This window comes from Gorilla gorilla, chromosome 14 (genome assembly GCF_029281585.2).
Source record: "Gorilla gorilla gorilla isolate KB3781 chromosome 14, NHGRI_mGorGor1-v2.1_pri, whole genome shotgun sequence".
Classification (NCBI taxonomy): Eukaryota; Metazoa; Chordata; class Mammalia; order Primates; family Hominidae; genus Gorilla; species Gorilla gorilla.
This window is the reverse complement of record NC_073238.2, coordinates 89976787-90208029: the sequence shown is the minus strand read 5'-3', so window position 1 is coordinate 90208029 and position 231243 is coordinate 89976787. Positions and strand designations below refer to the sequence as shown.

The 231243-nt window shown below is 38.4% G+C and overlaps 1 protein-coding gene across 4 annotated transcripts; it reads left to right on the top strand.

Moving 5' to 3' along the window:
* The first annotated feature begins 19570 nt into the window (after positions 1-19570).
* TBC1D4 (TBC1 domain family member 4) lies at positions 19571-217035 on the top strand. Of its 4 annotated transcripts, XM_004054604.5 has the most exons (21): positions 19599-20962; positions 139075-139656; positions 141829-141918; positions 145506-145610; positions 152460-152592; positions 160157-160248; positions 160509-160619; positions 164694-164813; positions 173938-174012; positions 175341-175567; positions 177361-177525; positions 181722-181745; positions 188780-188940; positions 191529-191738; positions 195214-195372; positions 199282-199440; positions 202108-202352; positions 206670-206829; positions 209408-209577; positions 212567-212743; positions 214687-217035. In XM_004054604.5, the coding sequence occupies exons 1-21, from the start codon at positions 20465-20467 to the stop codon at positions 214918-214920; spliced, it is 3897 nt and encodes a 1298-aa protein (XP_004054652.4). In that variant the 5' UTR covers positions 19599-20464; the 3' UTR covers positions 214921-217035. The 4 variants fall into 4 exon arrangements, with proteins under 4 accessions (XP_004054650.4, XP_004054652.4, XP_063553483.1 ...); XM_063697413.1 differs by lacking the exon at positions 177361-177525; XM_055360483.2 differs by lacking the exon at positions 181722-181745.
* The last annotated feature ends 14208 nt before the right edge of the window (positions 217036-231243 follow it).

Here is a 231243-nt window from a genome sequence, read left to right as displayed (position 1 = left end):
AACCGACTATAACATTTGATATTAAGGAAGTATTATTAACATTTTTAGGTATGAGAATGATGATTATGAGAATAACGAATGAGAATAATGACTCTTTAAAAAGAGTCACTAGCTTCCATATTCAGGAATTTTGAAACATTTATGAATAAAATATGATATCTGGAATTTAATTTACAATGATACAGGAGAGAAGGGAAGTCAGTAGAGGGTAACTTACGTCACTGGCCATAAGTTGGTTGATGAATTCATAAAGTTGATTATATGACTCTAATTATATGTATGTTTAAATTTTCCATAATGATAATAAAATTTTGCAAGTCCTAATGAATTAACGGATCAAGGAAATGATTTTCGATGTTGAGAGACAGAGAGACAGTGTGTTTCTTCTGTAAAGTACACAACATTGCCTATTAAGTGATTTTGTTGTAATAACCAAAACAAAATCAAACAAAAAACAAATACAAATGAAAACCAAATAAAATTCTACCTTCAATCCTATCAGGATTCTAGCTCTTTGCTTTCTAATGCTATAGCCACTAGTTATCTGTGGCTATTTAAATGTATATAAATGAATTACAATGGAATAAAATTAAAAATTCAGTTCCTCAGCTTCACAGGTAACATTTCCGTGGCCACATAGACAGTGTATTGGATAGTGTATAAAACAAGTCCATCATGGCAGAACGTTCTATTGGACAGGGCTTAGGCACTTTCCAGGACATATAAGGACAGAAGGATGTATTAAATGACACCACCAAGAGGTAATTACCAAAATCTTGACCATAAGAAACACTATATGATAAACAAGCCAGTTTCTAAAATTCTTTTTAATGCAAAACAAAAGATATGACGGGGGAATCAATAGATTAAAAGAGAATTAAGAGGGGCTGGGCTTGGTGGCTCGTGCTTGTAATCCCAGCACTTTGGGAGGCAGGGGCTGGTGGATCACATAAGGTCAGGAGTTCAAGATCAGTCTGGCCCATATGGCGAAACCCCATCTCTACTAAAAATACAGAAATTTGCTGGGCTTGGTGGCGCATGTCTGTAATCCCAACTACTCGGTAGGCTGAGTCACAAGAATCGCTTGAACGTGGGAGGCGGTGGTTGCAGTGAGCCGAGATCATGCCACTGCACTTCAGCCTGGGCAACAGAGTGGAGACACTGTCTCAAAAAGAAATAAAAATAAAATAAAGTGGAAAGTCAGCAATTTAAAAAAAAAAGGGAGAATTAAGAGATATATCCACCTATTGCAATGCATGGAATTTAAATTCTGACTCAAGTATACTGTAAAAGAAATTGTACAGCAATTAGAGAAATGTGAACACTAGCTGGAAATTTATGATATTAAGTTGTATTTCTAGGAAAAACAATATTAAATTGTATTTTTAGGAATGACAATTATAGTTTTAAAATCATTACGGCTGAAATGAAGGATATGAGGAATACGATTTGCTTAAAAATAATTGGGGAGAGGTGAACGTGATTGGAGGCATAGGTGAAAGATTAGCCATTTATTAATAATCGTTAGAGCTGGGTAATGAGCTTGTCATACTATTGTCTTTCGTGTGTGTGTGAAAAATTTCCATAATAAATATTTTTAAATCCTAATAATTTACCATGTATTATGAAAAATTAAAACACATTGACCTCTGAGGTATACAGATGTATTTGTTCATATTCCAATATGGGAAATGAAGATCTATCATAGAGCAATTTTTATCATGCAGCTGGGCTAAATCATACACATTGCCATAATTAAAGTGTATTTTGAGCCAGACGATGTACTTTTTCTATTTTGAATAGTGATACATAAAGTGGTTAGCAGCTTGCTCCATAATTACACTGGCAGTGAAAGATGCTTATTTGATTCTACCAAATTTCCAAAAGTAGCTTTGCAGTCAGCTCATTGGGAAATACTAATTTGACTAAAATCTTACATTTTTTTTTAAATTGAGTGAAAGGTGGGACAGAGGAATGTGTTAAGATGAACATAATACATAATCTATACATGAAAAAAAAAAGCCCCGTAGCCATGGTGTACAGTTGAAGGCAGGAAATCTTGCTCGACTATGTGTGAAACATAAATAAAGCTGCAAAATAATAAAATAAAGTGGTCATCTTTTAAAAATATCTTCTTACACATTTTATGCGCATTGTTAAAAGGTCAAACAATATCATTTAATAAATAAATAAGTGATTTCCTTCAACCTCAGTTTAAGTGGTCCCACAGCTAGTGGTCAGCAAAAAAATATTTTGCTAGGTCTCCACAATTTTGTGATTATTACTTTGAGATTCCATCAAAAAAAATGGAAAGACCCGGAAATACTGGGCCTACATGCTCCAGTTCCAACAATTGGCTACAGCTGAATAGTAACTGCTCCTTTAAGATGGGGTTTGAATTCCATCCACATGCATGCGTGTGTGCACACACAGTCGTACATACAATAAATGCCTTCCCACTTAGAGCAGCCAGCTTCTTTCAGTGTCTTTTTCCAATAGGCATTTGAATTTGGGACCCCTCTTCTACTCAATATAATGAGTGAGGTACTTTGTTCATATCTTTATAAGTCTCATCTATTAGGAAATCTCAGTCATTTCAAACTTGATTACTGTTAAGTGTACCTTAATAATATAAAGAATCATGTCCATGGTCTATATACTTCACCTTAATTCTGCCATATGTTAATGTTATAATTAATACATACGATTTTGATAGAAATAATCTTTGTCTATTTCATTTGTTCTCTTTCTTTTCTTTTATTGGTAAAGTTTGTATTTCTGCTTGAATGGCTCTTTATATACTAATACCTTCATATAATACCCTTAGCAATTCTCTGTTTGTTCTCTACTATGAGAAATATTGACGTTTGCTAATAACCTCTTCTTGCTTCCTGTTCTTCTACTCCCCAAGCATCTGATTTGAAGTAATATCCTTGTATGTCCAGGTAATAACTGTAAGACAGTCAGCTAGCTTATTCTCCTCTTGTTTTATTTTTTATTTTAATTTAATTTTTTTTTTTTTTTGAGACAGAGTCTCGCTCTGTCACCCAGGCTGGAGTGCAGTGACGTGATCTCGGCTCACTGCAACCTCTGCTTCCTGGGTTCAAGTAATTCTCCTGCCTCAACCTCCTGAGTAGCTGGGGTTACAGGCGCCTGCCACCACGCCCAGCTAATTTTTGTATTTTCAGTAGAGAAAACTCTATTTTTGGAATCGAACCCCTGACCTCAGATGATCCACCCTTCTCGGACTCCCAAAGTGTTGGGATTACAGACGTGAGCCACCGCGACTGACATCTACTTTTTATATGTCCTTGATATGTCCTTCCCATTTCCCCATTTCCCACTCCTTCTTATTTTTGTCTTTTTGTTTGTTTTTTAGAGACATAGTCTCACAGTATCTATTCACAGGTGCGATCCTGGCACACTACAGCGTGAAACTCCAGGGCTCAACTGATCCTCCTGCACCAGCCTCCCTTGCAGCTGGGACTACAGACACATGCCACTGTGCCCCAACTCCTAATTTTGGAAGTTGGACTCCCTTCATTATCAGGGCATATGGCAAATTACATATTATACTCTCCTTAATATCTATTGTTTATAGTCCGAGTTCCACAGGTCAATAGATATTTTGGCTCACTATCATCCCAATATTGATGTTTCTCTACTCATTTTGGTTGCTAGAAGCTCATTCTCCAGGAGATACTGCGGAAAGGGACATGGAAACTATTCTTTAAGTTCTTGAATGCTCATAACTGTCTATGATCCTTGACAGTTTGCATGGACATAAAACCCTTTGGTCAGATTTTCTTTCCTTAAGTGTCCTAAATATGTCGCTCTATTATCTTCAAGCATAAAAGGTTACTGTAAAAAGATCTGATAACAACTTATCATTTCCCTTATATGTCATTTGGGCTTTGTCTGGATATAAATAGAATCTTTTAAAATCTTTCTTTTATGGGAACAATTGACACTGGGGATTCCAAAAGGAGGGAGGGAAGGAGGGAGGGGAGTAAGCGAGGGCTGAAAAGCTTCCTATTGGGTACTGCACCCCCTGCATGTAAAATAAGCATATAAATTAAAAAATCTAATCTTTCTTTAAAATTCAGTAGTTTTACTAGACTATATCTTAGTGTTGGCCATTTTGAGTCAATTTCTCTAGGTACATGATGTGCTTTGCAACATGTATTTTCTTTTCTTTTTTCTTTTTTTAGTGAGACAGGGTCTTGTTCTATTGCCCAGGCTGGAGTGCAGTGGTGTGATCATAGCTCACTGTAACCTCAGAGCCCAGGGCTCAAAGGATCTTCCTGCCTCAGCCTCCAGAGTAGCTAGTACTACAGATGGGCACCACCACACCCAGCTATTTTTTTTTTCTTTTTTTTTGGTAGAGAGGGGGTTCTCGCAGTGCTGCCCAGGCTGGTCTTGCACTCCTATCCTCAAGTGATCCTCCTGCCTCAGACTACCAAAGTGCTGGGATTACAGGATAAGCCACTGTGCCCAGCCACAAAATTTATTTTTCAAGTATCTTTTTATTTTAGGAAGATTTTCTTGAATCATAGGTTCCTAACATTTCTTCTGTTCCATTGCTTTGGTTTTCTTCCTTGGGTACTTCTAGTATAAATATGTAGGTTCTTTGATTATCCTCTGTATCTGACACTTTCTCTCAAATCCTTTTCATTTCTTCATTTCTTTTCATTAATATTCTCCTCCTTCTTTTAATCTTCTATTTCCTTGTTTGTTTTTTGTTTTTGTTTTTATTTTGAGATGGAGTTTCGCTCTTGTTGCCCAGGCTGGAGTACAATGGCATGATCTCTGGCTTACCACAGCCTCCACCTCCCGGGTTCAAGGGATTCTCCTGCCTCAGACTCCTGAGTAGCTGGGATTACAGGCATGTGCCACCACACCTGGCTAATTCTGCATTTTTTTAGTAGAGACAGGGTTCCTCCATGTTGGTCAGGGTGGTCTCGAACTCCCAACTCAGGTGATCCGCCAGCCTCAGCCTCCCAAAGTGCTGGGATTAGATGTGAGCCACTGCACCGGGCCCTTTTGTTTGCTTTTTAAGAGATGAGGCCTCACTGTTAATTTTCTGTTTTTATTGAGAACTTTTTTGTTTGTTTGTTTGTTTGTTTGAGACAGGGTCTCACTCTGTCACCCAGGCTGGAGTACAGTGTTGCTATCATGGCTCACCGCAGCCTCGACCTTCTGGGCTCAGGTGATCCCTCCATCTCAGCCTCCCAAGTAGTTGGGACTACAGGCGTCCACCACCACACCTGGCTACTTCTTGTATCTTTTGTAGAGACGAAGTTTGGCCATGTTGCCCAGACTGGTCTTGAACACCTGGGCTCCAGCGATCCTCTCGCCTCACCCTCCCAAAGTGCTAGGATTACAGGTGTGAGCCACTGTGCCTGGCCTATTTGTTGTTTTTATTTGCTCTTGTGTGCCTAGTTTATGCTTCCTTAAAATTTTTAAACCTTATGTCCTTTCTCAGTTTTCCCTACACAAACTTTGTGTTTTAATAAATAAAGTACATATACATATAGGGAAAACTTCTAGGATCAAATAGGTAATAGTGAAGTTACTAATGCTAAAACGAATGCTTGCCATGCATATTAAATCAAAAGAGCAGAGACTTTGAGGCACCTAAAACTCTCTAAACTTGGTACCTAGAGGTGGAAAACCATTTTCTGTTTTCTTTTACCTTGTGCTGCAAAACCAAGTGAGAACTGTGTTACTCCTTGAATTGGAGGCATGTTCCTGGTTGTTTAATTGAATCTTTCTAAGTTAGTATTTAGAACAGAGACAATAGCTATGGAAGAGTTATTTCATTTACAAATACAGAACAATATCAGAACATTAAAGAGGAGGTTACATGGAAAATCTTGTTACTTTCAAATATCAGACGCTTTCATATTATAGTAGTACAGCAGTGGAATGAACTCTGCCTCCCAAAGGCTTCATTCAAAAACTTTCTGTTTGTGTTTACACCAAACCTCACTGTACTTCTGGCTTCATTCCTGAGCTATGAAATCCACTTGGCATTTTAGGTTATCGGAAATATTTATTTTGTGGTTTCCATCAATTTCAACACTGCCAGCTATTTACTCAGAAAGACATTCCTTTCCTCTGTCAGCCACTGAGGAAAGTGGAGGGATTTAAGTCCTTGGGATGCTAGAGCAGGAAGTTAAGGGCAGACTTCCATTGCCTTTGCTTCTCTCCCCAAAGATGACTGGAGTGCTACAAGGGGCTGAGTAGAAAATAAAGTAGGCCTACTCCACACCTTAGTTAGCCTGGGCTGCTATAACAAAAATACCATGCACTGGATGACTTAAACAATAATTTATTTCTCACAATTCTGGTGGCTGGAAATCCAAGATCAAAGTGCCAACAGATCTAGTGTCTGGTGTGGGTTTGCTTCCTGGTTTGAAGGCAGCTGTCTTCTCCCGGCATCCTCAAATGGCCAAGAAAGAGAGAGGAAGCAAGCTCTACCGTGTCTCTTCTTGTAAGGGCACTAATCCCATCACAAGGTCCCCCCCATCATGATTTAGTTACCTCCTCAAGACCTGCCTCCAAATATACTCACACTGGGGATTAGGACTTTAACTCATGAATTTGGGAGAGACACTAACATTGAATCCACAGCGCCTCACCTCTTACAACTTATTTTCAGTTTGCTCCTTTAAAGGTTGGTGAGTGCCTTGATGGTAGGGTATGTACATAGTAAGGAAGATCTCAGAATTGTAATGAGTTACAAGAAATGTTTTCAAGGTGGAATGATGAAACATTGTCCAGGTAAGGAGGCAGAATTGTCCGAGGTCATGGACTCCCAGGGAGCTATCAGTATGTACCCCATCTTGTGGAGCAATGTGAAGAAAACAAAGGAGAGAACAAGTATTGAAGTTTGTGCCCTCCAGGGACAGGAAAAGATGCTAGGTGATCATGAGTTAATGTGATTCAGCTCTGAGGCCCAGCATAGGAACCATCCCTGGGCAACCCCTTTACCTGCCACTGTACATTCTGTGGAGGCTGGCAGCTGCTTCAAAGAGCTCTTCTCTGAAGCATCCTTTAAGGACACAAGAGATTATTTCATAAGCCTTTTTCATTCTTCTCAGTCCTCTCAATCTACCATCCCTCCTTTATTTCCCTCAGATGGCTTCATTTTTCATTTCACAAGGAAAACAGAAGGCATCCCATGAAACTTTCTCAAGTTCTGGATACCACACTTAACCAAATTACCTGTATCCTTACTGATTTCCTCCTTTTTGACTTTCTGATGGAAGAGATACCCTGCCTCTGGTCTATAGATAATTCCTTTACCTGGTTTCTGGAGTGAATGCCTTCTTGCCTTCTCAAGAAATCCACTCATTTATTTAATATTACTTATTAAGCATCTCCTTTTCATAGGGACCATGCTCCACTGAGTGACTAATCCCTTTCTCTTTTGTAGATTCAGCTGATCTCCCTTCACTGGTTCCTTAGCACTTAACCATGCCTAATGCTATCTCTCAGTTAAAAACCAACAAAACCAAAACACAAAAAAAATTCCACCTTCCACCCTTAACCCTTCTTCAGCTGTTGGCTTATCTTTCTTCTTTTCTTTAAAGGCAAGCATCTCTAAAACTTTGTGTATACTTAGTATTTTCATGTCACCATCTCTCAGTCATTTTACAGCCCAGAGTAGTCTATCTTTTGCTCCCATTGTTCTCACTGAATTTGCTTTCACTGTGGTCACCAACAACCTACGTGTGACTAAATTGAATGGAACCATTTTGGTCTTCATCTTACTTGATCTTGATCTGGATGCAGCATTTTAAAATGTGGACCACTTCTTTTTTTCACTTGGTTTTTGTGATACCATATTACTCCTATGTTTCTGGTTCATCTAGCTCAGTTGTTTTGGCAAGCTGCATTTTTGTCTGTGTTTTTCTAAGTATTGGTGTTCCTTGGGGTTTCCTACGCACTCTTTCCTTCATTGTTAGCACTCTTTATGGTTGATGCCATCAGTTCCTAACACTGTAATTATCATATAAGGGACATGCTTGGTATTGTATTTAGAAATGAAGTTGTTGGAATTGCAAAGATTGTCTTGTTTAAATAGGTCTACAGGGACAAAGCCAAAGCAAAATATACTATGAACTCTGATTAATAATCTATTTCATACCAATTAAATATTAGGGGAGTGAAGGAACAAAGTTACTAAGTTTATAGTTAGTGTCTTTGTCATCACAATGCTGGATATACATTACAATTTAGATGGGTGAAGTCCATTCCTACAGCAAAGATTCTAACAGATACAATTTTTTGTAACATTGACATCCTGCATAAATACATAATCATAACTAACATGAAAAACAAACTTTACATTATCTCTCGATTCTCGTGCCTCAGCCTCCCGAGTAGCTGGGATTACAGGTGCCCACCACCACACCTGGCTAATTTTTGTATTTTTAGAAGAGATGGGGTTTAGCCATGTTGGCCAGGCTGGTCTCGAACTCCTGACCTCAAGTGATCCACTCGCCTCGGCCTCCCAAAGTGATGGGATTACAGGGATGAGCCACTGCACCTTGCCCAGTATTTCATATTCAAATTAATAAGACACAGAACTGGTATATATAAATTGAACATAGCCTTCTCCCCATCTAGTTAATAGTAAGTATTATTTATGCATTTATGGTATCTGATTTGCAAATACTACTAAATCCCCTTTACCTTAAAACCTATACTAATTATTCTCCATTTGCTCATCCAGATAGCTTCTCTGCCCTTTTCTCCCTTGCCTTATGCCCTGGGACAGTGTCCTCTGAGGACTGTATGCTGGAGGGATACCAGGAGGAGATGGAAAACAGGAGCATAGGTCAGGGCATGCCTCCTCTGTTCCCTTCCTGTTCAGTGCTGTATCACTGGCATTAGCTGTGACCTTTCCCAACTACAGGTTCTGTGGGGCAGTGACTCCCACTGGGTTCCAACAAGGTTTCCTACTCTTGGCTTTTTAGTCCTAGGGCCAATAATGGTTTCCCACTGTTGTAAGTCTCCCAGCACCTCAATATTCCCTGTTTGTCTCATCAGTTCTGCCCATACCTTTGTTAAGAGTTATTTCATTAAAGTCTTAATTTTAACTCACTTAGGGTAAATTTTTTTCCTTCTGAGAACCTGACTGATTTAACAATTTTGAAAACTAGCCCAGTGCTTTGCATTCTCAAAAGCACTTGTGCCAACAATTTTCTGCTTCTATTAAGGATTCTCATTAAACAACACCATGATTTGGTGGGGGGGGGGGGGGGGGGGGGGCGTGTCCCAAGATTTCACCTACATTTCAACCAAGGCTGAAAGTTTGGAATTTTCATTTTGTATTTTCACTATATGTTAATAGCTCTCAATTTGTATCTCTAGCCCAGATCTATCTTCTAAATTTCAGAACTATATGTTCAACTCCTCTGATTTCTTTGCTCTGATATTCCACAGATACTAAAAATTCCAATGCAATGCCTAATTCTTCTATGCCTTTTAAGCAACTTTCTCAGACTGCTCCCTGTCTGTATAAAGTTAGGAGCTCAGAAATGTCTTTTGTAAAAAAATTTTTAGAGACAGGATCTTGCTCTGTTGCGCAAGCTGAGTGCAGTCACGTGATCGTGACTCACCACAGCTTCAAACTTCTGGGCTCCAGCAATCCTCTTGTCTCAGCCTCCAAAGTAGGTAGTACTGCAGGCGGGTGCCACTACACCTGAATTTTTTTTTATTTTTGTACAGATAGCAGTCTCGCTATGTTGCTCAGGCTGGTCTCATACTCCTGGCCTCAAGCGATCCTCCCACCTTGGCCTCCCAAAGTGCTAGAATTACAAGTGTGAGTCACCTTCTCTGGCCCAGAAATCTCTTTACAATCTGAATATTCATGGTCTTTGTTAGTCCCGGGTGGCCATACTTTTGCTGACTCAATTCCTTTAAGAATCTGGGGGGCTTTCTGTATATCGGACTAGAGTTCACTCCATGCTCCAGAAGCCAAACCCACCATTAGTTTCAAGACAGGCTTTTCTTCTTTAGGTTTAGTTACTGCAAGTTTGAGATTAGGCTTCCATGCGACTACATCTTTAAGCTTTCAGGAAGTCATTTGGTTCAGCAATGGAAGCACCAACTTAATTCTCTAGAAACTTTAAAATGTGTCTTACAGCCATACTTTGATTTGATCTTTATCCTTAAGCTATTTTTTAAATTTTGAGTATCTTTTATTTGCTTGAGAAGTTGAGAATAAGAGATAGTTTATTTTCCAGACGGACAAATTTTAAACCTTTATAATTCTCCAAATTCAGCTAACAAATTGGCCAGGTGTTTAACGAGTCCATCTCTTTCTTAAAGTGCCTTTCTATACACAGCCAGCATAAACCAGCTGACACCCTCAATCTTCTGCTTGGAAATACTCTCACTCAAATCCAAAAGTCCATCAAGTTACTGAGTGAACTATTTTTCCAGTTCCTGCAGGTGATTCTTATACCACTCCATGACATGGGGGTTTTCTGCTTCTATAGCAGTGTCTTCATGACTTTTTCCAGTCTCCTGCAATAGTTTTCTTGCTCTTTTTCCCAGTCTCCACTAACAGTTTCCTTTCCATCTGCCACATAATCTTGGAATCAATGTCACATATTTTAGAATGTTGTTACGGCGCCATCCCAGTTCTATACACTGTATAATGTTGTAGCTGCCTTTCACTTGTCTGTGTCTCTTACTGGACAAGCTCCATGAGAATGGCAAGGATGTTTCCAGTCCCTGGACCATAGTAGGTATTCAATAAATATTACTTAATAAGTAAATAAATAAATAAATAAATAAATAAATATGGTGATTCTTCATTCCTAGAGACCTTTTAAAGGTGTCATTGCTTAGTTTTATCTAATCTGTATTACCTTAGTAATGAGTACTCTAGTTCAGCTAGTCTCTTCTTAACTATCCTCTTTAGTATTGTACCTATTAGAGTACAACCTGTATACACATGAATAGTGGCTCTTATTTGAAGCAAAATCTACCCATCTACGAAGTGTAATTCCTAAAAAAGATTCTTAATGTCTGTATGACTCAGTCTTCTCATCTGTAAAATAAGGATAATAGTAGTACTTACACGATTATTGTCAGAATGTTTGGTACAGAGTAAAAAAAACTCAAATGGTGATTATTACTATTTTTTCATTTTTGCATCCAAACAGAACAAACTTGTAACATAAACTGCTTCTAAATAAATGGGTAGCTGGGTAAAGAAGTGGAAAGGAGACTTACATTTTTTGCTATACATATTTTTTGTAACTTCTGAATAGTATACCATCTGCATATATTACCTACTGAAAACAATGACTGAGCTGGGCATGGTGGCTCATGCCTGTAACCCCAGCGCTTTGGGAGGTTGAGGTGGGTGGATCACTTGAGGTCAGGAGTTTGAGACCAGCCTGGCTGACATGGCGAAACCCCACCTCTACTAAAAGTACAAAAATTAGCTGGGTGTGCTGGTGGGTGCCTGTAATCCCAGCGACTCGGGAGCCTGAGGCAGGAGAATCCTTTGAACCTGGGAGGCAGAGATTGCACCGAGCCAAGATCGTGCCACTGCGCTCCAGCCTGGGCAACAGAGGGAGACCCAGTCTCAGAGAGAAAAAAAAAAGAAAGAAAGAAAAAGAAAACAATGCCTGATTCAAAAAGTACTACATCTATGCATGTTCATTTTAATTTCTATTATTAATAGCTTGAATGACATATTTTAAAAACAGCAATAAAGACTTGGAATAATTCATCCATGACAAATTTAAGATAGATTTATTTTTATGGTTTTTTTTTAGAGCCCATTAGAAATAGCAATTAAACAAGAAGTATTCTTATGGGGGGAAGATTTTACTGTGGCATTAATCCTGCTTTTAGTTATAAAGGTTTTTATTAGGTTAAAGAGAAAACAGTCAATAATATCAATATAAGTCCACATAATTCTGAACAGCATAAATGTGAGGTTTCACTCAATGGTGAAGTGTATAGTGAAGGACATGTTTAGTCACTCCACATTAGTACCCTCATACAAATAAACAGTATTTCACAACTTGTGGTTTATCTCACATGCTTGGCTGGCGTGGAACTCTAGCCTGAAAGCATGCAATAAATAAATGTTTGTTTTAACTTTCTGTTTCCCTTTACACCTCAAACAGGTTTTGTGACAATAGAGTTTTCAGACTGCTCAAGATCTTAAATGTCAACCACACAGACTTCTGAATTATGCAGTAAGATAAAAATGGGTATTGGTAAAATCACACCAGCCTATAGTGGGAAAAAATAATCGCTTCCTCTGTAGAAATGTTTAACTTCTGAAACTGACTGATCTGTTATTTGACGTTCAAGAGAGCTCTAAATGAATTCATTGACCAGGCACTTATTAATCACTGTCTCTGTGCCAAGCATTGTATATTTGATTAGCAATCAGTCCTGTATTCCATTCATTCTCTGCAATGTTCCTTTTTTTTTTTTTCTTTTGAGATGATCTGGCTCTGTCACCCAGTCTGGAGTGCGGTGGCATGATCTCGGCTCACTGCAACCTCTGCCTCCTGGGCTCAAGCCATCCTCCCACTTCAGTCTCTCAAGTAGCTGGGACTGCAGGCACACGCCACCACACCCAGCTAATTTGTGTATTTTTTAGTAGAGACAGGGTTTCGCCACGTTGCCCAGGCTGGTCTGTAACTGCTGAGCTCAAGCCAGCTACCCATCTTGGCCTCCCAACGTGCTGGGAATACAGGCGTGAGCCCCCCTGCCCCTGACCAATGTTACTTTATCCACTTATTTTGTACTTCAATTTCCTCATGTAAAAACAATGGCATTTTCAGATTTCTTGCCATTTGTCTGTCAGGAACATTAGTAAGTAGTACCCGTTTGGGGGTGTAGGCTGAATTAAATGAATAATTACCTAATTTTTGTCAAGACTTCTTTGTGTGTGTGTGTTTTTTTTTTTTTTTTTTTTTTTTTTGAGACAGAGTCTTGCCCTGTTGCCCAGGCTGGAGTGCAGTGGCGCAATCTTGGCTCACTGCAACCTCTGCCTCCCAGGTTCAAGCGATTCTCCTGCCTCAGCCTCCCAAGTAGTTGGGACTACAGGTGCATGCCACCACGCCCAGCTAATTTTTTGTATGTTTTGTATTTTTTTTTTTTTCGGTAGAGATGGGGTTTCACCATGTTAGCTAGGATGGTCTCGATCTTCTGACCTCGTGATCCACCTGCCTCGGCCTCCCAAAGTGCTGGGATTACATGCATGAGCCACCATGCCTGGCCTTAAGACATCTTAAACAATGTCAAAAGACAAGATGTGGTTAATTTTTCTGAATATTTCATGAGTGCTTGGAGAAAAAAGATCTGTATTCTTTCTTTTTTGTGTCCACAAAAAATAATGATAAACTCGGAAAAATATATGAAACATATGTTGGATAAAATGCTGCTATCCCTAATACAGGGAGATTCTATCATTTGACCCCAGTTTTAAAAGCAGGCAAAAGATAGGAGCATCAAATCCTTCAAGAAGAAATCTAGATGATCAATAAACATGAAAAGATATTGATGATTTGCTGTTTTTTTCTACTGTTTTCCCAATTCTCAATTTTCCTGATTTTTGGAGTTCTCTTTATTATTTCCTTTCTTTTCTTCTTCTTTTATGTAGCAAGCACAAGCAGTCTTTCTTCTTTTTTTAAAAAAATGACAGATAAAACTGTAATATATTTATCATGTTGAACATGGTGTTTTGAAGTATATATACATTGTGGAATGGTTAAATTGAGCTAATTCATATACACATTACCTCATACAGTTACTATTTTGTGGTGAGAACACTTAAAATCTACTCTTAGCATTTTTCAAGACTACAATATATCATTATAACTATAATCAATATATTGTAAATAGATTTCTTGAATTTATTTCTCCTATCTAACTAAAACTTTGTTAGTTTTGACCAATATCACCTCCAAACCCCGCTTCTCCAGCCCCTGGTAACCACCTTTCTACTCTGTACATTTTTTTTTTTTTTTTGAGATGGAGTCTTATTACTATGTTGCCCAGGCTGGAGTACAGTGGTGTGATCTCAGCTCACTGCAACCTCCACCTCCCAGGCTCAAGCAATTCTCCTGCTTCAGCCTCCTGAGTAGCAGGGATTACAGGTGCATGCCACCATGCCAGGCTAATTTTTGCATTTTTAGTAGAGACAGGGTTTTGCCACATTGGCCAGGCTGGTCTCGAACTCCTGACCTCAAGTGATCTGCCTGCTTTGGCCTCCCAAGTGCTAGGATAACAGGCGTGAGCCACCATGCCTGGCCTCTACTCTCTACTTCTACAGAATCAGCATGTTTTGCTCTACTGAATAATATAAAATAACATAAGGAATTTTCTTTTTATTGAACACAGTTAGAACTTACCCTGAAGCTATCTCCATAGGTGGCCATAAGACCCAGGCTTGGCCAACCAGAATACTGAATATTCTTGGTACCATGATTTCTCCAGGAAAGGACATTTAATTAAGCTGAGCCAACCAAACCCATTCAAAACTAAATTGAAACTTTTTCCTGGGCAACCAGGATGGAAGTGTTCACTTTTCTGCTGTGAGTGGAGCTGTAAGAACATTAATTTGGAGCTTGTATAAACTTTTGCAGCCTCAAGGAAGAGAGGAAAGAGCCTGATTGTGGTAGGTTTATGGCCAATCCTGATGGATACCTGTTAAGACACACATAAAAATTAGAATGTGCTTGTCTCTAATTGTGGAGCAGTAAGAATTTCTTCTAATGGTAATAGAGTGGTCCCTTAAGATTCCGAGAATCTCTGACCTGTCTGATTCCTCACTACAGACAGGCTACTAAGAACATCCAGTTTGAGAGACACTGATGTGTGTAATACTGACCTTGCAGGGTTTCTTTGCTGGCTTAGTGGTCAAAGGGAAAACAATGTCAATAAATTCCCAGTTAACATCCTTGCCAATATTTGAACCGAGATCAACCTTTCTAGTCCAGCCTACTTTATTAACTAAAAATGGGGCCAACAGAGAGGAACACATAACTCAGATATGAAGAAGGACTGGGTCCTCTGGAGATTGGTTCATGATCCCCAGGGAGATTTTCCATTTTCACTCGTTCAAAGCTGTTTTTATTATTTTCTTAACTTCAGTTTCTCCCATGATGCACATAAAGTTAATCTGGGCTCTGCCAGACTCTTCACTGCTTTCCCATAATGGCTGATGAACGTTTTCCACTCTGTTTTATAGATGAGACAGCTTGCCAGTCAGCAGCTTTTGTCTCTAATCAGGGAGCTCAGTTCCAGGTCCTAACTTCTATTAGACTCATCTATAATCTTGCATGACTGTGAAAATAGGGTCCCGGCTACCCACCCGTATTTCTAGATCTGATAGCCTCAGAAGCTGTTGGCTTCCGCTGCCACTGACCATTGTGGTTTTTGCCTAACTCTTCATTTCTGGCATCTAGAAATGTTTCCTTCTAGTTTTCATAGTTGCTTAAGTTCTTTTAAAAAATGTATCTAGTATTTTCCTGTATTTGGTCTGTGGGTAGATGCAAAGCCCTTCTGAATCAAACCAATCATTCATAGTAGCTAGGAATTTAATTGTACTCTGTATTCTATGCCATCTTTTGTCTCTGCCCAGTACCACCTTTTTTTTGGTCGGCGGGGGGTGGGTAGAATTTCCTTTTGGAGGTTTCTGTCTTCTAGCTTTAGGCTAGTAGGCTGGATGAGATGATTTCTAGACCTCCTGTAGGGCTATCAATCTGAGCCTTTGCTGTATGTCCTGGTAGGTGTAGCCAGTGCATCAGCTAACATAGTCACTGCCTTGTCCTCCTTGTCCTGACCGCAAGGGCTTTTCAGTTCACTGACTCTGGTTTGTCTCTGTGCTCTTCCTTGGCTACATGAGGATACATCCAGTGCTCCCTTTGCATACAGGGCATTTCCAGAGGCTGTTTAAGGTCTGCTGCCTAGATGCCCCCTCCCCTTCTTCTGCTCCCTCTCTATGATGGGCATGGGAGAAACACTGAGGTCTTGCAGGTTTCCTGGGCTACCCTTGGGAAAGAGCAGCACAGCTTCTGCTCTGGAGAACTATGCCCCCCTCCACTGACTTAACCAGAAGAGACAGAGCCTAGGTCCCCTCCCTGGAGATCCACAAGACCTAAGCCCTCTTATTCCCATTCTTCTCCTCTATCTCCCAAGTTTGGGGAAATTTTCTTTAGTGTCTAGAGCAAGAGAAACCGACTCTTGGAGCATATAATATATTTTAAATCTTTTGCCTGCCTTGCCAGGTCCTTGGGTTTTTTTCGCCTGAAAGCTAAGAATGAACTCTTTTGTTCTCTGTGTTCTGCTGTGTCATCCTTTCCCTGAAGTGGGAAGATGGAATGCCCTGGCTGCCTGGGCTGAAGGAAGGTCACAGGGAACAATGAGGAAAAACCTTGTGAATATCTTGACATTCTGTTAATCACAAATGCTTGGGTTCTGTGTGTCATCCCCAGCTAGAACTCCACTACAATTTTTGGGAGGTGTTCTATTATTTTTTAGTACTTTATAATTAGTTGATGGATATATTTAGTAGGTTAACCTGAAATTAGCTAATTAAATCATTTGGCATATCTCCTCTCTGATATCAAAACATCCCTCTTTAGTTTCTTAAATTCTAATCTGCTATTTATTTAACTCCACTCATTCATTCAGTATTTATCACCTACCTAGTGTCCGCTACTGTGGTTTTTACTGGAGGAAAGTATGAGACAAACAAATAATCCCTTCAGAGGAACTACTGACTCACATGTGGGGGAAAAATAATCCCTTCTCTCAAGATGCTTTTGTTGTGGTGGGAATGCAGACAAATCACCCCAAAATTCTAAAGAATGATAAGAGTTATAATAGTGAAATGCATAGAAAAGGGGGCAAAGGAGAGAAGGCCATTAGCTCTGGCTGGCAAAGTAAGAAAGATCTTCACAGAAGAGATGACTCTTGAGTTGGGTCTTGAAGAATGGGTCTTGAAACAGTGAAGGATGAGGAAATGCAAGTTGTGGGGCAGTGGGAAGAAAAGGCAGTTGGGGAGAGGAAGAAGGTGGTGAAGCCCCATAAAAACATGAACATGTACTATGGGAATAGGGAGACTGTGTGGAAGTGAGAGTAGGGGAATGAGGAGCAAAAATAAAATAGGCAGAAAGAGTAGAGCTTTGCGCTTTAGGAAGTCTATCTCTCTCTCTCTCTCTCCCTCTCGATGGAATCTGGCTGTGTTTCCCAGGCTGGAGTACAGTGACGCTATCTTGGCTCACTGCAACCTCCACCTCCTGGGTTTAAGTGATTCTCCCGCCTGGACCTCCTGAGTAGCTGGAACTACAGACACCCGCCATCACGCCTGGCTAATTTTTTGTATTTTTAGTAGAGACAGGATTTCACCATGTTGGCCAGGCTGGTCTCTAACTACTGACTTCAAGTGATCTGCCTGCCTTGGCCTCCCAAAGTGCTGTAATTACAGATGTGGAGCCACCAAGCCTGGCCCTCTTACTGTTTTCTAAATTTAAGTGATCAAATATATAACTGGGAACTTTTCATGCAGATGTAATTTTGTAAAGCTCTGCAAGTGATACAATGGTGGTAAGAAACTAATAGCTTACCATCTAGTTCATGTGTGTACTAAGTAAAATAAATCTATGAATGATTATAAAACAATTTGTATAAAACATATTAATGCTAGAGTATAACAATTTTATTTGCGGGATAAGAGAGATTAATAACACAGTAGAAAACAATCTACAATCTCAGTGGCTTAGCGGAACAAAAGTTTATTTCTTACTCCTGAGGAGTCTGCTGTAGGCCTGGGAGATTCTCCAGGACAGCTGTCTGATGTGTGTTGGCTCAGCCTTTGGGGCTGCTTTGGTTACAAGGGGCTGCTTTGGTTACAAGGCGCCTCTACCTGGACATGTCTCCATGTTGGCCACTGGAGAGAAGAGTGGGCAGGAGCCTCGACTACTGGCAATTAAATGCTTCTACCCAAGTCACTTCTGTTCACATTTCACTGTCAAAACAAGTCATATGATTGTGGCTAACTTCAAGGAGGGCAGGAAAGGACTATCTGCCCATGTGTGAGGATGCAGAGAGGATCAGACAGTAAAAATGCTCAGTAGCATTCAGTAAGATAAACCTAACAGGGCTGGGTGCAGTGGCTCATGCCTGTAATCCCAGCATTTTGGGAGGCTGAGCTGGGCAGACTGCCTGAGGTCACCCCGTCTCTACTAAAAATACAAAAAAAATTGCTGAGCATGGTGGTGTGCACCTGTAATCCCAGCTACTCGGGAGGCTGAGGCAGGGGAATTGCTTGAACCAGGAGGTGGAGGTTTCAGTGAACCGAGATCGCGCCACTGCACTCCAGCCTGGGCGACAGAACGAGACTCCGTCTCAGAAAACAAAAACAAAAACAAAAACAAAAAACATAACAATAGAAAGAATGAGGAGCATTCTCAAGCAGAAAGCAATCATACTTAGCATGTCATGTAATAAAAGACAATTCTGTTTTTCTGTCACAGTGAAAGGGTGTTCTTTGTTACTTCACTTTATTATGCCAGTAGGAACTGGCCTGCTGGAGCTATTAATTCAGTCCTAGCTCCCAAGCTGGTTGATTTCGTAGAGTCTACAAGACTTCCATGCTTTCTCCATATCTTTGTTCCTTTCTTTTATGTCTCAGATATGTAGCCTAAGGAAATGGGATCTGTGTAACAGAGTTTCTGGGAAGGTTCTAGAAGGTCTCAGTCTACCTTCCAAGAACTTTTCATTGCTTCTTTGAAGACATGGGTCTTTTTGAACAAAGGTTTTTTAAGTGGTTCAACCAAATGACTTAACCTAATCAATTAGTAATGTCTCCATCTTGGAACTTAGATACCTATTAAGAAGAGAGCCATCAGAGTGCAACCAGAAATTCAGCATAAGAACAATGGCAGTTGGTTATATTGATCTTAAATAAATAGAAGGGAAAAAGTGGTCCCAGGGCTTTATAAAAAGTGAGAACTCATTAAACTAAAACCCAAGAAACCCGAGTTTTCATTCTTCCTGTAAGCACTTAGGAGAAAGTCAGGAACTTCTGTGTCTTTCTTATTTATTTTGTCTTTACTTCTTACCCAATTCTTAATTATCATTCGGTATGAGTAAAAAGGGAGAATACTTGTCTACCTGTCTTAAAATTACAATGATCAAATTATTCCAAACTTTTTTTTAGTTCTTTGGAAATATGTATTACCACATATATATAAAAGAACAAGAAATCTCTACATTAGCTCTCAACTGGGGATATAAAATAAATAAAACATAACTTTTCCATATTTTAAGAAGTTGGCTGCTTTAATAACTAGGAAGATTCAAGCTGTCGATATTATGTTTTAAAGTGAAATTTGGAACTGGAATTTATAATATTGTGATTGAAAACACGAGCGTTTTTTGAGATTATTAGGAAAGATAATTCAGAAATTAATGTGTGGGCTTTAGAAGGAACTGAAACCAAGCAAATACTGTTAAAAAAAAAAAAAATCCCAGTTCTCCACTGCGAGTGGCCCCCTCTCTAGGGGGCAGCAGAGACGCCCGGGAGGAGACGGAGATCGCGGCGACTCAAGAGAGGCCAAGTGGGTCCAGGCAGTGCCCGCGCCAGGCTCTGAGCTGCAGCCCCAAGGGCGGGGGTCGAAGGAAGAGGCGGAGAGGCGGCTTCACGGATAAGCTTTTGCAGGCGACGCTCTCCGCCCGCCGGACGGGAGGCGGGGTAGCAGCCCGATTAAAGAAGCAGCCTGGAAGGAAGGAAGGAAGGAGCGAGGGAGGGACGGGAACGGCAGGAGGAGGAGCAGCGAGCTGGGCTGCAGCTGCGGCGGGAGGAGGAGCGGCCCCCGCGAGGCCACGTTTTGTTTTTGTTATTTTCCACTGGAGTAGTTGCCGGAGGCCTTTCCTGAGGACTGACCGCGCCGCAGCCCTGCAGCCCCGACCTTCCAGGTGACAGCCGGTCACCCTGGTAGGAGTCAGCTCCGCCCCAAGTCACCCCCTCCCGCCCACAGCCCCATTCCCCGCCCAGCCACCCAGTGTCTGCCCGAGGCGAGCGCGGCGGCCGCAGCGGGGCTGCAGCGCTGGAGCCGGCGGCCGCGGGGACCCTCGGCGTGGTCCTCTGACCCTGCAAACCCGCGACGGAGGAAGGGGAGGTCCTGCCCGAGGCGCCAGCCCGAGGAGGAGGATGCCCATTTAACCCGCCCTCGCCTGCCGGGCGCTTGCCTCGGTGCCCGCCGCCGGAGCCTCCGAGCCGCGCCCGTGGAAGTGCTGCATGGGGCAGGGCTGCTGAAGCGCGGAGTTCGGGGTCGCGCCGCTCCCAGGCAGGCGCGGGAGCCGGGTGCGGCAGTTGGCACAGTTTCGGCGGCGCCTTCTGCGCGGGAGTGGGGGGCGCGGTGCGCCCGGCCGGCCTCCGCGGTGCCCTGGTGAGGCGAGAGTTATGGAGCCGCCCAGCTGCATTCAGGATGAGCCGTTCCCGCACCCCCTGGAGCCCGAGCCGGGCGTCTCAGCTCAGCCCGGCCCCGGGAAGCCAAGCGATAAGCGGTTCCGGCTGTGGTACGTTGGGGGGTCGTGCCTGGACCACAGGACCACGCTGCCTATGCTGCCCTGGCTCATGGCCGAGATCCGCAGGCGCAGCCAGAAGCCCGAGGCGGGCGGCTGCGGGGCGCCGGCGGCCCGCGAGGTGATCCTGGTGCTCAGCGCGCCCTTCCTGCGTTGTGTCCCCGCGCCGGGCGCTGGGGCCTCGGGGGGCACTAGTCCGTCGGCCACGCAGCCCAACCCGGCGGTATTCATCTTCGAGCACAAGGCGCAGCATATCTCGCGCTTCATCCACAACAGCCACGACCTCACCTACTTTGCCTACCTGATCAAGGCGCAGCCCGACGACCCCGAGTCGCAGATGGCCTGCCACGTTTTCCGCGCCACAGACCCCAGCCAGGCAAGACAGGGGCTCGGAGGCGCGGGGGCGGGCTCGGCCCTGGGGGATCGGGGAGCAGGGCGGGAAGGGCGGGGACCCCACTTTAAGGACCGACTGTGGTTTGGCTGCAGGCGCGCGCGCTCCACGTGGCGCGCTCAAGCGCCGGCTGGTCCCCTTCCCTGGACCTTGGGAGTGGGAGAGAAGGCGTTTCGGGGGCTGGGCGAGCGGCGGGAGCGGCCGGCCGGCTACAGCAGGGACCCGGAGGGAAAAGGACAGCGGTCCCGGGATGGAAGGGGAGCTGGCGCGTTCAAGAAGCGCGCGTGGAGGAGCGCGCGTCCCGGGAGGACGGCGGTGTCTGGAGTGTGACCGGAGATGGCTTGCTTGCCGTGTGTGTGTGTGTCTTGTGTGTGTGTGTGTGTGTGTGTGCGTGTGCGCGCGAGCGCGTGTATGAACGCAGAAGGTTGGGTTCCTAGAGGTCCTCACTAGTTCTCAATCGCAGTCAAATCCTTAACCGGTTTGGCTGGTCGCGTCATCTTCGCAGCAGCACCTGCAGGTCTCCGGTCTGGGAGGCAATTTCCGAGCGGGGCTTAGGGAAAAGTTACTAGACATCGTCAGATTGTCTGCAAAGAAGGATTCTACATTTGGATATTGAATGGATAGAAGCCCTTTTTTTGCGGTTTTTAAACACTTATTGGAGGCAGTGTAGTAGAACAGGTTTCTAATATCATTTTTTAAATGTTTTTTTCACTTTTGTTTTTAATATTTTTTTTCCAGAGTCTTCTAAATCGAATTACCAAACAGTAAACTTTACTTCCTTAAAAACAGATATGGTCCTTATGGAACAGGGAGAGGAGAACTTGACTATGCAGTGATTGTGTCTTTGAAAACAGAGTTTTTCCCCTTTAATTTGTAATGAGTTTTCTCCCCCCCCATATCAAAAGCTTCCAAAATGCTGTTTTAAAAATGGTTATTTACTGTTTGCACAGTACTTTAGGTTCTTTGGAAAAATAGTGTTGTCTAAATATAAATAAAGTCTCAGGTTGCACCATGTGGCTTTCTTTTGGTAACTGGGAAATTAATCGTAGTCAGATGAGAAAAACATCCTATAAATATGGCTTTAATTTTTTTTATTTCACAATTCTTCTGTCTGTAATTGAAAGACTTAGTTCAACAGTTTTCACAAAAGGCTTGTAGTTGAATTGAAGAAAATAATAGTTCATTGCCTTAGATTTCATCAGTTACTTTGAAAAATAGTTTTTTGTTTTGTTTTGTTTTGTTTTTTTTTTTGAGACGGAGTCTCGCTCTGTCGCCCAGGCTGGAGCGCAGTGGTGCGATCTCGGCTCACTGCAACCTCCACCTTCCGGGTTCAAGTGATTCTCGTGCCTCAGCCTCCCCAGTAGCTGGCATTACAGGCGCCCAACAATCAGAACTCCTAATGTGAAGTTATGTTTATGGCATAACTGTTATGTTTATGGCAAAATATCGTACTAAAATTATTTCAAGATCCTAACCACGATTTAATGAATTTCATTTTGTGAACATTTGTTCAAAACTTATTTTTAGCTTTCACATATGTTAAAATTGGAAAGTTTCTGAAAGCTATTACATTTTATTGTATTACATTTTTCTGGTTCTGGTGGTAAAGAGGAGCCAGTTGCATTTTTCCAGGACTTTAAGGAACTTTTCATGACTCTTTGGGGTTTCTGTTAAAGTTATTTCCCCCCAGCGACATCTAATGCATGACACATTGTTGCTAATCTCATTGATGGTCCTGGCACTTTTAGTTCTCAACAGCTGCTGTTGAGTTCCTCTTGGTCTCATTGGTAGGAAGTCAATTATAAACATTCCTTTATTTTCCTCCATTATATATTTAAGCGTTAGAGGCTGAACTATATAAATATTAATATGTTTAGGCTCACTTCCCCCTTTTAGTCCAGTGGGAGCAGTGGTAGTCATATGACTTTCTCATAGAAGTTCAAGAAAACCTCTAACTTTCCTGTTTATTGCCTTTTCCCAGATGAGTGTTTGATCTAAAGATATGAATTACTATTTGCTCTTAACCAAGAGATTCCCTGATAGAGGATTATTAATTTGAAGGGCCAGATGTAGCATCTCTAGAGAGCATCTCCAACCATTAATCTGTGGTTACAAACTCAAATAACGAAGAAGAGGGTTGAGTGAGGACCATGGAGGACTGGATAGTGGGTGGCCTTTCTCAAGGTGCTACTTAGCTCCACATGGAAATTGCATGAATAGGATGCAAGTCTAGCGTTGCTAGAGCTGCTGATTTCCCAAGAGAGAGTGGACATCTGAATTTTTATATATGACCCCACATTTTAAAGTACTGGCAAATATTGTAAACATTTAAGAATCCTATCTGGGCCAAACAATACACATCTGAGAGATGGCTTCAGAGATCCATGAGCGGCCACTTTTGATCTTTGGCATAAATATTTGTTGAGTGGACAAGCGCAGTCATTGACACTATGTGCTGTTTGCTGTATTTCCTTTAGAGCATCCAGGTTCGTTTGATATGGCTGTCATAGTAGGGGAAGCTGGGACCATCCTTTTTGAAGAATTTAGCAGAAAAATTCCCAGAAGTGTTGATTCTGCAGCTGGACATGTTAAAGGGGTCAGTTCAACATATTATCATCCAGCAGTATGCTTCATGCAGAGTTGGCTGTGGATAGTTCTAGGGACCCTTGAAATCAGAAGGAAGACCTGCTGTTTGCTTTGTTCTGAGTTCTACATTTGAAGTGGAGAATTATTTATTTGGACTTAAGATCATTGTTAAGAGAGTCTCCTAAGTGTTTCCCTCAGTCCTTGACAGAGTCTACAAAGTCTACAAACGTAGCCTAGAGCAGTAGACCTGCAAATATACCCTAACATACTTGCCTGTGGTTTGTCTGTCATACCTATTCCTTTAATGCAATGGCCCTATCTGTTGGATGACCGTATACTTTATTGTTTGATATGGGACAATTTTATTGTCAAAAGGGGCACCACTAATAATTATACAAGCACTGTGAGTAATAAACCTGGACTGTTCAGGACAAACCGGGATATATGGTCACCATGGCAAAGTTTGTGTTCATGCAGAGACACTGAGTTGGAGGATTGTGGTTACTAATATAAAATGATAATGTTTTCAAGAGTATCTACTCACATATTGGAGTTGGATCTACATTTGACCTTAGAGCTGGGAGTGCTGTACTAATCGCTTGGGGGTCTATTGTGGGGAGTTGCCACAGTGATGTGTTCCCTCTTGGCTCCACACCTCCCTTTGGGTCAGAATCAATTTAAGGATGTGTGTCAGGAGAAGCATTCAACCAGAATGGCTCAATGCACCACTGTTTCTCCAAGGTGCAAAGAGAAATGGAGATGCGGGTGAAATGTATGCCAATGCAGATCTGTCTCTAGTCAAGCCTATGTAGTCTTATACAGGAGGAATGTCAGGCTTAGCACATTTCAGCTAAACTTGAATATTTGAACTGGGAAAAGGGCTTAATCCCATTGGCATGAAGTGAGTTATAGACTTAAACTGATTGGGGAAACAAGAATATCTGATTCTCTCCCAAAGGTCTAGGATAGGTCACTAATACTCTGTAAATATTTATCCACTTGCAAAAAGAGTCAGTATGGCATTACCCAAATTTTTCTGTTAAAAAGTTATTTTATGTTATACATATATTACCACAATAAAAAATAAAGCAGGAGTTGTTATTGAAAATATGAGACTTTGTTATGTTAATTTTTAATTAACATTTGCCTGTGAGTTTTGAAGCATCATTATATTTTATAATTATAGGATGAACAATCATTTAAAAGGTAAAAACATGATTGTTATTATGTTTATTGGTTGTTTTTGTGTATTATTTACTGAAGCTTGCAAGAATGATTTTAAAGAGACTTTACAAATTGTGTTAAGATTAAAAAAAAAAATTTAATGCCAGTTTTTTCCCAACTCTCAGTTCTCTTAAAAACGTGTATTACTATCTGAGCTTTATTCACGTAACCAGTTTTTTTGTCAATATATTTTTAGAAGGTCATTTTTCAGTTCTTTTTCAAAGTTGATGGTTAGTAGCTTTGAGAATATACTAGTAAGAATACCAGAGAAATTGAAACCAGGAAGATTTCACCTCTCTGTGCTTTCTAAGAAGTTTGTTCTGTGGACAGATAGATCTATCTCTTTTTTTGTACTCATTTTTTATTCTCTCTCCTCCTTGCAGTCTGAAGTGGAGATTAATTTGCCTTGGCTCTGTGGTAGAATCTTGACTGCAATATCTGGGGGAAAGGCACAAACATAGCCCAGAGACTCCCAGCCACAATGGAGCACATTATGATAGGAGCCCTAAGCTGAAAATTGAAGGTGTTCAGTGTCAGGGCTTGATTATCAGAAACCGGAGATTCTCAAACTTCAGTGTGTGTGTCAGAATTACCTAGAGGGCTTCTTAAAAGAGACCACTGGACCCTACCCTCAATTTCTGATTTAACAAGTTCTCTGGTGATGCTCAAACTACTGGCCGGGTGACCACAGTTTTAGAAACCCTGTGCTAAGTTATTTGGTTCATTTGGTTGGCTTTATGACCATTTCTGTTCCCCTGGATATTTTTGTAGTCTTTCTCAGACTTGAAAGTTCAAGTGGAATGTGAGGAGAAATAATATTTGACTCTGGAATATTTTTAAGAAGCTCTTCATCTTCTAGCTTAATGATTTGCCTATCCTTTTCCTGATATAGACATTATTCTGCCAGACATCATAAGACCATGCAAATGTTGAATGAAAACTTTGCCTTTCAGCCAAAAGTTTTAAGTTCTGCAGGTGGAATAAACAGTTCATTTTGAGGGGAATACAGATAACCTAAAAATCTGAAGTCCAAAGTGTTTTAACGTCAGAAACGTTTTGAGCATCAACATGACACTACAGGTGGAAAATTCTTCGCCTGATTTCATGTGATCACAGTCAAAACACACAAAATTATTAAACATATTGTATAAAATTACCTTGAGGCTATGTGTATAAGGTGTATAGAAACACAAATGAAGTTTTTTTTTTGTTGTTGTTTATTTTTTTGAGGTGGAGTCTCGCACTGTCACCCAGGCTGGAGTGCAGTGGCGCGATCTCGGCTCACTGCAACCTCCACCTCTCAGGTTCAAGTGATTCTCCTGCCTCAGCCACCCAAGTAGCTGGGATTGCAGGAGTGCACCACCACACCCAGCTAATTTTTGTATTTTTAGTAGAGATGGGGTTTCACCATATTGGCCAGGCTGGTCTCAAACTCCTGACCTCAAGTGATCTGCCCGCCTGGGCCTCCCAAAGTGCTGGGATTACAGGTATGAGCCTCTGCACCCAGCCAGAAACATAAATGAATTTTATACTTAGACTTGGGTCTCATCCTTAAGATATCTCATTATGTATATGCAAATATTCCAAAATCTGAAAAAAAAATTCAAAATCTGAAACACTTCTGTTCCCAAGTAGGTTGGATAAAGGATACGCAACCCGTATATCCTAATTTCAGATTATGATAGTTTTTGAAAAAATTAAAGCTTGATTTACAGCCTGAGAAATAACACCATTCAGTAAGGCAGAGTCTGTTCACATGCCCTTTTCTCATTTTGGAATGAGTAATTGCTTGGTGAGGAAACTGATGATTTCCATGAATTTTCTAGATTATCTGGTGTATTATTTACCTCATAAGTAAAAGAATGAAGTCAGAAAAATAGCAGCATGCTTAGTATACTGGCTATTAAGAAAATCACGCAAAAAGAAGTAGAGTTGGGCAATTTAGTGAATAAGATAATGGCCAGCCTAAATAATTACTGCAAACAATTTTATTTACTTAAAAAAACCTCAAGGCTTCTGTTTGTTTAAAAATATCTGGCTGGTAGTTTCAGAGTCCCCTTTCCTTTAGACTATGTTGGCATGTCTGAACCAAGCCAACATGCAGTTACTTGGATGTAGCCCCTTGGAAAGTGAAGAACAGATCAATTATTATTTAATGTAATAATATATTCAGACTTATTTGACCAAGTAAAGGATTTTGCTTGACATGTGGTCTGCATAAAATATGTATACACATTTAATACCTCACTGGGATGTGCCAACTCTAAGGATGTCATTGGCTTGTTACTTTAAGGTTGGAATATGGTATGTAATATGGTATGTTGACATTGCACTGTCAAGTTTGTCTGAGTAGCTCCTTAATGCATTTCCTTAAAAGTGAACGTTTATTGAGCTCTTCCTAGGTGATAGCACTACTCTCACTGCTTCTCTTAGGAGATCACCCTTTAGCTTCACAGTAACTGGGTGAAGTATGTACCAGTATTTCCTTCATTTTATAGATGAGAAAACTGAGATATAGAAAGGTTAATTTATGGGCCGGGCGTGGTGGCTCATGCCTGTAATCCCAGCACTTTGGGAGGCTAAGGCAGGCGGATCACCTGAGGTCAGGAGTTCGAGACCAGACTGGCCAACATGGTGAAACCCCATCTCTACTAAAAATACAAAAATTAGCCAGGTATGGTGGCATACGCCTGTAATCCCATCTACTTGGGAGGCTGAGGCAGGAGAATCGCTTGAACCCGGGAGATGGAGGTTGCAGTGAGCCTAGATCGTACCACTGCACTTTAGCTTGGGCGACAAAGTGAGATTAAAAAAAAAAAAGGTTAAATTATTTCTCCAAGGTCACAAGACCTGTACTGGTAGAAGCATATTTCTGTCCAGGCAGATTCTAAAGCTTGTTTTCTTTCTTTTTTTTTTTTTTTTTTGAGACGGAGTCTAACTCTGTCGCCCAGGCTGGAGTGCAGTGGCGCAATCTCGGCTCACTGCAAGCTCCGCCTCCCAGGTTCACGCCATTCTCCTGCCTCAGCCTCCCGAATAGCTGGGACTACAGGCGCCGGCCACCACGCCTGGCTAATTTTTTGTATTTTTAGTAGAGACGGGGTTTCACCGTGTTAGCCAGGATGGTCTCGATTTCCTGACCTCGTGATCCGCCCGCATCGGCCTCCCAAAGTGCTGGGATTACAGGCGTGAGCCACCGCGCCCGGCCAGTTTTCTTACCTGCTACACTAGAATGCAGTTATTGAAAATTAGTTTTTAGTTGTTGGTCTTGTCAGCTTTTATACTATCACTTTTTCCTACTCATATTAAAAATCTCCGCAGGTAAATATGCTTATTAAGTTTGTAAAATAATAATTAGTGCTGAATGCACACTTGGGTATAGTTATGCCAGTATGTACTTTCCATTTTAAGGGGAAATAAAAAAAGTTTGTGTGATTTGTTGGGCTGGTAAAGCTGAACTCTGGTGTATCTTTGATTTAGTGTCTTTAAGTATGGCAGGGGAATAAACTATGAGTCTATAATATTTATAACCATTATAATTTTAGGTTAGAATAAAAGATCATTAGGATCTACATTTAAAAACAAGTAAACCATGAATTTGAATTTATTTTATTGAATTATAAAGTATATGAATATCTTTTAATATGTCTTTGATATCTGTGATTATATGACAGGGACAAAATATAGGATTAAAACTTTGGTTGGTTTCATTTCAGATAATCTTGCCATAGGTTTGTGCAGTCTCAGCAGAAGGAAATCAGGGTTGTTATTACTGTTTTACTGATCTCTTCCAAGTTTCACTTCTTGCAAGATGTTGGGGTTGGAAAGAGGATCTCTAAGTAATGGAATCTTTCTGGCTAAAAATAGGAGCCTACATTGGCTGCTGCTTTAGCGTTTTTATTTTGTGGATACCCTTAACCAGTTGAATAGTCTTCACTTTTAACTTTTGTGAATTTTCACACAAATTTTAAAAATTCTCTAAGTTAGGACCATGGAAACTTTGTGCTATCAATATTACATAATTTGTGAATAGTTTACTATCAGTCTCAGCTTCTAAGTCAAACACAGTGCTTCTGGTCGAACAAATCTAGAAATCTTCTATATCTCACAATTGTATCTTCTTTTGTATCTTACAATTGTATCTTCATATATATTTTTAATAATGGGTTATGTAACTTGGACAAATACATTTATGGCTGGGACCTTTTAAAAATCAGTAAAAATTGGGAGGCCGAAGCTAGCGAATCATTTGAGACCAGGAGTTTGAGACCAGCCTGGCCAACACAGTGAAACCCCATCTCTTCTAAAAAAATAGCAAAAATTAGCCAGGTGTGGTGGTGCATGCCTGTAATCCCAGCTACCCAGGAGGAGGCTGAGGCATGAGAATTGCTTGAACCTGGGAAGTGGAGGTTGCAGTGAGCCGTGATTGTGCCACTGTGCTCCAACCTGGGCGACAGCTCACTCTGTCTCTAAATAAATAAATATCAATGAGTAAATTGTTTTTGGTCCTTACATGGCTCCCAGCTTTTTCAACTCATCTCTTGCCTTGGTTTCAGTCATTTAATTCCCATTGGCTGGGCAGTCTGAGAGCTTTTCCTGAGTTTACCTGAATTAAACTGATAGCCTTTCTCCTTGGTTCTCCAGGTAATTATTGCTCCCAGATTTCCAGTAGCAAGTTCTTTAGGAGACCAGTTTGGATCCCTCATTATTCTGTGTTGGAACTCCCTGATTCTGCTGCTCCCATTGAAGACCACCCAATGCTTGTTGCCTAACTCTTTACAGATTGTGCACTACTTGCCTGATTGGATTTCTTTCTAGTCATGGAAGCTGGCCTTCTTTTTCCTGAGAGAGTATCTAGTTATGGTCCTCGCCCCTTCCTGTTAGCTCCTTCTAAGGCTGTTAACAGATTTTATTTGCAGACATATTTTATTTTGTACAGATTTTATTTTGGCTGTCATATGGAATTTTGTAAAAGTCTGTTGGCATGAACATAGTGGTGGTGGTGGGCATGACCCTTTTAACTCCATCCACGATTCTTTTTTTTATTTTAATTTTTTTTCTCTGAGACGGAGTCTTGCTTTGTCACCCAGGCTGGAATGCAGTGGCGCGATCTCGGCTCACTGCAACCTCCGCCTCCCAGGTTCAAGCAGTTCTCCTGCCTCTGCCTCCTGAGTAGCTGGGACTACAGGCTCCTGCCAGCACACCCAGCTAATTTTTGTATTTTTAGTAGATACCGAGTTTCACCATGTTGGCCAGGCTGTTCTCTCTTGACCTCATGATCCGACCACCTCAGCCTCCCGAAATGCTGGGATTACAGGCGTGAGCCACCGCAATGGCCCATCCATATTTCTTTTCTTTTTTTTTTTTTTGAGACAGAGTCTGGCTCTGTTGCCCAGGCTGGAGTACAGTGGCACAATCTTTGCTCACTGCAACCTCCACCTACTGGGTTCAAGTGATTCTCCTGCCTCAGCCTCCTGAGTAGCTGGGACTACAGGCGCCCGCCACCATGCCCGGCAAATTTTTGTATTTTTAGTAGAGATGAGGTTTTACCACATTGACCAGGCTGGTCTCGCACTCCCGACCTCAGGTGATCCGCCCGCCTCGGCCTCCCAAAGTGCTGGGATTACAGGCGTGAGCCACAGTGCCTGGCCATCCACAGTTCTTTTTATCTAATTTGAGGCAGGTAGGCAGGTTCAATAGGCAGATCTTTGTCTAGTTTCTTTCTTTTTTTTTTTTTTTTTTTTGAGACAGTCTCACCGTCACCTAGGCTGGAGTGGTGTAGTGGCCCAGTCTCGGCTCACTGCAACCTCCGCCTCCCAGGTTCAAGCAATTCTCCTGCCTCGGCATCCCGTGTAGCTGGGATTACAGTTGTGTGCCACCACACCTGGCTAACTTTTGTATTTGTAGTAAACACTGGCTTTCACCATGTTGGCCAGGCTGGCCTGGAACTCCTGGCCTCAAGTGATTCTCCCGCCTTAGCCTCCCTTAGCCCAAAGTGCTGGGATTATAGGCTTGAGCCACCTGGCCTGGCTTTGTCTAGTTTCTAATAGCAGTATTAAACAATATGAAAACAGGTGGTGGTGTATTCTATTTATAGATACCCCTTTATGTTTTATCTTGCTCCATTAATTTTAAACCTTTCCACTGGTCACATTATTCTGTTAATAACATTTGATAAATTTGTTTATTCTCTGTTCATGTAAATAAAGTACATTAGTTATAACATAGAGACTGTCACCTAATGCCTAATCCTCCATCAGGGATCTGGAAGTTAATTGGCATATCACCTTTCTTCTACTGGAAGTTAGGTTGGAGATGTATATATATATATTTAAAAATTAAATTGTTCATTTTAATAAGTGGAGTGTGAACATGACATAATTAAATCTGTCTTAACATAAGAAAGTAAAGGACTTCTTTGGAATAAAGAATATGTAAAAATCAACCTTTAATTTCTCCAGTATTTTCACCTAAGCCCACCATATAGTTTTTTTTGTTTTTGATACAGGGTCTCACTTTGTCGCCTGGGCTGGAGTGCAGTGGCGGATCTTGGCTTACTTCAACCTCCACCTCTTAGGTTGAAGTGATTCTTGTGCCCCAGCCTCCCAAGTAGCTGGGACTACAGGCACGTGCCACCGCACCTGGCTAGTTTATGTATTTTTTGGTAGAAATGAGGTTTCACTATGTTGGCCAGGCTGGTCTTAAACTCCTGACCTCAGGTGATCCACCTGCCTTGGCCTCCCAAAGTGCTGGGATTACAGGCCACCGTGCCTGGCCAACCCATCATATAGTTTAACAGAGGTTTTTATCTGTCTTTTGCTTGATCTACCAAAATTACCCAGCATTTGACTTGATGTTTAGGAGCTATACCCTAAACTTCTAGGAGCCAGATTAATGATGATAAAAATAGCACCTAATCACTTTATATTTATTTACTTTCTAGACCAGAGATTCTCAAATTTAGGACTCCTCCCTTGGAGGTTTTGTTACAATATGATTGCTGGACCCCAACCCTGACCCCCGGAGTTTTTGGTTCAGTAAGTCTAGGGTGGTATCTTAAATTTGCATCTCTAACAGTTCCCAGGTGATGTTGATGCTGCCAGTCTGGTGCCCACACTTTGACAAATACGGCAGTAGACAGTGGGTTGGCAAAACTGTAGCCTTTATTTTTGTAAATACAGTTTATTTGAACACAGCCCAGCTCATTTGTTTATATATTGTTTATGTTTTCATGCTACAGTGGCAATGCTGAGCATTTGTGACAGAGACTTTATGGTCCCCAGGCCTAAAATCTTTATTATCTGGTCCTTTATGGAAAAAAAAATTGATAACCCCTGCTCTAGACAATCTTGTAAAAAATAATAGGTATTTTAACTCTCATTTTATAGATGAGAAAACTAAAGCTCAAATACTTCTCTTAAGGACTGGAGCTAGTAAGTGGCAGATCTGGGATTCCAAACCCCATGTGTTTCCTGAAACCTACTTAAAAATTTTTTGTTGATGGCTTCCACATTTGTTACTATAGCCCAGCCCTCTCCTCTGAGCCCAAACTTTCTTCAGTATTTAAACGCTTATTTGACATCTGCACTTGAATATATACTTGCTGTCATAACTGGGAATTATATTTGAATCCTACTTTTTCACTCACCAATTTCAATCATTGAGGCAAGTCACATTGATTCTGCCTCCGAAACTCTTTTTTTGGAGGGGTAGGAGACAGATTCTTGCTCTGTGGCACAGGCTGGAGTACAGTGGTGCAGTCGTAGCTCACTGCAGCCTTGACTTTCTGGGCTCAAGTGATCCTCCCACCTCAGCCTCCCAAGTAGCTGAGACTACAGGTTCCAGCCACCATGCCTGGCTAATGTTTTAAAAAATTTTTTGTAGAGATAGGGTCTGGCTATGTTTCCCAGGCTGGTCCCAAACTCCTGGGCTCAAGCAGTCCTCTTGCTTCAGCCCCCTAAAGTGCTGGGATTACAGGTATGAGGCACAGCACCTGGCCAAAATTCATTTTTCATATGTCTACAGCTCTCCATTACCACTGACACCACCCGGATCTCACTACCTTATCTTTTGCTGGGACTATCATACTGCCTCTCACCTCTTCTCCTTGTTCTCAGCTTGCTCTCCCATCAATCCCTTCTTTTATGGAGAAGTAGGAGAGGTAAAATACAAACCAGATCAGGTTTCCCTTGCATTCAGAATAATATGCAAATTCCTTATCATGTGATCGTGTGTGACTCCGCCCCGTTCATCTCCGGGTGTCTTCTTGAAGGCTGCTCTCCTGCATACATTACATTCAGACATATAAGTCATCTCCCCCATCCTTAAATAAGCTCAACTCTTAAATCACTCCAGAGCCTTTGTACGTGTGACTGCCATTCTTTGCGAGCTTAGTTTTTTATCCTGGGCTTCAGTTCTCTGTTAAATTGCAAATGTCACTTCCTCAGATTGGCCTCCATTAGGTGGGTAGCCCACTTTTTCACTTCTGTCTCAGCCATTTGTTTTTCTTTTGACACTTAACTCGTTTAAAATTAATTTTCTTTTTTACACTTCTGGGGAGCACTGTCACCACCTCTGGAATGTAAGCTTCACACTGAGCGAGATCTTACCTGCACATGGTTGTGTGCCCAGAACCTAGTTCTGTAGTATGGGTTCATTCCAACGAATTGAAATTAGGTTGAGTAAGAATTGATCCCTGCCCTCAAGGAATTTGAGTCCACAGGACCAGATTAATGTCTACTGGCAAAGATGTATGTTTGTTTTCATATGGTTGCCTTTAGTTTTCATCACGTTTAACAAGTGGTGATTGTATTCTCTTTGCACGATATTTTTTGTTATGGCTACTTACAAATTTAGAGCCATCATACTGCTTATAATATTAAAAAGGATTATAAAGTAACTTACGTAATTTCTGAAAATATTTTGTTGTCTAATTTGAGAAGGGCTTTTTTTTTTTCCCTCCTGATCAAAACATAGGAAGTTTGCTAAAGCTACCAACAGGAGAATGTGTGTCTCCTTGTCCTATGTGAGTTGAGGATTTGGGGATTGGAAGATGATCAGCCTTAATGATTTTGCAAATATATCCATGCAATAATTGGATTTATTTTTAGTTTCAGTTCAGTTCAGTTATTTAGGCTTCCCAGTGGTAACATGATCTCATTTGGAAGCCTATTTAGTAACACAGTGCTTGAGAATGGCTTCGGTAAGTTTTTACTCCCAAATCTGAAACTGACCATTTTCTTAGGCCCAAGAAGCTGGACTAGACCCAAGAAATTGAAGCTCTGGACCCCACTCTTCCATAATTAGTCATGTAACATGAAAAATCCAGATCATGATTTCTTAGTTGTTCCTTTGTTCATTACCCTGTTTATTTAAAAACCAACCAGGTTAATAGCTTTTTAAGGCCTTTCTTAACAAATCGACAGGACAGGGCTACGAGTTGTTTCAAATGCTTTTTGAAATCAAAAAGGGAAATGAATGAATGGAGAGGAGATCCATCTGGGTGAGGTCAGAGAAGAGTAAGAAAAAAAACTGTGGCCAATGTCCACAGTGAACTCTTGACCAACTATAAGATACAGGGTTTGTATTCTGGATTTCTTTATTTGCGAAAACAGCATGCTCTTGTGACAGAATAATAATCACTGCTCTTGTATGTATTTTATTTAATACTTGGAATAAGGTTTTGGTAGGTAGATTATAGTTTTCATGGCCACTGAGATATGCACCAAGCTATAGATAAGATGGCAAGTAAGACTGCAGTATTCTTGTGGGTTGGGGTTCTACTTTAAAGAAAAAAACTACACAAGGAAAGATAACTTTGTAAATATAGGCTCCCTGCTTCCACCTCCTTCCTCAAAAGGGCCTTTTGTCCTCCTTCATAGTCTGTCTAGTATGAGCAGTACTCATTTCTACATTTCTTCAATGTTTGGTCCCTTACATGGTGTAGGAGAGTCTCATACAGTAATAAGTTCTAAACAGCTTTTCTTTTTACACCATTGATGAAGCAGTATGTGGTTTATGTATGCGTTTCTCTGTTTTGTCATTAGTTTTTATAATAATTGAAATGATTTTTGGAAACCCGCTTTCCATTATAATCTTGACCCAAAAACATAGATATTGCTGATGATGCGTTGTTCAAAACAGCAAACACAGCTGCTTGTTAAGGCAAAAGGCAAATATGAAAATAGACAGTTTCACAACATGTTTGCTTATTTACAAAGACTGTTTTCTTTTGCTCTTGGAGTAGAGGATAAACACATCATTTCTGTAAAGGGACAAGCTGTAATGTACATATTGAGTATGAGAGTTACTTGTTAGCATTGATTTGAGTCATAATATATTACCCCGTTTACTTAGGAACCAGTCAGGTTAATAGATTTTTTTTGTGCCTGTGATTGTACCAATTAGTAGTTTCTCTGGAAATGTTGTTCGCTATGATTTTTCTTCTGAAAGCAGAGTCGATTCTAGATATTGGCAGTGGAAACTGACATGTATATGTCCTGTAATTGTTTTTTAGCTGCTTACATTTTTCAGATGATTTTTAAAAAAATTTTTAATTATTATTATTTTTTTTTTGAGACAGAGTCTCACTCTGTCACCAGGCTGGAGTGCAGTGGCATGATTTTGACTCACTGCAACCTCCGACTCCCTGGTTTAAGCGATTCTCCTGCCTCAGCCTCCCAAGTTGCTTGGGTTGCAGGCATGCACCACCATTCCCAGCTAATTTTTGTATTTTTAGTAGAGATGGGGTTTCATCATGTTGGCCAGGCTGGTCTCGAACTGCTGACCTCATGATCTGCCCGCCTCGGCCTCCCAAAGTGCTGGGATTACAGGTGTGAGCCACCATGCCCGGCCATCAGATGATTTATTTTTAAAAGCCATGCTACTACCATGAAAGAGAATTACAACAAATGCTTTGCATATATTTAGATCTTCATAATTCAAGTGGAGACTTTGAACTGATTATTAGAAAATTGTTGATTTAAAAAATTATTGTTAAATACCCTCAGTACCTGATAGTGCATTGGGTTTTGTGTATATTTTCTGCTTTAGACTCTTGCTGTCAATGAACAAAATGTTCATTTTTCTAGTGCAGATGGAGTAAATGCAGGAAAATCCCATCCTTAACTCACATTGTTCTCTGTTTTGAACATGTTCACTGTAATCGGTCTTAAAAGAAGTGACTAACTTCTGCTAAGTTTTCATTTGCCATTTGGTGGCTTTGCAAAGGAGAAAAGACCACTTATTATTGACTACGCAAGTGTGACCCTGTGGAATAGGTGTTGATGAAAAGAGTCAAAGTCTACTAGGTATTTGAAGAGATTTATTTATTCTGAGCCAAATAGGAGTGACCAATGGCCTGTGACACAGCTCTCAGATGATCCTGAAAACATATGCCCAAGATGGTGAGGCCACAACTTGGTTCTAGGGAGACATGAGACATCAGTCGATACAGGTGAGATGTACATTGGTTCAGTCTGGAAAAACAGGACATGTAGAAGTGGGGGCTTCCAGGTCACAGGTAGATTAAAAGATTTTCTGCTTGGCAACTGGTTGAAAGAGTTATTTTCTAAAGACTTAGAATCAATGGAAAGGAATGTGTGGGTTAAGATAAGGAGTTGTGGAGACCGAGGTTGTATCATGCAGGTAAAGTCTCTAGGTAGTAGGCTTCAGAGGGAATAGATTGTAAATGTTTCTTGTCAGACTTAAAGAGTTTATTCTATCAGTAATTACAAAAGGGAGGAGGTATAATGAGGTGTGCCTGCCCCCCAACCCCATCATGGTGTGAATTGGTTTTCAGGTTAACTTTGGAATGCCCTTTGCTGAGAGGAGGGGTCCATTCACATGGTTGTAGGGGCTTAGAGTTCTATTTTTGCTTTACACAGGGACCTCCAGTTTGAGAAGCCAGACTGGAACCAGGAAATTGAAGCTCCGCTCTCCACCCTTCTGTAATTAGTCATGTAACATGAAAAGTCATTTGATCTGGATTATGATTTTCTAGCTGTTCCTTTGTACATTACCTCATTCATTCATTCATTCATTCACTCACTCATTCCCTCAACCATTCCTTCATTTGCTCAGTTACGTTGTAAACTGAATGCTTCCAGTGTGCCTGGTACTGTGTTGGATCTTGATATAGAGTGGTGTATGAAGCAAATGCATTCACTGCTTCATGTATCTTAAAATTTTGCGGAGGAGCGGGACAAAACTAAGTGAAAAACAACATTAGTTGATAGCAGAGTTCCTGGACTCTGGAATCCGACTGCTGGGACTCCAAGCTCCACCACTTATGGCCCTGCACAAGTTCTGGCACCTCTCTGTGCTTGTATGTCCTCATTTATAATATGGGGATGGCAAAATGTGCAGATTTCATAAGGCTGTTGTGAGGAGTGAGTGAATTCATTTGTATAAAGCACTCAGAACAGTACCATATGGTAAGTACTGTGTAGATGTTAGCAACATACCTACAAATTTTCAATTTCAAATTGTGATGAAGGCTATGAAGGAAAAGAAGGTAATGTTCTGAGGAAAAAAAAGAGGAAACTTACTCTAGATTGGGTTTCGTAGTAGGTAGTTTCTTCAGTTCTGTTTTCCTAACAAAATCTTGTTTTTATTCAGTCATTTCTCCTTCTGTCTCTCAGCCAGTAGGCTACAGGAAAGATTTGCCCAGGAATCCAGGCCCAAGCCAGTTTGTAAGTTTGTCCCTGGACATACAGTGGTTCCAGGAAATGTGGCTCAGTTTGTGCCAATGCAAGATCAAGGGCATTTGCCAGGTGCTGAGACCAGCCTGGTTGTGAAGACCCTAACCCAGTGGCGCTAGAGGAATTAAAGACACACACCCAGAAATACAGAGTGTGGAGTGGGAAATCAGGGGGCTGACAGCCTTCAGAGCTGAGAGCCCCGAACAGAGTTTTACCCACATATTTATTGACAGTAAGCCAGTGATAAGCATTGTTTCTATAGATCACAGATTAACTAAAACAGGAAACAAAGGGATGGGCCGAAACGAAGGGATGGGCTCTGGCTAGTTATCTGCAGCAGAAGCGTGTCCTTAAGGCACAGATCGCTCATGCTATTGTTTGTGGCTTAGGAACGCCTTAAGTGGTTTTCCACCCAGTGTGGGCCAAGTGTTCCTTGCCCTCATTCCGGTAAACCCACAACCTTCAGCGTGGGCGTCATGGCCATCACGAACATGTCACAGTGCTGCAGAGATTTTGTTTATGGCCAGTTTCGGGGCCAGTTTATGGCCAGATTTGGGAGCCTGTTCCCAACAGCCAGGGGCTCTGAGAAAGTTTTCTAATTGATTGTTGCATGTGGATTTAGAAACTGGAACTGTTATAATTATTTCACTACCAGAAAGATGATGAAGTTAACATTCTGAGGAGGGCATTGTTTGGACAACTGGGAAAAACTGTACCTGAATTCTGACAGAAATAAACCTGATTACTACTACCTGTGGTACTTTTTCAGTTTACATGAGTTGAGTTGGTTTTTCTGTTACTTGTAGCCAAAAGAAAGAGATGGGTCACAGAAGGCCACTTGTGGAGGTGAACAATTCAGGATAACTTTAGATTTGCTGATTTTTTTACTAATGGGTAGATTTGGGACCATTTACCAATATGAGGAAGGCTGGTTGGGGGAATGTGGGAGAAACAGGTTTTAGGGGTAAATCAAGAGTTCTTATTTCTATAATAAGATGAGCTGATGTTAACAGTAGTTTGCAAGCTTTTTCTTTTTCTGACCTAAGATACCTCAGACATATCACATCTTAATATCAGTAATTGTGATTTCTAAAGAATTGGCAATCATTTTCACCAATACTGAGGTTGATGAAATCAAAATCTTATTGGGGGCAGGTAGGAAGGGTGATATATCAGTGTTTTTCAATTTGATTGCACATAAGAACTTCGTGGGGAGTTAAAAAAATGTGTACATGTCTACTAGATTCTTGGGTCCTTCTGTAGAGATGTAGAATCAGAATCTCCGGTGTGGGCCCTGGGAATCTCTGTTTAAAAATGGGCCATTGGGATGGAGTCAGCTTAGCACTTTTGTGCAGCCTTAATTTGGAGAACCAGTGCATTAGGGGACCCAAGGCCCCTTCCTATACAGTTTTTTTTTGTTATGACTCCAGGAATCAATTCCACTTAAGCTCAGGAAACACCAAGAGCCTTAGGATTTGCCACAGTACAGTCTTGTTAAAACACATGAGTAACATCATTACACTACTGCTTCTTGACATCACCTCTGGTGAGATTGTTATGACTCTTTTTTTCTATAGTGTTAGTGAAAACTCCATCTCTGCAGGAATATTGGCAATACTGTGAGTGCGTTAACAGTTACCAAATGCTTGGGTGTTTGACTGATGGTTATTAGAACATCTGTCACTTAAACAGCAGCTAAAATATCACTTTATGTATCAATAGTTTGGCAGTTTCCTGGAAAGTCAGGTGGTAGATCAGCCTGTAATCATAAAGTTGTGTTCTACAGTCATTGCAAGGACATTATTACCCATGCTTTGCTGAAGCTAGATAATACCAATAGATGAAATCTGTTGTCAGATGGTAAGAGGAAATGAGTCTAGGACACACTGAAGCATAATTATGAGCGGTGTTACAAGCAGCGGGGAGGTGGGATGATCTGTGATGGTGATGAGCCAAGGAGGGTCCTGGCTCCAAGGCCCAGACAGGGCCCCCAAATAATGAGGTGATCTACAGGAAGACATTAATTAATGTAATTAAGACTTTATTTATAGTCATTTGGGCTACATTGTCAGCAAACCAATTTGCCCAAGGTGGTAATGATTCTCTCAGCTTTGGAAAATGATGCTGTAGGCGTTGGTGTAGGGATGGGGGGCAGGGGAGGGTACAATTTAGCTCTGCTTTGTCAAATCTTTTTTTTTTTTTTTCCTTTTTCCCTCTACCCTCCACCCTCAGAGGTGTATGAGTGCTGGAAGAACATTTAGTCCTGGAAAAAGGCAATATTTTAACTCTTCTACCTAGTAAGAGATAAGGTTCTGACTTGACTTCCCCAGAAAGCAAGCAAGTTATAACATTCTTCTCTTTGCTTATCTATTTTTTGAGGTAATGTACAATTTGGTAGTTACCCTAGGTATCATATTAAACTTTAGGTCTGTAGATGTGGGGTGAGGCTTAGAACATTGGACACCTCGGACACATTTGCATCTGTTCCTCTGGTCCATTTGCTGTTTCCGTAATTGAACTGCCCTTCATGTATATAGTTGATCTGAGACTAATAAAAATAATAATAATAAAAATAATAATGGTGATGGCATAGGATTTTTAGAGGATAATTCTTGGTTATGGATTAGGCAGTGAGAGCCATGAGAATTTTGTAGTTGTCACAGTGTTTTAATCATACTTGTTACCAACATTGTCATCACCACACTGTGACCATTAGCAAATATTGGTTGAGGCTAATCAAGTGTAAGATTAGCAGGTTGACAACTGGGAATAAGAGGTTTAAGTGATTTCAGCATAACAGATAAACACTGGTAGTAGCCTAAGCTCATGTTAATTATGAAGTGAAGCTGTAGAGATAGTACACATTGTTGGGGCACTCGATATTCTCCGACATGAGATCTGCAATTGGTTTCAAGAAATGTGGAAGTTTCAGGGCCTGGTTGAAGAGTGTTTCAAGGGAAAATTGATAAATAAGTAACATTTAAGCCTTCTGCAGGTTTTCATTCTTTAACAAAATGTCTCAATCTGTTAGAGACTTAAAAGTCAGTGTAGCTACCTGTATGTAGGAAATGAAGAACTCAATGATTAGGAAATTTTAATGATAGTGCTTTTTCTGTCATTCTTACATTTCTATAAAGAATATGACATTTACAGGTTTAATCAAGTTAAAACATTTCTTTCAGTGGCTTCATGGTGATTTCCACATTCCTTAGAAATATAATCATAGTACTTTGAAAGAGAATTTTGGTACAGCTAGAAAGTTTATAGCACTTAGTAATTTTTTGAGGCTGTAGTATTAAAGAAATTTATGGCTCCATTATATATGGAAATGGGATCTGGAGAGCATATGATCATTGAAATCCACAGATAGTCCTTTACTTGAAGTCCTTTCTCAATGAGTTGAGGAACAAATAAATACAGATGGTCTTTACATCTTTTTTCTCTTAAGCCCTTACTTGCATTTCTTTCATGCCATTATGTATTGTAGATTCTAAGATGTAAGAAAAAATAGCTTAAAAAGTGGCTCAACTGAATTTGAGCTCTGATTGCTTTGCAGACATTCAGTGGCTCCCAAATATACAGCAGAATAGTTAGATTCACTCTTTTGTAAGCGAGTGGCTTCAGTGATAATGATGGTATGGAAGATGATAATGAAAAACTACATTGGCTATTTATGGAAACACATTTTTATGTCTGAATGGGTACAGCCTAATCTTGTATACTGCTAGTATCCAGTCTGTAAGATTATTGTCATTGAAGGAATAAACTTGGCTCAACCATTTACTTCATTCCTTATCTCTCTCCTTTTTTGTTGTTTTTTTGAAGCAGGATCTTGCTCTGTCACCCAGGCTGGAGTGCAATGGCATGAAGTTGGCTCACTGCAGCCTTGACCTCCCAGGCTCAAGTGATCCTCCCACCTTAGTCACCCTAGTAGCTGGGACTATGGACATGTGCCACCATGTCTGGCCATTTTTTTTTATTTTTAGTGAAGATGAGGTCTCGCTGTGTTGCCCAGGCCAGTGTTGAACTTTTGGGATCAAGCGATCCTTCCGCCTTGGCCTTTCAAAGTGCTGGGATTACAGGCGTGAACCACTGCCTCTGGCCTCTCTCTCTTCTTTCTTATAACCAGTCCAGTTACTCAGAGAATGCTCAAGCTCCATACCGTGGGTTGGTAGTTCTCATCCTTCTCTTTGTCTGAACTCCATCTCTGCTTTCCAGCTCTCTGAACTTCTCACCATTCCTCGTGCCCACCTGGCCTTCCACATCTCTCTCTACACACATTGGTCTTTTTGTTGGGAATGCCCTCTTGTTCACCTGGTTTCCTGATCTTTACAAACCCTATTCACAAGTCACTTCCTTTGCTGTAGTCTTCTTGATATCAATCCCCATCCTCCAGATGAAAGTTGTTCCTTCCTTTGTGCTTCCCTGTTTATGGCTTTATTGAGGCAGTTGCAGAGTATTTTTATTGTTGATTTGTAAGCCTCTCTTCACTAGTTTGTAAACTCACTGAAAGTATAGACAGGGCCAGTTTTGTATCCTTAGCATCTAACACAATGACTAATATGTATTATTATTATTATTATTATTATTATTATTATTATTATTATTATTATTTTTTGAGACGGAGTCTCGCTCTGTCGCCCAGGCTGCAGTGCAGTGGCGCGATCTCGGCTCACTGCAAGCTCCGCCTCCCGGGTTCACGCCATTCTCCTGCCTCAGCCTCCCGAGTAGCTGGGACTACAGTTGCCTGCCACCACACCCAGCTAATTTTTTTTGTATTTTTAGTAGAGACGAGTTTTCACCGTGTTACCCAGGATGGTCTTGATCTCCTGACCTCGTGATCCGCCCACCTCTGCCTCCCAAAGTGCTGGGATTACAGGCGTGAGCCACCGTGCCTTGCCAATATGTATTATTTATATGCTTTGTTGAAATAATTTTAACAAAATATATGTTTTTGTTGTTGTTTTCAAGTCTTTGCTTTCTGAGTAGGACTGTGCTACGTGTCCAGGGTTATAAGAAGTATAAGGATTAACCTAGACACTAAAAGGTTCATATTGTGTTTGGAAGAAAAAGAACACACAGGGAAAATGTTAAATAATTAAAGACAGTGAATGGTCCTACCACTGTTTTGGGAAAAAGAACACAGAGAAAGCATATAGGTCCTTAATAGAGAGCTAGGTAAAAGAGGTTTTATTTTAAAAAATAAAATAAAAGTCTACTAAAACTGAACTACTAGACATAGGAGTTAGGTAATATTGTGAGAAAGGCAAGTCAAGCCAGTAGAATGTCATTAGAATGACAGTAAGAAACTATAGTTGTTATTAATAAGTAGTGGTGGCCAAGCATAAAAACACACATTTATGAGGGAGCTATACAAACTGAAACCACACAATCAATCAGAAACACAGTTAAAGAAGATAAAGGTTAGGTATTAGGCAAGGAATGTGTCAACAGGAAATTGAGAATGAACAGTATGGGGTCAGTGTTGTGGGGAAGGGAAAGGCAGGGAAGTTCGAAGAGCAGTTGAGAACAAAACACAAAGAACTAGTGAAAAGAACGACCTTGAAGCTAAGGCATTGCTTGCCCTAGGCTGGTAAAAAACATGCTCTCCTTCCTGCCAGGACTGGAGCGGATCAGAGTGTGACCAGCCCAGGGCTTGCTGGCGGAAGCAGGTGTGCCAACGAGTGAGCTGGTAATTAGGTTAAGGGGGAGAATGGGGAATTGCAGTAGAGCCAGATTGTGACAAGAGAGAGTAGTGGAGGAGGTAAGGAGGGAGACTCTTGAGGCAAAAGAATGGCAGAAAGGATGTGTGAAACAAGGTCCCAGTTTACATTTACCTAGTGCTTTCTCTTTCTAAGGCCCTAGGTCTGAAAGGGAAGGCCAAGCAGAGACAGTATCAGTTTCATAGGCCCCCAGGAGAGCACATAGCCACTGGCTTGACTTGCCTTTCTCACAATATTAGCTAACTCCTATGTCTAGTAGTTCAGTTTTAGTAGACTTTTATTTTTTAAAAGCATGAGATTTAAAAAAAACTGTTAAAAAATTATACTTGTAGAAATGTTTAGGATTTTTGTCATGCAATATAGTTAAAAGGTTTTCTACCTAAGGGGTATACATTAAATAGAGTTGTCTTAGAGTACTGTTTTAACACTTGCTTGTTTATGATACAGATAGGACGCAGGGAAATACTCGGTAAAAGAGGGCGGTTCCCCATCAAAGGCCCAATCCTCAAGCCTGGAAACCCATGGCCTTAAATGGGAACAGGCATTCCTGTTTTTGCGCCCAAATGTTGCTTTTTCCAAGACCACTGTGGCTTGCCACATCCCTACCCCGAGCCCATATAAACCCTAAGCTCCGCGAGTCACGAGTAGAGAAAAAGAGGAGCAGAAGAGCAGCAGAGTGGCAGAGCTGTGCAGCAGAGAAGGAGAGAAGAAAGGGAGCATCTGAACATTGAGAGTTCGGCTGGGGGTGGTTGGAGAAGAGATTAGCCAGGGGACAGCCGAACTCCAGGGGAAGACCATCTTCCCACTCCATCCTCTTTCCAGCTCCCCATCCATCCTGCAGAGATCCACCTGCACCACTCAATAAAATCCTCACATTCACCATCCTTCAAGTCCGAGTGACCTGATTCCTCCTGGATGCCAGACAAGGACCCGGGTACCAAGAGGAGAGGGTGTAAAAGGCTGTCACCCCAACTCTCCACTGGGCTGGTTTAACACTTAGCCATCCATGAATGGCAACTACTTAAAAGGGCATTAATTGTAACACCCCTAGATGCTACTATGCGGCCAGAGACCAAAAGCGCTTACCCTGGCTCCTGCACCTGCCCATCTGCGTGCTCCCCATTCCATAAGGGGTTTGTGCGAGCAACAGGGCTGACCTAGCAGAGGAGTCACACCCCTGTTGTAAGACCCATGAGAGGGTTAGGGAACGCTCGTTTCATTGATAAAAATCACCTGAGGTGCTTGTTGGACAACAGAGATTTCTAAGCCTCATCACAGACTTATAGGAACTAAATCTCTAGAGCAAGCACCTAGGAATTCATGTTCATAAGCATCCTAGGTACTTCTTGTGATTAGGCAGTTTGGGATAAATATTGCCTGTGTCAAGTGAAAGACTTTTAAGTCCTTCTTGTAGGTCAAGGATTATAGTGCTTAATTTCTAAGTCATGGTCTTGATTGTACTCCGGTTCCTACTTTGAGAGGTTACAAAGGAAGGTTTACTGTATTCTCCCATTTCTACCAGTAGTTTAACACAGGGGTTCTCAACTCCAGGTGATTTTATTCCCCAGTGGACATTTAGCAATATCTGGAGACATGGAGACACTTTTGGTTGTCAGGTTGGTCATGTGGGCACTATAGGTGTCTAATGAGTGGAGAGGTCAGGGATAATGCTAAATATTCTACAGTGCACAGGACAGCCTCCTACAAACAAAGAATGATCTGGGCAAAAGTATCAATAGAGGACCCTGGCCCTAAGGTCTGTCAGTATTAATTAATACATAAACCATTTAATTAGTTAATAAAATCTTAAATTGATGTATAATATATATCCCATGTCACCGACATCCATATTAAAATGTAGAATATTTCCAGCACTCAGTGCTTTCTTGTACCCTCTTCCAGTTGATACCCATTCCCCCTTAGAAATCATTATCCTGATTTCTGTCATCATAGATGACTTTTGCTTGTGCCTGAACTTTATATAAATAGAATCATACAGTATGCACTCTTTTGTGTCTTTTACTCAACATTGTGTCTGAAAGGTATATTCCTGGTGTTGCATACAGCAGAAACTTGCCCTTTTTTATTCTTGTAGTATGTATACCGCAATTTAGTTCTCCATTTACTGCTGATGGGCTTTGTGTTGTTACAAACTTGTGATTAATATGAATAAAGGTGTTATGGACACTTTTGTGTATGTCTTTTGGTGGACGTAGGCTATCATTTCTGTTGCATATATGCCTAGGAGAGGAATTGCTAGGTCTTTGGATAGCATTGGTTTGGGCTTAGTAGATAACTGCCAGGTTTCCAGGGTGTTGGACCAGTTTCCACTCCCACCAGCAATGTGTGACAGTTCTAATAGCTCTACATTCTTCTTAGTATGTAATATTGTAAGTTCTTACATTTTAGCCAATCTTGTAGGGAATGTATTTGTATCTCATGGAGGTTTGAATTTGCATTTTGCAGATGACTAATGATGTGCTAAGCACCTTTTCATATGCATTGGCCATTTGGATGTTATCTTTTGTGAAGTGCTTGTTCGGATCTTTTGCCCATTAAAAAAATTGTCTTATGATTTGTAGAAGTTCTTTAAATATTCTGGATATGTGTCCTTTTTCAGATATATATTGCAAATCCATTCTTCTAGTTTGTTGCTTGCCTTTTCATTCTCTTTTGAGAAATAGAAGCTCTTAATGAAATACAATTTATCAGTCTTCTATTATATTAGTGCTTTTGTATCCTTTCTAGGAAATCATTGCTTATCCCAAACACCTGAGGTCTTTGGATGCTCAGGTTTCTGTTAGCTCAGCACTTTGTAGTGAACCAGATTTATTTATAGATATTATGGCTTTCTTTGTTTGTTTTGGTCTAATCCACATGGTTTATATTGGACACTAAGCCTATGTGAGAGCTGGGAGTGGTGCATGCCTATAATCCTAGCTACTGGGCTGAGGTAGGAGGATGGTTTGAGCTCAAGAGTGTGAGGCCAGCCTGGGCAACATAGTGGGACCCTGTCCCCAGGAAAAAAAAAAAGCCTATATGAGTAGCAGATTAATATTTATATATGTATCATATATATGCATTAGAAGAGAAGTCCTTTTGCTTGTTAAGTTGAGTTAGGCAGTTGATTGGTTAATATTTTCGTTAAAGCAGGGTATCAGAAAGGATACATTTCCTAAACATTTTAAGCTAACCTTTTGCTAGGCTTTTGGGGTAGGTCCACATCAAGGCCGTGTCTTTACATATGGGTGCATTAGTGACAGTGGAGACTCTTTGGTTTTTTGTCTATATCATACCTTAAAAGTACCTTTAGTGTTAGTGAGAATGTAAAGATACTTGTGAATTGGTTAGAGTTCAAAGTCATCCTAAAGTTTTATCATTTTTCCTCATTTTATTTTATGATTGTTTTGTCTGCACTTGATTTGACGATTTCTCATTTTAGTGAATTTAAAAAAGTATATATTTTAAAAATTTTATTTATGTTCCCAGGCTGGACTTGAACTCCTAGGCTCAAGTGATCCTCCTGCCTCAGTCTCCCAGGCAGCTGGGACTATAGGCCTGTCCCACGGCACTTGGCTTGGTTAATTTTTTGTTTTGTGTCCTGTAAGACTTTTTTTTAAACTCCAATTTTATTAGCTTACATATATTTAATTACATAAATATAATTATAATCGTTGTATAGTAAGCACAAATAGGACTGGGGACAAACACAGTTGACTTATAACCATAGGGTTCAATTCAGGACGGAGATATCTAGGTGTACAGAGTGGGGGCCCCTAGCTATCCATAGCCAGTGGGCTCTGGGCACGTGGAACATGCATGTTTTACAGAGGCAGTGGAGTGTGAGGGTTAATTCATCGACTTATTTAGAGGATGGTGGATGAAGGTTCTCCAGTTCTCATTGAGCCATGTAGTTGGAAAGATAGGATGGGAGGGAGGGAAAACCAGATATTTTGATCTTTCTGACCAGTTACATAGAATCTCTACCTTCTCTAACTGAAGAATCAGAAGCAGATGAAAGAGTAGTCATATATTTAACTAGGGAAAGCATTTATATATTCATGTTTACATTTTTCCCAGAGAGTACTTAATTTTTAAATTTGAAACAGTAGCTTGGGATTAGACAGAGGAATCTAACACCTATGAAAGGTTATATTGGAGTACATTTCCAATGTAGTTATATAAAGGACTTTACAGATTGTATTTCAAAAGAAAAAATATATACCTTTAGATCAGATCATTATAAACCCTGGGAAAAAGGACTGGGGATTTGTGTGTTCTTGTTAGGTCTTGCTTGTTAGTATCTCCAGACATCCTGTACTAACATGCCAAAATCCACCCCATAAATTCTGTTGGAAAGCGATCTGCTGCCAGTTTGAAGCTGCCTGTTGCTTAATAAAGTCTAGCAGTTTCTATATGTTTTCTGCAGAAACTGAATAAATATAGCAAGGTAGAATCTGTATTTAATTTTGGATCTGATAACATCTTTTGCTTAAAAGTTGGAAGCAATTTTTGCATGCAGCTGTAATTTCATGTGAATCGTATTTTTAAATATTGAGGATAAATCTTGTAAGAATTTAAAATGGAACATTCATGCTAACATTTATATTAATCTTTTTATCGAAGCCTGGAAAGAACCCTATTAAATAGCAGGAGTAGGTATTTTAAATAACATTTCAGAATGTTAGATTGTCTATTTTCTTTTAATAAGTCACAATAGAGGCCAGGTGCCATGGATCACACCTGTAATCCCAGAACTTTGGGAATATAAGGCAGAAAGATCACTAATATATTTTTATTTTTGTTTTTGTAGAGATGAGGTCTTGCTGTGTTGCCCAGGCTGGTCTTGAACTCTTGGGCATGGTGGCACACCTGTAGTCCCAGGCTCCCAGGGGGCTGAGGTAGGAAGATTGTTTGAGCCTGGAGGGTGGAGGCTGCAGTGAGCCGTGATCATACCACTGCACTTCAGCCTAAGCAAGAGAGCAAGACTTTGTCTCAAAAAAAAAAAAAAAATAGAGATTTATTACAGGATGGATTATTAGAAATAATTGTATTTTTACAGAATATTCCTTTTATTTTCATGTTTGTTTAATTTTTATTGGCAATGCCAGGTAACAGGATCCACATATGATTTTTCTTGTTCGATATTATTAAATAAGAATTTTTTTTTTTTTTTTGAGACAGAGTCTTGCTCTGTCCTCCAGGCTGGATGGCAGTGGCACTGTCACGGCTCACTGCAACCTCTGCCTCCCGGGTTCAAGAGATTCTGCCATCTCAGCCTCCTGAGTAGCTGGGATTACAGGCACATGCCACCACCCCTGGCTAATTTTTGTATTTTTAGTAGAGACGGGGTTTTGCCATGTTGGCCACGCTAGTCTTGAACACCTGACCTCAAGTGATTCACACCTTGGCCTCCCAAAGTGCTGGGATTACGGGTGTGAGCCACTGCGCCCAGCCAAGAATCTTTTTAAAATAGAAAATGTTTTTTCTACCTAGTGGAAGTATACATACATATATATATAACTACACTTATAATTAATATTTTTAAGGAGATTGAATAACTTGGTTTAAATATGTCTGTGTGGAACTCAACTATTTGGCAGTATTTATGAAGAAGAAAACATGACTTGGTGAAGAATTCAGATTTAAGTTTTAATTGTATAATGTTATTATTGTATTAAAAATAAAGGCTATGATATATGAAATATATTGCTTGTTCGATATCCTTTGGAAATTTGAATAGTCAGAAACATGTTGTTAAACTAAACATATTAAACTCTAATGTGCTGCTCAATGCTTGAGGATACTTGAAAGCAAGAAAAATGCTACCTAAAAATCTTATACTATTTATAAAGTAATATAATATAAAATTTAATTAATTCAGAAATTATGTATTATGACTGCTTTGTGCCAGGAACGTTAGAAATATGAAGAATAAACCTCACAGAAGCTGATAGGAATTTTAATGCATTTGAAAATGATTTTCTTGAAATTTTGCTTATTTTTGGCAGAAAAGACTAAAACCTACCATTGCCAACATTTTTATAAATGTAATTTTATGGGTTTATTAAACCTGTATTTATTGAGCCCTAGGCCCTCGAGACACTATCCCCTGACGGCCGCCTCAGGCTTCCTCATCACAACAGGCCACACCAAAAGCTGGAAACAGACACTTTAAAAAGAGAAAAAAAGACTTCCATGTGACATGTCTATGTCACCACACCTAAAATTGTTATCTCTCTCCTGTGATCTAGATAATTACTTCACTCCTCCGTATCACTCATATATCAGGGATTGAAGCCTTTTATGATTTAATACCATATAGTTCAACTTTCACCAGTTTCTTTGTTGAAAATCACTTACGGCAATTTGTAAAAACTTCTGTGGAATGGTTATGCAATGGGATGTGGGTTAATGTTTAGTCATCGAAATTAGTTGGCAGGTTCTTAGAAAACTGTGAAATAAAAATAAATTTTCTATAAAACATTTTCTCATTGTTATTGCTTTTACTGCTACCGTTAATAAAGGTTTCAAGTTATATTCCCACATTTTTAATTAGTGTTTTAATTTAGCTTTGTCAACCAATATGACAAGTTTTACAAAGATATGCTCACAGTTTTATATATACGCTCATAGTTTTATCAAGATATATTCATGTCATATATCCATAGTTTCTGGATACATGCAGCTTTCATATACTAATTAGGGTTATTTTTGGTCATAAACTCCAAGATAGTATCTTTATTTACTATGGGGGAAATGCAAAAGCTAATCTAATTTCCAATTTCTAGGCAGACAATAACATTTACTGAGTAATCCCAAGCATTATAAACTGATTATAAAGCACCTTTAATAAACAGCGAGTTTACTTGGAAGGAAGGATAAACATGAAGATGTACTTTAAAAATGTAAGCAACCAAAAAAAAGTCAAAACTTAAGTAAGTGGTGTAATGAAATCAGTCAAAAGAAAAATAACACAATACTAGTCAAAATATGGTCCAAAAGAAATTTACTCACTTAAAATTACATCTTGTACTAAAGAATTAATTTACAGATGTCATCAAAAAATATAAAATTAATTGAAGTACAATAGTTTGAACACTAGTAATTATTTGGTTTGCTTCACAGGAAACAGCCAAGTGTCAAAACAATTATATTATCAGTTTTTTGGTTAAACGCTCCTTTTAATATGTATACACGTTTGTTATATAAAATACATATTGCATGCATATATTTAATGTATATTTATTACAAATATGATATTTATATAACACATTATATATAACTATATAAATTATAATATAGAGCACATATAAATATACATACAAAAGCTTTTGGAGTTGAGATAGGAACTTGTTCTATTACCCAGGCTGGAGTGCAGTGGTGCAATCATAGCTCACTACATCCTCAAACTCCTGGGCTCAAGGGATCCTCCCACCTCAGCCTACCGAGTAGCTAGAACCACAGGCTTGCACCACCATGCCTGGCTACATTTTTTATATTTTGTAGAGATGGAGTCTCACTCAAAATATGTATTATAAATATTAATATGTATGTTATATATTTGACAAAATATGTAATATTACATATCTATATTACAAATAGCCAAGTTAAATGAAAACAGTCCTAGAATGTATGCTTAATAAGTAACAGAAAAAAATTATCTACTGACTCTTAAATACAGCATTTGATTACAAGAAAAAGACGCACATAATAATAATAGTTATTATTTTATAGAGCACCTTTTATGTGCAGACACTGCGAGGCACTTTTTTTCGCTCTAATAAGTAGGTACTATTCACTCCATCTTATAGACAAGAAAAGTGAGTCTCAAACAAGTTAAGTGATTTACCCAAACCACATAATTAGTGGCAGAGAAAAGTTCTGAATTAAGAGCTCTTCATGCGCACTGCAATGCAAATACGGTAAAGAAATGGTACATAGATCAATTTTGCAGGCATCTAATAAAATAAGACATACTATACTTTTGGGGGAAATAGAAGGACGCTTGAAAAGAATTTGGCTGGCCTTTGTCCTAGCTCCTGAGTGGTAACTTCTAAATCCCTGGACTCTTCCTATTGATAGGAGTATCTTTGTTATTCATGGTGGGACCCTCAAACTACACTTGATAGTTTATGCTAACGAGGGGGCTCACAGTGGGCCCTAGATAGTTTATACTAATAACAGGACTGAGAATGGAGAATGGCCAAGCTAGAAAGACTAACCATGTGATTAAAGGTGGGGTTTGGGGCCACCAGGTGATATCAGCCTGACCTTTGGGGAGGTGGGAAGGGCTGAAGATTGAGTTCAACCATATGTCTAATGACTCAATTAATCATGCCTATATAAGGAAGCCTCAATACAAACTCCAGACACTTAGGTTCTGGTGGGCTTACCTGGCTGGCAGTATTCTCTGCATATTGTCAGAAACCGATGCTCCAGGAGGAAAATTAGAGTATTGATCACAGTGTTATACACTTAATAAAAAGAGGTCAAAGTTACCAATTTTGTCCTTTCTATTTGAAATTTCCTGGAAAAAAAGCCAGAAAACATATCTGCATGTATCCATATGGGTGTGATAAAACTTAAATAAATGTCAAAGGTGCTATCAAAAGACTTAATACTAAAGGGCTTTTTTTGAAAGTATAAAGCAAATGAAAAGGCAACAGTAACATCTGAAACATAACATGTGTCAGGAATGTTGCTATTATACTAAATGAAGTACACCTCTGGAGGAAAACGGAAATTCTGACACCACATCATAATGAAGAAAAACAAGGAAAACAATTAAAAGAAATGAATGGCAACTATGGCCACTGTGAGGTAAAGCAGGGCTCAATAAATACAGGTTTAATAAACCCATAAAAGTACATTTATAAAAATGTTGGCAATGGTAGGTTTTAGTCTTTTCTGCCAAAAATAAGCAAAATTTCAAGAAAATCATTTTCAAATGCATTAAAATTCCTATCAGCTTCTGTGAGGTTTATTCTTCATATTTGTGTGTATCCACACAAAACAATATAAAATGTATCAGAATTCGTTTATTTGGAATCATCAATTGATAGGACACCACAGTACCACTGGCAGTCTACTCCTAAAGGACTACAGAATGTAAAAAATACACATTAAAACTATGTACATTTGGCTGGGCACGATGCCTCATGCCTATAATCCCAGCACTTTGGGAGGCCAAGACAGTTGGATCACTTGAGGTCATGAGTTCAAGACCAGCCTCGCCAACATGGTGAAACAGTCTCTACTAAAAATACAAAAAAGTAGCCAGGTGTGGTGGTGCGTGCCTGTAATCCCAGTTACTCGGGAGGCTAAGGCAGGAGAATAGCTTGAACCCAAGAAGCGAAGGCTGCAGTGAGCCGAGATCACACCACTGCACTGTAGCCTAGGCAACAGAGCAAGACTCCATCTCAAAAAAAAAAAAAAAACTATGTATGTTAAAACTGTGTGTGTGTGTGCGTCTGTGTGTGTGTGTGTGTGTGTGTGTGTTGCAGTTTCACTTTCACATTTCAGTTACCTGCGGTCAAGCATGGTCCAAAAATATTGCATACAATAAGATATTTTGAGAGAGAGACCACAGTCACATATCTTTTATTACAGTATATTGTTACAATTGTTCAATGTTATCATTAGTTGTTATTGTTAATCTCTTACTGTGCCTAACATAAATTAAACTTCATCATAGGTATGTACGTATAGGAAAAAAAATTGTGTGTGTGTGTGTATACACACATATGGTTCAATATATATATGTGTGTGTATACATATATATACACACATATATACACACACACATATGGTTCAATAATATTCAATAATATTGCAGTTTTAGGCATCCACTGGGGGTCCTAGAGCATATCCCTGAGGACACGGGGGGATTACTGTATACAACACACGTTAGTATTATATGTGTTAATATTAGGTAATGTAAGTGTGATTGATATATAATTATCATCAGATATGTATATAATTATATATATAAGTCAAATATGTGAATGCATATACATGATTCTCCCCTTTGTGTATGTGAATTTCAAAAGCTGTGCTATGAGTGTCACTTTCACATTTTAGGAGGCAATAACTGGAGCAGCTTTTATAAAATTTCACATAATCTGCTATAATTTCAAAGACTGGTTTCATTCATTTTTAAAGAAGCAGTTGCTAAAGTTTATTATTTACTAAACATGACCTGGGGAAGTATATTAGGTCAATTACAGAAAACTGCCTATTTGTATATATTAATTTACTTTCTCATTACTAAAATATTTTGTTTCTTTTTCAATAAGTCTACTCATTTCACATGCTTTAGGGCTTAGATTTTTAGCCATTCATCTATTTAACCAAACACCATATAAAATACTCATTTTAATTAATATGTTCACTACAGAGCATAAAGTGGAGTTTTTTTGTGGTGTTTTTGTTGTTGTTGTTATTGTTTGTTTTTTTTTGAGACGGAGTTTCGCTCTTGTTACCCATGCTGGAGTACAATGGTGCAATCTTGGCTCACTGAAACCTCCACCTAACGGGTTCAAGCGATTCTCCCACCTCAGCCTCCCGAGTAGCTGGGATTACAGGCATGCGCCACCACGTCTGGCTAATTTTTTGTATTTTTAGTAGAGACAGGGTTTCTCCATGTTGGTCAGGCTGGTGTTGAACTCCCGACCTCAGGTGATCTGCCCACCTTGGCCTCTCCATAAAGTGTTTTTTAAAACATGGGAAACAAATTTTTACATAAATGCAATGTAACAACACTGCATCCAACTTGAAAGAAAGAGACCTCTGTCCCAGCTCATTCATTTGTTCGTTCATTCAATAAACTTTTATTAAGCATTTACTCCAATGACGACCCTGTAGAAGACAGCATGAATACAAGAGTGATTAAAGTAGTCACTGTAGAACAGCAGTCCCAACCTTTTTGGCACCAGGAAGAGGTTTCATGGAAGATAATTTTTCTGTGGACTGGTGGCGGGGATGGTTTTGGGATGATTCAAGAGCATTACATTTATTGTGCACTTTATTTCTATTATTATTATTACATTTTAATATATAATGAAATAATTATACAACCTACCATAATGTAGAGTCAGTGGGAACCCTGAGCTGGTTTTTTTGCAACTAGACAGCCCTATCTAGGCATGATGGGAGACAGTGACAGATCATCAAGCATTAGATTTTCATAAGGAGCCTGCAACTTAGATCCGTCACATGCACAGTTCCCAACAGGGTTCTTGCTGCTATGAGAATCTAATGCTGCTGCTGATCTGACAGGAGGTGGAGCTCAGGCAGTAATGTGAGAGATAGGGAGTGGCTGTACATACAGATAAAGGTTTGCTACCTCACCTGCCGCTCACCTCCTGCTGTGCCGCCTAGGTCCTAACAGGTCACTGACCAGTACTGTTTTTATATATGTGTGTGTGTGTATATAAAGTATACATATATGTGTGCATATATATATATAAACAGTACTGGTCAGTGGCCTGTACACACACACACACACACACACACACACACACACACACACACACACACACACACACACACACACTGTGCATGCCCATCAGCTTATGATCTGATGTCCCTACAGCATTGCAGCCTTCAGTATCCTCATCTATGAAAATATAAGTAACAATAAGAATCTGTTTTAGCATTTATATTAGAAAAAAGTGTTAATGATTACACCTAGGGCTTACAAGTATGTAATGAAACTGGAACTCGCATAAACTGCTAGTTGCACTGCAAATTATGAAAATCTTTAGCAACAGCAACTTGAAAGTAGGAGTATAGAACCAATAAAAATCTACCTTAATCCTTCCATACTTCTACTGTTGATATAAATTTACCAAATCTACTAAATACTTTCTCCCTATAAATATCCTCCAGTTATTTCTACATTTGTCACCCATCAAGTCCACCGACTAAAAGTAACTCCTGTAACCACGTGCAACAGTTGTATATCTTTGTGCACAGCGAGGCTTTTATTTTGTAACACCTACACTTTGTTGCCTAATATATAAAAAGATCTTAGCCTTCAATATATAATATTCTACCCTTAACTGCAAAACATATCCCTGGCACAACCTGTTCCCACCCCCTCAGGTCCTGCTGAGGGTGCTGCCTTGGCCACCACAGTTCCTGCTGATGGGACATTTTAAGGGCTTCCTGGCAATCTCACACTTCACCAGTTTGTTAAAAAAAAATTATATGGACTAATTTGAGATCAACCTAGTAGTAGAGGTCAAATATTTATAATTTTGCTATCTCTAAAATCTGCTTTTATTGAAGGTTATTACAGAAAAAGCCATATTACAAATGCTTCAGTATACACTGTGAAACTGCAGTTGTTCAATGTCACATCAAGTCCCAATTGAGAAATTTCATTTAGAATTCAGTGTCAAGAAAAACTGTTTCCACTGAGGTGCTGGAATTATTCTCTGCTTTTGGATAACTTATCAGATGTACCTTTATGCTCTGTTGCTGGAAAGCTTAAGTGTCAAACCTAATGTTGAATAAAAACTACATTAACACATGTTGATTTCATGTTAGCTTCTTTCTCCTTTCCTTGGTTCTGATCTTCCATTTCTATTTTATTAATAGTCTTAATGAGAAGCCACTCCCAAGCTTTTTTTAGAAAGAAGCACAGCACAAATAAACTCCATAAATAAATTTAAAAGTACAACACAGTGATGAAAATGTTCTGGAACTAGATAGAGGTGATGCTTGCACAACATTACGAATGTTCTAAAAGCTACGGAATCGTCTCCTTAATTTAAAATAGTTCACTGTATAAGAATTTTACCTAAATTTTTTAAAGTGCAGCATAATTCCAGCAAATAGCATATGGGTAGCATGAAACAATCATATTACATTCTTCTCATTTTCACTGTGGTGTTTGGAGAGAAAATTAATCTCCCCTCTGCCATGTGAACTGTCTCTCTCCCCTGCTACTACTTATGTTCCGGTATCATTTTCCGCTGCTCAGCTTATGTCAAAAATACTTAAACATTCTGTTAGGCCAGCGGTTTCCAAACCAGCCTGGTTCTGGAGCTCAGAGAATTTTTTTTCAAAAGATGTCTTTCAGAGAATACCAGCACATAAATCAAATAAAACCAGCTGCTCTGTAACTTAAAATTATCCGAAATAACTTTTTAAAAACAAAAATGTCTAGGCTGTGACTCAGGCTTGTTGAATCGGCAATCATCAGATTATGAATGTGATAGTAAAGTGTTTTCCAGCACTATTGCACAACTTTTGATTTGCTTACATTTTTTTAGGGAGTAGTGTGAATGGTAAATAACATTTAGACTTGAAACATTTTCTATCTTAAATCAATGTATGTCACATGTTGGTAAATTGTAAGCTTTGCCAATATGAATTTTTTTCTTTCCTTTTATACCAGTAACAGATAACAAATTAGATGAAACTAGTATTACCACTGCTACATTTTACTCTGGGTGAGATTGTTGATTTTAGTGCTCCATGACCTTATTTCATAGAAGATTTTACAGTTTAGAAAGGATTTTGCATATATGATCTCAGTGGATTCTTAGAGTGGTTTCTGAGGAAAATACAACAATAGATGATGTTATATTTTTGGTGCAAATGAGAAAATAATGTGCCCAAGGTCTATAGCTAATTCATATTTGAGTATCTACAACAAGCCCAGTGTGTCATGTAGACAAGGAAATGTGCTGTTCTAGATATTTTAAGACATTAATTATTCAATAACCACTTGAGTATTTTTGAGAATAGTTCCATGCACTGTTCTATGTGTTGTATGGAATAGAGTGATGTACAGTATATACACATAGATTATTTAAATTTCTGTTAATATGTAAAACTAAGAAATAGCAGTTACCTGTGTGATTATCTTCTCTGGTGTCTGCGTGATATTATTAGAAAATTCCAGTTTCGGTGTAGTATGAGGAAAAAGCATTGGCTTTAGGGTTCATCTTGTCCTGGGGCTAACACTTGACTCTTCCAATGGTTAAGTGTCTGTGACCTTGGGCGAGTGACTTTTTTGGGGGTGTTATTTGGAAAATTGAGATTAATATATCTATTCATATAGATTTTATGAGGGTAAATGAGTTAATGTACATAAAATGCCTAGAAAACTGGCTGGCCCATAGTAAGCAATTAATAAATGAAAGCCATTAATATCATTTTTTCCAATATTGAAATAAAAAGTAGAGAAATGTAGACCCATGAGTCATGATTAATTTATATTATAAAAAAAATATTAACACACCACCAACACAGAATTTGAAATACAGGTTTATGAACAAATATCCAGACTGCAGTGATAAATGATCAACCCCAGAGCCAGGGGTATTGTCTTTTATTTACTCGTTGTCCTTTGAGTTGTTTTGTAAGTGTTAAGGTGGCTTACAGAAAAGCTGGAGAATGTACCATCGTTGTTTTAAATCCAGGATTCCAGATTTCATCAGGGTGTGCAGTAACACAAAAAGACATGAAACATGAACAACAATGTCTTATTTATAATGTGAAATTATTAAACTTTTGATCACCTTGTTTTTTCCATTCCCTTGGACTTTATTATTATCTTATCTAAATTATGATCACAGCATTTAATTTTTTACTAAAGAGTTAGAGGCCAGGAAAGGTGGCTCAAGCCTGTAGTCCCAGCCCTTTGGGAGGCCAAAGAGGGGCGATTGCTCAAAGCTGGGAGTTTGAGACCAGTCTGGGCAACAAAACAAGACTCTACAAAAATACCTAAATGAGCCGAGCATGGTGGTGAATGGTGGTGAGTGCCTGTAGTCCCAGCTATACAGGAGGCTGAGGTGGAAGGATCTCTTGAGCTCAGGAGTTCAAAGTTGTGGTGAGCTATGTATGATGACACCTGACTGTGCTCCCGCTTTCGCAACAGAACAAGACTTTATCTTAAAAAAGAAAAAAGAATTGTATCATTTGCTTCTTACGGCTACATTTTTCCACCTTTTCCTCCACAACTAAATGTATGTTCTTTAGCTTTTGGGTATATCCAATATCAACAGTTACTTTGCCTTTGTCCTCTGTTACCCTAGCATCTACAGCTTTTTTTTTTCAGATGCAAATTTTTTTCTACTGTCTGCTTATAAAATGCTTTAAGAAGACTATGAAAGTTATCCTGTTGTCACGTCTGTATCTTCTTCTGATTCCCAGTACTTGGATTTCAAAGTAGCTGGTAGTCGTTAAGTGCTTGGCAAGGTAGGTGGAAGACCATGTTAAACATTCACCTTGGCTTTTCCTGGTCTCTGCAGTTGTGGTAGCTGTGATTCTGATTAGGGACAGGGCTTGGTGGCAGATACAGGACAGTGTTCTCAGGGGAATCTATTGTCCCTTTAAGGTGAAGGAAAGCGAAGTTGACTGGAAAAAGCCTCCCTGTTAGTTTGGATTGACATTCTTCCTTTTTCTCTCTTTGAGAATCATGGATGTAGAGACAGGGAAGGTGGGACGTCTCTTCTGACTGCTGTGTCAGCTGCATCTTCTGCGTTAGAAGGGTGCCTGGAAGGCAGTGTTTGATAGGTGTTTTATTATCTGCTAGGGAATCCCAGCCCCCCTGTATATTCTAGACGTGTTATGATGAGAACTCGTCCAACAATTTCCCTGATCTTACCCACACTTGGCAGTGTGCTTTGATTTAGATATACTTAAATTTTTGCATTATTTAATGCTGTATGGAATACTTTCAGGGGATTATAACAAAAATACTCAAACACTTGAAATGAGATATCTGGTCAGTCTAGGTACTTTTGTGTTTCTAATTCTTATTTTTATGTTCCTTTAGAAACTCTGTGACAATTCTTGCCTTTTCATTCTTCATAGCTAACCTCTACAGGGAAAAAAGTAGTTACACAGTTATTTGTCAGTGACATGTCCTAGCCGCTGTTGGCATTCACTTGTGCATCTGGCTGCATCCAGCTGGGGGCCTCTAAACTGAAGTAACTAATTACTTGCCTAAGCCCAGAGGAGCTACGATAAACTTCATCAAATAAACAGAGCAATGAAGCCCAGAGGAGCTACAATAAACTTCATAAAATAAACAGAGCAATGATACATGTAGCAGTTTATCACCTCTGGTGCCTTTCTTCAGGTTAAGTGGTGATTCTGTTTTTAGCATAGACTAGACAGAGAGAAGAGGCACAGACAGGACATGGAGTTTGGACTGTTTGTTTTCTTTTTCTGCTCTGTTCTGTTTTCTTTTTTCGCTCTGTTACTCACTGACTTTTCTTTCTTTCTTTTTTTTTTTTTCCCCCGAAACCGAGTCTCGCTCTGTTGCCAGGCTGGAGTGCAGTGGCGCGATCTCGGCTCACTGCAACCTCCACCAACCGGGTTCAAGTGATTCTCCTGCCTCAGCCTCCCAAGTAGCTGGGATTACAGGTGTGCACCACCACGCCCAGCTAATTTTTGTATTTTTAGTAGAGATGGGGTTTCACCATGTTGGCCAAGATGGTCTCGATCTCTTGACCTTGTGATCTGCCTGCCTTGGCCTCCCAAAATGTTTTTTTTTCCCTTACCAAATCATTGACACTCAAACTTAAACGTTAGTTTTAGACTATATGATTCCAGAACCAAATTTAAGTGATTTTAAATTTGTTTTCTGTTTTGGGATATTCATAGCGTTGTTTTATTTCATTATTGTTATTAGAATCTTAAAAATAATCATCATAATAAACCCCACTAATGTTTATTGAGAACTGGTTATTTGCTAGATTCTCCTCTGAACACTTAAAAAAACTTAGTTCTAAAATGATTCTGTGGTAAGTTTTGTTATTAGCCTAATTTCACAGATGAAGAAACTGAGGTTTTAAGATGTTAACTGTAAAAGAGCATTTGCCAGAAACTAACTAAATACCACTCCCTCCTCTTTGAGATGTAACATTTTTCTTTTGAGGTTACCCTGTATTATTGAGGAGGTTAAAAAGAGTACATACATAGTATATATTATGATGTTTATAAATTGCCCAAATGTTTTCTGAAACCATTATTTGAGTAGCTCTGAAATGGAAATTATGACTACTCATTGTTAATTAAGTGCTTTAAGCTTAGTTGTCTTCTTAGAGGTAAAACAGACATGTATACAATTAAGTTGTAATGTAGATCAGACTGTGATGGTTGCTGTAATTCGGAGTTGGGGTACTGTAATGGGAACAGAGAGAATGAAGTTACTGATTTTACTGGCAGGACTGGGGAAGGCTGAAGGGTTGTCATTCTGTTTCTGAGTTAACTGATCCTGTTAGATCATGCGGTTTTAAATTGGTTCAAAATTTTATGACTACTTAGTTTTCCAACTCTGTAGGTGCTGTGTGCAATCTATACATGTGCATAGATGTTCCTGGGCTATGGAAGATAAAAAATCATATTTTTAGGTTTCAAAAGTAATCTTTTTAGAGATATTAAAAATATAGTGCTTTTAAGTTACTCAAGGGGGGAAACTATTTGAATTTTTTTTGGTAAGAATACAATTTCCTTTTTAATTTTTCGAGATTGATTAGATATTCAAAAAGTATACACATAATAATTAGGTTTCCTTTTTTTGGTTCCTATTCTTGAAGATATGGTTTCCAGATGAGTCCCTTAAAGTAGAAAGCTGCTTACATTGTAAACATTTTACATGTTTTTTTAATAGAATTCTATAGTTTCATATATTTCAAAGGCACTAATCATGCCTTGTACCCCCTCCTCCTTGTTTTTTGAGACAGAGTCTCACACTGTTGCCTGAGCTGGAGTGCAGTGGCGTGATCTTGGCTCACTGCAACCTCCGCCTCCCGGGTTCAAGTGATTCTCCTGCTTCAGCCTCCCAAGTGGCTGGGATTACAGGTTCCTGCCACCATGCCGGGCTAATTTTTTGTGTTTTTAGTAAAGACGGTATTTCACTATGTTGGCCAGGCTGGTCTCAAACTCCTGACCTCATGATCCACCTGCCTCGGCCTCCCAAAGTGTTGGAATTACAGGCGTGAGCACCGTGCCTGGCCTCTCCTCTTTTTAAAAAAAATCACATAGCATTTAGCACAGCACCAGCCTGAAAGAAGGTAAATGTTCACTGAATTTTTGTAAATTAATATTAAAATATGGTGATGGTCTGGTGCAGTGGCTCACATTTGTAATCCCAGCAGTTTGGGAGGCTGAGGCAGGAGAATCACTTGAGACCAGGAGTTTGAAACCAGCCTGGACAACATAATGAGACCCTGTCTCTCCAGAAAAAAACAAAAAAACAAATAAAACCCAAAGTAGCTGGGTGTGCTGGTACGGGCCTGTAGCCCTGTCTACTCAGGGGGCTAAGCTGGGGGGATCCCTTGAGCCTAGGAGCTCAAGGTTACAGTGAGTCATTATCACACCACTGCGTGCCAGCCTGGGCATGCAGTGACACCCTATCTCTATAAATTTTTTTAAAAAAAATAGTAAAAATAAATATGGTGATATAAACATAGGGCCCTTAACAATTGGTTCCCTCTTCAATATGTATTTCTTCATGTTCAGTCTAGTCTTGATGTCCTTCACAGCTCAGTGTTTTTTTTCCTTCTAAAATTTAACTGTGTCAATTACTTCACTGCTTAAAACCCTCGTCTGTTTTCTCTTTGCTTGAAGGATAAAGTCCAGTTTTGTGCCTGGCTTACTGCCCACTTCATGATATAATCTGGCCCAGCTTAACCTCAGACTTCTCCAGGGTTCTGCTCCCCCTTTGAAGAGTTAGCCATTTCATTTTATACAATCCACCCCTAGTTGAAACACCCTTCTTCTTCTTTTTTTTCTTTTCCAATTATAACACTTATCACATTATTCTGTTTGTTGACTTTGTGTCTCTTTGGAATTACGTAAAGGTGGGAATTCTGCCTTGATATATTTATATTATTCGTCTTTTTAATTACCAGTGCCTGACACATAGTATATCAAAAAATGCTTGTCCAATGATTGTGTTCTATCCTCAGAGTCCTGCAAAATTATTATGCTCATTTAGTGTACAAGAATCTTTTCATAAAAGGTACTGTTTATAGTCAGATGTTAATGAAACATTTATTATATTAGATTTTAAGTTGTTTGGAATATTGCATATATACCAGTTAATTTTCTTTTCTTTTCTTTTTCTTTTTTTGAGATGGAGTCTCACTGAAACCTCTGCCTCCCGGGTTCAAGTGATTCTCCTGCTTCAGCCTCCTGAGTAGCTGGGATTACAGGCACGTGCCACCATGCCTGGCTAATTTTTGTATTTTTGTAGTAGAGACGGGGTTTCACTGTCCGGACTGCGCCACTGCACTCCAGCCTGGGTGACAGAGTGAGACTCCATCTCAAAACAACAATGACAACAACAAAAACCTTGCCAGTTTTTCTAAACATTGGGTACAGCAAAACTAGTAATTGAAATGAAGAAGCATAGATTGAGGAATATATTCTAAGCAAGAATAAGTGAGTTATTTAGCTATCTGTATGAAGATTTGAACATAGTCAGTGGTTTACAATTTCTGTTAAATACTCTGGATAGCAGTCTTAATATTTTGTGTAATTAATACAGTATCTCCGAGTGAACATACAATTTGCATTGGAGAAAGAACACAAGTTTAAAAGAGCAAGCATATTAGGCTTACTTCAGGCAGATGATAAAGTATTACATTTGAACTGTGAAAAAGTAAAAAATTATGAATTTTATCACAACACTTGGCCTTAAATGAATCAAAATCAACATAAATAGAATAAATAACTTTATATATGAAGTATAGCATAAAGAAATTTAGATGTGGCAAATTTTACTTAAAGTTGCCATCAATAAACTGGAATTACCTCTTGGATAAGGAACAAGACAGTTTTTCGGGAGATTTTGTCTATGGCAAACACATTTATAGAACTTCTAAAGGGAAGCATTAATAGTGATGTTGCTTGAGCTTATCTTCAGCTGCAGAAGCTAAGCTCTTTGCTCTCAAAATATATGGTCCACATAATACTGTACAAAATATTTGGCACTAAAATAATGTAGCTTTCCACTTAAATTACCTTAAACAGGAAATACTTTTATCTCCTATCATATCAAAATATTTGGCACTAAAATAATGTAGCTTTCCACTTAAATTACCTTAAACAAGACATACTTTTATCTCATATCATATGCCCTTTTGACTACATAGATACGTATCTGTAGGAAACTATTTCTAGATTTTTAAAAATACAAATCTAAGAGACTTGTAGCCTGTTTATCTATAGACGTTGAGGTCAACATTAATCTGCTTTAAAAAATAAGTGAAGAGACACACCATGTTTCTGCATGAAAAGTCTTAATATTATAAAAGTTTTCCATAATGTTTTACTATTTATAACTTGAATTCTCAGTGTGTTATGGCCTTGCATGGTCTCTTCCTTTTAGATCTATCATTGTTATAGAACGTAGCCACAGGTTTGCTGGCTAGTCTTTTTAAAACTGACTTCCAAGTGCTCTAGAGGACATTGATTGGATTTGCCCCTTTTTATACACCTAGGATAGAGCTCTTCTGTTTTTTCTATCCTTAGGCATTTACAAGTGACTGGGCATTTACAAGTGACTGGGCTATTAAGGTGGGTATTTCAGGAGCAGCTAATATTGAAAGGCGTAGTTAATGAAATGTTTCTACAGAAAATTGAACATAAGCATTGCTCAAGTGAAACCTTTGGAATTGTTTTTAGCATAGAGATGCTTATTTGCTTTATTGTTTTATCAGTTATAAGTTTCTAGGAGTTACTAGGAAATGTAATTAATGGTATATGAACAAGAGTGATATGCTTCAAGAGGGAAGCTTGACTAGGAGAATTCAACAGGTGGAAGTTGTCTCTTGAAAGAGCAGTTCACCATATCAATTATTGGATATAGCAGAATGAGGAAAAGATGTTTATGACATTGGAAAATTGTGGTGTGATGGGAGAACCTGAAGATTTTATTTTTGCCATGTTTGTGTAGCTTTTTGAGTATTTTCTTGGCTAAGAATGTTTTCCTCAATTGTAAGAATTGCAGATCTAAAGGATTTTAAAAAACAGATTTTTAGTAATATCAGGCAAAACTCTGTACTCTTTTGACAGACCTCTGCCAGCCACCAGAAAGAGTTAATGCATCTTCAAATAGTTCACAGTGAATAGCAGTGACTTCTCACTGGGAAGGTCAGGGCACTTAACAGCTTGCTCTGTTTTATAGAGGAATTAGCTACTACTGGTGAGTTAGCTATTCTCTGAGAGTCAGTTGTCCACTGGAGAGCTGCCAAACTTTTAAAGACATCAGCTACTTCTTACTGTCCCAAATCTGAAAAACTGTATATCGGTGTATTGTAGAGGAGCTGGAAGTAGCTCCATTCTCTAAAAAAAAAAAGTTTATAATGAGAATAGCACTTAAAGGAATTTAAGGGAATAATTTTGCTACTACATTGCTCATACTGTGGACAACTAAAGTATATTTAAAAAACCTTTTTGTTTTAGAGTAAGTTCAGACTTATAGAAACATTGAAAGAATAATACAAAAACTCTTACTCCCTTGACTCACATTTTACATTCATTAACATTTTTGCAAAATTTGCCTTATAATTCTCTCACAATATAGTTCTCCTTGTTATTATAATTTTTTTTAACAATTTAAAAATAAGTTGCAGACATAATGCTGTACTGCCCCCTTAATGCTTCGTTGGATTTTTCCTGAAAACAAGGACACCATTAGATAACCACCGTGCTACCATAAAAATTGGGAAATAAATGCCAATCCACAGACCACATTCAGATTTCACCAGTGATCTCAGTAATACCCCTTTAGGCCTAGGATCTGTATCCAATCCATTTGTTTATGTTTAAGTCTCTCTTAATCTGGAGTTTTCCTAGTCTTTTCTACTCTCTCATTACCTTGACATTTTTGAAGAGCACCAGTTATTTTTGAACAGGCATTTTTAGGATATTTCTTAGTTTGGGTTTGGCTAATGTTTTCTTATTGTTAGATACAAATTATGTGTTTTGGGAGGAATACCACAGAAGTGTGTTCCTATCAGTGCATTTTACCAGGAGGCATGAGATGTCAATATGTCCCATTACTGGTGATATTAACTTTTATCACTTGATTAAGATGGTGTCTTCCAAGTTTCTCTAATGTAAGGTTAATAAAAATTTTTTACTTGTCAATTAATAATAAGGATTCTGTGGGGGAGATGGTTTTTAATCAAACATTTTACCCATTAGTGTCCATTGATGATTCTTGCCCAAATCCATTATTACTGTGATGGTTGTGAAAGGTTTTTTTTTTTTTTTTTTTTGGAGACAGGGTCTCACTCTGTCACCCAGGCTGGAGTGCAGTGGTGCAATCATGGCTCTTTGCAGCCTCAGCCTCCTTGAGCTCAGGTGATCCTCCCACCTCAGCCTCCTGAGTAGCTGGGACTACAGGCGTGCACCACCACACCTGGTTACTTTTTGTATTTTTTGTAGAGATGGGGTTTCACCATGTTGTCCAGGTTAGTCTTGAACTGCTGAGCTTAAATGATCTGGCTGCCTTGGCCTCCCAAAGTGCTGGGATTTGGGAGTGAGCCACTATACCCAGCCTGATATGGTAGTTTTTGACTCCACCATTGCTTCTTCATGAACTAGTTGGCATTTGTGTTAGTCCATTTTCATACTGCTATGAAGAAATACCCGAGACTGGGTAATTTATAAAGAAAAAAAGTTTGAATGGACTCACGGTTCCACATGGCTGGGGAGGCCTCATAATCATGGCAGAAGGGAAGGGAGGAGCAAAGGCACATGTTACATGGTGGCAGGCAGGAGAGCATGTGCAGGGGAAGTGCCCTTTATAAAACCATCATATCTTGTGAGACTTATTCCCTATCATGAGAACAGCATGGGAAAACCTGCTGCCATGATTCAATTACCTCCCATGACATGTGGGGATTATGGGAGCTACAATTCAACATGAGATTTGTGTGGGGACACAGACAAATGATATCACCATTCTGTATAAAAGAACTTTCTTTTTCTTGTCTGTTTGTTTATATCAGTGTGGATTCATGGATTCTTATTTTGGGTAGTGGGCTATAACCAGTTACTGTCATTATTTCCGAGTTTGCCAGTGGCAACTCTTTTACACTGACTTCTGTATCTTCTTCCCATACTCTAGTTATTCTTTGAGCACTTTTGGCACAAAAATGGATTTCAGACTTATTTTATACTTACCTAGCTTGTCAGTCAGCCATTTCTTCAAGAAACTCCCAGATTCTTTTAGTGGAGAATGGTATTTAGAAACCCACACCAGGACACTTGGTATATTCGTTGCCACTGGGTGTCATAGCTTCTAGGATCTGTCAGTGGACAGATATATGAAATATATGTATGTTTATGCATACAGATTTACTACATCTAGAAACAACATGATGTCCTTGTGTTAAAGGTTGTTGCTTGTCTTAGCATTTCAATATCTAATATTTAAAGTTTGTAAAGATTAAATTAAAAACCTTGTTATAGAGTTATTACTGAAGTTTTCCTTTCAAGTTATCATGACTGAATCATATTATATTTCTCTTACAAAGGTGTTTTAATTATATCACTGATATCAGAGTTTTTTTTTTTTTTTAGTTGTAATTATGTATTTTTTTTTTTTTTTTTGAGACAGAATCTCCCTCTGTCTCCCAGGCTGGAGTGCAGTGGAGTGATCTTGGCTCCCTGTTCAAGCGATTCCTGGGTAGCTGGGATTACAGGTGCCTGCCACCACGCCCAGCTAATTTTTGTATTTTTAGCAGAGACAGGGTTTTGCCACGTTGGCCAGGCTAATCTCGAATGCCTAACCTCAGGTGACTTGCCTGCCTTGACCTCCCAAAGTGCTGGGATTACAGTCATGAGCCACCGCACCAGGCTTATGTAATTGTGTATGTTTTAATTGAACTTTTAAACTTTCCTCTTCTTAATATGAAAGCAACAGTTTTTAGGTCTGTAAAACTCTCAGAACTTTTTTGTTTTACAGATTTTGAAATATGCAACTTATATTCTTTTTATAGGTTGAGTCTGTGTTATTAATATTTCATCTTATATAAAAACATTTTTAGTTTTCTGAAGCTTTTTATTTATTTTGTTAACTTTTATGTTCGGTTTGGGGGTACATGTGAAGGTTTGTTACACAGGTAAACACATGTCATGGGGGTTTGTTGTACATATTATTTCATCACCCAGGTATTAGGCCCAGAATACAATAGTTATCTTTTCTGCCCCTCTCCCTCCTCCCGCCCTCCACCCTCAAGTAGACTTCAGTGTCTGTTGTTTCCTCCTTTGTGTTCCTAAGTTCTTATCATTTACCTCTTACTTATAAGTGAGAACATGTGGTATTTGGTTTTCTGTTCCTGTGTTAGTTTGCTAAGGATAATAGCCTCCAGCACCACCCATGTTCTGGCAAAAGACATGATCTCGTTCTATGGTATTCTATGGTATATATGTTCTGCACTTTTAAAATCCAGTCTGTCATTGATGGGCATTTAAGTTGATTCCATGTCTTTGCTATTGTGAATAGTGTGCCATGGACATTGCCTGCATGTGTCTTTGTGGCAGAATGACTTATATTCCTCTGGATATATACCCAGTAGTGGGATTGCTGAGTCGAATGGTAGTTCTGCTTTTAGCTCTTTGAGGAATTGCTGTACTGCTTTCCACGATGGTTGAGCCAGTTTACACTCCCACCAACAGTGAATAAGTATTTCTTCTTCTCTGCAACCTCACCAGCATCTGTTATTTTTTGACTTTTGGTAATAGCCATTCTGACTGATGTGAGATGGTATCTCATTGTGGTTTTGATTTGCGTTTCTCTAATGATCAGTGATATTGAGCTTTTTTTCATATGCTTGTTGGCCACATGTATGTCTTCTTTTGAGAAGGGCCTGTTCATGTCCTTTGCCCACTTTTTAAAGGGGTTGTTTTTCTCTTGTAAATTTGTTTAAGTTTCTTATAGACACTGGATGTTAGACTTTTGTCAGATGCATAGTATGCAAATTTTTTTTCCCATTCTGTAGGTTGTCTGTTTACTGTTGATAGTTTCTTTTGTGAAGCTTTTTAATTTGCTATTCTCTTTTATTTATAGTATGAATCAATATAACATGGTGTAAAATGAGTATTGTGTGTATTAGAATAGATGAATCAAGTACGTTAGGAAAGGGCTGCCTCTCTTGCAGGTAATTATATAACGGGTTAAAGAGCATTCATTGCCTTTGTCTTTTACACATATGCTTCCCTATCTGTCTATAATAGGGAAAAGCATCTTGTATTTTCATTTCTTAACAAGGGACAGTAGATTGTTTTTATTTTATGACTTATGCTCTCTTGTCTTGATACTTTGGGTAGATATATTAGGGCAGGAATGGGAACAGATTGTACAAAGAATCTATGAGCCCTTAAAAAAACACTCTACTTCCATACATACTTAGTGAGTGCTACATAGTAAGGCAGTATGGTTTGAAGAATGTTTTGGATAAATGGACAGGGCAGCTTCCTGTGTTTTCCACCATGTGTGAGAGAATAAGGCTGAGGAATGCCACTGGCACCTGAGATGGATCTGATGAATGGGTGGCAGTATGTGGGTCACCATGGCATGACAGAAAATGACTCATGTATAGTAAATATTCAATATTTATTGAATGGCATGGAATGGTGAGTGAGAGTTGAGGCGATAAGTGTAAGTGAAGTAGGGTAGGCTCTTTTGTATTGTGTATTTTTTTTCCTTTCAGTTATTTGCTCTAATCCTTATGAGAGGCACCATGCAAAGAACATAGGCACTGTGACAGACAGGCATGGTTTTTTTTTTTTTTTTTTTGAGTCAGTCTCGGTCTGTCGCCCAGGCTAGAGTGTAGTGGCGTGATCTCGGCTTACTGCAAGCTCTGCCTTCCGGGTTCACGCCATTCTCCAGACAGGCATTATTTTTAATGCCAACGCCACTTCTTGGTGGCTGCATGTCTTTTACAGCCTGAGAAATCTTCGATCTCAGCTGACTCATTTATAAGATGAAGATGATAATACCTATCTTATGTATGGTTGTGAGGCTATAGAAAGTGCATCAGACACTTGAAAATATTAGTTCCTTTCTTCTGTGTCTTTACTTGTAAATAGTTATTCCGTTTAAGTATTAACTATACATTCTAAATTGCTTTGTCTGTGCCATTTCATTTTTAACTAACAGTAGTTATAAATTCCCACACCTCCAGGTCAAACATTGCCTTTTTATATTGCTGGCAGAATGCTGGTTCTGCCCTCTTCATAGTCCCCAGTGCTTCTCTCCACCCGACCCGTGATGTTTTATTTATTTGTGTGGTTGTTGACATTCCTGCAGTGTCATGGACATTGTTGTTTTGTCTGCTTAGAACCACAGTGAGCTACAGAAAACTGCTGCCTCAGAACATGGAGTTTCAGTGGATCTTTTAGTCATAGTCTCACGAGGTTCCTGGGGCCATAGAACATCTGGGCAGTTAATACATTTATCCCTTGGCTGAGATGCTTGCCCCAGGGATGGGCCAGATCAAGTGGAGCTTTTCCCTGAATATTTCACACTAGATACCATTCTCTCCAGTCACGGACCTGGAAGGCTCTAGTTTGATTTGTCTGTAAAGCCAACTCCACACTGTCTACTTCTGGTTATACAAGAAAAATGAGTGCTCTTTATTTGCTTAAGCTAGTTTGAATTGGGTGTCTGTTACTTTTCACCAAAGAATGGACTTGGCCTGGAATCTTTCTCCACTTTCTCACTCCAGTTGACTAAGTTTTACTGATTCCTGTAGAATCAGTTCAAGCAAATCTAATTCTTCTAAAATGTCCATTCTTAACCCTTAGACTGGAGTGAGACTACTCCTTCCTTTCCTGGTTCCTCTCAATATTTCTTAATAGGTAACAAGCTGTTTTAAAATTTTATGGGCACAAGTCCATGTCTTCTTTCATATCCTATTTCTAGAATATAAATTATCTGAATCTTTAGTACCAGTACAGATCCTGAAACATTATAGATACTCAGTAAATGTTAATTCAGTGAAAAGGCAATGATTTGCCTTTTGAATTCCATGCAAATAGTTACTTAGTAAAGATCTTTGGTAAGAAGAATGCAATATGAAATTCTTTTTATTACTTTCATCATTACAGTTGTTACCTAACTCTGATCCTCAGACCAACAGACCAAAGGTTGGGGTCCTTAGTCCCAACAGACCAAACCAAAATGGAGTTACTCATGCTGAAGTTCCCAGGCACCAAGTAGAAATTAAGTTGTTTATCCAAGGAAGATGTTCTTATCTGAATTTTATAGATGTGAAAATAAGCTTTTGTGTGACAGTTAGGTATCATACTGAAGGTCACCTGACAGCTTTAGCGACATAATTGGGATTAGAACAGGGGATTAAGATCATTTAGGAAGTTAAAAAAAATAGTACAAAAGAGTTTTCTGTAATCCTAGCACCCATATACTTCACAGGTTATGGAAACTGTTTTCTCAAAGTTCTTAAGAATGAAAATTGCATGGAAACAAAGCCAAAACTCAGGTTGCTCATAATGATAATTTGCATGTATAATTACTAGCTTCTTTATATCAACCAGCTAATTACACCAGTTATAATTTCTAGATAATCTTCTATAATTGATTGTTTAAAGGAATTTAGTACACCTATTGTAAAGCCCATTGATGCCTCATTTCCCTTTTATTCTCCCTGGGACACCTCCAGAAATAGCTTAGCTTAAGCTTGCCAGGAGTGTTCATTTGCTGGGCACCCCTCAGGAGTTGAGTTTGAGTCCAGCTTATTTTAACCACAAAGCTTTGGTTCACCTTGTCTTTACTGAATGGTTATCAGCAAGGACATTCTCAGTTACAGTGGCAAGATTGTGGGTGGAGTGGCATGGGAAGGTAAATGTGAGCAGACACACTCAGGGATGGAGCTGCGCTGACCATATGAAAAGGAAGGGGTGGATGGAGAGAGAGTGAAGTGCTGTACCGGAGGAACCCTAATTACACATGATAAAGCCTTAAGGGAGCAACTGTTCATATCTACACAAATCGATGGGGAAATAAAAGAATGGAAGATTCAAAACAGAAACAGCCATCTGCACATATAATAAACATTTGGCAAGTTGTGATTTCTCCATCTGTCCCCCGATGAGCCTGGAGTACTAAGCCGATGTATAGCAACGATGCTTAACAAGAAAAGCCCTTGCGATGTCCTCTTCCCTATTTCTGTCAGTTTCTCATTCTGCTTTATAAATTCCAATAGTGTGAACCTTTGGTCATATTTGGAAAGAAGATACAGATATTAAGAAACAAAAGAGATTTTGAAGTGCGTGCTTGGGTGGGGCACGAGGGGACAGTGTGGACTGTTTTGAAAATGGCCTATTTAGAATTCACAAAAATACCATTTGTTTAATATTTAAAGAAATGAAACAATGCAAAATGACTCATTTTTCAGAGTAAAAGCTGTCAGCCTTTAAAGCGATGTATGTTTCACAGTGAGAAAGGAATGTCTTCCAACTAAAGGCTGTAATGTTTGTCATCTATCAAGATTATAGAGTAAATTTTATAAATTTCCAGTTACAGAGTATATCTTCAGTGAGATGTAGCTACAGATATTGTGAGAATATTTCATGTAAACTGATATTCTCAACTGTCATGTGTATTTGTCATAATTTTCTTTTTCTATGTTCATTGTCTGTGTGCAGTGGTAGAGATTGTTCTGCTTAACCCTTCTCTGGAGATTTAGAGTGAAATACCTTTATCTAGTCTTGCTCATTCTATGTGGACTAACTCTAGCTTTTCTCCTATTCCAAATGGGTGCTTTTTGGAATACATTATTATGTAGATTACAAAATTCAGCTAAAAATCTATTTATTCTGTTCAAGTTCTGCAGATGGTTCTATGCTCTGAAAGTCCTATGGGTTCTCAGACTAAGGTTTTTCTGAGTTTTTCTTTGCATTTCAGTGCCTTAAAGATTTTTTCTTTTTTGGTCCAATTTTTCTCCCCTCCAGTTTTCTCCTCTTTTTTCTTCCTAAATTTTTTCCAATTTCTCTCAGGTGTTTTGTTTTTTCTTTTCTCCCCCAATACTTTTTTAGAAGACTAGTGGTTCGATCTAAATAAATTTTAAAAGCATTTTTGGGATCATTTTAATTAAAACCTTTTATTTTATCTTGCCAAATTGATTTGGAAGAAAAATTTTATCAACTTTTTTTTATGACAACAATATAAATGCCTGGGCATGAAAATCTCAGCAAATGGCACTGCATTTGTCAAGCCCTGAAGGCTTCAATGTTGCAAATCAGACCAGGAGATCCAGAAAGCTCTGGGTCAACCTCAAATCACTCTGCTGTACATACTCATTCCTGAAGTTCTGTTCCATATTAAGACTTCGGGCTTATTCATTGAACTCTGAAACTAGATGGACTTTTCTTTGTGATGAGATGAAAATATTTACTTTCAGTGATGGAGATTATGAAGAGGCGGAATTTTACTTTGCCTTCCATAGGTTGTTGATTTCCATATTGACTTATTTTTTAGATTAGGGTAAGACAATTAACTTTCTTTCCTTTGTTACCAGAAAGATATGCTTCATTCTTTTCTCCAACATGTGATTTTACGATATGAAAACATACATTTGGTGGTTTTAATACTTAAAAAGAAAACACCAAAAAAGTTACTCACAGAAAACTAGGATTGCCACCACTTGCGACTCTGTGTAATGATAACCTGGGTATGTGGTATGAGAAATTTGTGGTGGTCAGGTGATTTGGCAATGGCAGTTTCCACAGTTAATTCACTCTTACCTCTGTAGGATGCAGGAGTGTATAGGGAGGGGGCCTACTGTCATCATTACTGCTCTGAAAGTTGGCTGTGTTCCATCAAAGACCAAAGCTGTCATGGCTGGAAATATGGGAGCCTATGAAATGTGTGATGAAAGGGGTTGCAGCGAGTGTGGCATTCTCCTATTTACTTCACCCTCAATCTGCCCTGTTTATGTTTGCAGCAAGCCTCTGTCCAAGAAGGCAAAGACTTTTGCAATGTTGCTTCAGATGAAGAGTGATTCCATTTCAAAATGATCAAGATGAACTAATCCAGGGAACTGGGTTGCCAAAAACCATTTTGGAAGAAAATTGCTCCTCATTTGTTATATTTTTATTTTTGTTGTGTTCAGTCACCTGATTCTGTACGTAGAGTGATTTAGATTAAAAGAGTCTTGATTTTATTCATAAGAGCTAAAGGAAATTATTATACATTAATTCCTGACTTGTTCATTTTTCTGGAAAAATCTAGTATAGATTCACACCAGCAAACGTTATACTGGTTTTCCATTACTGTATTTAATCTAAATATGACTAACAAAAGTTTAAGGATAGAGGGTGAAACATGCTGGAAGGGTATGTAAAAAACATGAACATTGCCCCGGTAAATTTTCAGGTTTTTTTCCTTTAAAATCTTATTTGGTAGTTCACCTCAGACCTTAGCATAGAATGTTACAAAAGCAGAAATGTGTTTGAGATCTGTTTCATGACACGAAGCATTTTACTGTAATGTTTGAGCTTTGCTTGTTTCATCCCTTCCCTCTACTCCCCCCAAGTCCTCCCCAAAATAATAAACCCAACAGTACTGAAGCACCCCCTTAATGAAGGCTGAATTTTGTGTCCCCTGTTGATTTTAATACCTGTAGAGAATGCCAGATATTCAATGTTTGCTTCCTAATGTTATTTTAAGTACATATGCTTGCTTGCTTCCTGATGTTATTTTAATTTTTCTTCCCATTATAGTCTATTCCTTTCTTTGGCCCTTCCTCCTGTTGATAAATTGCCAGAGGAGTATTTCCCAAAGTATATCAGAAATCCATCATGTATAGTACACAAAATGAATTCATGAAAAAGTAATTTAGCATTTTCTCTTTGTTCTTCTAACAACATAAAACAAGAATATGGAAGTGTGGGCTTTCAAGACTTTTCACTTAAACAGTGAATAAAGCACAGTTATAAATGTGTGAAGGATGCAAATATCAGTGACCCAGGGATCCTAGCTCTTACCGGATCTTGCAAGTCTAGTGAAAGAGATCAATGATTATGAATAATTCGAGCGTGAGTATTGGGGCAAGTGCCGAGGGAGGTCTAAATACAGAAGGAGCCAGCTTCAAGCTTCAAGCTGGAGCAGCAGAGGTGTGAGGTTCACTAGCTGCTCTGATGGGTTCCATCTTCTTTTTTCTTTTTCTATTTTAATATTTAATTCAAAAATAGAGACAGGGTCTTTCTGTGTTGGCCAGGCTGGTCTTGAACTTGAGGCTAGGCTGGACTCAAGTGATCCTCCCGCTTTGACCTCCCAAAGTGCTGAGATTACAGGCATAAGCCACTGCACCCAGCTTGAAAGTTCCATCTGAATAATATTGTTGATATATACAGCAGATACTTAAAAGTTTATATTTTGGGCTGAGGCGGGTGGATCACGAGGTCAGGAGATCGAGACCGCGGTGAAACCCCGTCTCTACTAAAAATACAAAAAATTAGTCAGGCGTGGTGGCGGGCGCCTGTAGCTCCAGCTACTCGGGAGGCTGAGGCAGGAGAATGGTGTGAACCTGGGAGGCGGAGCTTGCAGTGAGCGAGATCGCGCCACTGCACTCCAGCCTGGGCGACAGAGTGAGACTCCGTCTCAAAAAAAGAAAAAAAAGTTTATATTTTGAAGGTATTCATTCCTTTTTTTTTTTCTTTTTCTTCTGAGACAGTCTCTTGTCACCCAGGCTAGAGTACAATGGCACAATCATAGCTGACTGCAGCCTTGAACTCTCAGGCTCAAGCAGTCATCTCACCTCAGCCTCCCGAGTAGCTGGGACTACAGGCATGTACCACCATGCCCACCTATTTTTTTTTTTTTTTGTATTTTTTCCAGACAGGGTCTCCCCATGTTGCCTGGGCTGATCTCAAACTCCTGGGCTTGAGCAATCTACCTGCCTCAGCCTCCCAAAGTTCTGGGATTACAGGTGTGAGCCACTGTGCCTGGCCAATATTCATTCTTTCTACTTCTGTTTAAAGCTTTTTGTTTTGGGGATGCTTTTTCTTTCATTTAATTTTGGACATGAACAGTCTCTTGTGGTTATTAAGAGACAAGGGATTGCACAAGATTGCTTCCAAACCTGTGTAGGTATTTGCTCCAGCAGGTAAGAAATTGAGCCAGTGGCTGAATAGTTCCTGAGTCTCATACCAGTGTTGCTAGGGAATAAATTCAATGCAAGGTGAATACGAACAGATATTATTTGATTTATATGTGTTTATCCTGATGTGTCTAGAATCACAGTCTTTGATATAGCCAATAACAAATAGGGTTGACCTCCTCCCATTTATTAGCTGGATACATGTTTTCTGTGAAACCACTTAGTAATTTCACTTATGGTTATTTTGATAAGGGGACTTGATCTGTGACTTAAACATTATCAAAAAGGATTTTTTCCCTTTTCTACATATCCTCCCCAATACTTGTGGTCTCTTCTCTTTTTGATAATAGGCTTCCTAAGAGGAGTGAGGTGGTATCTCATTGTATTTTGCTTTGCATTTCTGTAATGATTAGTGAAGTCAAGCATCTTTTCATATCCCTGTCGGCCATTTTTATGTCTTCTTTGTAGAAATGTCTATTCAAGCTTTTCTCCCATTAAAATTTTTATTTCAATTGATAAGTAAAAATTTTATACATTTGTGGTATAAAACATGATGTTTTGATACCCACATACATTGTAGAATGGTTAAATCAAGCCATTTAAGATATGCATTACCTCACATTCTTAACTTTTTTGTGTGGTGAGAACCTTTAAAATCTACTCTCTCAATGATTTCGAGTATATAATATATTGTTATTATTAACTATGGTCACTATGATGTACAGTAGGTGTCTTGAACATGTTCCTCCTATCTAACTGAAATTTTGTGTTCTGTGACTAACATCTTATCAGTGCCCCTACACTCCAGCCTCTGGTACCACCATTTTACTCTGTTTCTATGAGTTGATTTTTTTTAGATTTCACAGATAAGTGAGATCATGTGGGATTTGTCTTTCTGTGCCTGGCTTATTTCATTTAACATCACGTTCTCCAAGTTCATCCATGCTGTTGAAAATAATAGGATTTGCTTCCCAGGCTGAATAGCATTCCATTGTGTATGTATACCACAGTTTTTATATTCATTCGTCTGTTGGTGGACACTTACATTGATTTCATATCTTGGCTATTGTGAATAATGATGCAATGGACATGAGAGTATAGATACCTTTTCAACATACTGATGTCATATCCTTTAGACATATACCCAGTAGTGGGATTGCTTGATCATATGGTAGTTCTATTTTGAGGAACCTCTATACTGTTTTCCATTATGACCATACTAATTTACATCCTGGCCAATAGTGTGGTTCCCTTTTCACCACATCCTCACCAACGCTTAACTTGTCATCTTTTTTTATAATAACCATTCTAACAGGTGTAAGGCATTGTGGTTTTAATTTGAATTTTCCTGATGATTAGTGATGTTGAACATTTTTTTCTTACAACTATTGGCCATTTGTATGTCTTCTCTTGAGAAATGTTTGTTCAGGTCCATTGCCCATTTTTAAATTGTTTTTTTTTAAACTATTGAATTGTTCCTTATATATTTGGGATATTAACCCCTTACCAGATATATGGTTTGCATACATATATTTTCTCCTTTTTCATAGTTTGTCTCTTCACTCGGGTAATTTTGTTTGCTGTGCAGAAGCTTTTTAATTTGATTACATCCCATTTGTCTATTTTTGCTTTTGTTGCCTGTGCCTTTGGGGTCATACTGAAAAAAATCACTGCTTGGATCAATGTCATGGAGCTTCTGGTAGTTTTACAGTTTCAGGTTTTATGTCTAAGTCTTTAATTCGGTTTGAGTTGATTTCTGTGTATGGTGCGAGATAAGGGTCTAACTTTATTCTTCTGCATGTGGATATCCAGTTTTCTCGGCACCATTTATTGAAGAGGCTATCAATTCCCATTATGTGTTCTTGACACCTTTGTTGAAAATTAACTGACCATAAGTGTGGGAACTTATTTCTGGGTTCTGTCTTCCATTCCACTGGCCTATGTGTATGCTTTTATGCTAGTACCATGCTATTTTGATTACTATAGCTTTGTAGGAGATTTTGAAATCAGGTAGTGTGATGCCTTCAGCTTTGTTCATTTTGCTCAAGATTGCTTTGGTCGTTCTGAGTCTTTTGTGGTTCCACGTGAATCTTAAGATTTTTTTTTTTTACTTCTGTGAAAAATGTCATTGGAATTTTGATGGGAATTGCATTGAATCTGTAGATCACTTTGGATAGTGGAAACATTTAAACAATATTATCAAAAATGATTTAAAAAACAGATCAAAAATACAATATTAATAAAAGATTTTGAATTCATTGAATGATTGCTTTCTTAGAGCAATTCTGCATTCACAATTTTTTTCTTTGTTTCTTTTCTTTCTTTCTTTCTTTTTTTTTTTTTAAGACAGGGTTTTACTCTGTTACCTAGTCAGGAATGCAGTGGCATGATCATAGCTCACTGCAACCTCAAACACCTGGGCTCAAGGGATCTTCCTGCCTCAGCCTCCTGAGTAACTGGGACTACCGGCATACACCATAATGCCTGGCTAGTTTTTTGAATTTTTAAATTGTTTTGTAGAGATAAGGTCTCACTGTGTTGCCCACACTGGTCTTGCACTCCTCGTGCCTTGACCTCCCCAAGTGCTGGGATGATAGGCATGAGTGCGCGACTCATAATTTTTTCAAAGTGTCAAAAATACACATAACATTTACCATCTTAACTATTTTAAAGTGTACAGTTTAGTAGTGTGAAGTATGTTTACATTGTTGTGCAGTCTCCAGAACTTTTCTTGCAAAACTGAAACTCTGTACCCATTAAACAACTCCCCTTTGTCCACCCATCCCATCTGTAATTTTTAAAAATTACTTTTTATTAAGAGAGAATAAAACCTGTAATATAAAAGCAGAGCAAAGATCCTAATAGGAACTATATTAGGAAGAGCTGAAAATGGAGACTAAACAGAAAAGTAGCTGCAGAGTTACTCTACAATGGAAGTTTTTATTTTAGACTCATAGAGAAGTCATTCTTCTCTTGCCCTTAATACCTAGAATCAGTAGAGGAATTAAAATGTCTGGAATTGATTGATGTCTTCACCTGCTTTGGCTTTTTATTGAATCTCTTCTAACTTTGTTATTTAATCTCCCTCTTTCCTTTTACTCCCTCTCCCCCAGTTTTAAGGGAAAACTCTCTCTCTCTTTTTCTTAAAATAAATTTTAATTTCTTTAGCAAGGTGCTGGCCCTAACAAACCATCTGTTGTTAGAAACAGTGCTTTCTTATAACTCTAGTGCTGGAATAACTGGGTGAAAAACACATTATCCTACTGCTTTCTTTTGGACTTAAGTTATATAGCAACCTGTTGAGATATTTTCTGAAAACTTACCAGTTGGCTTTAAACAGAGAAAAAAAACACTTAAATACATAGAGATTTTGAACTATATAAATTAAAAATTAATGCAGATATATTAAAACTGTCATAACTTTCTATGGAGGGCTCTATTTAGACCTAATTTGTGATAACTTTGGGCTAATGTTTCTAGTTTCCAGTTTTGAGAGTGTTGTTGCTTTTGGAAACTTTTCCCTTAAGATTAACTGTGGTATCGCATCATTAAAATATGTTTTCTCTGTCAGCTGTGTCATTTAGCCTAACTAGTAGCGAATGCAATTCTAAAATTGGCCTCATTTATGAAGTTTAATTTGAATAAAAACTGTAAGTTCAATTAAAATAATTGGTCAACCGATGGTGGCTTGACATACAAACTCATGGAAAGCTAGGGCAAAAATCCATTTTTAAAAACCAAGAGTAGCTGAATACTTGATTGAATTCTGTTTTGCTTGTATAGACAAATTATCAAGTTAAAGATAATCCCAAATATTCTGTGACATTTAGAAGTACATTGAGGAATATTATTTCCCCCTCACTCCTCAGTTTTACTAGGAAAAAGGTTTCATTGATATTATCTTTAATATAAATGCCCAGAGAATATCCTTTCCATAGTCTTACTGGCACTATCAAAAAAGTGAATTCAATAAACAAGTAACAAAAATACAGCAGTTTTTAGCAAGATGGATTTAAATATTGTAAAGAATTGAAGTTCGAAAGGATTTTCTTTGATAACAAAAGATTTCTAGCAGAAATTCTCAATATTTTAAAATGAATTTCCAGTTATTTCTATGACTCAGAATTAATTTTCCATTTGCATGGTTAACGACTTTTTGCTTGATACCAGAGTAATGTGTTTTTCAAAGGATTTTATGATGGAGATAAATGAACTTGTATCTGAGCTGTGTGCTATAGTTTTTCATTTCCATTACAAGAAAGAAATGACTGTCTGATTTCATCCTGCAGTGGCTTCCTAAATTCAGGCCTTAATTATTTTGATTTTTTTTTTTTCACAGCCAGTTTCTTAACACTGTATTTTTCTGGTCAAAATGACAAGGAACTCCATGAGACTGGGGGGCAGATGAACTCATCTTTGCTCAGTATTTTGCAATCTGGGTCAGCATTATTAGCCTCTTGGAATAAGGTTTGTGTATAGCACAATAGGTGACATTTAAAACAGTATTTAAGACCAGGTGTTGGTGGCTCACACCTGTAATCTCGGCACTTTGGGAGGCCAAAGTGGGAGGATCACTTGAGCCCAGGAGTTAGAGACCAGCCTGGGCAATCCCACCTCTAGTTGAAAAAGCAAACTCCAGTATTTAATACACGAAATGTGCATTTGAGTGCACAATCTTTGTACACCATGTATGGGGAGGAAATGGATTTGTGGAACATTTGATGAAATGAAATAAGGGATTGCTTCATCTCAGTATCAGTGATTAAGTCACAATAATTAACTTTAAAGTCAGTATTTTTTATAGATTTGGAATATGATTGTCTTTTGTTAAGAAAGTTGTCACTTTTAAAGTACTTCATTGTTTTTAATATTAAAGGAAACGAGGTACATTTGTAATCCAAAAATTATTTTCTTATAAACATAATAGAGAAGTTCTCTTTGCCCAGTCTATGATATGCCGCTTCATTTCAGGTTTTTCTCCCAAGACTCTACACACAACCAATAGAGTATCATTAGTGCTCCTTTGAAGTATAATTGTTCTTAGCAAAAATAATTATTCTGGAGTTCTTGTTATAGAACATTTTGTAACAGGAAAGCATGTATAAATATACTCCAAAGAATTACTTAGTAACAGTTTCCCAGCAAATAAAAAATTACTAAGGAGTCTCTCCCATCAGGGGTTGCAAAGGTGAGTGTGACCTAATGCCTGTCTTCAAAGATTTTGTGGACTCCCCAACTGAGTTCACAAAGTCCCCATGCAGTTAGGGAGTTGGGAGATTGTAAATGGGATAGGAGAGGCTGAAGCCAAGTACAGTGGTGCCTCCAAGGATGGAGAGATTGTACGTGGTCAAAGGGTCTGAAAAGGCTTTGTGAGGACGATGGTCACTGTTCTGAGGCATCATCTGCACACAGTGAGTGAGAAGTACCTCAGATACCTGAGCAGTGGGGATGCCACCATGCTGTTCCCCTATTTATCATTTCTCCAAAAGAAACTAGGAAAGCAAATGCAGATTTTATTAGCGCTTCATTATAGATAAGTGAATAGAATTTTCTTTGATAAGTAATCTAAATTTTAAGCAAATAATGATGTTTTTATTCGTCTCTGCTTTTGACTTTCCAGTGTTGGGCTCTTGAGAACCAGGGGGTAAATCTGCCTAAATAATTCCCCGTTTTATAACTGCTTGGCCTTTCCTGTTCACTCAAGGTCCGTTTTCTGAAGGCCTCGTTCAGCTCTTGTAGAGGGTACATTTCTTCTCTAGATTTTGTTCACCCTTTCCCCCTGAATGATTTCCTGCTTTAATATTTTCTTGGACTGCTTGTTCTCTTCCTGTCCCCGTTGCATCTGTGTACCCCACTACATTTGGTGTAACTTATTAAATTATTGTTGCGTAGAATTTACAAGGATCTCAGGAAGCATAGTTGTGTGGGGTTATTTGAAAATCACTGTTATTTCTGATTATGTTCCAGAAAGCTTTACTAGAGATCTAATTAGGACTCCTGATTATCTTCTTCAAAGTAGAAATATCTGCATTCCACGTTGCTTGAAGCACTTCTAAATTTCGTGCTTATTTGCCTCACCAAATCGCCACTTGAGGCCCAAGTAGTTTCACACTGTAGAAGGAAGTTTATACACGTAGATTTGTTGATTACTGACTATTGTAGCACTCTAAAAAGAAATTCAAACCTTTGAAAATCTAAAAATTATGCTGACTTGTATTTATGATTTACATGCTATACATTCACTTTTTTTTTGTAACTATTTTTATGGCTCTCTGAATTGCAGAGGCCATGTAGGTAGAAGGCTAGCTATAGCTAGTGAGCATTCATTGCAACTTTTCTTGGACCAATTGTCTCTCAGATAAGAGATGTCCTTTGTCCATTCCTATTGCCACTGCTCTGCCCAGCACAAGTCCCCCACCCCTTCTGGAAGATGGCAGCATCTAACTTCTTACTATAGCCACTGAGGAGTTTCCTGGATCCAGGCTCTCCAATCTTCTTTGGCCTATTCTGTCTCTGCCAAAATGTGGTACTTGCCCTTCTTCTGATACGTTCCTCCCTCTCCTCTTCCTTTGTGTTTGTTCACGCAGTGTTCTTCTCATTTCTGCCCAGTGACATCCTGCTCTTCCTTTAAAATCTAGCTCCAGTGCCGCTTCCTGTGCGAGGCCTTCTGATCCTTCCAGAAACTGTTTTTTTGCTAGTGGCATACCGTTCTTCCAGTGCTTGTCGTATTTGGCATTCTACTGTGGTTATTTGTGCATGTCCTATCACCCCTGATAAGAGACACCATATCATATAATCTATTTTTATATTCTCATAGCATGTAGTGTGGAATCAGGCACATGGTAAGCACTCAGCGAAGATTTTTTGATTTAATACAATTTGTGAGTTCCACATATGTACCAGATGGAGGTGACTGGGAGACCACAGTTAATGTGTGATGCCCACTTCAGCCTCCCTCTGTGGAAGAATGTAAATTGTTATAAACCTTTACACTACTGTGTGGTTCTCATTCATTTCCTGCTGTAATTTCAGAAATATGTCTATTAGAAGAGTTAGAAGAGTATTTATCCGCCTTTAACATGATTTTTGATAATATATTTTATAGAACTTTGAGGTATGCCTTATCAGAACTCACATATTTGCCTTCTATATTTTCTTAAAGCTGGTAATAGACTATAAAAACTAAAAAGTTGGTAAAAATCTGCAATCCTTACTAGATACATACATTGTTAGACAGAAATCCAAGGAATAGGGTGAAAATGTTGCATAAAACTTCAACAGCTCCTTTTTCCTCCTCCAGCACTGGAATGAGAAGAGGCAGAACTATAGAGAGGCCAAATGATTGCTTAAAGACACCTCTTAGATTGCAACAGAGCTTGACCAGCAAAATAACCTCCAGCAAAACTTTCTTAAGCAGTTATCTGAGGCAATTGTAAAAATTGGTTGGTTACAGCAAAGTGGCTAAAGTCACATTTGAATTACTGTAAAAGTACCCTGAGTTATATAATCTCCATTTGTGTGTGTGTGTGTGTGTTTGTGTGTGTAAAAGAGAGAGAAAGTAAAAGAATTAATAGTTACAGAAAACAAACGTTTAGATCAGTGGTCCCAACCCTTTTGGAGTTACGGCACCCAAGAGGCCCCACATGTGGTTTTTGGTCCCTTGGATAGTGGCTGCTCCTATTTTGCCCCAGTCTTCAGTCCACCTTTAGCACAACCAGAACTGCTGCTGTGATAGTAACAGGGTATATGTGTGTTTATTTTGCGGAGGTTGCAGCAGAGAGTAGGGAGTGAATAAAAAATGTAATTCAAACATAGCACTTGGAGTTGTTAGAATATCTGTGATTCCAAAAATTGAGAAAAAGAAAACCATTGAAATAAAGTGTTTAGCAGAGCTGGCCCTGCTGAGAAATTATTAGCAATTGCTTATGTAAGGCTGTGTCTTCAAGCTGCCTGTATTTTTCACCTTAACACTGCTTGAAATATTGTTAATTAAATATTTATGTAGATAACAAGTGTTCTATTTTAAGAACACAGACCTCTTTGGAAAACTTAAGGGGACCTCTCAGAGTAATTAACAAGAAGCTTTGGCCTAATAGCTAAATGTATGCCCTTCATTGTTTAGGATCTTTTGTTTGCTAGAAATTCTCTTTTCCCCCTTTTTCAGCTGGAAAATTCCTACTTATCTTTTAGGGCCCAGCTCAAATGCCGCATGCCCTGTGTAACTGTCCCAGATCCATCTCCTGTCTGGCAGGAAAAGTAATTATCCCTCCATCTGGATTCTCATTTAAACAGGTCTTTTCATACATTCGATTACAATTTTTCTTTATATTCTTATTTCCCAATAGAAAGAATAAATACCACGGCATACTCAATGCTATATCGGTGGGGCTTAGTAACACATGCTGGCTGAGTTAAAAAATTTTGGCAATTAGATTACCTTAATTTTAAATGAATCACACTAGGTGATTTTCAAGTCAGTCCTTGCCAAATCTAACATTTTATGATCTCAGGAGAAATGCTTACATTTTAGTCATTGACAATTATGATAAAATAATAATAAAATAATAACAAATATAGTTAGCATATCCAGATAGTTTATTATATTTCACATACTGAGATTTATACTCACTTCCATTTAATTTTAATAACAACCCTATGGTGGTGGTAGTATCATTACCACGTTGACAAATGTGGAAGATTATGTGACTTACTAAAGATTGCATACCTAGTAATTGGCACGATGTGAACATAGGACTATCAGATTTCTAAGCTTATCTGTTAATCAGTAGAGTTGAAACTAAAAGGTAAAAAGCCAGGCAGCCACCTGAGGCATTTATTTATAAGGGTTGCTAACACATGAATCACTGGAATAAGAATAATACTACTAGTTAAAATGGGTTTCCATATCTTAATTCTTCCGTGTCTGAAAACAAAACAAAACACACTTGATTCCTTAAAGGAGGCCACATCCTTTCATGCATGCCCCTCCTCCTCTGCCTGGTCTGTATGTGCCCCTGTTCTCCATGATGAAGGTCCTTAATTAAACCTATCCTGATCCCCTATACTAAAAACTAGAAGGAGCCTTCTATTCTGAGCCCAGGCAATTTTTTTTTCATTTTTATGACTCTTATTTTCTATCTGGTATTATAATTTCAGCAGGTGATAAGATGAAATCCAGTTTGAGCTGAGGTCCTGTGTGCCCACCACTCTCAGACTCCGAAGGGCAGTGTTACTCCTCCCAGGTAGTGCTTACCCGGGGCAGGTGGTGCAGGACCACAGGTTTGAGGATGCCGGCTCAGCACACACCTTCAGCCTGCACATGAGGCTGGAAGGAGATTTGGGAAGTAGAAGGAGGTGATGTGTCTAGGGCAAGTGGCAGTTGTGCTGTGAGCCCCATTTCAGTGAGGGGGCAGCAAGTAGAGCCTGGCATGTGGGCCCTGGCTCTTGGGGGACAGGTTGTGGTGTGTGAGTCATGCCAGTGGCAGAGAACAGAAGGCGATGGGTGGGAAGTAGCTGCTTTTCCTGCAAACAGTGGACCAGAGATATTGGGTGGAATTGTGAGTGACCATCCGGAGCAGGTGCTTTTGGGCATGTCAAGGAGGGTCCACCTATGAGCAGAGCAAGCAGCTTTGAGCATCTGCACGGTAAACCAACAAAGATACTTGCAGGGCAGTTTGACCTTCCCTGCCCTCTTTTCTCCTCCAGGGGTCAGAAGAAACTGCTAGTCAGCCAGTAGGATCTAGGTTTGCGCAAGTGAAGAGAGGAAGCCCACCCTGCCCTTGTGCCTCACAGCTGCCTGAGCCAGTGGAGGGTGACACTTTCCCTTTGAATGGAGCCCATAGTTTGGTTATTACATAGACTGGATATTTACCGAATGAAGACTATTTTAGGGACTTTTTATTATCCACAACCTGGCACCTAACCACGGTGACTGTCTCAGATTTAATCCAGGGCTGGCATAAGATGTAGCCTGATCAAATAGATTTCCAGGGTGCTTGTGCAGGAAAAGTTGCTTTGTGCCTTTTGAGTATTGCTTGTATGTTGCTCTTTCCGTATGCCTGGGTCGTCTTTGTCTTTTCCTGCACTTGAGGCTCTGTGAATGCTGCAGCTTGGAAATGAGAGGGGGCTGATGTCTCAGCTGTCAGCACTTAGTTATCTTTGTAAATCATACAGAGCTGAGCACTCAGTTGTTCAATACATATTTGTTGAATAAACGGTTTGCAAAATTAGGGCAAGTATAATTTTCATTAAAAATTTTTGAGAAGTACGGAGATTACTTTTTTAAGGAAACTTTAATTTCAGAGTAGTAATTTTAGACTTACAGAGAGGCTATAAAGATACTACAGAGTTCCCATACACTGCATGCCTAGTTTCCTGTCTTATTGACATGACTTGAGTGTATTTGTCACTACTAGTGAACCAGTGTTGCTTTTTATTTATACAAATTATTATTCTTACAGCATAAAATAATAAAGGAAAGAATGCCACAATATTTGTCTCAGAATAGCTATTTTGATTTCCAGATTGAGGTTTTGTACAATTTGCTAAACGTTGTTATGCATTTGCTTTGTACAAGTAATGTGCTTCCTAATTTCAGTTACAAATCAAAGTGTATTGCACAATTCCTAGTGAGTCAGATTGCTAAGTTCTGTGACCCTTGAATTTCATAAAGTAGCTATGCTTTTCTTTAAAATGGCCAAGGAGGAAACTTGATATTTATGTGGACTGTTGTCTTCAGTATGTGATGAAGTACTTTATGTTGTTGCCAGAAATAACATGAATTAACAGTTAAGATCATTTTTGGTACCAGTGGTTTTGTACAAAACCATAAAATATAACAAGATGATCAAGCAAAACTCTTTCATCTAAGAAGTTTTCCCTTAAATACAGCTCACCCTTTATGTCTCCGATTTCAAGAAATTTTGTGGCCTTCCTCACAGAATAATTATAAAGGAAAAGTCAGTTAATGTAAGAAAAATGCTTAAAAAGCCACAAGACTCTAAATAAATTCAAGCAACAGAATCAGTTTGGTTTAGTGTGATATATAGTTTGTCACTACTTGCGAGAAGCACATTTGGTGGTCTGTTATTTAATATTTATGTGTTCCCAAGTAGAGTGTAAATTATTAAAGTGAACAATGCTGAGATTGAAGTACTCTCAGATGGTTTAATGCCTATGTGAAGATGGCTTGATAAACTTGTTTTTGTATTCGACTTACTCATCTGTACTGGAAATGTCATCAATCCAATATTTTTCTCATGTCACCCATTTTCTGCAGTATTGTAATCACTGGGACTTTACAGCTTAACAGCCACCAGCACTGGTGAATGTCTACAATTGGATGTCTTCTGTCATTCGTAACTCAGTATGTCTAAAACCAATTCTTCTTTTAAAGTCTTAAGTATTTCTCTTGAAATCCCAATTTCAATTTATGGTAATAAATCAGTGACCTATCCTCACACCTCATACTTTACTTTACTTTACTTTTTTTTTTTTGTGAGATGGAGTCTTGCTCTGTCGCCCAGGCTGGAGCGCAGTGGCATGATCTCGGCTCACCGAAACCTCCACCTCCTGGGTTCAAGCGATTCTCTTGCCTCAGCCTCCCAAGTAGCTGGGATTACAGGCATGTGCCACCAGGCCTGGCTAATTTTTGTGTTTTTAGTAGAGATGGGGTTTTACCATGTTGGCCAAGCTTGTCTCAAACTCCTGACCTCAGGTGATCCGCCCGCCTCAGCCTCCTAAAGTGCTGGGATTACAGGCATGAGCCACTAGGCCTGGCCCATACTTTCGATTTGCTTTCTTTCCATCCCATTTCAGTCTTCACATTGTTGACTTTGAATGGCCTTTCTGTGAATTTTTTCCTATTCACTTCTAAATCCCTATTTTAAGGATCACCTCATATCTGGATTATTGACATAGCATTCTGACTGGTTCTACCCTGCTCTATTTTCTCTTCCCCCAACACACACACACATGCATATACACACAGACCACACCCACACAGACCACACCTACACACCATCCTGCATACCCTTTCTTCTCCCAACATAAACACACACAAACACCAACATCCCCCCATATTCTTCCTCCATATAATACACACATGCACATACACACTTCATTAATTGATCTAGTTCATTGTCACATTAATTGTCCTAAAATACTTCCCCTCATTTCAGCTTACTAAAAACTTTTCGTGGGTAGCTCCTCATGCTCATGGGATGTGGTCTGGACTTCTCAGTCTGACTTTGTAGGCAGTTCACCTTTCAGTTCACTTTGTTGAGAATTCTTCCTCTGCTATGCCCTTGGCTTTATGTATGCAGGAGGAGATTTATGTGCTTGTTATCAAGACTTTCTACAGAGTGACCTGGCCTTTGTTTAACCAAGTCAGGTGTTTTTGTGGTGTTATCTAGAAATCATTGGAGATTGTTCAGTGGCCTAGGCCTACCACCCTCCCTCTGACATGTCACTGACATGACATGACACTGAGAATGAACTCAACCATGGGAATGCGGATGCAGTATTGCAGTGCCATAAAGGGACAAATTACTTCTAATTGCTAATGGGATTGCTTGATCACTGTACATCACTCCAAATACAAGCATCACAGGAGGCATATGAAGTTGAAGAGACAATTGTTTTTTTCCACCCTAAGCACAATCTCTTGTGGGACCCTTCTTGACATCATGGAACCCCAATCAAGAAACCCTGCTCTAGAAGAAGAGAAGGAGAACCATGTTTGGTTTTAGTTATTTGAGATCCTGTAGAGAACCACCGAAGAGAGGGGCTCCAGAAATGCAAACACCTGTGGTTAAAAGCTAGGGTACTGTGAATCAGTCTTTATACACTGAGGAAGCTGCAGGTCATATAACTGGAATCTTGACAGTGTAATACAAAGTGCTTCCCGCTGTGATGCTTAGTGACAGAAAGAACTCTATCCTTTTAAGACTAACAGTCTGGCCTCTTTGTTCTTGAAATTCCATATCTGCAGGTGTGGTCCTAGGTTTATCAGGGGTATCCAATATCTTTTGGCTTTGCTGGGCCACATGGGAAGAAGAATTGTCTTGGGCCACACATAAAATACACAAACAATAAGGATAGCTGATAAGCTAAAAAAAAAATCACAAAAAAATCTTATAATGTTTTAAGAAAGTTTACAATTTTGGCCGGGTGCGGTGGCTCATGCCTGTAATCCCAGCACTTTGGGAGACCGAGGCAGGCAGATCACAAGGTCAAGAGATCGAGACCACCCTGGCCAACATGGTGAAACCCTGTCTTTACTAAAAATACAAAAATTAGCCAGGCGTGGTGGTGCGTGCCTGTAGTCCCAGCTACTCGGGAGGCTGAGGCAGGAGAATTGCTTGAACCCGGGAGACGGAGATTGCAGTGAGCCGAGATTGTGTTGCACTCCAGCCTGGGCAACAGAGGGAGACTCCGTCTCAAAAAAAAAAAAAAAAATTAGTTTTTGGCTGTTCAGTGTTTCTGAGTAGTCACCTTTGACCTTCTGTGATCTTCCTCCCCTTTATGTGCTCCGATGGCACCGTCTGCTTCTCTCTTTGTGGCATTTATCACAATGTACTGTACTTGCCCATTTTCTTGTCTGTTTCCCCTACTGGAAGGTAAGCTGTGTGGTTGCAAGGGACCATTCCTGTCTGGCTCATCTTTTTCCTGCCTGGCACAGTGTCTGTCAGGTTTTAGGTCACAGAATAAACATTTGTTGAGGGAATTAACTCGGTAAATATGTCTCTTACTCGAGAATTATGATGTTGCCTAAATGTGGTTTATGACAACTAACTTCTCTGCAACAATACATTGAAAATTGGCATTGTTAATAGATTGGGAATTAATCCTGAAACTTCCATTATATGTTAAAATAAACTTCCAAATTTAGTATCTTTTTTTCTGGTAATAACCTGGGAAGACCTAATGACTTCATTTCCTTTTTGTTTGTTTGAAATTGTGGAATCAATTTAGTTTATTTGGCCCTTTGACTTTATTTAGAGGTGACGGTAAAAAGGTATTTTAGCTGGGCATGGTGGCTCACACCTGTAATCCCAGCACTTTCGAAGGCTGAAGTGGGAGGATTGCTTGAGCCCAGGAGTTTGAGACCAGCCTTGTCAACATAGTGAGACCTTGTCTTCATTAAAAATAAAAAATAAAAAAAAAAACCGTGTGTGTGTGTGTGCATGTGTGTAAGCATGTGCCTGTGATCCCAGCTACTCAGGAACCTGAGTTGGGAGGATCACTGGAGCCCAAGAGGTCAAGGCTACAGTGGGCCATGATTGCACCACTGTACTCCAGCCTGGATGATAGAGTGAGACTCTGTCTCAAAAGAAAAACAAACAAAAAAACCCCACGTCTTTTAGGCCATCTGTGCATTTAGAAGCCTTAAAGGGGTTACTTACCTAACTTAAACTGGATTATCATTCAGATGTGTGTTTTGTGTGAGGGGAAGCAAAATTAGGGTGAATTGGGAGGGTATAGCCCAAACTTCTACAGCCCTCACAAAATTTCAAGCTCTCTTATTCATTATAATTTACAGGCTTCTCTTCTTCTCCCAGACATGCAAACACTGCTGTCCCTAGGCCTGCCCCCCAACTTGTTTGAATTGCCTGGTTATTATTTGTAGTAGTTAGACTAGTGACATTTCAGTAAGTGAACCTTATTAAACTGACTGATTCATCCTTAGCCTTATGAAAATTTATGGGATTAACTAAAGTTAATATTGCAAATGGAAGCAGTGCTTTTTGAACCCCAAGTGTCTTCAGAAGCTCTGTAAGCATCCATGGGCTGGGCGTGGTGGCTCACTCCTGTAATCACAGCACTTTGGGAGGCCGAGGCGGGTGGATCACCTGAGGCCAGGAGTTCGAGACCAGCCTGGCCAACACGGTGAAACCCTGTCTCTACCAAAAAGAAAAAAAAAATAAAAAATTAGCCAGATATGGTGATGTGCTTGTAGTCCCAGCTACTTGGGAGGCTGAGGCAGGAGAATCTCTTGAACCCAGGAGGCAGAGGTTGCAGTGAGCTGAGATCACACCACGGCGCTCCAACCTGGATGACCGAGCGAGACTCTGTCTCAAAAAAAAGAGGCTCTGTGTGCATCCCGTAGTTGCTTAACTCTATAAATTGGGGCTGTCACTACAGCTTCATAGAACCATTTCAGTATTATTTTTTGAAACACTTTAACCAAATGGCCCTTGGCATTGAAGCATTTTAGGAAATGTCCTTTACTCCAAATGTTTGTGGGTTTGAGAGGAATCCTAAAAGCCCATGAGGCAGACATAATAATAGTATTAATGAGATTTTACATTAAGCCCTCCTGTTTCATACTAAGTGGTAACTAGTTCTATTTCATCACATTATATCGTAAGGTGGGGAAGATTTTATTATGTATTTCATTTAACTCTCATTATCAGTATTAGAATTTGAGTTATTGTCATATTTTCCATGTGCTTGCCTTCTAGGGTCAGTAAAACAAAGGGGCAGTTGTGGAGAAGAGCGTTTAAACCATTTGTTGGAAAATATATGGCGTAACGTTTGGGTTCTTTCGGCTTTTTTATCTCTGTGGCCTGATAAGCTTTAGCCACGTGGATTCATGGTCTATGTGAAATGTCTTACATTTTATATTAGTTAAAATATTTTATGTCTGCACTTAGAATATAGGCTGAATTTTCCCCTTCAGTATTTCTAAAGTAGTAATTTTTTACTTTTAATGTCCACGTGGTATTTCTGAAAAAGAGACAGGTGTTTAATTGCTTGATAACCAAATATAGACCTGCACATCATGTAGTGTGGTGTGCCCTGACCCAACTTCTTCAGCAAATATAGCACATGTGGAGTTTATTTATAGTTTGACCTCTAGTCTTCATTGGCTTCTAGTTTATTTGGGGCATAATTCATTAGCGTGACGGGCTGTGGTATTTAAGGGTCAGCTCTGAGGAGAAGGAGATAGAAGAAGAAGCACTGTTCTGGCGTTTGTGCGCTGCTGTGCTGTGTCCGCACCTGGATTACTGTGTGTGTGGAGATGGGCTTGGGTTAGGCAGACCATAGCAGACGGTAGACTGACAGCATAGGAACCTTTGGAATGAAAAGGGGGATGGCTGTAATATAGGAAAGCTTTTAAAGAGGACATGATGTGAATATATCAAACATAGTAATTATAGGTACCATTTATTGAGTGATTATCATGAGCATACACCGTTATTTACGTACATTAGCTTATTTAAGCCTCACAACAATACTCTGAGAGTGCTGTTATTTCCTTTATACAAGGCAGGCAACTGGGTTTTAAGGTAAGTGGCAAATTTGGTTAAGATAAACAAATTTGGTGAACAAATTTAAAAATCTGAAAGCTGGGGAAATCCTTTTCAACATCTGTCAAGTGGGTCAGAATATTTGAAAGAAATTGTGGATTCGAATTCATTTCCTCCAGAGATGATATAGCAGGGCAAGTATAAATTAACACTAGTATCTTAACATCCTAAGATTAGAAGGGACCTTTATAGCTATCTAGAAAAGGGTTTGCTAAATTTATTAATTGAAATTACATACATGTCTAAAGAGAAGCTGGGATTGCAGAGAACATTTATTGCCTCCTTGAAAGCCTTTGTTGACAGCAGAATATAAATTCATTAAAGAGATTTGTGTTTTTGTTCCTTAAAATTATATTTAAGATTCCGTGTATTTTACTGTGAAGTTTCACCACGGGTCAATCTGCATCAAACTGTGGAATGAACTAAACTAATTTGCAGAACTTCCAGAGAAACCCAATACTTTAAATTTATCTGTTAGCCAGGGTATTTTGAAGGTGGGGGGGAACCTTTAACGTGAATAAATCTACATTGGGAAGGAATGGAATGTTTGATTTGAAATGGGGTACTGAAATGGAAGAACAGATTAATCGTGAATCCAGCCATTACTTTCCTATTTCTAAATTGAGTCAGTTGAAATATCTGGGAGAGAGTGAGCATACAGTATTTAAAATGAATATAAATTTAAAATTAGAAAAGGTTTTGTTGTAGAAAATATTTTAAAACAAATTGAGCAAAAAGGAAAAATTTGCCAATTACCAGCCATTACTGTGATACCAACATTGTTGAGATTCTGGTATGTACATTTCTAACCTTTTTAAAAACCCACATATATGTATATCATTGTGTGAAGACATATGTATATATTCATATTATAAGTTTAAACAAAAGGTTTCTTGAAGGCAAGACTGGTAACTGACCAATAACTCTTTATGAAAAACTATGTATGTATATATGTGAGTGTGTGTGTGTGTGCACGCGCGTGTGTATATATATATGCACACAATCATATATCAGAGGGAACTTGTAAGCTTGCAATCATATATCAGAGGGTACTTGTAAACAGAACATGTACAGAATTTTTACAACTTAATAATAAAGATAATCCAATTAAAGAATGGGCAAAGTATTTGAATGGTTATTTTTCCAAAGAAGGTATTCAGATGGTCAATAAGCACATTAAAAATGCTCAACATCATTCGTCATTAGAGAAGTGAAAATCAAAATCATAATGAGATACTACTTCACGCCCACCAGAACAGCTATAATAAAAATGACTGATAATAACAAGTGTTGATGAGAAAGTGGATAAATTGGAATCCTCATACACTGTTGGTGGGAATGTAAAATGGTACAGCCACTTTGGTAAATGTCTCGCAGTTCTTTGAAAGGTTAAACATAGAGTTACCAGATAACGCAGCAGTTCGACTCCCAGTTATCTGCCCAAGAGAAATGAAAACGTAACTCTCTACAAAAACTCATACATGACACTGTCTGGCTGATGGTTACACTAGAGGCCTGGACTTCACCATTATACAATACATACATATATCAAAACAGCATTAATACCCCCTAAATTTATACCAAAAAAAACCCTCGTATGTGAATTTTCATTGCAGCATTATTCGTAATAGCCAAAAAATGGAAACAACCCAAATGTCCATCCGTAATGAATGGATAAACAAAATGTTTTATATCCATATGATGGAATTTTACTTGGCAATAAAAAGGAATGAAGCACTGATACATGCCACAACATGATGAACCCCAAAAAATGCTTAAATGAAAGAGGCCAGTCACAGAAGACCACATATTAATATGACATCATTTATATAAAATGTCCAGAATAGTTAAATCTATACATAGAGAAATTAAATCAGTCTTTGGGGGAAGGGGGTAAGGTCCAGATATGGAGGTGTGATTGGTGATGGGTATAGGGTTCTTTCTGGGGTGCTGAAAATGTTTTAAAACTGGATGATGGTGATGGTCACACAACTTTGTAAATATGCTAAAAAGCAGTGACCGTATGCTTTGAAAAGGTGAATCTATGGTATGTAAATTATATATTAATAAAGCTGTTAAAAACATGGTAGCTTATTTTCTGAGATTTCCCGGCTCGTTCCCCATTTCTGTTTTATCTGTACCATCTCTTTTCTTTTTTTTTTCTATTTTCTCTCTCCTGATCAAGCAGTTTCTTGTCGGTGTGAGTTCCTGTCTTAGATGTGAGTCCTGGAGTGTCAGTTTCCAGAGTTTATACCCTTAGACTTTGCTGTGGGCACTTCTACTCACTAATTGGGATAGAGAAAAACTTGTGGTTTCAGCTGCTGTGCTCCCATGGGCAGGCCGTGATTGACAGTGAGTATCTGTTGGCTGCCTTGTAGATCTGTTCTCTGGCCTGTCAGTCACCCGGCTGCTTCCCTTTGCATCTTTCCTCAGAGATGCCGAGATTCTGCAAGTCTCGTATGTAGTTTGTACCAAAGCCACTTTTATTTTTGGATTCAAGAGGATACTTTCTCACCTAATTTTGTTGTAAATGTTGTCCATGGGTTTTGGTTTTGATGTCAGTTGTTCTGTTTTTGTGTGGAGATTTGGGAAAATCAAACAATTTTGCTTCCATTGCTGTGGCCATCTTCCTAGAATTCAGAAGTGTAATCTTTCCGGTTGTTTGAGGAAGAGATTTGGAGGGAATTGATCTGACAAAAACAGAAGATATTGTCCTGGAGATTTTAGTGGCCTTGAAAGAACTCTTGGTCTATTAGTCTATTTAAATCTGTTTAAACTCAGAACCTGGCATTAGTAAACACTCAGATAAATATTCTTGGAATGCTGTTGAGTTTGTTGAATGTAGATGTTCAGGAGATGAATGGCTGCCTGAATGAGGTGGGCTAGAATTTAGAGCTGATACCCACTTACCAGTATTGTCATTGAGGGGGCTGGATGAATAGTTTCTCCTCCTTATGCATGCAGATTGGAAACGCTTCTGAAGCTTTGGTCAGCTTGTCTCACATGCCTCAGTTTATCACGAATGCCTGAAATGATACATAACTATCATGTTAAGTTTCGGTCTCACTAGGGTATGAATACTAGGGTATTGATCAGAATGATGCAGATCCTACATGCATCTGAATGAGTGTGCTAGAGACCCTTAATTAACCCTTAGGTGCTGGGTCTGTTTTCCAAGTCCAGGGCTTTGGATTCTGTTTTTGTACATTAAACTACCATAAACCCTGCTTGTGGGTAACCAAAGCACATGTAGTGGTTTAATCATGCAGGACCTTTCCAATTTGGTATGGAGGGAACTGCCTGATCTTTCCTGAGCTCTCTTTTCTCTAATAATCACTTTTGTTTATTCTACTCATACATGAATCGTAAAATGTTAGTAAATACAACTATATATGTTATAGAGATGAATTCCCTAAAGGCCTCCTCGATGGCAACACTGTGATGTGTGCTCCATCCTTCTCGATCCTCTTATCCTCACCAACACTTAGCGTCAGAGGTTTCATTTCCTTGGTGCTCTGTTTTGCAACATGTCCTTGGAGAATAGGTTGCTGAGGTTGAAATGAAGGACAAAACCATGGAATGTGCCGTCTGTTGAAGACAGCATGTTTTTTTGTGTTTTAACAAAGGCCTGCAATGCTTTAATTAGAAGAAGTTGAATTGGGTGGCAATTTAAGTACCTTGGACATTTTTCAAATCTGGGTGATGCCCAGTGATCTTGGTTTTAAGTAAAGAACGTAAATAATAGAATTATAAGGAATCCAGTGTTTACTTTCTGAGTAGCAGTGAAGAGGCTAAGTGTTTTCCTTCTGGGTTGGCTTCTCAGATGTGTTTCTCAATAAATTCTCTAGAGATATGTGTGTCAAGTCAGCTTGTTAAAAAACAAAGAAACATGAAGGCATGTAGCCCTCACAGTTGGATGCTTTTAAACACTGCAGCTGTTTGAAAGGCCGGAGCAAACGAATTCAATTATGACTGAGAAACCTATCATCTCTCCCTGTTAGTGCTTGTCATGAACATCCTTCTCAAAATAATGGTAGCCAAGGGAAGAGAGATGTGCAAGGAATATAGACAGCTTCAGTTAACTTCAATTTAAAAAGGAACAAAAGACAAAAAATAAAATGACACTTAATTCTTAAAAGATAAGTGAAGGATTATAATCTTGGTTCACCATGCTAGAAGTTTACTCAAACTTCCATTTTTTGGGTCTACTCTTTGAAACTGTGCTTTGTTTTGTACACAGTGGTTAATTTAACTCTTTAAACAAATGAGTTTTTGGCTTAAAGCTTTTCTGCATTATTATTTACAACCTTTTTTTGGTAATAAAAGATGATCATGGTAAAGTTTATACAATAGAAAAATATAAAAAGTTAAAAAAAAAAGAAAAATAACTTCCCTTTCAATTTTTCATCCTTTCAGGAAGTTATAGATTGATGCATACCCTAGACTTTAAAAATTCATATGACCAGGCGCGGTGGCTCACGCCTGTAATCTTAGCACTTTGGGAGGCCAAGGCGGGCATATTGCCTGAACTCAGGAGTTCGAGACCAGCCTGGGCAACATGGCGAAACCTCGTCTATACTAAAATACAAAATAAATTAGCTGGGTATGGCAGTGTGCACCTGTAGTCCCAGCTACTCGGGAGGCTGAGGCAGGAGAATTGCTTGAACCGGGAAGGCGGAGGTTGGAGTGAGCCGAGATTGCACCACTGCACTCCAGCCGGGCGACAGAGAGAGACTCCATCTCTCCAAAAAAAAAGCATATATACATGTATATATACACACAGACGTACCTATAATTTGTTGTGATGTATGAATTGCATTTTTTTGCAAAAATTATATGTTTACTATTCTGCGACATGGTTTGTTTCACCTAACAGGTCATGGTCTTCTCTCCATATAGCTGAGATCTGGTGAGCTGTATTCTCCCTTTTTGTGTCAGTAAGGGTATTACATACATAATGACCCATACATAAGAAAGATGTCAGGGGAAACTGCAACCCTACCCAAATAGTTTGTCCTTCTCAACCCCTGGCCCAAATAGATGTGCAATACCTAAAAGTCATTTAACAGCTGTCAAATCAATTGCACGGCTGCTGGTGTCATAGAGGATAAGCAGCAGCTGGTGGGCAAGTGTAACCATCCCCATTTCTCTGCATGGGTGGAGGGGGGGACAGCAGCAGATGGACATAGTTCTACTGTTGTTCAATTTTTAACTGTAATTTAAGGGCTTTCCTTTAGGTGTTTAATTTTAAAGTAATAAAAAGTGATTTTAGTGAAATACTTAAAAAAAGATTTAGATAAGTTAGAAGAAAAGAATTATCCATAGTCCCTCGCTACCCAAATATAATTATTGTTAGCATTCTGTGATACTTCTTTTTGTTCATGCCTTTTCTTCAATCTGTTGTTAGAAATGGCACTTTACATCTGTGGTCTTCCTCCCTAAAACCCATCACTCAGTCTAATCATGAGAAAAACATCAGATAAATCCTGACTAAGAAACATTTAAAAAAAATGCCTCTTAAGAACCCCTCAAAACTGTCACGGTCATTAAAAACAATGAACGTCTGAGAAACTGTCACAGCCAAGAGGAGCTTAGGGAGACATATGACTAAATGTAATGTGTTGTCCTAGATGGGATTCTGAAACAGAAAAAGGACATTTGGGTGTCCATACTGAAGAGGGATGTTAACAATAGAAGAAACTGGGTGTGATTTATAAGGAAACTTTTTCAACTATCTTCACCTTTTCTGTAAATCTAAAACTATTCTGAAATAAGGTCAAATACATCTTTTAAAAAGTACTACAATAATACTATGTATGCAGTTTAGAACTCTGCTTTTTCTTACTGTGCCATCTTTTTAAAAAATCTAGTGATTGTTCACTATTTCTCAGAGTGAATATGCTTTGATTCACGTAACTATTGCCTTTGCTGGGGAGATGTGTGTGTGTGTGTGTGTGTGTGTGTGTGTATGTGTGTATGTATATATATATATCCCCCCTACAAAAGCCTATTCTAATTTACAGTTACACCACCTATATATATATATACCTGATTTCCTTGAACTTTCTCTAGCATTGTGTATAATCTTTTATATCATAATCTTTTCCAAAACTAGTATCTTGATTTAATCTGTATTTCTTTAATGAAGTTCACAGGTAAGCATTTCTCCATTAGGTTTATTTTACTGCTTCTCTTAAGAAGTCTCTGTTCACATTAATTGTCCCACTTGAGCCTGTGTTTTTCTTGTGAGTTTTCTTGAGCTGTTTAAATAGTAAACACAAAACTTTTAATAGTAAGCACAAACAGAGATGGGAAATTGGACTTAATAAGTATTCTTTTGTAATGATCCTGTAGAATGCAACTAGGAAGAGGAAAAATTATAATTTATTAAGATGAAAACTAATGTAATTGAAATTCATATCAAAAGAAAATACAGAAGGATAGTAAGGAGTAGCTCATTTTCTTTGTATTTGCTTTATTTTGGAGCAGCATGTGTATTTTGGAAATGTTGGGGTTGTTTAACAAAATTGTTTATACTTCCTGCATTTATTTTTTAAGGTATTTGCTAGATCAAAAATAATACATTTTGTAACTACGTGTTAACGTACAAGAATATCTCAAAACATTTAGAATGTAATTGCTTTAAGCAATATGAATAGAGCCTACAATTAAAATATTTTGTTTAGTAATAATGAAAAACTAGTTGTTAGCAAGTGATTTTGTTGCTAGCTGCGAAACTAGAACTAATAATTATCTTAATCCTTTCTCCCCTGCAAAAACCCCACACACTTTTCCCCTAAAAATAAAGAAAGTCATGTTGTGAAGTAGAGGATCCAGTGGAATTAAAAATGCACTGACCCAGGATCTCCTGGTACCTGGCCATGTACAGGAGTAGGTCTTCATCCATGGGTGAAAGGCAGTTCAGTCTGCTGGTTTGGTTTATTTTAGCCCTGCATGCCTGAAACAGACTCTTGAGAGAGGGGCCCAGGAGCATGGGGGCTGCATGTTCTTTCCCCATGACTGCAAATGCCAGAGATACTGTGAAACTGGACTGCGGAACTCATTAACCCGGGCCTGATGGCTGGCAGGCTTCACAGCTACCTCTGATTTTGACAGGGGATGGAAGATGTTCAGACACCTTGTGTATGTAACTTAATCTCCCTGTGAGCTCTATTTTTGCTTTTTGTGCTTAGGCAGCATCTATTTTTAGATATTAAAAAGTCTCTCGTATCTCTCTTACTTTTACCTTCTTTATAAATTATACCTTTTTTTCTGTACTAACCTGAATTAAAATATTTATACAAAATGATGTTAGAAATCTTTTCATCACAGATAATGCATGATACAGTGTGTGTGTGTGTGTGTGTGTGTGTGTGTGTGTGTGTGTGTGTTTACTAGGGATGGAAGACCACATGGAAAATGAAATTGTTTTTAAAGTAAAAGTGTATGTACCAAGTAAAATGTATAGATTGGGGTAGACAAATGATCTTTTAAATGGAGAATGTTTCAGATTGCTCAACTTAAAATTTCTTATCCTTTTTTTTGAAGCTATTACCTGAGAATGGAAGTATTTATTATACCAGAATCATTATTATAAACCTTGGTTAGTTCTTATATTGAAAGAATGGAGAAATGTTCTATTCAATCCTTTGGCACGTTTCAACGAAAGCTCAAGTTGTGGCCGAGAAGAATGAAGGTGTATCCCCGGAGAGATGGGGGACAAAACCCTTTTAAGTCTGCCACAAGCTCTAAATTACTTTGACACCTTGTTGTATATTAAGAAGTAATTCAGATTTTAGTGTATTTGATAATATATCTTACGTATTTTAATATAAAGATGTTTTTAAAAGCTTGGCAGTAAAATTATTTAACCCCCCACTCTCCAGGCTATAAGTCAGAATGGTTCTACTAGAATCTGTGCCATGTTCATCCTTGACTTTAGGGCACCCTTGGTGGGTGGTACACATCCTACAGTGTACATATAGCTCAGTTAATACAGCTTTGCATTAGATGCAGGAGGAAGGGCTCAAGATCTACATGTTTCAGGAGATTCCAAGCAGAGTTTGTGTTTAAAGTGTTCACTTCAGCAAAAGTCCACAGGTTTTCATGATTTGAATAATTCCTCACTGCTTAATGTTCATTTTCTGTTAATTGAAACATTCCTTCATTCATTTGACAAATGTTCCAGTCTCCAGGACTGAAAAAGTGTCTGTCTCCATGGAGTTTACAGTGTAGCTTTTCCTATGGTTTCTAGGTTGATAGATACATTCTAAAACTAGTTAAAACTTGTTGCCTTTATTCTCCAGTAGCTAACAACAACAAGAACAACAACAACAAAAATCAACCCAAAGCATCTTCATTGTCTGGAGAATAAACCTACTGCATTCTGTGAGTGAGAAAATGTAGATTAATCTGTATATTCTGTTAATTCTTGCTAAAAAAGAGAATTTCTTATTGCCAGAGTATTATATTTTTTATTTTGTACATAATTCTTGATAGGAAAGAATAGATTGTGCTGTTCTTTTGTGAAGGTGAAGTCCTCTGTGCTTTCTGATTATACGTTATTTTCAGCTATTGAAAAAGCTGCTTAATGCCAAGGTCACGTAGTATCAGGCATTGACTAAGGATAGTTATGCGAGTGGACCTTGACTGACGTATCTGATGCAAAAACAGTTCTTACTGACAAATTGAATCAGTTATTCACCACCACTGTGCAATCCCCCATGATTGTGGGAGATTTGGGGTGTGGAGATACTGTGACTTCAGAGGAAGAAAGGGGGAAATTAAAAAGAAGTAAGAGAACTAATCCTGGAAACAAGCTGTCACACAAGCTTGAGGGTAGAGCTGGGTCAGGGAGAAGGGGAGTATGTAGAGCTTCCTTTTTGAAAATATTTTCCATGTTTTCAGACTCATTTTTGAAAGCATTTTGATACCACAGCATATTAGAGATGGATGAGAGATCAAGAGATCATCTCATTTTGGTCTAGCACTAATATTATGTAAAGGAAACTAAAGCTTGTTTATTTAGAGTGACTTGTCCAGGGTCAGGTGGTTAATTAGTGACAGCATATATGCATCTAGAGTCTAGAAACTTGTTCTGGGTTTTTCTTGTGAGACTTACTCTTTCTCTGGAGTGCTCATTGCTGATGGGTGATGGTTGCACATGAAGCTGGAGAACTGATCGATGCTATATGGGGGAAAGCTTTGTGTGTCCTTGTGAGGAATTTCACTCTATGTGTGTGTGCTGGAGAGCTAGTGCTGATTTTAAGCATGGATGTAGCTGGGCGTGGTGGCTCATGCCTGTAATCCCAGCACTTTGGGGGGCCGAGGCAGGTGGATCACGAGGTCAGGAGATCGAGACCATCCTGGCGAACACGGTGAAACCCCTGTCTCTACTAAAAAAAAAAAAATACAAAAAATTAGCTGGGCATGGTGGTGGGCGCCTGTAGTCCCAGCTACTTGGGAGGCTGAGGCAGGAGAATCGCTTGAACCCAGGAGGTGGAGGTTGCAGTGAGCTGAGGTCACGCCACTGCCCTCCAGCCTGGGCAATAGAGCGAGACTCCGTCTCAAAAAAAAAAAAAAAAGCATGAATTTACTGTTAGGTTTGTATTTAGAAAGAACACTTTGACTGTGATTTGGAGAATGGGGTGTATTGGAAGTAGTGGCGGTGGTAAATGGGTGAATGGGTATATTAGGAAGCTACTGAGAGTTGTTCATGCAAAAAATGATGGGAACCACGTAAACAGTGGAAGTGGAAAAAAAGTGCGGCTGGTTAGAGCAATATTAAAGAGGAAGAGAAATAGGATTTAGTGATTGTATATTGGTGGTAGGATGGGGTGAAAGGAGGGAGAGAAATGAAGTGTTTTGGTTTTCTAGGGTACATAACAATTCACCTTTCTAATTAATGGCTTAAATCAACAGCAGTTGTTTATTTGCCCACTATTTTGCAATTTGGGCAGGGCTTGATGGATGGCTCATCTGTACTCCACATAGTGTCTGCAAGAGCTGGAATTTTCAGGATGGCTTCTTTACTGGGTGGTGCCTCAGCTGACCTTGTGGTGTCATCTAGGGGTTGGCTGGGAATGGCTCTCCTTTTGGTCTCTCCCCAACGCTAGCATGACCTGCCTTACAGCATGTCAGTCTCGTGGTAGTCTGACTTCCTGCATGGTGGCTGGCTTTTCCCTAGAGCTCAATAGTAGAAACTGTTAGCCTTCTTCATACTGGGGTGCAGAAGTCCCAGAACATTAGTTCTGCTACATTCTTTTGGTCAGAGCAGCCACAGGGCCAGATTGCATTCAAGAAGAAGGGAAATAGCTCCCATCAAAGAATTTATGGACGCATATTTAATCCATCACTGTCTGCCCTCTGGCCACAAATTATTTACATTTCTTCAAAGGCAAAACACAGTTGCTCACTCCCAAGATGCCCGGCAGTCTCAGCCCATTATAGCATCAGGCTCCGACTCAGATACCAGAATTGCATTCATTAAATCATGTGGGGGTGTAGATGAGGTGGGTTGGGTGTGGTTTCTCAGTTGCAGAGGTGTGTGAACTAAATAAAAGGACAAGTTATTTGTCCCCCAGCCCCCCATATATAAAACAGGAATATGGGGATGATATAAGCCCGGTAGACACCCCTGTTCCAAATGGATGTGGGGCAGTCAGTTACAGTACCGTAGAACAGGTACTGGTCCATAGCAGTTCTGAAATTCAGCCAATTCTCAGCCTCAGCTCTCATTGGGAATGATTTTCTGTGATCTTTGGCTCCATCCTCTGTGTTATCCCTCCATTCCAGTAAGAAACAGCTGATGTTTGCAGCCGACTCTTTTTTAGCATGCTTCCTGCCTGTAGAAGTTTGGACGTTTGGAGGCCTCCTTTATTTTGGGAGATCTTATTTCATTTATTCTTTATCTCCTGACCTCGTGATCCGCCCACCTCGGCCTCCCAAAGTGCTGGGATTACAGGCGTGAGCCACCGCGCCCGCCTAATTTCATTTATTCTAAGCTAGTGTAGTACCCCCAAATTTTAAGAACTTTCTGTATATCAAATTACAGTCTACTCTGTTTGAGAAAAGTCACACCCAGAATATCTTTGAAGATAAGATTGGTTCTTCTCTACTTTAGGCTGGGTGTCAGGTTGCTGTGGGACAGCCCCTTAAAGTCTTAGAAACCCCCTTGTCTAGATAAGTGGGTCTGGGAGACAGGTCCTCAGATCTTTGAGGTGAGAAAGAAAAAGGAGTCTTACTTTCTTGATACTAACCATGGGTCATTTTTACTGTCAGAGCCCTATTTTGGTCCTTGACCTGAGGCTACTTTATACTGTAAAAATCTTTTGCCGAGAGGGACTGCAGATGGAAGTAGCTTTACTTTTGGACCCATAACGTTTTGGGTCCTTTATATTCCCTCTGATTTCTGCTTTTCTTAGCTGATCTTGCTTCTCCCATACTTTATCACAGGCAGTTAAAGGAAGCCAGTTATACTTCCAGCTTTCTGTCTGGAAATCCTCTTACGTTGACCCCCAAGTTCATTAGATACTCTCTCTGTTATGTACATTACAACAGTTTTCCTCATTGTTTGCCAGTTCACAGCTGGTGTCTTCTTCTGTCCCGCCTTCAGTAGCCGTTTCCTCACTAGCAGCTCCCACTTTCAGACCCACTAGCCATTTTCTCGAGGCCCTTCAGGCTCCACACAAAACCCATTCCCAAAGCCAATTCCACATGTTTTAGATTTTCTTATGCCAGCAGCCACTTCTAGATTCTGATTTTTGTCTTGTTCATTGCATAACAAACCACCTCCAAACTTAGTGGCTTAAAATGATAACATTTATATACTTAGTACCCTGCAATTTGAATTCTCCTTGGTAAGAACAGCTTATGTCTACTTCACATGGCATCTGCCAGGACTAGAACGTCCAAGGTAGGATCTTCCCTCTTGTGTGTGAAGCCTTGACTGAGTGGCTCAAACACCTGGGGCTGGCCAGGCATCTCTTTCTCTCCATTTGGCCTCTATGCTGCAAGCTTGGCCTTCCTCACAGCATGGTGGTCTTATAGTAGTCATGACTTTTGTTATAGCTGCTGGATATTTTCAGAGTAGGAAAGTGGAAGTAGCCAAGCCTTAGTACCTCGGCTTGAAGAGCTCAAAATGTTCATTTAATTGCTTCTATTAATCAAAGCAGCCACCTAACCAGGGAAGCAGATAGTATCACCTTTCAGTGGGAAAACTACGAATAATTTGTAGCCATCTCTAGTCTACTATACTAGGATAATTCCTAGGTTTTTCTGGTTTAGCATTGGTAGATTATGATACTATTCCCTTGAACTGGGTTTTCTGGGAAAGGTCATGCTTCATTTTACATTTCAGAGAAGCCAACTCCAAAACAAACAAATGAAAAACAAAACAAAACAAAACAAAACAAAAAAGCAAAGCAAATCAAAACAAACACAAAAACAAAAAGCCAAACAGGAAAAGAAAGACCTGTCAGCTTTGTAGACTGACTTATCTTTTCTCTCCTTGCTGTCTCCACACAATATAATTATATTATTGTTTTCACATTTTCTACCATTTATCTCAGTTTTCTCTTTTTCAGCTACAGAGAGTATCCCTTACATTTCTGTATTAGTTCTACTGCCTTTCCTTCTCTTTTCCTCTGCTTCCACTTTATAGTTTCTGGTATCTGCCCTTTATTTTTTATGTTGTTTAAATTGATATCATCACATCGTGATGTGTTCATAGTTAATTTATGCTTTGTAAGTTGATTTTGGGAGTTGATTATTACTGGACTAAAGGTTTTATGCTAATATGACTGTGTAAATATTCACTAAAGAGTCACTGTGCCATGACTACACTTTTTTGTTTGGCAGCTTTTTGTTTTTCCTGGAGCTTCTGCTTACCATTTTTTTTTCTTGCCTTCTCTGCTTTAATCAGACCCTTAAATTCTTCTAACATCTCAAGCATACTAATTAACCTGTGAAATCCATTCATTTCCTAGATCCTCCTCAGCTAGGGCCCTCAGTTGTCCTGTTTCAGTTGGGACTGATGGCAATGTGTCCTCAAGGTTGGATTCTCTATTTCTTAGATTGTATGGCTTCCTGTTTCTTATTTTACTCTCTTGTTTTGCTTCAGCATATCTTTAAGTAAGCTCTCTAAAATGCTTTTATGTGTAAAATCTCTGAATTTTTTCTCATCTGAAAATGTCTGTTCTTTAATCATAATTTTTTTCAGTGTCGTAGGCAAAGAAATACTCAAGTGCTCAGAATGTTGTTCCCTAAGGATGCTGTAAATACATTTAAGGGTGTATGATTACTTGTTTCTGTTGTTTTCCCCAAATTTGTTTTCTGATCTTATATTCCTGCTTCATCATTGTTTAATTTTTTTCTTTTTCTTATTAATATTTTTGAATTTTAGGAATTACATTCAGACATTAGTTATTGGGTTTTAAAAATTGATAATTAATTATACTAGATGACAAACTTGTGAAATTCTCCCTAACTGGCTTTATTAGGAAATCATTACTGTGACACAAATACAATATGCCTATTTTAGAAAAATCTGTAAAATTTCCGAAATATCTACTCCTTTCAGTCCCTATTTAAGAATCTCTTTACTTTTTCCCTGGTGAGGTAAAGTTGGATTACTTAAAACTTTTCAGGACAGCTTTGTCTTTTAAAAACATAGTCAACAAGATCTGGAATATTTTAGGCCTTTGGCTAGTGGTGCTTTTTAAGTCAGTTCTGTTGCCCCTTCTTTGAAACAGCTGCTGAGACAATAAAGGTTGAGATATAAACTCCATTAACAGCATTCGTGGCTGGAATAAAAATATGCTTTATTGTTTTAGTATAATGAATGGAACTGTCTGGGAGGCCGACTGATTTTTTTCTACATCTGTAGAGATGTGAAATTTGCAGCTTGTGGGTTTTAATGAAGGAAACTGGATTAAACATTTACCCTTTACATAAATTATAAGCAGGTGAAATAAGCCTGTGGAACACCTTGTGTGAAAGCAGGAGCTACATTAATAGCAGGTCATGAGAAAAACGAGGGACTTTGTTGAGGAAGTCCAGAGCCAATGGGTTGCAGAACCAACCTGATCCTGCTGATAAATAAAGAGGCTTAAACAAGCCAGCCAATTAAATGGGAGGGGCACAACAACTTACTGCTTGTGGAGCCATGATACTTACCAAGGTATCATTTCTTTTATTTATTTATTTTTATGTATTTATTTTTTTGAGATGGAGTCTCACTGTGTTGCCCAGGCTGGAGTGCAGTGGTACGATCTCAGCTCACTGCCACCTCCGCCTCCCGGGTTCAAGTGATTCTCCTGCCCCAGCCTCCTAAGTATCTGGGACTACAGGTGTGCGCCACCACACCTGGCTGATTTTGTATTTTTAGTAGAGATAGGGTTTCTCCATGTTGTCCAGGCTGGTCTCGAACTCCTGACCTCAGATGATCCACCTGCCTCGCCCTTCCAACGTGCTGGGATTACAGGCGTGAGCCACCGTGCCTAGCCGTATCATTTATTTTCACTGTTGGATTGTGAACTTCATAAACTATGATTTTGCTGTTTCCAGCAACTCATAGAGAAATACCAGGAATCTTTATAAATAGCCTTTGATTGTATACAGATTATGGTATTAGAACGTTGGAGGAATGGATCTCATATTGTGACTTTTGCAGTTTACCACTCACTTTAAAAAACATTCGCGAAAAGGGCCTTCTAGTTTGAACTCAGTCTTGTACATGTTTGTTCCTGTTTAGATATACCAGAAAGAGGCACGGTCTCTGTGGTGAGGAGTTGCTAAGGAGGAAGTAGCAGTAGATATATCTGTTTTATGCTTACCCTTATCCACTGTTGAGTAGTTACCAACCAGTACATTTCAGGGAACTTGTACCTTTGTCCTACCATGTCTGTCTCAGGCCTGCTTTAACACAAAGGAATGGCAGCATTCTTTTTAGGAAATATATTCTAATTGGATAAATATTTTTTGATTTCACACACACTGCCTGCAAACATACTTCTGTACTTAGTGCCTATACTCCTATTGTAAATGGTTATTTTTATACTTGGTACCTTCTATACTGAATGCATTCTCTATGCAGTGATCCTGCACCCCACCCCACCTGTATACTCTGTCAAATCGTAGCGAGGTTTTGCACATTGCAGTTGCTCAATAAATGTTTGTTGAATGAAATTAATTGGCTGCAGTCTGTTCCTGTTGTTTCCCTTTAACTTAAATCTACACAATATTCCTGTATTGAAAGCACAATAACATTATTTGCAGTGCTCAGAATCATTACCAAGGATATATTTGATTTGCACGTTATACTGAGAAGTAACAATGAACAAATGAATGAACAAAACAGGTAACCACGTACTTTTTAATTTTTTTAAAGATTCGCAAATCTAGCTTCTATTGTATTTGAAATATAAAATATATTTATGTTTGCTATTTAATAATAAGGTTTATATTTTGGCAAGTATTTGGCTTGTAGGTGGTTCTGAGCATTCTTTTTCTTTTCTGTGTTTTCCTTAAAATTAAACAAAAATTATACAGCTGAAACATCTGGCAGATCTGATTTAATACACAGCCAAAATGACCATTGTTCTTTCCATGATTGTCAATGCTTTTGATGACCTCTTGTGTTTAATAATGTCATTTCCTTTTTAGACTTCACAACGGTTATGGCTAGATTGAAAATCTGTGGAATCTAAACTATGGTTGTGCTAAATCTTTGTTAATAAATGAGGAAGTAAAATGAATATGAATTTGAGCTCAAAATTAATGGGTCTGAGATGACAGTAAGCTTGTTTTAAATATCTGAATTTGCATATCAGCTCTGTTTACTAGTGTCATGACTTTTCTTTCTCTAAGTTAATTATATTTCTCTTGTCTTATAAGGTAATTGTAAGAATCAACAGTAGTTGAAAAGCACTTTGTAGCTATTAGCTGTATATATGAGATTATAATTACCAAGTCATATTACATATTCCATATTTCAAAGCAATTAACATAGGCATTTTCAGAAACCAAATCATTCTGATAGACTGACTCATATTCTTCCTCTAAGAAAATAAATATCTGTATTACTCAAGAAATAGTTTAGTTTTGTTTTTTAGTTTTTTTTTTTTTTTTTTTTTGAGACAGAGTTTTGCTCTTGTTGCCCAGGCTGGAGTGCAGTGGCACGATCTCTGCTCACTGCAACCTTCGTCTCCCTGGTTCGATTCTCCTGCCTCAGCCTCCTGAGTAGCAGGGATTACAGGCATGTGCCACCACGCCTGGCTAATTTTTGTATTTTTAGTAGAGATGGGGTTTCTCCGGGTTGGTCAGGCTGGTCGCGAACTCCCAACCTTAGGTGATCCGCCCACCTTGGCCTCCCAAAGTGCTGGGATTACAGGCATGAGCCACTGTGCCCAGCCAAAGATTTTTTTATATCATTTAAAAAATTTTTCCCCAAGAATGTGGAACCTACAAATTTCTCAGGTCTGGGTAACTCTAAACCGCTGTATTGTTGCACTGAAAAATTTGCTGTTTGTGGGTCTGGCCTGTGCGTAGCAAGCCAAGTGGCTATGAGTGGGTAGAATATTATCTGGTGGATTGAATGCAGCGAAGGATATTCACCATCCATTCAGACTTGCAAAATGTTTGGAGCAGAGCCTGGCAGACAATATGCCCCATACAATTTTTATTATATAAATATTAAGAACTGAGACAATATTAATTGTTCTACTGAAATGATGATTAAATGTAATATTCCAGAGACCAGCCTGGGAGAATGGGGGTGAAATGTGTGAATGTAAGGGTGTTAGCAGTGTCTAAGAGATGACTATCTACCTCTTGTTTAAAGAGTTTGGTAGCAAAAGGAAGGAAAAAACAAAACCAAATACAGTAGTAAGAGCAAACAAAGACTGAATGTGTGTGTGTGTGTGTGTATTTTAATTTAAATTTATGTATTTTTTGACATTACAGAAGAGATGACGCCCATAGGGAAGAAATGACTGCAGGTCTACATAAGGAAGGGTATACTGTAGGATTTGGAATTCTAGCAAAATAGAGATGGATTAAGGGCTCAGCAAAATGAAAGGAATAACTGTAAATCAGAGAAAAAAGGCTAGGTACAGTGGCTCACTCCTGTAATTCTAGCATTTTGGGAGGCCCAGGCAGGAGGATCACTTAAGGCTAGGAGTTCAAGACAAGCCTGGCAATATATCGAGACCCTATCTCTACAAAAACAAAAATGAAAAAAATTAGCTGGTGTGGTGGTGCATGCTTGTAGTCCCAGCTGCTCAGGAGGCTGAGGTGGGAGGATCACTTGAGCCCAGGAATTCGAGGTTGCAGTGAGCTGTGATTCTGCCACTGCACTCCAGCTGGGGGAACAGAGAGAGACTCTGTCTCTTAAAAAAGAAGAAGGTGAAGAAGTAGGATGAGGAGGAGGAGGGGGAAGAAGGGGAGGGGGAGGAAGAAGGGAAAGAGTAAGAAGAAGAAAAGGAAAAGGAAAAGAAAATGTCTTCAGTGTATGAGAGGACAGAAGGAGGGACAGTGCGATATTAAAGTGGAATTAGGAGCACATGAGAACATTTATGTGAGGTTGTCTCGCAAGTGCCAGTGAATTAAAAGTGGATTGTCTGCTGTGAGGATCTTCTCTTCTTTCAGATGACTAGAGAATAAATGAAATATAGGAAATGATCAGCTGAGGGGTGTGATGGAGAATGAATGCTGGTAAGGAAGTAGAAATAAAGTGAGAAGGAGGATATACTAATATTTAGAACATACTGTTTGAACTTTAAAATAGGGTGATTTTTGCATTTATTTTGTGTGCATTTTAAAATACGGTCTTTTGGTTATTTATCCAACACATATTTATATGTTTAATTATTCAGCAAATATTTGTTGAAAATCTTTGGTTTTATAGGGCTTCTGTTTTATCATGGGAAGACAGACATTAAAAAGATAAAAAAGTACAATATTATAGCATGCTAAGTGGTGAGAAGTGCTTAGGATAAAAATTTTACAGGAAAGGGGTTGGGGAGAAAGGAAGAGAAGGACTGAGAAAAAGAAATGATGAAAGACTGGAGAAAGAATGAGAGAAAGCGAGAGAGAGGGTTTCAGTGAGTGTGGCCAATGGAGTTGTCACTGGAAAGACAACAGGTGAGTAAAGATCTAAAGAGAGGGACAGGACTTCCATGGCCACAGGAGGAAGGCTCCTGCTCTGTGGAGGAGCAGTCAGGAGGCCACGTGGCTGGAGTGGACTGAGTAAGGGAGAGTGGCAGGCGAGGAGCTCAGAGAGGGAGTAGGGCATCAGATGGTGCAGGGTCTTGTAAACCAGAAGACTGCATGAAATGACTAAGTGGAGCAAGTGTAAATAGAAAAGAGGAAAGGGCCAATCATAGAGCCCTGGGTAGCCCCAAGGATTAGAGTTCTGAGAGATGAGAAGGAATAAGAAAAGGAGTCTGAAGGAGAGCCAGTGAAGTGGAGAAAACCTAGCACAGTGAAGTGTCCTGGTAGCCAAGTGAAAGAAGTATGTCAAAGTTGAGGAAATGCTCTCTTCTGTCAAATGTACTCCATGGGTCTAATATGATAGGGACTGGGAATTAACCATTGGGTTTAGCAATGTGGCAGTCATACCGGCTGCTTTGCTGGGGTGGCGGGAGTAATTGCCTGATGTTATATGGGTTCAAGAAGGAAAGGGAGGAGAGAAATCACAGATAGCAAATGCAGGCACTCTTTTGGAGTTTAACTGCATCTAGGAGGAGAGAATTGGCCTAGTAGTTAGAAAAGGAAGTGGGGTCAAAAGAATTCTTTTAGGATGAGAGATAAAAATAGTGTGTGTGTGTGTGTGTGTGTGTATGTGTGTGTAAACTGATGGGGAGGATAGAGTAGAGAAGGAAAAACTGATGTTGTAGAAGAGAGAGGGGAGAACTGCTACAGCAGTGTCTTAAGTGTGCAGGAGGCCATGACATCTGATATACAAGTTGTTTGTGTGTGTGTGTGTGTGTGGTGGGGGAATAAGTGACCTTAGCTAGTGTGTTTGTGCATAGTATCAGGAAAGAAGGCATAGTGTAAGCACAGTTAGATGTGAAGGTCAGAACTTGTGGAAGCTCTCTTTGGATATGTATCCAAAGATAATATAGATCCTCCCCTCCCCTCCCCTCCCCTCCCCTCCCCTCCCCTCCGCTCCCCTCCCCTCTCTCCCTCCCTTCCTTCCTTATCTATCTATCCATCCTCACACAAATACCTATACATACAAAATATTTTCACGCACTAAATAGAAGAGAAAGATGAGGTTTTTCTCTTTTGACAATTGCTGCCTTATATTCCTTGAAGTTTGCTATTATTTTCTGGTCTTTTTGTAAATCTCTTTGAAGGTCACATTGCAGCATCCTTAAGCTTCCATCATTCCAAGTCTTGAGGAATTACTGTTAGCAAGGCAGAGTGTTAGATTTCAGTTCCCTTTCATCTTTGTGTTTTAACTCTGGGGCTGCCATTACTAAATGAGAATGGGAATCCGTAAGTGAGTGAATTGCTGAAGGTGTCAGTGAAAGAGTCTGTTAGTGTCAGAAATTAGTGTTAGCACCTTTGAGAATACTCTTCAGCAGCCATGGTGCTGGGTTCATGGTGTAAGCCCTATTTTTAGGTGATTCCACATCCTAATCACTCTGGATGTAGTCTTGTACCTAATCTCCTGGACCCAGACCTCTTGACCACTGAGACCTGACTGTCAATTTAATCTCTGTTCTGACTTCTTTTCTTTTCTTTCTCCTGTTTTTTTTTTTTTTTTGACGGAGTCTCTCTCTGTCTCTCTCTGCAGTGGCGCGATCTTGGCTCACTGCAACCCCTGCCTCCTGGGCTCAAGCGATTCTCTTGCCTTAGCCTCCCTAGTAGCTGGGATTACAGGCGCCCGCCACCAGGCCCAGCTAATTTTTTTTTTGTATTTTTAGTAGAGACGAGGTTTCACCATGTTGGCCAGGCTGGTCTCGAACTCCTGACCCCAACTAATCTGCCTGCCTTGGCCTCCCAAAGTGCTTGGATTACAGGCATGAGCCACCATGCCCAGCCTCTTCTGACCTTTTCATTTTAAGTTTTTGGTTTAGTTACCTGTCTTCAGTACTTATTGTTTCTGTTACTTGTAGGGCCCAGACTTCTGGTTTGCTGAGAATTTCCTACCATCTTTAGTGTTTTAACTTGTAAATTTTCTGGCCTTTTCTGCCAACATTGTCTGCTGGTCCTTGTCCACATCTGACTAGCACAATCGTGTTGATGCCTGATATTGTACTGTGTGCAGTAGCCAACCACAGTGCCATAATTGTTTGTGATTTTGTAGTTATTTTTATAAATTGTAATAATTCATATGACTAATTTTATCAAAATGATTTCCTAACATTATGGCAATATTTAATTGGTCAAAATATTATTTTTCTTCTATTTTATTTATTTAACCAGTTTAACTGTTTCTCATAATTATTATTATTTTGTCATTAAAAAATAACAAAAACTAAAACCAATTCTGGAGATACAATAGTTAAATAAAACCAAGCTTTTCTACAAACTATTCTGTTTCTACTTACAGTGCTTTTCTGAAGAAGCAAAGTACATTAAAAAAACTAATAGTAGCCTCAGAATTAAATAAAAGTACACAGAAAAGAGATGTGGTTGTGGCCTAACTTTAATCTGAAACAGAGAGAGTATGATGAATAGTTTTGTCTTTTTTTCCAAAATCTCCTTTCAAGGCTGTTTATAATTCATTTTTGGCTACAGGGTAGCTCATTAATATGAACATGATCAGTCTGTAGAATGAGTACTCCTGGAAATATATTGGAATGAAGTAAGCAGAGTGCCGTCCTGTTTTAAGTATGACAGGTTAAGAAAAGTCTGGAATATTGCAGTAGGTCTGTTATTTTTAAAAAACAATCACATGCAAAAAATTTGAACCCAGAATAGATGATGGGCAGCAATAGCTACTATTTTAGTGAGCACTTATGCACCAAGCATGTGTCTGCTCTCATTTAATTTCACAAATCCTTACAATAATAATTTGAAGCAGATATCAGTAAACCACTTTATGCATAAAAAACTAAAGTTAGAGCTGCTAATAATAAATTTGCACAAGGCTACACAAACCAATAAACTGGAGAGCTGGTATTGGAGCCTGTTTGAACAATGTTGGAAGGCATAAAATTTTAATTATAACCTATATGCACATATGGTGAGCAGATCATTGAATTGGGTCAATGTTGTCATACTTTATTACTGTGGACATGTGGAAGACTTGAGAACCATAGTACTCAAGTGTGGTTTGAAGAACTCTGGGGTTCCCTGAAATATTTTCAGGGGGTCAGCAAATCAAAAGTATTTTGATCATAATGTTAAGATGTTATTTGTCTTTTTCACCATGTTGACATTTGCACTGATGGTGCAAAAGCAATGGTAGATGAAACCACTGGCATCTTAGCATGTATCAATGCAGTGGCACCAAACTCTACTAGTGGTCACTGTATTCATCACAATCAATAATTCATAGCAAAAAACCCAGCCAGACCGACTTCAGAATGATCTTCATCTGCTTATTGAATCAGTAGAATTTATTCAGTTTCTTAAAATTTAACCTTTGAGAACACATTTTTAAAAATATAATACTTGAGAAAATGGGAATGGCATACCAAATACAATGCTCATGTAGAGGAAAAGCATTTGCACAATTTTTTGAGTTGTGTGGTAGGCAGAACTATGGCCCCTTAAATATGTCCTTGCCTTCATCCCAGGAACCTATGAATATATTACCTTGTATGTCAGAAGTTAACTTTGCAGATGTGATTAAAATTAAGGACCTCGAGATGCAGAGATTATCCTGGATTATCCAAGTGGGCCTAATCTAATAACAAGAGTTCTTAACAGGGAAGAGGAAGGTAGAAGATGGGTCAGAGAGATGTGATGTGAGGAGGACTCAACCCGCTGTTGCCGGCTTTGCAGGTGGAAGAAGGGGGCCACAAGGCTGGGAATTTGCATGTCTTTTAGAAACTGGGAACAGCCCTCAGGTGACAGCCTGAAAGAAGACCATAAAGAAATGAATTCTCCCCTAGAGATTCCAGTAAGGATCACAGTCTGCCAGCACCATGATTTTGGTCTGATGAGATTGGTGCTAGACTTCTGTCCTGCAGAACTGTAAGGTAATAAATGAAGTTTGTGGTACTTTATTAAGGCAGTAACAGAAAGCTAATACAAGTTGTAAGCTGAACTAGCCTCTTTTACATGGAACACCATTTTTACTTGAAAGAGTGACTCATAACAAAATGTGCTTCTTCAGTCTTGGGTGTTAGGCAGACATAGTCTTGAAAATGAACAAAGTGATCTTGCCGCTTAAAGAAAAACAACTGACAGGGTGTGTTTAGACTTTTGGAAAAACTTCTGTTTGTCACTGTGAGCTTGATAGTTTGCTGAAGACTTTGATGAGATTGGTGGTGATATTAGTGAATGTGATGTCTTGATAATACTTAATAGAATATGTCAAAATTTGCATAATTCAGTGAACCAATATTTCCCCAAAGATCAGTGTATGAGTTACAAAATCATGCATTGTTAAAAGATTCTTTTGAAGTGCAAGGTAAAGAAATGGATTTCAATGGGACAGAATGTAGAAAGTTCACTGATATAGTTTCAGATTTCACATTGCCACAAACCTTTAAGGAACGATCATTCTTTGGTGGATAGTATCAAAAGATAATATTAATCATTATCTGAAAAAGCTCTGAAAATTTGCCCTTTTCCATTTATATATACTTGTGGGACGTTAGATGTTCTTCATGTCATGGCAGATTGAGTGCAGAAACAGATAAGGGAATCCAGCTACCTTTTATTAAGTCAAGTATTACAAAAATGTTAATATAAATCTTTGCACAAACTTTTTTGTTTTAAAAGTGAAGTTATTTTCATAAAATATTTATTATATAATTATTTGTGATTATATTAAGTGAATTAATAAATATCTTAAATTTTCTCAGTTATAATTTCTAAGATGATAAATATTGATAGATCAAACCATACATATGAAAGCCCTTAGTGGCCTCTCAACAGTTTTCAAGAGTGAGAATTGCTGTTTTAGAAAACACTTGAAAAATAATGATAAAGATCTAAATTATCAACAAGGAAAAATACCTACACCAGGTTTTCAAGCACAAAAAGGAGATCACAAAACTTTTTGTTTAGAATGAGTCTGCGTATTCAAAATTTTATACCTGTAGTAGCTGTTTTAATATTGAGAAATGGCGGAAAGATGTTCACTAAAATTTCAGTAGTGGTATTCTCTGGATGAGTGTTTTTTTTATTTGTACTTGTCTTTATGGTTTTATTATTTCCCAATGAGCATGTATCATGAAAGAAAATAGCAAATCTGAATCCCAGCACTTTGGGAGGCCGAGGTGGGTGGATCACGAGGTCAGGAGATCGAGACCATCCTGGCTAATGTGGTGAAACCCTGTCTCTATTAAAAATACAAAAAATTAGCCAGGTCTGGTGGCGGACGCCTGTAGTCCCAGCTACTCAGGAGGCTGAGGCAGGAGAATGGCGTGAACCCAGGAGGCGGAGCTTGCAGTGAGCCGAGATCACACCACTGCACTCCAGCCTGGGTGACAGTGTGAGACTCCATCTGAAAAAAAAAAAAAAAGAAAAAAGAAAATAGCAAATCTGTATTAAAAGCACATTTATTATTTTACAACATGCGTTTTTATAAGAACTGTGAAGCCAGGTAAAAAGTGTATAATTTATTCATGAAAACTTCTCTTTCATTGCATTCTTTTCCAGAGCTACTAAATGATAGTCATGCTTTTTGGTCCAAATTTATTGCTCAAGGCTTTAATGCAGTAGTTCGCATTTATATGTTTAAGATGGTCTCATTAGTAGCTTGGCCCGGTAGATATTGATATTCATTAATGCAGCAGTGTGTTAACTTCACTCATCCTTTTGTTTTCTGTTTAGTATTTATGGATAAGCCTTGTAGGGTACAATTAAACTTACGATGTTTATAAAAATATTATAAATTGTTCAGGTTCATAGCAGGACACGAGGGCTTTAGGGTGCACACTGTTAATCATAAGCAAACACTGTCACAGAAATGCAGTGTTTGATGTCTAGTTTCTGTTCTAATCTCATAGTCTTTGATGTTATCATCTCAAGACTGGAAAATGTCATATTCATTTTCTTGATCCAGTTAACATGATTTTATGAGTGGGTTCAATAAATTAGCAGAATCTAGGACAGTTTCTTATCAGTAAAATGAGGATAATAATAGAATTACCTCAAAGGATCAAAGGATAGTTGTGAGGATTAAAGGAGATAAAATATATAAAGCATTTAGAACAGTGCCCAGCACATAAGTGCTCCGTTAGTGATAGCTATTATTATCTAGAAAGTGCACACGTAAGTTCATAGCAAATATTATTTACAAATAGCTAACTTTCCCAGATACTCACGTTCAAATTGTTCATGTATTTGCTTTAGCGATGGTCACGCAGAGGCTGTTATCAGCGTCTCTTTTTAGAACAGGCACCTGCTTTTCAGGTGACACTCTTAATTTGATTAATACTGTCTTCTCATATGAAAACACTCTAGGTTCAGGCAAGAACCTGTTTAGTATTGTGATCTAGGAGGGTGAGCAGAACCACCATTTTCTCTTTGATTCTTTGCTTGCTTATTCATTGGTTAGTTCACTTCACAAACGTTTTGCGTGGGAGCTATGTGCTAGGCCTTGTGCTTGGGATAGGTAAGGGGCATGAGACACATCTGTGGGAGAGGAAGATGCCATTGGGTGGCTAAATATAGTGCCATAAGTGCTGTGAGGGGGAAGCACTGGGTTGCTGTGGGTGATTTAGAGGTGTGCATTGCTGCCACAGGCTCTGGGGTAGGGTGCCTTTGGGAAGGGCCATGGAGGGAAGTTTTTTTGAGGGGAATTGTGAACAAATAGGCCTCCCAGGCTGCTGAGCAGTGAGCAGTCTATGCTTTGTTCCTCTTTGTTCCTCCTTCTCTGAGGACATCTTATTATCTGCTGATGTGCCTTATGGGCAATTTGCATGGAAGATTTATTAGTCATGTTTTTATGTTCTTCACATTTTATTCACTGGGCTGAAAGAAGCATTTGTGTTTATCCAATATTTATAAGGCAAACAAAATTTTTAAATTTTTAAGAATATTTAAGAAAGGCATAGAGGTTTCAGAAAGATTTTTCTTCAGTTATTTTAACCATAACTGGAGTTTTAAACATTTAAGGATGATTTTTGTTTGTTTATTTCAGAGTTGTGGAAGGAATAATCTTTCCAAAGTTCTTTTTTTTTCTGAATCAGCCCACAAATTCATAGATCAATCATAAGAAAACCATTTAGCTGGTATTTATGTAAAGAAATATGTTATCATCACTGAATTTTCAAATCTTTGGGCTCATATTCCTGTATTTTGCGGTGGCAACCTTTTTTTTTTTTTTAAAGAAACTTTTTTTTTTTCCTTTATCTTTTCTGGTTCCCAAATTAAAGTAGAATTTTGGAGAAACTGGAAAGTTACTGTCAGGTTGACTGGATGTAGTGCTGCAGGGTGTCCAGAAAGGAATATGCAGCTCATTGGAGGTGAGGTTTTTGAGATGGAGTCTCGCTCTGTCGCCCAGGCTGGAGTGCAGCGATCTCAGCTCGCTGCAACCTCTGCCTCCCAGGTTCAAGCGATCCTCCTGTCTCAGCCTCCCAAGTAGCTGGGACTACAGACACCCACCACCATGCCCGGCTAATTTCGATATTTTTAGTAGAGACGGGATTTCACCATGTTGGCCGGGCTGGTCCTGAACTCCTGATCTCAAGCGATCTGCCCGCCTCAGCCTCCCAAAGTGTTAGGATTCTGTAGTCCCAGCACAGGCGTGAGCCACTGCACCTGGCCTGGAGATAAGTTTTCTTTTTATCATTATTATTATTATTTTTTATTATACTTTAAGTTTTAGGGTACATGTGCACAACGTGCAGGTGGTGTGCTGCACTCATTAACTCGTCATTTAACATTAGGTATATCTCCTAATGCTATCCCTCCCCCTTCCCCGGAGATAAGTTTTGAAATGGTTTAAGAGCTGGAGAGCAGCAGATGAGAAAGAATAGTTCAGGAAAACTGGTAGGCCATGTACCCAGGAAATAGATGATGAAGTAAGAATGAGTGCTAAGCAAGGAATTGAGAATCTTGTAGGAGACATAAGGCAAGAAGACCAGTTATATACAGTAGCCCCGCCTTATCAGTGGGGGACACATTCCAAGACCCCTCATGGATGCCTGAAACTGTGGATGGTACCAAACCCTATTTACACTGTTTTTTTCCTGTACATACATACATACATATGGTAAAGTTTAATAGGCCCAGCAAGAAATTAGCAACAATAATAATAAGACAGAACAATTATAACAATATACTGTAATAAAAATTATGTGAATGTGGACCCTCTCCAAAATGCCTTATTGTACTGTACTGCAGGTAACTAAAACCACAGAAAGTGAAACTACAGATAAGGAGGGACTACTGTACGAGTCCAAATGTATTAAGTGCAATGAGGATAAAAACAAAATGTTTTAGTCATTTATTCAGTAAATAAATAAATTTGTTGAGTGCCTACTATAGCCACGGTTGAGGTGGGGGTAAGATCATTTCTGTTTAAAGAATTCAGAATTCAGGATAGGCTTTTTTTGTTGTTGTTGTTGTTGGGGAGACAAGGTCTCACTCTGTTGCCCAGACTGGAGTGTAGTGGCGCAATCTCAGCTCACTGCAGCCTCCACCTTCTGGGTTCAAGTGATTCTTGTGCCTCAGCCTCCCGAGTAGCTGGGACTACAAGTGCTCACCACCACTCCCTGCTAATTTTTGTATTTTTTGGTAGAGATGGGATTTCACTATGTTGGCCAGGGTGGTCTCAAACTCCTGGCCTCAAGTGAGCCGCCTGCCTCTGCCTCCCGATATGTTGGGATTATGGGCGTGAGCCTCTGTGCCCGACCGAAGATAGGCTTTTGATAGAGTTCATGACATTTAACTTGCCCTTAAAGGGTATACAGAGATAGAATTCTAATGCAGTGCTGTCCAATTAAAATATAATGTGAGGTTCATGTAAACTTTCTAGTAAACAGATTAAAAGAAGTCAAAAGAGATGGGTGAAGTTAATTTGAATTGTATATATTATTTAACCCAGTACGCACAGAATATTGTAATTTCAGCATTATAATCAGTATAAAATTATTGAGATATTTAACATTTTTCACACTAAGTGCTTGAAATTGACTCTGTATTTTACATGTCAAGCACATAGCACATCTCAATTCAGAAGCTAACTTTTCACTGGAAATATGTGATCTAAATATAGAGTTTATAAAATTTAACAGTTGAAAAACAAAATTCACATACAGTTTGTTCCAGTCATACTTTAAAGTTTTCCAATAACTGAATAGGGCATCTGTTTTAAAATTTTAATGTATATTAAAGTTAATTCAAATTAAAACATCTTTTTCCTAGTCATATTAAATTCATCTCCACCCATGGCTAGAAGCTACCATATTGAATAACACAATTTTAAAGAGCTCGAAAAGAAAGTTTTGTAGGCAGAAAGACCAGTATATGCAAAGATGTCGAGGAAAAAAGTTGGAGCAGTGTTGAGGAAGCAGCAAGCAGCCCAGTGTAATTTATTTGAAATGAGATAGTGAGAGAAAAACCTGGAATGATATTTGGGAGTCATGGATGCTTAGTCTCCAAATTGGAACTTCATGTAAATAGACATTGGACACTCACGGGTTAAACTTTTTGGGAAAAACCTTATAAGAGGAATGAGAGGCTGCATGTTTTGATTTAGGCTGATTAATCTGGCTGAATTGTTTAGGGTGGATTTGAGAGCCAAGGGGAAGGAGAGAGGCTGGAGATGAGGATATTAACAAAGAGCTAATCGCAAGTGGAAAGAGCTAATGAGAGCCTGAAGTAGAAAAGTGCTGGAGATTCCCCATCCTAAAAAGATTCCCTTTTACTGAATCAGCCTCCCTCAATGGGTTTCCTAGTGTTCAACTCTTTCTGTGCTGTTACAAATATTATGTTGTGTCTCTAGTATATTGTCTGCTAGTATTTCATTTATTAATTTCCCATCTATCTCCATAGATTGGTACTGTAAACATGTGGCTGTACAGCACTTATTTCATTGTATCATTGTATATTATTTTGTGTGTTTGGATCTATTCATTTTAGAGTTTGAGCCATCAGCGAAGAGAGACCATTTCATTTTCATGTTTGCATGCTTAGCGCCTAGCATACTTAGGGCCTCTGGTGTTCTGGTTGCACTGAGAAGAAATTCAATAAGTTTCTTGATTTGACTGAACCTGCAATGATAGTAGTTTGTGGATGGCACAGACTTGGGGATGCCAATAATTTTGACTCATATCTGGGCAATAAGGAAGCAACTGAAGGTGGGGGGTTCATTTCAAGGTGAAGTGCTAGAGGTTTCAAGTCAAATTTTTATTGGGGAAAAGTTGAAGCAACAGTTTGAAGCAGTTTCTGGTATGCCCCTGTTTCTTTTTAAGCATACAAAAGAAATTTAAATCATTGGAGAAATCCTATTACTTGATATAGGCAAATATATTACCCCTTACAATTTGTTTAAAATTAGAAATCCTAAAGCTGATGGTGAAAAGCCAGGTATAGTTATTTCGACAGTGAATGATTGAGTGGCAGTTATAGCCCATTCACCCACTGGACAAATAGGGACGGTGAGGAAGGACTGGTGTTTGTGGGACATGATGATTTCCTCATAATAAATTGGAGACTTTTTGTACAACATGGAGTTAGTTGATAATGAAGAGGAGGTGGAGAAAAATAGTTAATATTTATTAATTTTATTTACAAGTTAATTCATCCACTTTATTAACATTATTAAGAACCTATGTTAGATACAATGTTAGGTGCTTTATACAAACTTTATTCTCACAGTTTTTATAGGTTACAGGTATTATCCCTATTTTATAGAGGATGATACTGAAGTTAAGAGAATTTTAGAAGTGTGCCAAAAATCACATAGTAAGTGATCGAGCTGGGAATGGAACCCATATCTGTCTTACTGTAAAGTTTTGACCATTTCTAATTGGGCATAGTAGATGTTACAGAGAGGGCATTTTGGAGTTAAAAAAAGGTAGGGGGAAAGGTAAGGATCTTTTTCTAGAACAGAAGCTCCTCTTCTGTTCATTTGGATGGTGATGATGAAAACTCTTCCAGTGGCAAAGCACCAGAAATTATGGGGACTGCATTAGGCTAGCTTTGTCAGGACTCCCATAAGAGGTGGTCTTGTGGAAACCATGATAAAGAATAAGAAGGTGTGAATTTTCTCCCTTTTTTCACTTCTTCACATAATGTAGGTAGAGTTAACGTGTGGGAACATAAAATGCCGAGAAGGTGAAATGAAGGAAATAGGGATTGATTGTTTGTAAATTCAGTGTTTCATGCCTTGAAGATTTAAAAAAAAAAAAATCTTATCTAGTTCATTACCGTTCTAGAGACAGACAGATTTAAAAAGTGTCTGCCTTTTTTTTTTTGGAGATGGAGTTTTGCTCTTAGGCCCAGACTTGAATGCAATGGTGTGATCGCGGCCCACTGCAACCTCCACCTCCTGGGTTCAAGTGATTCTCTTGTCTCAGCCTCCTGAGTAGCTGGGATTACAGGCACCAGCCACCATATCCGGCTAATTTTTTGTGTTTTTAGTAGAGATGGGGTTTCACCATATTGGTCAGGCTGGTCTTGAACCCCTGACCTCAGGTGATCCACCCGCCTCGGCCTCCCAAAGTGCTGGGATTACAGGCATGTCTGCCTCTTAATAGAAGGGTCAGATGAGGCTAGGCGCGGTGGCTCACGCCTGTAATCCCAGCACTTTGGGAGGCCGAGGCGGGTGGATTACTTGAGGCCAGGAGTTCGAGACCTACCTGGCCAACACAGTGAAACCCCGTCTCTACTAAAAATACAAAGGTTAACCGGGACACTTCGGAGGTTGAAGCATGAGAATCGCTTGAATCTGGGTAGCAGAGATTGCAGTGAGCCAAGACTGCACCACTGCACTCCAGCCTGGGCAACAGAGCAAGACTCTTTCTCAAAAAAAAAAAAAAAAAAGAGCCAGATGAACAAAACTGATATACTTCAACACTAGCTTTCTTTTAGATATCTTAATTTTATCAATAATGGTAAATGTGTTGTTTAGTTGATTTTTATCAACTAAAACTGGGAGTTTTAGCTGACCCAGGAGAGTGAAAGGGCTCTCTTTGAGACTGATAATCATTTTCTGACATGAGGCTATTTAAGGACTCAAGAACTTCTAATGTCAATTAACCATGAAGTATTTTAATAGTGCTTAGTCTTTGCTCAGTAGGTTGGTCCGTGCTATGTTTGTAATAGATGTAAGTCAAATCGACATTTTGGTTTATGAGATTCCATGTTTCAGAAGAGGCTGTTGGATTCTTAAAGTGTTTATTCAGTCATCAAATGTTTATTAAGTATTGAACTCATGTTAGGCATTGTGACAGACATGGGGTATTTAGTGGTGAACAAAATATATATTTTCCTGCTGTCATATTCTTTGAAATCTAGTGAGGTTGGCAGACTTTAAAAAGACAGTAACACAAATGAATATACCGTCATACATTTTGATAATATTTGACATTGAACATATTGATTTCATTGAACACTAGAGATGTACTTTTTTAGACATATCTTGAAAAGCTGTGTGTGTGTGCATGTGTGTATGTATAAAAGTTCACGTTTGTGTAAATCAAGTAATAATTTAGCTTTGCGATTTTGAGCTAGTCATTTCGCTTCTCTGGATTTTAATTTTCTTGTTTATCATGTAGCAATTTATAGAAGATCTTTGTAGAAGTTTCTGATGTTAAATTCAGTCATGATGTTATGTAATTGAGATGTTTATATACTGTTTTTTTAATGTTGCTCAACACCTAAATTAGTTCATTTTGTACCTGAAAATAGAAGTAAGACTTGTTAAATACTAAATTCACCCAATTTGCATCAATAGTTATAAAACTGCCATACTGCAAATGTTGAACGTTTTGCAGAAGCTTAAATATGAAGCTTTGAAAGGTATTGTAGAAATTCTAGATTCTAAGTTCTATTCAAAACCTGTTTATTTTCTTCCGCTGGATATGTATTTGATGTGAATCTTCTAAACTTGAAACAAACACTTGATGGCCATCAGTTTTCCAGTTTATTAGTTTTTAATAGATAATTTTTTAGAGCACATTTAGAAGTATAGAAAAATTGAGAAGATAGACCAATTTATTTTCACAGTGGAAGTAATAGGCCCTATCTTGGATAGTTGTGAGAATAAGAATTATTGAATGTAAAAGTTTTAGCATTGGTCCTCATTCCTACACAGCTATCATTGTGATCAACTTTTTCCCTTCATTATGCTAACTCCTACACTAAAAGAGAGCTAGGTATCTGTTTATCTTTTTAGTTAACAAAAGAAAAAATTCTATTGTCATGCCCAGATTTCCATGTGTATCACTGATGACTACCGACCACAAATCTGTTACACCATTTAATATTTTCTCTCATTGTTTAGGTAATTAGTTCAGTGATCTTTGTTTCCTTTTTCTAACCATGGAATTTTATGAAAATCTAGAGATCAAGAGGAAGCAACATAAGAATGAGTAGGTGATTTTTGTATTTTTTTCAAAAGCTGATCATTTTAAAACAAAACATTCCAAAAGTTTCTAGTTATTAATATAGAGTTAATATGCATTTGAAGAATTTTCAATAACTTAAACCAACTTTTAGTAAAATTGAACTTTAAAATATATTGGTGTGCGTTTATTACATAAGCTGGTATGTGTGGAAAACAAAGGCGAAGATTGAGCAAAAGATATGGAGTAAAATCATGCTGATGTATTTTACACTAACAAAAAGCCACATATAGCCACAGTACTAATGTACTACTCTTTAACATATTACAGTAATTGTAATTTATGGCTTTGAAACTTTTAAGGTATGAAACCCCCAAATCATGTTTATATTTGAAAGAGAAACTTAAGGCAATAAATAGTTTGTAGCAATTAGAAGTATATTTTGCATGCCATTAATATATAATTGTATGCTACTTTTATATATTCATTGTAGCAAAGATTCACCAGTGAACTCTATCAGGCCTGGTTTATGATAGATATGTAGATAGATAGGTAGATAGAAAGATCCTGGTTTAATATAGATAGATGCGCGCACACACACACACACACACACACACACACACATACTGATAAAGACCAATCAGAAAATATATATATAATATATATATTTAAAAGACCAATCAGAATATTTATCTATATTATATATATAATATATATTTTTGGGTTGGTCTTTATCAGTGAAGTTATACTTGAATAGTTAGTAGAGTAACCGAATGTCTTGTTTTTGCTCATTTGTGTTTGAGGTATAGTTGTGGTGTCCATGGGATGGTGCAGTGGTATTTGCATCACATAATTGTTGCATGTGGGCCCTTTTGTTCCCATTGACTTTCAGGGCCATTTTGAATCCTGCATTAAAGAAAATTTCTGAGAGATTTTCTTCTAGAAACAAGCATGGTGTTAGCAGATTCAAAGCATGGTGTTAGCAGAGAATCAGAAAATAATTTGTATATCAGACCTCTTCGTTCTATAGTTTTGGAGAACAAAGTCTCACAAGTAGCAGATGGCCATAGCTGTCATTCACATAGAGCTCCAGCTTTCATAAAAAGGTATGTTTCCCGGATACAATCTGGGGCCTATTTGCCATTTAACGGCCTCACTCTGTTTGAAGTTTAAAGTTCTCCACTGTACTGCGCCAACAGTTTTTGATATTTATTTAGCAGCTGGCTAGGAACTAGAGAATCTTGTGTTGCACTGAAGACATGATGTTCACACTTTGAATCAGACAGAAAAATTTGTATTATGCCTAATATGTACTGTTTATGAAGACAGAAATGTATATACATGCTCCAAATGATTAAAATGAAAAGTTGTAAACAACACAGTTAACCCTCAGTGGCTCAGTAAATTTTTGTGACAGGATAAATGCTGGTTACACACATGGTGCTATTCTCTGTGTTTGGCCTATTGGAATGCATTGATCTATATTTCCTAAGCTGAAATGAAATTAAGAAATTTAATTTATATTATAGTTATTGATTAATTACATTGCTTTGTGACTGTACCAGAATAATACATACAGAAACATATTACTGGTTGAAGTAAGTTTCAGATGGTTACTTGTGGGTTATTGCCCTATTACTGTCTCTATAGAAATGTAAAAGTTTACTTAAAAGTCACCAGAAGGTCAGGTGCAGTGGCATATGCCTGTAATCCCAGAACTTTGGGAGGCTGAGGCCAGCAGATCACCTGAGGTCAGGAGTTCGAGACCAGCCTGACCAACAAGGCAAAACCCTATCTCGTCTCTACTAAAAATACAAAAATTAGCCAGACATTGTGGCACATGCCTGTAATTCCAGCTACTTAGAAGGCTGAGGCAGGAGAATTGCTTGAGCCCGGGAGGCGGAGGTTGCAGTGAGCCAGGATGGCACCATTGCACTCCAACCTGGGTGACACAGTGAGACTCCATCTCAAAAAAAAAAAAAAAAAAAAGTCACCAGAAGAACATGATTGTATTTGGAAAAGATATTTATAAATTTCAGTATGTCTGTAGATGTAGCTTAATGATATTACCATCAGATGTGCCTTGTTATCTTTGTGTGGAAAGGAATAGTCCTGTGACAGTCTTTGAAGGTTGATCATAAGATTTCTGTTTTTTTTGTTTGTTTTTTTCAATTTCAGAAAGTTTTGAAACACCTAGTTCAGCCTTACTTTTCTTAAGGACATATCTCTGCAGCTTTGACTTGAGTTCTTTCTTTTTAGAAGCAATACGTAACTTAAATATTTTGACTTGCATTTATCCCCAGCTTTTCTTTGTTGAAGAGCTCTGATGTATTGCCTTGTCTGGAATGCATAATTGATCATTATGAAAATAATACAGGTTGTTCCTGTTGTCTGTTCTTCCTTCTTCTCTAGTAACGGAATTTTGAACTAGGTAAATGGCTATCTAGAGTCAAGACTACATTTCCTAGCTTCTCTTGTTGCTAGGAGTGCACCTGCTTCTGGCCACTGGGGTGTAAGTAGATTTGTTTTGTGGCAGCTTGCTTAAGAAACCTTCCTTAAATAAGAGAGAATCCATTATGTGTGTGTGTGGCGGGGGTGGGGCAGTAGGGGAATGTCCTCTGTTTCTTTTTCTTATTATTAATTCCTTCTTTGTATCCTGCTTCCTGGAATACAGTTGCAACTATTTTAAACCATGGAGTTGAGGCCCCCAAGACAGAGAAACAAGATAGAAGGCACCTGCACCTTTGATATTTAATGACAAGCGATGAAGTACCATGATGAAAACAGCCCCAAACCCCTAATTACACTTTCATGTTTCATATGACAGGGAAATAAACTTCTGTTTTGTGTAATCAATTGCTATTTTGGGTTTCAGTCATTGCAGATGAACCCAATCCCAATGATTGGGTTCAACAGGTTATATATAACATTAACTGATTCTTTAACTACTGTGTTAATATATATTCTCCTGGAGGTGTGTACTGGTTAGAAATCTTAGACACAAGGGTGAAAACTATCACCTATGTGAAAGGACCCTGGAGTGGCCCCCAGAATTGGAGGAGACCAAGAGCTCATTTACCACACCTCTAAGGATGTTCACAGCCAGGGACTGGAGCCCACTAGGACTCTGTCTCTCCACATTTTGGATCTAATTTCATTTTCCTCTTGGTTTTATTTTGTTACTGCAGACTGGCTCTCTGCAGTGAAGGAGTATGGTACCAGACTAATTTCCTTAATACTTGAGGCTTCAGATGGGACACAGCTGTGTCTTGTCTTCTGTTGTTGGAAAAATATTAGGGAGCAACTCACATTACCTGGTTTGGGTCACATGCCAGTTGCACCTCTTTACCTGTCACTGGACCAGCTTGGATTACCTGCAGTTTATTGTGGCTACTTTGGAGGCAGGTGGATGGGAAGATTGGACCTGGGGGAGGGTGCAAGGATTGGCAGCATCCACTGAAACCATTTGTTCTAAATGAAGTGGGTGCTGTTTTGACAAAACAGTGTCTATTATAGCTGATACATCATTTATAGATGATTTACAATTGGGCTCATCTTATTCTTTCTTGAAAGCAGTCCATGTGTGAAAAAAAAATGAGGGCTGCGAGTTTGCTTTGAATTTGGTTTCTGACTTTGAAGTTGTGAAATTTGGCAAGACTGCAGCTCAGATAAATCCTTTGTTTGGGAGTTTTGATGAAAATTATTTCAGGCTCCATTATCACATTATACAGGCTAACTGTTAGGAACCACTGAACAGATTTCCTTATTTTCTTTGATCTTCAGTCTCATTGATTATAATGGAAGCATTGCTGTAATCATTAATCTTTTTAATGTAGACCTAAGGAGGTGTTTTGGATATTAGAGAATTAAGGCTACTATGCCCTGAAAAATACTTTAGTGTCACAAATTCTACTTGAAATTCTAAGGTGAGCGCTTCTCTAAGGAGTTAAAATTTGACATTTAAGGAGTTAAAATTTTATGTATGTTTGACATACATAAAATTTGAGAAGTAAAAATTCTTTTGAAAGGGCTTTGGGATACTGAGTTTCCAGAATGTACTTGAAATATTAACAAATGATGGACGGTAAATTAATTGAAAGGTCATGGTGTCATGGGATTGAGTTCTGTTGAGGGAGAGAGGACATCTCCGTCCACAGGGCATGCATTCGGAGTGGGCAGGGCCTGGCGTGGGCTGGGCAAAAGCTAGTCATGACACAGCTCCTGCTTCCAGGTGGCTTTCAAGCAATATGGTGATGTTTCAGAGACTTCAAAAACAGAGGTGTATTGCTTGTGGAAGTATTATATTTATTAATCTGATTTCAAGTCAGATATGTGTGAGGTGCGTAGATGAAGCATATTCTTTCTCCAGGATGCTGAAAGTCTCAAGCTTTTTATTCTTTTCTGCAATCAAAGATGAAAAGAAAGTTTTGTTGTTTGGGTCACGTAAACCATCATACACTTTCTCTTGGTATCGTTTTGCCAGCCCATGCAAGAGAAGGGGAGGGAAGGGAGCGTTTGATATTTAATGAACAAAGAAGCATACCTTTCAACAGCCAGTGTCAGCTCTGAAAATGCCTTTTCTGAGCAGAACCTTTCGTAGATGATGTTCACTAGAGTCCCAGACAGGAAGAAGGAACGAGGGCCAGAAAGGCAGTCTTGCTGCAAGATGTCATAGGATTAATTTTTCATTCCCCAGGAGCAGCCACAGCAGGCACACTCCATGAGGACTCGCATTGTTTGGAGGAGTTGACCTCTACTGTGAGGGTTGGAGGTTGTGCATTTAGAGCTCCAATATGAATGGTTACTATGTGGGGAGACTAGTGCCTTTCCTTCACCCACAAAAAGTGCAAGTCCGGGTCAGAGATTAGCATCCGGTTGCTTGCTATTGCCTTTCCTTCTAGCCTAATTTTGGAGAGAGGTGAATGTGTGTTTTCATTTTTATCCCCGGATGGCCTGCGGTTAGGATTTTTCTTCTTTGAAGAAGGGAGGTATACGCCCCTTTAGCAGTTAATGATAATGTTTATAAGGACCTGAAGTCTTTGAATAAAAGCTCAAGAATGTCATATTATTTTCATCTGCAAGGTGAATAATCTGTTATGATGGTATAAATATCTGAAGTAATGTGGAAGGACAGGACAAAAATAGGTTTCTGAGAAATGTGTGGCGTTTTTTGTTTCCTGATAATATTACAGCTTTATCTACTGATCTCAAGAGTTTGTCATGTCCAGATCCCTCTGGGCTGAGCCGTCGCTCCTTTGCCTCCTTTTCCAAGGCCCATTTCATTGCACAATTAAGCCTTGCTTAAAACCTTCTCTTCTCATGAATTCAGACATTTCATAAGTTAAAACTACCTATTAAATATTCAGTTTTAGGATTTTGTTTAGATTACTTTATACTTCCTATTTCATGATGAAGGACCAAGACGTATGTTTCTTATTATGTTTATTGTGTCCTGCTTTAAACTATCTAGCAAATTAAATGTCATCAAGTCCTGATTTTGCTGTATTCAAATTTTTTCAGTCTAACTTTATTTTATTAACTTATTAATTTTATTGCCAAACTTGTCTAATCAGCTAAAATTCTAGTTAATTTACTTTTTATGGGCCTAAGATGAGAGCAGTAGTAATAATATTTTATAAACAGTGGGAGCATTTTTTTCTCAGTATTGTGAGAACCTTTAAAAAAATTTTTTTTTGGTTTAAACTAGTCTATGTGGGAAAGCTCCCTCTAGTGTTTCTTGGAGCAAGTACAAGTGGTGTTGAACTATGTTTTTCAAAAAATGAGCCTTAGGGCCAGGCTTGGAGGCTCACGCCTATAATCCCAGCACTTTGGGAGGCTGAGGCAGGCAGATCACTTGAGATCAGGAGTTTGAGACCAGCCTGGCCAACATGATGAAACTCTGTTTCTACTAAAAATACAAAAATTAGCTGGCATCGTGGTGGGCGCCTGTAATTCCAGCTACTCGGGAGGCTGAGGCAGGAGAATCACTTGAACCTGTTAGGTGGAGGCCTGCAGTGAGCCGAGATCGTGCCACTGCACTTGAGCCTGGGTGACGGAGAGAGACTTGGTCTCAAAAAAAAAAAAAAAAAAAAAAAGTGAGCCTTAAATAATAGGACTAATTTGATAAATAAAGAGCATCTGGTTGAATAAATAGATAGGCTGATCTCACATTGAAAATGCTTTGCAGTTGGGTAGAGGGATGTGCTGTATTTGAAAACATGGATCTCAAAAATAAAGAACGTTCTTTATTTTTCCATATAGAAATGTTCCATATAGAAAATGGAACATTAACTTTCTTGATTACATGTTTATGAGATGCTTTACTTTCTTGTTTTGATAACTTTGTTTCTAATTTCACCATTTTAGAAATCATGCCCATAGAAATATCCATATCTAAGGAAAGAAATATAAGGTTATTTTTCATAAGTGACACAAATATTTTAAAATCAAAGTATGTTATTCTTATTTTGAGAAGGTACACAATAGAGTATTTTTGCATAACTACATGCAAACTTTTTTCAAACTTTATTCCTTATATAAATATTACTTTTATAGGAGAGCTCCCAGTTTCTCCTAATGGCAGAGAAAACAGTTTTACCTACATGGGTTCATTTTACAGGGGCAAACCGCTCTTCTAATTAGTGGCTGATTCCTGAGTTTTACCTAAAATACTTGATGCCATGTAGGGTCACATTTAGCAATCCAGAGAACACAGGAAGCTTGAGGATCCTAAAGATGTCTTCACCTCACAACTTAGCCCACAAACAGCCCAGAATTAAATTTTATGTTGATGCTTAATATTCTGTTAGATCTTCTTCCCCATCCTCATCTTAGCTAATGAGCAAGCTTGCTATTTTACAGAGAAAATTAAAGCAGAGGAGAAATGCTATAAACTCCCATCACCCATCTGCCTGCACCTGTGCCTTTCTATTCTGCCTTTCCCTTTCAAACTGCCAGTTCAGTTCAACCTCTTCCTTGGGCCTAGATTCTGTCCCCTCTTGCCTACTTAAGGACATTGCTCCAGCAATTCTGCCCTGTTTCTTGAAATCATTGATTTCCCCTTCACCATTATGTATTCTCTATTGGAAGCTGTCATTTCTTCCAAGAGAGAACCCTCTCTTGACTCACTTGTTTCTCCTACTGCTGCCCCTATAGGTTGTCTGTTCCTATTGCTTTGAATTTCGTTCTTGAAATTTCTTTTGAACCTACTCCATTAAGGCTTTTGTCCTTAGCTCCCACCATTTTTTCTTGTCAAAGTCACCTGTGATCTCGTGTTGATTACTCTTTTCTTTTGGAAACCTTTCTTACTTGACTTCAGGATGCCATTCTCTCCTGGTTTTACACCTGGCTCTTGCTGTATTTTCTTTCATTCATATTTCTCCCTCTTTCAAACTGTAAGCACTGTGGCTTCAGGGCTAGATCCTGGAGATAACCCCCTCTGTGTGTCTGCCTAGCTGTCTATGTCTCTGTCTCTGTCTTTCTCTCTCTGTCTTCTATACTCTTGATGAACTCATCTAATCTCATGACTTTAAATACCATCTAGATGCTAATAACTTCCAATTTTCTGTCTCAGCCCTGATCTGTCCCTGGAGCTCCAGACACATATAATCAACTGCCTAATGACATCTCCTCTTGAATGTCTATAAGCTTCTCAAAATTAATGTGTCCAAAACGCGGCTCCTGATCTCTTAAGCCATCACCCACCTGCAGTCTGTCCTATTGTCGCTCCATTTTTTCTAATTCCTGTGGCCCTAAACCGTGATGTCATCCTTGCCTGCTCTCCTGCTCCTGGACCTCACATTGGATTCATCAACATATCATCATGTCTGTACCTTTAAAATTATATCCAGAAGCTGGCAGCTGCCTAACCACCTCCCTTGCTGTCGCTTCTGTGTGAGCCACCAATGGCTCACCCTGGATGAGTGCAGTAGACACCTGCCCATTACCCTTGTCCATATTCCACACAGTAGCCGAAGGGTTCTTTTGAAAGCAACTTAGATCATGTCATTTCCACACTGAGCACTGCACTGTACCAGGGTCTTTCTATCTCACCAAGAGTAGAAGCCAAAATCCTTTCAAGCCCCTGCAGGATTTAGATCTCCCACGTCTCCCACAACTGCCTCCCCCATAATCGCGTGCTCACCCACTCCCATCCAGCCATGCTGGTTCCTCACAGTTCCCTGAACATACCAGGAAAATTTGTGCTTCAGGGCCTTAGTACTTGATGTTCTGTCTGCCCAGAACATTCCTCCCTCTGATATTTATATTGCTCATGACCTTGCTGACTTCAGATGTCTACTCATATATCATCTTATAGAGAGTCCTTTCTCTAAAATTGCAACGGTTTTCCTCAAAATTTTATGTCTTTCCAAATTTCCGCCTTCCCTGCTTATTTTTCTCCTTGGAAATGTTCACTAAAATCCCTTATATTTTACTTCTCTTGTTAATTTTTTCTTCCCTATCTCCCCACCCCAATTTAAATTTCATGAAGGCAGGGAATTTGATTTAGCCATAGCTTCTCACTTATTTCATCTTCTTATGTAGCACACATTGGAATTATATTTTGATTTAAACGTTATTAAATGCTTTCATTGTCGCAGCACTGTGTCAGGCATATTTTCACATCTAATTCATTTTTCTCAGGTTGCCTTTCAGATAAACATTGTGATTTCCATTTTGCATATGAAAAACCTGGGACCTAGGGGGTATCATATCTTTTCTATAGATAAACATAGATACTGGACCCAGGCTTTAAGTAGAAACCCTTTAACGGCATGATGTGTACTTTTCTAATATGTGAAGCTATGGACTGCTTCTTTTTAAAAATAATGATTTTGATTGTGTGTGTGTGTGCATGTGTGTGTGTGTGTGAGAGAGAGAGAGAGAGAGAGAGACAGGGTCTCACTCTGTCACCCAGGCTATAATGCAGTGGCATGATGTGATCACTGTTCACTGCAGCCTCGACCTCCCAGGCTCGAGTGATCCTCCCACCTCAGCTTCCTAAGTAGCTGGGGCTACAGGCATGTGCCACAACTCCTTCCTGGTTTAAATTTTTTGTAGAGACGGGGTCTCCCTGTGTTTCCCAGGCTGGTCTTGAACTCCTGGTTTCAAGCAGTTCTCCTGCCTTGGCCTCCACAAAGTACTGGGATTATAGGTGTGAGCCAACACACCCCACCTGACTTTGGTTTTGAAAGGGAACTGGAAAGTGATGGCTTCTTGCCTGCTCCTTTGTCATATGACTTCTTCCCAAGCATGCCATCTTCTGTCTTGTTACACCAGCACTAAACTCAGCCACTTTTGAGGAGATTTTATTCTCTCTCTCTTTTTCTCTTTTCTTTTTTTGAGACAGAGTCTCACTCTGTTGCTCAGGCTGGAGTGCAGTGGTGCAATCTCTGCTCACTGCAACCTCTGCCTCCCAGGCTCAAGCGGTTCTCCTGCCTCAGCCTCAGGAGTAGCTGGGATTACAGGTGCGCACCACCATGCCTGGCTAATTTTTGTATTTTTAATAGAGATGGGGTTTTGCTATATTGGCCAGGCTGGTCCTGAATTCCTGACCTCAAGTGATCCACCTACCTCGCCTCAGCCTCCCAAAGTGCTGGAATTACAGGTGTGACCCACTACGCCCGGCCTCATTCTCTTGATCAAATCATGATTCCCCAGATTTTTTCCTGTGAGTTACTCTTTTATATTTTCTATCTGATCACTTTTACACATTTGTAACAGTCATAGGATAAGAAGGCACAAGTCATACCTTTTACAGAAGGAATTCAACTGGAGAAGCAGTGAGACAGCATGAGAGGAGAGAACTTAGTAGAAAGGTTTAAGAAATGTCTCTCTGACAATTTGGCCTAACTTAGAGGCCGTCAAAAAGGCAGCAGTTAGAAAAGAGCTGAACCATAAATGGGTTTGGAGCAAAGTTGCCAAGAATATCTAAGAACTAAAGCCTGGTCTGAGAGGAAACTGTCTTGGCTCATAGCCCGAGGATCAAAAACAAAGCTACTTGTATGACTCTGGTTTAAGTCACAGAGATACTCTTGCTTTCTTTGGCCCCAATAGTGTAGTCTCTTGTAATCTCATTCTTTTCCTCTTCAGTGGTTTGACTTTTGATGTTAACAGTTTATTGCCACAGCTGTAAAATAAGACAGTGGGGACCGGTGATTCCTTAAGGAGACCCTTAGTTTTACAGTTTTACAGTTCTATCATTTTCAAATCAGTGTATTACTCTATTCTATTTTGAATCTAGACTCAGTTTTAGACTTCTATTTTACTGTGGAAAATTTGCTTTAAAGAATAATTTAGATTTTTAACTAAATACAAAGAATCTCTGAAGTATTTTAGGATAAAAGTTAAAATGAGATTGTCAAACAGCTTCACCCTAAAAACCATAGCACGAACTGGGTGTGCTTCTAAGGCTACTGGAGCTGGAAAAATGGCTAGGAATGATTAGTGTTTCCTTGAATACAAATGAACTGATACTTGGCATCTATATATCTTCCCAGCATTTTCCATTATATGAAGATGAAGTTTTAAAAAGCTCAATTAAAAATTATAACATTAAATGACCAAATCAATCGTTTCTCAAAATGCTGCATTTTACTTCATACCATTACGCTTTCAACATCATCCCCGTGTTGCCTGGATAGTCTGTAAACTAATCTTAATGGTTTCTTAAACAAGCAGAATTAATTATAAAGGAAATCTACCCTTCCCCTAAAGCCACGCATTACTTCCAAACCAAATATATTTCTTTTCCATACTGTCTCTGTTTGAGTGAGACTAGTTTAAATTGCTATTCTTTCTCATTAGGCAGTTTTTCAGTTTACTTGTTCCCTAATGTTTTTCCTCAACTTTTTTTTTTTTTTACACTTCTCTAAATCTTGCTCTGCCTACTATAGTTATTATAAAAGATTAATAATATCAAGCAGTGAAGCTTATATCAATTGTAAAATAATTGATACAGTTCTTTTTTGTTTAAATATGTTTTAGGAAGCTTATTCTCACGCTGATATCCGTCATATTTATTTTTAAACATTTATTGAAGTTCATCTGTTATCAGTGAACCGTGTGAATAAAAAAGACATTGTACTGTAGATTAATCTTATATCCATAATTAGTAAGGATGGGACACTTGTGATTATTTAAACAGTATAATAAAGACTACAGTCATCAAAATTAAAATGTTTCTTTTTAAAGAAAGCTAAAGCTTTGCTCTTTAGTCCCAAACAATCTGTGTATTTCCTGATTGCAGAGTCAGGAAATACTTAACTTTTGAAGCAATAACGGTTACTCCTGGGAAGTTTTATAATTGGCTGCATAGTGATAACGTGGACTTTAATAAATACAATGAAAATACCGCCAGCTTATTTAGAAAGAGAGAACTTCTTAAGTGCAACCGAGAGAGCTAATATGAGGACTACACCAGTTTGGCAAAATCATTGCTCTTCGTGACCACCTCCATTTTCCAGCTGGCTTCCTGATCAAAGGTATCTTTCCTTAGTGCTTTTTCACTCTCCAGATTTTCTCCTGTGTTTGTTCAGGTCTTTGAACATCAGTGTTTGGTAGTTGTAGAATTTGTTTTATTTTGAAATCAGGTAAAATGTAGTTTATAAAATGTTAGTGGGTTTTTTGAAGTATGTTAAGTAACTATGATAACCAATTAATGAGAAAGAACAGCATGACATCAAAGAATCTAGAAGCAATATATTTTTTTTTTTTGTCTAGAGTGAGGAATTGCTTTAATGTCTGAGTCTTGGTACTTGATTCTAAATTGTTTTAGTGAGGTCACTGAAGGTGTAACAACAAAATACTAGCTAAAGGTGGCACTGTGCTTTTTCTAAATATAATGAGACCCTTATTTTTGTTGAATTGATTCCTGTGTGTTAATGGAAATGAATCATTTTAACAACCTGCACACTACTTCAGGTTTAATCATAAAGGTGATTTTTCCCTCTCTTGATTGTACATTATCTTGCCTTTATATTGGCATTAATCCAAAAATTAACTCACAGAGTGTGGATCTCGATGAGACCTTATCAACCATCTATCAAATTCCCCCATTCACTTTGCTCTTGAGGAAGCTATCTGGCAGAGGTGCAACAACTATTCCCAGAGGTCTTGAGCAAAATACTGGGGATAGAATATAAACCTGTCAGTCCCTAGTTTGGTTGAGCCTCTTTCAGTATCATTGTTTTGTGTTAATAGATTAAATGCTGCCACTGAGTAGAAATCTTGCCTTAAATTGGTGTGTGTAAATCATCATTAGGCTCTGTGGGTTGTAGGCAGATTCTGAGCAGCGGAATTATTTGTAGCTACAATATGTAGCTAGGGTGTGTAGCTTGAGGTGCTCTATAACATTTAGAGTCATTCTGGAAACATACCGTCACTTCCTAGCTTGGGTGAATGGTGAGCAGAGTGAGAAGCCACTGCTTTCTATTTTTGGGTGTGACAGATCTCTTGAGTCACCAACGGGAATTTACTAAACTGTCTCAGTCCTGAAGAATTTATATCAGAGTTCTAGGTAGTTTTTCACTCCTATGTATATGACTCTGTTTGCTGTCAGCATTCATTCAAGTTCTTCTGAGCCCAGACCATTTTCCTAGTGGCCACAGGGAGGAATTCTAGTAAGCAACAAAATCACCCCAACTCAGTCTTTCACTTAAGAGCTTATGGTACAATGGTACAGGAGAAAGAGATATTGAAAAGATACAACACATATAAGAAGGATTCAACTTCGTTCAACAATATTTGTAAATGTATGTATAAATATATGTCAGTTAACACTATGCTACAGGAGAATCCTATGATTCCAAAATATTGTATATATGTACAAGTACTTGATAGAAATTTTATTTCTCTTGCATTGTTTCTGATGAATCCCTTAAGTAAATGCTTCAATATAAGATTTTCATGATTCTCTGATCACTCATTTCCCTGCTATGGATATTTTACTGTGCTTATATGAGCAGTGTGCCCCTTCTGGTGTGGCCTAAGTGAGTAGTCAGGGGCTGTATAATGCTAGTGTTTATACTCTGTGTTTCACATGAGGATAAGCAAAAAAAAAAAACAAAAACAGAGCTGTTGTTAGATTAGTTTTGCAGAGTCTCTGCAACCCATGTCATTCAAGTTGTGGTTAGTCATAACCTGAGAAAAGGTAGTAAAGGTAACTAGAACCAGTTTTGTGTTGTAATATTAGCATCTTAAATTATTAAAGATTAAATTATGTACTCAGTTTAGAATTCAAGATGATAAACTTTGCTTATATAAATTGGATCACTTACAGAATTACATTTAGGTGTTGAGTTTTTACCTGTAGTCACAGGGAAGGATCCTGGGAGACTACAGAAATTCAGCCACAGATAAGTTTTTCATGTAAAAACTCTTGATATGGCAGTAGAGAAATTCAAAAGACTTGACACAATTAAGGTTGAATTGACTTGATGTGCAATCTCAATTGTAGAATGGAACTCTGAGGTTGTATGTAAATCATTTAAATATTTGTAACAAGATAAAATATCTGCAGTAAAATCAGTGCTACAGGCTATATTTCTGATTCTGTACTCTGTAGAGACACTTTTGGAGGCATACTTGGGTTAAAAATTAGATGAAAAGTATTTAGTGAAAATCAGATAAAAAGATTTTGAGTTAAAAATCAGATTAAAAATATTTAGTAATCAGATGAAAAGTAGAGAGACAGAAGAGATCATTCTCCTAGGGCTTTGCCCACTAGAATCATTTTATTTTTTTGCAGGTTTGCACGGTTGAGTGTCAGCTAGCTCACTCTCCATAGCTTTGGCCCTTGCCAGGTAAGGTAAATCACATACTAAGGCAGTAAGAAAATGACAGAGGGTTGAGGTTGCTAGTCACATGTTAGCACAGATACCTGACTTTGTCCCTGAGACATGGCAAATGTTCAGGGTGAGTCACTGAAGCTATAGCATGTGGATTTTACCCTTTCATAGGAAATACTTGGTCTAGCAAGCGGAAATTCTTGTTATTTGTAAACTATGAATGTTCTAGCAGTATATCCCAAATAATTACAACAGCCCCTCCTTATCCACAGTTTCAGTCACCTGTGGTCATCTGTGGTCTGAAAATATTAAATGGATGTGGCAATAAACTGTTAACATCTCTGAACTCAGAGACCTTGTGGGAGGAATGTGCCTTGCATGTTGGAGAAATAGCAAGGAGGCCATTGTGGCTGGAGCTGAGTAGAAGGGAATTTAGTAGGAGATAAACTCTTGGAACCAATTGCCAATCAGGAAATCTTTGAATCCACCTACGATCTGGAACTGCACTGCCCCCACCATGCACACTCCCCACCCTGCCCCTTTGAGTTCTCCCGCCTTTCTGGATTGAACCAATGTACATCTTACATATACTGATTGATGTCTCATGTCTCCCTAACATGTAGAAAACCAAGCTGTAGCCCAACCACCTTGGGCACATGTTCTCAGAACCTCCTGAGGCTGTGTCATGGTCATGCCCTTAACCTTGGCAAAATAAACTTCTAAACTGATTGAGACCTGTCTCAGATACTTTTTGGTTTATAGAATGTACCACATTTTATTTATCTCTTCACTTGCTGATGGACATTTGGATTGTTTTCAGTTTTAGAGTTGTGAACCCAGAAAATCTGAGACAGGTCTCAGTTAATTTAGAAAGTGTATTTTGCCAAGGTTGAGGATGCGCACCTGTGACACAGCCCCAGGAAGTCCTGATGACATGTCCCCAGGGTGGTTAGGGCACAGCTTGGTTTTATACACTTCAGGGAGACATGAGACATCAGTCAATATATGTAAGAAGTACCTTGGATCCGTCTGGAAAGGCGGGACAATTTGAAGCAAAGGCAGGAAGACTCAAAGCAGGGAGGGAGTTTTTAGGTCATAAACAGGTGCTATGGTTACATTCTTTTGAGTTTCTGATTAACCTTTCCAAAGGAGGCAATCAGATATGCATCTATCTCAGTGAGCAGAGGGGTGACTTTGAATAGATAGGAGGTAGGTTTGCCCTAAGCAATTTTCAGCTTGAGTTTTCCTTAGTGATTTTGGGGGCCTAAGATATTCCTTTCACAGGGTATTGGGACAAAAGTGCCTTTGAATATTTGTTTGTAGGCTCTTGTGTGGACATGTTTTCCAGTCTTTTAATTTTTAGGAGTGGAATGCCTAGGTAATGAAGTAGGTCTATATTTAACTCCTAAGAAACTGCCAAACCATCCTCTAGAGTGGTGTGTCATTTTGTATGTCTGTGTACAATGTATGAGAGTTCCAGTTGCTCCCATGTCCTTGCCGGCAGTCTTTTTTTTATCTTAGCCATTCTAAGAGGTATATAGTGGTATCTTATTGTGGTTTTAATTTGCATTTTCTCTGATAGTTAATGCTGATGAGGGATGTCTAGGTTTTAATCTCCTCATCAAAAAAGGTTATTTTGTCCTCATGGTTGGAACTTTGGTTCCTTTCAGCTGAGGTACAAATAACTTTTAAATGCAATCAAAAGACATATTATGACATAATAGGTTGGCAGTGGCTTATATAGTTTCATGGTTTTGTTTCTGGGAGACTCATTTAAAGTGGGAAAATATAATCCTGCTATTCAATTTCAATTAATTTTCATTACATTTTAATTTTATCTTGAAGTCATTTATGTCAAATAGTGTAAGTGTATGCTCTGTCTTGTGTAGTGTCTATTACTTTGTATATTATTTAGGATGAAAATACATTCCATGTGGTAATAATTGGGCTAGGTAAATGTAAATTGTCTCAAAACTTTCAACTAGAATCAGGGTTTTAATTTTTTCCGCCAGGTTCCTGATGTTATTAGCAGCATAAGGCAATTATCTAAAGCGGCCATGAAAGAGGATGCCAAACCCAGCAAAGATAATGAGGACGCCTTTTACAACTCTCAGAAGTTCGAAGTCCTGTACTGTGGAAAGGTGACCGTGACCCACAAGAAGGCCCCCTCAAGCCTCATCGATGACTGCATGGAGAAATTCAGCCTGCACGAACAGCAGCGCCTGAAGATCCAAGGCGAGCAGCGCGGTCCGGACCCAGGAGAGGACCTGGCTGACTTGGAGGTGGTGGTGCCCGGGTCCCCCGGAGACTGCCTGCCGGAGGAGGCTGACGGCACCGACACCCACCTTGGCTTACCTGCCGGGGCCAGCCAGCCTGCCCTGACCAGCTCTCGGGTCTGCTTCCCTGAGCGGATTTTGGAAGATTCTGGCTTTGATGAGCAGCAGGAGTTTCGGTCTCGGTGCAGCAGTGTCACCGGCGTGCAACGGAGAGTTCACGAGGGCAGCCAGAAATCCCAGCCGCGACGGAGACATGCCAGCGCACCCAGTCACGTCCAGCCCTCGGACTCGGAGAAGAACAGGACCATGCTCTTCCAGGTACACCTGATCGGACGCTGTCTGCCCTTGCCCCAGAAGGTGCCAGATGGAAGTAGCTGGGCATCCAGTTCCTCCCAGCTCCACCTCTATATAATGAATAATCTAACTTTTATTTGTTTTCCCCTTCAAAGAAGATAAGGCAGGTGGAGGAAGAGTGCAGAGGAAAGTAGGGAAGGGGCGAGAGGCAGACGTGGAGTGTGGAGTACAAGAATTAAGGGAGTAGGGAAGGAAGAGGAGGAGGAAGCAATTCGTAGAACGTCCTGGACACCTGGTAGAGAGAGTAAGAATCTATAACCAGCATTTGCCTTGGGGTGATTCTTAAATAAATGCTTAAAAAAAAATTGTAGGCCTGGCGCGGGGGCTCACGCCTCTAATTCCGGCACCTTGGGAGGCCAAGGTGCGCGGATTACTTGAGGTCAGGAGTTCCAGATCAGCCTGGCCAACATGGCAAAACCCCGTCTCTATTAAAAAAATACAAAAATTAGCCGGATATGGTGGGGGCGTGCCTGTAATCCCAGCTAATCAGGTGCTGAGGTGGGAGAATTGCTTGAACTGGGGAGTCGGAGGTTGTAGTGAGCTGAGACTGACCCCCTGCACTCGAGCCTGGGCGACAGAGCGAGACTCCGTCTCAACAACAACAAAAAAATTGTAGAAAGTAAATCTTTAAAGATATGAATCTGAGAGAGTGCGATTTGGCATGGAGAAACAAGGGAATTTTTTTCTAGAGAAGAAAAAACTCCAGAGACTTGTATTTGTATTTTGAGTCGAGGACACACCAATTTATGCTGTCACACCAAAAGACGTTAAAGAAACATCATTGGCCTAAAAATGTACTGAATTGGATACTAAAATAATTTGATGCAAGCTGTAGTATTGGTATAAAAGATCATTCTTAATTCTAAACATTTTTGAATGTTGTACAGGGTATAGAAGGTGTCAGGTTCCGCTTAAAATAACTTAATTCCTAACAATACTCTGTAGAGAGTCTTTAATTCTCAGTTTGTAAGATTTGAGTTTCCTTGGGGGGAAAGAAAAGAGTGACTGTCTTTTTTAAACCTATTTTAAAGATTTCCTAAGAAGGAGATTCCGGAGTATTTTGGTAAATAGTACCGGTGTGTAATATCAGAAGTTTGCTTTATTGGAAGTTCACGAGGCTTTTTTTCACAAATGATAATATTTTATTATAGAAGAAGCATCCCAAATGCAGGATTTCATAAACACTGGTAGGTGAACAAGTACAGCTTCAAAAGTAAATTCAAAGTAAAGAGGCAACACTTACAAACATTTTGCCTTAAGGAGAAAATGTGATGTTCTCCTGTAGAAGTGATCCCACACAGAACACAAGTGTGGCTCCATATCATGAAGGCATCAGATTTGCTTTCTGAGCTCAGTATGCCCATTTCAACAATTGAAAATGCTGGCAAGAAGTAGCATTGAATATATTACTACTTGATTAAAAAAAACACACCCCTGATTAAGAAAAAAATTTAAGAGACAGGGTCTCGCTCTGTCATCCAGGCTGGAGTGCAGCGGTGTGATCACAGCTCACTACAGCCTTGACCCCTGGAAGTTCATATTTTTTCTTTTTTGTTGGTGGTGGTTTTGTTTTTAATGAACTCAAGGTATGTCATTAAAGCCTCTCTAGTCTTTGGTGATGTATTAACTGAATTTCCCCTTTTCTTGGGGTTATCAGATTTGTTCTTTTTTTAGCTAGTCACAGTCCTTGTTGCTAATTTTTCTGAATGGGTTATTTTCAAAGATTTTAATTCATTAGCCCAATTACAGATATATCCTTTTGCTGACCATTTAGAAGAAAGTATGATTATAACTTATTTTTAAAAATTACTATTTTTAGAAATCATGAAGTGAGGAAAGTTTGCATATTTTTTAAAAAGACAGTTGTTTCTAATCTAAAAAATATTTGTTTGTATCTTATAATAATTGAAGACTAACTTAATTTTCATATGTTTTTTGACAGAGGAAAGAAACATTTTTGAGGCAGCTGATATTTGGGGTTAAAAATATTGGTTGGATTAGATGTTTAAGCACATATGAAATACATATATCTGGGATATTGCATTTGAATCTATATTATTAGTTTAATATTTGGTTATAAAGTAAGATGTTAGATCCTTATGAATTGAAATTAATTGGAATGCTTTTATTTTTAAGGTTGGGCGATTTGAGATTAACCTTATCAGTCCAGACACTAAATCAGTTGTGCTAGAAAAGAATTTTAAAGATATCTCCTCTTGTTCTCAGGTATGTATCAAAGTATATCATAGTATGTGAAGAGACTAATCTTGTTTCAGAATTAACAATAAAATAAGTGGGCTTGACCCCCTTCAAATTTTAATTTTTTTTGAAATTTAAATTTTTATTCTTAAAGGGAATTTGTCTTAAACTAAGGGCTCCTGGGTTTTTGTCTATGGCAGCACCAAAATCCTGCCCAGGTCCCTTGGTATCTGTCCTAACAGTTTGTCCTCGTTTTAGCCAACTCTTTCTCATTGTAATGCCATCAAATCCCTTCCAGTGATGGAATTTTTGTGGTGGTGAGTTCTTTTGAAAATACCTTCACAGTTAGTTCCTTGGAATGTTGGCCTGTGGGACTTGTGGGTATAACTGAGTCATGCTTGCTCTTTATACCGTAGTAGGTAGTAAAAGGAGAACAAGGGTTTCAGCTTATTTTAATGTAAATACTAAATTTTGAAAATATTTTTGTATTTTTGTTCTTTTATTTGTTTTTAATTCACAAACTGTGTATTTAAATGTTTTTTAAAATAATACAGCCAATTATGTACAAGATTATATTAGACATTGAAGAGATTACAAGATTAAAAAGAACTTTTGAAGATGTCAGATAGAAGGAGTATCTAAATGTAAATGTAGGGAGGTTAAAAAATGCACCTCTAAGGAGGTTCCTGGAATTGAGAATTCACTTCTTTTCTGCCTGGTGACTTAACTTACCTTCAAGGAGTTGGATCTTGCCAAAGTCCTTACTTAGATTTTAATGTCACTTCTTTTCTGCCTAGTGACTTACCTTTAAGGAGCTGGATCTTGCCAAGGTCCGTATATTTTAATGTTGAAAAGCCACGCCGGCCTATCTTGTTTTCTTTATTTACTATCTTTTTAAAGATAATTTGAAGTTAGCATTGCTATAGGTATGATATTCAGACATTCTTCCCTTTGAAGTTAACAAGACAGTTTTTGTACTTTTATTTATTTATTTATTTTTGGAGACAGGGTCTTCCTCTGTCATCCAGGCTGGATTGCAGTGGTGTGATCATGGCTCATTACAGCCTTGACCTTTCCGGCTCAAGCAATCCTCCCACCTTAGCCTCTCCAGTAGCTGGGACCACAGGCATGTGCCACCATGCCTGGGTACTTGTTTTTTTTTATTTTCTTGAATTTTTTGTAGAGACGAGGTCTCATTATGTTGCCCAGGCTAGTCTTGAACTCCTGGCCTCAAGATCTTCCTGCTTTGGCCTCCCAAAGTGCTGGGATTACAAGCATGAGCCACCATGCTGGCCAGTTTTTGTACACCTTAATCGTTTGCCTCAGTCTCAGCTAATACAGTTCACTTCTGATATTTTGTTTTAATATACTTTATATTATATGGAGACATAAAATTACATTGTGTAGATACAAATTTTCTACTCTGATAACTTTGTCAGCAGTTGAAATAAGGAGGAATATATTGTAAATTTCTAAATTCCTGCTTAAAGGACACAGAAATTTTAACTGAAAAGTATTTATTAAGCATTCTTGTAATTACCAGTTTACTGGTTGTCCCTGGGAGATCGTTAAGTGCTGTGAGGGCAGGTGTCTAAGGCTGTGGTGTCATTCTGTAGGACATCAGAGTCAGATGTACTAAGACAGAGCTTAACCCTGAGGTGTTCAATACATGTTGAATGAATGAGCACTTTACACATGGTAGGCCTTATGCCAAATACTGAAGAGGAAGTGATGTCTGAACCGAAGCAGTTCCTATCCCAGAGCACCAAGGGGCATCCTCAAAAGCTGTGCCTCCCGCCCCACACTCCTTAAGCCTCCTGGTGAGAAAACTCGCAATGCTCATTGGGCAGCTAAAAGAAAAAAAAATAGAAAGAAAAAAGAACTAGCCAAACCAAAAATTGGAAGTTCAGATACAATTTCTTGTTTCTCCTTTGTATTTTTTTAAAGTCAAGATTTGCATTCTGATATTCTGGTTCAGAAAAAGAAATAAACAGAAGCAGGAGGGAGATTTGTGGAAAGCCCTGCCTTTCATTGAGGTAATTATCAGGTTAGCCATCTGCTCCTCACTGAGTGGCTGGCCCTGCTCTTATTACGTCCTTCCGTGGAACTGAACTCATATAATGTGACTGTTTTCAGGAACAGCCTGATTTTTAATAGTGCACATCCCAAATGCTTCTTTCTTCAAAATCTGTCGGACTGTTTGCCTGGCAAGCATGGGGACTACTGGAATGGTTTTCTTTCCTGGAAACAATGCCATTGCCTCAGGACTCTCCGAGCTAATGAGGTCCTGTGAATTTTTCCCATTTAGTGCTAAGCAAATAAAGGTTATTCTTAAGTCACTAACAAGTTGTACCAAATTGAGGCCAGTGTGGCTGGAGTTGGGGAGGTGAGAAGGGAATGTTATAGGAGATAAAGCCAGAGGAAAGCAGATGAGGATGGAAAGATGAAAATCGAGGTTGTGTATCTAAAGGTCATGTGGGGGGCTGGTAGTCACCGTGCAAATTTAATCTGTGTGGATGTCATATCCATACGGATTGCTTACTTTCACCTCAAGAATTGCAGCCTCTCTTCTCTGTACTGACTTTTTCTTCTTACCGGAATTGATTTCCTTTTTCTATTTCCATTGGATAGAGCTTATTATAACAAAATAGGGGCTACCATTTATCAAACATCCTAGGAATTATATTTCTTAGTTCTAAATCCAAACATTCCTGACAGTAGGCTATTACTACTGTTTTATAATGAGAAATGGATGCTCAGAGATAGTTATGAGCAACCCAGTGCAATATCACATATCTCACAATTAGTTGAATCAAGATTTCAGCACAAATCCGACTTCAAAGCATGTTTTTCCTTTTCACTTGGATTTAGGTGATTTGGGGACAACTTTAAATTTTTTGCCTACCTGGCTTATCTAAGTACTGTGCTTGCTATTAAGGTGTTGTCTACTTACCAGTATGTATACATTCAGACTGAATGAAAATCACAGATGATTCTGATTTTTTTTAATGGGATATAGGGAGGTTATTTAGCCTGGGTCCAGGAAGTACAGTGATTTGTCAGTGTGGGTAATTGGCACCTGCAATAATTTCTATAACATATCAGTCTTTTAAGTGTGGCTGCTTGAGTGTCTATAAAGAGACAAACATTCCAATAATTTTATGCATACTTTAGGGAATTCCATGCCAGTTAATTTGAGTATTGTCAGTATTAGTTTTTCTCAGATTCTTAGCCTCAGATAAGAACAGGGTTTATGATGAATATCAGACTGCCGTGCTAAGAAGACAGTAAATTGAAAACTCCGTTACTTGCAGACATGGAGTAGCATTTTATTACAAGACACAGTGGATCATACCATCAGTGTTTTTCCTCCTGTGGTCTTGAGTCACAGAATGTTTATCAGAAGCAAAACAGTCTGAGTTAGTCTCACCTTTTATTTTATGTATCAACAGGCCACTGCATGAGTTTGCTATGGCATTATGTCCCCCCTTCATTGCTGTGAAGGAGAAATTCATAGAACTGTGAAAGCAAAGAACTGATGTTGCTTTCCATATTGTTGAGTAAAAGATATATATTCCCATACATTTTTATTGCACTTCTTCCCCTCCATCTAGGGTATAAAGCATGTGGATCACTTTGGCTTTATCTGCCGGGAGTCTCCAGAGCCTGGACTTAGCCAGTATATTTGTTACGTATTCCAGTGTGCCAGCGAATCTCTGGTAAGTAGTGTTATTGCTGTCTGCCTGCTCCTGCGGACACATCTGTCGAACAGAAGACTTGTGTCTTAGGAGCCCAAGCCTTGCAGTATGGCTATCTATGGGAAAAGAAGAAGGCGTCTAGAAATATGTTTCTCCCCTTCAAAGCAGCACAGCAGTAGAAAAGCAAAAACAAATTGTCATGGTAAAATATATGCCTACATACTTTCGTGGGTTTAATAAACCCAGTCATGGAAACTTGAGCTTTTTAAAAGGCAGGAAAAGACTAATAATAGGAGAAAAGCTGTTACTTTTTTCATTGCTCATATGAGAAGATAAGGAAGGCCATTGATCTTTTATTTTCTTAACTGCTATAACATTGCAGAGTAGATAATGCTTGTATCAGCAGAACAGAGAGCTATTTTGGTTTTCTTCCTTTATTTTATTAGCCCCTTCTTCATTTTTGAAATATCATATACTTTGTGGTCTTACTTTAACCTTAATTTTCTTCTTTGGCATTTAAAAGTCAATTCTTCTCTTTAATACTACCCCTCTCCTACTCTCAACTAAAGGTAATTGGAGTTCAAGGCATTATGTCCCCCCTTCATTGCTGTGAAGGAGAGATTCGTAGAGCTGTGAAAGCAGAGAAATGATGTTGCTTTCCATATTGCTGATTAAAAGATATATTCCCATCAATTTTGTATTGCAGAGTTCAAGGTAATTGGAGTTCATATGTAAGGCAGGCTTGGACATATATCTGAGTGGCTAAGAAATAAGTTGATTTTTTTCCCCTCAAAGTTTTTACTCATTCTTGCACCTATGCCATCTCCCGATGTCATTTTAACACAACCCTTTAGACATATACATCACCATTCTTAGAAAAGTTTACAGAAAATTATTTTCTTAGACATGTGATCCTCCCACCAGGATTTCTCCCAGGGAAACACATACAACTTCGTCATATAGAAATCAGTCAGGCAGCATTGCCCTTGTGCCCTTGGTGAATATCACAATCATCCCTGCCCGACTCTCGCCTTCCACATTCCCAGTGTGGACACTGAGGTTAGGAATAGTGAAGAAGTAGGAGTGAATTTGTTCAAAGGCACTTTGTGACCAGCAGCCTCTGGCCTTCATCTTTTTCTCTAAAAGATTTTAAACTCCCATCACTAACAGTTTCCTATTCTAGAGAGTTCCATTTGAGTTTTGTTCTCCCTCTAAATAACCATACCTATGCAATATCCACATGTTGATATCCAGGGGCTGTTGCTAAATAGGTTGCATTTAGGACTTGAGATAGAAATTTGAGATTGTCATTGTGTAAATGACAGTGAAAGGCAGGTTGGATAAACACCCGGGGGAAGAAAGAGAAAGAAAGCCAAAGAAAACTGATGACCTAACACTAGAAAATGCCAACCAAGTAACAGTTTGGTAGAAAGTGATATCCTAGGATGTTATTCCACACATGCCCCGCTCCCCACCCATCCCCTACACGCCCACACCTCACGCCTTCTCTGTGTCCCTCCTCTACTCTAGGACTGATCCTTCTATCATGTTCTGGATCCCCCACTCTGCTACCTTTCTAAAAACTATCATATACCCCATATGTTTTATTTTGGAAGCACCATTTACCTAACTTCTCTACTTACAAATGCTAATGTATCTCTTTCACATTTTATATGCAGTTGTTCATCAAATCCTATTGACTGAAAGATAAGAATGTCTCTTTTCTCCATTTCTCCCCCATTTCCTCTTTGCTACCCGATTCTAGGCATTCATCTTCTTTACTTGGGCCCTTGTGTTAGTGTCCTAACTAGTCGTCCTGCCACTGGCTTAATCTGCCATCTCTTCATTTTCTACATTATGTTAGAGTTTTATTTCTCACAAAATTTCCTCCTTGGAACCTGGTGTATGCCTCACTGTTAAGGGACAAAATCTATATTGTGTAGTGCACAGTGGGGCTCACTTCATTCTCTAGCCTCATCTGATGTTATTCTGCACTTAGACCGGAATACTATGCCCTTTCATGACCTTCTTCACATATGTCGTTCGTCTTACAAGCTCTTCTCTGGGTCAGACCACAAAGACTGCTTTGATGGTTGGTGTGATACTGCTTTTAGTTTGGCTTGCTACTGAAACCTACACGTGTTGGTTAGTTCCTGGGACCTAAGGACTTGAGTGAGAGGCTGCAGCTCTCTGAAGGCCCACTGTGGCTCACAGTAGTACAGCTGAAACTCAGAGGTCCCCATTCACTGCATGGAGTGAGGAGTGTGCCATGTCAGAGGATGCCAGAACCAGGGCTTGCTGCCTTTCATACTGTCCAGCTGGGAAGGAAGCCATGTCAGCCTCAAGAATCTGCCTGTTACTAAGCAAGGAGAGTGTGCAATGCTTTAGTTATCTCTTTTTTTTTTACTGCTTTTAATTTTGGAAGTGAAGCAGGCCTGGCTCTGCCCTACTATAGCCTGAGTACCCTTCCCCTTCTTTCCTACTGCATATTTTTCAGGACCCAGCTTACATATCACATCCTACCGAAGCCTTTCTTGACCCCCTTTTTTGCAGGAATTGCCTCCTTTAGTTGTGCTATTGTTAGTTCTCTTACTATACTTTATTCCTAGGTCTCAAACAGTTCTTGCCAATCCCCACACTCACTTATTGTTGCATAACCACCTACTCTACTAGATTGTGAGTTTCACAGATTTTGGACTGTCTCTTTTACGTGTTGTGTCATGGAGGTTCTAGGATAGCAGGTGCTTGGTACTTTTGTATTTTGAGTGGTTGAATGACTGCATTACTCTTAACTTCAGGCAATCATTTTCTAGGTGCTGGTTCACCTGTGATCACTGGAGAACTTGCACTAAAAGGAAAATGATGTAAAACTTTGTTACTTCTAATCTTTTTTACAGGTTTTATTTTGTTTTTAGTTTTCATTTTGCCCTCATGCATGTAGAATGAGTTTTGGAAACAGGGAATCGCAGTAGAAAGTCTGGGAACATGCTGCATTTTTCCACCTAGCGTGATCTGTGACTAAGGCAACAGACTTGACTGGCTGTGAATGCCTTCCTACTACTTGAAGCTGTGTCAGAATCCGAGGTTTGGCATAATTATTCTTAAGAACAGGCCTATGCTAGGATCTCTCAAACCGTGTTTAATTTTATCGGTAGCATCTTAACTGAATAGTGAGGCAACAGAACTGCAAGCCTCAAGAAAAAATGAAACGTAAATTTCCTTCATAACAGAGGATGGCTTAAGCAGCTGATACATAGACCAAAACAAAACAGTCAATTAAATATTATCAGTCTAAGCAGTGTTAGGAGTGATGTGGTTTGTGTAACACAATGTATTGCAACACCACACCTGCTGATTTATCTTCTCTGAGTACCAAGAATACACAATTAGCATTTTCTTTTGCTTCTTTGTAATAATTGCTATGAATTTGTAAAGAGTGTAGTGTTCTGATGGGCCTTGGAGGGCTTTGCTGGAAGTTTAGATGATCAATTCTTCCTTTTCTCCTCTCTTTGTCTCTCCCAACCTTCTCCCTTCTTTCCTTCTCCCTCTCTTTTCTTTCTTTCTTTCTTAAAATAGTTGTTGGTGAGCAGCTTCATCTTGTTTAACCCACCCTTGAGATTTGTAGAAAATATTATTTCTTCAAAAGTGCTTTCTCTAAAATAGGTTTAAAGAGTTTGAAAAAAGTACAGGTGGACTGCCACTTACAAATGAAGAAAAAGTAAACTCCACAGATGCAGACCAAAATATTTAGGGAAAGTATAACCAAAAGGAAAAAAAAAGAAAAAGACCCAGCTGCCCAAGACCTAGAATTTGTATGGGGTTAATAGTTAATGAAATAAGCATGGTATTTCATTAGAAATGAAATATTAGCATATTGATAGAGGGATGAGATACAAAATCTGGGAAGTTATCTTTCTCTTACATCTGATATTGAGTATATTTGTAAATTTACATCTGTAACAATTAAGGATCAAGCAAAGTGGGAAGATAGCAGGTAAAGAGACAGGTTGAGGTTTCCAATCTGCATGTTTAAATCATGAGGAAAAGTTGCAGATGTTTCAGAAAAGAGCAGTACTCTGTGAAAGTTTCTCATCTAAGAAAAATGGACATAATTGGCATCATTCAGCCTAGGGACAAGAAGTATAGATCTTAGCTTCAGACATATGAGCTGTCATGTGAGAATTTACACGTAGTATAAAATGCGATAAAATGTGATAAATGGGCTTAAAATCTAACAAATATGGAGAACACTTCAATACATGGGTGGTTAATTAGCCATTGAAGTAGACCTGGTTGTTAAGAATTGTTAAAATAGGATTGATGCCAAAGACTTGGAACCAACCTAAATGTCCAACAACGGTAGACTGGATTAAGAAAATGTGGCACATATACACCATGGAATACTATGCAGCCATAAAAAATGATGAGTTCATGTCCTCTGTAGGGACATGGATGAAACTGGAAACCATCATTCTCAGGAAACTGTTGCAAGGACAAAAAAACCAAACACCGCATGTTCTCACTCATAGGTGGGAAGTGAACAATGAGAACACATGGACACAGGAAGGGGAACATCACACACCAGGGACTGTTGTGGGGTGGGGGGAGGGGGGAAGGATAGCATTAGGAGATATACCTAATGCTAAATGACGAGTTAATGGGTGCAGCACACCAACATGGCACATGTATACATATGTAACAAACCTGCACGTTGTGCACATGTACCCTAAAACTTAAAAGTATAATAATAATAAAATTAAAAAAAAAGATTTTTACGATAAGTATATATATACCCCCCAAAAAAATAGGATTGATGCCATTCTTTATTGGATAATTTAAAAATTTAAATTTTTTTCAGAGAATTAGACTAGATAATATTTGAAGTCCTTCACATCCTGTGATTCTTAGACTTATTCTCAAATGCTATAAAATGTGTTTGATATGTAGTGTAAATGTTTATGAGCATCGTCTGCATTATAGATTTTCCTTCTAATTTCGTAAATTGGGCTTTGTCCTATCTTATATTTTTTGCTGGAAATTTAATTTGCCCAGTGGTAGTGCCAAAAATAGGTACTTTCTTTTTGTTGGTGTATGATTGATTTATCTTTGCCCATTCCTTTGCTTTTAACCTTTTGACATGACCTATAACTTTGTTGCAGTTGTATCTAGACTAAAATAATTAAGTTATTCATGGTACACTAATTTGAACTTTTAGTTGCACTGATCTCATAATAGAATTTATAGGTCATTTGGGAAAAGTGGTAGATTTTAGAAAATAAAGTATTCATAATTTTAGAAGTCAAATAAGTTTTTAGTAGTATTTGTGTACAGGAGAAGTTGGTAGCCACACTTCAGACACCATGACCCAGAAATAGCAAAAACATCAAAAGTTCATTATTTCTACTAGATAACTTTTACAAGGCGGTATTATTAAATGATGAATAACTTATATGGAAATCATTTATATTACTAGTAGATTGCTAACCTCTTCAGTGTTTAAAATAAATGAGAAACAAGAAAGAAGAAATAAGGGAACATCTGCACAAATAGCTTTTGAATGCATAACAAGGCAAATGAAATAAAAATGCAAAGGTATTAAACATGTAGTGCTTTTATTTTCAAGAATTAGAAATTATTACTTTTTGCTTATAGTATAAAATAACATATTTTATCAAAAATTACTTTTATTAATGGAATGATAAGAAATTCATAAGCCTTAAGGTTGCTGATATAACAAAACGTAACTGAATAATGACTGACTGCTTGGTGTTTGATCTCTTCTTTCAGAAATAGTAGAAGAATAGTCTGTTTATTTCAGTTTCCTCACATACTGAAATGTAAAAGTAGATTACATTCTTTAAATAATAATTTATTCTTAAATCAGGCCATAGGGGAAGGTGAAAAGAATATAAAAATGTGCTTACCAAGCATGGTAAATGGTTTGGAATATCAAAGCTAGTTCGGATGAGGCCTTTAGTGCTCAATGGCTCTGTTACGCAGGTTTCATAATTTGATCTAAGTCCTACAGAGTGTAGGAAAATTACACTTTACATTTGTGATTGTTTACAGAAAAGGAGATACAACCTAAAATTGGTTTAACAATGTATGGGGATGAGCTGTTAGTTGGTTTCAAAGAAGCATCCAGGAAATAAAAAGGCTAGATTAAAACTTTTTGACTGGGTCATGGACGAACAAAAAAGAAGTTAACTGGTAGTTTGCAAGCTGCTGGCCTAATGGTGAGACTCAGCTGTTAGATGCCTCTACGTAAGACCTTCTTAGTGTCACAAATCAGAAGTGGAATGATAATATTAATAAATCAGAAGTTACAGGGATAAGCCAGCATTATTCACAGACTTTCCCCACCATTGTTTAAATGGAACTCATTTTTATCCAGAACTTTACTTAACACTTTTTGTTTGCTTTTACACTAAAAGTAATCCAGAAAATAAATAGGATACCTATTAACAAAGTGAATGTTGGACCTATTTTGTTGTTTCATATAAGTGGCAGACAAAACTTCCAAAAGGATCTTTATCTGATAAAGCATATAATTAAACAGAAGGATTAACTAATTAAACTCTCTGTGACGGCATAGCCCTCAATGCAATTTGAAAATAGCATTAAATTTAAATTAACAGAGCGGTATTATATTACACACATTGAAATAATCTTATTTCATCCAGCTTTCAATTATATGTATGAAACGTCTAACTCCAAGACTTAGTATTTTCTCTCGGCTAGCTCTCTAGTCATCAAAATTCTATTATTTTTTATTTAGTCAGCATCAACAAAGGCTCACATTGCTGTTGAATGTTGAATGTTGCCATGTAAGCCAACTTTTGTAGACCTGAGTTTTGTTTCTTCCTGTAGGTTGATGAGGTAATGCTGACTCTGAAACAGGCCTTCAGTACGGCGGCTGCCCTGCAGAGTGCCAAGACGCAGATTAAACTGTGTGAGGCCTGCCCGATGCACTCTTTGCATAAGCTCTGTGAAAGGATTGAAGGTACAGTTTAACGTGGCTTTGGCAAAAGAGAAGTTTGCTTTGGCATTTGGGAAATGAGAAAGTCCCTATTGTCATTGAATAGTTCTTTGTTTCGATGTGAAACAAGAACCCAAAGAATCATTTCTCATGTCCGCTCAAATGTGAGTGGGCTGTCAATCTCTGCTAGGTGCTTGACACACACACACACACACACACACACTCTCTCTCTACTCTCTCTCCTCTCTCTCTCTCTCATTTCTAAAGGCAAACTCAAGAAGGTATTTGTATTTCCCACAGTTTTTAAGACTCTGCTAAGTACATGGTGGGAACTGACCAAATATTTGTTGAATGAATGAAGAGAGACAAAACCATCACAGAATGTCAAGTGTTTATTTAATATTTCCCCTTTTCTCCTTTACTTGATGATGAGTTCCTTTTCTAAAAATGTAGAACTTTAATGAAGCCTGCTTGGCTTTTGAAGGACATTTGTTAATGACAGAGATAATAGAGGTGATAATATAAAGCAGTTTTTTTTTTAATATGTTCTGAGAAGGAGTGAAGGGCATGAGAAAGAGACGATCCTGTGACTCAACTTCCTTTTCATTTCATTATCTCTTACTAACAACAACATAAAAAAGCTTGAAAACTACTATACAAGACAAAAAACACAATTTAGTAAACACTAGTGAAATGTCTACTCTGGATCAGGCAATGTGCTAGGCACTGGGGGATACAGAAATGATTGAGACATGGACTAATCCCAAGAAGCTTACAGTCTAGAGTGGGAGACAGGTGTATTAGCAGTTAAATGCAATTCATTATGACAGGTGTTATAATAGATGGGAAGAGTGAAAATTATTAATAAACATAGCAGAGATTGGTCTAGACACTGTAAATGCAAATCATGATTTCTGTTCAGTAGGCAGCAGAATCATAGGCACAAGGCAGAATCAGTGATGAATAACAGTATTCGCTGAATGTTTACACAACTATATGATCAAACACAGGTTTTTTTTTTTGTTGTTTGTTTGTTTTGAGGCACAGCCTTGCTCTGTTGCCCAGGCTGGATTTCAGTGGTGTGATTACGACTCACTGCAGCCTCTACCTACCAGCTTCAAGCAATCCTCCTGCCTCAGCCTTCCAAGTAATTGGGGCGACAGGTGTGTGCCACCACACCCAGTTAATTTTTTAAAAAAATTTTTTGTAGAGATAGGGTCTCACTATGTTGGTCAGCCTGGTATCAAACTCTTGGTCTCAAGCAATGCTCCTGTCCTGGCCTCCCAAAGTGCTGAGATTACAGGCATGAGCCACTGTGCCCAGCCAAAGACTATTTCAATGTAATAGGCTTAAACAATTATAATTGTAATATTGCAGAATGTACATTATTTTCAAACACATAAAGCACTTAAAAAAATGGAACATTCTTAGCTGTGTGATAAAGGAAGCATGTAAATCTGTGTGTCAAGGGGTGCCAGTCACTCAGGAGATGGTATTGGATCAATTAGCCATCCCAAAAGGGCAAAGATTGCTTATATTCATACTGCTTAGTAATACATGCTAGATGGATCAAAGTCCTCAGTGTAAACAAACAAAATATTAAAACCATTAAAAGAAAACAAGAAGAGTATTCTTATTTCTTGAAGAGAGATTTATTAAGACACAGAAATGCAAGAAGAATCAGAAGAAGACACTGACATATTTGACTTTATGAAAATTTAAAGTGTTTACATAGCAGTAACTGTTTGGGAGTTATATGATCAGTAACAAACAAGGAGATAGCAGATTGGAATCCAGAATTTGTAAGAACTTTAACCTATAAGAAAAAGATAAAACCACGCAGTAGGAAATTGTGTAAGTCATATTGAAAAATACTTCTCAGAAAAGGAAATTAAAAGTTCCAAGAATGGAAATGTAAGGATGCTGAACCTTACTGGATGTCAGAGAAATGAAAATGGAAACAACAATAAGATACTCATCAGATTAACTGTTGGAGAAATTGTATGGTTATATAATACGTTTGTGTAATAGTGATGGGAGTGTAGATTGCTACAGCCATTTTGGGGGGACAGTTAATATAAACTCATTAACCTAACATTGCACATACTCTGTTATCTAGAAGTTCCATGTCTTGATAAGAAAAACTCTTATGTAAGTACAGAAGGTGACATTTAAAATGTTGTGTTACTTGTAAATAATGGAAAATTGGAAATGATCTAAATGTCGATCAATGGCATAATTAGTAGTATATTCACATAATGAAGCAGTTAATAGGAATGAATTTGAACTATGTGTCAACATGGATGCATCTTAAAATTGTATTGTTGAGTGAAAAAATAATTTGCTTAATAACATACAGCATATATTTGTATATATGGAAAAGTACATAGTATAATGCCATAAATTTTTTTTTTTCAAAAACTTTGATCTACACTCCGTTACTTTCAGGAAGGCAGTCTGGCAATTCCTCAAGGGTCTAGAGCCAGAAATACCATTTGATCCAGCAATCCCATTACTGGGTATATACCCAAAGGATTATAAATCATTCTGTTCTAAAGACACATGCACACATATGTTTACTGCAGCACTATCCACACTAGCAAAGACTTGGAACCAACCCAAATGCCCATCAGTGATAGACTGGATAAAGAAAATGTAGCACATATACACCATGGAATGCTATGCAGCCATAAAAAAGGATGAGTTTATGTCCTTTGCAGGGACATGGATGAAGCTGGAAACCATCACGCTCAGCAAACTAACACAGGAACAGAAAACGAAACACTGCATGTTCTCACTCATAAGTGGGAGCTGAACAATGAGAACACATAGACACAGGGAGGGGAACATCACATGCCGGGGGCCTGTCAAGGGGTGGGAGTCTAGGGGAGGGATAGCATTACTAGAAATACCTAATGTAGATGACGGGTTGATGGGTGCAGCAAACCACCATGGCACATATATACCTGTGTAACAAACCTGCACATTCTGCACATGTATCCCAAAACTTAGTATATAAAAAAACACAAAACTTTGATCTACTTTTAGATTTACAGAAAAGTTGCAGAGAGTTTCCAAATATTCCTTACCCATCTTTTCCCATTGTTTATAAGTAATATTTTCCTTCTTAAATTTTATTTTTCAAACCATACACTGTAAAATAAATTAGTTCTATGTAGGCAAAGTTAAAAACATAGGAGTAAAGAAACAACTTTGTATTTCTGTTTTTAAAATTATTTAAACAGACTCTAGGTGTGTTTTAAAATATGCTTTCTAATACAAAACAGAAGTTTTAAATTCTCATAAAAGTAGGCAGTCTTTGTCAGAAGCTGGCTCTAAACCTATAGGGGAGCTATCACTTATACAAAGGACTCCGTGTAGACATATAGCTGGATCTTGATTTTCTGGAGACTGAAGTTTTTATAGTTTTAGATATCTTTTTTTTTTTGTGTTTTCGTAGAGACGGGGTTTCACCATGTTGCCCAGGCTGGTCTCAAACTCCTGAGCTCAGGCAATCCGCCTGCCTTGGCCTCCCAAAGTGCTAGGATTACAGGTGTGAGCCACTGTGCCTGGCCAGTTTTAGATAACTTTTTAAAGAAAAAGAAAAGTAATAAACAATTATGAATTCAGAATGATTAGGGCCCTTCCCAAAATCTCGAAGGGACTCTGAAACTTAAGCTTTATGCACTTCAAGGCATGCATGTATCTGAAGGGAGTAAAAAGAAGGACTTGTGAGTCACTCAGGGTTGTTTTCCTAAGTCCCTGGATCACACTCTCTGATAGGATTTTTTCCTTCCTGCTTTTTATGTTGAGTAAAGATAGCAGTAAGATAGCACAGTACTCTGATATTAATAGTAAGAACAAAGGTAGTAACAGTAAGGCAGATCCTCTGTAGGCCTCTCCATGTGTGAGGCACTATTGTGTTTCACATGTGTTAGCCCATTCCATCCATATGAAAAAAACTGAATCTCTTTTACACATGAAGCAGCTGAGACACTGAGACCCGTAGTGGGGTAATAACTGCTGTATTCACTTTGCTTGGAAGGGGCAGAGCCAGGATTTGGACTTGCCTAATTGGCTTCCAAAGCACCTGGATACCTTCTCTCTAAGAGAGTATCCAAAGGCAGGGACCCTCAGGGCCCGGAAGCCTCCTGGTATCTGTGTGTTTTCCAAACAGTTACTTTCATCTAAGTAAGATAACTGTTAATTCTAAGTTTGTTTTATGCTTAGGTACAAGGTACAAAGCTGGAAGAAGGATCACATTTAGATAAACACAAATTAATAAAAGTATTGTTAGTGAGAAAGATATTTTAAAGAACCAGATAGTGGTATTTTATTTCACTCATTCAGAATTGTAGTATTCTGGTCAATACATTTAGCTGCATTGAGTTCTATTTTTAATGACAAAAATAATATAAAAATAAAGTAGATAAGTATGTGTATGTGAGCCTTCATCGTCTGTCCTTGTGTTCACTCTTACTGTTTATCCCAGGAGGAACAGAGTCAGCCATCTCTGTGGACTGAAATGAATTGAGGGGGTGGCATCGAAGGGGAACGCTGTTTCCCAAGGACAAACCTCAGAATGTGAATCTGAAAAGTGATGCTGAGTATCACCGAGATAGACCGATTATCCTAATGTTGGTTTCCCACATTAACATGCGTAGCGGATAATATACATGCTTTCAATATCAGTAATTCACCAGTCAGTGATTCCAGTTGCTGGGAGGAAGGAAGTCCAATCAGATTCATGGAAGAGGGAGCATGTATAGTTTGAAAGAAATAAACTCCAGCCAATTCCAATTCTTTGACTAAAATAGAGGACTAAAGAAACTTCCTAGTTTATGAATTTAGTTACATACTTCAAATAACTACCTTCTTTATTTTTCTTTTCCTCTTTTCAGTCTTTTATCTTCCATGTTAGTCACTTGAGTAATAAACAACAGGAAACAAAACAAAAACAATCATGTGAATCATTATCATAATATATTGTCTAAGCCTCTGAAGGAGACTTTCCCAGCAAATAATAAATTTTGATAGTGGCCGGGCACGGTGGCTAACGCCTGTAATCCCAGCACTTTGGGAGGCCGAGGCAGGTGGATCACCTGAGGTCAGGAGTTCAGGCCCAGCCTCTCCAAAATGGTGAAACTCCGTCTCTACTAAAAATACAAAAATTAGCTGGGCATGGTGGTGGGCACCTGTAATCCCAGCTACTTGGGAGGCTGAGGCATGAGAATCACTTGAACCCAGGAGGCAGAGGTTGCAGTGAGCTGAGATCACGCCATTGCATTCCAGCCTAGGTGACGAGAGTGAAACCCTGCCTCAAAAGATAAAATAAAATAAAGTAAAATAAAATAAAAATAAACACAAAACAGGGCACGGTGGCTCATGTAATCCCAGCACTTTGGGAGGCCGAGGTGGGCAGATCACCTGAGGTCAGGAGTTGGAGACCAGCCTGACCAACGTGGAGAAACACCGTCTTTACTAAAAATGCAAAAGTAGCTGGGCGTGGTGGCGCATGCCTGTAATCCTAGCTACTCGGAAGGCTGAGGCAGGAGAATTGCTTGAACCTGGAGGCGGAAGTTGCGGTGAGTCGAGATTGCGCCATTGCACTCCAGCCTGGGCAACGAGAGCGAAACTCCATCTCAAATAAATAAAATACAATAAAATAAATAAACTGTGAGAGTGAGTGGTGTCATACCATCAAAATGAATTTAGTTTTCTGTCTGTGATCACCAAGACTTGCGCCGAATTTTGCTGTACATTGCACAAAGAAATGTGGAGTGGAGTTTTTGGAAACTTTTCCTCTAGTTCCCTTTCAGTACTGCACAGTGGTTTAAAGCAGGCCTGGTGGCCGTGTGGCTGCAGTATGGCAGTACTGTGTGCTTTCTGGCAAGTGTGAAGCAAATTCTAGATCTTTTAAAACAATGTGTATTTTCAGGTGATCCTCCTGTATACTATCTGTAGAGATCTTGATAGTTATTTAATTTTAAAAAGTAGCTCAAATCTATTAAATCAGTTTACTTCAGTTGCCTGGCACCTCATATTTTCTTAGAAATGAATACAATGAGAAAAGTGCACAATGTACTTATAGACTAATACATTATTTTAAAATTCTGTGATGCAACTTAGCGGAACAAATTATAAGTATTTTTGGCCAATTACTTTGTCTTATTCTTTGTAAATAAATACAAAGAATACATGGAAAACATTCAAATTATGTCATAACATCATGTAATATATTTAGTTATAACCTGAGAATGATAGCAAAGGCAGCCTTATAATAACAAATGATTTTAAAATGCCAGCCTACCTATAAGGTTTATTAAATATTATATATATCCAGAATATATATATATATTCTCTTCATAATCAAAATATAGTAGCAATACTCTAAGTGGAACCTAACTGTAATGAAAATCTGCTCTTTTTCTTTGAATCTTCTTTTGAAGAAAGAGAAATCTGTTCTTTAAAACTGAATGGTCTGTTGAATTACTGCAAATATGAATTAAACTTTCTTTTTTTAAAAAAAATTTAAAAACAACCTTCTCATGAAAAAAGATTTTCCCAAGGACTTAATATAAATTATGTGTAAGAATGGGATAGGTTTGTGAATATCATGATATAAAGAAGTAAATGATTTCTTGATAAAATAATAACATTGAAAGTTCACTAAATACTAATGCTATCCTTAAAACTTTATTCTCACAGAACAAGAGCTGCATCGGGGAAGAGATCTCTGTCTAAGCCGTAGTCTTGCCTTTTAATATTATTACTTGTTCTTTCTTCTTTAAATGTCAAGTTGTAAACTTAAAATTTTTGGCCAAGGTAGTCTTTAGCTTTTATTTCCATGTGAGGTCTTAGGTTAATGTTAAATCATCTGTGAGTTTCTACTGTGGCTGTTTGTTAGTGTAAAGTGGTTGTGCTCGGTATCGCTTAGAAATTCATTGTTAGTAATTTTTGTTGTTGTTGTTGTTGTTTTGAGATGGAGTCTCACTTTGTCGCCCAGGCTGGAGTGCAGTGGCTCGATCTTGGCTCACTGCAACCTCTGCCTCCCATGTTCAAGTGAGTCTCCTGCCTCACCTCCTGAGTAGCTGGGATTACAGGCCCCCGCCACCATGGCTGGCTAATTTTTGTATTTTTAGTAGAGACAGGGTGTAAAAGAACTAGAATTTGCTTCATGCTTGTCAGAACGCACACAGTGCTGCCATACTGTGGCCACACTGTCACCAGGCCTGTTTTAAACCACTGTGCAGTACTGAATGAGAACTAGAGGAAAAGTTTCCGAAAACTCCTCTCCACCTCCCAAAGTGTTGGGATTACAGGCGCGAGCCACTGCGCCCGGCCCGTTGTTAGTAATTTTAATGCCAAGATCACTACTGGGGGCTGCTGATTTTGGTGGAGAGGTTTTTCATCTAGTTTTAATCATTTCAGTGTAGTATTCCAAGGTTTCTTGTAGGCAGGAACACGTCTCCTTGAGAAGATTTAAGTTCAGAGCCTGCTTGGGAAGAGGGGAAGTGTAATGCATTCTCTGCCCCTGGGTCTCTGCTGCTAGACTCTGTTTAATACCTTCCCTCATCATTTTCCTTAGGTCTCTACCCACCAAGAGCCAAGCTGGTGATACAGAGGCATCTCTCATCACTGACAGATAATGAGCAAGCTGACATCTTTGAAAGAGTTCAGGTAACATTATTTGTAGGTCTCATAAATAAGACATAAGGAATGAGAATTGGATCCTGTTTTTATGCGTTCCTGTTTTCATTCTGCTGCCTAGAGCTAAAGATGCATGACCTAGAGTACTATTGGATAGAATAGAATACTATTTTACTTTTGTTTCTGAGCGAAGTTAAAACTCTTAGCTTTATTTACGTTTGTCTGCCAGACAGAATAAAAGGAGAGAAGTGGTGTTGCCATAGTGTTCTTTTGGTTTGTCTGTTGAACAGAAAATGAAGCCAGTCAGTGACCAGGAGGAAAATGAACTTGTGATTTTACACCTGAGGCAGCTGTGTGAAGCCAAGCAGAAGACACACATGCACATTGGGGAAGGCCCTTCGGTGAGAAGATATTTCCTACTTCACCTACTTTTGTTGTTGTTTATGGATTTTGTTAATTCTTCCCTTTGTACTCTCAGGTTCTTTAGGGCTAAAGTCCTATCAGAGTTTCCTGAACTACCCCCTCACTCCCCCGCCCAGCATTTTAATAGTTTTATAGGTTTTTTTGTTTTTTGTTTTTAAGAAGAAGTTTCACACTTGTTGCCCAGGCTGGAGTGCAATGGCACGATCTTGGCTCACTGCAACCTCCGCCTCCCGGGTTCAAGCGATTCTTCTGCCTCAGCTTCCCGGGTAGCTGGGACTACAGGCATGCACCACCACACCCGGCTAATTTCGTATTTTTAGTAGAGACGGGGTTTCTCCATGTTGGTCAGGCTGGTCACGAACTCCCAACTTCAGGTGATCCCCCCGCCTCGGCCTCCCAAAGTGCTGGGATTACAGGCATGAGCCACTGCACCCGGCCATTTTATAGGGAATTTGAGCAGGCACTGACACATGGAGCTAAACTAATGATGGTCTTAAAATGTAAAAGAATTTGTGGGTTTTGGTTAAAAAAAAAGCATTAATAGTACATGTTCGTGATTTAGAATGAACATACATTATTTTTAGTTATATTAATCTATTATTTCCAATTCATGTGAACATTTTATTTCATCGAAACTGGAGATAGCCCAAATGGTGAAACAGCAGTAATATCATGTAAATGGTACCCTAGCTGCAAACTGAGGGATGGTATTTTTGTGCATGTGATCTAGAATTTATCCTCTGCTGCATATAGAAGAAGCAGGACCACCAGCCGTAACATCAAAGGGGATTGTGAAATATTTACTCTTGATAACACTAATTCAGGTTATATCTTTATTTCACTATATTCAGAACAAATCACATATTGTTAGTACACAGTCCTTCATTTAGTCACAGAACAAGCATTTCTTGAGAATCTTCTGTGAGTTAAACTATGTGATGGAAAAAGGTGACAAAAAAACCTGATGAATGAATCATGTCCTCTCCAGAGAATAGCTCAAATATTTGAAAGGGGAATGCAAACAGATCAATAGATACATAGAATAAAGTCAATAAGTGGCTTTAAAAAAGAATCTGTAGTGAGCACAAAAGTAGCTGTGTCTTTGCTTTGGAGCTGGAGTGGAGAGTAAGAGAAGAGGAGATTCAAGAGGAAGGACATTTTGAGGGAGTTGGAATTTTAAGAGAGATAAACTTTGCTGTCAGAACAGTTGAGGAACTGTACTTTTTGGGCAGGGTGTGGTGGCTCACGCCTGTGATCCCAGCACTTTGGGAGGCTAAGGCTGGTGAATCACGAGGTCAGGAGTTTAGAGTCTGGCCAACATAGTGAAACCCCGTCTCTACTAAAAATACAAAAAAAATTAGCCGGTGTGGTGGTGTGTGCCTGTAATCCCAGCTACTCAGGAAGCGGAGGCAGGAGAAGCACGTGAACCTGGGAGGTGGAGGTTGCAGTGAGCCGAGATCATGCCATTGCACTCCCCAGGCGACAGTGAGACTCCGTCTCAAAAAAAAAAAGAACATTGAGCACAAAGTTATGTAGTGGTGTGCCCAAACTTACTCCATGCAGGCACTGGAATTAGGTGCTGGTTTTGAGGTTGTGCTTGGGGATTGGCGGGGGAAACAAGGCTGGGATGATAGGCAGAATGAGATGAGGAAGGGCCTTAAGTTACTGGCAGGCCTGACTTTGTCATGGAAGGATTTCAAGTAAGGGAGTGAGAAGATCAGATTTGCACCACAAAGAGAAAATTCTGCTGTTCTTCTGATGGTAGATTTATTTATTGGGGAGGTTGCTTGGTGAGGGGGTTAGGACTAACTCAGATTCTCCAGTTGGGAGAATGTTTTAATAGAATATGTGATAAGTGATTTAATTATTGCACAAATCTTTATCAAGTACAGACTGTACTAGGAAACAGTGATGAATAATGGCGACCCTTCCCTGCCATCTAACTGTTTAGGAGGAGAAACCAACATGAAACCAAATACATTAAAATATGATGCGATTGGTATAATGATGTATGCACAAGTTAGAGGTAGCATTGGTACATAAATAGCTTGAGTAATTCGTCTTGAAGCATTTATTTGACTCAGTGAGGCCAAGCTAGAGCCCTAGAGAAGTGAGGAAGGAACTGAGTGAAGAGCTATTTAGGCGGCATAATCATTAGGACTTAGTGACTGGCTGGAAGAATCTGTAAAGGAAGGGAGAGGGAGTTGCTGTGAACGTCAGGGTTTCCCGTGTGGGGAAATTTGATGAAACAGAGCCGGGAAATAAAGAAAGCAGACGAGAGTGGGGCAGGGGATGAGAATAAAAAATAAGAATTCAATTTGGAAATGTGTTTGAGATTCAATTAGAAAAATGGATTTGGTGCCCATAGAGGAATTTGAGGTGATGAGTACGGAGGTTGATACATTTGGTGCCTATAGAGGAATTTGAGTATAAATATGGAAGACATGAGCTTTGTTGTGGACCTGAAGTTAACGGAGGATGTTCACGAGATGTGCATTTCTTTGTGATGGAGAAATCACAAAGAAATGATCATACAGGAGGAGATTTTAACAATATTTTCATGTTTTCTTGCTCTTAGCTAAGCTTCTGCCTCCATCACGCTCTCCTTTCCTTCATTTCCTTCCATTTATTCAACTGGTATTTACTGAGCAGTTACTATGTGTCAGATATTTGCTAAGTGCCCATACAGTTTTTCTATTTTTGTCACATTTGTTTATCTGGAAGCCTTAGAATAATGAGTGATCCCAGTGCTTTATACACACCCTGAGCCCTGTCCAGACCACATGTATACCCATTGTTTTTTTTCCTCTCCTTTCCTTTCTTGGTGGGGCCTTTCTTGCATCTGTAACTTCTTAACTGATTTGATGGAGCTGGTGCTAGTGTGGGCCCTTATTGCCTCCTACATAGACTGTGCTGAAGCCTCGAGTTCAGTTTGATGTTTCAGTCTGATTTTCCTGTCTTTTAGATGTGTTTTTGAACACTTCTTTTTGATAACTCTCCCTAAAACATTACATTCACAGGGATTTCCCTCAGCTTATAAATTTGGATTGCTAATTCTTCCTATTTACCTGGCACTTAAGAACATTCAAGGTTTTATTTTCCAGCCTGAGTTTCTCGTGTTACGTTCTACTGCTCCCTTCTATTAGGCAGGTGCAGAAGTAATTGCAGTTTTTGCCATTAAAGGTAATGGCAAGCAATATTTTAACTAAATACATGCACTGACTTTCTCTCCCTTAAGCAATCCACCCTTTAGGATTTTGCCAACAAGCATCCCCAGTTCTGGGGACGTCTTCATCCCTTTCTTCCCGCCTGTCTGAATCCTGTGTATTCTTTTCTTCCTGTTTAGACCCACAGCCAATCTTCCTGCTTTGGTATTTGATACTTACACATGCTTTGTGTTGCTATTCCCTCCCCAAGCAAATCATAAGGTTTCTCGCTTGAAAGTTTTTTGCTACTAAGGACCATGTGATATACATAGTAGCTGCTTACTTCAATGGATAAAATACATAGAGAACCTAATATAGTGGACACATCATAGATTCTCACTCAGTTTGGTTCTATACTTGTGATCTAAGACATAAATGACCCACTCACAAATGAAAATGGAATTATAACAGAGGCATTACCAGAATCCAGTTTTGTTTGGAAAATGCTTTGTTCTTTGGAACTTGTGTTCTGTGTTTTTCTTGGTAATTTGGATATAAAGTATCCATCTTGGAAAGGGATGGTTATAGATGTTAATCAGAGTAGCAGTAGTAAAAATTGACATCTCAAGTATAATTTTTGCTAAATGCAGTAGGAGTGTATTCATGGAAAGGAAAGGCATGAAGGAAGTATTTTACATCTGTCTTTTTATTACATACAATATGAAAAATTAAACCCCTTTCCTTATAAGCATTATGTTCACAGTGTGGGACCTAAATTATTACTTATTAATAGAGCTACTGAAGAATTCTTGTGTTTTTTAATAGCTTAGTCTTAAGTCTATAATTAAAGTTTCATTTAACCTTGAATATTTCCAAACTAAAATGTATCTGTTTTTCTTTTTTTAGACTATTTCAAATAGTACAATCCCAGAAAATGCAACAAGCAGTGGAAGGTTCAAACTTGACATTCTGAAAAATAAAGCTAAGAGATCCTTAACTAGCTCCCTGGAAAATATCTTCTCAAGGGTAAGATTGCACCAATGGTCTTTCAAGTATGCATATCTGTGTTTTCTAACAGTTTAGCTTCAGTCTCAACAGGCTCACCGATTTCCTTAAAAAAAAAAACAAAAAAAAAAACCTAAGATAACTTTTAAAAATTAGTTAACAAAATGATCTTTTTTTCTTTTTTTTTTTTTGTTTTTTTGTTTTTCTGAGATGGAGTTTCACTCTTGTCACCCAGATTGGAGTGCAGTGGTGAGATCTCAGCTCACTGCAACCTCTGCCTCCTGCGTTCAAGCGATTCTCCTGCCTCAGCCTCTCGAGTAGTGGAGATCTCCTGCCTTAGACTCTTGAGTAGCAGAGATTACAGGTGTACATCACCATGTCCGGCTAATTTTTGTATTTTTAGTAGAGACAGGTTTTTACCATGTTGGTCAGGCTGTTCTCAAACTTCTGACCTCAAGTGATTCACCTGCCTTGGCCTCCCAAAGTGCTGGCATTACAGGTGTGAGCCACCATCCATGCCCAGCTCAAAATGATCTTTTTTTTTTTTTCCTTGAGACGAAGTCTTGCTCTGTCACCATGCTGGAGTGCAGTGGTGCGATTTCAGCTTACTGCAATCTCTGTCTCCCGGGTTCAAGCGATTCTTCTGCCTCAGCCTCCTGAGTAGCTGGGACTACAGGCGCGCGCCACCACGCCTGGCTAATTTTTGTATTTTTAGTAGAGACAGGGTTTCACCATGTTAGCCAGGATGGTCTCGATCTCTTGACCTTGTGATCCGCCCACGTCGGCCTCCCAAAATGCTGGGATTACAGGTGTGAGCCACCGCACCTGGCCCAAAATGATCTTTCAAAATAAGTTTGCTTCTCAGATCGAGATTTATTCTGGGGCCTTTATTTGAATTCGAGCAATAGATATTTAGTAGTAGAAATATATATGTATAGAAAAGGGGAAATAGAATATTGATGCTCAATACTATAAGAACTTTAAAAATCATTTCCCATAGAAAGTTATAAAGAAATTCTTCTTTTGCCCATTGTATTAGTTCATTTTCGCATTGCTACAAAGAAATACCCGAAACTGGGTAATTTGTAAAGAAAAGAGGTTTCATTGACTCACGGTTCTGCAGGTTATACAGGAAGCATAGTGGCTTCTGCTTCTGGAGAGACCTCAGGAAGCTTCCAATCATGGTGGAAGGCAAAGGGGGAGTGAGACATCTCACATGGTGGGATCAGGAACAAGAGAGAGAGAATGAGGAGGTGCTGCATACTTTTAAACAACCAGATCTCATGAGAACTCACTATCATGAGAACAGCACCAAGGGGATGGTGCTAAACCATTCCTAAGAAATCCATCCCTGTGATCCAGTCACCTCCCACCAGGCCGACTTCCAACATTGGGAATTACAATCTGACATGAGATTTGGGCGGGGACACAGATCCAAACCATATCACCGATTCTTAGGAACTTAGAGGAAGTGCTGAAAAAAGTATAAATTAATGGAAATTTATGTATTCCATTTAGTAAGTGTATATATTCCATTTTAAAATAAGCAAAATGGTTCCCCTTCAACTTCATTTTCCTCTTCCTGAACAATTCTGCCTTAGAGCTATTAGGTGAGGTCAAGCTACGTGGGTGTTCTGGGCTGTGGCATGGGGGACCCACTGTGGCTCAGAGCAGAGAGACTGTCCATATGGGGTGTGGAATGGGGGGATGGCCCGATGCAGGGTGTGGTAGCCTCTTGCAGTAAGGAGGGAATCTGCAGAGAAGGGGAACCTGGTTTGGGAGGTTGTAGGAGGCAGCATACTGGCAGAGGGAAGGCCCAGTGCGGGTGTCAGAGCCACAGTGGAGGGGAGCGAGCATTCACAGGGATGGGTGCCTAAGCAGGCTGAGGATGTGCATGTGTTGGGGTGGCCGCCCCAGCAGGGAGTGGCACAGCCTGGGTGGGATGAGGACAGTGTCTGTGCAGTGGCCATTGTGGAGATGGGTTATATACACACAGGGACTGATGAAGTAAGTAAATGTCTTAAGGATACTGGGATCCAGGGAGGAAGAAATTACTAATATGAAAAGGGTAGAAATTAGAATGAACCCTGTGTTGGATTCAACTTGGAGGTATCACACTAAAGAACTTACTCATGTAACCAGATAACACCTGTTCCTGCCTGGCCGACATGGTAAAACCCCGTCTCTACTAAAAATACAAAAAAATGAGCCGGGCGTGGTGTTGCGTGCCTATAATCCCAGCTACTCAGGAGGCTGAGGCAGGAGAATCACTGGAACCCAGGAGGCAGGGGTTGCAGTGAGCTGAGATCATGGCACTGCACTCCAGCCTGGGAGACAGAGTGAGACCCTGTCTAAAAAAACAAACAAACAAACAAACAAACAAAAAACCACCTGTTCCCCAATAACCTATGGAAATAAAAAAATTACAAAAATAAAACTTGGAGGTATCAATATAAAATCATGATTTTTATATACATGTAAATGTAGACATATTATATATACAATCATATAGAAATATATATGTAAATATAAAAAATGTAAATGTAAACATAAAGATATATGTATATGTTCCTACTAGACAGAACCAAGATTCTGAGAAACATGGCTAATTTCAGTACTGCAGGAAAAGTATAAGATGAGCCCAGAACATCTTGGTGTTCTAGATAGTAGGAAAATATTCAAAGAAAAATGGTGACGTGTCATAAAGACATAAAAACCTTGAAAGGGCTCCCACTGGGACAATATAAGCATTGACATAAATGATAGCAACAGATAATCTAACCTGTTGCATAAAATAGGCAACTATTTTCTGATACAAAAAATAAATGAATATATCGAAAGTTTTATCATAAATATTTGCTGTATGTAATTAATATTTATTAATTACTAATGGGAAAATAACTTTACAATGGAGAAGGCTGGCAGGCACCACCAAGTGATCAAATTGAACATCATCAGCAGTGGGACAAATTGCAGCCCTGTGCCACCTGATATAAAGAAACAGAACTGCTTCTGTGGTATTCCTGTCAAATAGGCAGTGCCTGAATCTAATCAAGGGGAAATGTCAACAAACCCAAATTGAGGTGGAGTGTACAAAATAACAAGCCTGTTATCTTCAAGAAAGTCAAGAACAGGTTGAGGAATAACTCCAGACTGAAGGACCCTAAAGAAACACAAAAACAAGTGGAATGGGAGATTGTGAATTGGATCCTTTTGCCCTAAAAGCCATTATTGGGACAACCTATGCAATTGGAGTGAAGTCTGAAGATTCAATAGTGTTACTGTATCAATGTCAGTATCCTGGTTTTGAAAGTTGTGTTTTAGTTATATTGGAGAATGTCCTTTTTTATAGAAAATACACAGTAAAGTATTTCAGGGTGGTGGAGCTTTATATTGGTAACTTACTTGAAAATCGTTGTGGGGAAAAAAAATTTTTGTACTGTACTTATAACTTGCCCCTGCATTTTAGATGGCTTCAAAATGAAAAAAGAGAAACAAAGTGATCGTTTTAAACCTGCTTATCACACATACCTCACAAAGCACACCCAGGGTGTTTTTTTAAATTTATTTTTTCTGCTTGCTGTTTTCATGTGTTAATGAATAGCTCAGGTTATTAATGGATCACAAGTACTGCCATTGTACAATCATCAATAAGGGCTCTTTTCTGTACCCAGCACACTGCCTGTGAAAACCAAGTAGTAAGACTGGTTGGGTGGTAGGTGTTTTAACTCCTGTGAACAGAGTTTCAAAATGTACCCTTGATGACTTTTTAAAGTCTCTTGGCCTTTATGTTAATACACAAAGAAAAATTTCACCTTCAGTGTATAAGTGTCTTCCTTAGTGATCTCTCAGTGCCTTTAAAGAGGCAAATGAGTGGTAAAAATTCTTAGACTTTGAGAGGAACTTTGAATTAACCATTGAACTCTATTTGCAAATGCGTATTGTTTTTAAAAACATTATTTCCACCTGTTTAACCTTAATAGCATTATAAGAATATGTTTAGTTAAATAGTTGGATACATTTTGATTTTTTCCATGCTTGTGCAATAGAGCATTAGGACACAGTAACTTCTGATATCCCGTGTTCCTAGTTTTGTTTCTTTGTTATGGCTCAAAATACTTTTCTAGTTATTTCTCTTAATGATAGAGATCCTTCTAACTTTAACAGAAGCCCTGCAGCAAGCATGATCAATTGTGAATGCCATTATTTTATCAGTGGAAAACTGAATCTCAGAAAAGAGTATCTAGGAGATTTGTCAGAAGTATGCCAATGCAAATTTCATAAAATATGCCTTTTTCCTTCAAAATTTATAAATTAGTAAAATCCTGGTCCTCACCCCAGACCTACTTAATCAGAAACTCTCGGGGTGGGGTCCAGTAATTTGGGTTTCAACAAGCCCTCCAGGTGAGGCTGATGCAATTACACTTACTTAAGGCACGTGTAATTCTTAAAGCACCAGCATCAGAAACAGCATCAGCTACCTGAATTGAACGCAGTGTTTAGTGAAAATTTTAGCAGAAAAGACCATTTAAGTAGGTGTCAGGGTACCTGAATGTAATCCCTGGCCCTAACCCATTTTATATTTATGATCTTGGATGAATTATTTGCCTTTTCTAAGCCATAGTTTTCCCATTTGTGAAATGGACATATTAATACCCACTTGCCTCATGTAATTGTGAGGATTAAATGTTAGTATGTTAGGGAAATATCACATCATAGATAGGAGGTGGTATATTCAGTGGTAAGCTCAAAACCTCTGTCATTACAAAATGGCAAAGGGTATTTAGGGTGTTACTTTCTTTATCTCCATTTAGTACCTTGGCATCCTGCATAATACTTGCAGGGCCAACTTTGAAGTCTTTTTCGCATGCCTTCAATTGCTGTAATGACATTTTCAGCAAGGGCACAGCCAATCTGTTTTGATCAAGGTGGATACTGTAGCTTTTGTTTCCCAGAGTGATGCCAAATGACATAAATTTTGTGACCTAACAAGGTCTTGCTTGTACCGTGTGCAACAGATTGCACTTTTTGGGCAGGTTGGCAGCTCCCCATGTTGTATTAAAGGTTACATAGCAAAAGGGGTTTTGTATACTTCTAAAACTTGTCTTTTTTTTTTTTTTCTCCTGCTGAGTTGTATAGTAGAAAATTCACACTCCAGTTTTGGAGTTTAGCTCATAATTGCTGCCATTTTTAAACGTCAAAATATTTTATTTAGCTAACTATAGTTGTTTATGAAATAGGATCCATTTTTTAAAAGCCAAGAAGCTCAGCTCATTAACCACTAAAAAGCGATTCCAAGGGAAAGGGCCTGACACATGAATTAGCAAATCACAATGTAGTAAAACAGAAAAAGCTGTCTGTTCAAAGGTGAAAATCAGAATCATGTAATGGCTATCTGTTGCTTTTGTTTTTTCAGTTGTTTTCCAAAACAGAAATATTTACTAATATAAATTTTATTTTATTTTTTTGAGATAGGGTCTTGCTCTGTCACCCAGGCTGGACTGCAGTGGTGCGATCATAGCTCACTGCAGCCTCGAACTCCTGGGCTCAAACGATCTTCCCGCCTTAGCCTCCCAAGTAGCTAGCACCATGGTCACATACCACCAAGCCTGGCTAATTTTATTTTTATTTTTTTTGTACAGACAGGGTCTTATCATGTTGCCCAGGCTGGTCTCGAACTCCTGGGGTCAAGCAATCCTCCCACCTCAGCTTCCTGGAGTGCTAGGATTACAGGCATGAGCCGCCATGCCAAGCCAATATTTACTAATATAAAGTGCAAGTTATTTTGAAAATAGTACTCATTTTCTACTTTCTTCAGAGTAATATCCATTGTCTTTACTTGTTGAAATGTGTGAAGTGGTAGAGTATAATTTTAAAGTAACTTTGTTTTTCTTTGTGCACAAAAAAAGCTTATGTGGGTAAAACACCACTATGAGTAAAATAGGTGATTTCAGTTGTTTTTCTAATAATAGGAATGGTTTGATACCCATCTGACTACTTTGTGTGTTATGACCAAATAACCTGTCTGAGATAACCAGGCAGGTGGACATGTAAGTAGCGCTAAAAATAACAGCAATCTCATCTTTACTATATTTTCCTCTTGGCTACACACACTAACCCAATAATTTATTAGCCACAAATAGAGTTTTTATTATTGGAAGGATGCCAATTATAACATAGAACTGAAGAACTGAAAAGAATTTGATGAGGTTCTAGGACATTTACAAAATTCCATGTAACCTGTGTAGGCTAATTAGCTTTATTTGTAATTCCCTTTTTCACAGAGCTTTAGTTGAGAGATGTAGTAGTAACAGCTCAGGAGCTTCACTTTACAATTGTGCTTCCTGTGTCAAAATTGCTGCCCTTTCTTTTAACTAGCCGTGTAAACTTGGGCAATGTAATCTATCAGAACTTCAGTCTCTGTATCTGTGAAGATGGGCTAAGTAACCATACTTACCTTACAATTGGTATGAGGATTAAGTGAGCTAATGCAGTGTAAAATGCTTAACGTAGTATATGGCACATGATAAGCGTTCCATAATATTAGGTGCAGCTAGTAATTTTATTATTGTTTTAGTTATCATATAGTAAGCCATTGGAGATAAAGCTGTAATATATGCAGATAAGAATAAATATTGCTTTACGAAACAAGATAGGATGTCATAAATAAAACACAGTCATCTGAAAAGAAGAAAGAACTGTTTAACCTTTCTGATAGTAGATGTAAAAAGAAAAATTCAAGAGAAGGCTAGGAAGCTAGAGTTGAAAAAAGGCCTTTCAGAAAATGGAGCAAAATTCAAAGAAATGGAAAATAGGAGAACAAGGTAAAAAGTTAAAGGATTAGTCCAGAACCAAACAGTAGGAGTTCCAGTAAGAAAAAATGCCTGCAAGGAAATTTTTAAAGAAATAATTTTAAAAATTTCTCAGAGCTAAAGAGCATGAGTTTCCAGATTTAGTGAACTCAGAAAGTGCACAACAGAGTGACTGTGTAAAAGTCATGCTAAGGCACGTCGTTGTGAAATTTCACAATGCCAAACGGCAAACTTAGATTCTGTTCCAAAGAGAAACAGCAGGTCAGACACACAGGCTCTAGAATCACAATGGCTTTAGACTTCTGAACCAAAGGACATTTGAGCAATGCTAAGATATTTGGAAGCAAAATTTCTAACTACTACAATATACGATATCCAGCCGAACTATTAGTGAAATACAAGCATAGACTAATGACATTTATGGGCATGTACATTTTTAAAAAAATTTAGTTCCCACTCTCCCTTTCTCAGAAAGCACCTGGAGAATGTGCCTCACCCAAATGAGGAATTAAACTAAAAAAGGAGAAGACATGGGACCAAGGAAGCAGAAATTCCAACAGAGGAGAGAGTCAAAGGAAATTTCTAGGTTGATAGTGAAGGAAAATCCTGGGAAGCTTTGTAGAGCAAGCCTATATTGTAACATGTCCAGATTGGGGCAGAAACACAGAGGTCTCCATAATGATAGCTTAAAAAAAAAAGGGGGGGAGAGAGAGAGAGAGAGAGAGAAAGAGAGAGAGGAGAGGAGAGGTGAGGGGAGGGAAGGGGAGGGGAGGGTAATTGATGGTTGGTGTGGTGATGTTTGACCATATTGTGAACTGTAGGAGAGTTTTGTAATATATTCGTGTTTGCTCAAGTGGTCACTAACTCCATGAAAAACAAAATATATAAGATATGAGGTGTAAGCAGACATAATCATAGTAAAATATGTAGCTCAGCTGCAAACAATACTTACAGTCCTAATAATCTAAGCACAAAGTACTGATTTAACCAAAATTCGTGATGTAACTATATTGAAGGAAGAGGGGAAGAAAGGTGTGTATGGGGGTTGAGGGGAGGTGGAACTGGGTATATAATGAGGTAAGAATATTAAATTTCATCTTCCAGAGTTAGAAAGTCAATAGATAGTTTCTAAAATGGAAAGCTTAAGGAACGGTAGGATAAGCTGAATACCAGAAATATCAATATAAATAATTTCAAGGTTCGCTTTTGGGGAGTGGGATTCAGAGTGCAAGAGAGGGGGTTGATGACCACCACTTTTCATTATAAACTTGATAGCACAGTTTCACTTTTGAAACTTTGTGCTGATATTACTTTGATTAAAAATTAAAATGAAATGCAACCCCTTACCCCCGACCCCCAAATAAACCTAAGAATGTTTGCAGACAGAGTCGAAGCCTGGAAAGTACTATGCAAATGTTATGCATTGTTAAAAAATTTCGCAGGGTCACTGTCACATGGATCTGACTGGTGTTTCCACTCATTCTTTTTTAGAACTTTGCCACATGCTCTAGAGTTGTGTGGAACTCCTCAGTCTGTGTTTTGTCTTTTAAGACCTTGTAGATGATGAGGTTCCCAACCTGACTTGTATCCTCTTTCCTTCTATAGTTGGCCTCAGTTTCTTCCTATTTAAAGTGAGGGGGGAAAAGACAGAATAATCTCTTAGGTTCTTAGGTCTCTTAGATCTTAGGTGATCTCTTAGATCTCTTTCTGAGATCATTTATAAAATCCACACCAAAGGACTATGTGAAAAAAAATTGATAACCAATTCACCAATATTGATGCAGACTGATATCTAGTCTTCCAGAATTAAATGATTTCTTGAAATAGTTTGGCATTATGGAATAATGAATGATGCAAAACCGATAAATTTTAGAATGTGGTTTTCTTTTCCATGTGGTTTTTAACTGATGTTTATTATAATCCTATAAATGAATTATGATGTTTTGATCTAGGTTGTATGTATGAAGTCATTTTCTGCATAGCTTTTCTGGTTTGTTTTGCTGTATCTTCCATATTTGAATCTGAGACAGAGTTAATGGGGCCCTCACTGAACTTATGGATGAATAATGTGTAATCTTGTAACCAAACTAACTTCAAAAAGCTTGGTCTGAGTATCTAGTTATCTAATGGCTGATTTAAAAATAATGGGAATAGATCAGGAATAGTTCTTTTTACCGTGCTGTAATGACTATTAATAAAGCCAACAAATTTAAGTGAACCACAAAAGGATCAATTTAATGCTAACATTAAGAGACCACCTGGAACTACCTTTTATAGTTTTGAAGTAAAATTTTAAATCACACGAAGCCCTTAATTTTATTCTTTTCACTCAGGGAGCTAACAGAATGAGAGGTCGGCTTGGAAGTGTGGACAGTTTTGAACGGTCCAACAGTCTTGCTTCAGAGAAGGTATCTAACTAGAGCTTGTTTACACTAATTGCAACTTAACAAAGTCAGCACCGATATGGTAATATGCATGCTCCATTTTTTATTATGAATGCTTTATAGCTTTTTAAAAAATAAATATTTGAGACTTTATTATTTTAAATAAGAAGATTCTAGGCATTAGCATGTAGCTTCTTATTCCCTTACAGGCTAACTGTGCTCTGTTAGGCTTTTTATTGTTTGGAGATAGTATGCTTTGGACAACAGTATTTGAGCAACTATTGATCCAATGCCTTATAAAAAATGAGCCATATATTACTAATTATATACTTGTACAGTGATTTTATTTGTTCCCTTCCCGTGTTATTTTCCCCCCTCATTTTTTTAAAATCATTTTAGCTGCAACACTGGGATCTTCTTTATCTCATTGACAACTCTCGGTAGGTTGGGTTTCCTGTTTCCTGTGTAGTGCAGTATGTCACCTGAGGCACATGCAGCCTATTTTTTAAAATGGAAATATATTAAAATATTTCTGTTAAACTTTCTGTTGATGGAAGTGGGGACTTAGTCCAGCTATGAGTCTATTATCACTAACCCATGTTTATCAAGCTAAATATTTCTACAGTGGTGCCTGTTCTGGAAAGTTTTAACAGCATACCTGTCTAAATTGAGAGATTTATGATTTCTACCCATGCAATATGAGATGCATTCCAGCATAGCTCGGTTTTCATTCATTTCCTGTTTTTCATGTGTTTTAAAAGAAATTTACCTCAGGGAACATGTAATTGAATAGAAACATCCACAGTGAGGGAAGATACTTAACAGACTTTATTTTCCGGAAGGCTTTGCCATGAGACTTGGACACTTAGGCATTGTAATACTGTTTTGGCAGTACAGGAAGCATGCAATTGATATGTCACGGAAGCCAGGAGATACGGAAACACAGACTCCACCCTCTTTTGGTCATGATCTTTTTTTTGTCTCTCTGGCAACAGTGAGAGAAGTACAGTAGCTCTAGCATTTCATCGCAAAGTGTCAGGGGAGAGAATAGCTTTCACTTTTTTGTCATCCCTCTCACTTTCTGGCCTGTCTTTACGGATGCTGTCTTACAGCTGCTTATCCAAAGATAGGTGGGTTGTGGTGATACTGATTACAGCTGCTTATCAGAAGATAATGGGTTGTAGTGATACTGATTAGCCTACGGCATAAATTGAGTAAAAGGGGGAGGAAAAACAGTTTTGTCATGACTCAGGAGGAAGATGAGGCACACTGTCACTTTTGAGCTCTGTGTTTTGGCAGGTCTGCCATGACCCACGTGGGAAATAAAGGGCTCCCTTCTGCTTGTGTTTCAGGACTACTCACCAGGGGATTCTCCACCAGGGACACCGCCAGCGTCCCCACTGTCCTCAGCTTGGCAAACGTTTCCCGAAGAGGATTCCGACTCCCCGCAGTTTCGAAGACGGGCGCACACGTTCAGCCACCCACCTTCAAGCACAAAGAGAAAGCTGAATTTGCAGGATGGGAGGGCTCAGGGTGTGCGTTCCCCTCTGCTGAGGCAGAGCTCCAGTGAACAGTGCAGGTGAGTCTGACCCTCTCCAGAATGAGACCTAGAATCTCAAGGCACACAGTTTTGATTACTCTGGAGTCAAGGTGGATTGTGAATTTATGCTGTAGCCAACTTTTAGTTTTGAGAAACACCATAAAAACAAATTAAGTTACCTCATTTACTAGGCGAAACAGGCAAGGTTAAGGCATACCCAAAAAGAAGAGTTAAGTCGTTTGGGTGGAAACTCTTTTTTTTTTCCTTTCAGAAAAATAGAAAAAACAAGATAACCATGCAATTGTTTTGTCTGAAAACCTGCTGATAACACGTTACTCAGTGTCTTGATGATGATTCTAGAGAAACAAAGTCAGCAGATTTGAAAATAACATAGCAGTAGAACTTCCTGTTAGCTTATGATAAAATACCAGGGTTTTAAAAGTCACCTAAGTTACTTTCATACATGAGATAATATTTGGCTATATTTTGTTACATAATAAATTAAAGCTAAATATGAAAATTGTTATAAATTGTATCTAGAATAAGGTGATATCTATAAAGAAGAGTATATATACCATAATTGACAGGCAGTGTCCACTTAGAAAAGATCTTACACAGTATTTAAAACATAATTTAACAAAAAGTTGTTTGATATTTGGTGAGAAACAGTAAAGAGGATAAACTTGGAATGATTTTCTTCTTCCTGTGTAACACAGATCAAATTTATATCTTAGAACTCATTTTGTTTCTCTTCTTTACCTACGAATTTGTTACGGAAAATAGGGTTAAGTAAAGATGCTCGTTGGAGAGAAAAAAAAAAACACAACCCGATGTAAAAGGAGAAGGCTAATTTTTATATCATGTGTTACAAAATTTGCCTGCATTTCTTCTAAGGATACAGTTTTATTTTCATTGTTGTTTTCTGAATGACTTGAAATTTAAAAATGAGATATTTTATGATACAAAAATAAAGTTAACAGAGTTCATTATTCTCAGATTTTTTTGCTGTGTGTGTAAAGGATATTAAGTAGTCATAGGTATATCAAGATATTTAAATGATCACTTCATATATATTTACTCAAGGCAATAGAACTCTTTTTTTTCCAGGAAAAATTATTTTCAATAATTAAAGACATCAATCATTTTAGACTATAAATATCTCAATCCTTCCCTCTGTTTTCCACATTTTATAATGTATAACTTCAAACAATTTCTATCACTATAAAAAGATGCTCTCTGTGTCATTGTGAAAGCTTGCTGTGCAAAGAATCTTCTAGATTTTGGGCTTTCGATTAAACCATAGTGGCACAATTCCACTGTCCTCAGGAAAGAACACGGACATTAATGTTTGTTAAGCCAAAGGCATTATGATAACTTCCAACAACCAAACATGTTGTTCTTAAATATTTAGAAGGGTTTATATCTTTAAAATAGTCAAAGTCTTTGAACTAGTGATAATCAGTCTTTCCTTCTGGAACTTGTTTCCTGTAATTATTTGTGCTTTCCTACTTTTTTCCCTTGAAGTGTCTTTTGCATGTGAAAACAAATACTTTTTGTCCTCAAATTGTTAAGAAATTTTTAGAGACAAACACAGATGCTTAGACATACTGTATAGATAAGGAATTCAAATTGTAAAGGAATGAAATTAGGTCATAGTTATCTAAATAGAGAACTGCATGCTTCTTCTTTTTTTTTCATGTAAGATCCAGCCCTGAGCCTTGAAAGGAAAGATTAAATTAATAGCAAGAACCTGTTTATATGCTTTTTCATAGTGAATGAAGATTTTGCCAAAATATAAATTAAGACATATTTGCTGTATTTTCTGTACTCAGCAATCTTTCGTCAGTTCGACGCATGTACAAGGAGAGTAATTCTTCCTCCAGTCTTCCAAGTCTTCACACTTCCTTCTCTGCCCCTTCCTTCACTGCCCCCTCTTTCCTGAAAAGCTTTTACCAGAATTCAGGTAGACTGTCCCCACAGTATGAAAATGAAATCAGGTGAGATCAGTGTCCTCTGTTTGCAAAGCAAAATTTTCTGCAGTGATATACTGATATGTTACTAAAAAGTGGTTGATTAATTTTGGAGTGACATTTATACATCCCTGTGTTGTGCTTATTCTAATCTGTTTCTAATATATTGGTTTCAATCCCAATTAATTTTATTAAGAGAACTTTTTCAACCAGTAGTTTCAAAGCTTTTTGATGATGTGATATCTTTTTGAATTATGCTTTTTGTATTGTTTGTGTGTTTCTTTTTCTCAAACTCCAGAGTCTAAGCTTTGTATTGTTAGCACAACTGATGCTAACATATACTGAGTGAACCTTCCCTGATTGTGCCTTTTTTTTCCCTTTGCCTTTCTAGACATATTTAATGGAATCCAAAAGCCACTGATTGACATAACTGTACTAAACTGATAGATACAATAATGTCTTTATTTTTAAGTATATAGAATATTTCCTAGGCATTTCTTTGATTTTTCAATGACAGACTTTTCTGGATCTCAATATAAATCGCATAATGGTTACAAGATCATATTGATAGCAACTCTTAGATAGCATGAGGGATCTGTGAAGGACCTCTTGAATCTTGTGAACGACCTCTTGAATCTTGTGAACATTCTATTTTGTTTTGTTTTTATCCCAAGTATGGAAAATGTATAGCCTGTTAAATCTTATTCTTGTTCTTTTAGTAACACAAAATTAGATGTAGTGATTTTTGGAGAATTGCTTTTTTTAAAAAAAATTAAAATTATACATGCAATAATATTGATCATTCAAATTCTTAGTGGGGTGCTGCAGCCTCTAGAAAGTAGTGGGCTTACTTGGGAACCTTTCTAAATTTGTTGGTGACATAGATGTTTGTGAGATTCATTCCTGTTTTTGTGTATAGCTTGACTTATTCACTTTTATTGCTGTATAGTATTCCATTTCATACATTACATTTTATCCACTCTCTTGCTGATGGATATTTGGGTTGTTTCTTGTTGTTTGATAGTTGGCACTTCTTGTAGTCAGGAGAGGAATATATGTTATCTACTAGCCTGTGTGCCATTAACATCTTCTTAGATATTCTTTTGGCCTATTTCTCTTAGACATAGTACATGCTAAAAGTTAATATATAACTAGGTAGCACTCACTCACTAGTTAAAGTAGACTAATCCTTGAATTATTCCTGAGGGTCTTTTGTCCATGTGTGCCTTTTTTTCACTTTAAGAAAAGATAACTAATACTGGATTAATATAATTTTGATCCTGAACTTTCCTCTGAATTAGTACAAAGTCATGTTCAAACAGTGAATTTGATTTATAGTGAAGAAAGTATATGAAGAATTTACTTTAGAGTGCTTTCAGGGACGACCTTATGGAAGAAATTTCAAAGGAAATAGCCACAAAACTAGTATAAGATATATAGAATATGAAACTAATTTAGAGAACCAAGAATATACATAAAGATATCAGTTTGCCGTATCTCTATAATACGGCCTACTGATAAGAATACAACACTTTCAACCAACCTATTTGCATTTACTTATTGTTATGTTTGTTAAAGTGAGTATATGGAGAATCCCAGTTTCCTTCCTGAGAGAACCATGCCTGAAAGTGACAATTAGCAATACCCATTAAGATCAAAGGTTAGCTGTAACTAGGATGTAAAGCACAAAAGTGGTGGCTTCTGTCTATACAGATTGTTCATATTGTTTAATATAAGGTTATTCATTTGCTTTCAGGAGTTCCTGCTTAGTTGTATGTGTTCTTTTTGCCAATAGCTTCCCAAAGCCCTCTATACCTCATTCTAATAGAAGGATTTTGAAGTCAAAGGGCAAATACACATTAGTTTTGGGTTGAAAAATTTCACCTTTTTGTAGCTGTGTTGTTTTAAGTGCTGTATTGAAATATATGGCAAACTTTTAGATTTCTAAGATCATTAAAAAATCCTTGTCTTCTGTATGTTTTAATGTTTTCTTGGCTATGTGCAATTCTAAAAATCAGAGAGTACTTGTTTGTACCCTTTTCTACACTTTGAAAGCTTGATAGCAGAAAATGAATAGACCAAAAGTGTACTTAAAAAATTGTTTTCCCAGAAAAGGACACCAATTGAAAGCACACAGCTCAATGGATTATCACAGAGTGAACACCACTATTTCTCTTCACCCCAGTCAATAAATGGAATGCTAGCAGCATGCCTGCAGCTCCTCCCATGTCCCCCATCTAATCACCATCCCCATGCTGACCTCAGATATCCTAGATTAGTGGTGCTTGGCTTTGAACTTTATATAAATGGAATGATACAGCCTATATTCTTTTATCTCACATCTTTCACTGACATTCGTTTGTGAGATTTAATTCCTCTTTTAATGAGCACTTTATTTCATTCATTTTATTGCTATTTAGTATTCCATTTAATATATCTCAATTTTTCCATTCTCTTGTGAATAGACATATGGGTTATTTCTCGGTTTTTGGCTTCAAAAAGAGTCCTGTCTTCACTATTATTATACATGTCTTTAATTGTACCTACATATGCATTATTGATGAATATCTACACGGTAGTAAAATTGTTGGACAAAACGCTCTCTTAATAGGTTTATCTGAACTAGTAAGTCACTTCAACATAAATGTTCAGGTTAGAAGATTGGAGAGTTTTTAATTTGTATTTTGAAACAATTTCAAATTTATACTAAAGTTGCAGAAATATCACAGAGGATTCCTGTTAACCCTTTATCCAGGTTAATCAACTTTTTATATTTGCTACATTTGTTTTATAATTTTTGGTCCATTTACATATATATATATACATATATATGCACAGCTGTATTTCCTCATTCTAAGCCATTTGTGAATAAGTTGCATGCATTGTGTCCGTTTACTCTTAATACTTTAGGGTGTATTTCCTAAGAAAAAGGATATTCAATTCAAGAGCATGGTTTCTGAAACCCAGTGGTTTCTGAACTCTACATTCTCATTATCACTTGTTTTAGAGAGGATATCATGTACACATAATTACTATGATATCTGGAACTATTCAGAATAGTGAGGGGAGAAGGTTCATAGTACTATCAGTTATAATTTTCTTGTCAGTTGAATACTTAATATCTTATTAGTTGCATAAAATGGATCTCTAAATATGCATAGTCAAGTAGGGAATAGGGTAGGGTAGGAGATAGGCTAACAATACCATTACTTTTTTTTTTTTTGAGACGGAGTCTTGCTGTGTCGCCCGGGCTGGAGTGCAGTGGCTCAATCTCAGCTCACTGCAAGCTCCGCCTCCTGGGTTCACGCCATTTTCCTGCCTCAGCCTCCCGAGTAGCTGGGACTACAGGCGCCCGCCACCATGCCCGGCTAATTTTTTTTTTTTTTTTTGTATTTTTAGTAGAGACGGGGTTTCACCGTGTTAGCCAGGATGACCTTGATCTCCTGACCTCGTGATCCGCCCGCCTCAGCCTCCCAAAGTGCTGGGATTACAGGCATGAGCACCGCGCCCAGCCTACTATTACTTTTTTAAAAGCACATTATTTTGAAATTTTAAATTCAGATTAGGCATCCATTTCCAGGACCACTATCCTGAATTATTGAAAACAGGTTACTATTTTTAAGCAGGCTGAGAAAAAGGAGCCAAGATCTTTTTAATAGTTGGTTAGTAGATTTATTTGCACATAACTGAAATGATAGAGGAGAGGGAATGTGTGTATTTTTTCTTTTACCTCACTTTGAATTAATTTTTCAAAATTTAATGTTATTTCATTGTTTAGTAAACTATAATTTTATATAATGTTATGGTAATTTTTATAACATCTGCTTATTAAATATTATCACAGACATATTTGTTACTTTTTACAGTGCTTCTCAGGTTTTAAGCCAGTGCTTAAAAATTTATTTATGTTGAAATTCATTGCTCAGAAGTAAATGACAGTCAAAAAAAAGTAAATGATAGATATTACTTCTATTCACTGATAAAACTTTTCAGTAAGAAAATAAAATCTTTGATGATGAAGTACTTTGTGGTATAGTTTTGTTCTATATTTCTGTTGTATTCAGTGAAAAAAAAGGTATAATTATTCATTGTGGTTCATTATTGAAGTAACGTTACCATGACTTATTGATGACTTATTGGAATGCCTTTTATCCTGAATCCTGATTTGGACATATTTCTCTTTGTGTGTGCTAATTCCATTCCTTGTTTTCCTGTTGTACCAGACAAGACACTGCTTCAGAATCAAGGTGATTAGAGGTCTACGTATTTTTATTTAAAAAAAATTCACAGATTCTTCCAACTGAACATCATCCTTAGTTTAAAAAGCAGTTTTGTTTGTCTCCTGAATGCATGCCATCTTTCTGAGTGCTCTGAGGGCTATATAGTAGGGAAAATGTGATCCTTGGTGTAATCAAAGACCATGAATTACCATGTAAAATGTTGATTGCAGACAGAAATCCTGTTTCTACTCTATTCCATGCTGAAATTTCCTTAGAGCTGTGCTGTGGCCTTCAACCAAAGCCTAATTTTAATTTTAAATTAACAGAAGTGGATTTGCTAGTTAGGGGGTACATATGTGCCTAAGTGGAGTTTATTCCAAATGCCAAGAAGATGCAGAAATGAGCATCCTAAAAGAAACGTACTCACAAAATTGAATCTGCCTTTCAACTGAAGAGGATTATTCGTCTATTTCTGTTCACCTAAATTCCTGTCACGTTGGTCACTTTGAGACACTGCTGAAGCCGTTCAGACCTCCCATTTGTCTGGACACAGGAAACACCTAGTTCCTTATTATGGAAGTTTGACCACATCTGTGTTGACATCTCTTGACTCACATGCTTTTTTTGTGGTGAACATCCAGAATCACTGCTAACAACCACTGCAAATAACTGTCCTCTGCTTTATTCCAGTTTCTACATGTTGCTTTTATCATGAGCCCAGTGAAAAAGATACATGCCCATCTTCCTATTTGGGGCCACTATTTAGATTTCTTTGTAGCTAGAGTAAAAATATAATATTAAGTATCGCACTAGACTGAGATGTTCAAGGAGAAAAAATCCTCAGAAAATTATTTTGGCAACAATGATAAGATTAAAAAGTGACTTTTTTGAGACTGGTAATTGGCAAGTCTCAGTCATGGTTAGGTGTAAGACCATAATACTTCTTACCTATTCTTAAAAGCCTAGTGGAAATGTTAGTTCTGCCTTGTGTCCTTTTAGGTATGGAATTAGCTCTGTTTATTACTTTAGAGTTAATCTAGTCTACAATTTCCTTATTTTACACATGGATAGATTGAACTCCAAAGAGGTTTTATATTTTGCTTGATTTTTTTTCAGCTTAGGTCATAAGGATATAAATAAACATATGAGATACCCAGAGATGTTTTAAATTCCAATATACTAAACTTATTTTCTTAAAATCTGCAGTGTGTAGAGTTTAGGAAATAAAACTCTTTGTTTTTCTGCTTCTTTCATCTACACGTTGTTCCACTGACTAATCTATCTCTTTTGACTCATAGGTCAAATACTATATATTGATTTCCACTAGAATAGTTTAATCTCAATTTTACTTAATTAGTAAAGATTTTCCATAGGATAACAGACATGTACGCAGTTAAAAGCCAGAACCTATATAAACTGTTAGTGCACCTGATGCAATTATGAGTTAAATTATACTGTGGATCCTGTAGAAAAAATATGGTTTCATTTCTATGAAATGAAATTGTTTTACTTAGCATTTCTTAAGGCTTACAAAGAGAAAGCTTTTTCAGCTTTTGGTTCAATAGTTGCTATCACACTAATGAAGTTTTGGTATCTATCTTATGTTGAATTCATTGTGATTTAGATATAGATTTAGACAGTGTTTAGTCATTTATTTGGACTTCAGAGATAGAGTCTTGCTGTGTCATTCAGGCTGAAGTGCAGATGCTGGGAGTTTCAACCGGGTGCCAGAGGGTTGGGGGATAGGAGGCAGGTTGCTGCTCAGTATAACACCACCTTTGCAAGACTGGTCCTGACAGAAGAGTTTGCCTTTGTGCAAAGTATATCTGTGTTGCCCTGGCAGGAAGTAAAATATGACTACATCCTTCTTAAAATTGAGTCTCTGTGAGTGGTCATTAGAGCATCTCCATTCTGTACAATAGTCAATGAATTCTTTTAAAGCAGGCAAGTAGACATTACAATTCTATGTTAAAATAAGAAGTGGGATGTTAATTTAAGAGTTGATCTGGTGAAGGCTATAACTGCTTGTTCAAGGATGTGTTAAAAGATTATCTTGAAGCTTTGACAAGTTCATATTATAGCATTTGATGGATCCTATATACAAAGGACTTGGAAATAGCCTTCCTACCCTATATTGGGGGATATATGTAATACGGGACATTTTCTCCCCATATAAAGTCTGAATTTATGTTCACAAATTGTGGTTCTTAATTAACTGGTGAGTGGTAAGAGGGAGTATATATACAATATACCAGTCAAAAATGGGTGGGAGTTCTCCAAGTTATATTTCCTTCCTAGATATTCATTTTTTAACTTTGTCAATTTCTGATAGAGGTAATGCTGGCACAGAATACTTTTCCTGAATATATGTCGTGGGAAGGAGTTTTATAATACACATGCTTAGATTCCAAAATACAAAAGAAGAAGGAAAAAGATTCTATGGAAACATAAGGGAATGGTTATAATTTGCTTTATCATTTAAAAAATGTAAAGATGATTAAAATACCAGTGTATGTATATTCAACTATATTTAGGTGTTTTTTTATTTGGTCCTTCTATTTACAGTTAAAAGTATATACATTTTGGAATGTAATTATTTCAAAGCAAAGAAAAGGAAGTGAGACATTTACATAAATGAGCACCTGATAGTACTCTGAAGTTATTTCTCTGTTGATATAAAATTAATCCATTAAAAAATGGAAAGAGAAGTACCCAACCAAAAGGCTTAGTGCTAATTGGAGACTTAATTTTTCACCAGAAATGCAGAGGATCCTGGGGGGTCCCAACAGCTTTGTTTTTGTGGTCCTATAGAGCTTTGTTCAGAACTAATGCAAGGAGTATTTACACTGGCAGGATCAGCTGCAGTGCCTAATGCTGGATTCTGGACCACCTAGGTTTGCATCCTGGTTCCTTCACTTTATTATCTGTGTGACTGTGGGCAAGTTACTTAGCCTCTTTCTACTTCAGTATTGTCACCAAAAATGGAAGTAGTAATGACACCTACCTTGCAAGGTTGCTGTGAGGATGAAATTAATTCATACTCGTAAAATGTTTAGAACAATCGATACCTGGCATGAAGTATGTGCTGAGAGTCTTAGCTTTATTATTATTACAGTAAACACCACAGGTTGTTTTATTTTTGTTTTTACTCAAAAAGTAGACATTATGCTTTCTTACCTAAGTTTAATTAAAGGAAAAGTTAATGTGATAACTAATGTTGTAATAAAAAAAAAAAAAACCAAAAGAAATAAACTCCCTCCACCCCCATCCCAGTGTAGTTTCCAAGTTGGGTTGTAGGAATTTTGATGCAGTGTTTCATTTGGTTTTGATTCTTGCAATTGCCACCTTAAGAATGTCAGATTGCTGACTAAAAGTAAATCAAACAGGAAACTGCTATAAGTTGCATAATAGCACTGACTGCTTAAATGTTTATTGGGAACTTGACTTCTGAATACAGATCTTCTCTTATTAAAAGCAGAGCTGCTTTTGCCATATCTCAGCAACCAACTACTTTTTCAAGATGTCGATTTTTAGTACAAGATAAAGGGTCAATGGTTTGTTATGTAAGTTCTTCTTTTCAGTATATTATTATCTTCTATTTTGACTGCAAATTTTTTGGCTTATTACTAGTCAGTAAATTCCAGACATGGGAGAAAAATTTGTCATTGGGCAGTTTATATTATAGAATTTAAAATTTTAGGTTTATGAAATTTTTGAATATCAGTGGGCTAATGTAAATACTGTATGCGCCTCTTTTATAACTATTGCCCCCAAAACTTTGTATTTTATAGGCGATCATGAAACTGATATGGGTACAACTCAGTTTTATTTTTAGTACCTTCTAAACACTTGATATGTCATTAGCAGTGAATTGGAAGGTGATACTTAAAAGCTGTATTAATTCCAGCATTAAAATATAAACATTTCAGAGTCCTCTGATTTGGTCAACTCTGGTTTGTTAGAGCACTAAAGAAGTCAAGCTAAATTAATATTTGTTGATCTTTTGCCCTGTGGAGCATTGAAATAGTGCTTTTAAATAAGTGTTTCATTTAGCTTTCAAAGCTTAAAGTATAAATTAGATGGCTTTATGTAGGAAAGGAATAACACTTACTAGAAAAAATATGCTTTTTGTTGTTTATTAACAGCATTGTCGTGGTCAATACCTACCAGTGCCATCAACAGTTCAGAACATACTTTAGAAAAACAAAGCTGTTAGGACTTGACTCCCAATAAAGGGTTTTAAGAAGGTAGATCTTTTATTTATTCCTGACATGTTAGCCTAGCCAGTATTTTTGTCTGTTTCACTTAACCTTCTGAGTTAATATTTCATTTAGTTTTATAAAATATTAATTTATTCAGTAGATATTATTGAGTGCTTATTATTTACCTGTTACTACACTACAAGCTAGAAATATACCTATGAACTGGGCATTTAGCAAATAACTGCCAGCAAGGTCGTGTTACAAAAATGAAGATAATGAGTACTTCAACTGTATTTATTGGGTTGTAACTATTATATATAGAACATTTGAATCATATTTTTAAAAGGGAAATACTTGCATTAATGTTTTCCAAAGTGCAAGTAAAAGCAAATATATATATATATATATACAATATTCAGGAAGGTTTTTTGTTTTGTTTTGTTTTGTTTTTTGGGACAGAGTCTTGCCCTGTTGCTCGGGCAGGAGTGCAGGGATGTGATCTCGGCTCACTGCAACCTTTGCCTCCTGGGTTCAAGCGATTCTCCCACCTCAGCCTCCTGAGTAGCTGGGATTACAGGTGTGCACCACCACACCTGGCTAATTTTTGTATTTTCAGTAGAGACAGGATTTTGCCATGTTGGCCAGGCTGGTCTCAAACTCTTGACCTCAGGTGATCTGCCTGCCTCAGCCTCCCAAACTGCTGGAATTACAGATGTAAGCCATTGTGCCCAGCCTCAGGGAGTTTTTCTAAAAAAAAAAATTTAATTATAATTTTATTTTGAGATGGAGCCTCACTCTGTTGCCCAGGCTGAAATGCAGTGGTGCATTCTCGGCTCACTGCAGCCTCTGCCTTCCGGGTTCAAGAGACCCTTGCGCCTCAGCCTCCCAAGCAACTGGGATTACAGGCACCTGTCACTAATGCCAGCTAATTTTTTTTTTTTTTTGTATTTTTAGTTGAGACAGGGTTTCACCATGTTGGCCATGCTGCTCTTGAACTCCTGACCTCAGGTAATCCGCCTGCCTCGGCCTCCCAAAGTGCTGGGTTTACAGGTGGTGAGCCACCGTGCCTGGCCACTGCCTCAGGAGTTTTGAACAATGGACACATATTAGGGTTATAGTGTTATCCAGGATGCATAATAACCAGAGTTTGACTATATTGAGATATATGTATCAAGTACTGTACTTTCTAAAGTATCACATCATAATACTTACTCTCTGCATAGCAGCTCAGAAGTCTTTTTTTTAACTTTAATTTAGCCAGTCCAGAAGTAATGTTTCCATAAAATAGATCCAGACTAGAATGAACTGAATTGCCTGAGTAAATAAAGATACGATAGGCAGATGCTGAATTGCTCTTCTCACTATTAATTGCCTCAACACTATTGAGTTCCTTTGAGTATCTGAGAGTAGCTGTTCTGTCTGAGCTTTATTTCTGACTCAGCACTGACCTTTTGATTCCATCAAAAGTCTTATATCTTCATTTGTTGGTATCATCACCTGTAAATATTGGTATCCTTATTGTTCTCTCAGGCAAACTCAGACTGTGAAACTTAAAAATGTAAGATATTCCTGCCACTAACAGCAACAATTATTGTGAGGTCTTCCAGCAGCAAATTTAATTGGTCTCAAAAATGATTTCGAGTCATACCGATCTTTTTTTGCAGATAGGCCTAGCATAACTCAAAGTGGTCTTTTCTAGGAAATGAAATTTTGACAATAGAGGAGCATTTTCTTATGCACTAATATAGAATGATGTGACACTACTCCCTGCCCCCCAAAAATTGAGGGAGGTGATTCTAGAATCAATTAATTTCAGTAAGTTGGGGAATTTCTATACACTGTTTCCCTGTTGGAGAGGTACAGTGCATGCCAGTGTATTAACAGTCTCTAACAAGTACTGCTATAAAGAAATCTGTTAACATTTTTTAACAGGCTGGGTGTGGTGCCTCATGCCTGTAATCCCAGCACTTTGGGAGCTGAGACAGGAGAATTGCTTGAGCGCGGGAGTTTGAGACCAGACTGGACAACACAGTGGGACCCTGTCTCTACGAAGATTTTTTTTTAAAAATAGCCAGGTGTGGTGGTGTGCACCTGTAGTCCCAGCTGCTTGGGGGGCTGAGGTGGGAGGATCTCTTGAGCCTGGGAGGTCGAGGCTGCAATGAGCTGTGATTGCGCCACTGCGCTCCAGCCTGGGTGAAAAAATGAGACCTTATCTCACAAAATAAATAAGTCAATAAAAATATAAAAAGATCTATTTTTTAACTTAGCCATCCAATCTTATTTGACCCGACTTTTTTCTTAGTATATCACCTACCAATAATCCCAAGGTTGACTGTTCTGCTTATATTCAGGTTATCTTCTGCCATGATTCAACTATTGGTAGCTGACCATTCAGAGACACATCTTAACAGTCGTAGGCAATTAGAAACAGTCTTTATTGACCTGTTCTATAAGAGCTCTAACAAAAGCTCTTTGTGAGGCTTTTATGGAATATTTACCTTGTTTCGAATAAGCTATTCATGTTATTTCCTTAGCAAAGCATGAATTCATGACTTAAGCAACCTGTACTCCTCCTTATAAGTGCTTCTGTTCCTCAGATTAGAACTAGGACTGGTTGGCTGCTAAGGAATGAGTAGAAACAGGGGAGCTTCTCTTGACTGGGCTGTGGCCTAGATTGCTGTTTCCCCAGGATGTGGTGGCCTGGGTGACTAGTGTGCCTGGTGATGCATTGCTCCATGTTGCCTGTGGCTTGTGCTTGCCCGTGACAGAACTTGTGAATGGCTTGTGCTACCAGTTGCTTGTGAAGTGCCATGATGTGCAGCTCTCCTTATAAGTGATATGTTTATTTGCTTTCAACAGTGATGGAGAAGGGAGAAAAAGGACCTCATCTACCTGCAGCAATGAGTCCCTAAGTGTGGGAGGAACCTCTGTCACTCCTCGCCGGATCTCCTGGCGGCAGCGCATTTTCCTCAGGGTTGCTTCTCCCATAAACAAATCTCCCTCAGCAATGCAACAGCAAGGTCTGTGTTGTACTCCCTAAGGAATTTATCCCTCTGAGTGTCAGAAATTAGCTAATGGAATGCACATGCTGTGTATAAAGAGATTTAAGTGATTACAGTGTAGAAATAACTTTCTGTATGTGATACAGTGGTTTCTCTTTCAGGTATCATTAGAACACATTAGGCATTCAATACCTGCTTGTTGAATGAATGAATGAGTGAGACAGTTTCCAAAAACCTGTACTTGGGCCTACTCCACAAGGTAGACGGAACTGTGATAGTGCTAGGAAAGAAGCTGTATGTCCTTTTTCTTTCTTTCTTTCTTTTTTTTTTTTTTTTTTCCCAGAGATTGGGCCTTGCTCTGTTGCCCAGGCTTGGGTTGCAGTGGTGTAATCACAGCTCACTGTAGCCTTGAACTCCTGGGCTCAAACAATCATCTTACCTCAGCTTCCAAAGATCTTTTTATTATTAGAAAAGCAACATAGCCTTTTATAAGAGCCACACATAAAACAAACTGACATAGAAATATTGAGCAATAAAGGAATGTATACAATACACTAGGCAAATACTGAGCAAAAGAGAGCACAGGCAGCTCTCTTTGAGTAATTGACCTATTAAACTAAAGCAAAAGCATCCAAAGAGGCAAGCACATGTAACAGTAAACAAACAGATAGAACAATCATGAGAACATACATAATGATGTAGCTTTGAGAGCTAGAAAATAACACCTAAAAGAATTCTGGAGTGAAATCGATAAATTAATAGCTCCTGTGGGAGATTTTAACATACTCATCTTTAGAAATTAAATATAAATAATATTTGAGTAACACAAGTAAATAAGGTTGACCTAATATTTATAGAGAACTTCGCCTCCTATGGAGAAAACTCATTCATTTTTAGCACACTTGGAACATTCATAAAATGTAATTATGTACCTGTCCACAAAGATTTTTAAGTAAATCTTTTTGAAATCCAAATAACCATAATCATTTATACAAATATTCTCTGACCACAATGCCAAAAAAAGAAAGAAATCAAGGATTAGAAGACAAGTAGAATGACATGTGTTTGGGAATAGAAAACTACTCTTAGAAGCTAGAAGGAAGAAAATTCGATGATTAGAGCCTTACCTGTTGAAACGGATCTAGGGAGCAGTTAAAAGCCATGAATATATTGATATAAAATCAAGAAGGCCAAAAATTAGTTACACTGAGTGTTCAACTCAAAAAGCTAGTAAAAGAGCCAGGTATTAAAATTTTAAAACAACAACAGTAAAACGTATGGAAGTAAATAATAAAAGTAAAGGCAGAGATCAATGAATATAAAAAAAAAAAGAAGAAAATAGAAGAAAACAACTGGTATTACTAAAGATGAAGTTAACTCTGCCTGAGGTGGTCAGAAAAAGCTTCACAGAACAATTAGATGTTTATTTAAACTCGTTGCTGGAAGAACCATGCTTTAGAAGGAAGGAATGACGAAGCTCTGGAGTCATTTGAGTGAACTTTGCAGATCAGAGAATCATGAGAAATTCAGCATGATGGATGCAAAGAATAGGAGATTGAGATATGAGGCTGGAAATCTGAGTGGAGACCAGAATCTGAAGGAACTTAAATGCTAGTCCCAATTTGTTCTTGCGATATAAGCAACCACTGAAATGTTTTAAGAGATGTGATCATGGTTGTTAACAGGAAAATCATTGGCAGTAGGAAGGGAGAGAATGAGTCACCTGTTAAGGGAGTGTTGCACATGGAATACTGCACAGCCATGAAAAATAATAAAATCATGTCCTTTGGAGCCACATGGATGTAGCTGGAGGTTATTATCCTAAGAATTAACACAGGAGCAGAAAACCAAATACTGCATGTTCTCACTTATAAGCGGGATCTAAACATTGAGTACATGTAGAAACAAAGAAGGGAACATTAGACACCGGGACCCCCTTGAGGGTGGAGGGTGGGAGGAGGATGAGGATTGAAAAACTGCCTCTCAGGTACTGTGCTCACTACCTGGGTGGCGAAGTCATTTCATTTGTACATTGTACCCCAGAGTCACATAATTTACCCATGTAGCAAACCTGCACATGGACCCCTTCAACCTAAAATAAAAATTGAAAAAGAAAAAGGAAAAGGTGTTGCAGGAGGAATGAGCGGAGGGAGTACTGTGCTCAGCCAGGAGAGGCCCAGCATTGCTCAGTGGCTATGCTCCTGACAGATTGTGATGATCGATGTAGACCTTCGGAGATCACTGATACCTAGCCACTTAATCTTCTTGTTCCTCACAGCCAGAGAATATATGTAAGTAAATTGCCGAAGTGCTGGACTCAGGAGAGGCCAGTTAGTTTTGGGGCACCTCTCTTACAGAGCTCTTTGGGTGGAAAGAAGAAGTGGTGAAATGACCTATGCTTCTGTTTCATCATGACAGGGAAGTCTGGAAGGGGAATTCAGTCTAGTGAATTTACTTAAATATTAGCTGCAGAAACGAAGTTACAGGGAAAGCGGCTTTGTGACATTTTTAAGTGTAGAAGATCAGATGAGAATGTGAATTCTACAGAAACTTGGGTAGTCTGGGTTACTGCTAAGGAATGCCTCTCACTGTGTTCTTCTCTGCAGATGGATTGGACAGGAACGAGCTGCTGCCACTGTCCCCCCTCTCTCCAACCATGGAGGAGGAACCGCTGGTTATATTCCTGTCTGGGGAGGATGACCCAGAAAAGATTGAAGAAAGAAAGAAATCAAAAGAACTGAGGAGCTTGTGGAGAAAAGCTATACACCAACAAATCTTGTTACTTCGAATGGAAAAAGAAAACCAGAAACTTGAAGGTTAGCCATTTTCACAGACTAAATGCTATGATGCTATGATTGAAGGGTGTATGTTAAACCTACCTTTCTCTCCCCATACATACTATCCGCACTCAGTTTTGGACTGTATGCACACTTTAAGAAGAATATCTACTGATTATAATTGTTGATTTCCATTTTGTGAGGTGGTTATAACATGGGAAAGGTCAGCTTAAGATATTTGTGGTTTTGTTTTAAATGGGTTTGCATTTTAAATAGATTTAAGACATGAGAAACTCTTAGAGTATATTTAGGTAAAATAGAATGTAGATAATATGGAATCAATGTATTTGATGTGTCTGAAAGCTCATTATCTTAGTGTCACTTCTAAAAAATCCTTAAATATGAGAAAGCAAATTTTCTTTTCTTTGAATGTGATTTTCAAGTTTCAGGTTAATTACATTCATCATGGGAGAAATATGCCTACCTCAAGTAAATCCTACTTACATTGTATTCAATTTAACGATTTAATTATAATTATCTGTTATCAAGCCAAACCTATTCCTATTTTTTGTTAATGCTTTATAAATTTTCTATTTAACAAAATCGTATTCAAATCATTATATTTATAATCAAATAATTTATAATAGATTTTATACTGTTTGTGGTGCTTTATTGCTAAGATTATGATTACCAAATGCTTTGGAATGTGTTTTTCAGCCTTTGAAAGAATGACATAATTTACTCCAGCACTGATAGAACCACATACAAGGAGATGCTAAAAAATCCAAAAAATGTATAAATTTCATTATTTTGGGAAAATCACTTAACCTGAAAGGGTCTCATTTTTACACTTGTAAAATGAAACATTTAACATAAGTGGTCCATTTGACTTTTAAGATTATTGGTACAAGTATAATTTAGATATTTCTCTCACTTGCCTTTATTTGGTGGTCTTTCATACAGCTTTTTTAGTACAGGTATTCCACATTTCTGACTTTATCATCTACCTTAAGATTCTTGTTACTACACCTATGATTCAAGTTAATTTTTTTATTTTAACAATATATAGTTTACAAGAGCACATTTTTTAAAATTGCTGTTAGCAGAGTGAAAAGTACATAGGATTTTAAATATCCTTTGGAAATACATCTTCTTTTCTTCAAAATTAAAAATGCTATTACTTGTCGTTAGCATAATTTTAAAAGTTCAGTTTGATAAATGGTCTGCCCACTTGAGGTTTTGCAGGCCTGAAAAGAAATTGAATTCATATTTGTAAGCAAGTAGTTATATTTTGAACTAACTCAGAAAAAGAGGTTGAAAAAATGATGTTCATCCTTCCCTCAAAAAATTGAATGCATGAAACTATATTTCACTTGGGAGTATGTACAAATAAAATCTGATATTAAATATCAAAAGGTAGTTTCAGAATCATAGACTATTTGAAGTAGAAATAGCCTTAGAGGTAAGCCTTACTTAGCTAGATTCTTCATTCTACAGTAGAAGTAGTGACTGGCTTGGGGAAGGTAGAGAATTAACCTAAGGTCAAATAGTGACATACTGGCAGAGCAAGTACCAAAACTCAGGTTTATTCATCGTGGTTCTCGGGCTTTCCCCAGCACCCCACAGTATTTCTCAGCTGTGTATGTTAATATAAGGAAATGGAATGTTTTACATAAATGGCTGCTGTGTATTCTGAGGTCAGTTATACTATATGATTTTACAGGTTAAGAAAGGAGGTGACATTTAGAATACATTCTCAGAAACCTTTATCGGTTCTCTGTTTCTCTGCCTACATAACAAAGATAAAAAATAGTTTAACCTATGAAAATTCTAACCAATGGATAATTATTTCTTGATAGTTCTTTAGTCTTTTCTAGTTAAACAGTTAAGGGCAGATATTAACTGTCCCTGTTCACCATTTTATCCTCAGGGTGTGCGACTGGCACATAAGCAGATGCTTGTGATTATTTTAAATGATCAATAATCTAGAGAAGATTAGAGAAAAACTCTAAGGAAGTAATTATGTTTTGTCCATCATGAAGAAAATAATTAGTAAAGTTATATATAGGAGTATATTTGTTTTTAGCCTTAATAAACCCACACCTTTTAAAAAATTACTTGGTTATCAGAGAAATATAAAGCAAATAGCCGAACAGCCAAGCTAGACAGTGTTAGAAAGCCATCTGTGGTATCCGGAAGGAATAGTTTTGTACTGCAATTTATCTTTAGATTATGTTTGGACTTTTAAGTAGGAATTTTTACTGCCTTGCTTGAATAACAGTTTTTTATAAGATATTTTAAGTCTTTTGAAATGGTTTCAAACACACTAAGTAAAGAGTAACTTTCATTCTGCTGTTGTTTTTGTGCTGTCGAGGACTTGGGATGCATGACAAAGATTTGTATTGCAGGAGGTAAGGTGGCCGAGTGCTGTGAGCATGCGTGAATACAGATTGCTCTGAGACGTTCCTGTCCACCGTGATCCTAATGAAGAGAAGGAGTATACTCTTGTGTCTGCTCTTCCTTCTCTTTTGAAATCAGTTTTTCATGATAAAGAACAAATCAAGATACTGGTTGCTTTTATAGACATTTCTTTTAATGAGCTCTGGGGGGATATGTTAGACCATCAAATTAGAGAGAATTCTATATTATTTTAAAAATAGAATTAGTGTTAACTTCAGTGAAAGGAATTTTTCTTTTTAAGTTTATTACAAATGAACACAGGAGGGCTGGGTGCAGTGGCTCACACCTGTTATCCCAGCTCTTTGGGAGGCTGAGGTAGGAGGATTGCTTGAGGCCAGGAGTTTAAGACCAGCCTGGGCAGCATAGCAAGACCCCATCTTTACAAAAAAGTTTGTCAAATTAGCCAAGTGTAGTGGCGCATGCCTGTAGTCCTAGCTACCCAGGAGGCTGAGATGGGAGCTCAGGAGGTTGAGGCTGCAGTGAGCTATGATTGCACCACTGCACTCCAGCTTGGGGTACAGAGTGAGACCCTGTCTCTAAGAAACAAAAGCAAAAACAAACGAAAGAGAAAATAACGAACACGGGAACACATAAGCTAGTTTTATTAGTTATTAAGGGCAGTATGGATAACTCTGGAAACAGTTATAAAAATGTATCATGTTATGGTCATATATTTTTCAAATCAAGATGAGCGTGAGTCTTTGTCTTCTCATGTATGGCACATATAAAATATTAACACTTCAGTGGTGTCAAAAAATGGAAAATTATAGAATGATCAACACGGTTTACTTTTTATACTTAGCAGAGTCGCCATATGTAAGATACAGAGTAAAACCTCCTTAGGAGGTTATTCCTCATTTTTTTTCTCACATGAAATGACTCAAAGCTTGGGACCCTTTCATGTATCCTCAATTTGTTTTAAATTTTCTTTTTGAGATATACTACCAGTTGATTCCTGAAAGTCATTTGGTATGGTTTTACAAATACAATCAAATGTCTAAAATTTTACATTTGAAAAACACGTTGGTCTTACGTAAATTGTTTTTTTCCTTAGCAAGCAGAGACGAACTCCAGTCCAGAAAAGTTAAATTAGACTATGAAGAAGTTGGTGCATGTCAGAAAGAGGTCTTAATAACTTGGGATAAGAAGTTGTTAAACTGCAGAGCTAAAATCAGATGTGATATGGAAGATATTCATACTCTTCTTAAAGAAGGTATTTGGAATAATCTCAGTAATTTTTGTTTTTTAAAGAAAAGCCTGGGGGATTTTTTTTTGTTTGATTTGTGGAGCTCAGATTTTGCTTAGTAATTTTGTCCTTGTGTTTTGCTTAGTAAAAAAAGAGAAGTAATTTGTTTCTTCCTGTAGTTTAGTGACTGTCTCTGAGGAGGTAGCACAAACCTATTTTCAGCATGGTGGTGGTGTTTACCAAGGAAGAAGTGCGTGCATTGATAGAAATCTTTGATCACTGCCATAAAAATATTAATAATTCAGTCTTTCAAACTTGACTCATTTTCATCATTTGGTCAGAAGTATTCATTTACATATATGTGTATATTTACATGACTGTGTATATATACTTGTATGTATTTATATGTATAGATTTGTATTCTGGCTAAGTAATCAATCAATTTTCTTTCATCCATTCATTTCTTCACTAAGTTTGGAGAAGTTGCTTTTATTCAGCCATTATATCGCATTTATTCTTTTATTGCTGCTATGCCATATAAGATGCCTGATATTTAAGAATTTTAAATTTAAAAATAAAACTAATAAGTCAACTTTTAGTTGCAGTTTCTGTGACTCAGATTAAATATATTAAAATTAGAATCTCCATAGCCTGCATAAACTGTGGGTGTAAAATAAAAATTCCAAAATACCCAAAGAAATTCTATAATGATTGTTGTTTTAAAAGCCTATGCTAATGTGTGAGACTGTTGAACCACAGTTAAGTTTAAATTAAGATAAGTGTTATTTTGAAAGCTGCTGCATTTACAGACTTAATATAGTGTTCTTTATCCTTGAAGATATGGAAATCCTAAAGATTTTTATTGAATGCTTTATTTGGGAGACACAATAATGGTTAACGGAATGTCTATGAGATGTAGATCACACCATTTTTTGGCATGACTCTCAAAGATATTTTAGGAGTGCTTATCTTCCCATTTCTTATTGGATACAGTTTAAACTTCTTGGCCCTGTGCCCAAGGCCTTTGTACTAGTCCATTTTTAGGCTGCTGATAAAGACAAACCCAAGACTGAGTAATTTCTAAAGAAAAAGAGGTTTTATGGACTCACAGTTCCACTTGGCTGGGGAAGCCTCACAATCATGGCGGAAGGTGAAAGGCGTGTCTCACATGGAGGCAAACAAAAGAGAATGAGAACCAAGTGAAAGGGGTTTCTCCTTAACAAGCCATCAGATTTCATGAGACTTACTCACTACCACAAGAACAGTATGGGGGAAACTGCCCCCATGATTCAATTATGTCCCACCGGGTCCTTCTCACTACACATGGGAATTATGGGAGCTACAATTCAAGATGAGATTTGGGTGGGGACACAGCCAAACCATACCATTGTTCTATAATATCTACTTCCTCCTTTCTGATCTCATTTTTTTATCTCTCCTTACGTTGTATTGTGTGCTCTGTTTTACTTTGAGCACTGATATGTCCTTTGCTATTTCTTGCATGGAATGTTCCAGCCCTCCCTATTCTCCTTCTTCCTTACTTCTCTACATTCTCATTTCCCATCTCCCTTTCTTTCCACTCCATCCTCTTCTCACTCCTCTTTCTTCCGCTCTTTCCTCTGCCCGTCTCAGGGCCTTCATGCGGTCCTCTCCTGGAGTGAGTGCTGCCTGCGCTTTAAGCCCAGAGCATCCTATTATCCCTCAGGTCCCTCAAATACCATTTCCTCAGAGCACCACCCCTGCCCCCCCACCAAAATCAATTCATTGTACTTTATCATTCTTTTTCGTGATTAATTATACTTAATCATAATTTACAGTTTAATAATTATGTATGTATTTATTTAATGTTTTTCCTACCCCACCACTGCACACCAAGCACCTAAGACAGTATCTTGCACTCATTACTAGATGAATGAATGGGTGAATGAATGAATGAGATGATATTCCTGAGAATGGATTTATTCATCACTCAATGATGAGGCATCCTGACTGCCTTGCTTTATTCTCTGTTACATACTGGATGCTCAATAAATGTTTGTTTGACTGGAATGAAGTTGCTTTTTGTACATTTATTATTGGTTGGATAATAAAACTGCCCACTCATGTTATCAGTTATTCATTTAGTGGGCTGATAGTTACCTTCTAAAAATGACATTTTCTATGCTGTAATTCATTCATTCGACAAATGTATAAGCAGCAAGGTATATTCTTGGATTTTATCATACAGAGATGAAAATATGCTTGCTATTCTCAAGGACTGTTTAAGCAGGGAAAAGAGACAAAACTTCAATATAGAGCTAGCTGTAATCTAATATGGTAATGTTACAGTATGAGTCAAATGGTGTGTGCAAAGGGACTGATTACATCTCGAGATGTTAGGGAGAGCTTCAAAAGAAAAGGTGACACTCAAGCTCATTCATGAAAGATGAATAGACATACAATGGGTAGTCAAGCGAGGGAGCTTGGAATTCCATAAAGGCAACAGGAGGTGCAAGAAACTGGAGAAGTGAAAATAACCACAAGCGTCTAGTATACATCAGGGACTGGGAAGTAATGGTGCTTAAAAAGGTAGTTTGGAGCTATATTGTAGAGGCCTCATAAGTCATGCCAACGAGCCTCGGTTTCACCTGTCGGACAATAATACTTTCAGCTTGTACAAACTCTGGCATTCAGTCAGAAGAGATTACTGTCATTAAGCATTTCCTTAAGCAGCTGGAGCAAAGGAACCCATTGCCGATTCAATCTGTCCAAACTGAAAACTCTTAGTGAGTGAAATAAAGTTGCCTGCACTGTGCAGAATTGAATTCTGTCCCTCCCAGTGCTTACTTCATTTCCCTTGGCATAAAAAACATAGTCATAGTGTCCTTGAACTGCTTGTGATACATTTTGGTGTTCAAGCATACTAGAGTTAATGTTTCATTATATGTGCTAAGCATTTTCTTTTCAAAGCCCGAATGTTGTTCTGGAGCATATCAGTTACGCCTTCTTATTGTTTACTACTTTTATTATTTCTTTTTTTTTTAGACAGAGTCTCGCTGTGTCTCCCAGGCTGGAGTGCAGTGGTGCGATCTCAGCTCACTGCAACCTCTGTCCCCCAGGTTCAAACGATTCTCCTACCTCAGCCTCACGAGTAGCTGAGATTACAGGTGCATGCCACCATGCTCACTAATTTTTGTATTTTTAGTAGAGGCAGTGTTTCACCATGTTGGCCAGGCCGGTAACGAACACCTGACCTCAAGTGACCCACCTACCTTGGCCTCCCAAAGTGTTGGGATTACAGGCATGAGCCACCGTACCTGGCCTATTCTTTCATTTTTAATGCCCAAATAAGAATGCTATTTGATTCTCTATTATAAAGTTACTTGTTGATGACAAATATTTAGAGTTGTAAATTAGGGTTAGCATTTGTTGCTATCCTCAAGCCAAATAAAGAGTGAAAATAGGCAGTAATACACTTTGGGATATCAGGATTTGGCCTCTGAAACCAGACTTTTGGAGTTCTAATTCTAAACTGCCACTTCTTAGCCATGTGAACTTGGGGCAATTACTTCATCTCTTTCTGCCTCAGCTTTCTGTCTATAAAGTGGACCTAATAGTAATTGCCTGCCTTATAGTTGAGTTGTTTTCTGAGTGCATGTGCTTAGTAGCTAGGCAACCTCAATAAATGTTTTATTAATGCTCAGTCAGCAATGGGTGATGTTATTGTTAATATTGTCATTATCGTAAGTGTTGCGTGAGGGTTTTCTTTTGCAAGGCGTCAAGAGCTGTAGGATTCAGCTTGTCAAAATATGCTTCTGTCAATTATATTGTGTGGTCTTAGGGTGGCATGCGGTACATACAGCTGCCTGTTTACCAGAATTATATAGTGAATCAGCTGGGATCTATCAACTTCATTCCAGAGTTCAAGGCCTTGGTTATTTATCTCCTTCATTGTAGGAGTTCCCAAAAGTCGACGAGGAGAAATTTGGCAGTTCCTGGCTTTACAGTACCGACTCAGACACAGATTGCCTAATAAACAACAGCCTCCTGACATATCCTATAAGGAACTTTTGAAGCAGCTCACTGCTCAGCAGCATGCAATTCTTGTGGATTTAGGTATGTTTGTCATGTGGATTATAATTTACAAAAGTAAACAGCTGATCCCTCTGTTAAGTTTTTTTGGTTTTTGTTTGTTCTTGATGCTGATAAAGAGCACCTGTTGGCATATGCAGAGCCGTTGACTTTGTCCTTTACTGAGGGCAAGTTGGCCTTATACCTGATTGACGATCCCACAAATGCCTGCGTGTTAAATGAAGTTTTCACCCCAAAACTTTGCCTCTGCAAAGGGAGCCATCTTATATTTAAATTATTATAAAGGTCATATTATGGGGTGCTCTCAGTTACTGCATTTTGAACAACTGACTTTTTAGGGCAGATAGTTGTATCTTAATCAATGCTGGTTTTGAAATAGCTTAGAATAGGTTAAAAATTTAACAAAGGTGTACTAGGTATTCCTGGACACACTGCTGAAAACAATCCTTTATATGTCACTTTAAAAAGCAGCATGATAAATGGTTATGTTGGTGGAAATTATGACTATACACCTATAGGGTGAGTGAAACATTAGTTGCACTAATAGTGTAGGAATGGGTACTCATGACCTGGCGGAGAATTTCCAGTGACAGAATCATAAAGCAGTCTTTTTTTTTTTTTTTGAGATGGAGTCTCCCTCTGTTGCCCAGGCTGGAGTGCAGTGGCATGATCTCTGCTCACTGCAAGCTCCGCCTCCCAGGTTCATGCCATTCTCCTGCCTCAGCCTCCTGAGTAGCTGGGACTACAGGCACCCGCCACCATGCCTGGCTAATTTTTTTTTGTATTTTTAGTAGAGATGGGGTTTCACCGTGTTAGCCAGGATGGTCTCAATCTCCTGACCTCGTGATCCACCCGCCTCGGCCTCCCAGAGTGCTGGGATTACAGGCATGAGCCACCGTGCCCAGCCAGCAGTCTTCTTAAATGCTGATTTTCAAATAACTTATGGAAATAAAAATGCTTTGATTTTTAAAGATTGTATTGTCTCTAATTTTTCTCTAACATACTTTATTATTTAAAAATATCTACATTATTAGATTAAATATTATATATTGGCATTTGACCACTTTATTTGTACTCCTAAAAGTTGATATATGTCAGGTGGCCAGATATGTTATTTGGGCCCATTTGGGAAAATACAAGATTACCTTATGTTTGGGGTCATCTTATATTAGGGCATATGAAAAATCACTAGCCAAACCCTAGTTTTTACCTCTGTTCCTTTTGGATGACAAATGGCTCTTACTGGGAAAGGACCCAGCTCAGTTAATTATTTTTTTGAGCCCAGCGGAATTAAAAAGGGGATTTTACAGAGAAACTGAAAATGAGTTTTTGTGCTGATTGTGCCACTAATTGTGGTCTTAGACATATTACCTTACTTCTGAGTGTCCATCCTCTCTACTAAGTGGGGACATTGAACAAGGCAATCCCTATGTTCCCAAGCAAATCTGTGGTTCTCTGACCATAAATTGATGATACAATCAGGGTTAGTCACGATGTCCTATTAAAGAGAGAAAATGAGATCATATTACAGTCAGACAAAAATGGAGCTAGAATCAAGTTAATGGATAGAAAGTGTATTTATAGTTTTCCTTAGTAAAAATTTTAAGTGAGAAAGTAAAACCATAATTTTAAAAATTGCTTATTTGGCTCTGCTTGTAGCCATCTGTGTTTCTTCAGCATGCAATTGTTATTTTCTCATATCTTCCTCTTACTGGCTCTGCAGAATTAATCTTATTGGTTCCTAGAAAAAAAAATCACTTTTAAGCATATGTGGGAGAAAACATTTTAAAACCTGGCACTCTTGCAAGTTCTAAATGACATGAGTAATCATTTCACAAGGAAGCTAACATCCCCCTTCATTTTTGTGGCCCTAGGAAAGTCCCATACCAATATAGACAGCTTTGATGTGAAGACGGATTTGTTTCTGTGTATAGAACTCTCCTTTTAGTGATGCAGGACTCACATTGCCAGCTCAAGTGTCTCTGTGGTAATTTTATACCTAGAGGTATATTTTAGAGGGGAATTTATTTGAAATTGACTTGACCCTTTATTTTCCTTGATATTTTTAGATATTGAAAAAGAAAAGTGGTTTACATGGCTCGTGCAGGTATTTTAAGAGCAGAGAGCGAACGATAGTTGAAAAAGCAGTTTTCTTCTGAATGACAGTCTGAATGTAAAGTCAAACAAACCCAAAAAGTCCCTCCAGTGTCATAAGAAAAGCAGAAATAAACCTGTTTATAGACTATGAAGATTTTCTTTTAAATAATATGTCTTATAGACTTCTGGTTTCATTTAGAAGGTAGTCTTTATATGAATTAGAATTTGCCTTGCTTTATAGTCAGAATAAAATTTATATTCCATTTTCCTGATATTTCTCCTGGGTACATCATAGGTTTGTGGATTTTTATTGTATTTTTTTTTTTTTTTTTTTTTTTTTTTTTTGCTGGAAAGAAGTACTGGTTAGCATAAAATGTTTCCTCCCATATCGTATATGTGAAGATGGTATGGTGGCCTGGCAGAACTTGGGGTGAGAGAGGGAGAGACTCTTAGTTACATGGTGACTCTAAGCAACTCTCACTGGTTTGGGAAAGAGTGTCTGTTTGTTCTTGGAGGTCACTGAATTGCGATTTCACTGTCGTCTCCAAGGCATGAGGACATTTCAAAAAATATTTTCCTTCTTTTCCTCTGCAGGAAGGACGTTTCCTACTCACCCTTACTTTTCAGTACAGCTTGGGCCAGGACAGCTGTCACTGTTTAACCTCCTGAAAGCCTATTCTTTGCTGGACAAAGAAGTGGGATACTGTCAGGGGATCAGCTTTGTGGCTGGAGTCCTGCTTCTGCACATGAGTGAAGAGCAAGCCTTTGAAATGCTGAAATTCCTCATGTATGACCTCGGCTTCCGCAAGCAGTACAGACCTGATATGATGTCGCTGCAGGTGAGGCACTTGTGCTTCCCGTGGAAGGTGTGAGACTATTACCAGAAATCCTGGCCCTCTTCTCAATTATTACAGTTCAGATTTAAAGAAATGTAGAGCCATTGTCTTAGAACTTGGGTAAAGATTGGGGCATGTTTTAGTTCACTTAGTGTGGGATTTGCTATTTAGGTAAACTTCTAAGTGTATGAGACCCAGAGGCAGAATACCTTTTCCATAAAATTCCTGAAGTGAGTAAATAAGTAATTTAAGAAAGGTAGGTGATGAGGACCCAATCCTTTATGCCCTAAGTCTATGGGTTACATGGAGAAGGTATCAAGTCATCTTTATTCACTTTTTCTCAACTTCTCAGTTGAAAAGGCTCACAGATCTTTTGTTTACAATCTGAAAGTATCTTTATCCCTTTACTTTTGAGTACACAAATAGCAGATACCATGTTATGGTTCTTTTTGAACTTATCATTGATATCTCCCCTCCTTTATCTTCATGTAAGATAGGCCTTTACAGAGGAAAAAGTGTGAAAGCCAGTGGTGCCTTTTCAGTCTGCTTTGTGTGTGTGTGTGTGTGTGTGTATGTGTGTGATGGAATCTTGCTTTGTTGCCCAGGCTGGAGTGCAGTGGCACGATCTCGGCTCACTGCAATCTCTGCCTCCCAGGTTCAAGCCATTCTGCTGCCTCAGCCTCCCCAGTAGCTGGGATTACAGGCAGGTGCCACCATGCCTGGCTAATTTTTTTTGTATTTCTAGTAGAGATGGGGTTTCACCATGTTGGCCAGGCTGGTGTTGAACTCCTGACCTCAGGTGATCCGCTCGCCTCAGCCTCCCAGAATGCTGGGATTACAGGCTTGAGCCACTGAGTCTGCTTTTCTTAGCAGGCTCTGAAGAAGCACCATTAAGATTTTCCAGGTATTTTGAGTGGGGTATTAACTGCCACTGCTGTCTTTAGCCTACCTCAGACTCCCTGTTTGCACATTTCTCTCCTAGTTTTCACTTCTCTAAGTGGGTTGGTTGCTAATAAGCAGTTTAAATTTTGTCTATAGATACTTAAACAACCACTGCCTGGCAATTTAAAGCTTTCAGTGGTTAAAAATATAAAAGAAGACTTTAAAGAGGATTCTCAGGTTTTTCCTCCCTTGAAATGAGGTATGCATGACTCCCAGTTCATCATAATACTGTGCTTTAGATAAGAAGTAATAGTTTAAAGGTGCTTTTAAAATATACTATTTTTTCTGTTTCCCAGAGATGAGTTTTTTGCCTTTAATATCTCAGTTGCCAATGTATAACAAAAGAATTGTGTTTTTAGTCTGAGCGTTATAGTAAATGATATTTTTTGAGAGTATGAATGGAGATGAAGTATTCCATTTTTCTTTACTCTCTGAAGGTAAAATTTTGACTGGGGAGATAGGGCTTTGCTATCAACATTAGGTTTTCTGGTGTGAGTTCATATGATTTGATTCCTCATTGATGACTATTCGTAGGTTTAACAAGTCAAATAACAACTGTGGAAAGTTTTATTTTTTATTCCTAAAGAGTTTACCTGTATCTTTTTATCTTTTTATCTTTTTTTTTTTGGAGACGGAGTCTTGCTCTGTCACCCAGGCAGGAGTGCAGTGGCGCGATCTTGGCTCACTGCAACCTCCACCTCCTGGGTTCAAGTGATTCTCCTGCCTCAGCCTCCCGAGTAGCTGGGATTACAGGCAGGCACTACCATACCCTGCTAAATTTTTTGTATTTTTAGTAGAGTTGGGGTTTCACTGTGTTGGGCAGGCTGGTCTCAAACTTCCGGACCTCAAGTGATCCACCTGCCTTGACCCTCCCAAAGTGCTGGGATTACAGGCGTGACCCACTGTGCCTGGTCACCTGTATCTTAATATCAGATAGGAATCAGATGGTCTTATAAGGAATTCAATAATTCTGATTTTCAGAAACAACGGTTTGGTAGCTATTATTAGAATTTCAAAGATACAGGGAAGTACCTGTGAGTAGTGTTTGATCTGGGTCCACAGATAAAAAGATAATAGCTATCAGTTTAAAAATAGAATGATATTTCAACTTAAAAATTATTCATCAATTTGACATTACAAAAATTCATGTAAATTGGATTTATACATTCATTTAATATGGACTGTAAGTACCAAGAAATATTTTATGTCTATAATTTTGAAAATGCAGATGTTTAAAAATCTTTGGCGACAGCATTGCTGTAGGCCACAGTATTGGGGACCTTATTCTGGGAGAGTAGGTCCTTTTGCATTTTAAAGTGAGATATAACACTTTTCCACTTTCTAGAGCAGGAGGTACTGTTTTGGGTCTAGCCAATAGGATGTTTAGAAGTGTGCTTAAATGCCTCTTGCAGTGGGTTTGGACTCACTCCACAGGATTTCTGATTTCTTGCTTCTCTCTTGGTGGCTTGGGTGCTCCAGGCTTCAGTTACCTTATCTGTAAAATGTGTAAAATCTTGCTTCAGTTACCTTATCTGTAAAATGTGGGGGTTGAGGTCTTTTACAACTTTAAATACCTGTATCTTGTCACGTTTGTTTCTGCTGCTTTCTGTGTTAAGCATAAAGACATTGTATCTTTTCCTCTGAAGTTTTTGGTCTCTACTTTTTTTTCATCTTCTCTCCCCTACCCTTATCTCTCTCTGTGCATCTTTCCTTCTCCAGTTCACCTCTTTAATCTGCAGGTTTGCCTTGGTATCTGTAAGGTGGAATTGAAGAATTATTTGTTCTTAGCAAATAGAATTTTATCATTAAAGCTTTCTTTGAAGGAAGCCTGAATTGTGTTCTTATTTGCCCAAATATCCCTTGATGGAAGAAACTCTCTTAACTCCCATTTGAGTATGTGCGGCAGGGTAGGTGGGAAATAAGATTCTCTTTAAAAAATTACATGTTGAAGTATTGCTTCTTTTTATAATCACAAGTGAACAAGAACAGTGTGCTTTTGATGACGTGCTTTATTTTTATGCTGCTAATTAGACTTTTTTGATTTTTGTGCTTACCAAAATACTAACTCTTTTGTTGATAGATGCTCAGAATTTCTGGTTTCTACGATGTAAATGGTCTAAAGGAAATGTATGTTTTTTCTTCAACATGATTTTTTTGAGATAATAATCTCATTAAAAAAAAACTTTGACTCCAGCTAAGCTTCTTATTTTATAGCTATGACTTCCTGTGGCTCTTTAACTCCCTTTTATTTACAGTTTGTGTGGAAACGGAGTTTCTAAAGATATTTGTTGTGGATAAGGATTGAACAAACAATTTTTTGTATTTTTGCATAGTTTTTGATTTTTTTCCAAAGGAGTCTGTTGATTTTTAGTTCTGTACTCTAGAAATAATTGTTGAATTCACAACATAATTGGTTATTTTTATGTATTGTCATAGAGCTATTTAAGAGTGATGTTTTAATAATTTCTTCTAGTGAAAGAAGTTCTGCTAGATTTAATAAAACATTTTATACATTTTTACACCAAAATATCAAGCCAATATAACTGATCAGGGAACCATCACTTATCTCTTAACTGTGTGGATAAAAATTTAAATTAAAACACAATTCACAAATTTGTTTGTTACTTACTACTGCTTTATCTGTAGTATCACAGATATGAGTTTAAAAGTTTCTGTATGCTGTCTTTATGATGTTTTCTGAAATGCCAATAACCAACTTCAGTAGCCAAATGAAATAATTTTTTCTTTAAGTTCTAGAAACATTCAGAAACAACTGCACTTTTTGCCTTAATCCCGTCTGTCATGAAAAATATGCTGCTGGAATAACTTGAATATTAGAAGTAAATCTCAAGCTTCTGGCCCTGTAACATTCTAAGCTTTGATTCTCTCCTAGCAGTGCAGATTGTCTGGAGAGCCAGAACTCTTTCATAAATCACATGCTGCTGGTCTCAGTAAATAGAAATAAGCTTCTGCACAGAACATGGTAGATTCTTTAGAACGGAGGCTTTTCTGGAATTAGTCTGAAATTAGAAGGGATTTTCTATGAGGTTCCTGAGCCAGGACTGTTCTCATTAAATTCCAAAAGCAATGCCTCCGTACAGAAGAAAAAATTCCATTTCTATGTGTGTATGTGATGCTCAAACACACGCGATAGAGAAACTTGCTCAGTCTTCTGAGATAGACTTTCAGTGACTTGCTTTATGAGTTCAGTTAAGTGAACTTGGATTTTAGTATCAACTTTAAAATCATAAAAATAAAGTAATACTACTTATATATGTGAATTTGTTATTAAATATTAGAATAAAATTAAAATCAGTGTGTTTGATGCACATGCAGATAAACGCATAATATTTTTTTTCTTCTCCAAATTAACTTTAGATTCAAATGTACCAGCTGTCCAGGCTCCTTCATGACTATCACAGAGATCTCTACAATCACCTTGAAGAAAATGAAATCAGCCCCAGTCTTTATGCTGCCCCCTGGTTCCTCACATTGTTTGCCTCTCAATTTTCATTAGGATTTGTAGCCAGAGTTTTTGGTAAGAGATGCCTGTAATTAAATGGAACAGTATTATTTATTCCAAGGACTATACTTCTACTTCTAGCCATATGATGCCCCTATTGTTCTATCATGTGTTATACAGAATAGCAAATTGCTAATGGAATTTAATAAATGTGCCTGGCTGTATTCTGACAGTAACTTAAAATCATACTTGTCTTACATAAAATTGAAATTAAAAGGGAAAGAGGAATTGGGCTCCTGTATTTGAGTCAGCTGTAATGGAGCTCTTATTTTCATTTGTGCCTAAAAATCAGAGAGTATACTCCTAAAATCTGGACTAGGGACAGACTCTGTATAATTTTCCAGATTTTTATATACATGTTTCTACCCCCATTGTCTTCTTCATCTTGCATTCAAAACACAGAGAAATATGTTCTTAACTGTATCAATGTTGTTTCTAATGGCATTTCTTAACCTGACTTTTTGTTGTTAACAGAATAACTTTACATCCTGTTTCATTGCTCATGTGACTCTTTTTTCATGCCAGTGCAGTGCTGGGGGACAGTCTCTAAGACTGGTGGCTCAGGGAAAACACTAAGTACAGTCAGTAGAGCTCAGGGCAAGTTACTGAGTAACTGCCTTGCTCTAAGCACAGTGTTTGGCACTGGGAATAAAAAGAGAGTGTAACATGGTTTATGTCCCCTTTGGAGGCCCTTAAATCTATTCACAAGTCTTTATACTTGTCTAAGTCTGTTATTTAAAAAGCAAAAATTAAAACAACAACAACAACAACCAACTCTTCATCAGAGTTTTGTTCTAATGATGTTGTTTAGGACCTCAGTAGCCTTAGAAAGGGCTCCCTTAATTTTTATGTTCTGATCATCTATTTAGTAGACATGGGCAAAGCAGTCAGTATTCACTCACAACTGCACTTCTGTTAAATTGGAGCTTTTTGTCAAATTGTGTTGGCGCCATTGTAGGTCATTGCCAGTGTTTGGAAAAATGAAACAGCATTCAGTGAAGATATTAGGGAATATTACAAATAGTAAGGAAATATGTTGTTTGGAGAAATTTGTTTTGAGGATATATGTGTAATGTATATATATACCAGATTACAACATATGATATCTTTCTTATTGAGGGCTGTGGTTTAAAAGTTAAACACTGCATTAGTGTTACTACAATTTATAAAATGCAGCAAAAGAGTAAAGTGAAAATGCGCTGAATCAAATGTTCACCAGATTTCTCGTTTATTGAATATACACTATTGCTTTTCTACAGTGACATTTTCTCTGGAGCTTGGGTTCCTATTAATGGGTATTCTATAAATCCTTTTGTTTATATACATTTTTCTTCCCAGAGAATAGTGTATCAAATCAAAATGATGTTTCAGGGCACCTCTCTTTGACTTACCCTTGGAAGCTTGATATCAAGAGTTCAAGAAACAAATGTCTTCAGTATCAGTTTTTTGTCATGAGAATACAAATGATGCTGTTGGCTATACAATAGCTGTTCAACTCTCTTCTTTGAATTTATAAAACAATGGAGACTGGCAGGAAATGGAAAGATGCATGAGCAAGAAGAATTACTATGAAATAATGATTCTATGGTTCCCTCTTCATTAAAGACTCCCTGTTGTATATTATTGATTAAAGAATGACATAGATTGAGAGAAACTTTCATAAAAAAGTACTAAGTACTTGATACTTTTCTTTCTTTCTTTTTTTATTTTTCTAAGACTGAGTCTTGCTCTATTGCCTAGGCTGGAGTGCAGGGCACAATATCAATTCACTGCAACCTCTGCCTCCCGGGTTCGAGCGATTCTCCTGCCTCAGCCTCCCGAGTAGCTAAGACTACAGGCATGTGCCACCACACTCAGCTAATTTTTGTATTTTTCATAGAGACGGGGTTTCACCATGTTGACCAGGCTGGTCTGTAACTCCTAGCCTCAAGCCATCCACCCGCCTCAGCCTCCCAAATTGTTGGGTTTACAGATGTGAGCCAACACGCCCGGCCTAGTACTTGATACTTTTCAAAAGTATTGCATGTTTGTATTTGTAGGAAAGCAGGGCTTAAGTTAGGGTAGCTCTTATATTTCTCTCCTGATTGAGGTTGTATGTTTTTCATTTGTTTTAATTTTTCTGTTAAAGTTTTTTTTTTTAATTTCCTAGTGTGGTATAGATTTAATTATATAGCTGGTTCATTTACTTTTTATTATGGTAATGAGAGTTTGAATAGTACTCATTGGTTATGTTAATTTGTTTTTGTATTCCTGTTGTGAAGAAAAATCTAAATATCAGTTGAATAACTGTCCTTGAGGTTTACCTAGTCTCCATTAAATTTGGCATTAAAAATTACAAATAGTTCATGGACAGAGATATATATTTTGTCCTTTTTTTACCCTGGCTTTATCTGAGATTCTTAAGAGGAATATTAAAACATCTGCTTATATGTTTAGTTATATTGCTTTTTTTAAAAAAAACTAGATGCTTTTGACCAGTTTTCTTCTGCAAAATACATAAAACAAGTAAACAAAAACCTTTAGCACAAATAGCATGCTTTTTACAAGAGTGGATGCATAGTTTTGATCATGAAAATTATATCTCTTCTTTTAGATACTATTTTTCTTCAGGGAACTGAAGTTATATTCAAGGTTGCACTCAGCCTACTGAGCAGCCAAGAGACACTTATAATGGAATGTGAGAGCTTTGAAAATATTGTTGAGTTTCTTAAAAACACGCTACCTGATATGAATACCTCTGAAATGGAAAAAATTATTACCCAGGTATGATTTAAATGCTAATAGTATTATATAGCAGTTTTCTCTACTGAATATATATTAAATGCTTTAGCTTAAAAATGTAGCTTTGCTTGACAGATATTTTCATCAGATACATTTTATTTAGAAAGGGGACTATTGTGAAATTTCTACACTGTGACATTTTCTATCTGGCTATGCACAAAAAATGCTGTTTAGTGCTACGTAATGAGTTTTTCAGGAATCCTTTCAATTTAAACCAATGCTAAAGCTGAAGATAGAACTGACAGAGTCAAGAAGGCCTGAGAATAAAATCAGATCCTCTTGCCTTTGTTATATTGTTAATTATTTTGTAAAATAAATGAAGAGGACACGTGGCAGGAGTACAGGCTTTGGAATTAGAAGGTATTGGGTTTGCATCTACTTCTGGCTCTTTAATTGGTTGTTTGGCTTGCACACATCAGCCTAATCATCCAAACCCTGGTTGTCCAGAATGGGACAGTACTGGACAAGTTCCAGAATGGGATGATACTGATCTGAGAGGTTTTATGAAGCTTCAGTGAGGAGACTTGGTGTATCAGTCTTTGTCCCTACAGGAAACATTCTCCCTCCAATGATTCAAATGAAGGAACCATCTATAAAGGTGTGGGTAGGCGTAAGGCAATCCAACACAGCTGTCCAGGTGCGAAGGAACTAGTAACATAGGGAAGCTGTTCAAACCCCTGCTGCAGAGGAGCTACGTGGAGGATATAATTGTGTTACTAGGCCCAGGGAGACCTGGAACCGTGGAGGAGGGTTCTGTGCTGGTTGTTGTGGTCTTGTTGCACTAGGCAGAGAAGGATCAGGGAAGAAATACCCAACCCTTTTCTCCTGCCCCTTCTGATCTTGTGCTGGCATCTTCTATTTGCCAAAGTGAACCAGAAGCCAGCCAGAAAGTAAGTGTGGGGAATTGTCTGCCTGCCAGGGTACAATAGAATGGATGAGGGCAGAGAATTGATCTGAGAAGCAAATTGAGAGTAATCTGCACACCGTATGTGTAGTCCTTGACTCTTCATAGGGACCAGGTGAGTGGTAGCGATATATTGCTGCCGTTCAGATGCAGTGGACAAGCTTAAGAGCAGATTGATAGATGTGACAATTATGCTTTATGAGCATTGATAAAGTTTACCACTTTCCTGAAGGCACTTTTGATGGCAGAAAGACGATAGGGTTTAGAGAAAGGGAGTTTGGAACCTTGTTCTGGTGCCCAGCCATTTACTAGCTGTGTACCTATGGGCAAGTTACAACCTCTCTGAGTCTCAACCTCTTCCTCTACAAAATGGGAATAACAAAAGTAGATTCTATTATAGTTTTGTATTATTTTAGGAGCAAATATAACCAATATGTTAAAGTATTTTGTACCCTGTAATTCATACTATAATATGAACTCTTATTATATTAATATATGTAAAATTTTATTTCCATTACATGGAATCTAAATCACAAATATCTATAAATAGTTTGTATTTGTTAAAATGCTCTGTAAGCTGAAAAGTGTAGCTTTTATTTATATATTCACTTGTTTATAAATTTTTCAGAAATATCTTTCTTGACTGGAATCAGATATTATGCTTTTAGAGATTTGAAATCAGATATCACCTCCCTTCTAAAATTAATGAGGAAATTGCCTGGCTTTATAGATTACTATTGGGATTAATGAGTAGAATTTATAGGCAGGTAAATTTGAACTTGATATTGGAGAGAATTTCCTAACAATTAGAGTTGATTACTGTGGAATGAAATGCTGATATTAAGGGAGACTTTGATGAACTTTATTTATGGACACTGGAAAAAAATGCAAATAATGCAGAAAATCACAAGAAAATAAAAGTAACTATAAATCTCAACATCTAGAGATAATCTTTGAAACTTTGTATTACATGTTTCTTTGCTTATATATAATATAAAAATATATAAAGTTGTACATAAATGAAATCATACTATATATACTATTGTGGAACCTGATTTATAATTAAAAATATAAAGTATTAGATTTTTTCCAGTAACTATAAATCCATATTATCATGTTTAATGGTTGTATAATAATCCATTGTATCCATACCCACTAAGTAAAGAAAAGATGATGGTTATTTGAGGATAACCAGTTAGTCTAGAAATTCTCTTATTAAAATTCGAATGTTTGAGTATCTCTAGTAGTAAGTAGTAGAGTAAGTCAGGTTTTTTGTGGTTTCTTTTCTCTTTTCAGTGTTAGTATAGACACCATTGCTTGAATAGCAGCTGTTGTCTCTCCTTCCCCCTAGGAAGTTTGGAGTAACTGTCCTCTAGCTTCAAAGCAAACGACCTTCCTATTTAGTGGTGACATGGGAGAGCAGTAGCAGCCCTAATTAAACCTTACAGCCCTGGACAGTGCTCACAGTGTGCAATTTTGAGGATTCTCTGTGTGGTACAATATGTAAATGACTCTTAAGAGGCTTACAGGGAATAGCAAATGGATGCAAAATTTTATTAAGATCTTTCTGCTCCATTGGCAAATAAATTAGAAATGCTTTTGGTTGCTTTATTACAGTAATACCCTATGCAATTTTGCTTACTAATCAGCAGAGATTATCTCTAACATAATAATTACTCAATAAGTAATGTTGTTTATCTAGTATACTACATTTTGGGAGACAGTTACTAGATTATGAATATCTTAGCTGCCAAATACACTTGGACATTAATTTATTCTAGGGACTTAGCTTCATGAGAATGTTTCAATTGCATAGAAATAATCTATCTGTTCTGTTTTTAAAGAAAATCTTCTTTCACAGAAAGAGCTATCTGTTTTTATGTAGACAGTGTAAACTATATCTAATTTATTCTTGTATTGACAGTTACACTTTTTTTTCCTTTTTTATGCTTTAATGTTCTTCATTAATAAGTATTTGGAAATATACATGAAATATACCAAGATAAACAGGCTGTATCTTGTTATACATACCAAAGGCTAGCCTAACCCATGATACTTTCATGGCAGGTTTTTGAGATGGATATTTCTAAGCAGTTGCATGCCTATGAGGTGGAATATCATGTGCTACAGGATGAGCTTCAGGAATCTTCATATTCCTGTGAGGATAGTGAACCTTTGGAGAAGCTGGAGAGGGCCAATAGCCAACTGAAAAGACAAAACATGGACCTCCTAGAAAAATTACAGGTAAAGAAATAAAGATTTGAGCAAATAAGTACTTCAATGCCTCCTGCACGCACAGAACTACCTCAGGAATGAAAGGGATATGTGCGTGGAATGAACCATTGCTAACCAAGAGCCCATGTATCAGACTATCCAAGTGCTCTGGGGCTACAAATGACATGTTAAATTAAACATTACCTGGAAAAAATGCACCCTCACAAAATAGCTAAATGGCAGTTCAAAGTGGAATCTGCTTAAATACCTGTTGCATGTTATAGATATTTGGTTAAGTTAAAGGGAGGAGGAATTGAATGTAGGAAATTGATGAAGTTGTGAAGGACCTGGGCTTGAGCTGGAATCTGGAGGGTTGGTGGAAGAAATGAGTTAGGAGGGTCTTTAAGTCAGGCTGAGTAGGAGGGTGGCATCAATCAGAAGGACATGGCAGAGCAGCAGAGTTAGCCTAGTGTCAATTTAAGATAGAGGTTGGGGAGAGGTAGGGTAAATATGATAGAGGCAGAATTGTAAGTGACTTTCAGTGTCAAGCCAAAGAACATGGCTTTAATCCTGTCAAGAGGGAAATCTCTCAAAGTTTTTGGGCCATGCTGTAGAAAGATCAATCTGGGAACCTTGACGAGGACAGATTGAGATGGGAGAGAAGGTAAGGAGGCCTGCTAGCAGTCACTTGTGAAAATCTGTTGCGGATGATGAGAGTTGTCTAGACTAAAATGGAAATTGGAAGAGAGGGAGACATGTCTAGGTAAATTGAATCACATGCAAATATTACATGTAATATTAATACATCATTCCTGCCATCAGGGAGTTCACAATTATTTGAGAATATAAAATACTATATATCTGTCTCTAAGCGCACACTTATACATGCAATAAGAAATTTATTATAAAGTCATATTCTGTATTTGCAACTTGTATGATGTGTGCTATGTAGCCATGCCCTGAGGGGAGGGGCTTAAGAGTGATCACAGGAGGGGGGCTAGCAGGTGACCCTTCTGAAGTCTTCAGGGGAGATGACTTCAGGGGAGTTTCAGTGCCTAATGGCTCCTTGGTTTCCACTTACTCCTCCTCTCCATTTCCCCAACACTGCACCTGGCTACAAACTGGAAAACACTAAAACTCTGCTTCTATATGGTGAGTCCCCTGTCAAGACCAGTCAGGAGAGACAGGTTAGAAATGAGACATCTCTAAAGTAGTTGCTTCCCAAGAAGGGGAACACTAAACTTCCTTCGCTTTGTCTTACATTGGCTCTGGCTCATAGAAAATTTAAATCTTTTTTTCTATTCAAAAAAGGGTAACATACTCTATTTTCAAAAAGAAAACTAAATGGTTAGTATATTGTCCATTTTTAGTTGGATAGTTCAATGGCGATTAATTATTTGCCCCTTATTAGGGAAGATGGGTTTGTACCTGTTTTATAATGATTCTTCTGAACTGTTGTAGACTTTTTCACTGACAGTTCAGTGTAGTCATCATCAGTTACTTGGCCACCCCTCACATCTATAAATACTGATGAAAGCCCAAGTGTATGTTTAGAGAACGCCGTATTTCAGTCAGAGAAGGAAAATCTCTTTTAGCACTGCAATAGTGTCAGGAATCTCCTGTTTCTCCTTCAGCCAGGCCAGATCCCACTCACTCAGGGGAACACCAGTGGGTGTAGAATAAGGATTCGTACTGTTGGTGAGGGGGGTGATTTAGTATTGAATTATTCGTGTGTTCAGTGAGAAGAGATGAAGCATGGTAGTTCCATAGTTACATCTTTGTGAAACCTAATAAATCATCGTTTCCTGTAGGTTTTCAGATTATTTGCTTCACATAATATTTTATTAAGTAATTTGAAGTAATTGGTTAATATGTGTAAGGACTGGCTCCTACTATAATGAATCATGACTTTAGCAAGACGTTTGATTCCAAATCAAAGTTTTGATTTGGAGGATTTTTTCCCCCCCAAACAGGTAGCTCATACTAAAATCCAGGCCTTGGAATCAAACCTGGAAAATCTTTTGACGAGAGAGACCAAAATGAAGTCTTTAATCCGGACCCTGGAACAAGAAAAAATGGCTTATCAAAAGACAGTGGAGCAACTCCGGAAGCTGCTGCCCGCGGATGCTCTAGCCAATTGTGACCTGTTGCTGAGAGACCTAAACTGCAACCCTAACAACAAAGCCAAGATAGGAAATAAGCCATAATTGAAGAGGCACGGCCTCAGCAGAAAGTGCTCCTTAGAATACTACAGAGAGGAAGAGCCTGCATGTCGCTGGCCCAAGGCTGGACCCTGAAGCTGATGGAACCACCTAATACTGGTGCTGGGCCCCTAGTCACAGCAGGTGGACCTCGTGCTCATCAGAGCGTGCCAATCCTAAGCCATTGGACATATGTAGACTGGTTTTTGTTGTTGCTATGTACATATAAATATATGTATAAAATGAACATAGTTCATGCTTTCAGATAAAATGAGTAGATGTATATTTAGATTAATTTTTTTAGTCAGAACTTCATGAAATCCACACCAAAGGAAAGGTAAACTGAAATTTCCCTTGGACATATGTGAAATCTTTTTGTCTTTATAGTGAAACAAAGCCAGAGCATCTTTGTATATTGCAATATACTTGAAAAAAATGAATGTATTTTTTTCTCCAAAGAACAGCATGTTTCACTCAATGGTGAAAAGGTGGAAACATTTATGTAACTTTATGTGTATCTGTCTTAATATCTACTGACATTGTCTATATGAGGAAAATGATTACTAGTCATGCTCCTGTGAGTTTTTTGGGAAGGTAGGGTCATTTCTCCCTGCCTGCTTTGTGCCAACTAGCATGTTGCATCTACATGCATTATGAGTCTGGTTAGGCATTACTTTAAACATACATAAAGAGACAGTAGGACATTGTGGCTGAGTCTACCCAGCTCAAGGTAAAGGAGAATGTTGCTAATTTTTTAGCAAACTAGACCAGCATTATTACTCAAACTAAAAATATCACACCTGAAAAATTTAATTTAGGACCTAAAATGTCTAGATTAGCTTTCTGCTTTTTTTATTTAAATAACTCATTCAGTTGTGAATGAATTCCTCTTTATTTGGTGCCACAGTCACCAAATGACAAGGATTTGCCACTTTCCCACCAAATTGTGAGTGCTTGTAATTTAGGTCTCTCTACCTTAAATTCAGTTATAAGGAAATGTAATTATGATTGATTTTTTCCAAAGATGACAAGCTGTGTTGAAATACATTTTTTCTTTTGACCAATTGACAGAATCTAATAAGCTTTAATAATCTTCCCCTTTTATGTGAAAAGTTTTGAGAACTGTGAAATGTTTAGGAACAAACTGTTGAAATCCATTGGAAGGGAAAAAGAAAGTGGTACCAGTGTTACCAGCTCAATTAAAACCTGCAATTCTGCATTTCAACTCTTCACTTCCTCAGCCTACAAATAGCTTGTTAGATGACATTCACGCATGCTGGGTATAGGCAAGGAAAGTAATTTTCAAAGTACATTTGCAGTTCTCTTTTTCAGAGATGATTCTATGATAGTGCCTCTGAAAGTTGATGCAGCATTTTTGCCTTTCCAAAAAGTATTTATCCTCACTGCTTTTTGCAGTACTTGTATTTTCACAGATGGATTATCTGGGGTAATTTTCTTCAAAGGGAGTTTGTTATACACAGTGAAAATGTATTATAGAGTAGAATAGTAAAGCTCTAGGGGTTTCAGAAAGCTTTGATGAACAGATGACAAACATCTGAAACCCCCTCTACACTGTTACCCAGTGTGTATATAATGACTTGTTATAGCTCAGTGTGCACTTGAATCCAGTTTCTTAAAAGACAATAAAATCTTATTAATAAAGTTAATGTAACTTCTAAGTTCTAGAAAATGCTGATTCTGTCTGCCCCATTCAATTGGGGGCTACTAATTGATTTGTTGCTTGGATTTCCTGAGAATTTCTCTATTTGTAGGAGGGGTTTTTTCTTTTTACTGTCTGTTGATGAAAATTACTTTATGGGTGTGATGCACAGATGGTAGCCAAGGAATCTGTTGGGGAAGTTTGGAAAGAAACCTTTTCTTTCTTTTATTCAGTTTAAAGTAAACTTTATCCTGGATGTTTAGAATCAACATTAAAAGTTTTATTATGGTGTTCAGAGATTAAGCTGACTTGGATACAATATTTTCTTTTGAAAATGAATTTTCTTTTTCATTTGTGATTTTTAAAAAATGTTGCACCAGTTATGCTTCATGCATTGTTACATCTTCATCAGGTTAATGTAATGTCTAGTTCCTTTGCAATAAATATATTGCTGCAGCTTTCTTGACGTATACTGTTACTTTTCAGGAGAGAAGAAGCTCTTGGTTAGAGTCTTTTACTGCAGGGGTCCCTGGGTACCTGTCTGTGGCCTGTTGTGAACCAGGCTGCACAGCAGTGGTGGGCATGCGAGCAAGCATGACTGCCTGAGCTCTGACTCCTGTCAGATCAGCCACGGCATTAGATTCTCATAGGAGCGCAAACCCTATCGTGAACTGTGCATGCAGGAGATCTATGTTTTGTGTTCCTTAAGAGAATCGAATGCCTGATGATCTGTCACTGTCTCCCATCATCCCCAGATGGGATCGTCCAGTTGCAGGAAAACAAAGTCAGGGTTCCCACTAATTCTACATTATGGTGAGTATATAATAATAATATGGTGAGGATATAATAATAATAATAGAAATAAAGTACACAATAAATGTACTTGAATCATTGAATCATCCTGAAACCATCCCCTGCCACCAGTCTGTGGAAAGATTGTCTTCCATGAAACCAGTCCCTGGTGTCAAGAAGGTTGAGGACCGCTGCTTTACAAGATCTGCATGGTGAAACCCCATCTCTAGTGAAAATACAAAAATTAGCCAGGCGTGGTGGTGTGCATCTGTAATCTCAGCTACTCAGGAAAGTAGGAGAGGCATATATTGCTACTTATAGGAGGCTGGAGAATAGTTTGAACCTGGGAGGCGGAGCTTGCAGTGAGCTTGCAGTGAGCCATCACGCCACTGCACTCTAGCCTGGGCCACAGAGTGAGACTTTGACAAAAAAAAAGAAAAACAAACAACCAAACAAAAAAATCTGCATGGTTTGGATTGTACCTACTTAAAATTGCTACACAAATAATTCTTCCTAATAGAGTCAGACAACAAAGATAATTTAGGAGACATTTATGTAAGTACATTGTTACCAGTTTTCAACTTACTTTCTCAATGGAGACTTTTGAAAGAGAAATATAAGCAACCACATTGACAGATTTGCATTTTACCCTTTTATTTTCCAGGCCCCCTCATAGATAGCAAGGGAGAGAGAGCCACAAGAAAATACAAAATTTTTCAACTGGACGCAGATAATTAAGAATTAAGGACATTTACTGATGGATGTGATATGAATGTTTTTATATAAAATATGTATCTCTTGGAGTATTCTCGTGTATATTTGTAATCCAATAAAAATACACTGTATCTTCTTGCTAACTTTAGGACTAACACTTTTAACTATTTTTCGCTTAATGTAGTAGTTAAGCATTTTGAGAAGGAGGCACTGTAGGCTTAATAGTACAGTCTCTTAATATCCATGTTGACTTTTACCCATTTTGTCACTATTTCACCAATTCTTTTTTCACAGTACCAGATTAGGAGTAAGAAATCTACCATCTGATGGCATGAAGTATTTAGTCCTTCTACCATGATGTGACACTCTCGTTATATTACTCATTAGCTGTGATATAATGAGAAAAGCACGGGATTTAGGGTGAGAAGTTTTACATCTGTGTCTTGGTTCCACCACTTTTATTTACTCATTCAACAAATAGTTTTTCTGAGACTATTCTAGGCTAGCTGCCTGAAATTCAGGGGTGGAGAAGATACAGTCCTTGTCCTCAAAGAGTTTGCATAGCCAAACAAGACAAAGCAAAAATAACAAATCTGGAAGCATCACATTACCTGACTTCAAACATACCACAAGGCTACAGTCACCAAAACAGCATGGTACTGTTATAAAAATAGGCACATAGACAGTGGAACAGAATAGAGAACCCAGAAATAAAGCCAAAAACACCAACAGATCTTCCATAAAGCAAACAGAAACATAAAGTGGGAAAAGGACACCCATTCAACAAATGGTGCTGGGATAACTGGCAAGCCACATAGAAAAGGATGAACCTCATCTCTCAACTTTTACAAAAATCAAGATTTAAATGTAAGACCTGAAATCATAAAAATTCTAGAAGATAACATTAGAAAAACTCTTCTAGACATTGGCTTAGGCAAAGACTTCATGACCAGAAACCCAAAAGCAAATGCAACAAAAACAAAGATAAATAGATGGAAATTAATTAAACTAAAAAGCTTCTGCACAGCAAAAGAAATAATCAGCAGAGTAAACAGACAACCCACAGAATGGGAGAAAATGTTCACAATCTATACATCTGACAAAGGACTAATATCCAGAATCTACAAGGAACTCAAACAAATCAGCAAGAAAAAATCAATCACATCAAAAATTAGGCAAAGGACATGAATAGACAATTCTCAGAAGAAGATACACAAATGGTCAACAAACATGAAAAAAAAATGCTCAATATCACTAATTATCAGGGAAATGCAAATCAAAGCCACAGTACAATACCATCTTATTCCTGCAAGAATGGCCATAATCAAAAACTCAAAAAATAATAGACGTTGGCATGGATGTAGTGAAAAGGGAATACTTCTACACTACTGGTGGGAATGTAAACTAGGACAACCTCTATGGAAAATAGTGTGAAGATTTCTTAAAGAACTAAAAGTAGATCTGCCATTTGATCCAGCAAACCCACTACTGGGTTTCTACCCAGATGAAAATAAGTCATATGTTGACTTACAGATATATATAATACATATATACACACGCACACACATATACACATACATATATACATATATATGTGTGTGTGTGTGTGCGTGTGTATATTACATTTTCTTTATCCACTCATTAGTGGGCATTTGGGCTGGTTCCATATTTTTGCAATTGCAAATTGTGCTGCTACAAACATGCATGTGCAAGTATCTTTTTTGTATTATGACTTCCTTTCCTCTGGGTAGATACCCTGTAGTGGGATTGCTAGATCAAATGGTAGATCTGTGTGTGTGTGTGTGTATGTGTGTGTGTGTGTGTGTGTGTCTGTGTGCGTGGTATTCTATATATGTGCGTGTGTGTGTATATACACACATGGAATATAGTATTCTATATGTGTGTGTGTGTATATATATATATATATATACATGGAATATAGTATTCTATAATGTATATATATAGATATACCTGGAACACTACACACACACACACACACATATATGTATATGAAATACTACTGAGCCATGAAAAAGGAACGAAATAATGGCATTTGCAGCAACCTGGAAGGAGTTGGAGATCATTATTCTAAGTGAAGTAACTGAGGAATGGAAAACCAAACATCATATGTTCTCATTCATAAGCAGCAGCTAAGCTATGAGGATGCAAAGGCATAAGAATGATACAGTGGACTTTGGAGACTTGGGAAAGGGTAGGAGGAGGGTAAGGGATAAAAGACTACACACTGGGTGCAATGTACCCTGCTTGGGTGACAGGTGCCCCAAAAGCTCAGAAATCACCAGTAAAGAACTTATCCATGTAGCCAAAGACCACCTGTTCTCCAAAAACCTATTGAAATAAAAAATAATAAAAAAGAAAACAAGAGAGTTTATACATTATAGTGGAAAAACAGATATGCAAAGTAGTAAAAACAAGACTCATTTCACTTAGCCTGGATGGGGGACTGGGTGGCATTGGAGTGAGTATCAAATGTGGTCTGAGGATGGGATGCTTGATCTGATTCTGAAAGCTGCAGTAGAAGTTGACTACGTTGTGTAAAGCAATATATGAAAGATAGGGGGTGGCACAGCAGATCCTCAAAGTGTTGTTTTATTACAATGTTCATGAGAAAAAAAGTAGATTCCCTGCCAGGGCCACTGCCTGTGTGGAGTCTGCCCATTCTCCCTTAGTCTGTGTTTGAGTTTCCTCCCAGATCTCAAGGATGTGAATTAGGTGAGCTGACATGTCTAAATGGTCGCATTGTGAGTGATTGTAGGTAAGAGTGGCCCTGCAATGGGATGGCAAGCTGGCCAGGGTTGGTTCCTGCTTGGGACCCTGAGATGCTGGGATGGGCTCCAGCCAACCAAGACCCAGAGCTGGAATAAACCAGTTGGGAAATGAATGAATGAATACAACTGATTGTAAAATAAAAATTGATAGACTTTACAATACATGTATGACACTAACAGATGCAGTATGAAAGTGCTCAGCGAGCCCTCCATGTTTGTGATGGTTTTTGAACTTCATGGTTGGAGGAGGTGTTCCTGACAATTTTTGCATTTGCAAATATTTATTCCTTGATTTTCCCCACCACAATGACAAATGCTGTTACTCGCAGGTTCACCAAAAAGGTGGCAAATGATTATCTTACTTGTTTTCATTAATCTTTTTTAAATGTATGTATAATTCACATTTACTTCAGTGTTTGATATTAGAAGTGTTTGGGGACTTTATTTAGAAGTTTGGTGATGTTTTTGTGACCAGAAACATACTGTAGGAACTTAACTTTTGTGTATATCAATTAGCTTATGATAAAATTGGTTTCCTTGTACATTGTGTCACTTAAAGTCAGTTTCCAAGAATCTTACTATTGCCGGGTCTGTCCCGTAGACCCTGACCGACGGATGAAATGAGTACTCAGACACAGGTATGTAGTGTAAGAGCAGCTAGGGGACTGCCTGACTCAAGTGGCCAGAGTGCAGCTCCAAGCAGCTGAAGCTGCTTGCTTTTTTTAGTGCAGGAATAATGCTGAAAACCTGGAGCCAACAAAACCTGCAGGTAGTTAACATTTATTGTTTCCCTTTCAGGGAACATCACAAGCAGATGATCAAAGGTCAGTTCCTCGTCAACATAAGTAAACAAGCCTGTTTAAGATAAATTCCCTCACACTCCCTTGAACCTACTACTTACCCTCTGCCTCAGGGTTATAGAACAGCTGCCTTCAGCTATTCTACCCCAGGGCTCTGCAGAACCTTCTGATCTTTCAGAAGGTTTGCATCCTTTCCCTATAGTTTTTCCCACCACTCTGACCGATCCCCCACATACTGTGGTGGTAAGTGACGACTTACTGTTTAAAAATCATAACTCATTCCTTAATTTTGAAGTCTAGTAAGTATACTTAGTAAGTATAGTTACATGGGGGTGTAGTGGGAGATGAGTCCCTGACACACAAGGACTCTATCAAGAAAGTCTTTGTAGACCATTGGAGGCCATGTGAGGTCGTTTGGAGTTCTGCCTAGCAGGCAATGGCACCATTAATGACTGATAACCTGGAGAGAGACATCTGGTTTGCTCCAATTCATTTTATACATTTGAAGAGAAACTAGAGAGTAGGAGTGTATAAATAGGTGAATGCAATAAAAATAAGGGCTGAACAAAAACAGAACAGTACAAGCCTGATCTAGGGCAGCGGACTTTGGGAAAGAAAATGGCCCTTTACTTCTCTTTCTGATATACCAGTCACTGAAACTTAACAGTTTTGTCTGCAAAATATTTGTCCCCCCTCTTCCCCAATCCCTGCAGCAGCTACCTTAGTTTATTCATGCTCTTGCCCCAGTGGAGTAAACTGAGACCACCACCCACTTCTAAGGGCAAATTCCTAAGCCACAGATATTGAACTAGTTGTTTTTTGTTTTGTGGAGTGAGAAACGCAAGTAGAAGGTGGGGCTGAATGGCTCAATAGAAGAGCCAGGAAGGATCCAGAATTGACAGGGAATTCACTGGAAGCATAGGAAGAAACCAATAGCAAAGATAAGTGAAGATTTTTGGAGCAAAATGCTGTTATCCCCTCAGTCTACTCATGACATTCAGTACAATGTCAATATCTTGGTGCTCCATGTTGTGGAACCAGATCTCCTTTGATACAAGTTCTCTTTCAAGGTAGTGTAGCAGTGGAGGTCATGCCAAAGGGAGCATGCCCAAACATGGGTTATCATTTCTAATCTGGATTGCTCCTTGCCATTAGTGCTTCTCCCTTTGGCAAAGAGAACTTCCTAAAACATAAATCTTATTAAGTTTATCCTCAGCTTAAAAGCCTTCAAAGCCTTTTTCTTCCTCCCAGGATGAAGTTCAACTCCTAAAATGAAACATTCAGTTTTTCATGAGCATGTCCTTAATAACCTGTCCAGCATGATCTCCTGCTTCTGGCCCCATCTTGTTCTGTGCTCAAATCAAATGGCTAAAATGCTAAAATCCATCAGTTTCATGAACCAGCCTTTCTTTTGCTTTGCACAAGCCGATCCTTTCTTCCCACACTCCTTGGGGTTCACTCCTGTAGGATACCCTGCTTGTACCTCTGGTAGAATTCGGCTGTGAATCCGTCTGGTCCTGGACTTTTTTTGGTTGGTAGGCTATTAATTGTTGCCTCAATTTCAGAGCCTGTTATTGGTCTATTCAGGGATTCAACTTCTTCCTGGTTTAGTCTTGGGAGGGTATATGTGTCCAGGAATTTATCCATTTCTTCTAGATTTTCTAGTTTATTTGTGTAGAGGTGTTTATAGTATTCTCTGATGGTAGTTTGTATTTCTGTGGGATCAGTGGTGATATCCCCTTTATCATTTTTTTGCTGCATCTATTTGATTCTTCTCTCTTTTATTCTTTATTATTCTTGCTAGCGGTCTATCAATTTTGTTGATCTTTTCAAAAAACCAGCTCCTGGATTCATTGATTTTTTTGAAGGGTTTTTTTTTTTGTGTCTGTATCTCCTTCAGTTCTGCTCTGATCTTAGTTATTGCTTGCCTTCTGCTAGCTTTTGAATGTGTTTGCTCTTGCTTCTCTAGTTCTTTTACTTGTGATGTTAGGGTGTCAATTTTAGATGTCTCCTGCTTTCTCTCTACAATTCACTGCTCAACAAAATAAAAGAGGACACAGACAAATGGAAGAACATTCATGCTCATGGATAGGAAGAATCAATATCGTGAAAATGGCCATACTGCCCAAGGTAATTTATAGATTCAATGCCATCCCCATCAAGCTACCAATGACTTTCTTCACAGAATTGGAAATAACTACTTTAAAGTTCATATGGAACCAAAAAAGAGCCTGCATTGCCAAGTCAATCCTAAGCCAAAAGAACAAAGCTGGAGGTATCACGCTACCTGACTTCAAACGATACTACAAGGCTACAGTAACCAAAACAGCATGGTACTAGTACCAAACAGAAATACAGACCAATGGAACAGAACAGAGCCCTCAGAAATAATACACACATCTACAACCATCTGATCTTTGACAAATCTGACAAAAACAAGAAATGGGGAAAGGATTCCCTATTTAATAAATGGTGCTGGGAAAACTGGCTAGCCATATGTAGAAAGCTGAACTGGATCCCTTCCTTACGCCTTATACGAAAATTAATTCAAGATGGATCAAAGACTTAAATGTTAGACCTAAAACCATAAAAACCCTGGAAGAAAACCTAGGCAGTACCATTCAGGACATAGGCATGGGCAAGGATTTCATGTCTAAAACACCAAAAGCAATGGCAACAAAAGCCAAAATTAACAAATGGGATCTAATTAAACTAAAGAGCTTCTGCACAGCAAAAGAAACTATCATCAGAGTGAACAGGCAACCTACAGAATGGGAGGAAATTTTTGCAACCTACTCATCTGACAAAGGGCTAATATCCAGAATTTACAAAGAACTCAAACATATTTACAAGAATAAAACAACCCCATCAAAAAGTGGGCAAAGGATATGAACAGACACTTCTCAAAAGAAGACATTTATACAGCCAACAGACACATGAAAAAATGTTCATCATCACTGGCTGTCAGAGAAATGCACATCAAAACCACAATGAGATACCATCTCACAGCAGTTTGAATGGCGATCATTAAAAAGTCAGGAAACAGCAGGTGCTGGAGAGGATGTGGAGAAATAGGAACACTTTTACACTGTTGGTGGGACTGTAAACTAGTTCAACCATTGTGGAAGACAGTGTGGTGATTCCTCAAAGATCTAGAACTAGAAATACCATATGACCCAGGCATCCCATTACTGGGTATATACCCAAAGGATTATAAATCACGCTGCTAAAAAGACACTTGCACACATATGTTTATTGCGGCACTATTCACAACAGCAAAGACTTGGAACCAACCCAAGTGTCCATCAATGATAGACCGGATTAAGAAAATGTGGCACATATACACCATGGAATACTATGCAGCCATAAAAAATGATGAGTTCATGTCCTTTGTAGGGACGTGGATGAAGCTGGAAACCATCATTCTCAGCAAACTATCGCATGGACAAAAAACCAACACTGCATGTTCTCACTCGCAGGTGGGAATGGAACAATGAGAACACTTGGACACAGGAAGGGGAACATCACACACCGTGGCCTGTCGTGGGGTGGGGGAAGAGGGGAGGGATAGCATTAGGAGATATACCTAGTGTAAATGATGAGTTAATGGGTGCAGCACACCAACATGGCACATGTATACATATGTAACAAACCTGCACATTGTGCACATGTACCCTAAAACTTAAAGTATAATAAAAAAACATAAAAAATAAATAAAAAACAAAAAGCTAACTTCATCTTTAACCTGCCAGAAAAACATGTTAATGGACTTTGGAGAGATAGGTGTAGTTATGTCTAGCACTTTATGTTTCTTGATGGCCTAGTTTGGATGGGTCAGACACTGCTAGATTGTAGGACCTCAAAAATCTCTCTCTCTGGAATTCTCTGTGTCAGTTCTCATCTGATAAAAGCAAAATTTTTATGAAAAAGCAAAAAGGAGCAGGCAAAGTAACACTTTGTAAATTGTAAAAGTGCTCTAGTGCTTTGCCCTTCATTGTAAATATGTTACATGCTTGTGCTATGTACAAGTTATATCCAATGCAGTATATTATGGCATATCTTCTACTTCACATTAAATATATTATGATACAAGCTATGAATATAATAGGGTATTTGCACTGAATAATCCCAGAATATCACTTACATAGACTATATGGTGCTCCCTGGAGTTGTGTAATGTAGCAGCTGATAAAATATATTACATATGATACGGTACACATATTATACTGAGAACTGACACCATGTATCCCACACTATTTATGGTCTATATTAACACGCTTTTACTATTCCATTGTCTACATTGATATAATTTTATAATTCTAAAGCATTCTTATCCAGGCAAATTATTTCACTGTTCATTACAGGAACATCCCAAAAGACCCATGAACTTTTCAATACACAGTTTATATCCCAAGATTCTCTGAACCCCCTCATATCAAAATTCACACTTGCTCTTTCCACCAATCATATTATTATTATATCATGATTTTCACCCTGTCTTAATCAAGAACTACATTGAAATACACCACCCCCCAAACAAAACTTCCCCTCTGAGACACAACCAAAGCTCTGTAGAGTTGGTGTTCTCCCTTACTGTGATAGGCAATAAACTCAGTTGTCTTCATAACCTCAGCATATGAATTTTTTTCTTCCTTAAGTTGAAAAGTTTCACCTTTTGACTTGCAGGTAGCACTTGACAGCTTCTCTTTGGAATATCTGAATTGCCAGTATCACTATTCTTCAGCTTAGGGGCCATTATTAAGTAAAATAAGGGTTGCTTGAGCAGAAGCACAGCGATGGCCCAACAGGTGATCTGGTAACCAAGAGAGCTACTGCGGGACTTACAGGCAAGTGAGGCAGGAGAATAGGGTCTGGAGGCAGGGAACATAAGCCTGATTCATGCTGACTTCCTAGAACTAAATCAAATGGAAACACTTCAGCTATGACAGGAAATATCCTCTCCATTTACATAGGGCTCACACTGTGTAAATGACTTTGTAACTTTACTTCATCCTCTTTGTTGACATAGGGTGTACACCAAGTAACCAATGGAAACCTCCAGAGGATATTTAAACCCCAGAAAATTCTGTAAAGGAGCCCTTGAGCCCCTATGCTGCAGCCCGCTCCCACCCTGTGGAGTGTACTTTCATTTTCAGTAAATCTCTGCTTTTGTTGCTTCATTCTTTCCTTGCTTTGTTTGTGCATTTTGTCCAATTCTTTGTTCAAGACACCAAGAACTGGGACACCTTCATCCAGTAACGCAAGGAGTGTAGACAGCGTGGATATGCCAGACAAAGGGTCAATTCATGTCCTAGATGGGACAGAGTGGGACAGTGTGAGATTTCATCACATGACTCAGAACAGTGTGTGATATAAAATGTATGAATTATTTATATGTGGGATTGTTCGTTTAATATTTTCAGACCTCAGTTGACCCCAGATAACTTGTGGAATTTTTCATTTAATATTTTCAGACCTCAGTTGACCTCAGATAACTGAAGTCCTGGAAAGAAAAACCGCTTATGAGGGAAACTATTATAAGGGGTACATGCTATTGTTTTCTCTTTTGTTTTCTTACCTTCTTACTTTGCTTATCTTATATTTAATTTCTATTTTCTTTCTCCAGTCCTCTTTTCCCAAAGTTATATCTATATCAGATCTCCCAGTAATTCCCATCATTTCCTACCATAACTGGTGCCTAGGGATACAGGCAGTGTTGACCCTCCTAATTACTATTCCTACAATAATACAATGTAGAAAACATTGGGATTGAATTAATATTTTATTTACTATCAGGTGCATGAGATCTATAAATATTAATACCCGGGCACTACAATGAGGTATTCTCTAAAACCTCATAAATAAGGGAAATGTGATATTCTTTGAAGTGAAATCAATAATTTTTGCTCTCATCTACAAGGTCGCTTTAGACAGAATACTTCCTGGATCTGAAAGCTTTGACTGTGATCTAATTGAATATGTTTGCACAGCTAAAGAAGGATTAGGTTAATTAGAAAAGAATTGTTTAGCCTTAGAAATATAGAAGAAAGAAAACCGGGCAGTTTGGTCAGATCCAGGTGGAGGGAACCTTAGCCAAGATCCCTGGCAAAGCTGCCCTTTATTGTGAAATTGAATACAGGGAGACCTGGCCTCCAGAATACAAGCGTTCTGGCTCCTCTGACAAGTCTGTCCCCATTGTAAGATTGATGTCATCTGTGATAGACACATGTCCTAAACATCCAACTCATTGTACTCCCCTTGTTCGAAATCTATGCCCTCAGAGCAACCTTCCGTTTACGATTTAGCTTTTCTGGATGTCATAGAGAAAGGCTAGTCTAGTTTTAAAACTCCCTATATTCAAGTCCCTGAAACAGTTCTGTTTTTCAATATCAACTTAAAACAGGGATTTCCAATTTTTAGAATTATGGTAAAATATATGCAACATAAAATTTACCATCTTAATCATTTTTAAGTGTAGAGTTCAATGGCATTAACTACATTTACACTCTTGTGTAACCATCACTATCATCCATCCCCAGAACTCTTTTCAGCTTGCAAAATTGAAACTCTGTACCCACTGAACATTGAGTCTCCAGTCACCCCTTCCCCAGCCCCTGGTAACCACCATTCTCCTTTGTCTATGAATGTGACTACTGTGGGCACCTCACTGAAGTGGAATCATACAGCATTTGTCCTTTTGTGACTGATTTGTCTTACCTAGCATAATGTCTTCAAGGGTCATCTAGGTTGTAGCATGTGTGAGCACATCTTTCCTTTTTAAGGCTGAATAAAATTCCATTGTGTGCATATACACCACTTTTTATTTTTTCATTTCTCTTAAAGGGACACCTGAGTTGCTTCCACCTTTTGGCTATTATGAAAAATGCTGCTATGGACATGGGTGTACAAATACATTAGTCTCAGGAGGTTGGTTTTTGTGAGTCCACCCATGAAGAATGAATCTGTGGTTTGTGTGCTGATGAAATCAAACTGCTGAGCCTTCAAGGGCCCAACTGGAAAAAAACTTACCAGGGTAAATGACATTTTTGGGTGATTTCTTGCTACTGTTATTATGTAGAAAAAAATCCTAGAATGTACAGGTTGGATGTTGGGCAAACTGATTTTCTTAATAATAGTGCTTCTTTTGCATACATGGGAGATTGTTTTTCTAAGAGCTAGTCAAATATCACTAATATTCAAGTTCTCTTTTGCAAAGTAAAAGCTTATGTGGTCTGATGTTCTTTGCCTTCTCAAATTGAGTTAATTTGCAAATTCACAGGTGTTGTTCTCAATAGACTATGATATTATACAGAAAGGATTATTTCAGTTAAAATACATCTTATGCTCTATATTCAGGGATGTCTCAGGAGTCTGACATCTCAAAATGAAATGAGGGCATTTCCTATGTTGACTTTCACCAACTTGGGCCTATTTATTTTTCTTTATACATTTATATTCTATTTTGTCTAGTGAACAGTTATTATTCCAGTCCTCTCTCCTCCGCTCCCTAATTTAGCTTTTGCATAGTAAATTGGGTACTTATAGGGAGAAATCACCATTCACTCTTTAATTCATCTATTAAAGCTTATGTAATTAGAGCGTTCATTAGTCCTTTAATAGTACTTATATTTAAAATCACAGGGCAAGGCAGGAAGGGAGGTACCAGTGACTTGAGTGAGTTAATATGCTTGGTTTTCTTCCCATTTCCCTTGAAGCTAAATTTATCGGTTAAGTATGCCCTGGGATAAACTGTCCCACTCACTCAAAGAATCAAAATGCACTTCACATACTGTTTCTATGAAAGGATTACCAGATAAAATATTAATAAGAGTGCAGATACAAGAAATTATCACAGAAATTTGGAAAATATACTTTCTTACAATTGTATTTCTTCATCTCTTTGTTCTTCCTGAGCCTGGAGGAAATGGACAAAAGAGTTATTAAGAGGCCGGGTGCGGTGGCTCACGCCTGTAATTCCAGCACTTTGGGAGACCAAGGTGGGTGGATCACGAGGTCAGGAGTTCAAGACAAGACAGGCCAAGACGATGAAACCCCATTTCTACTAAAAGCAGAACAATTAGCCGGGTGTGGTGGCACGTGCCTGTAATCCCAGCTACTTGGGAGGCCGAGGCAGGAGAATTGCTTGAATCCAGGCAGCAGAGGTTGCGGTGAGCCGAGATTGCGCCACTGCACTCCAGCCTGGGCGACAGAGCAAGATTCTGTCTCAAAATAAATAAATAAATAGATAAAATAAAATAAAATAAAACAAAATTAAAAAAAGAGTTATTAAGAGCAGCGTCTCTGTAATCCCAGCACTTTGGGAGGCTGAGGTGGATGGATCACCTGAGGTTAGGAAGTTTGAGACCAGCCTGGCCAACATGGTGAAACCCTGTCTCTACTAAAAATACAACAAATAGCCGGGCGTGTTCAGCCTGTAATCCCAGCTACTCAGGAGGCTGAGGCAGGAGAATCGCTTGAGCCTGGGAGGCAGAGGTTTCGGTGAGCCAAGATGGTGCCACTGCACTCCAGTCTGGGCGACAGAGTGAGACCAAACACCACTTTCTGGCCGGGCGCGGTGGCTCACGCCTGTAATCCCAGCACTTTGGAAGGCCAAGGTGGGTGGATCACCTGAGGTCAGGAGTTTGAGACCAGGCTGATGAACATGGTGAAAACCCATCTCTACTAAATACAAACAAAGAAATAAACAAAAAAATAGCTGGGTGTGGTGGCACATGCCTGTAATCCCAGCTACTTGGGAGGTGGAAGCAGAAGAATCACTGGAACCTAGGAGGTGGAGGTTGCATTGAGCTGAGGATGTACCATTGCCTTCCAGCCTGGGCAACAAGAGGGAAACTCCCTCTCAAAATAAATAAATAAATAAAAATAAAACACCACTTTCTGTGAGGCTATGCTAATTTTGTTTAGCACAAGGGATGACGGAAAGCCATGTGCTGTTTCACTGTGCGGGTTAACTTTTCCCGTGGCAGGTAGAGTTAGATAGCATGAGAAATCTCTCATTCTTTTGTGGGCATTTTATTGAGCTGGTTTGTCACCAGACCAAGCTTATTTGTGTACATGGAAAGTTACGAGAAAGAATTGGTTTACCCATTGCACGTTTGGATTGATTACCACGTGAATTGTTGGCAGCATCTGGGAGACCTAGTTCACAGGGCTCTGTAGTGAGGATAATTGTATTGCCTTGGGCTTTCTCAAAGTGTTTTCATGGATAACACTTATCAGTGCTAATGTGTCCGGAATTGGTGGGTTCTTGGTCTCACTGACTTCAAGAATGAAGCCGCGGACCCTCACGGTGTTACAGCTCTTAAGGTGGCGCGTCTGGAGTCTGTCCCTTCTGATGTTCAGATGTGTTCAGAGTTTCTTCCTTCTGGTGGGTTCATGGTCTCGCTGGCTCAGGAGTGAAGCTGCAGACTTTCGCAGTGAGTGTTACAGCTCTTAAGGCAGCGCGTCTGTAGTTGTTCCTTCCTCCCGGTGGGCTCGTGGTCTCGCTGGGCTCAGGAGTGAAGCTGCAGATCTTCGCAGTGAGTGTTACAGCTCATAAAAGCAGCGTGGACCC

What these genes read in the sequence shown, in the direction of transcription:
- TBC1D4 (XM_004054604.5), top strand. Translation starts at nt 20,465, where the DNA reads ATGGAGCCGCCCAGCTGCATTCAGGATGAGCCGTTCCCGCACCCCCTG. An exon ending in GCGCCACAGACCCCAGCCAG is followed by an intron (nt 20,963 to 139,074) that starts GCAAGACAGGGG and finishes TTTTTCCGCCAG; the next exon opens with GTTCCTGATGTTATTAGCAG. An exon ending in GCTCTGTGAAAGGATTGAAG is followed by an intron (nt 152,593 to 160,156) that starts GTACAGTTTAAC and finishes CATTTTCCTTAG; the next exon opens with GTCTCTACCCACCAAGAGCC.